At 40.0% G+C, this 285,432-nt stretch overlaps 18 protein-coding genes, 1 long non-coding RNA gene and 1 pseudogene across 30 annotated transcripts in view; 15 read left to right on the top strand and 5 right to left on the bottom strand.

Annotated features, from left to right (window-relative positions):
* Positions 1–8,789, top strand: part of znf280d (zinc finger protein 280D) — a 15,073-nt gene extending 6,284 nt beyond the window's left edge. The window contains exons 9-19 of one of the 4 annotated variants that reach the window (XM_049602451.1): positions 1,296–1,453; positions 1,547–1,647; positions 1,735–1,881; positions 2,360–2,494; positions 2,602–2,831; positions 4,910–5,050; positions 5,143–5,211; positions 5,310–5,425; positions 5,521–5,542; positions 5,727–5,816; positions 6,062–8,789. In XM_049602451.1, the coding sequence (XP_049458408.1) occupies positions 1,296–1,453; positions 1,547–1,647; positions 1,735–1,881; positions 2,360–2,494; positions 2,602–2,831; positions 4,910–5,050; positions 5,143–5,211; positions 5,310–5,425; positions 5,521–5,542; positions 5,727–5,816; positions 6,062–6,473 (1,621 nt within the window). In that variant the 3' untranslated portion in view covers positions 6,474–8,789. Of the gene's footprint in view, positions 1–1,295; positions 1,454–1,546; positions 1,648–1,734; positions 1,882–2,359; positions 2,495–2,601; positions 2,832–4,909; positions 5,051–5,142; positions 5,212–5,309; positions 5,426–5,517; positions 5,543–5,726; positions 5,817–6,061 lie in introns of all 4 variants that reach the window. The other 3 variants (XM_049602443.1, XM_049602468.1, XM_049602459.1) reach the window with 3 other exon arrangements.
* A 1,132-nt stretch (positions 8,790–9,921) lies between these two features.
* On the top strand, positions 9,922–15,584 carry mns1 (meiosis-specific nuclear structural 1). Its single transcript, XM_049600340.1, has 10 exons — positions 9,922–10,074; positions 10,224–10,433; positions 11,798–11,925; positions 12,920–13,022; positions 13,348–13,577; positions 14,018–14,234; positions 14,333–14,440; positions 14,740–14,997; positions 15,246–15,371; positions 15,453–15,584. Exons 1-10 carry the CDS (start codon positions 10,072–10,074, stop codon positions 15,561–15,563), a joined length of 1,494 nt encoding a protein of 497 aa, XP_049456297.1. The 5' UTR covers positions 9,922–10,071; the 3' UTR covers positions 15,564–15,584.
* Positions 15,585–15,646: 62 nt separating this feature from the next.
* Positions 15,647–23,786, bottom strand: tex9 (testis expressed 9). 3 transcript variants are annotated; one of them, XM_049600371.1, is made up of 12 exons: positions 21,863–21,954; positions 20,644–20,777; positions 20,119–20,182; positions 19,922–19,998; positions 19,271–19,316; positions 19,041–19,120; positions 18,743–18,909; positions 17,751–17,842; positions 17,414–17,587; positions 17,179–17,313; positions 15,986–16,120; positions 15,656–15,886 (listed from the first exon to the last, which is right to left on the bottom strand). In XM_049600371.1, exons 1-12 carry the CDS (start codon positions 21,917–21,919, stop codon positions 15,809–15,811), a joined length of 1,239 nt encoding a protein of 412 aa, XP_049456328.1. In that variant the 5' UTR covers positions 21,920–21,954; the 3' UTR covers positions 15,656–15,808. The 3 variants fall into 3 exon arrangements, with proteins under 3 accessions (XP_049456318.1, XP_049456309.1, XP_049456328.1); XM_049600361.1 differs by lacking the exon at positions 21,863–21,954 and adding an exon at positions 23,662–23,786 and having other exon boundaries at positions 15,647–16,120; XM_049600352.1 differs by having other exon boundaries at positions 15,647–16,120.
* A 157-nt stretch (positions 23,787–23,943) lies between these two features.
* On the top strand, positions 23,944–50,007 carry LOC125903413 (DNA-binding protein RFX7-like; annotated as a pseudogene).
* A 5,708-nt stretch (positions 50,008–55,715) lies between these two features.
* Positions 55,716–92,007, top strand: nedd4a (NEDD4 E3 ubiquitin protein ligase a). Of its 3 annotated transcripts, XM_049597197.1 has the most exons (29): positions 55,716–55,991; positions 57,830–57,903; positions 59,239–59,317; positions 59,421–59,459; positions 59,640–59,693; positions 76,712–76,762; positions 77,164–77,225; positions 77,404–77,506; positions 79,036–79,199; positions 79,292–79,406; positions 79,633–79,797; positions 79,980–80,063; positions 80,326–80,445; positions 81,809–82,072; positions 82,330–82,407; positions 82,568–82,622; positions 82,711–82,769; positions 82,955–83,020; positions 83,188–83,417; positions 85,935–86,056; positions 86,173–86,243; positions 86,356–86,451; positions 86,599–86,672; positions 86,753–86,813; positions 86,903–86,962; positions 87,058–87,165; positions 87,279–87,375; positions 87,511–87,583; positions 89,274–92,007. In XM_049597197.1, the coding sequence occupies exons 1-29, from the start codon at positions 55,947–55,949 to the stop codon at positions 89,374–89,376; spliced, it is 2,772 nt and encodes a 923-aa protein (XP_049453154.1). In that variant the 5' UTR covers positions 55,716–55,946; the 3' UTR covers positions 89,377–92,007. The 3 variants fall into 3 exon arrangements, with proteins under 3 accessions (XP_049453154.1, XP_049453136.1, XP_049453145.1); XM_049597188.1 differs by lacking the exons at positions 55,716–55,991; positions 57,830–57,903; positions 59,239–59,317; positions 59,421–59,459; positions 59,640–59,693 and adding exons at positions 68,012–69,744; positions 69,853–69,924; XM_049597179.1 differs by lacking the exons at positions 55,716–55,991; positions 57,830–57,903; positions 59,239–59,317; positions 59,421–59,459; positions 59,640–59,693 and adding an exon at positions 68,011–69,924.
* Positions 62,230–63,401, top strand: LOC125901462 (uncharacterized). The gene is made up of 2 exons (XR_007450971.1): positions 62,230–62,318; positions 63,123–63,401. It is a non-coding gene; the product is annotated as an uncharacterized LOC125901462 (long non-coding RNA).
* A 6,999-nt stretch (positions 92,008–99,006) lies between the features above and the next one.
* prtga (protogenin homolog a (Gallus gallus)) lies at positions 99,007–143,406 on the top strand. The gene is made up of 19 exons (XM_049564794.1): positions 99,007–99,182; positions 100,647–100,949; positions 113,099–113,243; positions 113,432–113,565; positions 114,237–114,533; positions 114,627–114,786; positions 115,190–115,437; positions 119,709–119,873; positions 121,723–122,028; positions 122,809–122,997; positions 131,411–131,506; positions 131,612–131,798; positions 133,394–133,521; positions 133,647–133,817; positions 137,330–137,509; positions 137,633–137,756; positions 137,874–138,015; positions 138,265–138,378; positions 138,780–143,406. The coding sequence occupies exons 1-19, from the start codon at positions 99,116–99,118 to the stop codon at positions 139,200–139,202; spliced, it is 3,579 nt and encodes a 1,192-aa protein (XP_049420751.1). The 5' UTR covers positions 99,007–99,115; the 3' UTR covers positions 139,203–143,406.
* A 2,643-nt stretch (positions 143,407–146,049) lies between these two features.
* On the top strand, positions 146,050–158,216 carry ccpg1 (cell cycle progression 1). 2 transcript variants are annotated; one of them, XM_049598155.1, is made up of 11 exons: positions 146,050–146,135; positions 148,180–148,269; positions 149,169–149,286; positions 150,014–150,099; positions 150,191–150,380; positions 150,537–150,638; positions 152,055–152,402; positions 152,963–153,075; positions 153,613–153,738; positions 154,620–155,920; positions 157,299–158,216. In XM_049598155.1, exons 2-11 carry the CDS (start codon positions 148,210–148,212, stop codon positions 157,486–157,488), a joined length of 2,634 nt encoding a protein of 877 aa, XP_049454112.1. In that variant the 5' UTR covers positions 146,050–146,135; positions 148,180–148,209; the 3' UTR covers positions 157,489–158,216. The 2 variants fall into 2 exon arrangements, with proteins under 2 accessions (XP_049454112.1, XP_049454120.1); XM_049598163.1 differs by lacking the exon at positions 150,537–150,638.
* Positions 158,087–162,468, bottom strand: pigb (phosphatidylinositol glycan anchor biosynthesis, class B). Its single transcript, XM_049598176.1, has 12 exons — positions 162,072–162,468; positions 161,838–161,967; positions 160,797–160,914; positions 160,581–160,685; positions 160,335–160,465; positions 160,106–160,246; positions 159,969–160,020; positions 159,670–159,881; positions 158,947–159,011; positions 158,644–158,863; positions 158,380–158,557; positions 158,087–158,295 (listed from the first exon to the last, which is right to left on the bottom strand). The coding sequence occupies exons 1-12, from the start codon at positions 162,181–162,183 to the stop codon at positions 158,182–158,184; spliced, it is 1,578 nt and encodes a 525-aa protein (XP_049454133.1). The 5' UTR covers positions 162,184–162,468; the 3' UTR covers positions 158,087–158,181.
* A 1,535-nt stretch (positions 162,469–164,003) lies between these two features.
* LOC125903069 (protein PIGBOS1) lies at positions 164,004–165,126 on the top strand. The gene is made up of 2 exons (XM_049599719.1): positions 164,004–164,151; positions 164,744–165,126. The coding sequence occupies exon 2, from the start codon at positions 164,792–164,794 to the stop codon at positions 164,945–164,947; it is 156 nt and encodes a 51-aa protein (XP_049455676.1). The 5' UTR covers positions 164,004–164,151; positions 164,744–164,791; the 3' UTR covers positions 164,948–165,126.
* A 3,376-nt stretch (positions 165,127–168,502) lies between these two features.
* On the top strand, positions 168,503–184,225 carry rab27a (RAB27A, member RAS oncogene family). The gene is made up of 6 exons (XM_049602268.1): positions 168,503–168,742; positions 176,434–176,602; positions 179,939–180,024; positions 180,159–180,262; positions 180,592–180,715; positions 182,066–184,225. The coding sequence occupies exons 2-6, from the start codon at positions 176,450–176,452 to the stop codon at positions 182,259–182,261; spliced, it is 663 nt and encodes a 220-aa protein (XP_049458225.1). The 5' UTR covers positions 168,503–168,742; positions 176,434–176,449; the 3' UTR covers positions 182,262–184,225.
* Positions 184,226–184,824: 599 nt separating this feature from the next.
* Positions 184,825–192,943, top strand: vrk3 (VRK serine/threonine kinase 3). The gene is made up of 16 exons (XM_049599221.1): positions 184,825–184,894; positions 185,649–185,872; positions 185,984–186,118; positions 186,323–186,439; positions 186,551–186,712; positions 186,994–187,140; positions 187,756–187,811; positions 188,039–188,105; positions 189,206–189,290; positions 189,378–189,480; positions 189,581–189,673; positions 189,787–189,919; positions 190,237–190,354; positions 191,109–191,167; positions 191,255–191,391; positions 191,670–192,943. Exons 2-15 carry the CDS (start codon positions 185,650–185,652, stop codon positions 191,389–191,391), a joined length of 1,635 nt encoding a protein of 544 aa, XP_049455178.1. The 5' UTR covers positions 184,825–184,894; position 185,649; the 3' UTR covers positions 191,670–192,943.
* Positions 192,944–193,595: 652 nt separating this feature from the next.
* Positions 193,596–207,071, bottom strand: LOC125902672 (rho family-interacting cell polarization regulator 1-like). The gene is made up of 17 exons (XM_049599207.1): positions 206,919–207,071; positions 204,336–204,423; positions 204,079–204,212; positions 203,866–203,944; positions 203,700–203,723; positions 203,530–203,583; positions 202,592–202,741; positions 202,360–202,423; positions 202,227–202,270; positions 202,011–202,136; positions 200,762–200,910; positions 200,544–200,652; positions 197,431–198,069; positions 196,984–197,345; positions 195,446–195,536; positions 194,031–194,124; positions 193,596–193,945 (listed from the first exon to the last, which is right to left on the bottom strand). Exons 3-17 carry the CDS (start codon positions 204,168–204,170, stop codon positions 193,875–193,877), a joined length of 2,148 nt encoding a protein of 715 aa, XP_049455164.1. The 5' UTR covers positions 204,171–204,212; positions 204,336–204,423; positions 206,919–207,071; the 3' UTR covers positions 193,596–193,874.
* A 3,352-nt stretch (positions 207,072–210,423) lies between these two features.
* LOC125881361 (transcriptional repressor CTCF-like) lies at positions 210,424–217,754 on the bottom strand. Of its 2 annotated transcripts, none has more exons than XM_049564505.1 (13): positions 217,604–217,754; positions 215,787–216,065; positions 215,486–215,668; positions 215,022–215,391; positions 214,742–214,912; positions 214,322–214,455; positions 214,101–214,221; positions 213,857–214,006; positions 213,435–213,595; positions 213,162–213,344; positions 212,930–213,071; positions 212,217–212,357; positions 210,424–212,018 (listed from the first exon to the last, which is right to left on the bottom strand). In XM_049564505.1, the coding sequence occupies exons 2-13, from the start codon at positions 216,042–216,044 to the stop codon at positions 211,753–211,755; spliced, it is 2,280 nt and encodes a 759-aa protein (XP_049420462.1). In that variant the 5' UTR covers positions 216,045–216,065; positions 217,604–217,754; the 3' UTR covers positions 210,424–211,752. The 2 variants fall into 2 exon arrangements, with proteins under 2 accessions (XP_049420462.1, XP_049420471.1); XM_049564514.1 differs by lacking the exon at positions 217,604–217,754 and adding an exon at positions 217,390–217,523.
* Positions 211,900–226,626, top strand: LOC125881352 (uncharacterized). 2 transcript variants are annotated; one of them, XM_049564492.1, is made up of 8 exons: positions 211,900–212,036; positions 221,170–221,273; positions 221,414–221,870; positions 221,960–222,052; positions 224,080–224,116; positions 224,361–224,432; positions 224,515–225,894; positions 226,008–226,626. In XM_049564492.1, the coding sequence occupies exons 2-8, from the start codon at positions 221,209–221,211 to the stop codon at positions 226,289–226,291; spliced, it is 2,388 nt and encodes a 795-aa protein (XP_049420449.1). In that variant the 5' UTR covers positions 211,900–212,036; positions 221,170–221,208; the 3' UTR covers positions 226,292–226,626. The 2 variants fall into 2 exon arrangements, with proteins under 2 accessions (XP_049420449.1, XP_049420442.1); XM_049564485.1 differs by lacking the exon at positions 211,900–212,036 and adding an exon at positions 217,948–220,238.
* Positions 226,627–227,977: 1,351 nt separating this feature from the next.
* Positions 227,978–233,451, top strand: nudt21 (nudix hydrolase 21). Its single transcript, XM_049564472.1, has 7 exons — positions 227,978–228,278; positions 229,666–229,866; positions 229,959–230,022; positions 230,113–230,202; positions 230,829–230,904; positions 231,049–231,163; positions 233,017–233,451. The coding sequence occupies exons 1-7, from the start codon at positions 228,157–228,159 to the stop codon at positions 233,036–233,038; spliced, it is 690 nt and encodes a 229-aa protein (XP_049420429.1). The 5' UTR covers positions 227,978–228,156; the 3' UTR covers positions 233,039–233,451.
* Positions 233,452–235,276: 1,825 nt separating this feature from the next.
* ogfod1 (2-oxoglutarate and iron-dependent oxygenase domain containing 1) lies at positions 235,277–245,546 on the top strand. 2 transcript variants are annotated; one of them, XM_049564449.1, is made up of 14 exons: positions 235,277–235,541; positions 237,446–237,591; positions 237,674–237,720; positions 240,400–240,500; positions 240,628–240,744; positions 240,823–240,914; positions 240,997–241,125; positions 243,675–243,788; positions 243,859–243,938; positions 244,250–244,444; positions 244,639–244,883; positions 244,981–245,109; positions 245,222–245,280; positions 245,370–245,546. In XM_049564449.1, the coding sequence occupies exons 1-14, from the start codon at positions 235,379–235,381 to the stop codon at positions 245,529–245,531; spliced, it is 1,779 nt and encodes a 592-aa protein (XP_049420406.1). In that variant the 5' UTR covers positions 235,277–235,378; the 3' UTR covers positions 245,532–245,546. The 2 variants fall into 2 exon arrangements, with proteins under 2 accessions (XP_049420406.1, XP_049420417.1); XM_049564460.1 differs by lacking the exon at positions 244,250–244,444.
* Positions 245,547–248,427: 2,881 nt separating this feature from the next.
* Positions 248,428–260,964, top strand: tradd (tnfrsf1a-associated via death domain). The gene is made up of 5 exons (XM_049564437.1): positions 248,428–248,526; positions 253,591–253,747; positions 253,856–254,136; positions 255,319–255,466; positions 260,221–260,964. The coding sequence occupies exons 1-5, from the start codon at positions 248,443–248,445 to the stop codon at positions 260,511–260,513; spliced, it is 963 nt and encodes a 320-aa protein (XP_049420394.1). The 5' UTR covers positions 248,428–248,442; the 3' UTR covers positions 260,514–260,964.
* A 3,573-nt stretch (positions 260,965–264,537) lies between these two features.
* gnao1b (guanine nucleotide binding protein (G protein), alpha activating activity polypeptide O, b) lies at positions 264,538–273,615 on the top strand. Its single transcript, XM_049564424.1, has 8 exons — positions 264,538–265,083; positions 265,233–265,275; positions 268,338–268,479; positions 268,963–269,123; positions 269,210–269,338; positions 269,440–269,569; positions 271,953–272,106; positions 272,215–273,615. Exons 1-8 carry the CDS (start codon positions 264,966–264,968, stop codon positions 272,400–272,402), a joined length of 1,065 nt encoding a protein of 354 aa, XP_049420381.1. The 5' UTR covers positions 264,538–264,965; the 3' UTR covers positions 272,403–273,615.
* Positions 273,616–274,068: 453 nt separating this feature from the next.
* On the bottom strand, positions 274,069–284,657 carry cog4 (component of oligomeric golgi complex 4). Its single transcript, XM_049564412.1, has 19 exons — positions 284,475–284,657; positions 282,737–282,819; positions 282,495–282,609; positions 282,175–282,349; positions 281,724–281,917; positions 281,157–281,262; positions 280,906–281,063; positions 280,766–280,824; positions 280,549–280,676; positions 280,312–280,430; positions 279,346–279,512; positions 279,066–279,231; positions 278,675–278,737; positions 278,462–278,575; positions 276,862–276,954; positions 276,699–276,782; positions 276,505–276,606; positions 276,122–276,250; positions 274,069–274,957 (listed from the first exon to the last, which is right to left on the bottom strand). Exons 1-19 carry the CDS (start codon positions 284,607–284,609, stop codon positions 274,823–274,825), a joined length of 2,325 nt encoding a protein of 774 aa, XP_049420369.1. The 5' UTR covers positions 284,610–284,657; the 3' UTR covers positions 274,069–274,822.
* Positions 284,658–285,432: the final 775 nt, after the last annotated feature.

The raw sequence follows: 285,432 nt of genomic DNA, 5'->3' as shown, positions 1-285,432 counted from the left end.
CAGACGTGGAGCACTACATCATTAGGCAAAACAAAAATCTGTGTGTAATTGCTGATATTATAACGGCCATTATACATGCTTAGAAAGTGAGGTACAAGGAGAATACTTCATTTATCTTTAAAACCTTTGGGACCTGGACCATAACCACTGCATGCACACATGAATATTAATTTCTCCCCCACTGCTTGACATTGGTTTTGTTTTAATGCTTCTATTTTCTCTTTTAAAAATGGAAATATCCCTCAAAATACTGTAGCCTCCTGCATAAATAGATAATGCGCTCACCTTTGTTGAGGGTGTGTGTGTGTGTTCAAGGATAATGTTACAATCTGTTAATGAGGTTTTGTGATTTTAGACATGCAGTGTTTGTTCGCTGCTAAATTTCTCAATTAATTGGCAATTGTTTTGTCTATGAAATTTAAAAAAAAAAAAAAAAAAGTGCTGAAAGAATGGCCATTACAAGTCTAGACAGCCTAATGTGACCTCTTCATATTGCTTGCTTTGTCTGACAGTCCAAAACCCAAAGACATACAATTCTCGATCTTACATGATAAAGAAAAGCAGAAAATAATAAGATTTTAGTCACTGAAGCCAGCAAATGTTGTTGATTTTTACATTAAAAATGATTGAAATGAGTAATAAAACATCCACATTTTTGCAGATTAATTTTATGTTGATTGACTTGATTGTTTTTGCTTTATTTGAATTAATCCTGTTAATGACATCACTATTTAATATCTTCAATGTACAGGAACAGCTTTTTGGAAGGTGTTGGCACCGATTCCATGACAATTCAGATTAGAAGTGAGCGATATATTGATTATAGTCAATGTGTCGCTTTCTGTTTCATGTGGGATGTATAGAATGACCATATAGCAAATGTCAAGTATAAATTGTCTTGTCACTTTTTTAAACTACTGGCGTGAAACTGGATGTTTCAGTTCTCTCGCTGTCTCCTATGGCTCTCTCCTTCTGACCAGGACAAAAAGAAAACAAAAAGACTCTTAAACATGATGTGTCACACGTATTCCCCAACCAGACAGACCACTCTGTCTTAGGCAACAGTGTGTGAGCAGGCAGTATGTAGTTCAGAGGAGGTTTCAAAATCTTGAGATATATCATGTATCTCGACATGGTCTTCAGATATCACAACATTATTTGTAGGCCATATCATCCGTCCCTAACATTCAAATAAAAATCACTACAGTAACAAACAGGCTCAATCATGAGTTCCTTATTTAACATTTAAGTGACTTTTCTGTGCCCTGTGTGTGTCTGTGTGTTATATCTTGCAGGTTCATGAATCATATGAAGCACCACCTGGAGCTTGAAAAGCAGAACAGCGAGAGCTGGGAAAGCCACACAACTTGCCAGCACTGCTACCGACAGTACCTGACTCCGTTCCAGCTGCAGTGCCACATCGAGAGCGCCCACAGCCCGATCGAATCCTCAAGTATAACATAATTGTCTATACGGCTCAATTTCACATGACAGTTTCCTCAAACACTGAGTGGCCATTTGTAATTTTTTGTCTTTCCTTTTTAAGCCAACTGCAAGATATGTGAGCTGGCGTTTGAGTCAGAGCAAGTTCTTCTGGAACACATGAAGGACAATCATAAGCCCGGGGAAATGCCCTACGTCTGCCAGGTCTGTCACCTAAAGTTGAGCTGTGTTGTGGTTTTAATGTTGGAAAACATTCACTCACACTGACATTCTGTTTTAATGATTCCACAGGTCTGCAACTACCGGTCCTCCTTCTTCTCAGATGTGGAGACACATTTCCGAAGTGTCCATGAAAACACGAAAGACCTGCTCTGTCCCTTCTGTCTCAAAGTTCTCAGAAGTAGTCATATGTACATGCAACACTACATGAAACATCAGGTACAACACTGCATCTTATCAAGTCTATGTAAAGCTGTTACAGTGTCGTTTAGAAAAAAACGTAGATGAGGAGTCATGGCTGACACAGAGCAATGTGTGTTTGACAGTTTACCGTAAATTCTTCTGATTGTAAGAAATGTCTTTTCAAGAGATTGAACTCACTGTTAGTTTGCACCATTACTCTAACTCTAAGGTTGGATTGATTTGGTTGTCTGCCCTGCACCTCACTGTAATACATAAAAGGCTGACAATAAAACCAGCTTCTCTTCACATGCCCTGAAGGAGCAATAAATACGGTGGAGTTAGAACCAAACAAAATTAATTGCTGCTCTATTAATAGTAATGAAAGTATTTTCTTTCACACCAGTTAAATTCTTTCAGTGATTTCAAATGAAACATTTCAGCAATTAGCCTCTGGTCGCATCACTTATTAATCACGTTTTTGTGTTTCTACACTGCAATGTTTTTTCTTTTTCAGAAAAAAGGGATCCATCGCTGTGGAAAATGCCGACTGAACTTTCTCACCTACAAGGAGAAACTGGAGCACAAGACTCACGTCCACAAGACTTTCAGAAAGCCTCAAGCCCTGGAAGGCCTTCCTCCAGGAACAAAGGTCTGACCTGGTCATAGCAAGATCTGGACGACATTTGTTTTAGACCTTTTTAACGATTCTTAGATTGATACGAGTTTAATTCAGTGCATATTGTGTTTTCTTGCCAGGTGACCATTCGAGCATCCCTCACGGGAAAGACACCCTCATTGCCGACCTCCCCTGATCGTCCGAGCTTTACTGTCACTCCAGAAAGTTTCAACCAGCAAACCAAACCTCCAGTCAGTGCGTCCAAGTCTAAGTCAAACTACTCTGCAGCAGGAAAAGCCAAGGCGACTCAGAGCAGCAAGAAGCAGAATTGCCGGACCAGCAAGCACAACCTGGCACTCAGGAATCTCAGGTTGTAATCTGAGCATTTTCACACTGTCAAAGACTCTACAGCAATAACTTGATTGATTTTTATAAAACCACAGAATTATTTGCTAATGACCAAATTAGGGTAACGTTGTGCTGACAGCAGATATGAAAAATGGGCAAACTTGTTGTTGTCATTTTCAGCCGTACGTCTGCTCAGCGCTGTTTGATTTTGATGTACAGTATGTGACGCTAAGGCAAGGATTTTCTACCTGCAGGTTATTGTAAATAAACACTGTGACTCATTATACAGGCGTTTAGTACGTATTAGTGTGTATAGGTTGGTAACTACTTTCTGTGTGGTAAATGACCTCAAGTGATGTCACTTGAGTCAGCGTTGGTTTGGTCTGAGGATTACAAATTTGGAGATGGAAAAAAAGGATGGAGAGCGTGGAGCGGGGAAGAAGTGAGCTTATCAGACCTCTGTATCCTGCTCCTCGTGTTGAGACTTTATGATGATTTAAATGGAATGAAACAGAATAAGAGTAGAGCAGACATTCCCATTCAGATCAACATAGCAGGATTGTCATAGCAGCAGCCATTTTTATATGTACTGTTGCCATTGCAATGGTTGTAGCGGGCTAACTTCTGTATAAACAAACCAACTTGCTGCAAGTCTTGAACTCCCTGAGGTGAGGTTTAGCAGCAAAAACTAAGCAATCCCTTATTTTGAAAAAATCACTGTGACTGTTATTTCCCTGTTTATTTTGTTGCAATTAATTGCATGTTTGTTAGAACGTGATGTTACTGTAGCTGCCTCCGAAGAATGAGTGCCACTGCTCAGAGGCACAGATAGAAGCAATAAAAAGCGTGTAGATCAGCATGTTTTCACTACTCAAACTTAGTGAATTAAGGATTTGTTTTGACCAAACTGGGGTTGGTGATTGTGGGAACAGTGGACTAGCAAACTAGACAACAAACGAGACTAACTAAGACAGTGTTGGTGAGTTTTATCTTGTTTCTGTCGAGGTTGAATGAATTGTTTATCACGAGTTATCAATGCAATTGAGCTGAAGATAGCCTTCATCCAGTAAAGGAGAGAAACTTGTATTGGTGTACTTTTTTTTTTATGATTTTTTTGGGGGGGCATTTTTTAAGCTTTTAATCGATAGGACAGACAAGTGTGAAAGGGAGGGAGAGAGGGAGTGACATGCAGCAAAGGGCTGCTGCGGCAACAGCCTTGTACATGGGGCGCCTGCTCTACCACTAAGCCACCGACGCCCCGTATTGGTGTACTCTATTGTATTCTTCTGTTTGATAAGGAAAACAGGTGAAAGAATAGGCCTTAACACAGCTCTCAAACTAGTGAATGTGACTTAACGGTCCCAGTAACATGTGTTGTCACCATAACGATTAATAACAATCACAGTTTTCTTTTGTACTACTCAAATTACCTTTTTATTTATTCTGTTTCTATGTCTCAAAAAATTGTTTGGACTCTTGAACATGCATGTGGCTCAAAAAACTTGGATCTTCCCCCCTTCAAAAAATAAATAATCTATAATCTCTAGCCTGTCCAGCTTTGGGCCCCCTGAATCATTCAGGGCCCCATCCCACCCCCACCACTAATGTCGAGCCCCACCCCCTGGGTATTTATGACAGGGTGGGATCAGATTAATAGACGTTATTAAAGCCTCGCAGGACACAAAGTAGCTAATTGCATTTTCAATTAATTTTCCAGACAGTCCTCATTAGGCTGGCTAAAAATAATATGGTGTAGAGCAGATAGAGAGGGATTTCTTTCTTTAACAAACTAATGAGTGTGATATTTGGTTAATTGGGCTCAGCAATCAAAAACAATATGCTGGAGTCAGTCACGAGATACGAGCCTTTAGGAAGATAATACAGTGGTGTAATAGAAGATTTCGGACTAGTGAGGAACCTGCTGGCCTGTCATTGCACAATTAAGAAAAGTAATTATATACAGTTAAAATAAATGACAACAAATTTCTAATAATTCTTTCTTTTCAATGTCTTAAAATCTGACTTGAGCCATGAAAAGAAATGATTTTCAATGTTTAAATATCTTTGTGTTTTGTGCTGTGTTTTATTTCCAAATATCAGAGTCAACGGAGGGCGGTACACGTGCATCGAGTGCAACGGACAAGTTGATGACTTCTTTTCTCATTTCCCAATGGCTTCAAATTGTGGTGCGTGCAGATATCGGACAAGTTGCAAAGTTTCCATTGGTAACCACATGATCAAGTGAGTACAAATTTGAATTGAATTAACATTTGTGGCACTTTATTTTAGGCCCAGTGTATTTATCTAATTAATCTTTCTTTGGTCTTCGTTAGGTTTCATAGCACCATAACCAAAAACAGATTTTTGAAAATGGATTACAAGAGGAATTCATCTGCATTAAAGTAAGTGTGCTTCATAAAGTCTATCAAACATTCAGCCTTAAATACAAAGTGTTTCCTGTTTGAAATTGGACATGGCAGACAATTTTGTTTTTCCCCAGATTGACGCTGGTCTGTCTCAACTGTGACCTCCTTGTGGATGCATCAGGCGGTGACCTGATGACCAAACACTTAACTGATAGACCCCATCACATATGCAAAGTCATTCAGGAGAGAGGTATGTTTTTTCTTAGTACGACCACCTGATTAATAGCTGGTATTTAGTGTGACAAGTTTCTTGAAAAGGTTTGTCTCTTGTTTTTAATCCAGCAGATATCAAAGCCAAAGATCGATTGTGAGTAGAAACTACTTGTCCTGATTTATCAGACAATCTTTAATCTGTAGGAAATGCTTGACAGTGTCAAAGACCACAGAACATTTACCGAATTAAAGTCCACCTGAAATTAAATTGCATGTTTTATTCTGCTTCAGCATACAAATCAGGTCTGTAAATCCCATTTCCTGTGTTCTCCTTTAAGAAAAAACTCTAAAAGAAAAGGGGTTGGTTTCACAGTGGCGCCCCCTGTCCATGCATTAACCAGTTGGGCCCCATCTACATCCTTACCTATGTAGGTGAAGAACTTGTTTTCATACAGCCAGTCAAACTGTTTCATTCTGACCATATATGCAGAGAGCGTTAATGTTGATGCTCTAGCAGTCGTCACATTGACAAACAGCCAGGCAGCTGTGTGCACAAATTTCTGCAACAACACAAAGTTTCAGGAACAAATGTCAAGGACTGCTATTTAATATTGATAATAGCTTATTGCTAAAGGCTGCATGTAAATCTAAAGGATGTTTTTGTTTCATGCAGGAGTCTCCTGTCCAGGCAGCCAGCAAAAGTCATGTTTGTCTTGACGCCACCGTCCGATCAAAAACCAAAGGAAATGGACTTAAAACCAGCTGAAAGCATCACATCTGAAAGCGTCATATCTGAAAGCGCCACATCTGAAAGTGTTACTCCCGCCGCCGTTGAGCCACCAGAACCAGAGCCGATGTTGCCAGCAGATGATAAGGAAAAGGAAAAGGAATCCGCAGAGATGAGTGTCAGTGAAGGTACCTCTGAAGGAGAAAAGCAAGCGTCACTTCCCGCTTTGTCATCTTCCTGTACATCAGAGGACGTTTTAGACCCCTGTGAAGAGTCAGTGGGTAACTCAGAGAGCGCAGTTGTCAAAGAGGAGCTCCCTGAACCCGAGGCTGAGGAACAACAAACTAAAACAGAATGAACCTGTACATTGACTGAACAATGCATATGACACATGAGAAGACTGCGCAGTTATAGATTTAAGAACAACTGTTTCATCTGTCATACCTCAGCATTGTTTCTTTGTCTTTGTTTGGCGAGTCCATTTTAAAAACCATGAAAAATATTTTATCAGATTTTTTTTTACTCTTCTGTCAAACTTTATTGCCTGAATAGATTAAAAGTATCTTTGTATTTATGAACAAAACTACGTCACCTAAAGTCGTCATAGCTGCCCTATAACCTATATAGTGAAAGAATTTGCATAGTCATACTTTTAAACATCAGAAATTAAACTTAAATGACTGTGGCTCATTTTATATTTCTTAAAGATTTCACAAAGTGGTTGATGTTGTCTGTAAGGAAACTCCATCTGCCATAAAGAGGACAGTTTTTGGCTTCCTGATTGTCGATGTCAGCTCAGATCATGTTTGATTTGCTTAACTGAGAAAGATGAACCCGTTTTTGAATTTAAAAAATCAACACGGTGGCACAGCAAATAAATGCTCATGTTCTCTGGTGATTTATTGATGCAATTTAAAGGGTAACTTCAGTGCTTTAACCTGGACCCTGTTTTATCAGATCTTTGTGTACAAGTGACTAATGGAGACAACAGCTTCTTTAAACTGGTCCAGTATTTAGCAAGAGTGTTGCAGCCAGCAGCGCCGAAACAGGCTGCAGTGTAACCACTCGGGTCGCTTGGCATAGTCAGTTTACATCCACTAAAGGTGGTTGTTTCTGCCACTTACATGCTCAGATTATTATTTTAAATGTCTGATAATATCATGTAAAGAATCCTACAGAGATAGACATTTTTGTTAAAGAATAAGATCATTTTTGTTCATCCAGAAACAGCGCCCAAATCCCTATCAGCAAACTCCCCAGACTCCATTTAAATAAACAGTAATTTAGTGTGTGTAGAGCCGGCATATTTTCACATCTAACTCAGTTAATTTGGGGTTTATTTAAACCAAACCAGAGCTGGTGATTGTTGGAATAGTGGAAAGTCAACCCAAGATGGTTTTTATGAATTTTATTTTGTTTTTGTCAACTTTGAATGAAGTGTGTTGTACAATGATAAAATGACTGTTTATGTAAATGGAGTCTGGTGGGTTCTGGTGATAGCGATATTGGGGCTGTTTCTAGTTAAAGAAAAAGGATGGAGCAAGGGCCCGTTGATGTTACATTGCAGCTTATTTTCAGTGGTCTAGCTCAATCCTGGACCTGTTTCATTGGAAAAGAGGGGTCCAGATTGAAAGATGACGAAGTTACTGTTTAAATTCTCTTTGCAGTCCGTTTAAAAGTCAAAATACAGAAACACACTTCCTACTTCCATCAGATTAAATTCACATTGGTATCTTGATTTAAGATGTTTTTAAGTCATCATCAGGTCCTCGGTTTTTACCTTCCCTTAATCTGTGGTTTGCTGTCATTCTATAACCTTTAAATTATGTTTTATATGCTCTGTTATATTGGATTGAGGTTGCTATAGCAACAACATATATTATCACTGAGATGTTTACGTTGCTAGTAGAAAATTCCTGGTTTGTGGCAGAAATAATGATCTGTAATTGATGTGGTGCAGGTACATTATATTGTTACCAGCTGCCTTTGAACATCCCAGAGTAACGTGTATCTCAACACTCAGAAAGTTCCTTTGAACTGTTAAGAAATATATAGTGCATGTAAAGAAAATGCTAGCATAAAAAAGAGAAAAATTAAGCAGTGATGGGATATTAGGTGGAAAATAACCACAACTACTTGAGGAGTGAGCAGAATAATATACCGTTGTACTCAAATAGATTTTATTGTTTAAATTTTGTTGTATGTGCCAGCTTGTAAAAGAAATGTATACGGTTCTGGTGGAGGTACTCAGCACGACATGATAAAATAACTTGATAAATCTGTCCACCGTTTTTTTACATCCCAGCTGCAGGTTGATAAAGTTGCCTTTTATTTTGCATCTATGGTTTGAAAAAAAAAAAAAGGCTAATTCCCTGTAGCTCTGTGAATATTTTATACTGTATGATTTGTTTACTTTGTGTGACTTAATATCTCAAAAGTCATTCTTTTTTTAAAAAAAGGGTTTTCACTTGTATATACAGTATCTGTAGAGCAAGTCTGTAAATGCACCTATGTCTGTGATGGCACCGTACATGTAACCCCGAGTCTGTTTTGAATACATTCCTCTTCAGATATTGTGCTCTCCTTCGGACACATTTTCCTCAGAGATCTATAAACTGGGTTTGGGTCAGTGTTTTCCTGTAGTTTGTTATGTAAATAAATCTTTAATACAAGAGGTTTGAGTCTTTGGGTGTTGTTTTTCTGAATGTTGCTTTAAACTGTAGGGTCCTGTTTGTCAATGTTTCCAGAGAGTGCAGATGTTTGGATGTTATTTTTATTTATACGTAAGACATGTGTGACCTGTATTGTAAGCCTTTTTACCATGCACGTGAACAAATGCATTGTAGTTCAGCAGAGCAGGGAAATTATGTGTTATATAACAGAGATTTTTCTTTTTAGAATTTCTGGATTTCATTATTTCAAATTTTATGATACCATTACCATAGACTATAAAACATAAGCCACTGTACGAAAGACCAGTTCAACATTAACTACACTTGCAACTAAACAAGGAAAGGAGAAACTAAAAGGTATCTTTCATAAGTCAGTTTCATAGCGCACTGCTATACAAGTAAGCCTCATTAAAGTTTAAATAATCAACAATGAAACATACATATAAAATTATTTTTTAAATAATAATGGTAAAATATATAACTAACAACACGTTTAAAAAGAAAACTAACATTTCTGATCTATTTGTCAATTTATTAATCTATGTTTGTACATCAAAATGTCCTGAGGTTTAGCTCAATATTATCCTTATATTTAATTATTTTTTGTGTGAGTGTATTTGTTTGTTTTTGTAGTTGTTTTTGCCTCTCATGTTATTGGATAAGTATCTTTGTCCTTTTTATTTTACTTTCTTTTTAAAATAATATTTTCAAATGCTCCAATGGGAAGCTGACAGTTTTGGAACTTCTGCACTGTAATTTGAGCATCTGTTTATAAAGACAAATATTTACAAAAAAATAATAATAATTAAAAAATAATAATTTAAAAAAATAGAAGAAAAGAAAACAAAATATATAAACTAAAAAAGGGGGAAAAAAGAGGAAAAGGCAGTTAAACAATTTAGGTGCTGTGGTTAGTCCTACGGAAAACTTGAGTTGAAACGCTCTTATTATTTATTTTTACTTGTATTTTTAATTTACAAACAGCCACAAAAACGGGCAGATAGATAGATAGACAAACTCGTTTTGATTTTCCCGGACCTGACGTCAGTATCAACGCTCCTTTTTATTGGTTGAGCGTAGGGAGACGCGGCGTTTCCAGGACAACGATGAGCCAAACAACCGAGGAGACCCAGCGACACTTTAGTTTACCAACGGCTCATTGATCTCTCATGACGCTAACACACCGAAACTCGTTTAAGGTTAAATAATTCAAACGCGTTTACGAATCAAAGAAACAAGAGGATATAAGTTAAGAGGCGGGAATCGACAAAAAACGCCACAAACATGGTAAATATGGTAAATCCTCATTGCCAAACCGAGGTTAGAGTTAACATTAGCTTGAGTGCTACAAACTGCTAAGTTACCACACTGCTGACACAGCACCTGTTAGTGTTTTTCAGTGTTTTCTTATGTGTCTTATTTAACAACTTTTTCAGAGTCGTAACTGGGCGTCCAACCAGCAGCAGAGGTTAATGTTTCAGCGGCAGAAGCAGGAGCAGCACAGGCAGCAGGAGGCTCAGCGTGTATCCAGAGACAGGCAGCTGCAGGCCTGTCTGCAGGACGAGGAGAGCTTTGAGAGGAAGAGATACCTGAGGCAGGTGCAGGAGGAGATCAGGGAGAGGCAAATGGAGAGCGCTATGCTGAAGGTATGGGATTATGTTGTGCATTTAATGTTTGACAAGTTGCCAGGGTTAAATGAACATGAACTTTATGGTCCAAGGATTGGCCTTGTTGTGATTATACAGAGCTGAAGAGTGAAGTTTAGTTGTGGCTCACTTCATGCTACACACATAGAAATTGTATGAATAAGACAAAAATAAATTAGATTATGATACAAAATAAGTACAATAACATGAGTTAACAAATGTATATTTAAAAAAAAACACCCAATAGTATTATTAAAGAAAAATGTATACAGATATTTATGTTTAGAAACACACACACAATTTTGTACAATATGACCAAATAATTGTTGTGCAGAGAAATAGGATAGTGATTGAAATGGTGTCAGGTTTTCTTTGAATGTTCTACTTTGGTGTGATGACCAAATTAAAGGGGTCATACAAATATTATTTAAGAGAAAATTAAATTTAATTGTTAAAAAGACTTATGTGCACTTATATTTAAGGTTCGATCCTAGGATATTACTTTTTACTGAACTTTTTATTAGTGCGAATGTGTTTTGATTAGGGATGCACGATAATATCGCCGTGTCATCGGTATCGGCCAGTATACTATCAGAACCATCACAGGAAGAGTATTTATGCATAAAATTAAGTGGGGGGGGAAAGTGTCTATATCGGTATGGGTTATCAACCAAATTAGTTGTTACATATCGGATATCTGCAAAAAAATCCAATATTGTGCGTCCTTAATTTTGATTTGATTTGATTTTATTTGACTTTATAGCCAGAATAGAAATTCTAAATGTTTGTCTTACATCCCAGGACTGTTTCACCTAAATTCACATACATACAAAAATACAAAACAACATTTAACCATACAACAGAGGCTACAGATCACAACAGACATTATGAAAAGTGGATGCAGTGCAACATATTACTCATTACTTTTTACATTCAGCGTTTGACCCAGGCTACTTAGAAGCCACACTTTGATTTAATGTACTACAGAGATTAATCGTTTACTGGTGATATTGAATGTTTCTTTCACATATACTAGAACTTTTGAATTCTGATAATCAGACTGAAATGGCCCTTCTTTGTTTTTCGCTGGAAAAAATAAATAAACCACAAAATGAAATGTGAAATAAGGGGGAGATGTAAATTAATGTTTTTTCAGGAGGCTTATTTTGTGGGTAACAGGGAGGGATTGTGAGCAATAGTCTAGATTTACCAGTAGCTGGTTGATTTAAGTTTTATTGGTAACTGCCATTATTAAAACAGGTTTTTACCTGAAATCCAAACACGTTGCTTTATCATCATCAAGATATTAACTGTCATTTATCCTAACTCAGATGTAGATAATCATAATAAAATCTGACTTGCAGGCAGAGGAGGAGAGAACAAATAGAGAGAAGCAACTTGAACAAGAGGAGAGAATTGCTAAGGAGCTGGCCCGCATCAACTATGAGACACAGAGAGAAGAGAAAATGAGGCAGTACATTAAAGAGAACAGGTATGAACATTTAAGTCATTACCTTGACTTACTGTATATCTGGGCAGGGCCGTCAACCGGACAGGCAAACTAGGCAATTGCCTAGGGCCCCAAGCTGGAAGGGGACCCCCAGAGACAGCAGACATTGGTCCATATTACTAACAATATGATGGAACCCCTATAGACACTGCAACAACGACAACACGTTGGGATCCCCCCTAATGGGGCCCCCTACTAGCTACTGCTTGTGAGTGGGAGTGGAAGTAGGGTGACCAGACGTCCCGCATCGTGCGGGACTGCACAGCATTTCTGTCTCTTTTCACGCGTCACAGAAATTGAGACCATGTCCCGCATGATTGGTTGCCACCTGCGCTAGCATTGTTGGAGTACTGTAGTACTACGGTACCTCACGGTACCACTACTGTGGGATAAGTTCAAAGTCCAATTGCGTGTCCATGCACCATCCAATAACGGCGCACGCTGGCCACCTGGCACTCAATATGCTGCTGCGGTGGTTTGTATCCAGTGACATTTCAGGTATTATCTGAGCTATTGAGTATCTTTAAGCAGTCAAAGTTATTATTTATTTCTTTTTACTTGTAGGTTAGATGTGTTTATATATGCTACAGTGATTTGTTTTCCACGGAGCTCTATGGTGCGAGCGTTTTACTCGCATTTGCAACTAAAACTAGTTTTGTGCAAGCAAAACAAATCATTCAGGAGCACGCTGTGCGAGTACGGATTTCAACCAGCAGCAGAAACTAAAGGCGAATCCTGCCGGTTGTGGGTTGAATAGGGGTCACAGACACCGTATTCCTGTCAAATATGGCGCAAGATAAGGGCTTGCCGGCAACTGAGAAGTCCAGTGTCTCTCCAAGGTGCCTCTTGCCTGGGCCCCCCAGAGTGTCCTGAAACAGCCCTGTATCTGGGTCAACATACAAATGCAACATTTTGCTTTTGTGTGCTTTTCTCTACTTTGGTCTCTTCATACTGTTGATTTTCAAATACTCTTCAGCATGGAGCTTCGAGAGCTGGAGTCAAAGCTGAAGTCTGCATATCTGAATAAGGAACGAGCTGCACAGATTGCTGAGCAGGAGGCTACAAGGCTTGGGACAATGGTGAGCACCAACCTCATTGAAGTGCTGGTTGCAAAAGGTGGATTTTATTTTTCAAAATATCTTCCTTTTAATAAGTCCAGATGCTTTTCTTTGTGTAATAGCCACTGGGCAGTGATCCAGTGATATTAAATTCAGAAAATGTTGTTAAAGACTATTTTATGCACCAAGGCTCATTATCAAAGTTCTTGGAAAAATAATTCAGGAGTGAAAAATGGTCATATTCCTCCTGATAAGCAGCTTTTAACTTTATGAAACTTTGATTTCAAGTGGAAATTTGAAATACAGAATATTTTTTACACTGTATATGTCTTCTCTCTGACATTAGCGTGAGGAGACAGACTTTGCTCGCAGGATGAAGAGTGAACATGAGCGAGCAGCCGCTGAGAAGCAGAAGCTGGAGCAGAAGCGCCAAGAGGAGCTGGCGCAGTATCAGAGAGAGCTGGAGCAGCAGCTCATGGAGAGGGAGCGCAAGAGACAAGAGGCGTATGAGGAGTTCCTCAAAGAGAAGCTCATGGTTGATGAGATTGTCAGGAAGATTTATGAGGAGGATCAGATGTAAGTACTTAATTGCCAAGTCTTACAGTCTGTATCATGAGTGCACAATGCAACAGTAAGATATAAGATATTCGTGTGAGAAAAAACTTGAATTCCATGGATTTAATTTGGACTTGCTTATACTGGTCTGTTGAATCCAAGAAAGTAGACATGTTAAGTCAAATCATATAATATCCAGCGCACAAGGACCATTGCATTCAATTAAAACTTAAAAACTTAAAGGTCCAGTGTGTAGGATTTAGGGGGATATATTGGCAGAAATGATAAACAATATAGTGAGTAACTATCCATGCAGATAAATACCATACATATTTTCTATTCATTGGTTCAGTATGAGTATACCTTCCAAATTAAGTGTCCACTAGCATCTGTCTTCTTCCAGAGAAAATGTCAAGTTTTCCGTAGAATGATGGATTTTTTTTAAAAAAAAATTCTTGAAGGGAGAGACAGCTGAAACTGGAGAAGGTCAGAGCCACTCAGCAGCACATTGAGGAATTCAAGAGACAGCAGGCCGAATGGAGACGCATGGAGCAAGAGAAAATGGAGGCTGAGAACAGACGCATCATGGAACTTGCAAGCCAACAGCAGCAGATGGAAGAGAGCAGAATAGCTAAGATCAAAGAGAGAGAAGAAGCAAAGGAGCAGCTTCATAAAATGGTTGAGACATATTTTTTATTTAATGTTGACACTTTTATTCATTCATCAGTGACACCTGTGTTTGGCACCAAACATAACTCCTTTATTTCCTCCTCTAGCTGTCTGAGAAGATTGAAGAGGAGAGGCAGCAGCGTGAAGAGATGGAGCGAGTCCGTGAGGAACTTTATTTAGAAGAACAAGAGGAGGCTAACAGGCAGAGAGACATTGTAAGTATCACATTACTGTCTCACTTTATAAGCATCCATGCTCAACAGTTCGTACTGTAATGAAGTTGACAGTTGAGACAAATTTATGACCAATATATTGGATACTAGGGATGCATGCAATGATTACAACTAGTTGATTATTGATTAATGATTAATGTGTCAGCCTTTTTTTTTTTAATTGTTTGGCTTATAAAGTATCTTTAAACAAGGAAAAATGGCCGCTATGAGATGAGAGACATGCAGACTCCTGTGTGCGCCTGTGAATTATCTTAATGTTTTTTAAAACTTTCCTCCAACAGGAAGAGATGGAGAAGAAAATCAGACAGAGGCTGATGATGCAGCAGACCTGCCAGGAGCAGATGGCTTTCAAAGAGATGCGGAGGCAGGCGGAGAAAGAGGAGGAGGAGGCCTTCAAGAAAATGATGATGGCTAAGTTTGCAGAGGACGATCGGCTGGAGCAGATGAACGCTCAGAAACGACGCATGAAACAACTCGAGCACAAACGCGAAGTGGAGAAACTGATAGAAGACAGAAGACAGCAGCGTGAGGCCTACATGGTACGCACCAAGCTCTCTGTGTGCATGATCAAACCAAGAATAAGGTCTGATTCTTGATAGTTTTGTTGTCAGAGGTTATGCTGCTAGCATTACACCCTGGAAGGAACAGTTAGCAGCAACCTCAATGATATTTGATATTGAGCACTTGCAAAGTCTTAAGATGTATTAAGCTGCAGCGTATCATCTTTGACTCTAATGTCAGTTTTAAATGACCTGCTGTGACACTGCAATTGATCTCTCCCTTAAAGGAACATGAGGCTAAAGAAAGAGCACTTGAGCAAGAGAGGGAGGCACTGCGCAGACAGATCATTGAAGAAGAGAGGCAGCGACTTCTTAAACGTCACGCAACTAAACTCCTTGGATACCTACCAAAGGTATGATGCAGTGTATGAATCATAAATAAAATTACACATGTTCATATCACTCATGTATGACCATGAGTTAAACATTTTCAGGGTTTGCTCCGTGAAGAAGACCTGGAGCACTTTGATGAAGACTTCAGAAGAAACTTTAGAACACGTCAGGCAGATATCTTCTCTGACGATGGCTGGGAAGACGACGAGTGAACTCTGTCCCTGTCATTGCATACTCAGCCACTAGATGGCAGTTTAAGGTTACAGTTAACTGAGTAGCACTTTATCAGTGACCACAAAAATTAATTTCTCAGTTTATATGATAGAACTTGTTTAGTATTCAGTAACAACAACATGATTTAGTGACATGTTTTTATTAGGTTTGTGCAGACAAGGTCAGACAAACCTCTGAATCTAAATTTCTTAAATCTCTTCTATATGTCTGAAGCTCTGAGTGTTTACGACTTCCCCCAGTCCAGAGCTTTCATGAACTCATCCTCTGTGAATGACAGCAGCTTGGCAGCTTCAAAATGCATCTGAACAGAAAAAGAAAACAAAAAGATAGTCCGTGAAAATTTTGATTGGATTATGAGCAGGGTGTGTATTAACAGGGTGAATGAGATAGAGACACGTACCTTTTGTCTTTTGAGAATGTCAATCAGCTTGAGCTGCTTCTTAAAACCCACGATGAGTTCTGCTTTCTGCTTCTTTAGCATTTTGTTTTCAGCAAGTAGATTTTCTTTACTCTGATGTTCCTCACTTATCTTGTCCTATTTAAAATAGTTTGAAAGACTGAAGTTAGTAGAAGTTAAGCAGATTCAAACATGTGCAAAACCTGAGGTTACAACTATTAAAACATGTTGAAATTCAGTTATAGCTGCTGCTTTATGAAGCTCTAAAGGGTTAAATGAACTCTGTCCATCTTTAAATATCGTATTCCATGTTGTCCACTGTGCAACTTAATATTCAGCTACTATTCATGAACGATTCCTGATTTCTCTGCATGCTTCAGTTTAATTCTTTGTTTATGCAGTTTTTCACTGTGTGAAGTTACAGAGCTCCCTGTTTTCAGTGTCATTTGTAGGGGATCTTTAATCTACTGAAATGATGCATTATCTTTTTGACCTTACTTCACTTTTTAAAACTACAACAATACTAAAACATTCAACAAATATATGAAATAAACCCTGTAACAGGACATTTTGGTGATATGCCCTCTACAAATGGAATACATTTTTTAATATATTGAAATAAAGATTCAATTATTTGTGATTGTTATAAATAGGCTCTTTTTTTAGTTTTAATGTTTCAATCATTCCATGTTTGACTGATGTTTTTATTTCTCTCTGTATCATTCCATACTATTTTAAAAGCACACAGGATTCTATATAAATGGCAGAGTTATTCCTGAAATAAAAGTCTGCTCATTAAATAGTACATTAAAAATTGTTAATGTCAAACGCAAAATATAAAACCATGTTGAAAGGAAAATTCTGGTCCCATCTCTAAGTGAAGTCAAGCACCAAAGAATGAAATCTTAACCAAAAAATAAACAGTTTGCTGGTTAGGCTCAGTTAATTTACAGATTTCCTGTTTAACACACATTTCTACAGCATGTTATGGTTATGATGAAATAACAAATCATTTATCAAACCAAAAGTGTTTCTAAAACAAAACACACATTAAGATGAATATGACCATCTGTAAATAACCATTAATTTAGAACAAATAGTTCAGTTTAACACTATTTGCCTGTGCATGAAAAATCTGAAAACCTAAACATTTGAATAATCAGATTATGTTTTTATCAGCACTGTAATTAGCCTACCTTGTTCATCTGTTTCATCTTGTTGAGTTGAGTCTTTAACCTCTCCACCTCCTCCAAGGCTCTGTTCAGACGCACCTCAACAGTGCTGTGGACAGCCGCTGCTTGTTTGTGGGATCTGTTCATATTTTCTATTTCCTGCAGAACCAGGACGTGATAAAACATGAGTATTGGAAGGCAGTGTCATATTTTACAGGTTATTAAGAGTCCATTGATATAATGTCAGTCTCTTACAGACCTTGTGTAAAGCAGACACTTGCAGCTGAAGACCATCACATTTTTTGTCGGACTCCTCTGCCAAAGCTCTGTGCTTCTCGATCTGCGTCTGCTGGATGTTTGTTGTTTTCTGCAGTCTGGCTCGATCCTCCTCCAGCTCTTTAATTTTTGCACTAAGTTTAGCGTTTTCATCATCCTGCAACAGCAGAAACTCTATGTTATCTACAAACAATGTCAGTATTTGAGTTTCCATCATCCAATGGTTCAGAGCTGTTGCTCTGGTGATGCTCTGCCCCCCTCTGCTGATTAGTAGGAGCAATAACAGCTCTTGTTGAATCACTATCAAAAAAATGTTATACCTTCTTATAATATTCACATGACAGCTGATCCAGTTCCTCTTGCATGATCCGCAGTTTTGCCTTCAGAACTCGTATCTGAGCATCTGAAACACCTTAAAACAAAACAGAACTCAATCAGCCCATAAAAATGGCTTTCACTCCCTCCCCCCAAAAATACATAAAAAATGTATGAAAAGTATCACAGGCTCTGACAAACTTCAGGCTACTATTCAATGGTAAAGCTCCATTTTTATATTTATTTAAGATTCCTAAAGGTCCAGTGTGTAGGATTGAGAGGGATATTTTGGCAGAAATTTAATATAATAAGTATATCTACATAGGGAGCGGGTCCTCGTCAGTCTCTACAATAGCCCAGAACCTTAATGATCTTAATCAGAGACAAACGATGAGCACATATTCACAGGTGCTGGGCTAGTGGCCAACCTGCGACATGTCAAAAAGCTTCAGAGAAACATTGATTTGTAGCATGAAACTGCTTTATTCAGAATTTTTTACAGATTGTATTACCTGGTTCATGTGTTTTGGAAAGGAAGAGACCTCTGCAGATAATTTGGGTCCTGACTCCTGAACAATAAACACTAGAGGAATCCTGAAGTTTCAGGTGGTTGCAGTCCTCACAGCTAGATGCCATTAAATCCCCCTAAATCTTGCACACTGTTTCTTTAAGTGGCAAGATTTTCTCATGGTAGGAAATTTCTCAGTAACTCTCAGATCCTTCATGGACCCCAAAACACAGGTAATCTTTGTTATAAATGTAAGAAATAATGTGAATGTGTCATTTATTGTTGTAAAATAAAATTACAGCTCACATATAAGTATTTACAAAAAGAGGTAACACAGACTAAGACAGAGGAATAAAACTTCTTATGTGGAGTTTTTTGGTAATTCTCATACAAATTTAAAAAACATTTTTAAATAAATATTTGCATACATAATTCATCACTATATATAAATAAAACTGTGGTTTACATTTCACAAAGTGACATAAATACCTGATCCTAGATTTTCTCCAGCATCAGCCCCATCATCCAAACCATTTTCATGAATCACAGTGTTGTTGTTCATCTTCTCCTCCATGCTACGTATCGTCTTTGCCAGAAAACAATCAGCTGAGTCTTCTACAGCTGCTAAATCATCCACCTGAGACACACTTGGGGTTCTGAAATAAAGCAAACAATGTGAAAACATTTCATGGCCTTATGAAAAATGTTCAAGTATAATGTGTTTAACAAGATGTATGACATACTGTGATAAAAAATGTTATTTAAAGTTATTTACAATCAAACTCACGCTGTTTTATGGTGAGGCCCTTTCCCTTGTTTTTCAGGACACATGTGTGATGTTGATGTGGCTCTTTTTTTGGTCACCGCCTAAGAAAACAGATGGCGAACAGAAGCAGTGTAATGTCGTGTATGCCTACAGCGTTAATAAACTTGTAGACTGTAAACTCATGTCTTTTGAGGAAAGCGTCTGCAGGTTTCTGAAATACAGACACCTTACTATATAATCTGAACTCATACCTTCACACCAGGCTCCTGCACGGCAGCCTGTTGATGCTTCATTATCCTGTAGGTGAATAGATAGATATAAACAGAGACAGGTAGTAAGATACGTACACACACTTACATAAATAAAGAAACTGATGATTTTGCTGATCAAAGCTGGGGTAGGCTGTTTAATGTTGGTGTCATAGGGCCAAAATCCCATAATACATTTTGACCATACTAATGTACAAATGGTCTGAGCACCAGACTTCTCTCTTAGCTCTGTTTTCAGGCTTTAGAAAATCTGGGCCATGACGGAAGACTTTGGACAATACCAGGTCATTTCAGAGGGAGGGAGTTCCTATTGGCTGTTCTACAACTACAGATACATGTTCACGTCCCCTCAGATGGTGACAGTCTGATTCAATGGCGGAGAATCCTGCAGAAAAGTTGTTATTCCAGGAAGTTTTATTTTCAAATTCTGCTGTTTTTTTGCTTTTCTATAATGTCGGCCTACCCCAGCTTTAAGTTGTTTCTCTTACACTGCGGCTTTAATTAACTTGAATATTTGAATGGTCTGTGTGGAGGCTGGAGTGGTACACTGAAATAAATGTAGACTTTTAGAGAAAATGAGCAACAAAAATGTCAATGGTGACTCTTGTGGCATGAGCCTCAAATATTTATTACCTTGATTCGTCTTCATCATCGATGTCCATGAGCAGGAGGGTGGAAAAGGGTTTTGACAGAACTTCACTCTGTTCTCTCTAAGATTCGATAAACACCAAGAGCCAGATTCACATTTTAATTTTACAGCAAGTCTTTACTCAACAATACAAAACAGAAAAGGAGCACAAATAATTGATGTGAACATATTGATAACTTACCATAAGTTGTTCTGCCTGTCTTACAATATCTGCAGTTTTGGCTTCCAGCTCTGCATTTAAGAGTCTGAAGGAAATAAAATGGAGGATGATGACAACATATGGCTAATTTTATACAGTTTTACAGGACTGTAAGAAATGCAATACAATAATATAAACACAGCTTGTTGCCTTGTGGCGTCTGTGATGGAGAGAAATTTTTTTGTGTTCATTTTAGCATAATGACTCTCGTACTTGTGGTAGGCTACTTAGGTGATGACAGGCTTTTATTAAAAAGCTAAGGTAAAGTCAGTCATGGTTATTAATGTACTTTAACACAAGGGGGATTTCTCTTCAGGTTTGATGAAGGAATGAAGTGAAGCTAAAGGAATCTTAAAGAGTCCAACCAGAGTGAAGAGGAATTGCCCCAAAAATGAACTAACCTTCTACATTAAAATAAATCAGAAGGGTCCACCTGAAGACGTTTTACATAGTTCATTCAAACTGAATCAAAACAAAGCCAGCAGATATTGTAATGGGTAGTCTTACTTGTATTGTTCTTCCTTGAATAAAAGATCATCTGTGTGCTTCTTTGTTGGAGCAGAGGCAGATTTGGCCTGAGGTCTCACCTCAGCCCTCTTGGACTTCTCAGTGTTACTGCTGGAGGACGGACGTTTCTTGGGCTAGACAAGACAAAGCAGCAGACTTAGTAAAATTATCTCACAGAAGTAAAATTTTACGTCATGAGATTGGATTATAATATAAATCAATTTACATTTTACCTTGTTTTTTATCTAAACCTGACTGATGAATTGGCAAACATGGCTGATAAGTAACAAGAAACTGCAGCACAGAAATGGCATGTAGTTTGTCCACAGGGAGCCCTGACAAGTTTCTTTTACAACCATGAAATGTCCTGCTCAGGACGAGTATTGGTCACAATTCTTTATAAATCAAATTTAAGGGATGTCTGTTTATGATACAAAAAATTATATCATAATCTGATTATTTTTACTCTAATAATGTAATTCTTACTGGCCTTTAAGACCCAGAATCAGTCAGGCAGTACACACTTTTCAGGTAAGCAGTCAAACACTGAGTAGGGGTTTGAACAGATCTTTCTGATTGACTGAAAGGCTTATAAACCCTTTTATAGAGGATCCTTCAATAGAAGAATACCACATTGTGACATGTTAGTACACTCCAGCTGAAGTGATCTGGTGACTGATGGTGTCTATTGATGAACTGAATAAAAATACTATATAGTATCACCTGTCAGATTAGAGGATATGATTATGGTTTTGCACTTTCTATATAATAGGCAAAGCGTTTTAAATTTAAAGGTAAAATAAGCAAGGCAGTTTGTTTTTAGCATTGTGAAAACTGAATGAAAGCAAATTGTGACAGATGTTTGTGGACAAAATCACAACTGCATGGGATTAGTTTGGCGTTCCGCGTATTCTTCAACCACCCACACACTTTAGCACTGTTATACCTTATAATATAAATATTCATAACGCTGCGTGGGCTATTTTGTCATCCTCTGGCAGCATTAGTGTCCATTTATTTCGAAAGAGACAACACTAATGAGCCGTATATTAAGCGTCATGTCCACCATACGGTTACAGGAAGTAGTTAACGTTAGCTTGTGTTTGTTGACTTCACCTGTTGTAAACTAATTATAAGCTTTAACCCTTTATTGTTGGCCCACAAACTATTTTGTTAAACCTTTGACGGGTAAACGTGAAAAAAAAACTACGCTACAAACCTGAGAGACGACGGACCGAGACGGAGGAGGCTTTTTATCACAACTTCTTTCGGCCATTGTAACAGAGGGATTCGATGCAGTCCTGGTTGCATAGCAACTACAGGTTCAGTGAGCGCGCTGTACGGTAGCTCATTATGGACATTTAAAAATGAAATTTCAACAGCCTACACAAAAGAGTTGTATTTCAGCAGGTTGTGCTAACAGCTGAAACAAAAATGGGAATCTATTTTCTTAAGGTTTTTAAAGCAAAATACTATTACATAGTTACAAAAGTTAACAATAAAGTTCAGCATAAAAACATATTTGTGTAGGCTAATTAAATGTTGACTTTTGCCCAATAAGCTAATCAAAACGGTACTCCAGCAGTTCGACTTTTAATTTAGTTAATTCAAAAGTATCTTCCATTAGCCCTCCCCCGACTGATAAAACACACACGTCTTTCAAACTTCACACCTTCATTTTAAAGTTAAAAAATGTAATTCTCTAATCCGAGCTGTGGACAACATCAGGGTTATTTTTAAATATTATATTAGGATTTTATGTAGAAATAATCATACAGAAATCTGTGTGGGGAAGGTTACTTTTGAAATGATATAAGTCATAGATTAGAAATTACATTATTTTTATTACTAAATCAAAGTAATGTACCTTATTACATTTGATCACTTTTCTGAAAGATATCCAGATATAAACTATGATAAAAGAAGCTGTGCATTCCTGCATGGTTAAAAGATGTGGCTAATAACAGGTAAAAGTAGCACGCACATCCCAAAAAACTTAATGCTGGGTGCTGGACCAAAAGGTAAGTATGGAATAAAAGATAAAGTCCGCACACCAGAAGCTGCTCCTTGAACAATTTATTCATGTGTTACGTTTCGGGCCCCTGCCCCTCAGACAACTGAAGGGCAGGGGCCCAAAACGTAAAAGATGTGGCTACACATTTTGACAAATAAAGGCCTGCCTCGATTAAATGCCTGACCTGGTTGCCAAGCAGTTCCTTTTTTTCTTTATAGAAGTTCTTCAGATGTATAAAACTGGGTTTTTGGCTATCTTAAAATTAAGTTTTCATTGCTGGATGACCCTTTAAGTTAGCCTACTCATATTCCTTAAGTCCGTAAGTGTCCTCAGATCAAAAGAATCAAAAGGGTTTTTCTTAAAAAAATAATCCAAGTTGGGAGTATTGTTTTAACACGATAAAGTGTTGTGTTGGTATGCCGGGTGCTGTAATCATCAAGTACCATTTCACATCTCTGATGTGCTGTCTGTCGGAGCTAGATCAAATGAATGATTCATGATTAATATATTATCTGAAGCCTAATTTTTAAACAAGTAATATACATAATAGTTTAAATAAACTTTGCATTGTATTTCCCATCTTTGCTGAGCAAAAGTTTTGTGTGAAAGGAATTAAAGGCCTGTCCCAAATATAGGCCTGCTGATTTCATTGATTTAAGCAATTAATAGCCTAGGCTACTAATTGAAGTTTTATGGTAAGTGTTGCATACTCCCAAATGAAGTTATATCTTACCAAACCACCCTCAAATTGTCAAACCTACATTGTGCTGATGGTCATACAGCCAACAGGTAATCATTAAAAATGCACATAATAATAATCATGATAATAATCTATGTTTATTTTATTGCTGGGTCAAAGTTAACACCGTAAATAAATTAATAGTATCCAAATTTACATTGATGGACATTCATAGTAACGTGCTCAGTAACGTCTTCAGCTTACATGTTGTTTTTAATTCTGGGGGTCTCAGTGCGCATGCGTCTGCCCAACAGCTACTACTCACCATGCACATGCAGAGAAAACCCATAACGTGAGAGGCACAGCACACCGGAGGGACCAGCTAGTTGTTTTGCAGCTGTCCGTGTACTGTTTACACCCCGCCTGTATTTATATCGATGCACCAGGTCGCGTTGGACAGCGACGCGTAGTTTTGCTGCACGGCGTCTTTAATTCACCAAGTGTGGGGACTTGGAGCGAGCGATGTCGGAGGAGGACTGGGTGGCAACGACAACAACAACAACAGGGCGCGCTGCTGTCCCGTTAGCATCGCAACGTCCTTCGGTCCATGTTGTTTAACCCGAGTGCACCTGTCCACGCCTCCTGTCCAGTCCATTCCAGTCCAGACTCATCCCGACGCCCATCGCCATGGCCGAGGAGGACCCCCAGCAGCAGGCGGACCGCGGGGCGAGGAGCATGCCCGGCCTGCTCACCGGGCTGCAGGGTGCCGAGGCCAGTGCTCTGCAGCTCAGGATCAAGAACTCCATCTGGTGAGGAGGTGCTCACACACGGGGCACACTTTGATGCATGAAGGGAAAATAATCAAATATAAAACTCATACTGAGTCCCTTTTATTAGTTGTGGTCATGAAGTCAGTACATCTACATATAAGTACTCCTGCATGCAAAATGTTACCTCAGTAAAACTACATCAGCAAAATGTACTACCATAACAACTAAACAGTACTTACTGTGCAGCTTGAGAGTATACAATTATTATATATTATTTTACTGGATTACTGTTGCATTAACATGTAAGTTGCATACTGTTATAGGTCCTCAAGGTGGAGCCAAGTTTAGCTGTATACCCTTATTAATCCACAACTGTGCATCATATTCTATGAGCTGTGTTATATGTAAAATATTAGTGCAGTATTTCCCTCTGAAATCAACTAATAAACTATCAAACTATCGGAAAATACTGAGTAAATGAATCACATTACACCACTTAGTTTACTTAAGCAAAAATAGCAGTACCTAAGAGTAAAAACACGTCCTGCATATTAAATGTTAAATTACTCATGCAGGGCTTAATGGTTTATCATAGCTATAAGTGCATTATTATTACTCATCTAGCAGATTAGAACTTTTCTCGTGCTGTTAAATAGTTCAATCAGTAACAGTGTTATGTATTTTATTCACCAATGATATGTTTTTTTATGTAAAATATGAATCTGTAAGTGTCTGTAGCTGTCAGAGAAGTGTAGTTGGGTAAAACGTACAATATTTTCCTCTGAAATGCAGTGAAGTATCAGCAGCATTAAACTGAACAACTCCAGTAAAGTTCAAATACTATGTACTTTGGGAAAGTACTAAAGTAAATGCACTCTTCAAGTTCCACTGCTGTCAGTGACTGACTCTGTGGGCGTGTTAAGGGTTTTTGCTCAAAACTGAGCTACAGTGTTATGAAAGTATGTCTGATGAAGTCTGCAAACGGCTTCTGTTCCACGAGTGATAAATAATAATACATTTTATTTATAGGCAACTCTCACGACACTCAAGGTCACCTTATAGTCAAAGACTGAGAAAATGATAGCAGATTAAAAAAGTCAATGAGATAAGGAATGAAGTAACATGAAATAAATAAATGACATAATGATAATAACATAGCAACAAATAAATATTCAGCAGAACAAGTTTGCAGTGAATGCTGGATGGATGTTAATACTGACAGACTTAACTATGAATATTGTCTTGGAATCAATAAGTACCCTTATTCATTAGGGTCAGGTGTTAACATGGACAGTGGTGGAATGTAACCAAGTGCATAAATGTACTCAGGTGCATTACACTGTTGAAGCACCTGTACTTAAACTCCACTACACCTTACCAGAAAATATTGTATTTTCTGCTCCTCTGCATCTCTGTAATCATACGTTATTCTGCAGATTAATAACGAAAAAACATATGGCCGCTTATAAAACATGATGACACATTGCTATATATAAACTACCAGACAGTATAACATATAGTAGCTTAAATTAGCTCCACCTCCACAAACAGCTGCGACATTAAAATGTTGCATACACTTAAATGCACCTGTAGTAATAATCTTATGTTGTAATACATGATAATATAAATCTGACATGGTCACTCCGTTTGTATAATTCTCTGTCATTTTAACCAGTGAACATTTTGACTGCAGGACTTTGTGAAGCATTGACACATTTAATCTGGTGCTAGTTTACCCCTTCCTTCACTTCACTCCCGCCTCCTCATCTCTTGCCTGTATACTGATTTGTTGAAGGTGTTGTCACAGTAGTAGCCATCGACAGTCTCTCAGTTCCCTCTGTTTCCATCATCAAAGTCCTCACGTGCTGAAACCAACACCTCCAGTATGTAGTTCCTATTGCAGTGGGTGAATTGACTTAACATAACTCAGTTTCACATTATGCAGCACAAATATAACGGCATGTGTTTATTTCCAAGACCTGTTTTGGAAAGCTGCTCAAACACATACCAGACGTGGCCATGATATTATCCAAATTATTTTTACACCGGTTTATATAAAAGAGCTCTCCAAACTCAGACGTCTTTGCCTGGTTTAAGCTACAAATACAGTAACTGTTTCCCCTCCCAAAAAAACCTAAACCACACAGAATCACATGAGTATTAGTCATAGTGAAGTATTAAATTACCAGCTTTAAATAAAGAAAACTGACGCCTATGTTTGTTCACATAACAAAATCAGAAACGCCGAAGCAGAGCCTCATGTAAAGTAAAACGTTTTAACACAAAATCAGTTCAAGGTTTCAAGGAGCTGCCAATCAGTTTAAAGACTGTTGGAGACATAGTCTTGAATAAAACTGGGCTGGGCTGTGTTAGTGCAGTAGAAAGATGCTAATATGTTTTGAAATTGGTGCTACATGACTAGAGAAAATAGGAAAAAAGAGCTGTGGCATTTTGTCTTGTCAAGAGGTGGAAAAACTACAACTACCAGAATGCACTGTGCCACGCCAGACCAATAAACGCCCCCACTGGTGGTGATGTGAGCTTTGACATTTTGACACAGGAAACAATATGTTTCTGATGACATTTAGGGTGAGAAATTGGCAATACAGTTAAGGAATCTTGGTTCAAATTTGATCAGCTCTGCCTAGTTTTACCATTTGGTCTGAGTATGAGACAGAAAGAGGGGCAAGGCTTTCTCTCAATCCACTTCTGCACTCTTTCTGTATCTGTTACGGCGAGCATACATAAACACGGAAGTACAATATGCAGTTTGAGCAACAGCCCTGCAGCAGATCCCTAGGAAGTGCACCGGGCTTTAAAGCCAATTTTCGTAGTGGCCAATCAGTGGAATTACAACTTCTGATTCTGTCATGTCTTACATTTTTTTAGCATCTCAGCCTTAGTAAAATGACTTGTTTTACCATCAGAAATTGATCAGTTTGGTCTGATAACATTTGGAAAGTCTAGAGGAGTTGCACACTAGTATTATTTTGTCCCCATTCCGTTAAGTGGAGTGCTAAACAGGAAGTAGCCAGCTCAGGCGTTGAATGTCTCTAGTGTGCCTGCTCAATGGGCACAATGACGCAGAGGTAGTGCCAATCATACAGGTAATTTAATACATGGCAGTTGAAACATGTTGGCTTCATGCGCTCCTTAGCAATGTTTATAGGATCCAGCATCCAGTTCTCTTTATACATCCATACCCTAGAGCCAGGGAAAATCTGCTTTTGTGTCATCCTGAGGATTTGAGCTGACAGATGAGCAGGGAGATCTGGGCGCTGGTAAAATGGAGGGAGGTCTGCCATAGTTCATTTACACACACTACTCATATTGTTATGAAACAAAGCTGGTGGAAAATCAGCAAAGTATCCTTTTAAAAACTGATGGTGTATACTGTCTGTGGTTGGTGTTATTTAAGGCCGTGTTCTGACTGGAACACCATTTTATTCTTGAAGGTGAATGAACTAAAGTAGGCCTATTATCGTTTAAATGTCAAACAGCCATAAAATGTCAAAAGGCTGAACGACCATTAAGCACGACAGTTCAGAGGTGAAACGTCTGCAGGAAAACCTCAACAGGAACACGTCACTGCTTACATATTGGGATATTGAATATTTGTCCTGCTCCTTAAATCTTTAACCCTAAAATGAACTGAAGATCTGACCCTAAAAGGATTAGAGCATAAATATTGATGTTCACTTGAGCAGCTGAGTGGTTCATGGTAGAGTGAGACCATCTAAGCTGAGGTCAGCAAGTTCATTTACAACTATGCCATCACTCTGTCCTCATGTAGAGCGACAGTCCACAGTGAAGAGCTTCTGTCATTCACTCTAGCCACCTACCTGGATGTTATACACACCGTGATCCGAACAATCTCTTGCATCAGTTTAGTGTCTCAGGTGTCATTCAGCATGTCTGCCAAATCTGCCTAACAATCACCTCAACGACGGCTATTCAGCACAGAGAAATCCTCGGCTCCCTAGTAACAGTGAATTAAAGTGAACTGTTCTTGTCATGGCTTAGAGCGTCTCCTTATTCTGACCTGCCTGGTGTTGCCGGGTCTTTAAGTGACACCTGCCTTCTGTCTCACAGTCAACAACAACCTGACCTGTCTGCAGATTAAGCACTAGAACAGAAGAAGTTGTACACATGCATCTGGTTTGACTCTGAGCAGTGTTTCACTTGTGTAAATCTGTCTTCTAATGCTGGCTTTTGGCGTAGTAAGAGCTCTTGCATAAGGCCATGCAGTTTATTTTGTCAATTTTTGCTATTTCTTGCTCCCAAAAAAAGTAAATGGCAAAAGTTCATTTGCTCCACATCATTTGTCTGAGCGTTGTATGTGTACAGTATGGAGGTAGCTGGCCTCCATGTATTTAGAATATACAGTATATACAGTCTATGTACGATATCAGGAATCACAGTACAACATTTGAGAACTCTCTTCGCTTTTCCCTGACATATGATTTAATATAATAGCTAAATATTCAAAGTCCCCCTCCACTCAAAATGTGTTTTTCTTATTATGTTTGTCACTGCAGAGGTGTTTTCACAACCCTTTGCTGTCTGTGCACTACCCTAAAGTCTGAGATTCATACGTATGCTAGACTCACAAGTCAGTCTTTAGATGCTTTGCTTAACTAAAGACTGATGACTTTCTCCCTGATTTTGTGTTTAGATGGGCGGATACAATTTCAGAGTTTAAAAAAACTCTGGTTGCAGAACCAATAGTAAATCCGCAGGGCGGTCCTTCGGTGGCTCGCTGAACTCTTGTGCTCGTAAACATTGTCCGACTAGAAATGTGTGTAGTGGTACAAAATGGCTCAAGTCGCTGTAAGTCCTTCATTTCCACAATCTTGTGGACTGAGCACACGTTTGATAAAACGTAGTTAAATCTCTCAGCATCCATTTTCAAGCTCTCTGTGTGTTTGTTTCCTTGCGGATGAGAAAAGGGCGAGCGCACATTTCCGGGAGAGCGTGTCCTTTTCAAAAATGCAAGAGGTGTTGCTTTGTTGCCGGCCGTTTTTGCCTGTGTGTTAAACACACTTTAGAAAGGAGTGTCCCCAGACTATCGGAAGGCGGAGATCTCTGATTGTCTGGTGGCGAGACAATACGTATGCTGGACCAGTTATATTTGGTACGTCACTAATACGGAAGACCTTTGCTGTCTAATACGAGGAACAGATATCAGCAGGGAACAGACTTTAACGCAACAACGGCAAAGAAACCTGAAATCTGCAGCACAGAGAGGACTTAAAGAAAGTTCGCATTAACATAGTTAAAGATTTGACGGCAAACTTTGTAGAATGGGCAGTTTTTGAATGTAAACCAGATGCACATCACCTAGGAAAGGGAAGGCACGAGCGACCTTACTCTGCCTCAGAGTGGCTGACCCTGACATTCCTACCCTAACCATAACCAGTGTGACGACTCTTACTTGAACCTAACCAATCCAACCAACGAAGTCAACGAGAACTAGCCAGTCAGAGGCAGAGTAGAGCAGATTGTGCCTTTTCAAATTGGCAAACCGAACCCCTCAGATTCCTTTCACCATCTACCAAACCTGTAGTAGCAGATATTATTGCATGTTTCACATATACTAACACAGTGTAAGCCACTGCCAGTTAGCCTACAAACAAACATAAATAAAAAATGCTAACTACACTTACCATCCTGACGTGTGCTGGTCGCTGGTTTGGTGCACAACATACTCCTCTGAGGCTCAAGCATGTGTGGCTGAATCTGTCAGATGTGTCATCTAACGCTGGCTATCTTGATGGGCGTTGATCTTTCACCAGTCAACCTAGCACAAGCAGCGCTGGAGAAGGGGGAAAGAGGAGTGCAAAGAAACTTTTCTTAAGCAATCTTAAGTGCTATATTGTAGGCAACTGGACTTGCTTGAGTTTCTTGAAGACATTTCACCTTTCCTCCAAGAGGCTTTTTCAATAAGAAGTTTCTTGGATGAGAAGTGAAATGTCTTCAAGAAACTCAAGCAAATCCAGTTGCCTATGATATAGCACTTAAGATTGCCATGACCTGGATGACTGAGAACCTTCACCGATATCTTTTCATAAGCAAATTTCTTAATTAGGGATAAAGACTAGATGTGCTGTCAGCCCCTTGTCAGAATTTACCATTAAGCATTATGTGGGAAAACCATGTTAAACAATATATTAGTATCATTAAAAGTATTTTTTTTGTACATACTTTAAAATGTGTCTGGAGAGGACCTTTAAACTCATTATAGGGTGAAAGTGTTTATTTATATCAAATTCCTCCTTCAAGATTAAATCAAACAGGATAAAACAGACGTATAGTACATTTTGTCAGTGACTGAAAATGAATTACAGTGTATAAAAAGCTTTCTGTCAGAGACAATGTTACCACGAGTCTGTCTCTTTTTACATATGACAACATATGTTCCTGGTGGTGGGATACATGACCTGAGAGATGCTGAAGGGAGGGTCGTCTCATACCAATCATTCCTCTGCTTTATAAATAAATACACTTTAGACACAAGTGGTCATGTTACACAAGCTTCATACTAATTTATACTTTGTCTCTGTTTTGCAGCAAATCTGTTCAATCAAAAGTGGAAAACATCCTGGTGAGTATCTCTGATGTGTTTTTAACCTACAAATTACATTTTAAATTAAACCTCATTATTTAACTGTTAAAATATTCATTGTCACTTATTTGTGGTTTTAACACAGAGCTGAAACACTGTGGCTTCCTGATGGATTTATCGACCTCAGGCATAAATAAAACAAAAGAACAACAGCAGATCTGTCCGCAAAACGGGAAAATATTGGACAGAATATATTATTACAGACTAATTCTGTTCCTGGGGTCTTACTCTTCCTGAGTTGAAGGTGGCGCTAGTGCCAACAAACAGGAAAAGTCCAGCTCTGGGAGGAAACACTGAGCTCTAGAGCTCCGACAAACAGTTGTCATTTCAGATTAACCTGCGGATTATTTTCTTGATTAATCGATTTATCCCTGTAGTCCATAAAACATCAAAGAGAAGTGAAAAACACCTTTATGACTCCACAGGGCTCAAAGTGATGTCAATTTCTCATTTTATCCAACCAAATAAATGTACACTGGTTATCATATATGAGAAAACAACCAACAAATCGTCACAATAGGAGAAGCTTTTGATCGACGACAGGGTGGTTGCAGGTCCTTAAAAAGTCTTAAAATGTCTCAAATACACACAAATTTACCAATAAGAGGCCTTAAAAAGTATTTACTTGTCTAAAATTCAGGTTGGACGAGTATTAAATGTTCATAGTCATAGCACTGTGAGAATATCCACTGTAGGGGCTGCAGGAAACATAATTTAAACAAAAGGAATCACTTTTTGATGGGTTTACCTGTGCAGAGAAGTAAGCACAGAGTGTCATCAGTGTCATTAGGTGTGCATTTTCATAGCAAGTTCAGTCTTTAATTCGATGTGAAGTGGTATTAAAAAGGTCTTAAAAAGTCCTTAAATTTAACTTGATTAAACCTGTAGACACTCTAGAGACTAATCAATGAATCAAATAAGCATCGCAGATTTACTGAGCTCTATCACTAGCTTTTTGATGAGGGAACCAGTGCGATGCTAACTTTAGTGTTGGCCTACAGGAAAACATCATCCCTGGAGCACTCTATTGTGCAGCTGTCAGTACATTTAACTTATAGAATATTCCAGAATAACATTCAGCTTTTAAAGGACCAATGTACAAACATCTATGACTCAGAGTATGAGCAGGGATGGTCTGGATATGGCTCCTAACATGGAGGTGGCTGATCTAGCAGCTAGCAGCTAACAGCGCAAACAGCATGAATAGAGCTGAAGACAGAATCAGTGGTAACAGAGCTAACGGTGTTAACTTGGGGGGAACTGGAGGGTGGGCGCTGCACTTCCATGATAGCACTGTCACAATATCAGCGGTAACTGCTGTATGAGCGTATTGTGGTGGCGATTAGCTAGGCAGCAGGACACTCACATCAGCACTCACATGCACGTGCAGCCAGACCAGCTACCACACACAGAGGAAGCGTTAGCTCTGTGTGTCTCTGTCCGTTACTCCACTATATATTTGAAAGCAAATAGTTTTCTGCTGCTGTATTAATGCTCTGAATGTCGTATATTGCCCCTTTAATAAAAGAAACCCTCAATGCAAAGAATTCATTGTGAAGTCAAGGCTAGTAGAAGTTGGCTGGGACTTTGGTTGTCCTTATATAATCGCCTACTCTATATATACTGTGTGATGTCATGTAGCTGTTAATACAGATTGGTTCATCTACCCTCATCCCTGTCATGCCTTTCAAAAAAAGAAAGACAAAAATCTCTTTTAACCTTGTGTAACCCTGTGTTGTCACTCTCACTCTTCCTCCTGATCTCTCCTTGCTCTTGCATTAGATGACAGACCCACAGCATCTTGTGTTGGGCATTTCTGATTTATCATGTACAAAGCTGCACAAAATAAGTGTGAACAGCACAAATTAACTATCAACTCCTAAAATACACACTGCACATGTGTTTGTTCTTTGTTTCAAGTTAAAGGGAGAAAGGAGTTCACTGGGCAGATCAGATGACACAGTAACATACAGACACTGACAGTCCAAGTCAGCAGAGCAGGAACTGAGTCACACTTAAAAAGCCAAAGATGTCCTGATACACAAGGTTTTAGCAGGATTGCATCTGAAATGCAGCTCACAGATAAACTGCTCAGCGCTTATGCCTAGTTTAAAAATGACAGTGATTTTTTAAGAGGAATATGTGCATTTATTCCAAGTGGCTGCTCAGTGTTTTTTTACCCTCAGCCATGGGAGAGCTGTGGTTCCCTAACTACTAAGAAGTTAATCAGAAGAGACAGAGGAGCCAGTTAGGGGGGTGAATGAGTGTGTTGGCAGTGTGTGAATGTGTGTCTGTACGCTCAACCATGCAGCGAGCTGTCCAGTCAAGGGTTAACAGCAGAGGATTCAAGTTCACCTCACAAGCTCCCCTGCTCTGCAGAAGCCAGTCTGTCTCTGTGTGTCTGTCTGCAGCCATTTAGACCGTCTGTGCGCACATGCCTGCGTGTGTCAACTGTGCAGCTGTACAACTGTAGCGTATTTATGCCGTGTGTCTCAACAATGCTGGGTTTAAAGTCAGAGTAAACTTCATGATTTGCAGTGTTTGACTTACACCAAACATTGCATTTAGTCTGATGGACAAAAAGCTTAATTTTGGTTTCATCAGAGGTTCTGTCCACCTGACCGACACTTGTATGCACCGTCTCTCCAATCTCCAATCTCCAATAAAGGCATTTTATGCCTTTATTTGATAGGGGTGAGAGACAGGAAAGACATGCAACAAATGGTATGGCCAACAAGGAATTGAGCCAGTGACCTGCGGCTCAGGGCATTTGCGCTCATGTGGTATGTGCCCTCACCTTTTGGCTATCGGGTCACCCAATCTCTGATACTTTGAACTCCCTCAAAGGTCTTTTGGTGTCCTCCCTATAAACTGAATAATAATGGACACAGATACAATGATGTCACCCATTTGGACTGCCATTTTAAAGCCTCGAGTTCAGCATTTTGGCTGTCGCCATCTTGATTTTTGGAACCAGAAGTGACCATATTCAAGCAAGAGGGTGGAGCTATGGAGTTGCAAGGGGTGGATCTGACTCATAGGCAGTGGTGTCACTCCACAGACAGTCTGTCACTCAATTGTCCACACCCTTAGATATGCAAACCTTTGGGCCTTGATAAGATATAAATGTGTGAGTTACAACAGAAATTCACCCCCTGTACAGTTGTCACAAATGTTGAAATTAACTATAGAGACCGAAACCTTTTTGTTATGTTTATTTCTGCTGTAAAGTTGAGCATTTTAAAATGGGTGTATATGGGGATTTACTCTGTTTTGGAGCCAGCCTCAAGTGGCCATTCAAGGAACTGCAGTTTTTGGCACTTTGGCATTGGCTTCATTTTTCAGCCTCGCAGGTTGCAGCTTGGTTTTCAATTTCCCCTTTAACATTGTTAAACTTAAGATGGACATTAAAAAAAAATCAAAATCACACTCTCTCCTTCCTTCTCATAACCTGAGCCTACATTACCCACAGTGCAATGTGTCTGCCACACTTTAGTCAGAGATTTAGGTGTGTTAGGCTAGTATGGCAGCTAATGTAGCCTCTAGCAGTAAGAGCTCTTCATTCGACATCCACACTGCCAGATTTTTGTCACATGTCTTGTAGCTCCAGCTGACGCTGACTCAGGTGACATCACTTGATGCAAATCATCTGATTTCACACTGCTCCCTCTGGAGCCAAGAACAGCTTTATACAACTTTATTCACACATGAAGTAGCACTTCTCATTCACCTTTAATTAAGTTGCTTGGTGTGTTCCTTGTCTTCGCGATGAAGGTTTTGTCCATTGAAGTAGAATAAATAGAAGGGACATTGAACAGTTTGCCATGGTCAAAAGAAAATGCTGATTGTTTTTAGTTGCGATGGTGACAACACATGTCAGTGTAAAACCATAAAACTGAATAATTACAAGGGGGTGAATAATTTTTATAGTTCTTGAAATACTCCCACAGTTAGAGTATTGCTTGGTGTTCAACTCTGTTGTCCGCTGCCATTTAAACAGCAGAATTCAAACAGCGCCTTCTTCACTCTCTCATGTTTCATCCTCCCTTTGAAGAACGTAGTTAGAAGTGTTGAAGAGTGTTTGAAGCTGCGGGCCGTGCTGAGGAGGTTCAGTTAGCACACATCTTAGATTCCGAGGCTAACAGGACACCCAATATGCTTTCTTAAAGCTGATAATTAATTTTAGTTTGTAGAGGGAAGGCTGATCTGAAGAGCAGCATCCAAGATGCCAACAAAGGAAATGAAAATGGTTCCTCTGTGCTGCTGAAGGTCAACAAAACAAGATGTTGCCCACTTTATTCATAAATTATATTTACAGCAGAGTGCAGTATATTATAAAAGAGCCGGGCTTTGATTGATGATGATTGATATCCATCCCCCAAAGCACCTTGACGAAGGCAGTGGGCCAGAATATCGTGTGTGCATTAAAAGTTGATCCATTGACTGTGCTCTTTTTAAATTAATTATTTGTCTGTATTTTAACAGCCTCTTTTTCTGTTGCTTCAAAGTTAAGTTCACTGTGTTGGATGAGCCTGTGTATTTGTTACTACTGTCATATTGGACATGGGGGCTAATGGGGGCACCCACTAGCTCACCTGGTAGAGCAGGCACCCTGTGCACAAAGGCTTTGTCCTTGCTGCAGGTTTGATTCTAAGCGACGGTCATTTGCTGCATGTCATCCACTCTCTCTGCTCTCCTCAATTAAAGGCAAAAAGCCCTAAAAATATCTTTAAAAAAGAATAGACCAGGATAAAAGTTTATTCTTTTCATGTCATAAAGGCAGGTGCACTGCTGAGCTGTATCGCCGAGAACAAATTATTAAACAAGACTAACAGTCCACAGCCTGTAAGCTAAATGCCAACATCACCATGCTAACATGCTCGAAATGACAACATTAACATGCAGAAATTTAGCAGGTTAAATGTTCACCATCTTAGTTTGACTAAACACAAAGTACAGCTGAGCTAAAACCACAGTTATTGCTGTTCATCTGGAGGGTATGATGAATGTGTGTGCCAGGTCTCATGGTAATCTATCAAATAGCTGTTGAGACTTTTTGAGGTTTACTATGCAGGATTGTCGGTTACTGTTTGTGAAATGCTCACCAGCAAAAGTGAAAGTATAAAGCCACCAGAAATTATCTACAGAAAAATGCACCCCCACACACCTCCAGTGGGTCATAAGTGATGATTGAGTGGAATAACTTCTGTATGAGTCTATAACAATGTTTTTTGGGAGGATCCTGCATTGTATACTTTTTAAACCACAAATGTGAACCTGCTGGTGGAGCTATAGGGAAAATAATAGACCCACAAAAATCAGTAGGGTTCATCCTCTGGACATCATGAATATCTGTCCAAACTCTCTTGGCAATCCATCAAATATTGGTTGACTTTTTAAAGTCAGGACTAAAGTGATGGACTGAACGAACTGTCTGCTCTGCAGGTGTAACAGGACTACCCATTAAAACTATTGTTTTGTCCCCTTTTTATTTCTACAGCAAGATGTGGAGAAGTTCTCAGACATCGAAAAACTCTACCTCTACCTTAAGTTGCCTTCTGGTCCGAGCAGCAGCACTGATAAAAGGTAAGAATACACCTGCGGTCTGACTGTATGTATGATAATAAAGGAAGCCGATGAAGTATTTACGAGACAGGAGACAAGTAATCATTGAGAGTGGCATTTCTGTTTATTATTCTCTTAAAAAGTTTTATTATGTGAATGATTCGGAATGGTAAAATTACAATGAACCTAGTGTCATTCTTTTGCTTTGTCATTTGTGAATCAATCAATCAATCATCCACATCTTTCTCAGTGACCAGAGTGCCCTGTCATCAAGCCGCACACAGCAGATGCATGCGTTCAACTGGATCCGCCATCATTTAGAGGAATACCCAGAGACGTCTCTTCCCAAACAGGAGGTCTATGATGAATACAAGTAGGTACAAACAGACAGTGGAGCCTTAACATTAAACACATAAGAATATAAGTCACTGACACACTTATAACTCACTTTACTTCACTGTGTATTTGAACGTGTATCATTGGTGGTCACCTTTTGAATAGATAACAGCTACTAATGTTCGAGATTCTTTCTCCTCTAAATTACTGGCGGCTGAAGCGACAGTATAAATAGCCTCAGCAGGCATGGGAATCACAGAGAGCAGCATGTGTTGGTAATATTAGAATGGAAAGTCTGAGACAGCCATTGAAATGCTCTGGCAGTGTTATGTAACTGTCTTTTTAACTCTACTAGATCAGAAATACAGTGCCCTCCAGAAATATTGGCGCCTTTAGGATAGACAGGTGAAAAGGCTTTAAAGAGACACTATGTGCTCGTGTTGAAACGCAATAAAAGCATTTTGTTTTGTACAATGAAACAACAAACAGCAACACACAAGTCTTTCTTAGGAGAGATGTTTCATTTGCATTCATTAGCTGATATGCACATATTTTCCAAGACTCTTGATTAAATTAAAAACATCCAGCTTTTGGGTTTAAACAGCAAAGAAGACATTCAAAGGTGACGCTGTGAAGGATTTACTGGCATCTAGCAGTGAGGATTGCTGATTGCAACAACCTGAAACTTCTCCCATGTGCCAAGTGCAATTTCCCGGTTAGGATTCATGTGTTCATTGTTCAGGAGGTTTTAAGCGGGAGCCAAATTATCCACAGAGGTCTCTCCAAAACAAACAGACCAGGTTCCACTCGTTGCAGAGGGGCTGCTAACTACGATGACAGACACAAAAACTTGAATGGCCCTATCTCTGAGCCAGTGTTTGATTTGTCTGTTCTGGGCTACTGTAGAAAAGAGGCAGTGCAACATTGCAGATGCTGTAAAAGAGGACCCACTCCCTTTGTAGATATAAACGGCTCGTTCTAAGGTTACAAAGATACGATGATTCTTATTTTCAGGTGATTATACACTTAAGAAATCATACTTATTATGGTATATTCAATTTCTGCCAATATATACCCCTGTAAGTCCTACACACTGGACCTTTACAGATTATCAGGACTTCAGTTAACTCTGCAATGAATGGACTACATGTATGATACACACATACATGTATCGGTATGGTACTGTATAACTATATATAAGTAATAAGGGACCTTTATGTTAAATGGGAATGGGGGTAAAGCAGAATCAACCACCGTTCTGAGAATATCAGAACTGGACGTCACATTGAGTTTAGTCTGCGTGGTTCTCATTTTACTAATGTGGCTAACTGAGTCACTATTATAACTCTTCTGATGCAGCTCTACACACCTAACTTATGCAGTACTTTAAAACCTGGGAAGCCAGGGAAACACACTTCCTTTGTGCCGTGAGTCCAGCCTGCTTTTTCCCATGAGATCAGATCGTACCCGGTGACAGACAGAATTGCTTAGTGAAAGTTAGGTTTAGGGAACCAACCATAAATGCTGATGGTGTCATTATACTCCAGCCATTACATTGTGCAATCAATCAAAATTTACTTTGTAATAATAAACTGGAACAAAAAATGTGTCTATTTGCTCTTTAAGTTTTAAAATAGAAAAAGAGTTTTAACTTTTTAGACTTTAATCACCTCACATTCACAGGTATGTAAACATGAGAACAAGGCTCAGAAAATCATCTGCTGCGTCGACAGGATTGCAATTTATGATTCAAGGTCATGTTGTCGCAATATTGATTTATGGACACGTATTGATTCTGAACATCTGAAACAGTCATTTTCCCCAGTATCGATACTATCGATATTGTCTCGCTATCTCTTCTTTCCAACAGCAAGTTGACACAAACACACCGCTGCAGTGCCCCGCCTCCTCTCACTCACTCACAGTGCTGACTTCTCATCATTCCTCTCATTCTGTCCAGTTACATAGCGGCGTTCGCAGCACTTTATTGTATTTTAAATGTGTGACAGTCTCAGAGGCTTTTGGACTACTGCAAAAATACTGTTTTAATTAATGTAAAGAAGTGTTTGTTTTTAGTGTTTACTACAGTCCAGTTGTTGTTGTCATGTTAGAGCCTTGTTATATATTTATCTTTTATTAAAAATTTCACATTGCATGCCCTCAATGGCAACTTTTCGATGGTATCTAATATCAGTAATTTTTTAGGTATTGTACTGAGGTACAGGTGATGGTTTAGTTCAAAGCTGACATGGATTGTTTTGTGAATCATATTTTCTTAATTACATTTATTCCTGTCTTTTGTGTCTTCCAGGAGCTTCTGTGACAACCTGAACTACCACCCACTGAGTGCTGCCGACTTTGGAAAAATGATGAAAAATGTCTTCCCGAACATGAAGGCGCGTCGGCTTGGCATGAGAGGAAAATCAAAATATCCTTGACTGGAATGGATTGTAACAGTCTGGCCTCTGTCTCTGGTCACAGACCATCTGCTGTCGCAGTTCATAAGCTCTCTAAATATAGATGTGAAATAAAATAAAGTCCCCCTCTGCCTCGGAAGCAGAAGCATAATACAGAGCCCCTCGGGGGAGTTACCGTGATCTTGACCTTCATGACGCAATTGCGATTTTTTTCTGTTTTACAGACGACCTCAAATTGCAAAACTTGATTTATACTCATGGCCTTCAGTCACTCAGGTTAATGGAATTAAGTTTGTGTAAGGTGAGATCACAAGTCATTAATTTAATGGGTTTGGATGTGGAAAAACTTTTGGCTGATGAAGGGAGTTTGCTTTAAGCTCATGTTAGCGAACAGCTGGTGTCCAAGGATTTCTTTTTCGGTAATAATATGTTTCCACTATGAGCACCAATTAAAATAATCTGTAAAAGAACAGGCTCTATATGAACACCGTTAAACACATTTTAAATCAGAGTAGTTTAAGTCAAAAAAGTGACATTAGTCTAAACCCTTGAAGTTCAAGTTTGATTATTGTAATTTTCAGATATATATTTTGTCAATCCAACAGGTCTCGCAAAGAAAATTAATTAATTTCTAAAATCTTAATCATACATTGATCTGACAAATGAACAAATGAAAATTACAGTTTTGAAAACTTAAATTTATTTTCCATAATAGATAGTTCACTGTATATTGCCAGTGTATTTTTACTCTCTGGAATCATGTGTTTTGGTCTTAACATCAGTGTACATACTGCTACAGTGGGCTGAGGAAGAGGCCCTTTGTTCACATGCCATCTTTACCCACTCTGGATCTCCATAAATCAGGGGATGGAGTAAGCACATTTACATTTTCCCTATGAATATTTCACAGTTTCTGTCACTGTCCTGTCATGCAGTGTGCCACACACATACATATATATAACCATATATCTGTTGTGTGTAGCTCCAGTGTGACGCCCTGGAGTCACCGGGCCAGCTGAGCAGCATAAAGGAGGACGTGCGATTTGCAGCCTGTGATCTGGTGTGTGAGTGGGCCCAAAAGGTGCTGAAACGCCAGTTCGATACCGTGGAAGACCTGGCTCGCTTCCTAATCGACAGCCATTACATCAGCAACAAGTCTCTGGCAGCTCTCACCATAATGACCGGCACAACAACAGGTCAGACGCAGTGAACATCGGCTTTATGCCCCCTGTTGAAAAACTGGTCAACAGTGGCATCTGGTGGCAGCTGCCTGTTACTGCGCCTTTACTCCAGTCTGCTGGGTTTTATTTGTTTGATTATTTTTTTATGAGGACAGCTGTATTTTTAAATTACATGACACTTTTACAGCTTTATTGGAGCAGTCTGGTCAAACACATACATATAAAGCAGTGTTATTCCTGGAACCAGTCTTCATCTTTTAAAACCTCTAGTTAATGTTTAAAAAAGGCTTCAGTGTAAGAGAATCAACAAGTGCTCACACATTTAAGAAACAAATGCATTTGCACCTAAGTCAGATGTTGAGACTGAATTTTATTTATAGATATGAATGTTCCTGTTTGGTGTCACAGCATTAAATTCATGAATCTAAAAGTAAGGCTTGAATTGGCATTAAATTAGTCTTAAATCAATCTTCTGAAAGACAAAGAAAGTAGGATGTCCTGTTTTTTTCTGATGTTGCTTTGTAAAATCTCAAAATAACTGACAACATCCATTTTTCTAAAATAATTTACAGGATGCTTCTCGCAATAACATCACAAAGATCAGGATGGTAGAACCAACACAACCAATGCTTGTTTGTCGCACCCTTTTTCTTTGTTTCTTATATGTGGTCATTTGAAATAACTATTGATATGACAAACAAGTGTGCATTGTCATTAATTTGGTAGTGTTGTATCAGGATCAGCTGAGTTTTTAATCTAATTTTTTTTTTTTAATCTACTTTACTTTTGAACATTGTGTTCATTATTGTATAAATGTTTAACTTGGACATTTTTAAATGTGTGGACCCTCAGTTAAAGCCACTGCAGAAGCTAGGGAATCAAGTTAAAAAAAAAAGTGAAGGTGTTGTTTGATGAAGTATTATCTTAGTATTATTGTCTTATACATTTATATATTCATATAGTATGATGAGGTTATTATTTTATACTACTAACAGTAGCATGTAGGGTGTCTGCAGATCCTTAAAACATCTTAAAATTTCTTAAATTCAATTTTTTTTTAAATATCTTGCCTTAAAGGTCAGTCAAATTGAGTCAAGCTTCTGCATGAAATTCAAAATTTCTGTTGTTACAAATCTTTAAACATACCACTAAACCTAATACTTTACTTTATACTTATCTATTGCAGCAGCAAGTGTAGATTAACCTAACTCACCCCAGTAACCATATTTCTATATAAAAGCTACCAGTGCACAAGACCACAAATGTATACAACTTACTTTTGTACTTACCTGCAGTGCTTGAATAAGAAAAAGACAATAAGCCCAAAAATCTGTCTTTAATTTGGTTAAAAAATGATCCTGGAAAAGGTCTTAAAAAGCATTAAATTTAAGTGTCTGATACCTGTAACCACACTGGTAGCATGTATCTAATTCCCCTTGTTTTCTTTTTATAGAGGTCAAGCCTCCACAGACAGTCTCAGCGTTCATCCCCACAACTGAGGCTCACTCCTTCCAGCCTCAGGTGACAACCCTGTCCTCTCCGTCTGTCGATGCAAAGCAGCAGCTCCAGAGGAAGATCCAGAGGAAACAGCAGGAACAGAAGCTGCACTCTCCTTCACCTGGAGAGGCACAAACCAAGAGGGCAGATGACAGTGTGCCTTGTGCCAGCCCCGCCCCTCCATCACCTCAGCCAACCATAGGCATCATGGTCGCTGCTGTCCCAAGCCCCATCACGGTGAGAAAGCACAACTCAATGCACAGACGTATGGAAAAAATAAAATATAGAGTCATTGGAAATTTGTCTTAAAATGGTAAAATCTGGTGAACACAGTTTGTGTCCAAAATCCTCAGTTTTTTAGTCTGCCTACACAGTGAATTTATTAATTAGTAAAGACGAGCGCTGTCTGACCGCACGGGATTCCTTCGATGTTAAATCAGAGAGTGCTCAGGCTGGGTCAGGATCAAACTGGGTTTTAAATATCTCACTAAAAGCTTAAAGATATTAATCCAGAAGGTGGAGAGATTTGGACATAACCAGAACATATGCATTAAGTCTGCTGACTGGCCTCTCCATCGAGGGCATAATGGCTCAACATTCACACAAATCTTTGCCACTCAGCATGAGTAAAATGAGCTCTGTGTAACACCTTAAGTTGTATTAGCTATGTTTAGTGGACATGGACAACTACTTCAAGAGCAGAGTCCAAGGCCATTTTTAAATTATCACAGCAGTGTGGCTTACTGCTTAGAAACTTTGATGTAGTTTAAATCTCAGATTTTTTCCAAGTTAGTTGCATCCTATATGTGTAGTACCTGTCATATGACGAGGATGATATTCCTAAGTAGCCATGCCTGTCTTGAAAATAATACATGGCCCGCCTCGCTGATGGCCTGTTGACAGTTTTATGAGCCTGATACTAAAAGGCTTTAGTTTCACAGTTTTATTTATGGCAACAAATCTGCGTAACAGCAAACAGTACGCTCCATGTAGGTAATGAGAGTTCAAGTTAGATGCAACTCTTGGGATTATCATCTAGACTTCAGTTGTTCCACTTTCTGACTGAGTTTTGCTCTCTGCAGGTTCAGAGAAGCCGGCAGCTGATGTCCCCAAGTCCAATGGGAACAGTAGAGAGCAAAATGCTGCCCATCAACTTCCAAATGTTGACCCAGCCAGTTCAAGCAGTGAAACAGAGCCAGAAGACCCCGCAAAATATCCTAGCCAGCCCTCTGGGGGAACGCACTGCTCGGCAGCGTTATGCGCAAATCCTGCCCAAGCCTGTGGCCACCACTTCTATCACTTTGCGCTCACCATCCACCATGATCATCGGCAACAGCCCTGTTAAGACCATGATGACTACATGTCACGTCAGCCCGGTCAGTTTGGTCAAGATGACAGCCATATCGCTTGCACCCAACAGCAGCAATACCACCACTTCTCTCTCAAACGCCACTCTGCGGCCGGCATCTGCAGGCATTAGTAGCTCTGCAGGTGCAGAAGACATCAGCTCTTGTCAAAGCACGAGGAGTACCTCTGCAGTCCCCATTCTGGCCCCGGTGGTCAGACCCAGCGACACTACTAACACTCATACCATCGATGTTGAAATGGAAGTTGAAGCTATACATAAAAACAGCCAAATGCAAAATCCTGGTGGTCAAGTATTGACTCAAGAAGCAACGGCAAATAGGGCTGGAGGGGCTTCACAGAGGGCTGCCAGTGTGCCCATACCCCAGTCTAAAGGCTTCCTGGGTCTGGAGGACACATCCAGCGCTGACTGTAACGAGAAGTCCTCCTTAAGCACTAACACTGTGGCAGCAGTCGACGGCAGCAATAATGGCGTTAATAACACCAGCACTTTGCACTTAACTCTCTCAACTCAGAATACCAGTGCTGCGTCTTTACTGAACACCAGCAGACCACCTTCGTTTGGGGAAAGCAGCAATGCAACATCAGCAAAAGAAGGTTTCTTATCCACTAAGGGCCTCAGGAAACGTTCAGGCCTCAGCCCTGACCTTTCTCCAGTCAAAAGGGTTTTTATGCCCCAGCAGCCGGAGCTAGAGGGCGCTGCTTGTCTTGGATATGGGATTAGAAATGTGACCGGTAACATCCTCAGGCCAGGACCTCCAACTAGACCTGAGAGCGCACCTGCTACCAGAGAGGTAGAGACGAAAATGAACTCTGTCCCATCCAGTCAAGTACACGCACTCTGCACTTCCTCTTTCAGAGCCAGTGGCTTTTACTCTGTTGCCAAAACACAGAGCTCAATGCAGAGGAAAAACACTCCCACTGTTATGGAAACTAGCACCTCAGTCAGTCACGCATTAATACAGCAACAGTCGGGGCACACAGTGGCCAACGTGCATGCCATACCTAATAACCCTGGTCTCCAAACACAGTCAGGTGTGAGTGATGTTAACAGTTCAGCCACAGGGAGCATGGAAGGAGCTCAACAACACACTTACGCTCAGGCCAACCCTGCTGACTGTTTGCATCAAGGTTCATCATCGAGCCAGCTTCCTATGCAGACAGATATGGACTACTTTCCCTTTGATGATGATGTGACTCAGGACAGCATTGTGGAGGAGCTGGTGCAGATGGAGGAGCAGATGAAACTTAACAACCTGCAGGAGTTTAGAGACTGTGTCACGCTGCAGGGCCAACAGGCTGTGATGCAGGACAACACAATGTCTACCAATCAAACCATGACTGCTTTCTATCATTCTGCTAACAGTCGCAGTAACCCCATCCAAACTCCAACACCCACACCCACACCCACACCCACGTCAGAAATGATGGGAGGAGCCCAAGGCCTCACCGGAGAGAGCCCCTTCTCCCGCATCGCCTCTACAACCCCAGTGGACAGCGCACTGGGAAGCAGCCGTCACACCCCAGTTGGTACTCCACACTCCAACTGCAGCAGCACTGTGCCTCCCAGCCCAGTGGAGTGCAGGAACCCGTTTGCATTCACACCCATCAACTCCAGCATCACTGGTTTCCATGAAGGCAGCACAGTCTCCAGCAGCCCTGTTAAGCCTATGCAGAGACCGATGGCCACCCACCCAGACAAGACCAGACTGGAGTGGATGAATAACAGTTACAACAGCAGCAGCGGGAGCTTAAACAAGTCAAACAGTGGAATGGGAATCCTCCCCAGCTACCAAGGCCTGATAGGTGACCAGTTTCAAAAACCTCATGCCTTCGCCGTCCCTCATGCACGGCACCATGACAGCCATTTTGGCCGCCTGACTCCCATCTCGCCAGTGCAGCAGCAGGTAGCCAACATGGCCAAGCAGGAGGGCTTTGCTGTGCCTGCCCCTCTGGACAACAAAACCACCAACTCACCTGCTACAACTTTTCGATGTCGCAGTGTGAGCCCAGCTGTGCATCAGAGGAACATGAGTGGAAACACAGGAAACCTTCCACATGTCCCTCGTTCAGTAGTATCCCCTTATAACTCTCCTGTGATGCCTGAGATGTTGAACATCTTTGCAAACAGCCAGACAAATCTTGGGGTGAGCAGCATGGCTCAGAGGAGCCATTCTGTGCCGCTTAACATCATGATGCAAACCGAGGTCCTGCCCACGCCGGGCCAACAATGCAACAGCAAAAACATCACCAATGTCCTTCTAAACAAGCTGGATGGGGACCATGACGATACAGTCCGGGGTCTGGGCATCAATAATTTACCCTCCAGCTACACTGCACGCATGAACCTCACTCAGCTCCTCGAGTCCGACCCCAACCTCACTGGCAGTGACAACCACCTCAGCCTGATGACCTCTGACTCCACCAGCACATGCAAGTTGCAGAGGCCCAATTACATCATCGAAAATGCTATTAATGAACAAATGAGTCTCTCAGCAGGTGACAGCCGAGGACAATCAGCCTCTGGAGAGCAGCGTCGACAACAGGCCCAGTCTATGTTGTTAACTTTGAGCTCACAGCAGCAGCAGCAGCAGCAGCAGCAGCGGCGGCATCAAGACGATCTGCAGCAGCAGTTGGATTTCGGCAGCACTGTGAAAGACCTCCTGACAGACAGCAGCCTTACTGCTGGCAGTCAGCTCATGGAGCAGGTGTCAGAGCTAACTACAGGCACGGCAGATTTCCCTTGTGAAATCAGAATGACATCGGAGCTCTCCAGCAGCATCAATGACCTTAACTCGTTGGACACGGACCTTCTGTTTGACCCCAACCAGCAGCAAGGGCAATATCAAAATGCTGCTATGGAGGAGGAGTTGGTGAATGATGCGCTGTTTCAGCAAATAACCAGCGAGGCGACGCATTCAAGTGGACTTGACTGGCTCGAGAGCAAAGATCATCCCACTGTCGGGCTGATGGGTTGATGGGTTGAGCTTTAACGTGTTGAACATGTTAACCTGTGTTTGCTGTTTGTTTTATTTATTTTTAGGCATTTACACTTTATGATGCAACACTGGACATGTTGAGGTTTGTCCAGTTTAAGTGCCAGGCTGAACTGCAACGATGCTGCAACACTCTGATTAAAATGCTGGTCATTTCTCTTTATTCAGAGGACATCGCCTCATGTTGTTTGATCAAGAGCATTTCCAACAAGTAAACAGAAGTTACTGTACAAAAAAAATGTTTTTAATGATGTGTGTCATGTTTCACTGAACAGTCAGTGAAGAAATGATAACAGAGTCATGCATTTCTTAGTGTAAAGGAAGTAGAAATGAATGAAACAAGATTAGCATTAACAAGCCTTTTCCAAAATTATTTCTATATATCATTGTGTCTAAATCTATGAAGTGCAGGCATTATCTAACTAAAGCATAAGGTACAGGATGACTGAATATACTTACTGCTGAACTAATAACGTGTCATAACTGAAGCCTATTTGTGTGATGAAATGAAAAAAAAAATGGAAGTATCCCAGACACCTGTTATCCCTGTAGGAGCTTTAGGTGTCATTCTGCTTTAAATGCATTTTCTTTAACTGAAAAAGATACTAACAAGATAACAAGTGTGCAATCTGTTTATAGAAAAATAATTCAATGACAGGAACACAGAACCAAATTCATCCATCGAATATATTTTATGATCTGCTAGAATGGAGCATATAACAGGATGTGTATGAATTTAAGATAAGAAATGTACTTGCTAATCATATAATCACGAGCGCAGTAGTGTTAACTCCTTTACTAATGGTTGACTTGGATGGAATACATAAAGAATATCTGTTAATATTTAAGTCAGAGTTTCTGAAATGGGGGTACATGTACACCTAGGGGTACTTTGGAGAACTGCAAGGGTATATGAAATATTTAAAAAATGTTATGCTGCATTCATGTGCTCCTCAGATGGTCCCACTTCCAGAGTAAAGAAGTTGTTCTTCTGACTTTAGTGTGTTCACGAGATTTAAGTCGTAATGTGGAAACAACATGAACACTACAAAGATGATGTGTTGTACTTCATTGCTCAGAGCCTTTAAAAAACGTGTTGATAACAGTTTGAAGCTTTATATTACAAAGTGATGCTGTCCCTGACTGGTTGCTGCACCAGTTAAACCAGTTATTATAATATTGCTTTACCTGACTAATGCTTATTAGTAACTTTTTTAACTAATTTAGGTCACTCTATGTGGACAGTTACTAACAGTTACAGCATAATACCACATTACAAATTACATGTGACAAGTTACAAAATTGACACACAACATGTGAATTGACAAAAAGTCTAATCGTCAACCAAATATTTTATCTGTCTGCCATGTTTCTGGATATATGACATCAACTCAGCAACTCATACACTAAAATCTTCACTAACTTTCTAAGTTGTTGTACTTCAAGGGGCGTACATGTGAATTTTCCCAGTCAAAAACTTTCCAATAATTCCCACATCACATGAACGCAGGGTTAATTTGAGCTGGGTCCATGCCACTGAGAATGACAAAGATCCTGACGCACAAGCCCGTGTCTCACAAAACTGAAAGCGCAAATTGATTTGCTATGAATTTAGTAGTAATGGATTCTTCATATTTTAAATGTAGCGTTTCAGTACTCTTCAGTTACAAGGTTGTAGTTTAGTAAATCAGACAATGATGTACCTCTTTATCTAGGCGCGTCTTATACCAAAAATGTTTTGCACTGGTCAGAGGGCACTGAAAAAATATTTTAAAGGGGCTACTCTACTGAAAAGAGTTGAGAACCACTGCTTTAAGTTTACCAAAACCATAAAAGAATGTGATAAATGTCTACACTGTCAAATCATCTGGTTTTCATATTCACATTTTCAAGCTTTTGTAAAAGGCCTTCCTGACAATCATCACTGACTTTGTGCCTCTCAGAATGAGCCAGTCAATTTAAAGATTTAAAGAGCCAAGTCAACCTCTCATCTCTCGATCATCACCAGAATCAAACATCTGCTCAATGTAGAGCTTTGAGAACTTGAAGATGATGATATCAGCACTGGATTGAGGCCTCTTTTGTACTTAATTTGTTTTTCAAGCCACATTTTGCGAAAGTTTGAAACAATTAATATTCTTGCTCCAGTAAAGCCTTTTAATTTACATGCACAGTATTTATTTGTCCATTGTTAAACCCACAGATATATTAAGAAAACAAGCAGTGAAAGATAAGACTACAACTCCTAACCATGTGTAGGTAAAAAGGGAAATTATTTATAACAGTAACCATTTATGTAAGAATTAAATAACCCTCATGAATGTGGGTTTTTGCACTTTTAAAGTATGATTCTTGTATGAAAGAAAAATTATGGGACATAACGCCATTATCCTTAGCACTCAGAAAATGCATTATCTGCATAGTGTGCACATTACTTCGAAGGTGAAGGTTCTCGTCTGAAAATGACAAAATGGACTAAGTGGATGAAATCGAGCAGAAATGAACACTTTATTTCTAAAGAACTGGAACGAGTCCGGTGCCTAATGTAGCACTCGTCATACTGCACTGACAATCTCTTGTGCTTCTTTACGTAAATGCACTGTGTTTGGTTTGGATGATGGTTGAACACTGCATGGCCTGAGGATTTCAATCAAAAAGTCTAACCGCTAATCACTGATCAAACTGTGGAAGTTTTGTTTTGCACTGATTATGAACTGCGTGCAAAGACGTCAAGCAACCACACGTGAGATAAGATTCACAGGGCTCCCTGAGGGGTTTGGTTTCTGAGCCTTATGTCCGAACCAAAGAGTAACTTTTAAATATAACCTGCAATAACATGCACAGAGCTCATGGGTGATATACTAAGATAACAGCCATAACTGATATATTCTGTAATGAGAAGGGTAAAATGGGAAACATTTGCAGCACTGGAAAACATGTCTTTATAAAAAACAATCTGTACAATGTTCGGGATTTCTTTGTTTACTGTTGTTGATGCTTTTGTAAACCCAACAGGTCAATCTCTTTCTGGAGGCAAAAACCACTGTAATTTATTGTGTTTCTGTGTATTAGCAGTAGATCTGTGAGTGTGTTGGTACCGTTGGTCACACTGACTGTATTGTGGTACAGACAGGAGGTGTGCCCGTCAATCTGTGTGCTTTTGTTGTCACTATTTATTTAGAGTGTGATGTTTGTACAGAACTTTGCAAACCATATAATCTTGTGAACTCACAGTAATATGACTTGCACCGTTATGATGTTTTGTAGCATATGTTTTTATGTGTCATAACATATTACCACCAGGTATCATATACAGTGTTCTGTTTGTTTTTGTTTTTTTAGTCCGCTGTGGTGAATGATGAAAAAATTTACCAAAACTCTCAGATTCAAAACCTGTCAGAACTGGATTTGGGCAGAAAATTATCCCGTAAAATGTTTGCACACTTTTTAAAATGTGGAAATGAGGCTATCCATAATTATATGGTAAAATACTAACATCCTGATCGACTGCAAATGCAACACGTTGAATCTGTGTCAGTTGTTTTATACGTGTTAGCAAACCTTTCATTTCTGTTAAAGATTACATCATTGTAATATATGATCTCATTTAAAGTCTAATTTGATTTTGAGCAAGTTAGACAAACTTTTCTTTTTTATGTTTTAGTTTCTCTTTACTGTGTCTGTGAAAACAAAACATTTATTTGGTTAGCACTGATGTTTGTGTTTTAAGAAGACGTGACCCTTCCTCTTGTTCAAAGTGGTTCAGAGCTGTAGAACTGCCATCTACTGTTTCGTTGCTGTGGTCAGTGTACTGGGAATTTTCTTTTTTTTTTTGCAATTTAGCAAGAGCTTTTATAAGGGGAAGTGCTTGTTGATACTGGTTTATAAAGACTTTTTAAAACTAATAAACATTTTTAAGTACATCGGTACACTGGAGTGAGTGTTTCTTTGATGCAGTATCTGCAAAGGTGAGGTGGAAAAGAGACTGTGGAGCTGCCTGTAAAGGGAACCATAGGTGTCGATTTCATGTCCCCCTTAAAATTTAGAGCATGCACATTTGGCCCCCCTCCAAAACAATATGTAAATAGTGGAGGACTTTTATTTTGACAAAATTAGAGATATTCATTAATTTATTTTCTGTAACTGCTTATTCTGTTGGGTGTCGCGGGGGGCTGGAGCCCATCCCAGCTGACACTGGCCGAGAGGCGGGGTACACCCTGGACAGGTCACCAGACTGTCACAGGGCTGACACATAGAGACAGACAACCATTCACACTCACATTCACACCTACGGACAATTTAGAGTCACCAATTAAACTGCATTTCTTTGAATTGTTGGAGGAAGCTGGAGTACCTGGAGAAAACCTATGCAGACACAGGGAGAACATGCAAACTTTGCACAGAAGGGCTCTCGCACCCTGGGTTAGAACACCCCACCCTGGGCTCTCTTGCTGTGAGGCGACAGTGCTAACCACTGCATCACTGTGCCACCGAGATATTTCAATATCAAATTGATGCTGAAAAGGCACAAGTTGATGCATAAAAATTTCCTAAAATGTAGGAGTATTTGGCCCTCAAAATATCCTGAGGGAGGACCCCAAACACCCTGTTTCATATGTGCCCCCCCAATGTTGAAACATGACCTACGCCTCTGCAGGGAGCACATGCTTCACCTTTGAAATTTCACACAAAACGTCACCTCAGTGAGTAGAAGTTTTGTTTGCAATAGACTACAACATTTAATGAAGGGAAAAGCACACTTAATTTTGTATGCACTGATATTTTTGAGTGTTTGCCTTGTACTTTGTACAAAACCTCTTCCCTATCCATTCATTCACTTACACACTGCACTTCTTCAAGAAGCTCTGTTATCCAGAAATGTTTACACTGTACAGCTGGTCCTTGTTTTAACCACCGCTCCTTTACTCTGGACTTATATTGTTGTCCTTTAAGCAAAGATGTCTGTAACTGAATTAAACTTTAAATTCCTGCTCAGTGAGCCACTTTCACTCCTCTCTGACCTTTATTATGCAGTTTGTTGGTTCATTCCTCCCTTCCCCCAGCTCACAGGCATGTCTAATTATCTCCTCTCACTCTCCACCGTATTCTCCTGTCAGGATTGGAAAGGGCTGTTCTGTCCTTTTTCTTTGCGATTTCAGTATATAATATAATGTAGATAGTGTGCTTCTTTCCGCTCAAATCTCAGTTTAATGCTTTGTAAACTCAATTTACTCCATAAAAAGTTTACTGTAGTAGTTTGTAGGGAATAGTGTAACAGAAATGGGGTGGATGCTGCATTTCTTTTCCCATGGTAGGATTTTTTATGGCATTATATTGAGCATAATTTTCCCACTGAGAATTTCAGCACTCAAGTTAAAATGTGTAAAATAAAAAATAATGCACTGAGTAACAAGCAATTTGGACATGGCATCAGTGTTCTGTTCTCTGCTCACAAATATATTTTAGACTAGTCTGTAGTGTTCGGTCCATCTTAATTATGCTCTTAAGTAAGTCTAATGTAAGGTAGCAGTGTCACAAAAATACAGACTGACTTATTAAAAGCCTAAAAAGTTAGCCACCCTGCCCTGAGGCGGAGAGCCACATTTCCATGGCAACCATTAGTGGCACCCATTGTCCCGTGGTATCAACTGACAGAGAGAAATATAGCTTTTAGAGAAAGAGGGGAAAGAGTTTTTAGAGGACTTTTTTTCCTGTTTCTCAGAGAAAATTGTTTCTGAGCTTCACTGGCGAGTTCACAGACGTGCCGAGACCTGTCACATTAGGGAGCCACAGGGTCTCAGCAATGATGGCTACATGTCTGCTCTAGCTGTGTTGAGATTTTTCGCAGCTGGACATTGTTGTCTCTCTTGAGTTTAGACAGGAAAATGAAAATAAAAAACATTAAAGTAGCAGAGGGCTTTTATTGTGATAAATTTTTTAGACTTTTCCCCCAATAATTGATGCAGAAAAGGAACAAAGTGGTGCATAGAAATTCACCAGAATGCAGAAAATTAACTGTTTGTCACATTGAATCTAAACCAGTGGTGTAATGGTAGTTGATGAGGTGGGTTTACAACTAGATGGGTAGCTTACCCAGGTGGAAGTGGATATATGCTCCTATGTATACCTGCATATACCCTCTACCACACCACTGTCCCCAGCCCCAAACCTGTGCCTGTGTCAGTCAACAATGTTTTTTGTTTTAAAAGAGGGTCTTCTTTATCCAGAAATCATAGTATCTTAGTGCAACTGCTCTAAACAGTGAAGACCTGGGCTGCTTTGAAATTACTTGTCTGTATGGTGTCTGACAAAAATAGTCAAAGTCTATATTTATGAAATTGGCCTATGACTTGAGTAGTCACGGGTCTGATATCAAATGTTTCCTTACACAATCAATGACGTGTAACTTTATTACTGATTACTATCAGTATGCTGAACTCTTTCACTCAGTGACACCTCAGAAGCACGTGCTCAGATAATGGTGACTTACTCACGTCCTGGTTCATTTTCTTACTTCTGGTTCATGGAAAGGTGCCAGCATTCATTAACTCTTATGCCACTGTCCCCCTAATTATACCCATTTAAACAGATAAAACTAAGATGGATATTACTGCCTACACAGGTGTTTTCACAGACCATGCGTGATTGACTTATACTGACTTTTGCAGCTCTTTGTTGCAGCTGTAAGAGCTAGATGACCTTTGTCACTCTCATTAGTTTATGGAGTCTGGTGACTGAACGTAATAAACTGTTTTCCTATGTCATAGCAGGAAAAGACAGCGAGAAATAAATAACAGTAACTTTCCATTTAGGTGTACAACGTCCTTGTGTTTTGTGTGCTTGTTGACAGTCTTACTGAAACACTTTGATATAACAGAGCCATCATTAATGTTATCAGTTACACATGTGATTCTCCTGCTATGACATGACAAAATGTCTGCTGTGGAAAAAAAAGGTCTATTCCCAGCAGTGCTCCACCCAACTGCAACCTGTGCAGGAGTTTAATTAGCCGGAATAATTTAAAACACCTGCGTGGTTGTGTAAGATCTTTAGAGATCACATGCTATTTCAAAGAAGTCTCCATTTATGTTCATATCAAAAAGCAACATTTAAACTTGTTCTGCAAACCACCTCCAGCCTCTATATGTGACACTTACAGTAACTGAAACTCTCTTGTTGTTCGTGCACCAGTACAAAACAGCAGTGCCCTGCTCTGGCTGAGCAAAACTGACTGTTTGACTGATGACAGCCCAAAGCGACTCTGCCTTCTCTCTAAGCATCCACTGTTTATATTCCTCCAGACCTCCTGTGTTTGAGCCAGAAGTATGGCTGCACATGATTAGTTACAGTAGCAGTTTGCCAGACATGGTGGGACCATTAGTGAGACTCATTTTTATTCCAAGATTTCCTAACTTTCAGGAAACCAATGCTTGTAGTTTCACTTCAGTAAATCTAGTTACAGTGATGAATCAACTTTTTAGGAACAAGCATTTTAATATTTTATTAATTTGGAGTCAGTCACTGTATTGTATCCGTTAACTATGTTTCCAGGGAATATAACCTGTGATACAAACACTAAGCAAACACTGAAGCAGGGGAAAGTATAATCTATATTTGGTAGCTTCTTGGATCTTCTTGATATGTCATTTAAAGTCCTTTAAAAAAAAAAAAAAAAAACTTAGCTCCTAAAATTTGATGTTTGTATCAGCCTACAAGAATCCTGTCATTGAGCTATAGTTGTCATATGACACATGCAATGTTTAACATTCAGACTGAAACTTCACCTCAAAAATTAGTTCAAATTTAGAGCACACAATTGTATTTGATGACATGTATTGTTTATGATACAAAGAATCCTTGAATTCAAAACTAGATGATGTCACAACTCTTACACTATACTTAGCTGCAGTCTGATACAGTCAGCATCACTGGTGAAATTTAACTAACACATTTTCTTGTATTTAAGTACAATTTTGAGGTACTTTAAATGTGTATTTTAATTTTGCGCTACTTAATATTTCTACCTCGCTACATTTCAGAGGAAAGTCTTGTACTTTTTAATTGTATGACAGATATAGTTACCTTACAGGTTTTTGTTTTCTGCTCATCACAATCTGTATCATCATCTCATAGGCTGAACAACAGAATACAAACTAATAACTAATGATAATAAAATATAATGATATGTATCAATGTTACTGATGGGTACGGAAAATTCTTTAACTATTTGCCAATGGTGGAAGAAGTACTGAGATGTTTTTAAAAGTGCCAAATTCTTAAAATACAAGTATTGGCAGAAATAAATTCTTAATTGTTTTCATGAAAAATGGCACTCAGTCTCTAGGTGTGATAGCAGTTGATGTTTGTGGATGTTGGAACACTGGGCCAGGAGTTGTTTATCTGCTTTAGTCCATCTATGTCTTGGTCCAGTAGCCCATTTCTTATCAGGTCACCCTGGTCCCCTTAATACCTGACAACCTGTCTGGTATTTTAAGAATGAATTTGGGAATTAAATTTAAGGAAATTGCTGAACAACGTTGGTAAAGTAAAAGGTCAGAACATAAACACGTATATCTGATAAATATTAATATCATATACTGAAAGAATGTTCAGGTTCAATTACTAATCAAAGAGTTAGTGATAACGGGGCATCGGTGGCTTAGTGGATAGAGCAGGCGCCCCATATACAAGGCTGTTGCGCAGTGGCCCGGGCTTGAGTCCAGTGCCCTCTGTGGCCCTCTGCTGCATGTCATCCCTCTCTCTCTCTCTCTCTCTCCCCCCCTTTCACAACTGGCTGTCCTATCCATTAAAGGCAAAATGCCCAAAAACATATCTTAAAAAAAAAAGAAAAAAGTTAGTGATAACAAAGGGGTCACATCCAAATATATTCTTTTCAGTAAAAGTTTATACTTAGAATTGGGGCTGCTACGATTAGTAGACTAATTAATGACTAATCGACTATTAAAATAATCGGTGACTATTTTAGTAGTCAGCTAATGGGTTTGAGTCATTTTTCATAGAAAAGTACTATAAAAGTACTGCAAAATACTCTTATTGCAGCTTCTTAAATTCAAATATTGGCAGCTTTACACACTCTCCCATGATGGTGAACAAAAACCCTTTGGTTAGACAAGTAATAAAAAAGTAATCAAATGTAAAAGTTATATTACTTTTAAGTAGATAAAATAGTTTCATTACTCATTACCTTTTTTCAAGGGTAACTAGAAATCTATTATCTGTTACATTTCCAGTGTAGCCTTTCCAATACTGAGTATAAGGTACAAAATCTATAGAGTCAAGGAAAGCAAAGTTATCTAAAATATGTAGGCCTACTGAAGTACAGCATTTGAATTAACGTTAAATTCCACTGCCTTTTGTAGATCTTTTGTTATGTGACAAGTTTTAAATATACAACTTTTACTTGTAATTGAGTTTGTGTTTTAATTGTGGTACTTTTCCTCCAGAAAATGATCTGAATACTTCTCCCACTTCTCTGGGCATTTAGTGAGAAACTGATGATGCGTTCACGTGTCCTCTCGGATGTTTTCTCCTGGGTTTTCTCAAGCTGTGGCTGTGACAGGAAGAGGGAAACAAGAGGAGGAGGAGGAAGGAGGAAGAAACAGAGGAGGAGGAGGAAAAGGAGGAGGAGGAGGATGGATACAGCGAGTGACGACGGTGTCACAGCTAGCCACTAGGTCAGGTTCACGATATCTACCAGCGTAAACACACAGAGGGCATAATAGAGGCGTAGAGTAGTAACTGAACACCACTTGAGTCTAACGCACTGTTGAGCGGGACCACTGTCTGCTTTTCTTCTGCTTGTCGTCGCTCTCTGGGAGGAAGAAGGGCGAGGATAGTATGGCTGCACTTTCTCCACAGATCCGAGGACTTCAGACAGATGAGGTAAACTAACGTTTGCCAGCCGTTAATGAGGCTATTCATGTGATCACGTCGTTAGCCAACTAGCTAACTAGTTAGTTAGCGCTAACTCAACACTGGGGTTTAATTAGCGAGCTAACTAAACTCACGAGCGGGTTAACTTGATAGATAAGGAGTTTTGTGTTCACCTAAATGTGTTACTTAGTGGTAGAAAAATCGATGTAATTGATCAGCTACACTTCCCAGCTAATGCTAATCAAATTAAAGCTGTAGCTGTTCACTTTTTCAGCCAGGAAACACAACAGACTCCCCGGGCTGGTAACGCCTCTCTGCTGGCCAGCGGCTGCTTCCCGTCCTTAACACACACACACACACACACACACACACACACACACACACACACACACACCGACCAAACTTTGACTTATTTTGCCTTAAAACCTTATTGTCAGAGCTCTAACTCCAGCTAACAATGTAAGGGCCCTATACGTGTGTCTTGAAGCCAGTGTGATTGATTGCGAAATCTGATGATGATTCACTAACTTGACAGTAACTGCATTTTGAGGGTTGTGTTAGATTATGATGGGAAATGTGCAGCAGTGCCAAGTATTGTCAGGATGTTACATCATCTCACAGTATAAACCCTGATTGTACTGGGGGGATGTGAGCTGCATGCATGTGATAGTGAGTTATATCAACATAAGTTGTGCGTACTGTTATCATGATCCAATACATTGCTATAGATTCATATTGTAAACTTGCCTGTATGTTGGATACCTGTGGGTATATACACCTTGTCACACTAACACAAGACAATATACAGTAAATACTGGACCAGCATATGTACACAATGTTACCAGCCACTTAGATTTAGTTGGAGTTAGAGTGGTCCCACTTTTTAGTTTCAGTTCGGCTTTGCGAAGGGAGTATTTTACACACGAAATGACCATTTGTACATGTGGTTGCTGCTTGTGAGTGGAATTTGTGTTTATAAAAGTGTTGGGGGGAAATCTTATGTGTCTTGTAAGTGTTTGGAGGTGCAAAGAATGTGTAAGAGAAAATGGTTGAATGTGTTTTACTCAGCAGGCCTTCTTATTCCTCATACTGGAGCTTATTTGAAGATATTTACACAAATTGAATTCATATTTTGCTTTAAATGTATCGATATATCGTACATAATAGGTATATCACCCAGCCGTAATTTCTGCTAACCTTGCCTTGATTTAGTGAAGAAAATCTCAAATACCTCCATGGAAAATGGCAAACAAATCGATTTGTTGATTGATTGGGTATCAAATTTAACTGCAAATTACATCAAAACATCAGTTTACAATCTCTCAAACAACTCATGCAGTATAATCCAAGTCTCATTTATACAGTTGCAGCAGTTCTTCCCAAACAAAGAAAAAAGTCCTTAGTATTGGAGTCTGGCTTTAAAGAGAGCAAAGATATGTATATAAAATACTTGTGAAGTACCGATAGGACCGGATGAATGAGACTTGGATAATGCTGCAACAAATTGTGTGAGTTTGTTAATGCATGTTTTGATATAGTTTTGCTGTTGTTAAATGTGTTCCCCAATCAATCAAGAAATCAATATGTTGGCTGTTTTCTGTGGATGCATGCGAGTAAAACAAAGTTTTTATCACTAAATCAAGATAACACAGTATCATTATTTGATTTACAAATGGTAATTTTATAAGTGAAATATACCTTTAAGATACTAATTTATGTTTTTGATATTTTCTTATCTTCCTCTTTGAGTGTCCTTGCATACTCCAAGTACTCTACCTCATCTCTGTTTTTATGTCATTAACGTATTTATATATAGTAAACTCATTAGTATATCTTTTTAATTTCAGGATGATTCCAGAATCCTAAAGGTGAAAGTCGTTGCTGGAATTGGCCTGGCCAAAAAAGATATACTTGGGGCAAGGTAAGCTGTAGACAGGTAACACTTATATATGCTGATGGTTGCAACTAACGTTCTAGTGTTTGGTTGATGATTAAACCGCCAGTTATTTTCTTGATTAGGCAATTCTGATATCATCAGATATCTATTTTTTTTTATAGTCAGCAGTCCTAAAATCAAAGATAGTCTGTTTACTGTCACACAAGACATAAAAAGCAGCAAATTTTCACAATTGAGAAGCTAGAGCCATCAAATGTATCACTAAATTACTAATTATTTTGGTCCTACATGAATTTTAAGTTATTTTTGAATTAATGGATAAATAGTTTTCTTTTGAAATTACCAGAGAATAGTGAAAAAAATATCTGTCAGAATTTCCCAGACCCCAAGATGACGTCTCATAATAGCTTCTTTTATTCGACCAACTTGTGTTTGATTTTCTGTAGAATCAAAGTCGTCATCTTCCTGTGTATCTGTATTGTCCATTTCCTGTCAGTGTCCCCAAATTATTATCAGTAAAGCTGGACATTATGAGGAACTTGCTGAAATTGCATCCTCTAAACTGTTGTGTTGACTGACAGGAAGGTGATGACATTATCTTTTCCATGGACAAACTGTACGTCAGAGCCATCTGTTCGTGAACCATGAATCATCTTGCGTTTCATGATTCTGATTGAGTCTGCTATTCTCTCCAAAATCCTATTCAGACCCAAAGTAATGTGTTGTATATTTTTAGCAAGCAAGATTCAATTCAGCTTCAGGTTATGATGATTTGGCAAAGGGGGGGGGGGGGGTGAAGAATGACATTCTTGTTGTTTTCACATCTGATATAAAAAAAAAGAGAGAGAAAATCCTTAACTTATAGAAAAAAGAGTATTTAAAGCATTCAGATAAAAAAAAGTTGTCTTGTATTATCTGTGCAAAGAGCCCTGAGTTTTGCAATGCTGGTACTCTCTAATCATGTGTGTCATAACCAAAGTTGCTGTATTAACATCACTCTGATGTAAAACCAGTCACTTGATACATTACTAATAACACAGAGTTGCTGCAGGCCTAAAGTTGCATAAAGATTGGGTCATAGATAATGTGATTAATGGATGTCACAGTGCCCTAAACCATCATAAAACAACAATTACAGCCAATTTTGCGTCAAGCATGGAGAAGCTGGAACCATTATTTTAATGTTTTCTAAGATTGGATCAGACAATGCCAGAAAATGTTTTCCTTTAGAAAGAAAGTAGAGACTCATGAGCCGCACAAAGCACTAACAGCATAGGAGCAGAACGTAGATCATAACTGTTTAAATCTTTCTGGATGGATGCTTATATGAATCTGAATGTGTCTTCCTTTGTCCTGCAGCGATCCTTATACAAGACTGTCCCTCTACGACCCCGTCAATGGAGAGATCACAAGTCTTCAGACTAAAACAATAAAAAAGGTAAGTACGGTAGACGTTCACTGTTGCAGTTACACTTGTTTTGTTTGTCGACACCTATTTTATTTTGATTCTATATTTTCTTCCTATCTCATGTTACATGAAGACACTGGACCCAAAATGGAACGAGGAATTCTTTTTCAGAGTAAGTTAAACTTAAGATAAATTAAATATTTAAAATGAAGCTCATGTGCTGCATTTTATGACAGGAAACTGGATTACTTTACTATGTATTTTATCATATAAGGCTAAAAGTCATGCTGTTGCTTTTGTCGACCAAGGCTGATTATTGAACCCAGACTTCACAGTCTATATTATGTTTCAGGTTAATCCCAGGAAGCATCGTCTGCTGTTAGAGGTGTTTGATGAGAACCGTCTGGTAAGTTTTTTTTAAGCTGTGTTCAACATTTCTGTGGATAACTTTGATTGTGCAAAACAAGTTACATCATGACTTGCTATGTTAGACACATTTTTCTTTTGAATTGCTCAGTTCTGGGGGGTTTTCTCTACAAAGTATATTTAATGATTTACTACCCAAGAATTTCCTTTTAAAAAAAAATGTGTCAACTCATACAGAAATAATCCCTCTCAGTTATCACTTATGACCCACTTGAAGTGTGTGGAGATGTGTTTATCTGCAGACACTCTGCTTTTATTCTTCTTATTTTCTGTGTTTGGGACGTTTATGGGCGTCTACCCCCACAGTGCTCAAGTGAGGTCGGGCCTTTATAAAGAGGTAGTGACCAGATGCCAGACTATAAGCAACAGGCAACAAGAGATGCAATGGTGAAAAAATTGAAAATATAGCCAGGTGAAATGCTAAACGAGTGATTCAGGGATTGGTCTTTACCTTTACTTTTATAGGTGAGCGCATTTACAATCAGTAACTGACAAATCTTGCATAGTATACCTTTAAGTACATCTCTATGTTCACTGAAAGAAAGATAAAGAAGTGTGGAAGGCTTGGATCACTAAAGGGCTGCAACTAATGCTAATTTTCCTTATGAATTAATCTGCTTACTATTTTTTTTTTTTTTTTTTTTTTAAATCACTAGTGGTGTGTCTCAAATCACATACTTCCGTAAGTATACTTCTATGTACTATACTATGTGCACTATGTACTCATTGGCGTAGTGCGCAAATTTCAACAGGGTAGCGTTGTCTCAAACCAAACACGGCCGTTGTGCACTCACTGGAAATGACGACCGCAAATCAGCTCGTTAGCAAACTAGCATTAGCATTCGCGTTATCGTTCGCGGTACCAAATCATTACAGACTGCTAAATTAACCCAAGAAACATACTGCTGCCTTATATCCGACAACAGTATAGTGGTGCTTAGTGCAAAAAACACATGTATTTGTACAACGCAGCAACGTTCACGGTCGCACAGTCCTCGGCCACCATTTTCAGTTTGAAAAGCGGTCCCTCCCCTTCTGCTACATAGCCAAGATGGCGACCATTGAGTGCGAGAAGTGTCCATAGTTCCACACTCAACTTCTTGACTGTTTTGAGTGCACCATCCAGGTACTCATGGTGCACTGCATTTTTCCATACTTCTCAGTGTCAACGCACTTCTTATGCACTCAAAATATTAAGTGTAAGTACAGAAGTACACGATTTGAGACACAGCATTGGTCTATAAAATGTCAGAAAAGAGAATGAATGAATGAATGAATGAATGCCTGTAAGCCTAAGAAAATGGCTTTAAATTGTTGGCATTGTGTAACCAATTGCATAAGACATAAAAACACTGCAGATCTTTACATTTGCGGATAAAAGTACAAGGGGATATTGTTTTAATCAACTACCAAAATAGTTGCCAATTAATTTTATGTATTGAGTAACTGTCGCAGCTCTAGTTCACCTACAAATAGTGTTCATGTCTGTTTCCTGATGTGACAAACAAAATATATGTTGTAACCTTCTGCCAAAGTTTACTCTTAATGCTCATCGCTTTTGTACTTTTAGCACAGAGTACACAGAAAAAAAGACATGCTGTCCAACCTGCTGTACATGACAGGTGTCAGTTTGTTATGGGGCCAACTTCATTGTGTCTAAAAGCCTTGGGCAGGCTCTCCATTGAAAGGATGACTGGCTGTGTAAACTGACCTGAAAAAATCTTAGATAAATTTAAACCCAATAGCTTTGCAAAAGAGCTAGGGTTGGTTAGGGTTGTAAACAAATACTTCTCGTAACCGACTACGTGTATAAAGCGCTGTGAATGCCAAACACAACATTGTGTCATATTTCTGTGGATGAGGGTATCCTCCAGCAAGTGCAAGGTTAACTTTGGTGTGTTTGCCTGATACAGCCGCCCTTGTTTTGCCACGACACGTGAGATATTGTCAGACAACTTGCATCCCTTATTATTCAGTGATGTAAATATGGGTAAATCTGGCTGCCTTAAGGGCATCCTAACACCTGTCCCTTACAAGTGTGGATGGAGATTCAAAGAGTCGGATATCAGGTTGAGTGTTGATTATCACGTAGATGGTGAAGACATTATGTTTAGTGGTTCTTATGTGCAGCAGCAGCAGCTTGGTAACATCTGAGGTTTGGGTTGTTGTGTGATTGAGTTTTGAGTTAGAATGCTGCAGTGAATGTACTGGATCACAGTGTCCAGTGTTCTTGTATTGATTACACAGTAACTACCTCATATCATGCTACAACCTGGACGGGAATTCCAGGTTGTAGCATGATATGAGGCGCTGACCTTTCATGCTGGTCAGATGCACAGCAGGTAAATAACACACTGGAGTACAGGGTTCCTACACAGTATGGAAATGTATGGAATTTGATTTGATGTTAATACTACATACTATTGCCCCTATTCTGTTTTCTAAGTTATAAAATTCTGAATTTCTAAAAATTTATTGATCGTACAATCCGACTGTTTTTCATGTTGTTTGGAGCAGGCAGCCAGCGCTACCAAATTGTTTACCACTGTGTGAAAGACTGCAGGCCAGTGCGAGCTTGATGTCGTCGAAAGCAAGGCAACGTATGGTATGGCATGAGGACTGTTTAGGACAGTCCTAAACAGAATAAGCATAAAAGCTCTGCCCCAGGTGTCTTATAACTTTACCGAATCTGCTCATCTGCGACCAAATTAACAAATTTATTCACAATACCAGACAAAGAAAAAGTACATGTACAATTGATAAGAAATAATGGAGATGTGAAAGGGAAGCAAATTGTATTTTAAAATGTGTTTATGAACACATCTAGATACCAGAAACAAATTAGTGTGAAAGAAAATGCAAATCTTTGAATTGTATAGCATCACAAATAACCAAATATTAAGCTTATTTAAATGTTTATGAGTAATGCAGTGATGTAGTTATCAGAAAAGAAAACTGACTTTCTTTTCTGCGTATGGAGAGCAAACCTTTGTGGCTGCGTTTATCTCGTTTCCATGGACACAGTGAATGAACAAGGCTGCACAGACGCCATGAAAATGAAATCATTTAACTATTTACAACTGATTGATTCTAGCGATTTGTACTCAGATGTTAAACATGGTCTGAAAAATCTACCAAGAAATTTCAGTCTGGAAATTTTGAAATGGAAAACGTGTAGGAACCCTTGGTGTCGTCTATCCTTACACTCAGTATAGTTTTTGATTGATTGATTTGTGGCTGCATATCCGCACATGCTGTATAAAGGCATACAGAAACCCTTTTTTGGAGATTATAAAAACTACCTGACTTGCATTTTACCCCTACTCTAAGCTGTTTTTCACCGCTCTGTAGCAAACATTGAGAGTTATAGTGCTTAATTATATCTTGCAGTTTTCTTTCTTATTTGCAGTTCTCATGAGTTTGGACATATCTCTACCTGCCCTGTCCTCCCCACCGCTTCATCAACTTGTCCAAACTGGTACAGTCTACTGTGTGAGAAGCAGCACATTAGATTGACAGAAGAATCGAGTGTCTAAGAGGCTTTACAAAGAGCTAACATTGCTGTGCTGTGAAAATGAAATCACGTGATTGTTTTCTCCCACTCGACTCTCTTGTGGTGCTTTGTTTCCTTTCTTTGTGATTCTGTATCCTTGTTGGTTGTTTATAAAGGAGCCCGTACAACATGGAACAGTTGTTTCAGTTTGATGTGTTGCACAAGATTTGGCTTAGATTAGTTTTTTTTAATCTACAGCCCCTCAGCAGCGCACAATAAGCACACAGTCCACACATACTTCAACACATGCACATGCACATGCACATGAATGTTTCTACATAAACTCAGCTCCATTTTCACGCGGTTATTTTGTTTGGAGTTTGACTGAATGTTTCGAGAACGTGTCATTATGTCAAACAAACCTGGGCGTGACTGGTTGAAGGCTGCCTTGTCATGCTGCAGGTAGATCTAGAACAAATTTGGAGGGTGTGTCAGTGCTGTGAATTTGTATCTGTGTGTGTGTCTGTGTGTGTGTGTGTGTGTGTGTGTGTGTGTGTGTGTGTGTGTGTGTGTGTGTGTGTGTGTGTGTGTGTGCTGCTGCTGCTGCTGCTCTGACACACAGAGGAACAGGCAGGAAATGTGGGAAACTTTTTCATTTTTGTCTTGCTAGCAGCAAATTCTGGGAATGAAACTGGGAGTGTTGGCCTGTCCCTTACAAAATATGAAATGTGGTGTTCGTTGTGTAATACCTCAGTGATGGAGCCGAATAATTTTCGTGACCCACAGTTTGAACTCTCACCTAGTGACATTATTATTAGTCAGAAAACATATCACAGAAATCTAATGGGTAGATTGCCATTAGAGGCTGAAATAACACAATGTGACACTGGTAGTTCACACAGGAGTGTGATGAACATTGCAGCTTTGGATCAGTCATTTTGTAAATGCTAGAAGTCAAATTTGTACATTTCATTCATGCTGAGCTCAGCTCTTCTGCAGCCTGCTGAGCAGGTTAAGCAGTTTTGTGAAGGAGGAAAGTGACGGTGTGCTTCAGACCCCAACAGTGTAGTCCTTCATGGAGACACTCACACACTCACACACAACATATTCAGCATCAGACATGTACAAATCTAAATAGGATACGTCCTAATGTTTTGTTTCTGGCATCTCTTGCTGGCTTGGAGATGTCCATGTTGCTGGCCTTGTCTCACTTCCAGAGACAGCATGAATAGAGGGTATGCACACGACAACACAGTATGCAGAAGTTGCCATGGTTACTTCCCTTTGAATGAATGGCCATCATGAATTCACATGGAAAACATTGATAAAATGGTAAAGAGCCGTTGTGCAACCAACTGCACAAACAGATTCAGGAGGAAGTTTTTACAGACAGCTGAAGGCTAAAGAGAAGAGAAGAAACCATACATTTCAAACACAGTTTTCTGAAGAAAAAAAAAAACTGGTCCAGACCTGTCCTGGTGCTGAGATCTGTCCACAGAAAACCAGAATATCCTCTGAAGTCCAGGTGATTTTAACTGTCAGGTCCTGCTTTAAGGCATCTACATGTCTGCAGGCTTTGTTCAGTGTAATTACACTTGGGGGTATTCATCTGCCCTCACTGTGTGCATAGCAGCAAGCTAAACACACTTCAAATAAAGGCTGAAGATTGCACTGAAATGCATTGGAAGTTTTTACTGGAAGAAAACTTATTTTTTATTTTATTAACGTGTGCACACAAGAATGAAAATGTGAAAAGTCTTTGGCGATTAGACCCCATCGAGATGGTATTATTTAAGGAGGGTGATGGATCCATTGTCGAATAGGTAACACCCCCCCACCCCCCGCGGTCTTGATGCTGGTGGTGGTAGAGGTGGTGAAGATGAGATGAGAGGGAGGTGGAGAAGTGCTGATGATCTGGATGAGTAGAAGAATGAGCCTTTGTTAAACTTGTCCTGAACTCTGGATATGATGGCTGGACGAGAACGGGGTGGAGGAGGGAGCGACAATTCTGCCTAACATGACGGCTGACAGCAGCAGAGGAGAGAGCAGATTTAAAATTTTGTAGTGGCAACCTGATTGGCTGATAGAGATCGTGGCGAAGTTTGATTGGATAACTAGAATTGTGAACAGCCGTAGTCAGCTGATTGGAGGAAGCAGTGGGAGGGAGAGAGCTGTGAATGGATTACCAGAAAGAAAGTCTTCCTGACTGAACTTTCGCTGAGCTTCATAACAATAGCTGTGGTTACATGGACAATATTTCTTCAATTGAAATCATTCTGATAAGACGCTCCAACTTTACTGTTGACACAGACGCTAAAGTGAGCTTTTATGATGTGCGTTCACATGCCTCAAAGCATTCAGTCAGAACATAACTTTTCGACTTGTGCAGAGTGGTTCCACTTGCTGTAAACCATCTAATTTGATGGAAATATAATTTTTTTTCCAAGTTCAAAGAGAGAAAATTCAATTCATTCAGTACACAGAGTATAAAAAGAGAAGCGGTTTGACCAGGTGATACAATTTAGTAGTAAATAACGCAGTGTAACCGAGGTTTATTTTTGTAGCTACACATTACAGATGTGCCCTAAACACCTCACACAGCCTATCAGTAGACACTACAATTTACCCATATACCCATCTCCTCATATGCAGATACTGCTACTGGTAGTGGTTAGGGGTGGGGGAAAAAATCGATACATCATAGTATCGCATTATTTTTGTGTGGCATTATCGTATTGTCACACACACACACTACCTAGTATTGATTTTTTTAATATACAAACTATTAATATTACAAATTAAATTTAAGGGAGACTACTAGAATTACGTATATAATCATGTGCTTTTTCAGTCCGTTAGATACGTTTTGCTGCCAAAAAAATGAGATGATTAGACTGGAAACTTTATCTTATTAGAGAAAACAGATGTTGACAAAGTTTTCCTTTGGGGACATAATTTAAAGTTGAAAAAAGACAATACATTGCAATATATTATATTGCAATATATTATATTGTAATACTCAGCATATCACAACATTTTTAACATCGCAATTATATTGTATCGAAGCAACTCCACAATCGGCCTGTAGCAACAACGCTACATAAAGCTACTGTTTCAAAATTAAAGAATAGTGATATTTATTAACCAGAGCACACACATATGGATGTAGCAAAGCACTAAATATTTTTTGAATTTATGAACGACTCTGTGTCAAAATCAGTGGAGAGAAGTGTGAAGAAAATTATTTTATTATTATTTAACAGGTTATCAAAGGTTTACACCACCTCTCTCAACCCATTTGAAAATTCCTTTCGATCGGGCTGGATTGGGCCAGTTTTTACTGATTTAAGGTGGTTACATGAGATATTTTTATTCTGGTTGAGTTATTTATATTAGGAATAAACGTGTAAAGAAAAAAACACATATATTGTGGCTACGTACCGCACACAAGACAGGACTAAGAAAGAGGATTGAGAATTTAATAGAGCAACGCTCTGTATTAGGCTTCATGTAAATCCACCTATTGTGCCTCATACTAAGAAGAAATTAAGTATTACCAGCAGATTACCATTACTTGTAAGCCCCCATAGGGAGCACAACACATAATTAATCCAGTGAACATACACATAGAGTAAACAAGTGAAAGTAAAAAGGAGCAGATGGCTGTTTACTTTTTCAAGATGTTTTTTTGTTTTCCTCCAGACATCGTGAACCGCCCCACTCACAGCAGACAGAGCAGATTTGCCACTCAGTGGTGGTGAAGAAGGGTTGGAGAACGCCATGTTAACACACACAGTTTAGCAACTCGTTAGCCTAACTCATTACAGCAGCACCTGCTGATTGACAGAACTCTTCCCTGTCTGTCATGTCCGGCCTCTACTGTAACCACACCCTACTGACACAGTGTGTGATGACACTCAGACACGTTCTCCAAAGAGTTTATTAAATATAGCCTGTCCTTCAGTGTTTCTTTGAGGCACAATGTCTTTATGGAGCCACATTCACTTTGTGTGGTACAGCTTTGCTTTATTATTGGTCTATTACACCATACTGTATGACTTGGCAGAAATAGTGTAGTGGGTGTCGACAGTCTTATCTTATGGCTTACACACCGCTATCAATTAAATCTGTTTTTGGCTGGATGAGTGATTGATAGTCGATCACATGATTTCCTGGTAGTTTGTCACGTCGGTTAAAAAAAAAAAAAGAAAAGACAGGCAGCTGCAGCAGTGAAGTGTCCTCTGATGAATCATGTCTTTATCCTGGCTGTGGCTCTTACTATTACACCTTATACTGAAACTGATTTGGATGCAGGGTAATGCTCTGAAATAGGTCAGCCTGGCTCACAATAGGCTGCCATTAATAAATAGTACTGTCAACAGCCATGGAGAGGAAATCAGACCAGCACTGACTGTTACATGAGGTGTCATATAACAGGTGTCGTGTCGCAGTCAAAGCACGTCCTTATCTTCTTGTGTTTTCCGTAGGCAGGCAGATAATATGTCACAGCTTACTTTATCTCTGCGTGTCTGTTAAAAACATTTTCTGTTGCTCTTCAAGCAAAAAACATGTTCTGAAATATATGTCTTCTTTAGTTTAACCTTTGTATGACATACATTTGATGGATTTGCAGTTTAAAATCACCTCCCTACATATTCTCACAGGCTATGATGGTTTTGTTGTGTGCTATGTGAATTTGTAACCCAGTCCTCAGTTTGATGCAGAATTATGTTGAAAGCCATTCCCTTTTGATTTCCTGTAATTCAATAGCAGTGGGTAAAAATATTTGTTGGGGCACAGAGCAGCAGAAACATTAGAAGCATAGCTGCAGCAGGAAGTAGAGTCTTGAGTGGGTGGCCTGAGGCAGTAAGACAGTTTACCAGAGCTTCAGTCTAAGATGCAACGTAGAGGGCTACCATGTTGTTGTTTTCTCCAGAGGGGTGAACAGGAGTGAGGCGACTGGAGCAGACACGGGGTGTTAGGTATTAATCTGGCTGGAACTCAGGAGGTGCAGTAAACTAGCAGCTAAGCTAAGCTAAGGTTATAAAGCAGGTCAGTGGCAGAAGCTCTGTCCTTTAAGTTTTAGAGTAACTTTGTTTTCTCTACAGAGTTTAATCCTCCTAAAGGGGCTAACCTCTGGGATTGCTCTTGTTTCAAAGGTCGTATGTTTGGGTCATGTCTCCAAACAGAACCACTGACCTCCTCTGACTAAAAGCTGAGATCAGCCTGGACAGGAATGTAGGTTGTCACCAGAGCTATTTTGGCAATGTACAGCCGCTAATGATTGTGATCACAGAGCAGAGCTTGGAGCAGTTGCTTTGCTTTCCTTTTTTCCTTCCAGCAAGTTTGATCATGCAGCTCTCACCGACGCAGCAGGGATTAGAGAGTTAAACGGATGGCACGTCGGCTGCGCTTGCATTTTGCGTCAAGGAGAAGCAACACGGACCCTCTGTCAGAAAGCCTCAGCAGCCATGGTGAGGAGAGTGGAGTCAGTGTGTCAGCTCGTAGCCCCGCAGAGAGTCTGGCGCACAGTTCTGTCCACTTGAAGGTGACTCCTCTGTCACCAGACTATGCTAATTTACAGCGGTACTCTTCAGTATTCATACCCAGGGTTAACACTGGAGGATTTAATAAGAAGAGCATTCTCCAGATCGCACTGCAGCCCTGTGGAAAGCTCAGTGGAGAGCTGGATGGCAGTATAGACGATGGAGACCCGGGGGCCAGTGAAGGAGGAGCAGGCAGTGGCTCTGACGGGGGCTCGTGCAGCAGCAGCATGGCCAGCGATGCCGGGTACTGTAGCAGCAACAGCATCTTTGAGCCAGAGGCTTCCGAAAAACACAGGACCACCCAGGAGAGGAGCCAACTCTGCTGCAAGTCCAAGGTCCCGCTGAGACGGTGCTCCTCCTTGGTTATATTCCCAAAGAGCCCCTGCAACACCCCGCCTGCTTCCCCAGTCAGTCCAGTGGCTCTACCTGTTCTTCCACCAGCGCGGGGGTCTCATCAGTCATCTCTTCAGATGTCTTCCGGTGAATTCTCACAAGATGATGAGGAAGTGACTTGCAAAGGGTCCACCAACACGGCAGTAAGCGGCCATCGCGTCCCAAAAGGAAACTGTTCAGCCGAGTTGAGGGACACCAAACACATGGTGCAATTTAATATTCCTTTACAGGACGAACCAAAAGGCAAAATGGAGGACAGGAGTAAAATAAGGGAACTGTCATCAACTCTAGACAGATCGAATCGTCACTCGAGCAGCGTTTTGCTGCACTTTGCCCACCAGAGACCAATGATATCCGGGAAGGGAGCTACAACCACTGCTACTGTCAATTTGGAATATCCTGAGGCTCCTAACCCAGCCGCACACCCTGAGGGTGAACACAACCCTCACAAAAAACTGTATCGTAGTACCTCTGCTTGTTTATTCTCCTCAACTAAAGCGTCAGATAAAAACCATAAGGTCTGTTCCTCAGGAACAGGCCAGGAAAGGCCTGAGGAAAAACACTGTCACCGCGCCATACAAAGGAGCTTTTCCCTGGAGGTGCCCTACGCTAACACTGGGATTTCATGTCACGTTTCAAATCCAAAACTCAGTAGCCCTCACTGTCCGCATGTGCACATTCATTTGTCTCCTTTCTGCCCAGCTAAGATGCCTAGCTCTGATGTAAACACAAGCCACAAAGGGAATAATACACCAAAGAGCCCGGTTCAAAACACCAAGGTGAGTGTTACGTTTCTTCATTGGACCCAGCTGATGTCTGAAACTTAACAGTGACGTGTTGAGCAAACAGCTCCCAAAAAAGCATTTACATGACACATAAATGCCTTCTGGAGGGACAATGTGGAGTCGCCTATAATGTTGTTTAACTGGTTGAAGTAGATTCCATAGTGCTTTGCTTTGACTGCTCAGGTGACGCCACTTTGACGTCTGCTTTCATGGACAGAGTGAAATTAAAGTTGGACTGTCCTGAATGCGGCAGATAACCAAATACATTAGCATGCTGGCTTTATGTTAAATCTTTGGCTTATGGTCACTGAAGAAAAGTTTAAAGTTCAAGAGATCACTTTTCTGACACTAGATATTTTTCAATATGGAATATATATACTGTGATAATGGCACTCTCCTTCGCTGCTATCGCCATTCAAATCCTTAAAACTCTGTTTACTCAGGGTCAGCCATTAGGCTCACCACAAGCTAGGGCGACATTCAGTAACTGAGAAGATCGCTACAGCTAAGTCACGCAATTAACAAGCCCAATGTGGACAAACATTCAGAGGCATTCAGTTACATTACAGTAAATCCATTTTCATATTGGTTTCTAAGAAAAGTGTGAATAAGAAGGAAAAGTTGCCCATCTTTCATCATGTGAGTCTGTCCGCCTGTTGGTGTGTGTGTGTGTGAGGACATTTTAGAATAGTTCTCCATTTTTACAATTCTGTTAGCGCTGTGAGTAATCGACTTAAGTATTTACCCGGGCTAATTTTAGTAGTGGGAAAAGCAGTGCCCCTTGCTGATATAAATAAAGTGCCTCTGAAATATTCCCCCTGACTCCAGATAGTCTGGTGGTCTGTAGCACTGCCCAGTCCCGTGGATTCAAATTTAACAGCATGATACTAGAGCAGCGCACAGTCATGCCAGCCATCTGTGGACATGGTGTGTGTGCGTGTGTGTGTGGTGGTGGTGGGGGTAATGTAATGTAGGCAGGATGGGAGCGTGAGCCTTTCCCAGTAAAAGGTTGGTGCGTTCCCTTCCCTATGGGTCCCCCTGCCAGGCAGTGTTTGTGAAGTATCAGGTGTCACCCCCACCACCTCCTCACTCTTCTCCCCCTCACCCCCCTTGCATTTAGCAGGTTGTCAAGTACGAAGGTCTCCTCTTTACCTAATTAACCAGAGCATTTACTTTTAACGGTCTAAATTTGCCTTTGTAAATCCAGATTTTATTTTCTCACTTTAAAATACCTGCATCAAGTATCTTAATTTCACTTGAGCTTTGATATTCTTTGTCCTTCATGGATATTTAGTCAAGTATGACACATCTCCTCCTTATAAGTCTGCGTCAACTACTGCACACCTTTTGTTTACAGTCTGACTGTGTGTGCCCACAATGTAGCTGCAACAATGTCATTCACACTCAGGAAGTATAGCATGCTTCATATAACAAGGAAGCACACGTAGAAATATTTAAACATAAATGTAATGATCCTGAAAGTTCCTGTAATTCCAGAATTATTTTTCAAAGTGGTTCTGTGATTTTCCTGACTGAATATGGCTTAATGAGCTTTGTACTCACAAAAGACCTCCTTTTACTGCAGCAGTAAAAAGGATCACCTCTTGCCTACAAACAGTCCAACAACAGTGTTCAAAGGAAAACTTCACCCACAAAAATACTTTTTGTGTATCAGTCATGCCGTGTTTCTTTGAATTTGTGAAGAAATCTTTGTTTCTCTGGCATGCCTCATTGAAAAACAGTGAACACACTGATTTATTTATTTATTGAGGACTGCAACAGCAACACTTTATCCAAACATCCATTTTCAAGCTCTCACACAACTCCTGCAGCATTACCCAAATCTCATTTATCCAGTTGTGTGATCAGTACTTCCCAAACACATGCATTTTCTCCATAACCTTATGGTGTAAAACTGAGCTGAAAGTGAAACTTATCTATGGTCTCTTCAAAACCTGATCCCAGTACTGAAGTTTCTCAGTGGTCCCCAACAGATCAATAAATCAATATGTTCACTATTTTCTGTGGAGGCATGCGAGAAAAACAAAGTTTTCTTTATAAATTCAAGATATTGCAGCATCAATAATTGATTTTGTGTGTGAAGTATTCCTTTAATATATCTCAGGGTGTCTACAGGTCCTTAAAAGTCTTTAAATGTCTTAAATGCAATGTTAAAACAATAAGGCCTTAAAAGTCATTAGATAGTCTTAAATTTGAATTTGTGAAGTCTTAACTACTACAAACATTTGATCTAATTAAATTTATCCATTTTTTATTTATTCTTGTGAAAATGAGAGTAGCCTTTCTACGTAAAAGTCCACAATTCTAATGTTAGAAATATTTTTTTAAAAATATAATACTATAATTTTACTCTATACTTGAACTTAACTGTTGGCAAATTGTCGATTGACTTAACTCTAATAACCATATTCCTACATAACACTTACCTCTGCATAAGTAAAACATGATTTGTCCAAAAATTTGTCCTAAATTTGGTTAAAAGTACCTGTAGACACCCTGTATCTTTTACAAAAAAAACAAGAGAAAACTAAATGGCTAGAATTTTTGCAATTTAATAATTTAGTGTATGTGCCAATACAAAATATTACAAAACCGAAATCTATCAGTCCCCAGACCCACAGAGATAAAATGTGACATAATTAGTGGCATAACTAGCCTGACCTAGTTTTAGTTATTTTTTCAAATACTGCTACAGAAACAAGGAAGGATCGCTAAATTATGTAGTTGATGTGTCAGTTGTGATCCAACTGGGTGTGGCTATAAAAAAATTCCACTATGGAAATTTTTTATGAAAATTCAGCTCTGCCGCTCTTATCTGCAGTGCCCTCATAACCCTGTAATGCCTCATCTCACGAGTTAATGAACAACCAGTATTGACCACATTACACAAGGAAGCTGATAAACATAAATCAGGAATCTCTCTGCTGTATTTTGATCAGCTTTAAGAACAAAGATGTCATACAAATGGCCTAAATTTACCTGTACTTTGATTTTCAGGGGTATCAAGTTTAACATTATCCACATGTCATTATTCACCGAGCAGATTTAAAAGTCTCAGCTTGTTTTGTGCAGCTGCCACAGTGTTTGTAGTGGGGGGTTACATTCTTGGTTCAAGCTGGATCTCTTTTGGATTCCTTCAGAAGTGATAACATGTGGTTTAGATAAGTCACTCACCCATTAAGAAAAAATCCCAGCAACAACTTTTAGGCTTTGCACTGTTTAAAAACTGAAATATATGACACAGCCAGGAGAAATGTGACCTTATTTGTCCTTTAGGAGTTCAAATAAATAGTTTTTTGTTTTATTCTCCGTATCAACGTAAGACATGAACATGCAGGCCATCAGACTTGGTGTTGCTGCCTCCTGCTGTGACAGCAAATGGTTTCAGGTGTGGAGAACATGGGCTCATTTTACAGCATTTACTTAACTTTGTCGTGATGCTCTAACATAGTCTCTGCAGCTCAAAACGTCTCATGAGTCAGCCTTTCATTTCCTCCCATTGTCTTCAACACAATCTAACTTTTTACGACTTATTTTTTGGAATAGTTTCTCAGAATTATACCAAAGTTCCTGATCAGGATGGATCCTCGTGAGACACTTTGTTTGCAGGCTCCAATAGCTGCCGAAGTTTAGGTTTCACGAGCTGCCGTCCACCTGTTAAAAGTAGTTTGTCGTTGCGGAGCTAAGATGGATATCACTGAGCTTGCTCCACAGATGCCCAAACATGTGTCTGGAGCTGTTTGCCACAACCTCATACAGTACGTGGTCAGCACTGCTTAATGCCACATGCTAAACTGAGTTGCATTTCGTGTCACATGAACCTTCAGGGATGCTCTGAACAGACATTCATCTGCAGCTATCTTTTTATCTCAGGCAGTCTTGTCATGTGTCCAAAGCATACACTTCCTCTTTGTTGAGCTTGGCCTCACCTCACCCTTCATCCACAAAGCTTGATAGAAAACTCTGGTACTGATATAGAAGTGACCTACTTGACTTTTAAAACCAACAGGGACAGTCATTGCCATTAGCCTGCGATTGTTTATACATTTCTGTTTATGAATTACTGGCTTTTAAAAGTTTGACAGAGGGATCAGTTGTCCAATTAGTCTGTGTAGTTTCTCATCGTCCAGGCAGACTGTTAACAGCTATGAAGGGCACGGAGTATTGATAAATATTGTTGTTAAGATTTCTTAGAGCTACATTAGTAGTGGGTGACTGTTACATGGGCTCTGAGGTTAAGTGTAGGATCAAATATACTGTGGTTTAAGTGAAAGTGGAGTTCAGATGACGGGGGATCTGCTGATCAGTGCCGACAACTGATGTGAATGTGACACTAGAATGTTATCATTCTAGATTCTCTACTTGATCTAATGACATAAGTGGGATCTGGAACAATGCTATAACACGAGATTTACTCACACAGACATAGTGTGGCACAGGACACTGAAGTTTAGACATTTTTCAGTCAGTAAACATGAGGCTTTTTCATTTCCTTTTACATTTCAGAAACTCTTCATTTTCCTCTCTACTCACCCTAACATAAACAGTGCATGACAATGTTCTATATGAAACCACACTATTGTGTTTCCTGTATACACTCATACTATTCCAGTAAATTTCCAGTACACTGGCTGTTCGTAAATATGAACAAGAAACAAAAAGACAAAACAATTTCTGACTTTATTAAAGGAGCAGTGTGTAGGATTTACTGGCTTTGCTGCAAGCCCTGCTTGTTGCAGAGGGGCGTCTATAACTATGGTGGCCGATATGAAAAAGAGAAAGGCTCTTTCTAGAGCCAGTGTCTGGTTTGTCTGTTCTGGGCAACTAGAAACCTGGTAGTGCAACATGGCGGGATCCTTGGATGAGGACCGGCTCCCTATAAAGACAGCTAATTTTAAAGAAATTCTTATTTTCAGGTGATTATACACTAAAAAAAACTTACTTATTATAGTATATTCCATTTATTTCAATATATCCTCTAAATCGTACACACTGGGCCTCTGATATCCTGTGGTGTGTCAATAAATATAAGCAAAATGAATGCCACAAATACTGAGACCTCCTCAATGTCAGTATTTTAGAAGACCTCATTGTTAAGGAAACCGTGCAAAGTGCTTTCTCAAAATGCACTGCTACCAAAAAAGAAGCTGCTTACTAAAAATGGAAAGCAGCTTGCAGAATAGTCATGATGACAAATGCAGTCGGCTTACCTGAGCATTTTTCAAGCACAATTCTTTAATTCCGGTCTCTCAGTTGAAAGGATTTGCTGCCTTACTTGATGATAAACTGGATATTTTTTTAGCTTATTTGTACTGTTGTTCAGACACAATAAGAGATATAATTACATGACCAGATGTTTTTTTGTAATTTTTCACTATTTTCTGACACTGTATAGATCAAATGATTAATTGATTAGTTAAGAAATAAATCTCCACATTAATCAATAAGGAAAAAAACTTGTGATTTCCATTTTAGCTGGCAGGTTATGTTACGGTAAATGCTGCCACTGAGTTCCTGTAGCAATCTGCAAGCAATCTGTAGTGAGACATCAGCGTCTTTACTTGTTAACTTGTGTCTTTTCATGCGTTCATTTGAGCTATACTATGCAAGAGTGTCAGTCACTGTGTGGAAACACGCTCACGAGCCATAGTGAAAGTAAAAACCAACCCCAGATTCATTCTTGTTTGGTGTTTTGCATCGCTGTATTTGCATTTTTTCCTCTGTGTATCTTGTACTGTACTTATGGTCTGGCAACTGGTCACTACCTTTTTATAGAGCCCCGACCTCACCTGAGGGCTCTGGGGATACACATCCATAACTGTTGCAAAAACAAAAAATAAGAGGAAAATAAGAAACTACAGGCAGGGTCTGTGTCGAAAAATGCACTGCCACACAATTCTAGTGGGTCATAAGTGAGGATTGAGAGGGACAACATTGCACATAATGTAAAAGAGTTACCCAGAAAGTGCCAGAATCAGCAAATGTAGCATGTATCTTCTAACCTGGACTTAACTGCTCCTCTGGGCTGCACCATTACGTGCAACGGCAGGATGAAAGAGGCCTCCATCTATATTTGTTCACGTAAACACTCTATACTGCTGTCAGACAGTTTGACCCACAGCGGGTGTTAATTTGGTCTCAAAGCTGACTCCTTCACTGCAGCGTGTGCTCGCCTTCAGCCCTCTGCCTCCGAGACTGTAGCGGCTGCGATAGAGGCATGCAGTAAATGTGTCAAAGGAAAAGTTTATCTGACAAATGGTACATTATTTTGGTCCCGGTCTTGCCAGCAGTAACACAGAGCAGCCATTCATTGTGGACTGATAAACACATTCCTATCAAGGCTGCTTACTAAGAACACAGATCAGGTCAAATGACTGTTTAATCTTATGATTAAAGATAGTTAAGAGAGGAACTGATTTGTGGGGAAATAAATGTGGCAGAAAGGAAAAGGTTGATGAAGATATGATAGGAGATAGAATGCCACTAATAATGTATGTGAGTGACAGATGCAGTGCATGATCTTACAGGGATATTACAGTGGTTCCCATTACTGCAAAGATGGCTGAGTAACTCAACATGTCTAGCCCAGTCCTCTGTGTGTGTGTGTGTGTGTGTGTGTGTGTGTGTGTGTGTCTGTCTGTCTGTCTGTCTGTGTGTCTGTGTGTGTGTCTGTGTGTGTGTGGTGTGGGGTGGGGCTGGGTAATATTGTTGTTATCCTGACATCTGTGTGACTCCCTCTCTCTCTCTCTCTCCCTGTCAGACACGTGATGACTTTCTGGGACAGGTGGATGTCCCTTTAAATCAGATACCGGTGAGTCCTTGGTTGCAGGAAATCCTTCTTCTTTGTATACTGATATCTGTGACTTGTTTAAGTTCATGAAAGTTAGAATTTATGCTGTTTAACTGTGGCTTTAGCTGCACAAGCTCTCGACCTCAGTCTCACCCATGTCACCATGTAAATATAAACACGCGTGCCCTCATTCTAGTGTCTGTTCCACATCGTTGTCCATAGTTTTGGAAACACAGTCCGTCATGTTTATGTTACGTTCCTGCTTTTGTTTCATTATAAATACAACGCCCACAAATTAGCCCTCATGGTTCACTGTCACCATCGTCATTAATATCTTTAATTATACTGTCTTGTGTTTATTTACACGACTGTAAAAATGTTTTGAGAATTAAAGATTTCCTTTTTATTTTATTTTTTCTCAGACAGAAAATCCTAACACAGAAAGGCCATACACATTCAAGGATTTTCTGCTTCACCCAAGAAGGTTGGCATGATTTCATGGTTGTTTAATCTTTTGTCTTTTCTTGTTTTACATTCCATGTTTACACGTATTTATTGGCAGAAGAAATTACAGGCCTCACTTCATACTTTCTTTTGAAACATTCCTGATCGTGTTTATTTCTTCCTCGTTCAAAAAATGAATGTGTCTGTTTGTCACGCAGCCACAAGTCCAGAGTCAAAGGTCACCTGCGTCTCAAAATGACCTACCTGCCAAAGAATACAGGTTCGGAGGAGGAAACAGCAGAACAGACTGAGGACATGGATGTAAGTGTGCGTAGTGTTTATACAGGAAGAATATATCCCATAATCTTCCAAAAATATCACAGAGCCTCTTGTGTTTACTGTTTATTCTTCTTACCTGGTCATAACAAATCAGCTGCAGCTTCACATTAACTTCTTAGAGCATTGATTAAAATAGTTAAAATAGTAATAGTTCTTACAAGCCAAAAAAGTCCCCCAGATTCTTCCCAATATAAAATTGAAGGTGAATTTGTGTAAAAGCCACTTAAGCACATATTAATATTTTGAAAGAATTTGATGATGATGTTGATATGGCATGTAATTTAGGTTCTGACGATATTTGAGTTTGCACAACAGTTTCTGTATATTTTGAAGAGTGTATGGTAGTGGGCTATCCTGAGGTTATGTTTATATTAGGCACAAGTTATTTACGCCAGGTGGGGTGATGTAAGGCAGTCTAGTGCACATGATACAAGGAACGTGTGGACAATGTCAACTGTGTTATGTAGTGTTTAAGCATAATAACGGGAATACGATGAGAATATATAGAAATCAGACATCGAGTCAGTAGTGGACCGTACAAGATGTAATTTTGGAAGGACTTAGCCTGTTTTGCTTAAATTGTATTCTCATTAGATCTTGTTAAACTTTTTTCCTGCCTCATGCGATTACTGTCGACCTCCAGAAAAGGAACAGAAACGCAAGTCAAAACCGAGACACCTCACAAACTAAGTGGCCGAGAAATTGTGATGTGTTGAAACAGCCACTACAATCTGCGAAATCAGTTACAGCAGTTAAAATGATCATGTGTCATCACAGATGGAAATCAGTGTTACTGGACATTTAGATTTTAGTTTGTTGTATGTGAAAATAAAAAATAAAATAAATATAAAAACATAGATAAAGACAATATATGAGGAAGAAAACAAAACAGAAAAACCCAGCAAACATATTCAGTAAACAACTTAAGTATTGCATGTCAGATATGGAGTAGGAAGAATAGTAGTCATAGGGTACAAGATATGTAGTTTGTTTTTATTGTGTTTGTTTGTTTGTTTGTTTGTATGTTTTATTTACTCAACATTGAATATTACCACAAATCATAAAGAACAGAAATTAATCTTATCCTAATTCATTTTAAAAAGTGAAATCTTAAGGAGCTTTGTACAGAAGCATTTCTTTCATGCTTATTAAACTGTGACCTCTGGTTATTTGGATAACGAATGTCACACTGAAAAGCAAATATTATCTTAGTATTGTTTCCACCATAGACAACAGTTTAAACAAAGGTCATATAAGTAATAGGAATCCTCACAAACACTTCTCCTTAATGTAAGCCTTGTCTTTGAGTCCATCTTATATTTGTCCCACTGTGTGTCCATGATTTCTTCAACTTTAAGCAAACATAGAGCTCCAGCCTTCATCCTAGCCACTGAATTTTCTCCTTGTAGCCAACTAGTCTTACTTGGCTTGTGGAGTTAATCAGATCATTGGGGGTTTTGTCTCCTTCCTGCTTGTGCCGCCCTTTAAAACTTTCTGTTTATGTCGTGCAGCCGAGTTGGGAGTTTCTGGAGGCTCAGGACATGTCAGGACCCAGACAGAGCCAGCTGCTGCCTGCTCTGCCCCCTGGCTGGGAGGAGCGGCAGGACAACCTGGGAAGAACCTACTTTGTCAATCATGAGTGCAGAACCACACAGTGGCAACGACCCACTCTCCAGTAAGGCTGCTCCCCTCTCCTCAGCAGAGTTACATCACTTTCCTCGTAGGTGCAGTACTGACAGTGTGTGTGTGTGTGTGTGTCCTAAACAGGGACGGTGATGTGGAGATACAAAGACAGAACAATAACATGGACGCAGAACATGCTTTTATTACACGCAGGCAGATCTCAGACCCCGTTGAGAACACCACACGAGAGTCTCCTGAGGTAATTTTAACACCATTTTTCAAAATGCTTTTTAGGTGAATGGGGGAATTATTTTCTGACAGCAATGCAGATGCCATGTTGAATCCAGGTGTTGCTGTGGTGGTAGCGCTGTTGTTCTTGTTTGTCCTCTGAGGACTTTAAAATGAACACTTTCATAACTATGAACAAGGTTTAGTTTGGGGTTTAACGTAAAACAGAACTGAGTCTCTTCTGTCTCACCTTCTAGAGCTGGGAGATCATTACAGAGGATGAGTCCACCTTGTACCACAGCAACAACCAGGTCACATCACCTCCACCGCCACACTCAGCCGCAGAGTCCCACCCTTTCCGCGACGAGCTGAGAAACACTGTCTCTGGGGCCACAGCTGGCGAATTGCGCACCTCCCAGACGGTGAGCCATTTTCTGTGCAGCATACGGTTTTGGTTACCGGAAAGTCAGAGGAAGAGAAAACCATAATGAGATTAATATAAACCACACTCTCTCAGTGAGAGAGGGGGAGAGGTGGAGAGTATATAGCACATTAATGGCTGAGTGATTATTGTTATCTTTGACCTCCTTCCTCTGTCCTGCAGGATCATGCTAGTAATTCAAGCCATTCCAGTCTCAGAGGAAGTGCCCAGACCTCATCAGGGGAGGAACATCCTGCTAATCCTGTGGTGAGTATTTCACTCCCTGTCAAAATCGCTCCTTCCCACTTTTTACTCAACCAGTCATGCATCAGCATGCTGCTGTTTGAGTGGAGAGACATCAGCACTAAGGATTCACAGGTGTTTTCTTTAATCCATCAGTTTTTTGTGGTGTGGAAGTTAGGAAATAGTCTCAGTGAGGTTATATGTTTCTTTGCTGCTATCATGTTACTCAGTGAGCTTGAGGTTTTCAGTATTGATCAGTGTATTTAATTTTTCTGTAATTCAATAGCTGCTTCCAACCTCAGCTGGGCTTCCTGCAGGCTGGGAGGAGAAGCGAGACACTAAAGGAAGACGCTACTATGTCAACCACAACACTCGAACCACTTCATGGACACGACCCCTCGTTCAGGTACAAAGCAGGCTTTCATATCGATATTGATAGGGGAAAACATATCTACACTTTAAATTTCTTAAAATTGACAACAGAAGTTAGAGTATCCTTATCTTGTGTACTCGGACATATTTCTAAGTAATACTGAATATTTGAGCAGTTTAGAGATTTAAATCAAATTCTTCACATTTGATTGGACTGCTAAAGAGTAGGCATAGAGTTTAGCACAATATGAAGCTACAACCCTGCTAAGCGGTCTGATGGCTACACTCACACCTCCCTCTGCGTTATATTCAGAGGAGGACAAGGGAGAGATGAATGAATTAGACCGTAGTCACATTTTTTTAAAATGAAAACCAAAGTTTTGCCCACTGGTACCCAAGCACACATCTCTTCCTATCTCCCTCCATGTTGCTCTGTCAGCTACTGTGACCCAAAGATGGCAGAATACTTTGTGTGTAGCTATCTAGTCGCCCAAAGTCTCATTCGATTGGATGAACTTTTGTCAAGTCAAGTCAACTTTCTTTATATAGCACTTAACACACAAACACAGTTGATCCAAAGTGCTCTGTAGCTCACACAGTGAAAAACAAAAACAAAAGGAAGAAAACAAACACAAACATTTGAGTGATAATAGTAGCAATAATCCTTAGTTTTGCACCTATAACCAGCAAAATCTGTATCCTTGTTTTTATGATGTCAACACTTTGTGACAGTAACAGCAACAGTGACAATCACATTATGTTATACACAGTAACAACTAGTGAGAAGTGTGTTTTAAGATGACTCTTGAAAATCTGGGGCAGGATCGGATGGTGGGAGGAGGAGAATTCCAGAGTTTTTGGGCAGCAATACCGAAGGCCCTGTCCCCATAACACTTAGTCCTGGATCTCGGGACAGACGTCAGAAATCTGGTCAGACCGTCTAACTTCTCTCACAGTGTGATATTGGAGAGGAGTTCTGTGGTGTAAGAGGGGGCAAGGCCAGTTTAGTAAACGCTCCTGAGTGCAGCAAGAGTCATCAAACATTTGAAACTCTTGCCTGGATTTGCAGAAAGAGAGAAGACCTGGATTTTAATTTAAAAAGTACTCTGATAATGATTGTTGTTGTTGTTGTTGTTTTTGTTGTTTTTTTTTAACATATATTTGGCATACAACAAGAGATAAATGATCAGTTAACACCAGTTAACACAGGGACACAGGATTAAAACTGGGACAATTTATTTTTAAATTCAAATTTAAATAGATGCTGTCTGTAGGCTGGCACGTTTCTATTCAAGTGTTAAGAAACAAGATCAAAAACAAGTGAAATGTATTTATTATTATTTATTCATCTATGTGTTAACACCATACCTCTTCATATAATGTTTTTTGTTGGACAGAAAACCCCAGAGGCCTCAGCACCAGCGGCACCAGCAGCACCAGCACCTGCAGCACCTGCAGCAGCAGCATCACAAAGGGGTGCAGGTGTTCCCCAGAGCCTGACTCCACCCTTGCCAGCCATGTCCCCCGAGGAGTCTCCTCAGCATACCCCGAGCCCAGAGGCCACACATGACTCTGGGTTCCTACCGGCTGGTTGGGAGGTTCGCTGCGCTCCCAGTGGAAGACCCTTTTTCATAGACCACAACACAAAGACTACTACCTGGGTGAGAAAGCAGCAGACTTGAGATATTCTTCACCTCTAATTATAAGTGGTGATGATTGGGCACTACTGGCTGGCTCCAAGAAAGCTTATAGAAGTAGAAATACCAGCAAGACAACAACAAGGAAGGGTTTCAAGTGCTAAGTTAACTTTTTTCTAAATGTGTGTCAAGGGCACAACTTTGTGAATATTATCTCCTAACACAATTTCTTGTGTTTCCTGTTTGACTGAAACACATCCTGTTTGTTTTCCTCTGAACAGGAAGATCCCAGGCTCAAGATTCCTGTGCAAATGAGGAGGAGACCCTCACTAGACCCGTCTGATCTTGGCCCTCTGCCGGTAAGTTCATCACTTACAGTGATCAGTAACAAATTAGTTGAAAGGCATTTATCAGCAAGATCTCAGGCAAAACTCTATATGGTGCATTAACTGCTCTGTGTTGTAACATTTAATCAGAGCTGATGCTGTAGTAAAGACTGTGATATTTTCTTAATCCTAGCCTGGCTGGGAGGAGAGGGTCCACACTGATGGGAGGATATTCTACATAGATCACAGTACGTATGACCTTTTATTCTAAAAATACATCTCGGACTGAATGACGAATAGGTTGATGAATGGCCTCTGATGTATTACATTTCACAGACACCAGGACCACACAATGGGATGACCCCAGACTACAGAACTCAGCCATAACTGGACCAGTGAGTATATATAGATTATATTTGAAAGATTATTCTTCAGTGACATCATACTAGGACACAATGCAAACAGTTATCTATTTATAACTTACAGGTTTCCTGTAAGTATGTGTTACTGACCACTGTGCGTAGGTCACATAGTTAAGATAGATTCATAATCACTGAACATTGTTCTTTGTTTATTTTAGGCAGTGCCTTATTCCAGAGATTATAAACAGAAGTATGACTACTTCCGGAAGAAACTGAAGAAACCGGTGAGTGTCCTTACATTACAGCTGTGACCTCTACCTTGATAAAACTACGCTAAAAAAGACTGGTGTTGCATATACCTTTGTTATCAATTCTTCACATATGGTGTATTTATTCACCCTGCACGTGATCATAAACATTCTTCTTAATGAGCTCATTACATTCTTCATAGGCTGACATCCCTAACCGTTTCGAGATGAAGATGAGAAGAAATGCAGTGCTGGAGGACTCATACCGTCGCATCCTGTCAGTGAAGAGGGCAGACCTGCTGAAGGCACGACTGTGGGTGGAGTTTGAGGGAGAAAAAGGCCTGGACTACGGTGGCTTGGCCAGGGAGTGGTTCTTCCTCATGTCCAGGGAGATGTTCAACCCGTACTATGGACTGTTCGAGTACTCTGCCACGTGAGTCCAAACACTATCTCTTTGTAAATCTTTTCTAATGGTCATATGCATCATTGTGGTGTTTTAAAGGCTATCTATTGTGCTTTTTCATACTTTGTGTCTTATATATAGTGTTACAATGAAGGACGTTCATATTAAACATGGCAAAAATTTCAAACAATGATGTTAACATATGTAGAACTAATCCCTTTGACCAAAAGCCTCAGGTTTTGCTGTACACTGTTTTTACTACTCTGGCTGCATTATGACATCATAGTGTGCCAGATTTCTGCTTCAGGCATACTACTGCAAGTGTTTACATGACATAACCTACACTGCTACATAAATCTACAAGCTCACATCAGGGAAAGCAGCTTTTATTGGTGATTTTTCACAGTAGAAAGCTGCTAATCTCCGTTACAGCCATCCCCCAAGGTGCAGTGACGTGTAGAGACACAGAGATACAAAAGACCTGTAAACACTGACCAATCAGAGCATACTGGGCTTTATCAGGTGCGGGCTTAAAGAGACAGGCACTGAAATGAAGTATCTCAGACAGCACACAGCACAGACAGTGTGAGGAAAATGAAGTTGTTGGTTTTTTTTACTATTAAAGTATGTAAATCTGTTCTAGTAGAAACCTTAAATATAAGTACAAACACGAAAATGAGCATAACAGGTCCTCTTAAGACAAGCACAGACATCCAGAACAGTCTCATCTTGCACAGCCTGTTTACATTTTGAGGGACCTGGAATGATGTTCTGACTTATATGAAGGAACAGTAAATGAAAGACATCCATGACAGATGTTCTGCTTCTGGGTTTGAAAACTCTAAAGGAATACATGAAAATACGGACTCAAAGACATACACGTAATGTCAGGGTCTTTAGCAGCAGCTCTACAACCCCTAGGGAGACCTCAGAGTTGTTGCAGGGGGAGCAGCAAATCACCTCTTGGTTATTTGCGTTAAGCTTTAATTTAAATGTTTTTTTTCCTTTTTGAAATCACACATTAACATGGATCTAACATATAATTAGCAATGACAAACTGGCCTTTACATAAAAACTATTTATTTTAGTTTACACAATATTAATGATAGTCGAACTGTTAGCCATGAATTATTGTGCAATCATGTGAGCTAGCTGATGCTAAATCACCATTCAGCACCTTGTGACACCTTGCGGACGTTCTTGTGAGCCACAGTGAATCGTTCTGTAACTTTTTTAAGCAAGAGACTGACACACCGTCTATCTCAGAGACCACTGCCAAAAGTGCAGAGGTGGTGGCTAACACACCTAGCCATGCTCAAATTGCTGCTGACTTAGCAGCTACAGACAAGTCCAAACGAGAGAAAATATTGAGAGAATTATCTCTAGTTCAACAGCAAAGAGGTGTTTGGCCTGAAAAACATTAAGGACCTCTGACATAATGTATCACTGCTTATTTTATACAGTCATCAGCTCTATGTGTGTGGTTTTTGTTGTTGGGAAGATGCACTTTTGTTTGCACAGTGTCAGGATACTACAAGATTGAAATTGCTCGTCTTGTGTCACTGTCAAAATCTACAAAATGTGGTCTGGAAAACTGAAATGGAAAAAGAGTTAGGGGCATGAAGCAGTTAGTTCTGTTTAGACAATTTAGGATGAGCATCAGTGAAAGTACAAACTTTCCCAATTCCCATACAGTCACAGGATTATATTTCTTATAATAGTGGCAACATAAAAATACACATACAGGAGCTGTAATTATCTGTGGGCAGGAACCAGGAGAGCTGATTTAGGAAAATATTTGACATTTAAAGTCCCCCTGCCATGTGTTTTTTCTTATGTTTATGTGCCCTAAAATGTCTGACCTTAGCTGTACTGACTTGTAAGTTTGCAAAGTTTGTCACTGGAGAGGTGTTTTCACATTTGTATACTGAAGGGAGCAACGTCTGTGCACTTCCCTCAAATGTACACCTGCAAAAAAAACTGAAACCTCCAGTACAGAGCAGACTTGACAGTACAGAAAGTTTTGACAGCAAACATGGCAGAATGTGCCGTTTTTGGATGTAAACCCTGGAGCTTCCTTCTACTATCTACCAAAAACTTCATCATAGCAGATATTATTGTGTGATTCGCAACCACTTAAAGCTGTGTCAGCCACTGCCAGTTAACCTACAAGGTAACAAACTACATAAGAAAGATGCTATCACGCTTACTGTTCTGATATGCTCTCTAGTTGCTGATTTTGGTGCACAACAGACTCCTCATCTGAGTTTGGGTCTGACTAAGTCTCAAACATGTATGGCTGAATCTCGCCCATGTTTCCTCTAACACTATCACTACCTATTTTGATGTGCACTTCTCTTTCACTGGCCAACCTAAAGCAAGCAGCACTGGAAGTGAAACTTACACCGCAAGCAAATTCCTCAATGAAGGAGAAAGAGTAGATGTGCTTCCAGCCCCTTTTTATGTAGAAAGACCAATTTGAATAAAATTTTAAATTATTTACTTTAGTAAAGTAAATTAGTTCCTATTTTGTGATTTGTGTTCCAGGGACAACTACACACTGCAGATTAACCCCAACTCAGGTTTATGTAATGAGGACCACCTGTCCTACTTCAAGTTCATCGGCCGTGTGGCAGGCATGGCTGTGTATCACGGCAAACTGCTCGATGGTGAGTCCTGCCTGAGTGTCTCAAGGTTGTTTTAACATTATCAAAGAGCAGAGGGAATATCAAATTTAGTGATTTTCTTTTTAAGATCCTGACATTTTTGTTTGTTTCCTCCAAAGCTTTCTTCATTCGGCCCTTCTACAAGATGATGCTGCAGAAGCCGATCACTCTGCAGGACATGGAGTCTGTTGTGAGTGTCACATTTTCCATTGCACATTGTTAACTTAGCACCTTATTTCAGCACATCAGGATCTTTTAATTACAATCTGGAAGACTTTAATTTTGTTTGTTTTTGTTTCTAGGACAGTGAATATTTCAACTCCTTGATGTGGATTTTGGAGAACGACCCAACAGACTTGGATCTGAGGTTCACCATTGACGAGGAGCTTTTTGGACAGGTGTGTTCAAGCATGCCATCTTTTGTCTCTAAGACCCTGATCACACAGGTTGCAGAATGCTGTCTGTGTGATCAGGGTCTAAATCTTGCTTATGTGATAAGATGTTTTTGTGTAATTTACATGATGTGTCTCTTTCTTCCTCTTAAGACTCACCAGCATGAACTGAAGCCGGGTGGCTCAGACATTGTCATCACCAATGACAACAAGAAGGAATACATCCAGTAAGCATAAAGCACTTTTCATCCTCTTTAAAGTGTTGAAACTTTGGTTTTATGTTAACCTGCTGTTTTGTGTTTGACAGTCTGGTGATGCAGTTTAGGTTTGTGAACAGGATACAGAAGCAGATGACTGCCTTCAAAGATGTAATGCTTTATTTTATACATATTATGTAACATAGTAAACATCATTCAACAGTATAAAGTAGAATTAAAGTCACATTTCTGTGTTTCAGGGGTTCTTTGAGTTGATACCACAGGATCTGATCAAGATCTTTGATGAGAACGAGCTGGAGGTGAGTTTTCAGTCCGCCCGCTGTGCTGAAATGAACCAGATTTATTCCAGAAAGATGAATAACGGTGTGTGTACCTGCTTTCTTGTCCCCCACAGCTGCTCATGTGTGGTCTTGGAGACGTGGATGTGAATGACTGGAGAGAGAACACCAAGTACAAGAATAACTACTGTGCCAACCATGTCGTTATCCAGTGGTTTTGGAAAGTAAGACAACTTTCCATGCCTGGAGCCATCATGCAGAGCTGTGGACCTTTTTCTCCTTGTGCAAAGAGCTGTGTTTAAGGTATTTATTTATGTATCTGTTTGTGTTGCTACAGACGGTGCTGCTGATGGATGCAGAAAAGCGAATCAGGCTCCTACAGTTTGTGACAGGAACATCGAGGGTCCCAATGAATGGCTTTGCTGAACTCTACGGTGAGAGATGAGTTTTTATTACTGCATACTGCATTGTTGTTAGAAAGTGAGTCTTTTTTTTAAGTATGGATTTAAATTAAATCCAGTTAAAATCAAGTTGTACATTGCCTGATGTTTGATGGTTTTATTTTCCAGGGTCTAACGGACCACAGCTGTTCACCATCGAGCAGTGGGGAACACGTGATAAACTCCCCCGAGCCCACACATGGTGAGCACTTTACTCAGATTTTTTCGTTAATAATTTTTCCGACATTTAAAAAGGCTGAAGCAAGCTGTGCCAAAAAACAAAATTGCTTACATAGCTTTCTGCTCTCCTTGATAGTAATTTGTTGGTTATGTTTAGCAGTGATGTTTATAGACAGGGCAGAGTTCAGCTGTGAGGAACACTGACAAATAATCTCATTTTACTAGAATATGACCAGACTGTGTCTCTGAATATGACAGTTTTCTATCTTCTGTGCACAAGATCCATTCTTGCAAGATCTAAAAAGATATTTTTGGGCTTTAGGGGCTCCACAAGGGTGTCCTATTGGGCTCAGAATGATAATATGGCATCATTACATTACAGTTGTACATAAGCCCTGATTGACACACGACAGTGTACATTATGATTTCTTCTTCACATCTTACACTGAGCTTTTGTGCGGCTGTGATAATGAGTAAATGAATGAATGAATGAATGAATGAATAAATAATAAAAAGAGACTATTACAAAATGATATGTAACAGGGCATGTAGTGGGTCAAAGCCCTCTAGTGGCTGGATACAGTCATAGCTCTCACTCTGCAGCTTGAAAACTGAATGCAGTCATGTAACTCAGTGAGACGCCTCAGAATGTGAAGGAACAGTTCACCACAAAATCAGAATTACATATATTTTCCTTCTTACTTGTACTATTTATCAGTGTAGATTATTTTGGTATCAGTTGCTGAGTGTTGGAGTTATCAGCCATAGAGGTGTCAGCCTTCTCTCCAGTACAATAGAACTAGACAACACTTGTCTTGTGGCGCTCAAAGTACCAAAAAATACATTTGGAAAAACTCAACATCAGTGTCTCTTTACAGAAGTTATTACCCATTACCCCTTACTGAAGATAATCCACAGACTCTGTTGTGAGCAGTTTCATGTAAGAACTATTTTCTTTCTACCCAACTACACCTGCCAACTGTATCACTGGGTAGAAGGAAGCGTGTATCTACTGCTAGCTCACCTAGCACCACTGAGCTAGCTAACCTTACAGCTCAGCCTACGAGGACACCATTAATGCTTAGATCTCAGGCTGTCACAAGCCTCTTGTCAGTGAGTAGATGCATGCTTCCTTCTGCGTAGGGATATATTTGGCGGGTGTAGTTTGGTAAAAAGAAAATAGTTCCTACATGAAACTGCTCACAACAATGTCTTGAGTAATCAAGTCATGATTTCTATTTGAGAGAAGGTAGACATCTCTACAGCCAATATCTCCAACACTCACCAACTCACACCAAAACAAACTAAACTAATATATATCTCATCAGCTAAGAGGAATTTTGTACCTTTGATTTTGAGGTGAACTGTCCCTTTAAGAGAGAACTCCACTGATGTTACCCGTCAAAGAAAATATTCTAGTCACAGAGAATGCAAACGTTGAGATTGAGTTGCATTGTAGGAAGTGTTGGATGCAGGGTTTTTGGAGCTTGGCTCATACCAGGGACTTAAAGTCAGGTTATTTTTGCCTCTGCTGGACCACATTTGACCATTCCCTTGTTAATCTGTGGAAAGTCCCTCAGATTTTATGGAGGTACTGAATCGCTTGTCTGTTCCTTAAGAATTACAAATGACCCAACAGCAGCTGAAATTGGTTCCTGCAAATGTTTATTTTTTATTTCCCCTCTTTGTCTTTTCCCTTTCGCCTCGTAAAGCTTCAATCGACTGGACCTGCCTCCGTATGAGTCTTTTGATGAGCTGAGGGAGAAACTTCACATCGCCATCGAGAATGCACAAGGCTTCGACGGGGTTGATTAGAGCTTGTGCTGTAACTGAGCTGTACTGATTATTACTGCATGATGTGGTCAAGAAGTTGATGAGAGACACAAGCCGTGCGTCAGATTCGGGTGTTAACCTGCCAGCTGTGTGACAGATGAAGGACAGTCACACAGCCCTCACTTTGGTCCTCTGTTGAGGCACACATGGAGAAAGGACTTTAAATCTGGAGTGACAGAGGTATTTAATCACTCGACGTGTTCTAAAGTTTACAAAGCAAAAATGCAAAGCTGTATACTGTATAACAAAAACATCTAACCTTAAAAAAAACATTAGTTTCATTTGGGCTGCATTGCCTCGGATAAACTTTATGCTCAGATTCTCACATCAGGTACTTGTGAGATTTTGTCTTCACATTGTTGTTGATGGGTAATTAGTTTAGTTATGCTTTTTTTTTTTTCTTCGGCAATTGCTTAACTTGTCCCTTCATCACATGTTAGTGCTGGAAAGAGTGGACCATGGGTCAGAATACTCACTAGGTTATGTTATACACAAGGATAGCATCAACTCTTGACATTTAAATGAAAAAAGTACAGCTCGCTCAACCACGTTTCCTGTCCCATACAATTCAACGCTTAAAGTAAAGTGAACATGAAATTCCTGTAAACATGACATTGGCCCAACTGGAACAATATTACAAAGAAAATGTTGTCCAAAAGATTTAGGCAGCAAAGTGCCAGAGGTTATCAACATCAAAACCTTAAATATAAATTGGCAGTTCAACCTAAATAGAACAGATGTGAAGATATTTTTTTCTATCATTTAAATTCTATACATTATAATTACACATTTTTCATTCCATCACACTAGAATCACTGATGCAAATCCCAAACACATGCACCTCAGAAGCACTGGTAGCAGAAAATGTACAAGTTATATTCAAGTCTGAGCGACTACACTTAGAAAAGTGTATCATTTAATCATTTTAGTAGCGATGTACCAATACCAGGACCAGTAACAGGCTAAACTAATTATACAGTAGTTTGTATCCGACTACATGCAGTGTTAGATTGTGCTGAAATACTATGCATAATTGTACATATTGCATTACATTAATATACTGTACATGTAAAATCAACTTCTTCAACACGATGAACCATTTATTGTTTAAACTGTTCACTTAAAGTTGTGAAATTAGCAGATAATGGTCATTGGTGCACCTCTACATTAAAGGTCCAGTGTGTAAGATTTAGGGGGACATAGTGGCAGAGATGGACTATAGAATAATAAGTTTGTTTTCACTAGTTTAAAATCACCTGAAAAAAAAGGTGAGCACATATGAGGTGCTAGGCTAGCAGCCCATCTCTGATATGCCAAACAGTGTTGGAAAAACACTGATTTTTGATGTGAAACTGTTATTCAGTGTTTTTTACTGGTTTAAATCACCCAGTCTGTTTGTTTTAGGGAGGAAGAGACCTCTGTGGATATTTCAGCTCAATGTAAAAACCTCCCAAACAATGAACACTGAAGGAAGTTCAGATGGGAGTTCAAGCTCGGCACAAGGGAGACATTTCAGCAAGTTGCAATTTGCAATCATCACCACTAGATGCCACTAAATCCTACACACAATTCCTTTAATACATGATTTTCTTTGATTATCAGTACCCGCTCATACTGAAGTTCAACACTGACAGTTTGTATAAGAGGAATAAACAAACGTGCGCGCTAATATCTCCCGGGCCAGTAGCTTACAGAAACATTATCCAACAGACTGACCGTATCACACACTTTGCATAAAGTATGTTAGAAATCATGTTTCGTTGCCTTATGTCAATGAGTGATATCATTTTGTTTTCCTCAACTCATCATGGGTGTCTAATTGCAGCACGGTGCTCGATTTTTAAGAGTACAAATATAAAAAATTGTTTTCTTGGTTGTCAAAAATGTGTACAGTTTATTGTCTGTTTTCAAAATGAGTAATCACTTGTTTATACCTTTGTAGGAAAGTAACTGTACTTCAGCAGTAGATTTATCGTTTTCTGAATGGTAAAACATGTGTTTACACTACCTGCCATGTTTACAGGTCTATGATAAAAGAAGATATCGTGGTCGGTTCTTGTCTCTGACAACACAATTTTATACTTTATGCTTTTATAAAGTGAAGCACTTTGTTAATATCGATGAGTCTTACTTCTGAACTGTCTTTGCCAATCTGTCACCTGCAGACTGCTTAAATCGCTCTTTAAGAAAATGATCCTATGCTTCAAGTGCACGTGTTTAAATGTTTACATGTGAACATTGCTGAAAATAAGCACATTCTCTTCTTTCACTTATATTTAAAGTTCAATACAGAGGCCTTTGTTTGTAATGTATTGTAGAATCTGATTGTTTATTAATGTTTTAATCTCTAAATGGAAGTACTGTTATATATCTATTGTCTATTGAATAATAATGAATAGATCAATACTTAATTTCTTATATATCAAATGTTCTTATTATACAATTTGATTATAACACCTGTAAGTGCATTACAACAACAAGGACATACATGCAACATATATACAGCAGTTTAAAGGGTGGAATGAACTGTAGCTGTTAATTCCCAATTTGATGACCTATAGCACACCAAATTAAATATAAATATATTTGAGAAATAAAAAAATATAAAAACAATTATCTGGTGTCTTTGTGTCTGACTTTACCACTTGTGCTTTTTTAGTCTTACTGCAGTTTCTCTCTACTGATTTGACAAACTTCAGCCGACTGTATGCAGTGATATCAACTTAAAATGTGTTCATGTAACTTTTAATGAGTTCTGCTTCTTTTTGCACAGAATGTTTTAACTCTGTGTATTCATTATTTATTAGCTGTATACACATTTTAAATGCATACAGTGGTTCCCAACTGGTGGATTGCAGGCACATTCTGAATGGACCGTAAGTGACTTGTCAAGTTTGTAAGAAAAACACACTTTATTTTTAAGTACAGTAAATTTCAAGCAGAGCTTTTATCATGAAGTGTCAGTTTCTGCTGTAGAGTGAGTGACTGACTAACGGACAGCTACTTGACAGACAGAAAAACTAGCTCAAGGACATGGCCGAACACAAGTATGACACTGACTGTATCAAACTGTGTGGACCTCCAAGTGTGCATTTTCTGATGTTATTGTGGGTTTAATAACCGTCTGTCAAGTTATTCTAAGACACTGGAAGACAACAAAGGCCCCGGAGTTGAAAGAATGGGTTAATGCAATGGTGGAAATAGCATCTTATGAGTGCATGTGCAGTAGGAAAAAAATGGTTGTCAAGAAAAAGGAGTATCTCCATGGGACCAGTTATGAACTCATATCAAAATGGAAGATAAGTCTACATAATTATGAGCTTGCTCTGTGATTATGTGATCCTGTAGAGACATGTATGAGGACATACATATGTGTGACGTGTTTTCATTTGTCAGTTTGTTTTCTTCTCTTTCCTCCTAGAGTTATTTGTTAATTTTTCTATATGTATTGGAGTCTACCTCCATATTATAAAAAATGTGTGCCTTTTATTCTTGTATGCCCAGAAAATAATATATGTATGCCATATACCGAAACTTTCAAACCAGTATAATCTTGAATTATAAAAAACAAAACAAAAAAACAACTGTGGAATGTCAAACTAATGACTTACCAATATCCACTGGTTTATAACATGCAATAATGTAGTTGTAACCAGGTATAAATGTTTATGTATTTATCAATAGTATAACTCCTCCTGTGGCACCCATAAGTGGAAGCTATTATAAACAGTTTTAATACAGCTATGCCTCAACATGTGATGTTTTAATTGTTGGCTAATACTGTGCATTAATAAACACTTAAAAATGTACTTATCCCTGGGTACAACTAATGAAATTAATGAAATAACTGTTCATTAAATGTTGATGAATCCTTATACATGCTAAGTAATGTTGCCCGGTTTACTTTTTCTTTACTTTACTTTTGCTTTCTACTTTTCACACAGCTATCACATAGAAAACCTGATCTACAGAACATTTAACTCAAGCACTCACAATTCACTTAAGTCATCCCACAATCTTACTTCTAACAGAAGATGTCTCTTTCTGTTGTGTTCGCCAATTTAAAGCATGAGAATATATTAAGGTGCAAAACATGTGACTCTCATCAGTTTGAAGCAACGTGTAAAAAAAACACACCACACTGGTAACTTGCAAAGAGCGGAGGAGAAGCAGTTGCAATATATGAATATTACATTGATACATTGCTGGCCATCACTCCACCCACAAACTGTGCCGTATTGGCAGGTGCCGAAACTGAATTCTTGATTAATTAAACACCCTGGGGAGAGCATCGCTGACCATGATTGAGGCCAGGTTCTCACTTTCTCACGTTACGTAAGAGGAGCTCATGATCTGCACCAAGGCTGAGGACTGTTATTGGTTACATAACACAGTACAAGTGCTTTACAGAGAAGTTAAAGCATGAGAATATATAAAGGTGCAAAACATGTGACTCTCATCAGTTTGAAGCAACATGTAAAAAAACACACCACACTGGTCAACTGCAAAGAGCGGAGAAGCAGCAGTTGCGATGTCTGAATGTGAATGTTATGTGAGAGAATCAGTGGAGGGACAACAGTTTTCCAACTTTGCAGTATCATATAATGGATGAGATTGGATGTTAGAAAAGTTGCCACACAGGACACACCTGTATTTTCTATTCTAATTTCTATGGAAAATATAAAATGACTTCTTTGTCCAGTAATGCATCCTATTTTAAATTTCAGAATCTAAAGACATCATAGAAAGTCTTTCACATTGCATTAGGTGGGAAATTCCTACTTTAATGATTCCCATACATAGGCACACTCCAACACATATATATAGCTTACTTTTTAGGCACCGGTATGTTGTATAAAGACTTTTGAGGACATCTCTTGGAGTGGGTATTTACTTTTTTCAAACTGAATTTAATTCTTTTACCCTTAAATCATTTAATTTTTATCCTTTAAGTTCTTAGTTTGAAGAAAGATCACACATCCAACTGTCTCAGATACAGGCGCATTGGAAAATATTACTTGAGTCTGAGACAGAAAATCCCACACACTGCTCTTGCTGAGCTTCACAATTTATTAGTAACACTGACATTTCCTTTTAACCCTTTAAATTCTTAAATTCATTCCAGAGATGTTAGTTTGGGTGGAATTGTGTTGTACAGATGTAGGTGTTTGTAGTACTGATTTATTCCAGCTGGGGGTGATAAAGCACAATTTTATTCTCACTGAATGGCATCACCCAATTTCAAAACATTTAAACTTACATCCATCAAACAAAATTGGTTTGTTTAAAATCATATTGCAAATGGTGACATTGAATTGTCTCTTTTTATTCTGCTTTATTATGTCCAACTGGTGTCTCCTACAGTATGGGGCTCTGATTCAGAGGCGGTGTTTAACAGGAGCATGTTTTAACTAGTTTATAATCACCTGAAAATAAGAATGGCTATGATTTCACTAAGTCAGAATGAGCCGTTCATATCTACTTAGGGAGTAGGACCTCATGTACAGAGATCACCATTTGCTCTGCCACGTTTCTACAGCAGCTCAGAATGGACAAATAACTGGCTCTAGATAGGACCATTTGTGTTCTCCCGTCGGCCACTGTAGTTAGCAGCCCTCTAAACCACTTGGAGGACAGTCTGACTGTTTATCCCAAGTTAATTTAGCTACAGTCAGATATGAGTGTGTGATCTTTCCTGTGTGCTTGTTGACCTACAGTACGGGGCACTGATTCAGAAGTGGCGTTTAACAGGAGCAGGGTCTGTGGAGAGGACTCATCAATATCTCTGTGGTCAGAGCCTTTTGTGTGACTCAGCTCAAAAGCTGCAGTTCTATGTTTTCCACAACCCCCCTGCTGTGGCACTAAAAGTCCCCTCCCCTCCACAGGGGTCAGTGGAAAGGTCGCACACCATTCAAGCTGGCCTTTTGGACACTTCTGGGAGTCAGTGGGGATGGTCATGTGTGGCAGCAGGAAGACACAGGCCTCGGCCAATGGCAGCAGGCCCTGGGAAATCTGGCTCCCCTCTACCCACAGCCTCACCAACATTCATAAGCTGATAATGACTTTTTCGTCCATTGATCCGGCCGCAGAGCTTGACCTGAGTTCACATGCAGGCTGGCCATCACTCCACCCACAAACTGTGCCGCATTGGCAAAACTGAATTCTTGATTAATTAAACACCCTGGGGAGAGCATCGCTGACCATGAATGAGGCCAGGTTCTCACTTTCTCACGTTATGTAAGAGGAGCTCATGATCTGCACCAAGGCTGAGGACTGTTATTGGTTACATAACACAGTACAAGTGCTTCACAGAGAAATGTAACGAGCTAATAGATTATTAAGTGTGTGTAAGAAGTTATTGTGGCAGATATCATCTTAATGTGCTGGAAGAGGGCTTTTTTTATTAACTGGATAATATCTTGAAGCTATTCCTGGAATTAATGTGGATTTTTTTTAACCTGTAACTATTAGATTTACATTTATATTAATATCTTTTACACATATAAAAAAACATGGAGGACACTTGGAACAGTATTGTTTTTTTAGCACTATTTTTTTAAATTCAAATTTTACATATTTTCCACACATACAAATTCACATACTTCATGTGTTAAATAAAATAAAATACATTAAAATAAAACAAAGGACACCTCAAATAAGAAAAGCTATGCAAAACAAAACAGCAACATCATAGAAACACTCAGCAACACACAGCAATTTCAAAGTGACTGTGTCTGTCCCATTCTCCTGCCCTTCATCTGGTTGCATAACTGTCCACAGTACAGTACAAGATGCTTTCACCTTCACCTATACATGTAATGATGTTACATCCATTTTTCTCCCTAGATTAAGCTACTACAGTGGTGTAATGGTACTTCATGAAGTGGGTGTACTGCTACGTAGAGTGGGAGGTTACCAAGGAGGAAGTGGGTACACTCTTCTTTATAGTCCAGTAGCTTTTTGTTGATGGGTGGATATACTGTAAACACGTCGAAAAAAAGGTGGGTATACCCCGTACACCTGTATATACCCCCTATTGCACCTCTGTCCGCTCTCATCCTCCTGCCTGCAGAAGTCTAAATTCAATTAACTATTCTGAGTTAACAGTAAAGTTATTTGGATAAATACCCAGTATATACATATCTTTGCTACTCCAACAATCTCAGATAACAGATCTGTTTTCAGGTAACTTGTCATCTAACTAAAGTTACACCTGAGTTAGTAGATCAATTTCTGCCTCTGTTGAAATTCAGGAAAAAGCCGTCATGCCAGTTGAGAAGAAAGTGAAGAAATTGCAATGGTGGCAATGATTTCTTTCTCCCTTTCAATACTTTACCGTTTAAAGAAGCACAGGAATACAACAAACATAATTTTATAAGCACTTGTTCAACTATGCACCCATACAAATATTATACTGATAGACACACATGGTAGTTCCCTCAATAAAGGATCATTACTCATCTCATGAGTTTACAAGTGCAATATATTTCCAGAATTGCTTGAATTGATCAACCCGTGGATTGAGTGAAAGAGTCTCCATACTTTAAACATTTATCACAATAGCTACTCACTCAGTCTTTGTTTGAAATTCAGTCTGTAACCATTCTTGTGTTACAGCTGTCTTGCAATTTCTGCCCATTTTTATTTCCTGTTTACTGACTTTGTTTTGGGTAAACAAACACCTGACTATAATTTACTTCATTGCAGCAGTTCAACCCTTTAAACATGGGAGCCTTCATATTTTGAAATGTCTTTCTCCAGCACACAAAGAGCATTTTAATGTACTGTGAACATATATTGTAAAAGCCTTTGCAGCAGTGACCCATTTAATCAGCAGCAGTAATATTTCTGTTGCATTTATGAGCATAAGTCTTCACTGAAGTGCAGTTTTCTGGACTGAATCAGCACTGAGTGTGTTTTTCTGACTGACCGGTCATCACAGCTGGGCTGCGGTCCTGCTGCTGAATAAAGGTTCACAGAGGGAGGAGGAGAGGACCGTGGGAGGACCGTGGGAGGAAGGGGGTTTGATCTCTCTGCACAATAAGTGATGGACATTGGATCAATATTGACATTGACACAGCAGCTGTCCTGCTCCTATCAATGCTTCCTCTTAATTGCAGGGACCCAGTTTTAAAGGACAAACTCATTTCCATTAACATTTTTTTTCCAGTCTGCAGAGACCATTTGGTGTGCAGTTGGTCTCTGATACTGAGCGATCTGCTCTCATCAATACAGCTTGTATTGATAAGGGGGAGGGAAAAGGTGCTGGTGGAGCAAGTGAAACCACAATATCAGTGCTGAAGTCCCATTGTTACAAAATATACAAAACATTCATCATGAGTCAGTCAGTTTTTTTTGGTCATGTCCACACTACACAGAAAAGCAGTGACCTGATCTTAAAGTTACTGATACAAAACATGTAGTATTAATGTATGTTTCCTATGAATGAAAGAAGGCTCAAATCAATGTATTACATAAAATACATCATCAAAAAATCAACTTCAATCAAAGGTAATGATAGTCCAGCAGCTCCCATGTTCAGCAAGCTAAAATTACCTTCTCTCAATGGAGTCTGGTGGCTTTGACGAGAGCATAGATGGGGAACTGAAGCTGTTAACAGCTTCTCTGTTGAAACAGGATGTCTGACAGAAAGGAAATGTGGTGAAAATGCTCTCAATATAGTGTACATTTAAACTGATATTAACTGTCTAGGGCTCTGAAATACATTTTGTTGCTGACTCCTCCACAGCATTACATTGCTTGGCTTCCATGTTGGACTCCAGCCTGCTTCTCCAAACTTGGGGCATGCCAGCTGACATCTACTCTAAGTGATACGCTGACTATGGATAAAAACCCCGCTTCAAAACACCTGAACTATCCCTTCATCTACATTTGATTAGATTATTTCACAGTATTTGGATCGAAGTTAACTACATCTAAATTTCAGTAGCTGTTCCAGCAGTTAACTACTTTGGGTAATGTAATTTATAGAATTAATCACAAACTATATATTTGAAGTATTCTCATGACATTTTTTGCCAGACAATATGACACAACACCACAGCTCATTTAATGACAATCACCTGCTAACTAACTAAAACCACCCCAACATTTGCTCCCTATCCTCTCGTTGATACACACCCTCAGGCTGCCTTAGTGAGGACAGGCTTGCCCTGGCCCCTAAACCAAACACACCTACAGTTTACTCAGTGACAGTTCAGTTGTACCTCCAAGTAACAATATGAGATTCCAGACTCAGATTGTGATCATTTCCTGTGATGTAGTTTGGATGTTGCTGAACTACTTTTTGAAACTAGATTTACTAAAGCTAAGCTAAAATGTTTTGACAGTTAAGATGTAGTTTATTTGCATTGTGAAGCAGCTGGTAGGATGGTAATCTACAGTTTGCAGATTCTCCAACACTGTAAACAGGTAACCCCATTACAGTTGAATCATGTGTGGCTGCAGAGGTGGATCCACAGAGTTTCAGAGGTCTGATGTGAACTGTGCCCTCTGTGACCTACACCTAACGCTAGGTGGCGCTGGACTAAAAGCTTCACCCACACCCACAGACTTGATTAATTGACTGATGTCCATCCCAGAGGAGGGAAACTCCACTCCTGCAGCTCCTAGCGCGGGCCCTCCTCCTCAGTAGCAGCTCAGTTCATGTGGAGGAAACAACTATGAGAGAGGAGCTAGCATGCACAGACAATTAATGTAAATGGCGCCTGTCAAAGGGAAATTATATCAGCGGCTGCTGTTCTGTGTGGTTTTTCTTCCAATCTCAGGTAAGGAGCGTTTTCATTTATGTTCTGTGAGCGCGTTTAAACTTAAGGAGGCTGTGATGAAGTATTTAGTTACGGTGTGTGAAGCAGGATCATCCGATTACAGAGCTGAAATGAGAGATCAGCAGTGTCAGTCCAACAGACAACTATCTGCTTATACAAAATCAATCATCTCAAACTAAGAGCTGGTGTTGGTGATATATGGCGCAGCAAAGGCGCATACTGGAGCCATGCGTTATGAATGAATGTGATCTGAGAGATTCTGCAGGTTGTGTTATTGCTTTGAATGGGAGGTAAACAACCCGTAATGAGGAACTATAACATTTAAGGAAAGACTCATTGTCTCTGTTTAGTCCACTAAGGTCACATAGATAAAACAGTACTGTAAGGTCATACTGAGAGTTCAGTAATGGGTTTCTGTGTAAACTAAAGGGACATATGGATCGACTGTCTCACCTTCAGCTGGTGACTTGGAGAGATACGATGTGATCACTGAACACAGGGGCGTAGGTTAAGTTTCAACATTGTGGGGACACATGTGAAAGGAGGTTTGGGGGTCCTCAGCCAGGAAATTTTGAGCATCTCACACGTAATTTCATGCATTCTGGTGATGTTTCTGCACCAAGCTGAGCTTTTTCGTGTTAATTTATGGTGTAAAGGTCTTTAATCTTGTCAAAATAAAAGTCCTCTGCTACTTTTATGTTTTTATAGGGAAGGACAAATGCACATGTCCTAAACCCAGCTGGCCACCAGTGTTATAGACCTTGATGTTTGGTTTAATTTGGTTTGTGATGTCGGGTGACTAAATTCAAAGTCTAATGCCGATGTAAATTTGATGTAGAATACTGACGACAGATGATGTTTATATTTTGTTGGTTTTAAATTGTGTTGCTAAGTAACCAAAATCCAGCGTCTTCCAGTTGTCTCATGCCAACGTCATCCTGATGTAGAATAATGACATTTAGTCATAAGATAATGGAGATCAAAACCCATAATCATAATGTTAACGTCTACGCAAACCTCATCCATCATTCGGCATTTAAAATAACCCAATTTTCATTACAACCAAAATTTGACATCTGTCCTAGATAAGAGTCCAACATCTTTATGACATCATATTGATATTGGTGCTGGGAAATATTGAGGGGGACATGTCCCGAGCATCCCCCCTCATAATCTAGACCTGTGCCTCCAAGCCTTTCAAACATGATATTTCATCTTGATAGGCATTTTAATAAGTGTCACACTTGTATCTATCTGAGAATATAATCAATGATACCCATTCAGAGGATACTGAGCAGCAGCCTCCAGTAATCATGGTCGCTGACTCCAGAGGCCAGTGGTTAGATCACAGCGTAAATGCTTTAAATGTTCTACTGGACGTCTGTTAGTGCCCTGACAGAAGGCCCCGTGCTGATCACCACCTTCACTCCTCACATGCTTTTCTTTTCTCTTCTCTTCTTGCAGGTGTTTTATGTTTTAGTGAGTTATTTTTCATCAAGGAGCCCCATGATGTCACTGTCATGCGGAAAGAAGCCGTTATTTTGGACTGTCAGGCACATGGAGAGTCACCCATTGACGTCCGATGGCTCAAGAACGGAGTAAAAGTGGTGGAGAACGAGCGGGTGTACCTGCTCTCCAATGGATCCCTTTATATTTCAGAGGTGGAGAGCAGAAGAGGAGACAAATCAGATGAAGGGCTCTATCAGTGCCTTGCTCAGAACAAGTATGGCGCAATCCTGAGCCAAAAAGCCCGTCTTACAATCGCAAGTGAGTATCATGCTGCAGTCACATTGGAAACATGATGGTGTTGAGAACTTGAGATGGGATGTAGGTGATGGAAAACTCTTATCATGTTGTATTCTGGCTGTTTGCCAACAGCAATCAGTGGTTGAGATTCAGATATCCCTGCATGAATCATTCAAGAAGATTTGTTACCGTTTATTTTATTTATTTGTTTCTTTGCTGCTTGGTGTTGCATTCAAGGCAGCTTTGGTAGTAGAGGTGCAGGAAGAGGGACAAAGTCTTCAAAGTTAGAGCCCAAAAAAGATTCTGATTGGAAGGAAAATATGCCCCATTGGTGTGTTAATGAAGGAGCAGCAGATCTGAAAGGTTAGGAGCTATCCAGGATACCGGCTCTCCAATGCTAAAGAGCAGATGACCCCTATTCACAGGCTGTGGCTTTCATGTTATTGCACCCTGATTGCTCGAGGAATTGTTCTTTTGGAATGCTTTCTCCTCCAGCGCTGCGCGAGTTGGCCTCGTATTTTAAGGGGGGAGTAGAGAAGCTTCAGGCAGAGTTGGTCTTTTGGGACCTTATATCCCCTCCTCCCACACCACAGGCCATGCATCTTGCTGACCACTTTTGCACAATGTGTGTTAACCCTTTTACCCCACCTGCAATGCGTTCCCATCTGTACTAAAATATGCATTTTTAACAATGCTGAAATTGTATTATTTTATTGACTTTAATGAGGGAGAAAAAAAGCTGTTCTGCATGTCCTGTCCTGGGATTGTTTCCATGTAATTTCCTAATGGAAGATTGTTTTATATTGAAGTTTATTCGTCCTCCAATGTGATCCTGATTTGTAGAAAATCCAAGTAGTGTGGAAACATTATTGTTGAGTAGGCAAAGATTAACTTTGATGATTTTCTTAAACAAATAAAAAAGTAATAGAAAAGTCTGTGGTCATGTAAAAAAGGTTTCCTCCAGGATCAGTTTAGATCACCTCTGGATGGAAATTAATAGGAGCTTGATAACATTGCCACATTACCAGCACTTTTGGAATAATCGTTAAAGAGCTCTGGTTTAAAGGTCTAGTGTGTAGGATTTAGTGGCATCTAGCGGTGAAGTTGCAGATTGCAAGCAACTGAAATGTCTCTTGTGTGCCAATCGTATAGGAGAACTATAGTGGGTGAAGCAAAAATGTGGATGGCTACAGCAAGTGTTTGGTTTGTCTGTTCTGGGCTACTTTACTGGCGGTGCAACATGGCTGCCTCGGGTCCTGAGGAACACTGTTTAGCCTTGCTTTCAGTTTTTCCCAGTGGCCACTCGCGGTATTGCAGTGGAAGATATCTCCTGTGGCCCAAAAAGCATTTTCCCAATACACAAAACTGTTGACACCTCAAACTGCAAACAAGATGAGTTATGGCTCCTTCCATTATGCATTTTTTATCTATGAAGGTTTCACATTTGTTAAGCTTTCCTCAAGTTGGGTAAAGTGATTTAAAATCCATGACGTCATCACAATGTTAAGTCTATGAGCTGAGCGGGAACTTGTAGGTCAGGCCAGCAGGAGAAACACTACTGCGCAATGTGCACATACTGCGGAAGTAAAAAAAATTCTGCCATATGCACCAGTTGAGCAATTCCAAGAAACTATATATAGTTCATTAATTAATTGAGTGTTTTGCCTGCTTTATAGTCTGAAGTTAAGAGGTGATAAAAGCTGCCTGTTAGCTTCACCAGTTTGTTTTAAACTGGGACTTAGACCTGCTCGAGGGTCTATCTGGAAGCTCATAAAATTTGCACATACCTGAGAAATGCTCAGTTGAAGGACAGAAAGGTAGCAGTGGGGGTTGTTGCAAGTGGTGTGCCCACACACATACGCACACACACACAAATGTGAATTGCCGTTTCCCAGTACCACAGCCTTACCCTGAGTGTCTAAATGACCAAACTTTATTGCAGGTCTCACCAGGTCAGTGTGGGCTGGAGGCTTTGCTCACAATTGTTTTCTGCCTCACTACTCTGGTGAAAGAGTGAAAAGCTTTTCACTCTGACCGTTTTTGTCCACATTGCCCCCCTGCGCTCGCAAAAGAAAAAGGTTTCTCTGGGGGCCATTGTTTGTCCTGATATCAGTGGACGGAACAGCTGGACCTGTCCACCACTGAAAGGCTAATTACATTAATTGTAAAAGTTTAAACATCACAGATTGAGTTTTAGTTACATATTGATTGAAAAGTCAGCGTGGCAGTTCTCATTAAACAGCATGACTCTCTTCTATGACCTGCCTGTTGCATTAGACGTGTGCTCAGAGATTTTATGGTCATTTGTAAAATGACATGTGTATTATAAACATTTTGATCCAAGCGTCCTGAGGTCTTTTTACATGCTTAAAGATGGATAGTGTAACATGTGGGGAGCCTTCTCTCTCTCTCAGATATCTCTATGTATCAGTCATGCTACATTTCCTTTCCTATAACTCACATCCTCATAAGATGTGGTGAGACTGGCAATGTTTTATGTGAAGGGATGACACCTCTGTTGATCTTTTTAATCCCACGCTCATATGTGGAAGCTGTGGACCTGCCAGTTGTTCTTGAAGGAATGTAATGATAATGGAGGGTAACTTTAAACACTGGGCTTGCTAAAGCACAAAGGTGAGAAGGGATTTGGGCTTGATGAAAAGGAATGTGACACATGAGCCTCACCATGTGACTTTTGTCAATAGGCTTCAGATTGATGGGGATTTTAGAAGAGAGATTGCCTCCTGAGATAGCTCCTTTTTTTGGCTTCTTGTGCCATGTGGTCGCAAGTAAATAAGGCATGAAAAAGAAAGGCCTCTCATCAACTGTTACAGGTCAAATTTTTCTGGATAGTTTCAGACATGTTGATAGTTTCGGAAATTATTTACCAGTCTGTAATGATCATTGATGCCAGCATACGACAGAGCCTAAGCATGACGATACAAACTGGGTAAAAACCAGGCCTGTTACCATGACTACCTATGGTGGATGATATATTGTCCCAGAAATAATTGCGAGAAACATAATATTGTCATTTTGAGACCATTTTATGCCACTGACATCATGATAACACCGTCCCAATCACCCCTATTTCCCTACTCACACTGCTATTTGATACATACAGACATGTACAAATACACAACCATACACACATAACAAAACAAAATCTTGCTGTTTCTTACAATGGTAGGCAAAACCCTGCTGTTTATTCTGGCATCATTTTAAGGGCCATATCGTACAGTATATACATGACCTCGGGGATTTTTGCTAACCTCCACTAGCTGATAACGCAATTATTGTGACAGGCCTGCACAAAACACCACTTCCAGGAATATTTGAAACTGAGCATGTCAGGTCAACCTTTGTTGGAGGATAGCCCGCTGATGGCTTTATTTACAGCCCAGCTGTTACATAACGTGCTGCATTCCTACTGATGGAGTGTATTTATTTATATTACTGTGCTGACCTTGCTGCATCCGTTGCAAACATGAAATAACATTAAGCTGAGGGTGTGTGTTGTTGCTGGTTGATGAATGAAAGTAGTTCATAAACAGATACTGTGGAGGATTGTCGGTTACTGTGTGTTACTGTGTTTGTCAGAGAGAGTGAAAGTAAAAGCCAGCCCTGTTGTTTCACCACACTATATTTGCATTTTTTCAGAGCTGAGTCTCTTGGATGCCTGATGCCTGATGCTTATGCTCTGGCACCTGGTCTCTACCTTTTTAGAAAGCCCCGACTTCACCTGAGCGCTGTGGGTTACATGCCCATAAACATGCCAAACACAGAAAATAAGATGGAAATGCAGAAAAATACACTGCCACACACCTCTAGTTCGTCATAAGTGATGATTGAGAGGGATTACTTCTGTATGCGTGTTGTTTTTTAGGAAAATCCTGCAAAGTATGTCTTTAAGGTACACATTATTGCTGCTTGATGAATGAAAAGTAATTAACTTAAGTGGTTGTTTTGTGGTGACCACTTAATTTACAACTGTTATCCAGCGCATCTGTTTCAGGGATGCACCGATCCAACCGTTTCTCTCAAGCAGAATGAGTGTCAGTGCATTGTAACGGCATCCAAGATTAAACTTTTGGTGTGATTGTAGCTCTGGTTGGGAGTTAAGTGTGAGATGTCTTGGACGGAGTATTATTTGCTTTATTCTTGTTTAAAGCTGAGATCTGAGTTGTTATTTGAAGGAGCTGCTGCTATTCATGCACAAAGTTTATTTTAGCAGCCAGGCCAGGACCACAGCTTTACTTTAAGTTGCTAAGAAATACATCTGCGTGGCAATGGCTCGGTACAATTAGAAACTCCAATAAGACGAAAGCAAACCTTTCCCAGTGTGAGCTGCGCTGTGAATGAATGAAATGGCCTGAAGTGAGACAGCTCAGATCCTGGAATCTTGTTTTTCTCCTCTGCTGGACACGAAAGGTTACCATGGTTCCCCTGAACGGCAGGCCCAGAGGTCAAAGGTTTCTTTAAATTGTTCAGTAGACAGAGGGCAGTGAGACAGAGCACAGGACTTAAATCTTTCCTACAATAATGGGGGATGCTCATCTAGTTTTATCAGTTGCTGCAGGAGTCATCATCAGAGGGTCTGTGTTTGTTTTCTGCCTACTCTCTGTCTTATTGTAACTTTTATTTTGTGATCTGCCATCAACTTATTTTTCTAATCCGCCATAAGAAAGAACAAACCTGTTGTTGTAAATAGAGTGTAGCTATATACAGACTGACTTCTTCAGCTCCATGTTATGATTCGGAGATTAAAGACAATGAAGCCTCTGTGTGCGGTGAGTGGAGGGTTGCTGTTGAGTGATTGGAAAACTTTGCAGCAGAGATAAGGGGTTGGAGGAGGGGATGAATGCTCCTTCCAACACTGCTCCCCCACCGTCCGCTCGGTGTTTTCAGAGGTCACGCTGCTCATGGGAATAGGTCTTTGTTTAGCCAGGCCAGTGGTCACTTGACTGTCCTGCAGCCTGTGTGTAGCAGCGGCACATCTGCCAGCCTGCTAGTGATTGATTCGTGAGCTTTGCATTCTTCTCCTTCTTACTTATCAGCCCTCTTTTTTTTTCCAAGAGCCTTTTATTAAAGTTTAGTGGGGTCACTGAACATCGTAAAGGACTCATCACTCAGTTAGCTAACTGTTTTTTTCAGTAGGAGTTGTTAAATGAATGTAGGATAAACTTATTTTGGTGTAACCATGTGGTGCACTCCAGTTCTCAGGAATAAGAAGAATAAATGTAAAACTTTTCAGGGTTGTTTCAGTGATTCATTGACGGTTTTTCATGGGCCTCCTGATGCTGAAAGCCATTAATTTAACATGCAGCCGGTAGGATCAGGAGAAGATGATCAATTTTAATGTCTCCCCTAAAAGATTGGACCCTGGGGGTTGGGATGGGGATGGTTGGAAGCCATCAAAGCCATCCACATCTGAACCCGCTGACCATAACTGAACCTAAACTGCTTCTGTAATCTGCAGTGTTAAAACCAGATTGAGGTTGATGACAACTTTTCCATTTATTATAAAGTTGAAGAATGACTTTGGATGTGGCTGTTTTTTCAGTGGGAAATAATTTGGTTTGTTGCAAAGTAATTTCTGCATTTGGATTTATCCAAACAGCACTCCCCTTGCTTGACAATTACATGATGACATCATGTCACTGCATTTGAAACAGAGTGTGTTCCCGTACCTGAAAGAGAACTATATGGATATAGAGAGTGCATTGTTTAATATGAGATGTGTAAAATGTGCTTTGGTGTTTATCACTGTGACAGTGCTGTCAGTGTTTGAAGATGGAGCTGATGTGTGTTTAAGTGTGTTGTTGGTGACCCCCTTTGAGTTGGAAATGAATAAATGTGCATACATTTTGGTTAAGATGAAAAGCTAAACGGACTTTCAAGATTAATAAGTAAATCTAAAAATATTACGCAGATAATTTGTCGAGTAGTCAATTAAACACTTCTACCCTCGCTGGTGAGCACCAGAGATATTAGTCAGTTTAACTTATTATTAAAATTGTTATTATATGCGATTTTTATCACCCAATAAAAATGCTGTTGTAATTATCAGGCGTGTTTCCTAAAGATTTATTTTCCTAAAGAATACTTTTTTTTCAATAAATACCATTTGTTAACTTTTATTTAGTGAGTCATTGCCATGTTTTGTCTGATAATGTGCCACACATGTCAATTTGGTAATTGAAAATGTGATTAACAATTAGATTGTGCTTAATTTTGATTGTTTTCTGACTTTTTTCTTGCTTTAAGATGAGTTGACCAGTCTAAGTTTAAACTTCTGTTTAAACATCAGGGAAATGAGTCACTAGGAACGTCCCTAATTTATATCAAAAGCAGGAGATCACAGCTCACATGCAGGTCAACTATGCTATGTTCTGCCCTTGCTGAGAAACTGACCATAGTAACCAGAGGAGAGAGGGCTGAACTAATTCCTGGTATTTGTGAGGGAACCTTTGTTTGGGCCTGACCTGTCCACTGACCTTCAGTTTGTTGAGCTGCTGGCTTCAGCAGGCCCATCTGTTGCAGGCTGAAGTGAAGCAAATGCATCTTCAGGTTTGGACTGTAGGGAGAGCAGACTGTAACACACAGTGAAGGCATGCTGTAAATCTTTTGCTTTGAATTTTTGAACTCTGGACGTTGCTGCCCCTTTACATCAAGTATGCAGAAAGTTTTGGCATTATGATTCAACATGCAACAGCTGGACCGCATGTATTATTTCTTGTTGTAGCTGCAACTAGCAGATGTCATCGATACAGCAGGAAAGGATATTATTACAAAACAGTGAGTGATTAGTAGACAGTTTGCAGGGCAGCAGTAGTGTTGGTTTGGGTGGTCATGTTTGGCTCTGAGTTTGGTGCTACCCAGGATTTGTTGAGGTCAAAGGTGAGAGGTGGGATGGATGTGAAGTCAACTGTTTCTTCATGCTTTTGGGTAAAAGGCTGAGGAATTTACTCTGTCTTCTAATTAACTAAAATGTTACAACAAACAAGACCAAAGGTTTTATTTTAATTTTTTGAGATGGAATAAAGGAAACGATGCACACAAACTCACAGTAAAACTAAAACACTTTAGTCTTTAGTGACATACAAACAATAGATGGCTGAATGCACATAGTTAATCACAAACAGCTTGACATGTTTGCTTTGATAATTTCATCTGCACATTAGACGCCCCTCGGCAAACATCATTGCTCAAAGCAGAAGGTCAGCCTCCTGTTTTCAGACGAGAGTGCTCTGGCCAATGCTCGACAAACCCTAGCAGTTATAGATTTTCCTCCTTGTCTTAGTACTTTATCAATAATCAATGATCATCCCGCTGTTTGTCAATCCAGCATCATTTGACTGAATGGAAAGGCAAAGTAGTGAGGCAGAGGATCAGAGCAGCTCATCTCTCATGCCCTGCAGTAATACCACTTCAGCACATTAATGGTATTTTTGTAAGAGCCTGCGTTAACACTGGGGGGTGGGAGAGAGTGTGCGTGTGAAGGAGGGGGGGAGTTTGAATGCCTCTCCGTGCTTCTGTCCTCACATCAAACAACCGCAGTGGAGTTAAGAGGGGCAGCAGCTCAGGACTAATTTGATTAAATGTGTCCAAAGCGAAAGGATCTGATTGTGACGACAGTTTTCCTGTTGTCTGACAAGAGTGAAACCAGGCGTGTACTCCGCATGTTCCCACACAGAACTGCATTCATTTAATAAACAGACTCATTCTGATTCTTACGTTTATCAAATATCAGGTGCGATGACGGCACTGTGACATTGGAAAAAATAGACCCAGCAGCCATCATAAATACATCTCTGCAGCTAACTAATCATTAAATTAATGTAATGGTAATCTAGTAATCAGAAATACAAATTATTCTTCATAATTTTACCTCAGCAACCCAAACTATCACTCGTCCTTTGGCCTAAGCGAGGTGCTCTTTCCTCCACAAATGTCAGTGTGATTTAAAGGGAAGGCGCTGTCAGTTGTGTAAAAGTCATAACTCACTGAATGTTTTTTTTGGCAGTCAGAGCTCTCCTGCTGTTTAGCACCACAACACCTGGCAGCACCGCTTACACGCAGCCATCCATCATGGCCCTCATGGACACTACAGCGAGTTTATGGCAGCGGAGGGATTCCCTGTAGACTTTTCTCGAATGTACAGGTTACCTCGGCCATGTGCTGCATGTCTCTGTAGGAAAATATACTGATAAGAAAGACGTTGGATATCAAGCTCAGTACAGAGAATTATTGCTGGTGATGTGTGAGTCAGACGTTTATGTATTTTCACTGTTTATGATGTTTTCCCCTTTGGTTTCAAGAGGTTTTTTAGGGGTGGTAATCATCAGAGGCCAGGGGTGGGGGATTAAACTTAAGGTAGCCTACTTGAATTATAAAATCAATTGCTTTCTCAGTTTACTACATACATCTAAAATGGTTGAAGTGAGATGAACAGCCTGAAGACTTTATCTTATTAGACAGAAGATGTTGACAGAGTTTTCCTTCAGGGACATAATTTACAGTTAAAAAAAGGTTATGAATCACAATATATCACAATATATTTTATCGCAATACTCAGCATATCACATGTTTAAAACCCCAGTAATATTGAATCGTGACTTAAGTATTGTGATAATATCGTACTATGCCTCTTACCAGAGGCACCATGATATGATATCATCCCAGCAGTTAAGTCATGATACAGTATCATTAGGATTTTAACATTATGTGATATACTGAGTATGCAAAAACACAAAACACAAAATGTGATATCTTTGTGATTTGTTTTTTTGTTGATCTTTTTCAGCTGCAAAATGTCCCCAAAGGAAACCTTTGTCAACATCTGTTTTTAAAAAAATAAGTTTTCAGTCCATTCATCTCACTTCAGTCGTTTTTATTGCAGAAAAACTTTTCTGGTCAATCAAGCAACTGATTTTATTATTTTCATAAGATACCAAAAGTTGAATGTGTATTTGCAATATTAATAATATCTAAAATGAAAAAAGATACTTGTCGATGTATTGATACAATATTGCGGTGCAAAATATCAGGATGTGCTGTATTGATTTTTTCCTTCACCCATAGTTTTCTTTAAATATTTCATTTAGTTACACCATTGTTGGATATTATGTGAAACAAAGCGTTTTGCTTGTTTCATGTTCAGTCACTAACCTAGGAAATATTTAACTAGCTTGACATTCATGCATATTAAGGTTATCCATATATTTGTATCAGGGCTGCACAATACATATTTTTTTATCGTCATCGCAATGTCAAGTTGCACAATAGACACATCGTGAAACAAGTAGTAGTTGTAATGTCAACTGTTTGTAGGTGCTTTTCTGTCTGATATGTGCCATGCTGTTAACTCTCTGGCCAATCAGAGAGACCTTTAGTAGTGCTGCCATACTAATCTAGGTGGTTAAGGGAGGAAAGCGTGAATGGTGCAGAGGAAAGTGTGAACGCCAGAAAAGAACTGGTGCCTAAAAAAATAGCACGTCAGCCATCTGGCAGTATTTTGGATCACATATCCTCACGCAACGATTTGTATGACATTCAACAAATTAATGCCCCACAAATGACTTTACCTACATACTGTGAAGTTACATTAGTTAAGTTTAGGAAAAGAAACACGATGACGACGTACCTTAAAATAATTCAAAGTTCACTTTGTTTCTCATGGGCTTGGACACTGTTCTCCTGGGGGAAAGTCCTGTGTTTGCTTGACTCATCCACCTCCCCCACCTGCCTCCTCACACAGACTTTTGGTCTTTATACTACTTCCTTCTTTACTCCTGTCAGCCCACTGGTCACATGGTCACAACCTTCCCAATTACATGGGTTATATGCAAATAACTGGCTTACGATTACGTTTGTTATGTATGAATTGTGGTGCATTACTTTTCATAGGTTTACATACAAACAGTGCATGAGATCAGTCTGTTTGGATACAGAACAGTCACAAGCACAGGTACAGTGCAAGTCTGAGTCAAGAACTGAGAACACGTTAAAATCTGTGTATTTATCACAAGTAATATCTTTATTATTATATTCAACAACGATATTGCATGTCATAACTTCCTCGTATAGTTTCTGTGTGTATCTGTGGGCTCCATTTAGCATCTTCAAAAGGTTACAGCACAATAAAACCATGTTGTATATCTTTTTGGGTTGTTTTTGGCAGTGAATACCTGACAGGTGTGTTTTTCTATGCTCCCTGCTCCTCTCTGTTTCTTCTTTGCTGAGTGCTGATCACTCACTGCGGCAGAAGAAGCTTTGGATGTGTGCACGGAGGCCACAGAGCACCACAGTGTGTTTGTTTATCTGTTACTTGAGAGGTGATAGTTTCATCCTGAACGCAGGCAGCAGTTTTGCATCTTGAAACGGACCCTGTGATATTATGAATCATGCAATTTGGAGCTTTATTTTGGTCTGGTCTGTTGTAAAAATCTTTTACAGTCTATTGATTTGTCCGTCTTTAGTCTGTACCATAGATTATTTGATGTATACCTACATGCTCTCTATCACAAACAGCAGTGCAATTGATTCCTTTTAACAAATGATTGACCTCAGGCTTCTGCTGCTTTTCGAGCACAGAGGGGGACAGTACAGCAGTGGGTGACCTTAATGGCTTTTAGGACTTTTATGGCCCAGGAGGATCTACTGTCAAAGAGAGCATTCATTAACAAAAAAGACTAAAACAACTTAAATCATTATATGTTGGCCGTTCGGTTCACCATAAAAGGCCTTATTGTAATTCGTGTTGGGCCTCATTTGCTCTCTGCTCAGCTGGTGGCTGACAACAGCTCAGTTTCAGGGAAACCCTATCCACGCAGGATGTAGCTGTTCCACTCCAGTCATCACCTTCCTGCAGCTCTCAGCAGCTCTGTAGCTTTAGGTAATGGGCATCTCTGTTTTCTGACGTCCACTGGATCTGACAGAGACATCTGAAATACAGCTATAAGTTTGGAAGGGGAAGAAAAAAATAATAAGATAATCATCCTTTGGACTGATCTGAACTTTGAAGGTGTATTAATAGTGATTTAACTTCCCCTTGTATCATGTTTCTCCTCTGATTGGTGAGTTTATCTCTCACACTGTGTAGGGCCTTTGACTGATTTCATGTCTCGATTTAGGCTTCTTATGTGCTTTAGTTTTATGTCAAAGCAAGGTTTGTGGCAATGCAAGGAGTGAAACACAACACCAGCTTTTACAACAAAGAAACACCTCAAGGGAAGGAGTTTCCTTTGACTTTTCCTAAAAAGACCACATGTAAGAGATAAAAACATGAATGCTCTCTTGGTTTCACCGTCCGAGATTACAGTGAGTTTAGTGTGTTAGTAGAAACTGTACATCTGTGCCACTTCTCTCCTTATTGCCTTTTGGCAAATGTTCAACCTCAATATGTGGCTCAAGAGAAGCTCATAAATGTAGCTGTGTTATATTACAGGAGATAGTGTAGAGATGCCCTGATACCCTTTTCCTAAACAGAGTCTGATACCTGAACTTGTGAATCGACTGATGAAGAATACTGATTTGATCCATTAAGCAGTTAAATTCCATGGTTTGTTTTTTAACTGAATTTTTATTTAGTTTTCATCAACAATACAGTGTATACATTTCCATTTTCCAGCTGTATAAAAAAACACATTATCCTCGAGAATGACCTTAACATAAAAAGAAAACAGCATAGACATCCACTCTGAAGCGTACATAGTCAAACCCATTGGTTAGAAAAAGCAAAAGCCTTTTTACTGGTGGGATTTTCCTGTGTTACGTATTGCCTCGTTGCTTACATTTTGTCGAAGGCTAACGCTTCACAATTTACTTGAAATTAATTCTCCCTGCCCACTCAAGAACAATAGTTGCCGGTGGCTGCACAGTGCAACTTGCTGTGGTGACGAAGAACTGATTTCCAGGAAACTGCTGTTTTATCTGGGTGTGAAACTACTTTAAAGTTTCTGAATAAATTACACAATATTGGATCAGTGCATAGACGTTTGTACTCACTGATACCTGATCCAACATTTCATGCAGTATGGGAGACATTTCTAATACTGGTATTGGTATCAGAACAATTCAAAGATAGAGTATGTACTATCTCATTCTGACACACTATAAGATAAAGGGAAACAAACATTTGATCTGTCTCTTGTTGTGTTTTGCCGCAGGTATCTCTACTTTTGCAATGCAGCCGACATCCATAGTGGTGACTGAGGGCTCAGTCGCCAGGTTTTCCTGCAAAATCACTGCACACCCTCCTCCCATCATCACTTGGGAGTTCAATCGGGTCACATTACCCCTTGCCACTGAAAGGTATGCACTGTTTTCAGTTCAACGTCATTGTCAGTTTTCACATATTTACTGGGCATGAGATATTTTTGAAACAGGATATAAAATATAATCTGTGACCACTGTTGTCCATTATCAGTTATAAATATTCAATATGTAATTGTTCCATGTGCTTTAAGTGATAAATGCTGTGTCATACCTCTGTCATACAGAATCACAGTCCTGCCCAGTGGTGTTCTCCAGATCTACGGGGTGCAGCGGGCAGATGCTGGAAATTACCGCTGCATCGCCACCAACATTGCCAGCCGCCGCCGAAGCATAGAGGCCACCCTCACCGTCACCCCAGGTGTGTAAGCCAGATTTCTTTCAGAGATATGTACTGTGAAAAAGGCATCGATACACAGTTTACACAGCACAAACACATCACACACATTCTGTTACCCATCCAGACCAGTCTCTCCTGGGCCACAGTACTGTATTGTAACAGTACTAACACTACTTAATTTAACTTTATTATAACAATACTTTATTCAATTTTATTATAGCCGCACTTTAACTTTATTAAAACGGTACTTTAACTTTATAACTGTACTTTATTTAATTTTATTATAACAGTGCTTTATTGAACTTTATTGTTTTAAGTTTATAACTCTAGTATGTTAGCAGTCTACAGTTGTTTAAAGAAGATCTCAAAATATTGAGATATAAATCGTGTGTCACAATATAGCCTAAAAATATTGCAATATTATGTGAAGGTCATATCCCCCAGCCCTGTGTGATGGATGTTTATAATTTATTTTCATGAGAGAAACTGTCAAAAGTATTAACATATTAAAACCAATACTGCAGTATCACAGCAGGGTAACTGGTTTGTGTCTCTCAAACAGGTATAAACTTGTCAATAGTTTGTGAAATGGCTTGTTCATTCACTAAAGTGACAAAGATAACACTTCCACTTGAATCTACAATGTCCATCACATCACACCACATGTACTAAAGCTGTCTTCATCCCTGCAGCTCCCAGGCCCCAGCTCCCCCAGAGGCCGCGCATCATCGCCGGGCCACAGAACATCTCAGTGTCGCTGCACCAGAATGCCATCCTTGAGTGCATGGCCACAGGCAACCCACGACCCATCATCTCCTGGAGCCGAGCAGACAGCAAGTCCATTGATGTTTACAACACCAAAGTGTTGGGAAATGGCAACCTCCTCATCACAGACATCAAGCCCCAGCATGGAGGAGTCTACATGTGCCGAGCCACCACCCCCGGCACGCGAAACTACACAGTCACTGCAGCCAACATCACGGTGTTAGGTACAGATATGCTGTAGTGTGGCTGAACGTGTCTAGATTTTTTATTTATAAGTCACAATTCAAACTTTGTTATTGATGTTCTTTTTTTTAAAGCACCACCTTCCTTGGTCGAGTGGCCGGAGAGTCTGACCCGTCCACGTGCAGGCACCGCCCGCTTTGTGTGTCAAGCTGAAGGAGTTCCAATGCCTCAAATCACCTGGCTCAAAAATGGAGAGAAAGTTCACTCCAACGGTCGAATCAAGATGTACAACAGGTATGTTCCTCCCTCCATGTAAGGGATAATTCCTGAGATCCATAAATCCCTTTTCTGACCAGTCACATGTATTTGCATCTGTATGCACAGAGAAGACGAAAACAGGAACCCTAACTCCTTTAACTGAACCATGAAACACTCGTTTAACAGTCTTTGTTTGCCAATTTAAAACAAGCTAAATAAATAATTCACTGATGTCCCTACAGTCGAAAGGAAACTGAATAATTTACAGCATTGCAAATGGGGTTTTAGTTGGTTTCCCTATAATTTGCTCCCGCTTCTTACTCAAACGCCCTTGTTAAAGGTAATTATAGAATGATTACACCCTGCTAAACGAGTCTCAGGATGAAGCCGTCTGTGTGTGCACAATCTGACTCCATCTGTATGTGTCTGTGTCACATAGCAAACTGGTCATCAACCAGATCATCCCCGAGGACGATGCCATCTATCAGTGCCAGGCGGAAAACGAGCAGGGTTCGGTCCTCTCCATGGCGAGGCTCATCGTAGTGATGTCTGAGGATCGGCCGAGTGCTCCCAGGAATATCCGAGCTGACACCGTGTCGAGCTCCGCCATCCTTCTGGCTTGGGAGAGGCCTCAGTTCAACTCTGATAAAGTTATTGCTTACTCAGTGCACTACATGAAGGCTGAAGGTGAGTGGTGTGTAAACAAACAAGAGAGAACAGGGTTCAGATTTTCGGTATTGTCTCTAGTGGAAAGTTACTGTTAATATATTTGGATATTTCATGTTAATGGCCTTTATAAGTGAACTGTAGCACTTGAGCACTGTACTCCTCACAGTGTTGGATGTATGATGGACAGCTTAAAACAACAGGGATCAAAACTGATGCAGCAGAACCAGAGTTATCATCTTTTTTATTCCATGTTGTCCATGATGCTGCTTTTCACTTACCTCAGATGTCAGAGGTCAGAGACAGGAATGGCATCACACGTCAAGATGCTGTTAGCAGTACCAGTTCTAGCCAGGTTAGTCGTTGTAAGCAGTACCACTTGATAGTAAATAAAAACACAACATGTCCACAGAAAGAAGTTGGTCAGTGTTGTGTGTACAACTATTTTAATGAGACACAAATTAGACAGAAGTACTAATAAACTGTAAATGACTACAGCTTTGACTACTGCTAATATGCAGGGCAGCCATCTTGGATTTTAAAGTTGGCGTTTGTGAGGTTCTACTGACTTTGCAAGTCGGAAATCCAACTTCAAAGGCTGTTCCCACTGGGAACTTGGAAATTCTGACTTTCTACTGCAAATAGAACGCATCATTATTACTCTTTAGCAAAACCTGGTGCCTACATTATCCACAATGCAACAAGACTGCTCAGTCTGCTCAGAGATTCAGCTGTGATTTGTTAGTAGCTGCAAATATAACTCCAAGCCATTAGCCTCAAGCAGAGATGCAGATGCAGAGTGGGAAACAGTCTTCAGTTCTCTTCTCCAGATGTTTTTTAAATTTTCAAACTTGTTGTCTTTAATCTGTCAGATTTCACACAGCTCCATCTGGAGCAACAAAAAGCTTCATACAACTCTTTTTCATATATGCAGTAGTATTCCCCTGTAAACAGACTTTGATGCATAAATTGGGTGGAGTACCCCCTTTACATCTTGTTTCCACATAGTTCTGTGTACGTTTGTGAGTCAACCAGAAGCATATGAAAACCTCCGTGATCTCCGATGTGTTTGCAGAACACCTTCTGTTGTTTTTCAGAATTGAAAAATTGAACTTTTGTGGCAGATTTGAGACAACCCGAGTGCACTGTGCCACAGGAAGTGTGGATTAAAACGAATCAGCTACCAAATTATACATATTTTCTCAGAGAAAAGTTCAATGGCATGTTAAGTGAGGTACCATTGGTAGCGTGCTTGCTGCGTAACATTAGAGAACATGCATAGCGGATCATATGTCTTTTGATATAATATTTCACAAACTGTTTCAGACCTGACAGGTCGACCTCCTTATGTATTTTACCATGAATCGTCGGTCTTATTTTGTAGTGCTCATTGTGCATGTTCAACAAGACTGGATGGCAAAAAACTCTCAAATTTAACTTTTTTTTGCCATTTATATGGAGGCATTTTTATTCATTTGTAGAGAGAGGCATTTCTTTGCCTTGGAAATGCCTAGGGGCATACTTTAAACACTATATGGAAATACCAGGCCTCCAGGAACTACGCCTAGCCTTGCTGACTATTTTTCCCAGTGGCCACTCGTGGTATTGCAGTAAAAAAAAATCCCCTGCGGCCCAAAAAAACGTTTTCCCCATAGACCACCATTATAAAAGAGACGTCTGTAACACTGTTGATGGGACACCTCGAACTGCAAACAAGGCCAATTATGACTCTTTCTATTATGAATATTTGATCCATGGAGGTTTTATGATTTTAAGACTTTTCTTGAGCTGAGAATCCGTGACGTCATCACTATGTAATGTCGAGGTGAGCAGGAACACTGCTGTGCATTTCAAGTGGGCTGCATATCATAAAAGTAAAGCAAGCTAGAATTTTTTTTTGTTTTTTTTTTTGGTGCATGCACTAGGCGAGCAACTCCATTTTAAAAAGGTGCCCTCTTAGGGTCTGGTGTCTAGGTATTATTATACATCAATGGGAAATACAGACACAAAATAAAACCGTGGAAATGAGACATTAAAGCTTCAGAAAATAGAAGTTTAGGAACTTAAATTCTGCCACATCCTGTCCAAAAAGTATGTTGTAGGAGCTGACCATGTTTTGTTAACGCCATGTTGGTGGGCAGAGGTCAAGGGAAGAAGAAGAAATGCCTCTCCAAAATAAAGAACAACAGCTTTCCCATGACAAACAGGAATAGTCTTCTAAAGACCTGTGGAATTTAAAGATGCAGGGTTCCTTCCTTTTGACTGATAAAATGCAGGATACACACCAAACCATTCACATGAAGCACAACGGCTGTAGTGTGGCAGCAGAAAAGCCTCAAAGCCTTTCAGCCTTCCTGGGAACTCTTGCTGTTGACAACAAGAGTCACATTCAGACAATGCAACATTCGAGAAAAAAATTCAGCTTGTTCATTCAAGCACTGCACTTAATCATAATGCCACTGACTTCCATTGTGGAGGTGAAATGTACAGAATTCAACCAGAGAGAAAGGAACACCTGCTGGATTTCATTTGGGATAAGGAGGTCAACATAAAAAGAACAAGTTGAACAAATTCTCTGTTTTGTTCTTGAATAACTGGCATCTGTCAGGGATTTTCTGCACTTGATTTAGATTTAGTGACACAATCTCCTCGGTCCCAGTCACAGAGAATGGCTGTTCTTTGACATTGACAGAGCATCGGACAGTACGCTCTGCACCTGAGGTTGCAGAGAGGGAAGCTCGCCACTAAATGGAGCCTCTAATGAAAGGAGAAACTAATTAGCCTGTGTGATGGAGTGTCCGAAAGTGTGTACTCCGTGAGGGCGGGAGGGAGACTGTGAATTGGACAGGAAGGCAGACTTTGTTGCACATTTTTCAGAGGCTTACCGAGGCATTCAGACGACAGAGAAAGCTTTTTTTGTTTACTCCTCAAGTACCTTGTTTACCAAGTCAGAAATCAGACCAGGTATTTTTATTCTGCCAGGACACAAATACATTGTGTGTCTTTACTAATCTGCTCCATAAAATGACTGTTACACAATTGAGTGGTGCAGCGATTATGTTATTTGGAGGTCAACTTGGAAGTTAGCATCGGGATTTTTCCATTGGGTTTTGGATTATTGCAGTAAATAACTTCTGTGGCAAACAAAAGTTTATACATTTTGGGATTATCTCCACAAATGAACACCACTCAAATGATTTTTGAAGCATAAATGCAATCACCAGAGGTACAAAGCTCATGCTATAAATAAGCTACACCACGGTCGCATGACTTAACTGTCGCCACCACTCATCAACTGAACTGCCATTGGAAAATATTATAAGGACTATAAGTATAAGTTGGAGAGTTTGAGTCAGGATAGTTTGCAAGAGTGTGAGTATGAATACTGCAAGGCTGTAAAGGCCATGGTAGAAGCAGACTGCTGATGAGTTTCCATGTTTGGCATGATGTTGTTTAATGTCCCCAAAAACCTCTGTAGTCTCATTTAGCCACTTTTTAGCAACCAGCTTTTTTGAGACATGCAAAAGCTTCAAAATTCACAAGTGGGGTATTTACTAACATATTTTATGTGGTAAAACAAAATGGGTCTCTTAAGCTTGTGTTAACCACAGACCTTATTTCAAGCATCTAACCAAAAACCCATTCAAAAAACCCACTAATTTCCAGACGAGGTAAACCGGTGTGCAAACATGCAAACTCATTCCCAAGTTGTAGGACTCATTCCTGCAGCAATCCATAGGACATAAAAAAAACTAGTGTAAGTGACATTGAAATGAATGTTATAAAACCTGCTTCAGGAAGTGAAGAATATTTTGTAATGACATGATGCATGACAAAAGTTGGGACTCTCGGCAAAATTGTACTTGACCAGTGGTGGTTGTGTGGAGTTTTATCACAAAATACTCATGTCATATTTAGTTTTCCAGCTTGGTGAGAATGTCAGGTGATTAAACCATGCACATATTCAATTATGAAGACATACACACATAAGGTGTTATAAGGTTTTGTTCGATAGCAACAACATAGAATTTTACCATACTTTTATACCTTTAATGGACAGGATAATGGCTAGGATTTTGATTTCCTGTTTTGAATATATGCTATATCTTAAAATCTTAAGTATATTATCCAAACAAATCAACAAATGTGAGAACAGAAGTAGATAAAAAAAAGAGTTTCTTTGTCACAAGACAGGGCAGATATCTTCCAGAAAAATAAGAACTTCTTATGCAGATATTGATTTGGTTTATTGTGGTATAAAAATCTGTTTTGCGATGTTGTCATTTGTTCAGGATTAAACAACGAGGAATATCAAGTTGTCATTGGAAACGACACAACCCGCTACATTATTGATGACCTGGAGCCGGCTCGAAACTACACCTTCTACGTGGTGGCCTACATGCCCATGGGAGCCAGTCGAATGTCTGACAACGTATTCCAGCACACGCTCGAGGACGGTGAGGCACACGCTTAGTGAAGGTCACAAACAACATAATCCTTCCCACAGTTGATACAAAATCAGAAGTGAGTCATATGTAAGAGTGAGACGAGCAGATAAGGGACAGACTGCTTGGATTGATTTTTAAAGAGACTCTGATATTCCAGCAGGAGCTCAGAGGATGTTTGTTTACAGAATATTTTAACTGCAGTGAGCTTTGTTGCTGATGTCAGAGACAATCAATTTATTTGTACACACTGTGCATGTATGTGTGTCCCTCGTGAACACAAGCTCATGTGTTTCTGTGTTTCTGTCCCATGCCCTGTGAGTATTTTTGAATTCTAGTCAAACCTTATTTGCTCATGGCCCGAGGGTCAGAGGCTGCTGTGTGTCTGTTCTGTATGACCGGAGTTATTAAATGATATTACACATAGCTTGCAGGGCAAGCTTGAGGTCATCTTAAATAGGTGCTCTGGTAAAGACAGTTTAAGCAACTTCTAGCTATACATAAATACAATGTCTTTTGATTAGTATTGAACACACAAGAGTTGTGTCAGAATTTCATCCGAAAATATTACTTAAAAGCAGAACATGTAGCTTTATCATGTACTGAGTTATTTGATCACAATCTGTAGCCACCATGATTTGCCTCCAATTTTAGGGTTAGTATATATTAGGGTGCTCAATATGGATAGAACACTATATTGTTGTATGTATTTAAGTCACTAATTATTGTCATATGGTCCATTTTTGGAAAAATGTTTTGGTAAAAAATAAAATTTTAACAGCCCTTGACTTGCAACATTGCCCACAGTGGCCTGATACAACTAGATAATAACTGGATCACTATGATATAAATGGTAGACAACATTATGTTGTCCCAAGGTATATACAGTATCTTGTTTGTGACTAAACTCTTGTCCCCTGGGCTGGTGCAGAAGGTTACCAATTTAAACACAGATGATATTTTTTATGTCAAGGACCAGATTAATCAAAGAGCTACTGGCGACAAAGGATGCTGTTGAGTCGCCTCACATTGTCTCTGTCTCGGCCAAAAAGTTGCACATGAACACACCACAAAGACTACAGCCAACTGACAACTAGAATGTACGTTCTGCCCCTGCATGAGAGGAAATATCTCCTGATACCAGCAGGCAGCAGTAGCATAAATATATGTATGCCGTGTTTCATTTACCTCGGAAGTCGGAGATCAGATGATGCCACAGTGGAGTCGACTGCATTCCAGTCTGAAAACCAAGATATTGTTAGCAATACCAGTTGATAACAACGGATTACGCTGTATTTTGCACATATAAACACCATAGCAGCATGTCCACAGATAGAAGTTGGACAGGACTGTTTGAGGTTGACAGGATTTTTGAGATTGAGGTTGGTCAGGGTACCCCGACTTTCTGAGTCAGGAATCTGACTTCAGGGGGCGTTCCAGACGAAATTTCCCACTGGGAACTCAGAAATTCCAACTTTTTGGACTACATGAGAAAAAGAAGCCAACAAGGGCTGACTAGTGCCAACAGTGCGCTACACACTGCAAAAACTAGGGTGACGGAAGCTCACCAGCGGCCCGACATTGATTGAAGGCCATTGGTGTGTCAGGGCCCTTAATATGGAGCTTTTTTCGTTTAGAAATCAAGTTTCAATTTCAGCTCTTAATGTACCAAATGACTCAGCTCATTGGGAGCTATTTAGAAAAACCCCATTAAACCACATTATGAGGAGTTCCCTTATTCCTTTTTAGGAAAGGCAAACCTTCAGAAGAAACAGCTATTCAAAGCTTAAGGGTTGACTCTTCTGTTTTTGGCTCTCAGGATTTCTTTTGGTCTTAACCTTCCTCTCTTGTTGGTCCACAGTTCCCCTCCGTGCCCCAGAGCTCAGCCTCACCAGCCGCAGCCCCATGGACATCCAGGTATCTTGGCAGCCCCTTCCAGATAAGCTGAGTCGTGGCAGAGTCTCCGCCTACCGTTTGTCCTATCGCACCAGTGCTGAGAATACAGTCTCACAGATAGAGCTACCTGGAGAGAAGACCCAGCATCTCCTGGAAAACCTGCAGCCTGACACCATCTACCTCCTGCGCATTGCTGCTGCCACCAGCATTGGGTGGGGGGAGCAGTCTGCCTGGACATCCCACCGCACACCGAAGGCATCCAGTGCTCAAGGTACAACATTTGGGCCAATTGTCCTTATAATTTATTATAGATGAATTAAAGATTTTGTAAACATGCAGTCACAAAATACTAACATCTCGACATAGAGGACCTAAAAAGTTGAATTATCACAGAACTCTTATCTTCTTCTTAAACCATGGGAGTCGAGAGAGGAGCTTGCTCTTATAATCTTGTTAAGGCATTGCGTTTGTTACTCTGCGACCCTTGCCCTGCGCTGTCAGTAACATTGGAGGGGTTTCAGTCATGGGTCATAAAGGCAGCGACTCAGGCCTCTGGGTGGGAAGAGTATATGGCTGTTTAGAGCCACATCTGAAGCTTTGAGGTGGGGGAGGGGAGGATTTGTTTTTCCTGCCCATCTCTATTGCCCTCTGTCTCCAGTTTAAACTCAGGCAGGAGTCTTCTATCGCTAAACTTCATTCCCCTCATTCCTAAAATAAAAATGTGTGAAATGGCTCCCCTGGCTGCTCGCGTGGTTGCCTCTGGTCTGCATTGAGTGTGAAACAGCTGGTAAAGCATCAGATGGTAGTTTCACTTTTCAAAGAGCAGGCACCTCCTCTGTCCCTCACATAAACACTGGAAACACCTTTCAGTTTTCCAAGAACAAATTCCTCTTTTCTGGAAAGTCATAGATACACACAGCAGGAGTATTTTGGTTACCACGAACCTGAAAAAACTGTTTATGAGCACTTCCTTGTGTTAGTGTACGATTGTAATCCATCTGGGAATATCATCACCTACATATAAATGTTTTCCTGACTCCTCTCCCTGTAGTTCCTATGGCCCCCGAGCTGCATTTGGAGCCTTTGAACTGCACCACTATCTTGGCGCGCTGGCAGCTGGCACCCAGGAATTCCGCCGGTGTTCAAGGCTTCAGACTCTTCTACCACGAGGAGAGCCAGTCAGAGAGGGCCCCGGTTCAGCTGCGTGCCTCGGATTATAAGTACACCATCGGAGGCCTTGGTGAGTTTTGTTTCACATCATTTGCTGCCACTGTGTTACCCGATATGAAGGACGTCATGCGGTGTCTTCATGGTTCTCTCGTAAACGAGAACACTCAACAACATGACAGAGACTTCATTTTAGTATCTTAAGTTTATGCATAAGATCTGATAAAATTTTAAAGCATCTTGCTGAAAAAAGTATTTTTCTTAAAACTTTTTTGGCTTGTTAGTGCTTTTAAAGGTTCAGGTTGTAATATGAAAAACAAAAGGTGTGTTTTTGTTATCTATTCACTAAATTAGCATAATCATTGGCCTTATTCATCACATTTAATATGTGTAAGTGATTATGGTGGGTCATTAATAGAAATGGGCACTCAATACCTTTGAGGTATTGACCAAAATAACTCAGTACCAAACAGTACTGGCACGTCTCCAGTCAAATGATACCTGTATTTGACCCTTTTTGCCCTGGGATCTGATGCCAGACCATCCTGATCCCCTGCATGATCAGCAAACTTTCTGTTGCTGCCGTCACTGGACTCAGAGCTGCTCTCTTCCCTGTAAACAGTTCTAAAATCCAATACCAAGGCATGAAATGGTCCCAACTTGCTAACGGTTAGTGCTGTCACTGTGTATGTGCGGGCGGACTCTTGCCAATTGTCCCTGGTGCAGAGCTCACACTCCTGCAGCAGCAGCTATGACCCACACAGTCTGTGTTGTGGTGAAGTAGAGCGTAGTGCTCTGTTGGTATTGGTATCACCTCAAGGGTTCTGATGTCATAATTTTTTTTAAAGGATACCCAGCCCTAGTCATTAAGCAGCTCAAGTATGGTTGTTAACATATTAGAGTATATGAAGCCAAGCCAAAAAAGAAACATGAGCCTGCACCCACATATTTCTACAAATGGATGTAAGACTCTCCCATCGATTAAAATTAAAAAACTTGCATATCTTAACAGTTAATTGAAGCTCACAGAAGTTTTTGTGAAATAGTTTGTGGTGGTTCAAACCAGCAGCATCTATTGACAGCAAAGCTTATGAGTGATTAATTAGCTTAAGCCTCGTCATGTGTCGAGCAGAGCCGTGAAACAGAACAGCGCCACATCCCACTTCCATGACCTCCCAACCTCTGTGCAGTGTGTGTGTCTTTGCAGCAGCTGCCGGATGGCGTTTGGGACATATCGCAGCTCTTCTAGCCTTTAGGTCAGATTCATTTTGGCCTTTTTTTGTTTGAGAGAGGAGAGGTGGCTCAGGCCACTGCAGTGGACAACTGACCATCTGTGGCCAGAGGGGGTCAACCAGGTGGCCAGCAGCTGACTTGTAAATCAGGAAGCTTGGTGCTTGGATGGGATAAGAAAGAAAGGAAGATGAGGAGGCACTATAAATTACTATAGGTGTTAACTTCAACTGCTGCAGGCATTGAGTTAGTTAGATATTTAGTTCAGTGGGTTAAACAGCATTTACCATTCATGCTACAATACATCCACTGTGAAACTAACAGCAACTGCTCCTGCCGGTGACGAAAATCAGTTTAATTTGTGTTTTATTAATTAAATGTCTTCCATATTACTTTATGTTTTTGTGCACATGTTATTGTGTAGTAATATGCAGAGTATCTCCCGAGTGCTCTGTATATAGTATTAATGTTCTGCGAGGAAGAGGACGCTGTAGTCACATAAAAATTAAGTTTAAGCCAATCACAAAAAATTAGCAGCATCCAAAACAGAGCCACATCCGAATAAATAGAATCATCTTTTTGTTCCTCTTTGATAAAGGAGCTTTGCAGGGCTGTGTTTTGAAGAGAGGGAAGCTGTTGTGTGGAGGCTGATTTATTATGTGTTTTATGACTGCTTTGAGCAGCATTGCTGGAAGAGCATTGACATCAAAGACTCTCATTGTGTTTGGCTTGGAGAGCCACAAAGATAGTTTATTAGCCAGGACTTTAAGGAAATGCAGCCTCTCACCAACTGAGCTGCAGGCCAAACAATGAGCGTGTCTTGTGAGCTCACTATCTTGCAATCCGGAGATTTCTTTCTCATGAAGGAGGGAGGTGTAAAATGCAGCATCTGACCTCCTGTGTGGCAAAACATCCTGCATCATAGGGAACCCTGCTGAGCTCAGAGGAATCTGACTAAATGACTTATTACTTATTAAAACTTCATTCTTCAAGACATTACTTTTTGCTATTATTTTAGCTGCACCATTAATTAAACACAACTGATCAGAGATGGGACCGAGACATTGTTTTGCAAGTCTTTGCATTTTAGTCTCAAATCAGGTCCCAAGTCCTACATGTGCTCTTCAACAAATGTAATGCCATTTTAATAACAGCTTAATAGTAGATTAATTTTTTAAAACTGCTTCGTAAAAAGATTTGTTGTTGCATGTCCGTCAGTAAATTTTAACCTGCATGTTTTGCATACTGCATTTTGTTTTTTGTTGGCCACCACATTGTTTTGTACTCGAAGAAAAGTATTTGTAGTATGATTTTTTTCTAATTGGTGCTCACTTATGTAACGTTAGTTTGTCCTAGTTCTCCCCTGCAACTTGACTGGAAGCTGTCAGGTTGGTTCAAACAAACTGGATCATCTGGGGACTTAAGTGGCAACTTGCTGGGAATTTAGAGTTCTAAGATCAGTAGGTTCAGGACATAAAGGAAAATGAATTGATTTGTGGCACACTTTTTAAATAACATATTTTATTCTTCGGGCTCAGGGGGAGGTATCAAGAATTTTCAAGTTAAAAGACTCAAGTCCCAGTGAAGTCACGAGTCATTGGTATAAACATCAAAGTCGAGTCAAAAGCCTTTTATTATTTTTTCAAGTCGAGTCAAAAGTCATCAAATTTGTGACTCTAGTCTGACTCAAGTTGAAGTCATGTGTCTCGAGTCCACGTCTCTGCTATTGATAGAGCATAACTCAAACAACAGCTTTGAAAGCAAACTTTAATAAACCTAACACAAGAAAATGTTAACAGGTGAAAACCTCTAAATGCTGAAATCTTGTTTGACAATAGCACGAATGAAGAAAAGTCAGTCATGTCAGATATAAAGCATCACAAACTGTGTCTAAAGTTTGCCAATATTACCCACCATAAGCTGCTGGTCCTACCAGTCAAAGTCAGGCTGTGGAAGGAAAACCTCTGAGTGTAATGAACTGAACCAGACTTCATTTTATGGCTAATGAGTTTAACTTTTCATGTGCAAGAGGAAGCTTATGTTATTTTGTTACCTCTGTTATTTATTTATGTCATTAGTTGGGGTCACACATTAGATCTTGTGCTGCACAAGGGTTAAGCACTGTAATGATTCTGTATCCATACTGACAACACATACGGGAATATTCATTTCAGGAGGTGTTAGATTGATTATTGGACCACTTAAATATGAATACTGTGACTCTGCTACATGTTACTTACAGTAAGCTGGTCACATCAAATAAAGTATTGATCTCATGTTAATAATTCACTTCACATTCAAAGTAATCCAGCACCTCTTAAATGATTTCCATTTCTTTCCGTTCTCATGTTGTCTCCCTTTCCACCTCCCTCCACATTTATTTTGAGTGTGATTCAAGAGACCAAAAACACAATACAAAGCTAAACAAAGCTAAAGCTGAATTTGATTGATAACATTATTATTACTATTACTTAGAATTTTCTACAGCTATAGTGATAGCTATAGTGCTGTTGGTCACGAAAATTGTGAAGTGAAAATCTGGTACCGTGTCAACCCCTGTTGATGTTTACTGACAACTCACCTGAATGGAGATAGAGCGGACATGAATGATCAGGAACTAGTTCATCATGCTGTTATTAACGTGCATGTTACTGAAGTAATCTCTAAAGGTTTAAGGCTACAGATGCTCCACATTTAGTGTCCTGGAGACTACTAAAGGCTGACTGTAGGGTTTCCTCAGCAGGTGATTTGTTTTGCAAATTAAATCTGCTTGTACTGTAAATGGTATTTTCTATAATCCAGCAGCAGCCATCTCTCTCTCTTTTATGCCAATAATATGGATTTCTGAACTGTCAGCTGTGGCAAAACTGGGTGCTGCTGATTCAGCTCTGTGTGCGGCTGCAGAAGGACATGCTCTGAGCTGACTGTTAAATTATCACTTATGACCGATCCAGATGATTGAAAGCGCACCCTGAGAGACAGGAATGTGTTTGAGAGGCTCCAGTTGGGTATAAATGACACAGTGATGTGACCTTTCCTCGCATGTGTATTCTCTGCTCGGCCCATGAGCAGAACATGTAGCCGTAGTCGAGGCTTAAATACCTCTCATACCTGTTGGCACCAGGCAGTGCTGTGTGCACAACGGTAGATTTATCTCATAGCTGCGGGCCATCTATCTTCTCTGCTCCTTTTATTAAACACAAGGCAGAGTGTGCTCAGTGTGAAAACTGGGTTTGTGCTCTGACCATCATTTAAAAGGTCATTTTGTGCTTAACTTGTGTGAGTGTGTCAGTATGTGTCCATGTGTTGATTTGTGAGGATAAGGGCAAAAGAGAGCGGGGGAGGAGAGAGGGAGAGAGATGATAGATGCTGGTGTGAGGGTTCATGCGGGAGTTGACATTTATGGCCCCTGTTCAGGCCTGGCTTGCTGCGGCCTGGGGGGCCTTTCACAGGGCAGAACAAAAACCTTGGGGGCCAACAGGATCTGCATTTTGGCTGTAAAAAAAGGAGGGGTGACCACAAATGGCTCAAATATGCCCTTTAATACAAACAGCATAATTTATGGGTGTAAGGCCATGTGAGATTTATCCCAGTGGAAAGGACAGGAACAAGCTCATGGAATGGCATCTCGAGCAGCATTCTAAGAATATAATGTGGAGTAATGCAGCCGCCTTTGGAACTCTATTTCTGCATCCACTGGAAGTGCTGGAGCAATTTGCAGATTAATTGAAAATCACTGAAGAGTAAATATTGATGGTGGCTTATTATTTCAGTTTTTTGATTAAGCAAAAAAAAAAAAAAAAAAACTGTTTTAAAATGTGACAATTTTCTGCTTCTCTGTGTTTCTTGTCACTGTAAACTGATTATCATTAGGTTTGGGACTGTTGGTTGGATAGCACAAGACTTTTTAAAACATTAGATTTGGCTCTGATACACACTTTTTAAACCAAACCAATTTAGGGGGGACACCCCAGGTGTAGTGTGTAAAATTTTTAACCTGTAGATACCAGGGGTGGGAATCATCAGAGGCTCCACGACATGATATCATCACGATATATAAGTTACGATACAGTGTTACTGCGATTTTAAATATGTTGCAATATGCTCAGTATTGCTATAAAATATATTTTGATATATTGCAATTCATTATCTTTTTTCAATTGTAAATTGTGATTTCACAAGAAAACTTTGTCAACATCACTGCATCCATTTTTGTTTTTGCAGCAAAATCTGTGTAGTGGACTGAAAAAGCAATTGATTATATTATTCTAATAGGCTACCTAAAGTTTAACTTGTATTTGTAATATTAATAATTTATATGATAACAAAATCGATACTACTACACTACTGTGTGATGATTCGATATTGCCACACAAAAATATTGTGATACTGTCCTGTATCGATTCCCCACACCCCAATAGATACCACCATGAAACTTCCCCATTGATTACTTAGATCAAGAGAGTTACTTTCTGTGTTACAGGTTTTCTGAAATTTTATGTTTAAATGTGCAAATATGGCATTATCTAGTTTAATATATGCCTTTTGCATAAACTTCCAGAACTGAAATCTGAACTAAAACAAACTAAAACGAACTCTAGTCTGAAAGAAGACATGCAAAATAGCCCCAAATCTCACTGAACATTAGTTGCAGGTTTAATATGAGCATTTTGTAGAAAAGCAGATGAATAGTGACAGCTATTTTGTTATCTGTGGCAGAGGGCAGATTTCTTGGGTTGGTGCATGGTTACATAATGAGCCTCAGGTGTCAGGTCCACTGTGAGTAAAGAACAAACCTGTCCTCTGAGTTGTCTCTTATCAGGATGCTGTGTCATCACCTATTAAGTGGCATTTTATTTTGACTCTTCCCTGTTTTTCCACTCACTTCCCCTGCTTGACCCTCCCCCCCTCAGAGAGAGCCCTATCACCCCTCCTTTTGCAGGATTTAGCCTGCCTAGATTCCATGTCAAAGGTCGTGGCCCAGATGTCACAGCTTCCCCCCTCGCAGAGCTGCTCTCTCGCATAATTACGGCAGGCCCATTGTATTGTGGGGCTGGGTGGAGGTGCAGATATGTGCCTGCTCCTCTTTAGTGGTGGACACTGAGGCAAAACAAACTGGGCAGAAACTCTTGACAACAAGGTGGACTTTGTGCAAGAAGTACAGGCCTGCTGGTTATATTTACCTCGTGCAGCAAGTAAAAGAAATATATCCAGAGAACTTATTTTCCTTCAGATCAGTCTTGGCATGAGAGATGTTTATCTTTCCTGTGCTGAGAGTTCATAAGTTTATATTGGTGATTTGTACGTTCCTACTTTTCTCTTACCCCTAATTGTCATGACACATACCCATATAATTTCCTGCAAGGAGAATCTCCAAACAGGAGAAAAAAAACAGGCTCATCTCATATTCCACACCCGTGACCTCAGATTCTTTCAGAGTTTAATCTCGGCCTGACCTGCTGGCCCTGGTCTGGCTCCAGTGAAACTCCTCAGGGCTGCAGGGGGGTGCAAGAAGCTTGACTCCACCCCTCCTAAACTTCTCCAACCTCCATGGACACAAATTCATCTCCAGTGGTTGTGGCTATTTTCAAGAGCCCCTGAATGTCTCATATACGTAGCATTAGAGGTTTGTTTTCTGCAGGACAGACGGGGACAGTAATAGAGTCAAAATTGTTTTAGTGTCAAGTTGAGCAAAATCTGCATGTTCATTTTTTAGTTATACATTTCTTTATGTGCTTCTGTAACCAACCTGTCTGCAAGCATTTATTTTTATAGAGTGCCATCTATTTCAGCATACTTAACAGTCAATATTTAGTGACTAGTGAGCACAAGCAGTTTAGAGGTAGCACTCATTGAAATGTGAATTTCTAATGAACAAAACATACCATGATGTGTCACAACATAACATTAAAAATAAATCACTGTGGTGCTACAGAGATGCCACCTACCTACAAATCATAATCCAGATGTAAGGGGACGTGCTTGTTGGTACCGACCCCAGCAAAAACCACATAGTCATCATTTTTACATACTTTTAAAGTAAACATTAAATGCAAAAATTACCATTCTCATTAAAATCACAATGGCAATATTTGTTACAATTGCAACAGGATTTTTTTTTGCATATTGTGCAGCCCTACAACAACTTCAACTTCAGTTTTATTTTTGGCAGGAGGCACGAGTGAACACCCAGGAATATACATACGTAACAATTGGGGGGAGGTGGCGGGAGCCAAATACAGTGAGCTGAAACACAGTGGACATTGAATGATTAGCAGCAACTGAAGTGAATAAGGGTAAAGTGCAAAGTGACCCTGCAAGATTAAGATAGATTACAAGATCAACATTTCTCAATCATGACACTGTTTCTAACATGAAACAATTTAGGTATCTATAGACATCTATAAAAACATAATTCTTATAACACGGTGTCAACATTGATATGTGGTCCCACTCTATTTAAAACTTCCTAACACACATCAAAGATCTCAGATTAGAAAAAGCTTTGATCGTATTTTGTCAAGCGTAAATAGTATTATAGAAGTGATATTCATTTTCCCACCAAACCATGACCAAGCATTTCAGAAACATTAATGAAGGAAGAGTTGGCAGATCCGTCTCATAGTATCGATATTGTATGCAACATTCAAATTAGACCCTCATTGTTATTCTCTTTGGGGTAAAAGGGACATTTGGTCAGATGGCTTTTGTTCAGCGCAGGGTCTTCAGGGTCACTGAGGCCTGCAACTGATGTTGACCGGCAGCAATGTCCTTCCCAGGGGATTGTGTCCGTCGATTTAACCCCCAGATTCTGAACCTGAATAGGAGTGGCCACTGACCACTGACCAGCAGGCCTGACCCAGGCCGGAGAAAGGGCCATCTTATTTTATCAAAAGACACAGGATGACAGGGTGATGGATAGTGGAGCTCCTCTGTCCTGCTGCACTGAGTGCTGCAGAAACTGACCAAGGGACTTACGGCACGTAGCATCTGTCGCTCTGCCTCACCTCTGGTTCCCACCACACCTCACTGACCCAACACCAACTGACCCCAACACCCACTCACTCCTCGTCCCTTTTATGTTTCACCCCTGCTTCCTGCTGGCTGTAGGAATCACGTTGTCATCTGTCTTGGTGTTGTGGTGAATAATTGAGTGTTGAGGAGAATAAATCTGTGGATGTTAATCTGAGACTGCACACAGACCTTTGCAGCAAGAAATTTGGGTCTTTTGACATTTTGTTTCTTTCTTTTTCCAGACCCAAGGAAGAAGTACCACGTTAAGCTTCTGGCTTATAATTTTATCGGAGATGGCTACCAAGCAGACCAGACTATCAGCACCCCTGGATGTGTCTGTAAGTCCCACAGTGTACTTGAAAAAACAGTTCAAGTGTGTCTGAAGCATGATGTGTCCCTTGTATTTGGGCATTAAACAACATTACTCTTAATGTGTCTCTCAGCTGTTAGAGATCGCCTGGTGCCTCCTCCACCTCCTCCACACAATGTGTACGCCAAGACCAACAGTTCAAACACCGTGTTTCTGCATTGGGGTCGACCAGCCTTCACCTCCAGCCATGCAGTCAACTACACTGTCCGCTGCAACCCAGTGGGCTTGCAGAACGCCTCCTTGGTGCTCTACCTGCAGACGTAAGAAATCATTATGATGCAGCTTTTCATTGACGGCAGTTTTAATCATTACATTTCTTGTCCCTCAACAAACTGCAACATTGATTAGTGCAGCTTTAATAAAGCTGTGGGGACTGCGCTATGATGCTTTCCAGTTTGGAGAGGCGGGTTTCATTAACTGTAAGCCAGATGTAAAATACGTCTTATGTCACAGTTCAGCTTTTGTCTTAGTACCATGTTATGTTACTGACAATAATTTGACATATCACAACCTCAGCTGCTACTTTACAAAACTCTACACTTAACAACATAAATAGTTTCCTCACACTTGTTGGGGAAAGTTTACTGGTCACCAGAAGGTCTCAGTTGTTCCCCCCAACTGCCAGCACAGCTCCATATCACCCTCTGCTGGGCAAGACTCTTTATTAAAGGAGCAGTTCTCAAACACAAAAACACTTGATAAAATGTATGTGGATCAATATGGCCAACTGCATCATGTAAAAAACATATCTGTTCAAGTTATTAAATGTTTTTTTTCATTCTGTGGCACACAAATATCATTTAATCAAGTCAACTAAAATCTCCAAACCTCAGCTATATACACTTGGTCAGATTTACCGAAGTGTTTTTTCTTAAGATTGTTCTTAAGAAAACTCAACGTAAGATTCACAACATGTTCTTAAAGCACAGAATAGTTTGCATATATGTTCTTGTAACGGTGAATCCCATCAATCATGTAAGTTGAAAGCGCATGACAGTTGAGGCTGATTAGCATAGATAAACACCCCTCAAAACCCCACAAAAGGCACACGACTGCAGGGCCAGGTGCACACACAGAAACTGAAGAAGAAAAGGAAGAAAAGTTGAGAGAATTAAGTGAAGAATGCCAAAATGAAAGTCTAAAGAGGAGGGAGCATCGGACTCCAGACCTTAAAAAAAGACTAAAGTAGTTCTGAAGTGGACGTACTTCTGCAGGAAGTGAATGCCAGAGAAGCTTACATATGGAGTAGTGTTAGTAGTGGATATAAAATAACACAAAAAGATGAATGGGATGCCAAAAATATGCGTTAATAAGCCACTTGGCCCGAATTAAAGCAGCACAATTATCAGGACTGAGGATAGAGACAACACAGTGCTCTCCTAGGTGAGAGTGTGTTTGTGTTTGCAAGACAGAGACAGAGACAGAGAGGGGGACAGAGAAGGTGGAAGGTGGACTATTTCGCACAGTGTTTCTTTAAGTAATTACTACATAACTCTGAACTCTACTTTGGCACAATTTGTGCCGCCCACCTGAACCACATGTGATATTTTCTAGCATGATCTGTCAGTAATCATCAGACTGCATCATACCTATAAACATTACTGTTGTGAATTGAAGTGTAAGTGTAGTGTTTATTGTAAAAGACAATAATGCCTTTTGTAAACTAATGAAGATAGTTATGAAAAAAATATTCTACATAATAAATATATTATTGTAGTTTTAAATCCTATTTTATCAAACAGCTGGAGATTTAGAGAAAATGCAATGCAGGAAAATGAAAAAAAGAAATAAAGGAGATGTGTTATGTTTTCAGTGAACTTGCCCTTTAAAAGACTGTCATGTCTCTCTTTTGTAGGAATGAGCAGAGTCTACTGGTGCGAGATCTTGAGCCCAACACTAAGTATGAATTTGCCATTCGCCTCCACATTGACCAGCTGTCCAGCCCCTGGAGCCCTGTGGTCTATCAGACCACTTTACCTGATGGTGAGTGCAAAATTATCAAACATTTTAATCTTATTAATTATATATATGTCAAGTGTACCAGAAGTTTGTTATTGCTGCTGCATGGCATTTTTATTTGACCTTTCTTTTTATCTGCCCCCATACAGCTCCCACTCTGCCCCCCTCCAGTGTGAAAGTGACTCTGATCGAAGAGGACACAGCACTGGTTTCATGGAAACCCCCAGATGAACCTAACGTAGCTGTGACACATTACACCATCCTGTACGCCTCCAGGAAAGCCTGGATCGCTGGGGAATGGCAAGTGCTGCAAAGAGAAGGTAAGGAGGAGTGTGGAAAGAGGGTGTGTATACAGGTGTGCAGGGAGGGAGAAACCACAATGACTTCCTCCTGTCCCACATAAATGGCCAATTGGAAATCAGTAACTAATTTAATCCTGTAATCTATGACTCTTCATTGTGATCCCTGAATGGTCCCAGGACAGGTTGAGCTCACTACTTTGTTTTACTGATAACAGACCAGTTTGGAGGTTTAATGTGGTTATAACAAAGACTTTAATTTACCGTCTTATTGACCTTCTCACACAAAGGCTATTTTGAACCAGTATAGACCATATCTGTCCCAGTGAGTCACAGTTTCCTATGAAGACGCATTGCAATGGCTCAGAAACTATCTGGGACAGGCTGTTCACAAACATTTTTCATATGTACACCTACAAAAACACCAGAATTCGTATACAACATATGTAATTGGGAAGGCTGCAATCACGTGACCAGTACACTGACAGGAGTGAAGAAGGAAGTAGTTTAAAGATTAAAACTCTGTGAACGGAGGTAGGTTGGGGTGGTGGATGGGTCAAACAAACACAGGACTTTCCCCCAAGGAGTGCGGTGTTTGTGTCCTGTGAGAAACTGTAAGGAAAATGCTCAACTTCAGCAAACACTGAAATGAAGAGACTCAGAGGACCACGGAGAAAAGTTACAGCCAATGGGATCACATTAATTGCAGAACTCAGTATACAAGTTGTAGGTACAACAGTACACCAGTAGAAACAGCAACACAGCGAAACAGCCCTGATCACCCTTCAAATGCTTTTATAATGGGTGTCTGCTCGTTCGTGTGCGGGTGTGTGTGTGTGTGTGTGTGTGTGTGTGTGTGTGTGTGTGTGTGTGTGAACACGCTTGGGTCGTATTCCTGGAAATCTAAAGTTCTCCTGGTTTCCTACTTATTCCTAGAGCTGGACTTATTGTGACGATATTTCCTGTCTTCTTCGTCTCTCTGGCAAAAACAACCGTTCCTATTGCGAAACTTGGTACATCTGTTCCAACGGTCAGGTCACCCTAACCCAGAACGTTCTACTTCATTTGACCTCCCAAGGCTTGACTTACGCACAAACTACTCAAATTATCAAAACACCTCTTATGGGTCCTTTTTGCTGCCAAATCTGATATTTGACCAGCTGCTTCCTAAACCTTGTGTAACTGGCCTTATTTTTCACCTTTGGTATAAAATGATACATTATCTGCCTCTACAAAACCAAGTGAACTTTGAGTTATTTTATGATATGTCATCACCATGTTTCTTTTCCTAACCCTAACCTACGTAACTTTCCTTTCCTTAACCTAACCTACGTAACTTTACTTTCTTTGACCTAACCAAAGTGAATTTTCGTTAAGGCCATAACTTTATCTCTGGTACTTAATGTGAAAATGCCCAACCATGGGTCTTTTCTAAATTCTAACCAACATAACTTTGCTTTCCTAAATCTAACCAAGGTAACTTTATGTTCAGTAATGAGAGTTAACGAGACAATGCCTAATGTGGGGTGCTTATTAGTTAGCTATGTTACGAACCGATGTACGTGCATTTTCGCAAGATATCATATAAACCGTGACACTGTATAAAGATATATTGTTTAAGAGCCACTGTTTCCTGAGACTTATACAGTTTGTGTTATCAGTGGGAACTGTGTCAAACACAAAGTGTTTCTTAAGTGGACAGGCTCACAGAGATATAAATTTTAGAGAGGTGTTGTCTCTTTATAGAAAATTATTTATGTCCAGATTAAGATTAAGGCAGAAAGAAATAAAGTGAATGTGGCGCGTTTAGAAAATCAACACAAATACTAAATTATTCATACAATATTTTTGCCCCTCAAAGTGAGAAATCATTGCAAAGGAACAATTTCCACTCAGTCACAGTTATCATGTTGTTGTGTCTTGTTTGTGAGGCTGCGTAGGTGTTTTTCAGAGCAGATGACCTCAGGAAACGCACAAAAAGGACACACACAATTCCCCTTTGGCCATGGTGAAGGGGTCAAAAGTGAAGCCATTTACAAAGCCCCTCCAGCTCAGCCCAGCCCCCCCTCCATCACCTCAAACAGAACACCCACCCCCCTTCAGTCCCTGATGGGAGCCTGGTGGTGTGTAGACTGGGTGGTATTGGATAAGGGAATGTGTATGGCCCTGATCCCCTGACCCTCTGCTCTGCTCTCACATAGCACCTCTTTATAGTGATAAGGATTGTTTGTGTCTTTGTCTTTCACTGCATCACAAAGTCCTTTTCTTTAAGGGTCAGCTGACTGAAAAAGTCAGAGGTGTACATGCATCTCAACAGTGACAGATAATGCTCAAGTCATGAACATGTGTTTATTCAAGATGTGGACATTAAAGGAAGAATTGGACATGTTGAGAAACTCTAAACTTTTCTGCAGTTAAACAAACAAACAAACAAACAAGTGTTATTTAATGTGCTTGAAGCTCCTTTCCCACCGCACAGAAAAACACTAACACTGGCTAACATCTGACTTTTGTATTTAATGAGAATCAACATTCACTTCTGGGAAAAATTACTCTGCATTCATCCCCTCTGATCGGTAGTAATGGAAATAAGACACCTGAGTGGACGTGCAAATATTCGCCCCTTTTCTGGCGTCATACAGTGCTGCGCTCTGCACAAAATACCATCACCATCTCTGTCCAAGCAGCGCTTAGACATTGTTCAAAATTAGTCAGCACAGAGTTTAAGAGAGACTGAATAAGTAAGAGAAATAAAAAGTAGCAACCATCGTAACATTTTCACTGGCCTCTATGCACTTTCTGGTGTTTATGAAACTGTTTTTTGGCACGTCTGTGACGTCTTATCTAACTCTTGGTAAGAGTTAAATAAGAAGATTGGCAATTAAGTTTTCCCAAATTTCTGGACTGTTCCTTCAAAGTTTACCACAAAATACATTTTAACACCAAACTGTAGTTTTTAATGAAAAACTCCATGATCTTATTTAAATTTGTTTTTTCATCCCAACTATACACTTCACTTCCTCAGAGTGGAGCCACGAAATATCTGAACATGAATAATCATTCAAAGTATTTTTGGTTGTTACTGTTTGTAAACGTGTTCACCAGCGAAAGTGAAAGTAAAAGCCAACCACAGATTAACTGTCATTTGGTGTTCGGCCTTGCTATGTGTTGTTTTTGGCACAGTGTCTCTTTGATGCCTGCTGCTTATGGCCTGGCGTCTGGTCACTACCTTTTTGTACAGCCCTGACCTCACCTGAGGGCTGTGGAGGTTCACGCCCATAAACTTCCTGAACACAAAAAAATGAGAAGAAAATAAGAAAATACAGGCAGAGAGCAGAATCTCTGTGGATAAATAAAATGCCAAACACCTCCAGTGGGTTATAAGTGATGACTGAAAGGGATTACTTCTGTATTTTTAGGAAAACCCTGCATAGTGTATCTTTTAACATCAGTGAATAAGGTTAAAAAGACTAAAACCCTTTTTCAACAGTGTACTTGTGTACATATTTTCACAGTTTAAATCTCATCAACAGGAACCATCACCATGGCACTGCTGGAGAACCTGAAGCCTGGCCAGGTCTACATAGTGAAAGTTTCTGCATCCAACAGCATGGGTGATGGGCCATTTTCTCATATAGTGGAGCTGACAGTCAGAGCAGATCCCTCCTCTGGTCATGACCCCCGACTCTCTCATGGCTCCACACACTCCACAAGTCAGTAACATCAACATCATCCTGACAAAATAACTTCATATCTCATGATTGGGGTCTGAAGCTTTTTTCAGACTGCACTGTGGTAAATGTTAAAAAATCTGATGTTGTCTTCACCCTTCACAGCCTTTTCTGATGGCTTCTACCACCTGGACCAAAAGTCAATGACGGGGATCACTGTGGGAGTCTGCATCGCTCTCATCTGCATCATCATCTGTGCTTTCATCATCGTCTGCAGGGGAAAAAACAGGTACTTCATATGTCTGAACACTTACAAACACATCCAGTACATAGATTCAACAAGAAAGCCCAGTTTCCTTCAGTATCCTCTGTTTGTAATGACATCATCATGTTTGTTCCCCTCCAGGAAATTTTCAGCTGTGAAAGTGTACAGAGAAGGAGTGCCCACATCTGCATCGGCTGCAGGACATCTGAGCTCTGAGGGGCAGGCTGAGAACGCTGACGTGAGCGTGCCAATGATGAATCAAAACCATTTCATTGATGCCAAGGTACCCAGCACTTAGTGCAGCTTTTAGCATGATCACTACAGTACAGGAAAGATGTAGGAATGAAAAATGTTTAGGACTTTTGTTGAATATCACTACATTTTTGAAAAACATTAAATTGTATGTAAGGAAACTGTAGAGTGAGGACCCCACATAATTACTTTCAACCAGATTCTTTTTACAGTACAATATGAATATGGCTCTAACCTTTTAATAATTTAAAAATATAATATATATGTTTTTCTCCTGTAGGGTGGAACAGATCTCATGATCAACTGTCTTGGCCCTATTCAGCCCAGTACTGAGAAGAAAGAGAAATGGTTTTCCTTCAGCAGTAATGTGAAAAAGGACAGTAAAGCAGCGCAGGTAAGATTGAGAAAGTCCTGTTTGTTAAACTGTCATCAACAGCTTATAAACAGACAGGTAAAAAAATCCCAACAATTTATTGCGCTCTCTTGTCTTGAGTTGAGCCTCAGACTGCAGGTAAATGTAGCTTAACAGAACAAAACAGACATAAAAATTGCAGACCTAAACCTCAGCCTAAAAATTAAACAGACCTATCTGATTGGTGGTGTTTGTTGGAGGCATGGGTGGATCACTGAATGGTATGGAATGAAAAGAGCTGTATGTAAGCTCTTTGTCATTTGGATTCATTCAAAAGCAAAATAAAAACTGCTCCTGCAGGTTTGTTTTTGACAGGTTGCAGCTATCTGCAACTACACAGCCGAGTCAAAACTAACTGAAGCAACATTTTCTCTGTGCTACAGAATATGAAACACAGCACCACCTCCTACGAGCCCTGCACCACAGTGTTGACCTATGAAGAAGAGCTATCTCCAGACCACCCCACCGCCCTGCAGGCTCTGCTCTGGCGTCCCGGTGACTCAGAGGGCTCCTCCAACAGCGAGGGCAGCCACGCGACCGGTGATTCAGGGCGTTATTCTCATGATGAGACAGAGATGACCAACCTGTCGTCTGGTAACAGTAGCCGCCCTCCGTCTCTGACAGCAGAGGACAGTGGAGGCTCGGAGGACAGCGGACCCCCTGAAGAGTCAGGCGAGCTGATGGAGGAAAGTCAGACTGACCTGAAGTTAACAGAGTCTGTTGAGAACGGCTGCTGTAATCATGAAGCGCAGAGCAGTTCTCAGTCTGCACTTTCTCTCCAAGCGTGTGTGCCTGAGTGTGTGTGAGACTGAGGGTGTGTGTGTGCACGTGTGTGTGTTTGAAGGCAGTGGTACACTTGCAAAAAGTCAAACTGCAGTGAAGTAGGAAAACAGCCGAGTAGATCACATCATAGAAATGTCTGAGTACTCACTGCAACTTCATCTTTGTTGTTAAATTACACTCACTTATTCATCTCCTGGTGCAGAGTGAAATGATGATGATGATGCTACAGCCCACAGCTGATTAGCTTAGCTTAGCACAAAGACTGGAAACAAGGGGACACAACTAGCCTGACTCTCTATACAGTGAACAAAATCCACCTTCCAGCACCTCTAAATATCTAATTAACACTTTACATCTTGTTTGTTTAATCCGTACAAATCATAAGTGTAAAAAAAAATCAAGTTTTGGTTTAATGGGAGCTTGTGTGCTGGACTGTTTCTTGGATGGCACCAGTAACTTCCTGCAGTGCCTGCTGGTTACCTGTGGTCTCATTTATAAAACAATACTTAAGATCCATACTAAAAATGTACATATGGACAAAAGCCAAAAAATATTCAACAATTTCTACAATCAGGCTTCCACCTCACCATCTGTGTCGCCAATTTCCCATCTCCAAAGTGTTCATGTTCTTTTAACACCTCTGTTTTTGCAAAGATTAAACAAACAAGCTATCATGTGTTTAGTAGTGAGCTTTAGAGGTGCTGGTAGATGGATTTTGTGAGCTTTGAGCTGGGCTAGCTGTTTCTACTGTTTGCAGTCTTCGTGCTAAGCTAAGCTAACTGGATGCAGGCTGTAACTTTAATTGCAACAGAGGAGGGGAAATATTTCTACCCTCAGACTCAATAACTGACTAAAAGTCATCCACATAACCCTCCTGCAGTTATTTTCCATTGCAAGTGTACAGCAGGCCTGAATGTAAGTGTGAAAGAGAGGTGAAAAGAAACAAGGAGAGAGACCTTTTTTCAACCTTTATTCTCTTTTGGTCCAACACATAATGAACAGAAAGCCGACACATGCCTTTTACAGTACAACATGTTGGCAAGGAGGGGTCGTTTGGTTTCCTTTACTTATTTCTTTTTTATTCAATGAATGTCTTTTTTTTTCCTTATTATTTTTGTGTGTGTATGTGTTCGAAAAAGAAAATCTCACCCACCATGAATGTTTAAAAAGACTGTCAAAAATGTGACAAAAGGGACATTTCTGACATTATTTAAGAGTTTATCACTGGAGCGAAAGGGAAGCGTGAGTCCTTTTCACTGATTATCTACCTTGGTTTACCTCCGGGTAAATCTCCACTGTATATTTAATAACTACTTATACCTATGTTATGTGATGGGCTGCTTCAGTTACATTACATTTGATACTTCCTGATGACCTTCCCTCTGATCGTCATCCCGTTTTGTCTTTTCCTCTTACTTTGTTCTAATTTTACTGGATGGTAAGGGCGCTGCAGCTCTTTCCTCTCGCTCCACCTGTCACGTGGACTGAAGGATGGAAAACACATATACAGTTTATTTATCTCCTCAGATGTTGCTGCGGCACTGAGCCAGTATTAATAGTATTTTTGTGTTTGTTTCATTTTGTCCATTATTGACTAATGGTATGAAAAGATAATGAATGTGCTGTTTTTTTTATGTCAGTGTGCAGCTGCCCTTGCTATTCCTGTTTTATACTACCTCGATTAAGACTTTATTTTATACTTATTGTTTTCCTAAACTCAGGGAACAAAGTTTAGTACATTTGAAAAGTCATGTAGTGTTACATGCTGAACTGACAGGGTATCTTCTCAGTACTAAACTGTTGTAGTGTGTAATAATAGAATATGCTATGAATGTATCTCCGACATTGTGTGCCAGTAGCTCAGGTGTTTGTGCTGCCCTCCCCACAGATGGAAACTCCCTCTGTAGTTTCTCCTCAGGTCCTGTGACGTCTGTTTTCTTTTACAACAGAACAGACTCTTTTGTTTATTGACTTCTTCCTTTTTATTAGTGTAAAGATTCGCACCAGAAGTGCTTGCAGCGGTGTGTCGGTACAGAAAAGCTTTATAATTGGCCTTAACGTGGGGAAGCGTCCCTCAGATGCTGAAACCAAAGCCTAATCTCTCTGAGGGAGAAGCCCCACTTGAGGATGCAACACGTGAAGAATGATTGTAGTAAAAAGCAATGGAAGTGTCTAATCAGAGATGAAAGTGAAGAATTGAATGAACACCATGAAACTATATTTTTGTTAGAATATAATGTACTACTGAGTACACATTGTAGTTACTTTTGTCCCAGGTAGTTTTTTTTGTTTTGCCATAGAGTAGATAAAGATTAGCACTTGTCTGCCAAGTAGTTTTGTATTATCGGCCAATGTGCAGCGGTGACTGTGACACTATGACCCAAAGAAATGTTTGCTACCTGAGTTTATTTTAGTCTCTCAACTAATCTCTGGCAGAAGGTTACTGGGGAATGAGAAATAATCGTAACAGACCAAAGATTAAACGCGGCCTTTGAGATCAGTTGAGCTCCTCAAACGAAGCCTTGCACATGAGTGGCCTTGACACGCGACAAAAAGAGTGAAGAGAGTTGCGGGTTAAAACTCTGAAGAGGTGCCAGCAGGATACGCAGGCACTCACAGATGATAGAGTGACAATTAATAATCAATTATATGCACACCAAATTATCCTGTCGCAGAGGTTCTTGTTGCTTGCAGCTGTCTGTACATTGTAGGTGAAAATTATTAAATACAGTATATTATATTGAGTAGTGTGTGATGCAACAGTGCAGTCGTGTGTGAATGTGCGCCCACTGATTTGAAATTTTACAAAGTGATTTAAAAGTTTGTATTTGGGAGATTTTCTCATGTAGGACATATATAAAGTACTTTGTAAAGGATTGTTTCACACCTAAATGACCATTTGTATATCAATAATTCACTCCATGTTATGTTGATTTAGTGAAGAAAACGTTTTTCTTGCATGCCTCTGATGAACGGAGAATCCAACAACAGTATATGTTGATGAATTGAAGTCATAGGGGACCATGTTTAACAGCAGCAAAACTACTTTGGATTCTTCGTACACTGGAGGCATGCCAAAAAAAAAGATTCTTGACGAATTCAATGTGACACAGGATGAGATATTGATAAACAAATGGTCAATTGGGAGGTGAAGTATTCCTTTAAGTACTCACATTTCATGCCTTTACATAGATAATTTAAAAATGTGACAAAGGTCAGTGGGTGCACAATTATTTTCACATGTCTGTATTTTTAATCAGAGGACTCTGCAGAGGATTCAATCATGGGAAACTTTTGGGATGAAAAGTGACACAATCAGTTTAACTTTATTTTGAAAAGCAAACAGAGTAAACCAAAGATTTTTTTTTAAAGGTCACCGTTGCATATTGGCATCTTGAGAGAAATCCGATTAACAGCATCCTATCTTTGTGTGAAATGTTGTGATTTTATAACTGTATAATGTATTGTACTACGAGAGAGCAGGATGAAAACTGTCTTTCTGAATCATCATTTATTTCCACTAAATCAACTTCTCTTTTTTTAATGTTGTTTTTCAAGATAAAATGGAGTGGAGTCATGTTTATCCTGCTTTGCAAAGTAAAAGAAGGATGCACAGCTCCATTTGAACCATAATGTATACATATATCTTGTATTATGAGAGCTTCAAGGGCTCAATCCAGAATCTGAAAAAAGCACTCGAGCCAATTATCTGAACCCAAACTTTTCCAATTAAAGCTGTGATGTGAAGATACTGACCTTCTGCTTCACAACAAAACTGCAGCTATTAATGTTTTCAAGTCATGATAACTACACAAACACACAGCTGCTGGAGTCATTCAGGTTCTGAATTGAGCCTTTAGTAGCTCATACAGATACACAAGTGCTACCTCAGGTTTTTATTTTTTCATATTCGTGTGAAAGGTGCAGATGCAATTGACTTGGGTCATTAGTTTTGGTAAGATTGAGGTCAAGATCATTAAGCAAACGATCCAAGATGTTGGTCTGCTGTCTTTCATGTAATGAATGGTATTATGCTGGAATTATGTTCCTGTCTGAGCTTGTGAATTTAAAGGGATAAAACACTGAGTCTTGTTTTCCCCTTTTTGCAGTAATGTTGTGTTTTAATAATGTGAGGTGGAGCGCTGCGGGTCATTTACAGTCAAACTCAGGGGAACCCTCAGCTGCTCCACCTCAAAGAGAAAGCAGGTTTCAAATCTTAAAAATTGAATGTACCTTTTTGTAATTATGTTTCCTGATACTTTCTGTTAATATTTTTTGTTATATTTTGTCAGTTTGTCTTTGTCAGCAAAATCACTTGCAAGTTGGTGTTTGCCAAAAATGCCTAGTTAGGAGATTTTAGACAGCAATTAATTATGAAAAAGTCTGATTCTCAATTTAAATAAAATTATAAAAATTGCAAATTGTCTACAGTTGTTTTCACTGAGCATGTCGTTATATGTTTTTGTTTTTTTTTTGCTTTGATTAATTAAGTGCAAAACCACTCCAGAGTCTCCTAATTCTTCCTGCTGGTCGTTTGCAGTCAAACAGGAATTTTGATTTCAGTTAAATTCAGTTTAATTTTTTAGAGTTTTATATATCCCAAAGGAAATTCTTGTGTCAGAGAATGCTTCAAATTACAGTAACCACAATTTAAAATTCACAGCCAGTAACAGCCAGCCCAACCAGTGGGTTCCCCGGGTCAGGGTCACCCACTGGGCCCAGTTTTAGAAACAACAGTGTATTTAATATCTGGCAAAATATACAAATATATGAGATAAGAAGTGTTTTCAAGAAGCAAAAGCAAACCCAGTGCCTAATTGTGTAATAACAGGAGTAAGATAAGTACAAGAGTTAGTAAAATTGATCTAAAATGGTGGAAAAAGCAAACTGTGCCTGATTTGCCTTTCTAACAAGCCTATGAGCAGCTCTCTAAGAAGGTTTTCTTGGTCGTCCAGACCTTAACTTGACCTTCACAGTTCCTGTTTACTGCCATTTCTAAATTACATAACACACTGAGGAAACAACTACCCCAAAACACTATCTAATTATAGTCTTTTCTTGCTTTGTGGGCATCAGTTATTTTTGTGCAGCTGTTCAGAGGAGCCCATGGTTGCTTATTGTTGGGACGAGGTTTCAGGAGTCAGAGTATTTATAAAGTTTTGAAATTTTACATCACCTGGCCTTTACTAATGGTTACTGTGAACAAGACACAGTCCTTACAAGCATTTTAAGGTCTGAGACCCTGGTAAAAGTTGTCTGAGAGCTCACATGTCTTGGGGTGCCCAAACTTTTGCACGGTGCTTCTTTCCTTTTTTCACTCTAAAATTGCACAAAACAAAAACAATACTTTAATATTGCTTAAAATGTTGAAAAGCATGTTTCATCTTTAACTTAATGGCTTTTGAAGATCAGTTCATATTCTATTTACTTAACTATTCACAGTAGGAAGCAGCAATGGAGTAGGTATTTTAAGTGTGTAATACTTCAACGTTTACTTAAAGAAAGACCATAATACTGCATTATACATTTACAACAGTCCTCTCAAAAATAAATCACACCTTAATTGGAACATATAATGGGAGATATGATACCTAGTAACTGAATACATTTTGAACTGGGACATTTAAAGTTTTGATTTATTTTATATTTATTTTGAACTTGTAAAAAAACCCAAGAACACACAAACAGGCGGACAGACAGAAAGTAATATTTACATTTAATGAAAAGCACAATGAAAAGCAATTGTTGGTCTATAGTTACTTTGATTTACACATTTGAAAAGGAAAGTTTTAATTTACATCCACATTTGCATTTCTAAGTATGTTATATAGGCTACACATTTGCATACTGATACAAGTAAGTCTTATTTTATCATTATCCACAACAGTAAGTGACACTGGTGCTGAAGATTTTGTTATATACAGTATTACACACAGTCTTCATCACTTCCCTGTGCGTTAATCCGTCTAAAATTAAATTTCCCTTATTGGTGCATGCATATAAGCTTACACTCATTTTGCTTTTATGTAATATAATGACCGAAGTATGTACACAAAAGGACAGATAACACATTTTATCTTTGACAACAGTGACCTCTCCTGGTATGGTATTTAACAGCAGGTCAAAGGGTTGCTGATATCTTTCAGTAATTACATAACAAACAAAGACTAAATAAATAATTCTTCATGTATAATATAAAATTATTTATAATTTTATAGGGTTATTTCCATTGAGCTTGGAAGCTTCGTTTTAACACAATGTTTGCACTTCTATTGTGTGTGTGTGTGTGTGTGTGTGTGTGTGTGTGTGTGTTGTAATGTCAGTATTTCGCAGTGTTGGTTAATTCTTGCTTCAGACTTAAGGACATGTTATTACACGGGTGTTTTGGTGATAGGTGAGTCTCCACAGTCACAGTACAAGCGGTATTTATAGTGACTGAACACAACCTACCAGTCGCGCAACTTTTCGTCAACCAAGTATTCTATTGGCTGGGAGCCAAGAGACACGCGCCACAGCCCATAACAACGGCGAACACGTGCTCTCTGAGGGACAGCAAAACTTTTTAACATTAGCGAAATTAGTTTTAAAAACTTCTGCTAAAGCTTCAACACAGTTAAAATACATTCATGTCTTCGTTTCCTTGTCTTTTCGTCTTGATAATTTATACTGACAGACTGCTTTGTCACGCTTCCTTGTTGATGTTGTTTCGGAGCCGCAAGATTTGTTTCCACCCTCGTTGAGCTTGTTTGACCACCGCGTTGACCTATGGGAAATGTAGTTCCAAGGGTTTGGTGAAGCGGTTGCTCTGCGGTTTCAGCCATTCCAATTTAGAACTACATTTCCCGTCTCCAGTCGGCTTTGCACTGTTGTTAACAGATAACCAGGGGCTGGGGCGCACTCCAATAACTCTGGAGCTCACTGTAAACAGCTGCCTCGTCGTTGGGCTCAAAACACCGGTGAGTTAAGTCGTTTTTTGTATTTTATTAAGAAGCTAGCGATATTAAAAGGCTGCTAAAGCTAAATTACGTTGTCGGTACGGCGCTAATTATATGTTACGACGATGCTCAGAGAGGTGACGTTAATAACTAGCCTATTAAGTTAGTTAACTAGCAGCGAGTCAACTATTAAACGTCATTGTTTGATGCTAGCAGGTGAAGCTAATGCTAGCTACAGTTAATGGCTGCAGTGTAAACCGCTGCTATCTCCGTTGTTGTGGGAAACATTGGCTGTTTTCATCGTCAGGCCGCAAGAGCTGGCATCATCTGTTAGCTGCTAGTGTGGTCTGTCGCCCACAGAGGCTGCTGTTTCGTCATAACATCTTATTCCATAACAATCCGATGTGACCCCTAGTCAATGTAAGTGAAGTGTCTCTATACATTGGCGGCCCTTCAAAAACAAAACTAAGGTTGAATGGCTTTCTTTATTTCTGTACTCTTACCCGGAATACATGTATTCAAAGCAGACAGACTATTTGAGATCCTGCGGGAACAAAGATGCAAATCACTTTCATATATTTGTTGTTGTCTCTCTGGGGCTTCATTAGACTAAACTTGGTGACGTCCTGGAAACTGTCTTTTTAACCCAAATCATCTCTAGTCTTGAGCTGGTGCAAGCTGTTAAGACTGGAGCAGCTTGAATGGAGGATGAAAGATAAATATTTGTTGGGAATAGTAGTAATGGCCTGGAAGTAATCCCTATCCGAGCAATGGCGGGAAAAAGACATACCTCATGTTAATGAATAATAGACTTTGTACACAATATGTATGTAATGGAGAGAATGTCTTTTAATGTGAGAGGTAAAGCTGCAACAATTGATTGATTAGTTGTCAACTATTAAATGTATCGCCAACTAATTTGGTAATTTAATAGTCAGTATTTTTTTTTAAGTAAAATTTATCTGATAACAGCTTACTAAATATGATCATTTTATGGTTTCTTTGCTCCTTTATGACATTAAACTTAATGTATTTGGGTTGTGGACAAAAAAAACATTTGAAGAAGTCATCTCAGGCTTTGGAAAATGCTGATTGACATTTTTGCACCATTTTCTGACATTTTAATAGACCAAACAACTAATCGATTAATACTGAAAATAAGTGACATTTTAATCAACAATGAAAATAGTTGTTGGATGCGGCCCTACTGAGAACCCAGAAGGATACATTCATTGAGAACTGGATCAAATGGATAGTGTGTGTCTCAAAACTTTGACCTTTTGTTTGTATTTTGATCTATTTTTTAATTTTACCCCCAATTTTAATCGTAAATATTAATGTGGTGTCTGTTTTGTTTTTGTAGTATTTGTTCAGTTTCTCTTTAAAAATCAATAGATAGAGAATTACAAGATGAAACTAAAAGTTATCTCCAGTGAAGGGTACTTTCCAGTACTCCACATAATGAAAACGCTACAGGCTGTTTGGGATCAGGTGCTCTTGATAATTAGATAAGTCACCAACTGTCTGTTGGTGTACACCCAGGGTTTGAAATGAACTTTTTGTCCACCTGCTGCTGTGGTAGGTGGCTTCCTAAATCTAACAACCACTCAATAGATTACCCTTGTGGGGTTTTTTGCCTGGTGAGTGAAGACAATCTAGCAGCCACTTGCATATTGTACCAGTATTTGGCTGGTGGCTGCTGCTAATTTCCAACCCTGTGATTGAGAATTAGGTGTTACTATCATTATTTGTTGTTGGTGTCATTTTTCATCAAATCAACACAGTTAATTAGCAGCAGATGCTTTTATCAGGTTCCTGCTTTAAAATAGCTTTATAGCATTTATTTAACATTTTTGACACACTCCAATACAGGTTTATTTGTGAAACACACTTTGATGTTTATTTTTGTATTTCACCTTTTGATTATTTATAATCATAATCTAATTTCAGACTGTTTAAACTGAAGATTCATGACACATTTTTTCAGCATGTGACACACTGGCCTACCTTATCTTTTTCACTGTTACATGTTATCTCCAGTGTTTAATGTACTTATCTCCTCTAGATCCCTGTTTATTGCTGACTGCTGACAGAAATGTCAGAGACGTCAAGTGATGCAGAGTCGTCCTGTGGCTGGACCATTATCAGTAATGAGGTATAAATTATATATTATAAAGTATAAATCCCTGCTATTTTCATTTGCTGTTGTATGGTTGCTGACGTTTTAGGGTGGTAGAGATGAGATACAGGTTTATTGACATTTAAAATGTAAAAAAAAATAATCAAATTATGATTAATGTATTTGAAGGAAAATTAATATGTGATTACCAAATCACAGCATTTCAAACAGACAAGTTGATCACAACTTTTATTAAGTTGTTGATGTGTTCATGTTGAATATGTCGGCAGTTTTGTTCTCAACTCATTTCTGAAATTGTTGTGACAACATTTATAGAGTTTTTATGCTACACTGTTCATTTGATTGTAATCAAATATTTTTAGACATAGTACACTGATGTGACAGCACAAACTGGAAATATACGAGCCACATTAAGAAGAAGTCCTATTAAAGGCTAAAATCAGGAATTCCAGATGATGAAATGCAGCAACTTGTATGCAAAAAATACTCTTTAATTACTAAAATCTAAGCTGGAGGTTTAGTAATAAAAGAGTATTTTTGGACACAAAACAAGCTGAGGTTGTGCAATCAAGACTATTTTTGCGTATAATTTGTTGCAGTTGCAATTTTTCCTTTTTATGAGATCTTTTTTAATATACCTTTTTTTTAGCTACTGAGATTCCATTTCTGGATGACGTTGTGGTTTGGGTTTTAGACTTTTTTCTTCTGCTGTACAGACATTTGAAAAATTGTTACCAGGTGTGAGAACAGAGGATCTTACCTTTTTTGTTTATACTGCTGAAACACTGATGAATTACTCTGAAATTCACATTTTGCCCGTCAACTGGTCTTTGTTCTGTGATAGTTGTAAATATGTTTCTACCTGTAATAAATCAGTGCCTACCAGTTTTAATGTCAGATTATTGTGTTAACAGGGTTCAGACATTGAGACGTTGGGATCGGAGGCTGCAGTGGAATATGGAGCCGAGCTGTTAGAGCGCCCTCCAGTGGAGGAAACAGAGCCGCAGGAACCACAGGCTTCTGCATCTAACGGTAAAAATTCTCATTTTATATAGCTTTTCCTATCTGAGTTTAACAATACCTAACTTATCAATGATATTAACTGTTAATGATGTTGACATTATAAGAATAAATGTAAATTGACTTTGTAAGACATTTGAAAGTCACAGTGTAGTTTAACTCATTAAAACCAAAACATTTTATCAGTTAGCCTTTTCAAATGATGTGTACTTCTAATGATATACTCTTGTTTACATTTTGTACCTTGTTTTATGAGTTGTTTACCTGCTTATCCTTTAAAAACATGTGCTTTGAAAAGAAATGTAAATTATGATTACAGCTGAAACAATTAGTCAGTCAATTAATATGTTAATTTGCAGAAAATGTATCTGCAACTATTGCGTTGTTAACTGATTAATTTAAGTCAAATGTTCTGCTGGCTTTGTCTTGTATTGAATTTAATAACATATTACTGGTTTTAGACTGTTGTTTGAACAAAAGAGGCAATTTGAATATGTCAACTTGGACTTTTGGAAATTGTGATGGCTATTTTTTCTTTATTTATTCACATTTTATAGACCAACTAATTAATCAAGAAAGTACTTAACAGATTTATCAATAATGAAAATACTTGATGCAGTTTTAAATATGACTGTCATTGCTATAACATTTTTTTGCTGCATGATTTAGTATATCTTATAATCATAACAATCATATTTTACACATTTATCTTGATGTGTATTTGTTACTATGATTTCAGCTCAGTGTGTTGAAGAAAAAGTTGCTGAGTCCCTTAATGAAACTGTGGAAGAGCAAACCATAGATGAGACACTGTGTGCCACAGAGGTGAGAAGACCACAGAAATAACCTGCAGGGTCATATAATCCAGACTTTGCCCCCTCTGTCTTCCATCTTCAATAAACCGTGTCTTCTTCAGGCTGTAGATGACACCACAGGGAAACAGCATGTGACTCTGCTGTCCTCCAGCGATCACTCGGACATTGTGACCCTTGGAGACTTGAAGGAGGATGAGCACGTTGAGGTGGAGGAGGAGGCAGCAGCCAGCGAGGAGTTCTACATGGGCACCTCCTGCAGCAGCCAGTACGCCTTCACTGCTGCAGAGACAGGTACGGCTGCAGCACCACACACTCCGACACACTGAACCACCTTAATGTTTTTTTTTAAGCCAGCTGATTTCATTTCACAGCAATCATAGAGTCAACAAAGAGATATAAGACACATCGGCACAAAAACTTTCTTCCTCTGCCTGTTTTTCCATGTAGCCAAAGCAGGTTTGAGGTTGAGTCACTGGAACCTTCCACAGAGTCTCGTGAACTTAGGCTACCATCTGAGAAGTCAGCTCACTGGAGGACGCTCTTTACCAGGTGTCCTGATTGAAACTGGAGTGAATCTAGTGTGATGCTAGGCTTGCTCAACAGTGCACAGAACTAATCCTGATCAGTTGCTGAGAGGAACACATTCTGAGCTTCTTTTAAAAAGCATGATCAAACACAACATGGTGTCCTTCACGGTTTTTCCACGTGTGCATGTGTACGTCTGGCTACCTTAGAATAGACGTGTAATTAATATTATAATGGAGTGATATTTAAAACAGTGTGATAACCAGTCAGTCAAAGAATGGTGAACAGCCATACACTATGACTTCTTTGTTTAGTGTGTGTGAGCATGAGCAAATTTAAGGTGTGAAGTTTTGCGTTTTGTCTTTTTGATGAACAGAGGTAACAAGCAACAACACATTAGCCAGAAATTCCAGCACTTGTGTTTTACATTAGTATTTATACATTTTGTTTAAGCTGTCCCCTGCTTAAAGGGATGGTCTGACATTTTGAGAAGTATGCTACGAGAAGATTGATTTCACTCTCAGACATAAAAGACAAGTGTTTTGAACTGAAAATGTTGAGCTATTATTTTAATCAGGGTTCCCACAGATCCTAAAAATTCTTAAAAGGCATTGAACTCAGTTATCTAAAAATAAGGCGATAATTGATATTAAGATGTCATTAAGCAGTTGTTCAAAAGTCTTAAAAATGATAGGCTGTGGGAAGTATGATTTTATTAATATTTTTTTCTCCTGAAATCTCAGTATAATTGGTAACATTTATTATTTTAAATAATTTTCTGAATGTCTCTTACAATAATGTCATGCAGATCAGGATAACAACAACAACAACAACAACACTGATATATATTTACCACAACCAATCAAATGAAAAAAGCTTTTTTCAATTTAAACCTGATTTTTTTTCCATGTTTGAAGTAGATTATCTTCTCTCAAGTTTTTTTTAACTTGACCTAAATTGACTTAACTTAATTTGACCATTATCAACAGTGGTTACTGTAAAATTGGTCTCAAATTTCGGGGCGTTGGTGACTTAGTGGATAGAGCAGGCGCCCCATGTACAAGGCTGTTGCCGCAGCGGCCCGGTTTCGACTCTAGCCTGTGACCCTTTGCTGCATGTCACTCCTTCTCTCTCCCCCCTCTTCACGCTTGTCTGTCCTATCAATTAAAGGCCAAAATGCCCCAGAAAATATCTTTAAAAAAAGGGGGTCTCAAATTTCATTTTTAGTGGCATTAAAAGATCTCAAACACAAAAATGGATCAAGAATTTTTGACAGTGTTGTTCAGCGTTTGTGAATCAGTTGATCTTAATCTACAGTATTTATTAGCTGAATGATTAACCTCACACATGCTTTCTGAGCTTGTTATTTTTGTACCTTTTTTGTTGTTAATTTTTCCCATATAATCACTGCAGCCATTATTTTGTGTATTTTTACTGCAGTCTTTCCAGTGCAGCAGCCTGCAGTGACAAACTCAAGCAGCAGTGAGGATGAGGCAGGACGTAGCCCCAGCACTGTTGTTCGAAGACGAAGGTTGAGAAGGAATACCGCAAGCGTCGTGACAGAGCCTGAGGAGGAGGAGGAGGAGGAAGAGGAGGAGGTGCAGGAGTCTGGCCATAGTGATGACGAGGAGGATGAAGAGGCCAAAAAGGAGAGGCAGGAGCAGAAGGAGGCAGAAGTTAAAAGTCTGGACGTCCGAATGCAAGGCCAGGGCAGCAGCAGCATCCTCAACAGGTGTATCCTGATTGCCCTCGTCATTGCCATCAGTATGGGCTTTGGCCACTTCTATGGTGAGAAGTTCACTGCACGACGGGAAGATTTTACTGACGTTATTGAAAATGCAGAAAATACACTTTCCAGTTAGCTGTAATTAATGTACATATTTTATAACAGTACAGCACATTCATATGTAAAATATCACGTAATATAGCTGGTTTTAAAAAAGATTTAAGTCTGAGTTTTGTTCGTGGCCTCTCTGTCTTTCAGATGTGCTGATGTGCTTGCTTTTTTCTGTACTGGAGCAGCTCACTGTTAGAGATATTTGAAAGTGATTTGTTTAAGTATTGCACTGACTACCTCTTAATCTGTCTCACGCTGTGTCATTAGAAATGTACTTTGTGTCTGAGTTTCTTTTACACATCTCCTTAGTTTGTTTGCAAGACTCAGTGCAAGAGAGCGGTTCTTATCTTGGGTTGAACTACAGTGTTTGTGAACTCTTAACTGTTTGTAGATTATATACCTGTCCTACTTTTTGTTCCTCACTGTAGACTGCTGCTTTATCACATGTACACTTGTCCCAACAATGCCTCTCTAGTGTTGCGTGTAATAAGTAAGTTTGTTTGTGTTACAGGTACTGTCCAGATTCAGGAAAGACAGAAAACGGATAAAGTCAGGGTGAATGAACTGGATGTTGTGAGGGATCTGATTCAGCGACATGTTAGAGAACAACCTTTTGCTAAACAGGTCAGTGACAACACAGGTCACAACTTAAGAAACAACAAGCTTATTGAGCTCAAGCTCAAGAATGTACATAACAACACTCATTAACTCATTCTGTGCCATGCTTTTGTGACCTCTTTCATGCATAATACTTATTTTTGTATTTATTGTTAAATATGTGCATTCTAATGCAACAGTCCCATAATAAATCAATAATATTTTTATGTTTAATTTTTATTTGAAACTGTCATAGAAGTGATGGTTCAACTCTGGTCATTCTTGACACTGTAGTTTATAGTGTTGCATTGGATTATCTGTCTGCTTATGTTAGTCAAGTGGACAGAATATGTAGAATTAACTTTATATAGTGCAGTCACCACAAAGCCTTAAAATCTGCCACTGCATTGAATCAACACATAAAGAACTAAAGCACAATTCTCAAGGTACAGTAGTATTTTATGCAGGGCTCTTTTATTTCATTGCAGTGCACCTGACAGGAGTGTAATAGGTGTAATAAAGATTCTAATGAACCACATTTTGTTTCTGCCTTTTCTCTCTCAGGTCCAGAAGGGCGACTTTGCCTTGGATGACCTGGATGAGCAAAAAGTTATTTCCCTGCTCACAGAGGTGATTGAGAAGATGAAGAAAGAGAACCAGGAGCTCAACATCAAACGGGCACACATTCAGGTAACTTGAGCCCCGTTTCCACTAAACCCTTTTGGTATGGTACCTTTGGAAACAAAAGTAACCCTTCTGACATTGCACTTAGTCCCTAGTGTTTCCACTGCAAACTGCAGTACTCTTAAATGTGGGCGGGGTTGTTGTCACTCACGACTCCATCCAGCACTCACTGTAATTCCTGGCTCTTCACCAGTGACACAGATGGAAGTCTGCACCTTGTTTATTGTCCACAGAACGAGGCTACACGCCGAGATTTTCAGAACAAAATATAACAGGCTGCAGTAGGAGTCTCTCTCCATGGGATATTTAGAAACAGCAGGTTTGTGCATTGAGTCCTTCAAAGGGAAGCGCAGGGGGTTAGTGTTGTTTTAGCCCACAGGAACAACGCTCCTCAAGGCTTTTTTTTTCCAAGGGAGGATTAGAACATATGCAGTTCACATAATCCCATAGAAATTAGTATATATTTTTAAACGCTTGAAGATCCACTAAAAGTATCTGTCATCCAAGAGAGACAATAAAAACTAAATCAATGGTCAGAGTTGTCATACTTAAATTTAAGGTGTGCTGATGGACTCACGTCGTCAGCTCATACACTGAGTAACATTACAAGTTAACGTTTCACCTTAAAAGTCACTGGCAGTCGGCCCAGTGAATTAGGTTATTTTTTCCTCAAACTACAGCTGCTGCGAGAGGCAGCAAAACATCCTTTCATTTTATAGTTACAGTTTTTTAAAAAAAAAAAACTGAAGAAAAGAAAATTAATTTCTCATCCTGTATTTTGTTTTACTGCTCAAATGCTGAAAAATCCTTCAATTCAATGATTACTTGTGTAAACACCACTTTAAAAGCAATAACTTTGCCTCTTTTGTTCCGTCTTTTCCATGAAGGCTCAGAGGGATGACCTGGAAACGTTGCTGAAACAGAAGGCTGAGGAGAGGACTAACATCATGTCTCAGCAGCAGAAGTTGACCACTGAGAACCAGCTGCTGAAAACCTCCCTACAACGTGAAGAGAAGTCCCTTTCCACCTTACAGGAGGAGCTGAGAAACCTGCGCTCTAAGATTAGAGATCGGGAGGCGATGGGAGTTGGTGCTGACTTGTTGCTATCAGAAAACCAGAGGCTGAAAGACCAGCTGGAGGAAGAGAAACAGCTGAGCCAAAGCTACCACAGCCAGCAGGAAGACATGATGGCTGAAGCACAGACACTGAGGAAGAGGCTCAACAAGGAGAGAACAGTTACAGATGAGCTGAGGAGGCAGTTAAATGAGCTGAGAAGTCAAATCCCCAGAGCTGGAAAGGAGGCTGGTTCAGAGGCAGGAGAGCTCCAGTCACGTCTGGCGGAGCTGGAGAAGAGACTGAGCTTTGAGCAGCAGCGCTCGGATCTGTGGGAGAGACTGTATGTGGAAACCAAAGAGGACAGAGCTAAAGGAGACACATCGTCCAAAGTGAAAAGACCAAAAGAGGGCATGGCAGGTAAAGTGAAAGAGACATTTGATGCCGTGAAGAACTCCACCAAAGAGTTTGTCCATCACCACAAAGAGCAGATAAAGAAAGCAAAGGAAGCTGTGAAGGAGAACCTGAGGAAGTTTTCAGATTCTGTCAAATTAACTTTCCGACACTTCAAGGATTCAGCTTCAACCTTCATCAACAAAGCCAGAGGCTTTTACGATAAGAGACGTGATGAGAAGAACACAAAAGAGTCGTGGCAGCACAGATCCCACAAGACTCATCACAGACACCAGCGCAAATTTGAAGAGTCCTTGCAGGGCAACCACAACACTCGAAAATCAGGAAATAAAGTTCACGACGATCGAGGTCAAGACGCCCACAAGGCTAACTTGAAAGGATGCTCTGGCGTTTTCGACTGCGCCTACCAGGAGTCCATGAGTCTCTTCAACAAAGCCATGGAGCCAATCAGAGCAGACGAATTTTACCAGCTGCTGCAGAGCTACCTGCATCAAGAAGTCGACCATTTCCACCACTGGAAAGAGCTGGAGAAGTTCATCAACAATTTCTTCCACAACGGAGTGTTTATCCATGACCAGATGCTGTTCACAGACTTTGTCAGTGGCGTGGAGAACTATCTGACTGACATGCGCGGCCTTGATGATGACGTGTTCAGAGATCTTGATGACTTCGTCTATCGGCACTTCTTTGGAGAGGCTTACAGAAAAAGCTACGGCCCAAAGTAAGTTATAAAGTAGGAGTCTATCTAAATGATGCTAAGAGGTTTTTTTACTGTGTAAAAAAATAAAGACTTAATGACTAGACTGCTGTGTTCACCTGGAACCAGGCCCATCTCCTGGGCAGTGGACGGTACGAGATAAACAAACGTTCTGATAGAATGAATGATATGTTGCAGTGGTGATGGTGTATTGTTTACGACGAATAAAGCAAATTAAATAAAGTTGTTTTCATTATTTTGTTATGTTTCCAGCTATTTCCAAAAATTGTTGAGATCGCCCTCGTGTGAAGGAGCTACGTAACATCTGGTTAATTCCATCTCAGAGGACAAATAAAGTTAAAATATTTTAACTCTGAGCAGCAGTACCATCTACTGCTAACATTGCCAGTATTATCTGGCAGTATCACCTCATTTTACCGTCCTGCTCCCCTCTAATAAAATGATACCCGGTTTGCAATCTGCTGTCTCCTTGATTCCATGTGAACACAGCATTAATCTGAGACTGAGAGAAAACAGACTGTGTTGAAAAGGTACACTTCAAATTATAAACTCCAGTGATAGCTAAATTATGAGTGTTTTAGTCAGTGGTCGGCTGAACATGCAAAAATGCGACAAACACTTCAGCATATAAAGAAAAAAAGTTCTCAATAATAAATAATAATACAGGTTTCTTTTATTGAAATTCATATTTTCCCTAACATTTCTCCTAATTAATGAGTTTCCCCATTAGATGCATCATGTTGAGCGAGTTTGCCGTCTCTGTTAAGTAGTTGTCTGTTAGTCACTCACGCTACAGCAGGAAGTGGCACTTCAAAATAAAAGCTCCTTACTGGAAATTCACTGTACTCTAATAAAATAATAAAGCATGTTTTTTACACACTTGACATGTTGGTTAGTCACTTGCGGTCCATTCAGAATGGACTTGTGACTTACTTTTGGACCCAGCAGTTGGGAACCACAGCTTTACTAGGTAAGTTAGTATCATCTTTATTTAGTCCGTCAGGGATGTGCTCAAGATAAAGGGACGTGAACGCTGTACAAACACTAAAACCCAAAGTTTTTTAAATAATTGTTGCTACTTCCTTCCAGAAAGACTGAATAGAAGGACAAGACCAAGAAATATGGGCATTGTCGATTCTTTTCTAACTTCTTGCCAACTTAGAAGATATTTTTAGTTACTTTTTAGACTAAAAACTTATCTTTAAATCCATGCTGATATTTCCCTTATTTCATATGCTTCTCCTAACTGGGTCATTTAGTGGAAACTTAGTGGTTTTGTGAATACAGCCTCTGCTTTCTTCTATTACCGTGCTGCACCTTTTACATATTTATCAGTGTAAACTAATAATCATGCCATGTGTTTTGTGTTTGACCCACACAGCGGGCCGTTTGAAAGACCCGACACAGACTCAAAGGAGTCAAGGGCGAAGCATCATCAACGAAAGCAGCAGAGAGCCCGATCTCGTCAGCACAGTGAACGCAAGTGGAGCCGATCAGGGAGAAACGCAGACAGACACATGGCTGATGTCAAAATAGAACTGGGCCCGATGCCGTTTGATCCCAAATACTGAAATCATCTCAGCTGGTTTAATATCATAGTTGCCAATTCTATTTTGGGTTTTATTCAGATGCAGAGTTTCCTCTTTTTTTTTTTTTTTGTAAGTTTGCACAATGTTAACTTTTTAATGCTACTGAAGGTCTTCGAGTTGTTTTGTGTTTAGTGAAATAATTGTTCCGTTTGAGTGAAAGATGTGGCATATCTAGTGTAACATGAGATGTCTGAGTTAATTTTCAGTTCTAGCTGAAACACCACTGATCTTCAACCACAGCACTTATGTTTAAAAATACACACAATCAAAAATGTTTATTTAAACGAAAAGAAAAAGACATGCCACATTTTTGGATGTTTCTGTGTAGAGCCATGTAGTGTTTTAATTTGCTGCTACAAAGACAGGTTTGTGTGATGAGGTTGTAGTTTGCTTTTGGAGTTGAGATTTCTAACATTCCACCTCAAGCTTTTCTGAACTGGACCTGGCAGATTTATTTGTTTTATTTACATGTTGTGGAAAAAAAATGACTGGAAAAATACTGTCACACAATCTGAAAATAATTCTAATAATTTGGTGTTACACATTTCACATGTCTGACAATTGATATTTCAAAATAACATTTGAGTTTAAAATATTTATTTCAGCAGCAACACCATGTGACACTCATTTAAGGTAAAAAAAAAAAAAAAAAAGTTGCCATTGTTCCAGTGTTTGTCAGTGCCTTTCATAAATAAAGATGCTTCCTCCAACTCTTCCCTCGGGGACATGAGTGTGAAATATCTCTGCTGTCCTCACGAAGTTGTTCCCATCCAAAAACACAGAGATGTCCTACAACAACAAAACACACACACAAATATATCACACGTATATTTTGTTGAAAACATGGAGAAATATTATTTGTGAAAATAGTACCTTCTCCAAAACGTCAAACAAAACCAGATGGGTCGGTAGAGAAGATTTGTATGGAAATGAAGTCCTGAGCCAGTGAAGAGGGTCGTTGTAGAACCTGTCCGCCTCATCGACGTAACCCTCCTCCCCAAGATCTGGGGGACACTCGAGAAACCTCATCTTCACTGGGCAGTGGACATGGCTACAAAGAGAGAGTACACTCAGAATATTTTGAAAATTCAAGACCAGAGCATCGAAATAAAAAGACTAAATCAGAGTTGTTGATACCTGTAAAAAGGTGTTGAGTGGCAGGGCATGAGGAACAGGACATCTGGCGGTGGAGTGGTGGAGACGCTGCTGACGTTACACAGTGTCTGGAGGTGGCTCATGACATCCAGAGTGCCACGCTGGTGGATCAGACCGGTGTACAGAGCTCCGCCCAGGTTGCTCACTAACAGGAGGAATGCAGCAGTTCGTCGCCAAGCTTTCAAATTAGCCAACGACATCCCTGTAGTAGGATAAGTATTAAAACACACATCTGTCTGTGTGTGACACGGCACAGACACCTTAGATGACAAAGTGACAACTTACCACAAAAGATCATACAGAAAGGCAGCACAGGGTAGATGAATCTGAACTCCTTGTGAGGAAGTAAGCTGAAGGGAAGGATTTAAACATGTCAGTTTGTGTGTTGAGCAGCGCACCACTAGATGCCACTGAATCTTACACACTGGACCTTTAATTATTATTAGTCTGTCAATCTTTTAATCTGGAAAACACTTTGTGGTAATATGAAAATAATAGTAACTATTATTATTAATTTAATAAATCAATTATATCACCTATATATTATTTAATAAATTATAAATAAATTCTTCTTATCATTATTATTATCATCATCATCATCATCATATACTGCTTTCTTCTAAGCAGTTATCTGCAGATTCATATTTGATACAATGTAAGACCATTTACCATCCATTATCTTATTCCTATTAGGATGTTTATTTCAGACATTTATTGCCACTGGAGATATTTTTTTAAAAAATTCACATGATAAAAATCAACTAAAGAAACATAAATGCTTTGGCACACCAACATCTCACTGAGAAAATGTGAGAATTTCTTTTGAAATAATGAAAAATGGCACCTGTGTGGTGAATCCTTTTCCTTTAAATTGATGTGATTAATCATGTGATCACTTGACAGTAGCTCTTAAATGTTACTTCAACACTGTACTGTAATAACAAGTGAGTAACTCTTCTTTGCAGTTTGATAAATAAGGGCACATGAATGTGAACGCAGACATTTTACCTGTACACCGCGATCGTCCAGACGACTGCGGCCAACAGAATTTTGTATCTTTTGAAGGCGATGCTGCACCCATGAAGAAAGAGCGGAAGATGAGGGCCAATCACAACAGGAAACCCTTGAGTGAAGTACCAGTGCCAGGGGTGGGAGCCATAGAAATCGGCCACACTGTGGAGGACGTTAAACTTCAGGAAGTTGAATTGCACCATGGTCCACTGAGAAACAGAGACAGTGTGTGTTGCATTTGACTTCACAAGCAGCTCTTATTTTAATCTAATGATCACTTGGATTTTATGTTTTACCTTTTCATAAAACATACAGTCGATCACTGTTGAAATCACAACAGCCAAAGCTCTGCAAAAGAGGAGAACAAAAGATGACACAATAAAGACACAAGGATGAAACACTGATTCAGTTGACATGAGATAAGAGTACAAACCCTATGGGAATGACGTAATGAGTGATGAGCCTCAGTTTGTTATCTTCCTGCCAGAAATGGTACAGCAGCAGAGGAAACCAGACAATCAGGGCTGTCGGTCGAACGATGACAGCCAAGGCCACCAGGGTCAGATATATTTTGCTGTAAGAACATCAACAGTGTGTCGGTGAATAACGTAGTTTTAGAGACAGGATGAATTACATAAAAGAGAGACGTAAGAAGCGCAGACCTGCTGTGTGTTTTGGACCCAGGCAGGGGGAAGTAAAACAGAGCCAGGCAGGTGATGGTAGTCTCCATGCTGTTGGTCAGAGTCCTGGTGCAGCAGTACCACGAGAACCACGAGCACATGTGGCAGAAGAACTGGAGACCAAAACAGGAAGACAAGCCGGGTATGTTAGGTGACTAGAGAACTGAGACAGCTTGAAACCTTGGGGATATAAAGGCCTGTCTGGAGAATGAACTGTAAACTCCTTACAGTCCATTTTGCAACGTCACGACTTTCCAACGTTCGGATGAGGAAGAAGAATTTCACATCTGCAGCTGCAGCCAGGAGCGCTTGAGTTATACGTGGAAGCCATATCTGCAGAACCAACGAGACCAGGATTAGAGAAACAAAGTGACGATAGGAAATGTATGTGGTCAAAGTCGTGCCAATATGAAAGTTATCTGAATATAAAATACGTAAACTTGCCAGGAGATAGACTGAGTCGTAGTTTATGAAGTATAATATCTTGTATATGAATGCAAAGAAGAGCGGATAGATGAATCCTCTTATTCCTGCCTTCCATTCCCAGGTCAGGTACCCATAGGTCTCACTGTTAAGGTTGGAACAGCACAGAATAATAGAGTAACAATTTTATGGCCATTGATTGTTATTTATCAGAAATTTAGAATTACCGTAGAACTTTAGTTTAAAGCCTAGCCCAAATTAAATGACCAGTCCCTTTTACCCACCCGGTGTGGCTGCACATTTTGATAAATAAACACCTGTTTCAATTAGAGGCCTGGTCAAGCATTTCATTTTTTTATACATCTTTGGATGTATAAAAGCCAGCTGTTGGCTGCCTCAAATTATGTGTCCATTCCTAGATTAGATTATTCATATTCCTTTGGTCCGTAAGGGTCCTCAGATCAAAAGAATCAAAAGGGCTTTTCATAAAAATCAATTTTAGTTTTAAGCATTGTTTTAACAGGATAAAGTGGCGTTCTGTCCGTATGCCAGGTGCCGTAATCCTCGAGTGCTGTAACTCATTCTCTCTCTGATGCTCTGTCTGTCGGAGCTAGATTAAATGAATGATTCATATCTGATATATCATCTGAAGCCTCATTTTTAAACAAGTAATATTGATACTGGTTTAAATGAAACAAGTTGATTGCATTTCCTATTTTGCTGAGCAACAGTTCTATGTGTAAAGAATTAAAGGCCTATCCCATATTGAAGCCTGTCCCAGATATAGGTCTGTTGATTTCAGTAATTTAATCAAATAATACTCTTGGCTATTAATTGACGTTTTACGGTAGTTAGAATAAAATATTGAGAAAAAAATCACATTAACCCACAATAAAGTTTCTCCTTATAGCAACCTTACCAAACTGTAACTGTCTGTTGCTGATGATTGTAATAATAACAACAACAACAAGAACAACAACAATAATAATAATAATAATAATAATAATAATACATTGTAGTTGAGTCACACAGTTGCAGATGATAATGTATGTCAAAGGATATTTGAAGACCATACGATGGGAGACCTCCAGACACTGCCAGTACTCATCAGGGACAAAGCTGGTCTGAACCAGGAAGCAGTTAATCAGTCTGAACACCACAGCAAACACTGCAACTCTGGTCCTCAGCACACCTGGGAAATAAAAACCACTTCATATCAATTATGTTACTGATTTAGTGTCATCATCGCAGTTGTTTGGTCCCCATTATTTTAAATCTCACACATAAGGACCTCACCGTCATTGAGAGGACTGTTATCTTCCTTTGAGTACAGTTGGGATCTTCGTTTCCTCAGTTTCACATCTTCGACTTTATTCCCAAATTTCAGACGTGGTCGGATGTTCTCCATCAGGACATGTTGTCTGTCTGCTGCCAGCACAGTACACCTGTTGGGATGTAACTGTGGTCTGATCAGTCTGAAGGTGATTCAACTATTCAACACATCAACTTCAAATATACGAAATTAACGTGAGCTAAAGGTTTTCGGTCACGTGCTACAACCTGCACAATCTTTCCGTTCAAATAACCAGCACTGGCAAACTTTTAAATTTTAAATTAAATGACAGTTAATTTATTTTAATATCAGTTAGCACAGATTGAACTGTGCTCGCTAGTTTTGACTGCACTTCCGCACTCATACCTACTTCCGGTGGAGTGTTGTTTACGATTTCAGAGTAAAAGCTCTACAACACTAAGTATATAGTTGATTTTCTGCCTGTATTAGATATATAAGAAGGCCCATTTAACACAGTGAAAAATAAATTAATGATAAATTGATAAACACAACGGGTCCTGGGCACAGACATGTAGTTGTTACGCATCTCTCTGTGATTTTTGCCTCTTTGTTGTCATTTTATGTCTCTTTGTAGTTGCTTTCTGTCCCTTTGTTGTAATTGTCTGTCTCAGTGGTAATTTCGTGTGTCTTTGTAGTTTGTTTGCCCCCTTTAATAGTTGTTAGGAATCTGTTTGTGTTGCTTTGCTGCTGTTTTCCACCTCTTTGTTGTTGTTTGCGTCTCTTTGTAGTTGTTTTGTTGGTGGTTATTTTGTGGTTATTTTAATTCCCTTACTGGTTTGTGTCTCTTTGGGTGAGATTTTGCAGGTGGATGCCAGTGGGGCCCCTGATACTTTGGGCCCCTGAGCCTGTCCCAGTTAAGTCCATTCAGTAATCCATCCATGACTTTACCTTTACTTTACTCCAGTTTTACAATCTGTTAACACATTTATTACTCCTTGTCATGTATATACATTTACTGTATTCCTGTTTACATTCAGTATATTCTTCTGCAATACCATCTCCACAAATTTATACTACCTTGTTTGTATTTCATCTTTATATTCTAGAACTACATTTAAAGGTAACTTGGACTATTTTATGTCTTATATTCAGATTATTTTATTCTTTGAAAAAGAAAAGAAACTGAAATGAAAATAATGAAAAGAATAAATAATTTCAACTTGATTGTACTGAATTCTTACCCATGCTGTGAGCAAGAACATTTTGTTGCAGCTCATTAATGAAACAAATGAACAAAATTTGGGAACCCCTCCTGAAGTATGTAGAGCCTGGTGTCTTTACCGTCATGCTGTAGGGATTTTCTCGAATGATCATTTTGCACATTGGATGTTATGCATAGATTAAGGGGTGGTTAGTTTTGGTTAGTGTTTTTCTATGGTTTTGTCTCTACCTTTTTTCCTCTCTCCTGTGGATTTCTTTATGTATCTATCTTCTACTTGTTTAAAAGTGAAAATGAATAGGTATATTGTCAAAAGAACTGTAGATACAAAAAGTCACCACTTCATTCACTTTAAACTACCACTATTCATGAGACAGTATAAATTAATTATGGCTGTCTGGGTAAGAATTAAAGCATTCTGAGGTCAGAGTATTTGACTTAAGTCACAATTGTGATACTGAATGAATATTGAGATAGTTGTCCATATTTTACAAAAGTTACAAAACGACTAAATAAAGGATTTAAAACGGGCATTTCATAATGATGACTTTGTAAATGTAGTCATTTTAACTTACCTCTGGTATTTTAGTTTATATCATTCATCCGTAGTCAATTACCCAAGTCTTTCTAATGTCGTTCAGGTAAATGTGCTCGTTGCAGGTTACCACACACTCCGCTAGGTGGCGGACTGAAGCTTTTTCCTGTTTGTCCGGATTTTAGAGTAGAAGAAGAATACTTGGCAGCTGCTGTACTGCACATTACACCACCATGTCCTTGTAGTTGTATCCTGTGTTTACACGTCTGTGTCTTTCTGCCTGCCTGTGTTTGGTGTTTGGAGACACATCGAATAAACCGCTTCATCGGTGAGTTATTAATGTTCCAGAGAATCTCTTCAAAACCAGCTAATATGTCATGTTTGAGTTGTGTTTAGCTAACGGCTAGGAAACCGTCAAGCTAGCAGACACTCAGTCCGATATCCGCCCGGTTGGGTTTTTCAAAATAAGACTCGTTAAAACGTCTTAAAAATTTCAGTGCCAATAGTTTTAATGTCACGGAAAATATCACTTTTGTATTGCGCACTAGTTTAAATTATCATAAAACACAATGTTTTGGCAGTCTAATTGCTCTATCGAGTTAATTCTGATTAAACTATCTGAATCTCTGAGGATGATGTTACATGAAAATCAATCTCCACTCACACAATGTATACAGAAATACCAAGTGGTGGCTCTGAATATGTTATCAGGGCACTGACATTGGCCCAGCACACCCAGCAACACAGCAGTTAGCTTGCACTGTACACACTGGGTAGCAAACAACATCCACGCTGGAAGTTATGCTTAAAATTTTGCAAGAACATGTAACATTCAACAGAGCTGATTAAAAAAAAGGGGTAATAATTCACAATGTCCAGACAAAGAGTCTTGAGATGACACCATTTTGCTCTTCTTCCAGGATCATCTTGTGTCTTAACAACAGTGGGATTCCTTATTACAAGAAGTCATGTTTCGAAGAAGACTTCCCTTCACACAGATTGCCTTTGCAACACTGCTTGGAGTCGTTGGTGGTATTTATATCTACAGACCTGTTTTTGAGCCTCAGCTGAACACGTCTGAACAAAACCAGGATGTGCCAAAGAAACAGAATGAATCAGACTGACATAGTTCATCACTCCCAGGAAACACGTCGCAGACGGAAGCCAGGCGAACTACGACAGAGGCTGCTGGACTGTCACAGCTGGGGGCTGATGTAAACACAAGACCAGCATGGATACTTTCAGGCCTTTTGTGTTCTTTGTGTGATTATTAATGTACAAAATAAAGTATTTAACAGTTTGACCTCCTGAATAATCATCTGTTTCTAAATGATGTGTGTCAAAGTTTCATTATAGATCTGTTTTAATTTCCAAAGCTTACAAAGGGAAGAAATTGCTCAAGTCTTTTTGCCTTACAGCTACCCTTAATGCTGTCTGTTGAATGTACTTTATTAAATAAATGAAGTAATTCATTTTGCTGCATATTGGCTTTGTGAATCAAACAAGCATAATCAGAATAGCTTCAAGTCCAAATGTATCATCAAACATGACTAAAAGTGCTGTCAAATTAATCAGAAAGGTTACATTCCGCATTCACTTCCAGGTCAAATGACTCTGCAGTAGTCACAGGTATTAATTGGATCCAGCACTGATCACCATTGATTGAAACACAACACCTGGGTGAATGCGCTAACTTAAGCCCGTTTACCCGTGAGATGCAATAACATGCCACCACAGAATACAGTCTGTCTTTTTTAAAAGAGCCTAAATAAGTAAAAAATATATAAAATAAGTAACCCCTGTAACATTTTTACTGGTCTCTATGCTGCTTTCTATTGTTTACTAACCTATTTTCCAACCAGCTGTGATGTGAAACGTGACAAAAAGGAAAAACAAAAACAGAAAGGTGTACTCATCTGCTGCAAGACTGTGTACACAGCCACTTCTACAAAATTATACAAGGCCAGGGACCAGACGCAGCAGCCCTGCACTGGTCAGGTGCGCACTGGGGTGTTTCTAGGAATTGAGGACACTTGGGCATAGACCAAATCTCTGTTGGGGATGCTGGGGGATGCTCATCCAACACTTTTTCTGACTAACAAGCTCTATTTTTATGCTGTTTTATTGACTCTGGCACTGTATACATATTAAACATTAAAAAAAAATCCCAGGGTGAATCAATTTATTTTCATCGTCAAATAGAAAATGGTTGGGGGAGTTCAAGATTGGGCCAGTAACCATACAGGGTAATTTCCATCAATCCCTGAAAAGCAGCATCTAGATATCCTGTTTCCAAAACCTCCATGTCTCAAAGGCATAATATCTGTTATGTATTTGAAACTCGCATCTTTACAAACAACTCCTGATGCATTGAGAGAGGTGTGGCAGAGTGATCTGAATTTACGATTTACAGATGCTGAATGGTCAGATATGTTCTCTAGAATCTCAAAGATGTACCCCACAGTTAATGATTCTTGTAGTAGATGAAGACGTTCACCTGCAACAATACATTTTTATCTTGCTCGGGTCTCTTGTGTTACTGGTTCTCCATTTTTGAAGGCCTTTCAAAACTACTTGGAAGAATAATTCATCCAAATCCTCTTACAGCCATTTTTGGTATTCAGTGTGAAGACAATCATCTCCCTAAGGTACAGTCAAATTGGATTGCAGATGTCACCCTTATAGCCAGAACCCTAAAATTACATGGATTGGTGTGTTGTGCTCTTACTTTCACTAGATGGCACAAAAAGTGTCCACGAACGAGGACAAGAGGTCTAATAAAGTAAAGTATAAACTGCAGTAAACCCAAAATGTGCTGTCCTCATATGAGGACACAGGGTCTCACGAGGATATAGAAAAAAGAAAATAGTTGGGGGGCCACCCAGCACTATATTGGGAGCCAGATTTGGCCAGTGGGCCATAAGTTGAGTATTGCTGGTCTATAGCCTATTTTGAGCGGCTTTTCCCGGTGTTTATAAAAAACATGTACATGCACTATAGCCATAATCCAGTCCGTTCTCTGCACATCCATCACCGTCTGGTTTGGATCTGCCACCAACTGGACAGGAACAGACTGAAACGGACAATCAGGTGTGCAGAGAGCTTTATTGGGACTGATCTTCCCTCCATCCAGGACCTGTACCAGTCAAGGGTCAGGAAACGGGCAGGAAACATCACTGTAGACCCCGGACACAAACTGTTTAAACTCCTCCCCTCTGGTAGGCGCTAAAGAGCACGTTTCACCAAAACTACCCATCACAAAGACAGTTTCTTCCCCCAGGACCGCTCTGATGAACTCCTAACTGTATGTTCAAACCAGAAGCTTCCAAAGAGGCAAAGTCTCTTGCAGACGCCCAAGAAGCATGACTGTCAAAAATATTTGTGGCAGCTTTGGTGCTCTAGTCGCTCATCACGTGAATCATTCGAATGTTCGATCGTGCTTGTCAATTTAAAGGAGCCGCAAAGCAGACTACTGGCTTGAAAGCAACGTAGTTGCTGCTTGCTGTTGTCCAGTCAAAAAGCCCATAGTTGGGATACAAAAATTTATGTTTGGTCAATGATAACAGATAGCGTCATCTCAGTCAAACCAAGCAAGGAAGACTTGCATGCTATGTCGCAACATTAGCCTGCAATTCTCTCCTCCATTACTAACATTACACACTTTAAAGCTCACCAGACCAACCAAGTACCTCCGCGACGTGGTCCCAAGCCTCATTCTTTTTATTTTGGTCTCTGTAACCGAGCAGTGACACGTTATAAAGGACTGAGTGGGCGCGAACGCAAGTAATAAACTTCTTGATATCCATTGTCGGAACAAGTGTGCTGTAGGAACCAAAGTTACATGGCTTGTTCTCTGGGACCCGCTTCATCGAATCATTCTGATTGGTTGTTGCCAAACCGCGTCAGAGCTTATTACCATAAAGTTAAACAAGTTTTAACTCCCCTCTGGACCGGTCCAGTTGCTTTGGACGCCCAAGATACACAGCTGATGACAAGGTCGCCTAATTCACCAGGCTCTCATTGAAAATGAATGACTTCCGCCATTTTGGAAGCTCTGGTCGCTGTTGGTGTGAATGTACAGTAACAGTCACAGAGTGGCAGGACAAACAACACTTGCATCCTTGTATATTGTATATTTGTATATTTTTTTGTATTTTGTATATTTCTGTATATTCCACATCTTGACTAAATTTTGAGTACTTATGTCAATTCTGGTACATTGAGAGCAAGTCTACCGGAGTCAAATTCCTTGTATGTACACATGTACTTGGCGAATAAAGCTGATTCTGAAAAGAGAAAACCCACAAGGAGACACAAAATGGCCACTAAGAGACCCAAAACCACCAAAAGATGCATAACAACTAAAAGAGGCATGAAACCACATTTACTGTGTGTGTGTGTGTGTGTGTGTGTGTGTGTGTGTGTGTGTGTGTCCTCTGTAGGAGAGGTGGTGGGGCCCTTTACATATCTGTGCCCAGGGACTCACTGTCTCTAAATTCGCCAATGCTGGTGATAACGAGCTGTCGGGTAAATGCAGTATATATTTCCATTTAAAATCGCGTATTGGAGTAAAGGTATGCAGCATGAAGTGGAAAAACTTGAGTATAGTGAGTCTACCCTGAGCAGCCTCCATGTTCCGCCTCCGGGGGTGTAACGTTAACGGCTGGTGTTTCCTCTTCAGTTAGCTAACTGTTAGCTGTGAATCATGAAACGGCCGCTGGCTCCGTGAGGAGGAGCTGTTTCTCTACAACCACGGAGACTACAGGAGGTGTTCACTGTTAATGAAGCTCATGTCAACTAATGGCCCACAGAAAGTAACGTTATCCTTTATTCACCTCTCGGTAAAGTCTTCACCGGTGACTTTTAAACACTTTTACTAACGCCAGGACTCAGTGCGCAACAGCAACGCCCCGGGGCTGGTGAGTATGTGAACATTTGAGAGTTTTCAGGAAATGTCAGTCGAAGAAATCCGTCTGTAGCATCTGTCAGCAGTTAGCGAGGGGCTGGAAAGTTTTATTTTAACTTTGATTCACTCGGTTATCTGCGTTAGTTACAGGCTTTCTGCCTGCTGAGGAGCTTGTTAAATGTACCCTCACACAAGAGAGAGCTGGCTTTGGGACACATTTTGACACCTGCCTCCTCTCACAGTTGTTAGCTTCTTCAACACTTGCTCAATAACCATACATGCAAGAAAACACGTCCTCCAAAAAGGTCGTGTTATTAATATTTATCACAGTGTTTAGACATGTTTGGATCCATATGTTGGCTGACAGAGGACGCTGGAAAGTTGGCATCCTATTTAGTCTCCTAAGTAAAACAAAAGGGGTTATATTTGCCCAACAGGCCTCCTGACCACCACTGACGGCCACATGAGGACCAGCTGAGGGTCATTATATTGTTGTATTTGTGTCGGTTAATCGATTTGATAAAGTTTTATGTGCCTCACACTGCCTGCTGCAGATAACTCCCCACAAGCTATTTTAATGACCAGATAGTCCCCAGCTCTGGCAGCCAGAAGTCTTAAAGAAACATGGTGACTATATCTAATCATTTGATTTTATTCTGAGCTGTACATCACAATAGTGCTGCACCCTTTCAAGTTTATGGTATGTGCATATCCGGATTTTCCTAAGGAGCTGGCCTGTGTGTTGGACAGCTGCCCAGGGTGGGTCTTCCACTTCTCCCTGACAAATGATTAAAGCAGCTTTTTGTTTGCTGGTATGTATGGGTGGTAGTATTTGGTCTGCCAAACACAGCTACTGGGTTAACTCCCAGTGCAGGAGAAAATTCCAGCAGATATTGATGTAGATACAAGTTTATTTAAACTTTATCTAAATAGGAAGGCGTTCATTGAAATTAAGAAGCTCTTTAAAGAGAGTCCTGGCCTAAGTATGTAAAAATAACAACGCAAGACAGAAGACAAACATGCCGCAAAATTAGAATTTAACAGTAATGCAATTATTAAATCATAAAGAGTTTCTAAAACAATCATGTAACAGATCTAATCAACTTAAATAGTGACTTAAGTCCTGTCAAAATGTCTGAAAATAAATTAGACCAGTCCTGTTATTGTGATTAAGACAATACAACACTGTGTAGTCCTATGTCCCCATAAAAAGACAATTTTTTGAAGACAACACAGCACGGTTCACCACAAACTCCACTGTATGATGTATGAGCGCTCTGTGATCAGGAAAGCCACCCTGATCACAGATGAACCCTCTCATCCCCTCCATCACTCATTCAGTCTCCTCCCATCAGGCAGGAGATACAAAGTCCCACTGGCCAGAAAAACAATTTATAAAAAATCATTCATTCCAACTGCAATAACAGCCCTCAACAGCAGAGGAATTACAGTGCTTTGATCATGACTTGCTGCTGGTCCTTTTCTTTTAAATGTCAATGTTTTGTACATGTACCTTTTTTGCGTGTTTTTTTAGATCGTGTACATGTCTTGGATGTGCTTTAAATGTCTTCTGTGTGTGTGTAAACCTAGTGTTGAGCCCTGTCGAAGACAAATTTCTGTTGCCTTCTGGTTCCAGACAATAAAGTTTTCTATTCTATTCTATTCATCCAGTATTTTCTCACGCTTTTATCAGACCCAGATTTTATTCATGAAGTAGTGCATATGCAGGTGCAACACAAGTTAACGTTTTCAGACATCCACATACTAAAGTAATTAAGATGCTTGAAAAAAACAAGACCATGATACTTTTATTCCTTTTGTAATAGTGATGCACTCAGGGCCAGATCAAGCCACAAAGTGCCCCAGGGCAAAAATGCAATGTGGGTACCTTTTGACCCAGTTTTTCCCACTTTTAACACACTGTAAATGCATTAGTCGGTAATTAGTTTGTGGTAAAATAAGGAGGCACACATTTTTAAAATAAAATAGACCATGTAACCACATTATATACTGAAATAATAAAAGTCTTGTAAATAGATTTTAACTTAGGGCCCCTCTACAACAGGGGGGCTCAACATTGTGTAATAGTGCAGCTGTTTAAGGCTTCTACTGTAACAGTTTATCTTAAATGGCACATACAGTAGCGGCAAACAGTTATTTTTGGTAAATGGACTTGTACTTGTGTAGCACCTTTTTAAACTTGCAACCACTGAAAGTGCTTTTACACCACAGTCACATACACTCATTCACACACACATTCACACACCAGTGGTTGAAGCTACCATACAAGGCACCACCTGCAACACAGTTTTTAACCTCGACACCTATAGATGCATGCAGTCACACAGCGATGGCACAGCTATAAAGAGCAATTTGGGGTTCAGTGTCTTGCCCAATGATACTTCAACGAGCAGACTGGAGGAGCCAGGTATCAAACCACCAATCTTCTGATCAGGGGTCGACCTGCTCACATCCTGAGCCACAGCAGCCCACAATAATTTAATTGCCTGATCTGATTGCCATTTGGTGAGTGTGAAGCTTTTTCCCGGTCGTATGGCAGTTGACTGCTTTGATCGGTTACAGCCTTGGATGCACTGATCCGATACATGGATTGATCACCGGCACCAATACTGACCTTAATAAGTGGATCTGGTATCAGTCAGACGTGACCAACCCACATTAAATACAGTTTCTTTTTCAATATTATTGTCAAATTCGTGTGCTTCCACCAGTTACATTAACTCAGTCACTGTGCGCTGTCAAATAAATTCTGAGGATACTACTGCCGTCATAGATAGTTTCTCTGTCAGCTAACAGACTGTGTTTGTCAAATGATTCCCATTAATGAGAAAACTCAAAAAATATTGGTTCCACCAAGGGCACTAAAAAAATACAAGATACTGATTTTTCTTAGTAAAGCTGATAAAGTGTGATGGGGGAATGAGTCCTAAAATGCAGAAATGAGAGGGCATTTTTGTACTCCAAGTCAATGGGTTATTTGAATGGTTTTTGGTTACATGCCTGAAATAAGGTCTGTGGTTAACACATGTTTAAGAGAGTTCGTCATAAAATACCCCACTAATTAAATTTGAAGCTTTTACATGTCTTAAAAAAGGGGGACACTAACAAGTGGCTACATGAGACTACAGAACGACATTGCACCTTTACAGCCTTGTTGTGTTGGCGATGTTGAAATCATGTGACTGTAGTGTGGTTCGTTTATATTCTAACATTAGCTTTTCACCTCTGGCGATTGCATTTAAGCTTTAAAAAAATCATAAAAGTGTTGTTCATTTGTTAAGATTATCTTGGTGAGCAAAATGTGTGCACCATAAATTTTTTTTGTAGAGCTTATTTTCTGCAGTCATCCCAACATTTTATTGGCTTCTTATGAAGGGAACCAGTGCAGTGCTAACTTCCAGGTCAGCCTACAAAAAAACGTCATCCCTGCAGAACTCTATTGACTGATAGACTCAATATGCCCATATATTGGTGTATCTCTTATCAATTAAGAATGATAAACACATCTCCAATCCATCCTCCCAGAGCATATGTCAGAATAATTGATAACCCAACACCACTAAATTTGGTTAAGATAAGCGTCACACTCAGTGTAAGACTGCCATTTATCTGCTGCTTGTGAGGCCTTCTCTTATTAAGGGGGTAATTTATTACGAGATGTCGTAATGTGGTAGTACAACAGGGCCTCGTTTGTTTGCTGTTAAAAGGTTTTGGGAAACATGATACTGACTGTCCACTGTTATTTCCTCTTAACCCGAATTAGCTTAACTTAGATTACTTCTAAGGCATAAAAGATAGTTACAGAAAGCTGATGCATTAAGATGGTAATTGGGAGACCACTCAACCACAGGCAGTGATGGAATCTTAGAAAGGTCTTCTTCTTCTTGCTTTCTTAATGTCAGCCCTTTGATGTCAAACCGGAGTCATTATGTTTCATTAGGAGACATCCAGTAGAAGACGCCTGTTAGGGACATGGTTGTTTCAGAAAGGTTTATGTAAGGCGGCAATTAAGATAAGACTTCTTGTTCTTTCTGTTTGTTTACTGCACTCGCTGTTTTCTTGCCTGACACAACGGAAGATCGTTCTCTGCCATCTGAGCTCACTTCCTTTTCATGGTTTTGATAGGACTGGCAAACATGGCTGGGGAATGGCCTTAAAGGTTTAGTTTTTTGCACGGCTTTGTGCACTAGACATAATATGCATGAACATTTGCTTTCTTTACATTATAACAGTCGCTTGTCAACGCGAGATTATACCATTTCGTGTTTGCATTTGGGGCTCAGTGAGAAGTCATCTGATGAGCCTGATAATAGTCTGCAGAAATTTGCTGACATAATCTGTAGGCCATCTCTAGCAGTGTGGTTTTGCTCGTCATGCTGTGACCTGTTTTCACTGAAACAGAAATCCAATACTGACTCAAGTTTTATGTCAGGGTATTCAATAATAATGTCAGTGAGTTGAGTAGTAAAAGAAATTACAAGCAGTCAGAATAATTGTTTCCACAGCGGACACTTTGTCTTGCTATGACATGACAGATGTTACTGATAACATAAATGATGAATCAGTTCCATTAATGAGTTGCCATTCCTTTGATGCATGCACAATACCAGGACCCTCACCTAAACCTGCGTTGATTTTAGCTAGTTGTACCTAACAACCAGATGTAAGTGCATCAGTGGGCCTTCTGAGTGCACGATAAGAGGAAGGAGGTGTCATGAAAGATAAGATGCCTTAGGAAGTTGTGAGTTTTTAGCGAATTAACCATCTGGCTCATATGTAAATGTAAAGGTGGGAATGTTGTGATCTGAAAAACCTGATTTTTACAGACCAAAATGAAGCAAGTTACAGTTCTCTGTGGATTTCACCACTCAGTAATAGCTACATCTTATTTATTTTATTGATAACATAACAGAGTGGTGTAGGAATCTGAACTGTGTGTGTTTGATGGTTGCCTTGCCTTGTAGAGGGAGATAAAAATAGATATGTAAAGCATGTTTGAAAACTGTTATAAAGATTTTTACAACAGAGTAAACCATACGATGAAGACTCACCAGTAAAGACTAAACTAAAACCTAATTTATAACTTTTAACCTACCTGAGGAAATACAGGCCCACATGCAGGAATGTACACTTCAGAGTTAAGGGGCTCGGCAGTGTTCGCTCACCATTTATAGCCCCATCAGTGCTCGTGGTTACCATCTCCATCACAGTGCATTCATCATGGATCCTGACTTTGCACGAGACCTTAAGCTGCTTATGGCTCCAGATGAAGGGTTCAGTGGGGGTTACAGTGAAAGAATGTAAAACTCGTCTGAAGACTTTTGTACGAGCTGGTCATATGATACGTCCTTGCTTTCTTTTAAATGTTTGGACCGGAATTAGTCGACCATGTCAAGTGAAAATGTTTCATCCAGCAGATATTATGGTGCGCTTCTAATTCTCATTGTGTAGGAAAATATGTACCGCTATAGTGTTAGTCGAGGGATACTCAGCTTTTACAAAGAGACAGGGATGAGTTATTAAACAAATATTAGTAATATTTATCAGGATGGAAAATAAATGAATTGCCTGTTTTCAACCTTTTGGCGTGTGTTGTTCTCACACATCTTTGCCAAGAGGCAAATCCTGACATAGCAGCCTTGTGCAGGTCAGGTATGCGCAGGGGCGTTTAGGATTTGAGGACATCCGGAGCTTAGGCCGCACCTCTGTGGGAGGGTGTGGGGGATCTCCCTTGGCACTTTTTTTCTGATAAACAAGCTCTATTTTATGCTGTCTTTGTGCACATAAGCATATTATTTACACTTGAAGTCCAAAAAAAAAAAAAAACAATCTCAGGAAGAATCATTTTATTTTCCTTCACCTCAGGGTGCATTCACCCTTAAATGAGATCAAGCACATGACTTTACATCACTTTACTGACCATACAACTTATATGTATGTACATGGTAAAAAAAAAAAATGTATTGTTATTATTAAAGCACATTTTAAATTTGTCATCTGAAACCCCACCTGCTGCAGTTATTGCGAAAGTGGTGCATGGGTCACATGTGCAGAACACACAAGTGCTGCTAATGTAAAGATATAAAACAAACTGCAACCTGACTAACTTAGTCAAAACGCCTCACCAAAAATCAGGGGCTCAAAAAAGAATGACGACAATCAAAGCTGAACGTTGCAAAGATGAGGAGCCAGGCAGGCTCAGTTTTAAAGCTACATTGAAGATATTAGTATCATATGAAATGAGACGACTCAGTTATCCATTGGTACCAACGCCCCAGATTAAAAGGGAAAAAGTGCATTGCCATTTTTCAAAATGGTGTGAGCAATTTCCAGTTTTTGTAGTGTTGTGGTTACATGAATATTAGGAAATGGTGTTCTTGTGCAACTGTACATCAGAAGACTAGCAGACAGATGTGTTTTAGCAATGGTTTTTTGGCTGTTCGCGGGAACTAGAGTGGCGACAGAATTCATGTAGAGGTGATAGTAGCAGTAGTAGTAGTCTCATTCAATTTAATTTGCATCCTGTTGAATTAACCAGTTGGACTGGAAAGACGACAGACAAAACAACACACTAAAGGCCTAACACAGAGGTGTGGGGGTTGACCTGTGCGGGGTTGACATAATGGCATAAGCAGACTGAGGGAATAAGTCCCTCCGATGTGCATCACCTTCACTCTGCGGAAGAACTCAAAATTATATTGTTTATCGAACATAGTATTAGATGTTTTGCCTAAATGATCTCTACCAACTTGAGAGACAGATCTTAAAGCCCTGACGCTATTATCCACCCACACAGGTGTTTCCACACCTGATTAGACCTCCTCTCAGGATGGTGTGGTTACATACTGTACAAACTGGACTTGCACAACATCGTCTTCCCTCTCCTGTTAGTTTTGTTGCACCTGTTAGGCAGGACGACTCAGCCTGCTATCACTTTCATTGGTTAGTTGAGTTTTGAGACATGACATTATGTCATATAGTGCTTTCAAAAGTTCCCTCAATGTACGTCATTGCTCTTTAGAAAACGTTTATGTAACACAATGATATTTTTTTTACTCTTACCTAAACAAAAGGATGAGTCTGGTGTTTTTCTTATTGTCAACAAATCCTATGAAAATACTAAAACCAACATTTTTTAGACTTTCCAACTTCCCATCTCTGTCTGAAGGGTTAAAAATTGGTCACAAAAATATAATTTCACTGTCAAAAAAGGCTCAATAATTTTCTTAAACAGCCGAGGTTTGGGTTTTTTAGCAAATGTTGCTAAAGAGTAAATAGTGCATTTGTTGGGGACTATTTTTAGTGGTGGATGAATACACATTTGGCATGCTAGTGATTGTGTACAGCAGCAAAAATGTAGTTCTCCAGTATGGAGAATTGAGTTAAAATAAACTACAGTGCCCGTGTACTTTGACACTTTATGACAATGTGGCTCAATTATGTGTTTTGAAGTGCTTTGGGCATTTTAAGCATCCCTGATGTTTGTATGATTTGGGTGATGTAGACTAGTGTGTGGGTTTGTGTCACCATGGACGTGATCCTTCTGTCATAGCTTCACAATGTCGCCGTCTTCGCTGTGTCATTGAGGGGGCAAAAACAAATACCACTTTAATTTTGTCATTTATGTCTTTGCCACATAGTGTGATTGTTGTCTGACTGAGTTGTTTTGTTTGTATGTTTCAGAAATTAGGCACTCACTATGTCTGATGGGGACTATGATTACCTCATCAAATTCCTAGCCCTCGGTGACTCCGGCGTGGGAAAAACAAGCTTCCTCTACCAATACACAGACTGCAAGTTTAACTCCAAGTTCATCACTACAGTTGGGATAGACTTCAGAGAAAAAAGAGTGGTAAGATCAGTCGACTTTGAACGAAGGCCTGCACCAGAATTGTATGGATTTCTTTCATTCAGTAAAAAGACACGTGGATTTTACGCTCTGCACCTCTAACTTAACATTTCCTTGTGTCCATGTGTGCTGCATGCATTTCTGGCTACCTAATTAGGGGTTTAAGTGCATTCCCACACCATTAAGTAACTCTCGTGTAACAAAGGCTTCTTATGAATGTTGCAACAGAAATCCGAGTAATGACTAATGTTGGTGAACGGCAGGCAGCACCCTCCTCAAGAATAAACACTTCATACCATTGGCAAACAGCTGAGCAGTGTTCATATTTACTCAGTGTTTAATGCTACTGACCTAAAGCTCCAGGGATATAATCTGATAACAGTTTTATCACAGCTACACTGGAGGTTCAGTCAGTCCAGGATGATTTATATTAAGTCACTGAATATCACCATTGACAGTCTTTTATTAGAAGTATTTCCACCATCTCTGATAAAAGATAAATATACAGCAAGTGAATATTCTCAAAAAACATTTAAAATGTTTGACAGCTGTGATTTAAAAAGTTGCACTTACAGAAAAGCTTTTGTAAATATCCTAATTAGCTGTCAACAGCACAACAAGTAGTTATAGTGCGGCCTCTGACTGTAGAAATCCATTTAGTGTAAAAATTAATCACCAGTCAGTCGCTGTTTCCTGGTCCATGAAATGACCATGACGTTATATTAAATGTATAATGAGATGGATACACCACTAACACTGCGGCTGCCTGTCCAGTGGTCACAGTCACACATCTGCAAGCAGCATGCAGCACCAAGACTCAATGTTACACTAAACCCCACTTTTAATCTACAATGGGTTTCAGTAGCTTCCTGTGCTGGTGAAGTGTTTACTGCAACCACCGGAAGTGATGCACTGTTGAATAGATCAGAGAAAAGATGTGGATAATATTTCAATTAATTAATATCTGCAGTTTAGTCTGCGTGACCTCAAGTTACTTCCTAGACTGTCAGATGAAATTCCAATAACACAGATGTGTCTTAATTTCTACAAGCAGCCGTCATCCATCTTACAATCACCAAACACCAGATTAATGCTGCTAATCTTTTATGATTAATTCAAATCAGTGGAAACTCTTTCATGTATGGATTAGAAATGTTTTGAAAATGAGACCAAACAAAGTTGTTTAACAGGAAGGAGCTCGTCAGTTATGCTGCGAATTAAGTTCAAAATTTAATAACAAGCTGCCTAGTTAAATCTTTTAAACCACTGATGCAATGTGAGTTTATTAACAGAATACAATTCAAGTTTTGATTCGGATGTTTTGATGTCAGCTTTGTCAAATGCTGGCATACAAATAGACAATACGCTATGAAAACTGTAATTTCCAGTGACTATGTCTCTGTATGTGATCACAGAACATGACTCAAAATTAAAGGTCCCATATTGTAACAGTCACATTTCAATGTCTTTTTAGCATAAAGCAGGTATAGATGATATATAAATACTAAAAGAGTATCAAAATGCTCAATCCATAGAGAAATGTTCACAGTCTGTATTCAGAAATGGCCTTTAAATGAGCCATTGATGTCACAACTTTGCTATACATATCGTCTCAAACTTGAAAACATAAACACTCTAAATGAATCTCTTTGTATTTACTGTTTCAATGTTTTGTTTGGTATGTGAAGGACATGAGCTGACAGGAAGTAAACAGGGACTCGAGCTGTTGCCTGGCAATGCAGTTCCAGTGAAACAGTCTATTCACACCAGGACAGTCCGGGGGACTCGGTTCGATTGGGCGGGGAATGCCAAGAAATTTCACACCTTCATTTGGTTAGGTTCACTTTCACACTGCACTTTTTAAAGCGGACCAAACCGTCTGGACAACATCATGCAGTTACAACAGCTGCTCATTTGCGGGCAGTATTGCCCGAAACGACCACTGACCAGAAAAACAAAAAACATGAGGAAGAAGAAAACCTGGCTCATCGATTGGCCAGGACCGAAAAAATCCCCTTCAGCCAGCTTGATAACTGCAATTTGTAGTCCTCTGACCATATATCAGTAAGCGCCTGCACCTCCTCACTACTCCACGTCTGCCCACGAGACATTTTCCAACCTTTTTTTTTTTTTTTTTTTTACCTCTGATTCTCCCTATTCGCACTGTTGGCTTTGTTTTGTTTCACTGGATAGTCCGTTTACATTTCCCACTGTAAGCGAACTGCACCAGGGTTCACTTGCAAGTGAGCCGAGACCTCCAGTTTTCAAGCGGACCAGGGTTCACTTGTTTGGTCCGCACCAGAGTTCGAATGAGTGTTCACACCACTCCAAACGAACCAAACTATCCATGGAAGTGGACCAGGGTTTTCTTAAAGCAGACCAAATAGCGCCAGTGTGAATGCATCCTACAAGGATAGAAAGAGCCATTATAATCATTCCCCCTGCTGTGATGACGGTGCAGAGGCACAGACAGTGCAGATGCCGATGACGCAGACACACCGACAGAGGGTGAATACAGGTATATTCAGGCTGACAGTTTGAGGAAAACCATGTTTACATTCAAGCATGTAAACAGTGCTCCCCATTTCTCTAGATGGCTCAGGGAACTAGTCTCTGGGATTATTTGGGGCCCAATAGTTGGGCACCTTAATTCACCATCTATTAGCTGATGTCCACACTGCACCATGTTTTGTTATTCTTGGCCATTTTTCCTGTCTGTTTATGTAATAGGCTTAATTTTGTATTTATTTCGGTCAAGTCTGGCTTTTATCTATGTTTGTTAGTCTGTTTGTAAAGTAAACATGTTCTAGGAGAAACCCAAAACATGACTGTGGACCTAAAAATGAGCATAATATGGGACCTTTAAATATAAAAACACACACTGACACTGGCTGTACATTTAAAGTTTATTGCTCTTTTATTAAGTCAAGTCAGCCTTAAATCCATTTTTATTTTGTGTTTATTTTGTCATTGTTTTATGGCATACATTTCTCTTTACCACAACGGCACCTCTAAAGTGAACTAAACAAATACACTATCAGTACAAGCTACTGTAAGAAGCCAGAGCGCAAAAACATTCTTCCTCTTAAGATAGCTTATTTAGTTAGTTAAAACGAGCAGCTGGATGGATGTTGCCAAGTATGCCTCCTCGTCTTTCCTGTTTTATTTTTTGTTTATGTGCAGTCCTGCTAAACGACACTCAGTCAGTAACCACAAGCCTTTTTCCCACAACACAGCCGACTTTGTTTTATAGCTGTTTAAGATAATATTTAAAAGCAGGTATATTTAGTGTAGAGAACATTCAGCTAGTTTGACCTCATCTGTCTCTGTTTCACTCAGGTGTACAAATCAACAGGTCCAGATGGATCTTCAGGTAGAGCACAGAAGATCCACATGCAGCTGTGGGACACTGCAGGACAGGAGAGGTACATGAAGGACTTCTTCCAGTGCTTTCTCACCCAACTCAAACCTGTTTTTCTCTTAAGTCGTTTTTAAATGTGCCTTTTCACTGTTTAAAATATTCCTCACAAGTGGTTCTTTCCTGTCTGAATGGTGCCAGGTTTCGGAGTTTGACGACCGCCTTCTTCAGAGATGCAATGGGTTTCCTCCTCCTGTTCGACCTCACAAATGAACAAAGTTTCCTCAACGTCAGAAACTGGATGAGTATGTCTTCTGATACATCACTCTGAATGTACACTTTTATTCAATAACCTGACTTTTATATTAAATCATATAGTGCACAGGAGATTTGACAATAATAAATCCCTTGGTGACGGCCAACATACCTTTATTCAGTGATGACCAAACACTCTACACTAGGCTGTTAGACCCAGAATATTGTGTGATTAAACTCTTAATCTTCTAGTTATGAATAAGTTTTTCTCATGTGAATATATTACATTAAAGATGACTTCATATCTTTCTCAAAAGCAAACTTATCACACATTAAAACAGGACTTTGTGCTTTTAAAATTTCTGAATGTGTCTTCCAGGTCAGTTACAGATTCACGCGTACTGCGAGAGTCCAGACGTCGTTTTGTGTGGCAACAAATGTGACCTGTCAGACCAGAGAGCAGTGAGTGAAGAGGAGGCCCGTGAGCTGGCAGAGAAATATGGGTATGTCTCAGTTTTGATCCATCTGCACATGGACCTCTCCCTCAGTTATTTGTCAAGAAGGCAGTGCCTGCATTGTTTGCCAAAGTCTGTGCAGGAGAATGTCAGACTAAATTGGTCCTCCTGGAAAAGCAAATATTTGTGCACACGTGTGAAATATCCTGCTCTGACCCTGGAAGACACACCTTTACTAAAAACACATACATTATAGTGGAAATGCCCTGCGTGAAGTCTTTTACATGCCTTAGGGAGAGGAATAAACCTCATAGATAGTCTTACTACAAAAACGAGCCATACATATTATTTGTCACTTTGATCGCACTAATGCACTGTATTTAAAATCCTAAAACACGATTTTGTATATTATGAAATAATGCAAATAATGTTCAGAGCAAAAACAAAGTCAGCCAGAGCTTTTGCTTCTGCCTGAGCCTTTTCAGTCACTACTTAATATATAGGTTGTTGATTTTGTTTATACTTAAAGTATTATGTGTGATGACTCAATAAAAACACTACTACTAGTAACATATCACCCTGAGCTGATGCTGCTGCACATTACACATTGTCTCTTTGATTATCTTGAAATGTTCAACCATTAGCCTGTATGATGATGTCTCCACAAATATATTTGGTTTTGGCTGATTTTGTGAAAACATACTAATTTATAAAATAAACTTTCACCTGTATTTCAGTGCTTTGATACTTATGGGAGCACCATGTTGTATGATCTATGTGTTTGAAGTTTTAAAAATAAGACTGACGATGTTTTATATTTTTATGACTCTGCGCCAGTGACAGCAGTGGCCAGAAACATTATATTTCGGGCTTGTTCGTCAGTCTGACTGTCCTATTCTCGTGAACGCCAAGTTTTAGGAGCGCCTTTTGGGAATTCATTACACTAAGCACAGATGTCCACTTGGACTCAAGGATTAACTGGTTAGATTTTGGTGGTCGAAGGTCAAGGGGACTGTGACCTCACAAAACATGTTTTTGGCCACAACTCAAGAACTCAAACGCTAATTAAGACAAAAAATTCACACAGTATATGACGGCAATTATATTTTAGTAAAAAGCTGAGCCTTAACAGAAATAAGAAAGAAACCATATATTTGGTGACGTATTTTTAAAGATTTACATCCTCAGTAGGAATAAATGAGTTTGACAGCGACACAGAAGGCAGAGGAAGTTGAAAGTATTGAGAAACTGACTTAAGTTCATTGCATTTTTTTGTCTTTTTATAGGACTAAAGATGAAAACATAGAATAACTCCAGCCTTGGTTTGTGCCACGTTGTAACCGGTAGCAGTAGTCTTTTATCCTGTGTTTAATGTCACCAATATTTCCTTCCATGCAGAATCCCATACTTTGAGACAAGTGCTGCAAATGGGCAGAACGTCAACCAGGCTGTGGACGTCCTGCTGGATCTTATCATGAAGAGGATGGAACGATGTGTCGACAAGTCCTGGATCCCTGACGGGACCGTTCGAGTTAATGGACCCACCAACCCCGACATCTCAGAGGGCTCTGAGAGGAGCAAATGTGCATGTTAGAATCAATGATGATGGTTCCGTATCTGTGCCCATAATACTGCAGAAAAATAGGAAGACGTCCAAGTTTAACAGTGGGAGTATATACAGTATATATACACATATATATTGTGTTAGGTGAAACTTGACACATTTGCGTCCATTGCCCCTCAAAGCAGTGCAGCATTACTGATACTGTCACTGACGTGCTGTATTATTTGTCAGTGGAGAGATAAGTGCCTTTTGAATGTGGGCATTTCATTTGAATTCATACGATGGGTCTTTTGAATAATCGATTCATATTGGAGTGTGGGATATTTATTTCTTATGACGCCTGGCTGAAATGTCCAACTTTATTGATCAGTCAGACCTGCTGATCATAGTTTCAGGTGTCCTGCCAGATGTGCTATAAATACACTGTTAATACTCTTTACTTGCTGTCAGATTAGCGTAGATTCACACTGCAGTTAACTCAAAGGAAGAAGTGCCTTCTGTTTCTCTTTGTACAGTCAGATAAATGTTGACTGTCACACCTGCAGTCACCGTTTATTTGGGAAGAGAAATTTGCTATGGATGTACTTTTAATTGTATACTACTGATGCTTTTCTGAATGTCCAGCTGAATACTGCTGTCCCACAGTGCCACTGCCAGAAAACGTTGCTTGCATTGACCATCTAACATTAGCCAGATGGACAATTAACACTCATGTATTTCCTTCTCTAAATCAATCTGTGCTTGTTTGTTGCCATAGCATGAATTATAGAATACAGTTTGACCAAGTCAACAACACTTCATAATGTACAGTGACAGGTTTGGACAATCATTGATGCTCAGTGGTTTGATAAGAGGAATAAATATGTCAAAGTAAAAACTGAGCAGTAATTCAGGAAGGCAGGTGATTCAAGTAGATCATCCTACTGTTTAAGAAGGCCCGTGCAAAAGTAATTAATATACTTTCAAATTCTCTTATTATATTTTAAAGAAAGAGGTTTTGTGAACATGCCAGTTAAAGTACAGCTGATCTTCAGTCTTCTTTATCGCTCATTTTTATCATTATTCACCTGTAACAATGCCGACAGTTTTAAATCAGGCGAGATCCTGGATACTCAAACCTTTTACCCAGGCCCCAGGATGATAGCATATGAAAATTAGTCATATTTATATCATTAGAACAATGACCATCGCTGCTGGCATTATAAAAAAATAAATTAATTTGTATCAAATAAAACATCCGACTTCAGGGAAAATAAGCAGTGGTGCTATTTTACATAGCAAATGCCATGTTTTTAGTGAGTGTGGCTATTGTTTGGGCCGTCAGCCACTAATTAAATTTATAATGTGACAAGATGCATCAGGATATGAGTGGCTTATGGCCTCAGCTAAACCCATTTCCTATAAAAACCCTGGATGTAACGTAAATAATTTCTCCTCGGGGATCAATAAAGTATTTCTGATTCTGATGCCATGAAAAGAGCTGCCCCGTTACATGATTGGATGGAGATTGTTTTGTTTCAGGTGTTAATGTGACCATGCTAACATGTAGGCTGTTGAATTTGTTCATTTTTAGAAAAGTGCCAAGCCCAGACTTTTTTTTTTCTTGGCAATATTTATATAGTAAGACAGTGAAACCAGTTTATAATACCACTGATGTTTTATAAAATGAAGAGTATTTAGGTTTAATAAAAAACATATATTTTTGTGAGAACATTTATCCCTACTGTATTTGATAGTTTCACACACATTCATTGTATTACACTGTCAGGCTTTCCTGTATCAAAGGGTGAATATGATGTTTTAGTTTAGACAAATGATTATGTTTTTTCCAATAACTTGTTCAACCACAGATCTGAAAATACCACTAAAATTTATTGAAATTTGATTATATTAATAAGACTATGCTGAAATATTTCATATTTTCAATTGTGCCATACATTTTCATATGCAAAATATGTAAATTATGTCCAAAAATAAACATTTTTATTTATGTATTCCTTGAAGCAGTGTCTCATTTTATATAGTCAACCTTGACAATGTTGACTGAGAGCTGTGTACAAGTACACCTGATACCAGCTCCTATTTGTAGATAGTATCATTCTGTTGTGTGTGCCATTAATAAGACAACACAGAATATCATCATCACCATATTGTATTAAATATTCAACACCCTCACGTTTGTTTTTTATATTACTGCAGCCTAAATTTGAAGTGCATAGATTGGTTTTCTCTCCTTCTTTTTACAGTAAATTTACAACTTAAAACAGTGACACGCATTTCTTCAGGAAATTGTCTACAGTTTGTCTGGAGACCTTTTGCTGCCAGTTTAAAGACTGGATGTAATTTGTAATGTGCTGTAGATAAAGGCACATGGAAGTCCCTCATGATAACATGTTATAATTGTTGACAAAACTTTATGAATCCATTCTGTATTCAGACTACATCCTCATCACATCATCAGCTGTGGAAAAGTTTTCTGAGAGCAAAGTTTCACCTCTTTGAATATGGGAAAACAGCCTGGCTGTAACTGTCTTTACCTCCTGCAGGGGGCAGCACCTCCCCTGTATGTCATATGCACGGCTCAAACAACAACAGAAGAAGAAGAAGAAGAAGAAGAAGAAGAACCAACAACGACAGGCTGATCGTTGCAGGAGTGTTTAGAGGTACCTGACACATTTTTAAATTGTTTTGAACTTTATAATCATAAAGTGCAAACATGTATTTTATTCAGGCGCCAGTTTTACCAAAAGCCAAAACCAGGAAGTGGCCACAAGACGATACTTCCGCTAAAACTCACCATTCAAATTTTTATTTTGCATTAGTTTCGTTTCTGTATTAGCTAGCTAACGTCGAGCTGTTGGGTCATTGGATTGTTTCCTGTCAACATTCAAGCTCAGATAACTTAATGTAAAAAACACACACGACCTTTAGCTCAAATTGATTTCTTTAAGTGCAGAGTTGCGACTCTTATCTTATCACTCTTATCAGAACATTTATCTCTATGGCAACGGACATCATGTCTCTGCGTGGCTGAGGAATAAACAGCTGTCGATACACAGAGTAACTCTTGGGCCTATGTAATCAAGTCCAGTTAGTATTCAATGCTAATGACTGTTCATAAGTCACATTTGCCTTGGTTGTGATAGTTAAATTCACACAGAGACTGTAATCATCCATGTTGACCAGTCTGGGTAAGACATCTACTCTGGATGATATGGTTTTAGGTGATTTATCCAGTTGTTGTCTGACAAAGCATCAGGCACTGTACAATAATAGCTTGTATGTGTGTGTATTTGTGTGGTTCATCTACAAGCATGCACACACACACACACACACACACACACACACACACAGGATACTTACATTTGAGGTGGTGAGAACAGTTTAATGATAATGTGTGTGTGTTTACTCTTGCAGAATGCCTTTCCATTTCTGCTCTCAGTGTGGGACAAAGTTGAAGCCTGATTTCAAATTTTGTCCATCATGTGGGGAGAAGCTTCCCTGTCTTGTCGATGAATCTGGACCTGTGAGCTCGACAGCGTCTCTAAGTCTCTCTCCACCCAGGAGGGAGGAAACAGCAATATCATTAGTTAAATCTAGTCTTGCTTCAAGCACAAGCTACGAACCCACAGGAAGCACGGGTAAATATCTTGACAATATTTTATTTAGAGTTACTTAATGCTAAATATAGACTTTAGACTTTGGAACCTTTGGAAATGTAAACTCTCTTGCATGTAACACCTCAACTCCAGTTACACCTCGTCCTGCGCTGAAAAAGACCCGAAACTCCCTCCGTCTTGACAGGGAAGTTGAAATCAACATTAAAGATGCCACTTCACCCATGGTGCCCTACTCCACTAGTCCTGTCAAAGATGATAGGATCAAAGGTAATACAGTAAAATGGTCTGGAAGCAGCTACTCTGCTTTGCTGTTCTGGAAGATAAGTTTTTATTTACGTTGCTGTAGTATGACCCATCAGTACGACATGTAGATTTAACCTTCAGGAAACACTTACTGGTGGTACAGGTGCCAAGTAGAATAACAGCTGATGGCTTTCTTTGTAACAAAAAGTCTATGATTTGTGTTAACAGATAATGGTGTTGGATTCGGTGGAACTCCACAGAAGCAGCCCACAGTCACTTTTAAACTCAACACAGGGAAAGAGCCAGCTCTAAAGTCTTCTCCTGTCCAGAAATCCCCTCGCACTGGTGAGCTGGAACACAATACAATCCTCATGAAAATGCAGTGTCTCTCTCTTCTTTTCTGTCTTTTTTTTTCCTTCTCTAATTTATATTTATCGTGGCTGGATCCATATACAGTGAGGGGAAAGGCAAAACTCTCCAGCCCTGCCAAGCAGATAGAGGAGAGACAGAGGCTGACTGATAAAACATGTGGGAAAGCAGAGGAGTCAAAGGTAGACAGCTCTCATGTGGTCATCCCTTCCCCTCATTCCTCACCAAACTCCAAGTCCCCTTCAAAAGGTGAGCAAATGTTTCTGACTGCAACACCATCTTTCTCCTTTCTCCCTATGTTTTCTGTCTCTCTATGCTGACTGCTGTGAGAAAAAAAACACATGAATGCCATAAAAGGGCATCTTAAAATGAGCCCAAAATCAACTGTATCTGTGACATGAGGATGTCAAATTAAGTTCAGAGAGACAAACCGTACAGTTGTGCAACAGTTTTCTCTTGTGAGTGTAGAAAATAAATTTGTCTCTCGTCATACAAATAACATAATTGGTTGTGTTTGTTTGCATGAACAGCGTTAGGAAAGGGCAGAGCCAAGAAGGCAAAGCATGCAGCTGCTGTGGAGCCGCTACAAGAGGGTGAAGAGGTGACTGACACGACAGGCAAGAAGTGGAAGCTGGGAACACTGCTCAGTCAGAGCACGTCAGAGCTCATCTATGAAGGTTAGACAGTGTACATGACATCAGAGGAAAGACTGGAAAGTGTACAAAGTACAATTAAACAGTCTGTTACTCTGGGAGAGATGAATTGCATATTAGTGTTGATAAAATCAGAGTCACATTCATTGTATATGTTCACAAATGTGGCCGTTAAAGCTGATTCTGATTCTAATGATAATATCATTTTTACTGTTAAATACTTTAAAGCGGATACAAAGCCAAAGATTAAAACACAACAGATTACAGCAAACCACAAATAAAGATATGTAAACTACTGGTGAACTTGTCATGTTTCATGTCATTTACAAAATAGCTGGTTTACCAAAACCTTAAAAAAACACCAAGGCAAATTGTTTTGTTTTAGTGGTATTTTTATGAAACTGTTTTTGTTGTCAGTATTTTGAGTCATGAGTTAAATTGTATCCAACAGTCTCTTGTTTCCAGTTAAGTTCATTAAAGCAGCATCAGTCATACAAAAAGAGACAGCTGACCTAGTTTAGTGGACAGAGCTGCAGTCGTCTCCAGCAGGATATCACAATTGACTCTTACAAAAAATAAAAATGAATGGAAGAACCTTCATTATCACAATTAAATGATATTGTCTCATCTTTTTTTCAGTTTTGCAAACAGCTTCACGATCTAGTACCATGGAATCAAATCACATCCTCAAACTGGTAAGACACACTTCAACATTTTGAGTAGATTTTTTTGTAGTAGTCTTCTGTGCACTCCATCCAGATAGTGATAAATTCATTGTGTGTGACTGAGGTGCCATAATATAAGAAATAATAGATTTCTCTGCTTATGCATTCATCAACAAGTTGTTTTTATTTGTTCTCCATTCTCCGTAGACTTCCTTGAGTGGGATCAGTAAAGTTTATCTTGCCTGTCTTCGTTTTAGGGAGCCAAAGATGGAAGAATCTTCACTGAGCAGAACTTTCTGCAGAGAGCTGCGAAACCTGCGTCTGGTGAGGATTTAGTGTGTTGCACCTCCAAAACAACACTTATTTTACTTCCAAAAAACAGGTGTAATGTCCCTGATGAAAGAGTGATGGTTTTCTGGCTGCAGTCGTACCATGACTGTAATTGTTCTGATCATATCTTTATGGTCCTGTGTGTAGGATCTAGTGGCATCTAGCAGTGAGGTTGCAAAACAGAAACTTCTCCCATGTGCCAAGCATGTAGGAGAACAAAGGTGGCAAACGCAAAAACCCTAATGGCTCTATCAACAGCCAGAGTTTGATTTGTCTGGTCTACTGTAAAAACAATATGACAGAGTTTGTGGAAGAGGATCCGCTTTGTACGTAGATATAAAAGGCTCATTCTAAGATAACAAAACCTTAAGGACTTTTATTGTCAAGTTATTGTACACCACTGAAAACATAGTGAATATTATATATAATTTCTGCCAATATATGTCCCTAAATCCTCCACACTAGACCTTTAAGAGAAGTACATTTTGTTAAAACAAAGATAGTAGCAGCATTTTGTCTCACTCACTCACTTCAGTGTTTATGTTGGCTGTTTAAAGAGGTGATGAACAGAAACCAGTCAGAGGCAGAACAAGTAGACAGTGAGAAGTGTTCTGGCAGTTTGTCATGTGATCTAATTTCACAATATCACATAAAAATGTCTTTCATAATCCATTCAGAGGAAAGCAGAAGTGGACAACATTGTATTCAACAGAAGTATTGACATGCACTCTGGGAGTAAATTAAAGGTGGAGTCAGCAGTTTCAGAGTTTTTTTAATCTTTAAACTCAGCACCCAAACAAATACACCCCTCCTATCAGTGTTCCTTCAGAAGCTCTGTTTTACATTCATGGTCTTTCCCCTGTCCTGTGTACGACCACCAATGACTCCCATCGCTGATTGGCTGGAAAAGTTTTGTGAAGCTCAGTCCGAGCCACTTTAAATGTGTCTCATTTACAGAGGCAGGGCTGTGTGATTAGAATCGCTGACTGCACCTTTAAACTTATAATCCTTCCTAGATGCAACCCTGGTTTATCAGGAGTGTAACGTTACACATGTGCCACATACGATAATTGAATCACATTGTGTCTTTCTAGTGGAAAAGTGGATCAAACAAAACAAGATGGATTTTCTTGGGATTCCGTCCTGTGTTGGCTTCGGTCTCCATGCAGAGTCCTACAGGTGTGAATATTTACATGGTATATCAAAGACATTAACATTAACTTTGGGTTCTTCTTTAAGGGTTTTTTTTTTTTTTTTTTTTGGTAGGTTTCTGATTTTCCCCAACATGGGCCAGTCTCTTCAGTCCATCATGGAGGAAGAAAATGAGCTTCTGTCGGAGAAAGCTGTCCTTCAGCTCGCCTGTAGAATAGTGAGTGTAAACTCATAGATGTTTTTTCAGACAATATTTTTAATTTTAGAGCTGCGATTCTCCCTCAGTTCATAAATGGCAACATTCCTTCTCCTTGCAGTTGGATGTGCTGCAGTATATCCATTCAAACGAGTATGTTCATGCTGATATTAATGCAGAAAACATTTACATCCAACCAGGACAGAAATCTCAGGTGAGCAATATTAATACTAATATTAATAAGTTCAGACTAATCTGTCGGTGTCCATGATTCAGATGTGTTTTACATTCACAGCTCTTTGCTTGTGTGTGTGTCTGTGTGGGTAGGTATACCTAGTAGGATACTGCCATGCCTTCAGGTACTGTCCTGGGGGACAACATGTAGAGTACCGTGAAGCCAGCAGAACACCACACGAGGGCACCGTGGAGTTCATCAGCCTGGACACACATAAGGGAGCAGGTGAGTCACTCCTGTGGTTCACTGATTCCTTTTTCCCCACTAACGTCAGCAAATCAGACACCATTTCGCTCTATAAGCTCCCATAAACCAAACAGTACCACATTTATTTTTGTCTTTCCATGAGGAGCACCTGCACTCCTCCCACACTCCATCTGTCTGCGCATACAGGCTTTACATAACAACACTGATCGGGTTTTTTTTATTGATTGTGACATCTTTAGTGTGAAAAGTGTGGATTGTCTTGTGGTGTTGATGTATCAGGGTAAAAGTAGGAGAGAGAACAGATGTTGTCATCACTCTGTGTGTTCTCCTCTCAGCTCCGTCTCGACGCAGTGACCTGCAGTCGCTGGGTTACTGCATGCTGCGTTGGCACACAGGGACGCTGCCATGGTCTCCTCTCACTCAACCAGACCAGGTGGCCAAGGAGAAACAGAGGTGAGAAAAAGTTTATCATCAGTGGGATACTGAATCACCACAGAAAGAGTGAATTGTGTCGACATGCCTGCATGACATAAACCTGTATGATTAAAGCAGGTACAAAGAGTTTTTAACTCATCATGAAACACTTTCAATTTATTACTGATGCCTCTGTATGACATGACATCTGGGTCTGATTCTTTGCGAAATCAGACAGAACACTTTATGGCACGCAGACAGGAAGAGCATATGTTTATATTTTTTGGGCACAGTTTTGCAGTGAGTAGTATGTTAGCCAGTTAAAAGGAAGCAGGAGGAGATTTTTCCTCGGAGAATTGAAATTTTAACGTTATATTTGAGGTTATTGGTGAGACTTGGGCAGAATCAGCAGAGATAAAAAGAGTACAGGTGGTCGGTCATTAAACAGATGGAGAGAATTGTGTGATTTTAAAGGATTCAGCACCGATTCTGAATTTGCCCTTTTCTTCAGAGACAGAAAAATGTCTCTTTATGAATTCCATTGCGAGATGGGATTTTACATCAATAAATGAATTATGTTGGTGGCTAAAACAAACTTTACTCTGTTTCACCATCGTCATATTATAGATATTAATCTCCAGCGTGATCTTGTCTGATGCAGGGGGGCGGATAGATCATGATACAGAAGGGTCGGCTCTAAGGGTGGTTAGGTTTCAAACCTTGTTTTGGTTGCTTTAAATCAGTAGTACAATACCAAGAAAATGTAAATTACTCAGTGAAGTTCTCATTGTAGATACATGGAGGACGTCCCTGCACTGTTGAGTCACTGTTTTGGGAAGAGGAGAGTCTCCAGTGAGTTAAAATGTTCGTTGCATAACACATTAACAAGTGTGTGATTATGAGCCCTCTGCTGATAAAAGTCTGTGTGTAATGGTGCAGGTGCCTTTCAAACGTACCTGACTGAAGTGATGACTCTGCAGTACTCTGACCAGCCAGACTACTCAGCGCTTAAGGCCAGACTCAGTGCTGCTCTACTGAAGCTGGGGGGGTCACTGGAGCAGCCGCTAAGTTTTTAGGTGAGGACACGTGAAAGACGCCGTTAAGATATTGTTATTTTACATTTCACATTTACTGCTGCAGCTCCTCTCTTACATTAAATACTGACAGATTTTATTCATTACACATATAGTTCAGGAAAGTGACAGGACTTTGGAAAGTGAGGGATAAATATGCCTCTGATCTCCAGTGAAAGTGACCTGAACCTAAACATCAGACTAGGTTTATTGTTAGTTACATTGAAACCTTGTGTTTTCTGTGTGATAATAATATTCAGATGATGTTTTTTTTTTCCTAGAGAAATGGAACTAAAAGACAAAACTCTGGAAGATTTTTAATTTGTTTTTATCATTGCTGTATTTTATGTGATGTTTTAATGCACTGAAAGCAAATGTCTTCACTGTGTTCAAATGACACTCATGTTCCGTTAATGGATCTTTATGGGGAGCATTATTTTAACAATTTGTGGTGCTGTTGTAGTTTCTCACATTGACTGCATGGTGTTTTTAGTGTTACAAGGGCAACATTTCCTAAACACATACAGTACATACTTACTTGTAAGCATAGTTTATTTTCTTGGATAAAAAGCATTATTTTTTTTAAATGCTGCCTTAGTGTCCTTTAACTGTCAGACAAAACACCCCATCATTAATTTATGCTCATAAGAATCAATCTTCAGTTTAAGAGGTGTATATAAATAAATCAATTTTGAGGAAATGGTTTTTGCACTCTTGTTGTTGTGATGTTTTGTGCTTAAGTCTTTACAGTCCTAATTACACAGGATGTCTGCAGGTCCTTAAAAAGACTTAAATTCAATTTTAATAAATTTTAGGCCTTAAAAGTCACTAAATTTTAATTTGTGCTAAAAACATTTTATCTAATTTTAGCCCTTTTAATTTATCATTGTGAAAATTAGTTCTTCTGATTCAAAGTCCACATTCTTTATGCTATGAATCTTTAAACATACCTTAACCTAATTCTGCCTTTTTATCTTATACCTATCACCTGTTGCCAAAATGTAGATTAACCCAACTCACTATTGCTTACCTTTATACATACCTGTTGTGCTTGAATAGGAAAAAGATTTGCCCAAAAATGAGTCTTAAATTTAATTAAAAATGATCTCAAAAAAGCAAATTAAAGTGTCTGCCACCCTGATACAGGTCACAAATGCTGATTCATTCAATCCAACAAAAGCCGTGTTCATTTTAAAGAAACCTTTATAAAGTTTAAACATTTCTGAACATAAACATTTTAACATTTCAAGACATATACAATTCTTTATATGAAACAGTAAATATCTCTTATTGTGCACACTCTTAAAGTAATTCAGAAAATAAACACTGTTATCTTTTGCCTGATCTCTCCTGTCGTGGCATTTTAAAACCTTACATCTCTGTCACTTGAGGCACTTTCTGAATGACGAGGCTTTTGTAGAACAACATAAAGCATGACGCTGAGAGACTATAGCGCCCCCGTGAGGCGGTTTTTGTACACAGCTACAGACCCGATGGCTTCCTTGCACTGAAGCCTAGCTTACACACTTAAAACTGATCAGTTGAGCTTTTTATACAGACATGCTGGCAGTGTGAGGCAGCTACACATGCAGGTTTAAATATAGTTTTACACTGCAGATTGTTTTCATGTCGGACCAAAATGAGCTTTGAGGAGACACTCGAGACTCCTTAAATGTTTGCTCAGTCCTAATAATACTAATGTTCCTGGTGTTGCGTTGTAACTTCTGCACTCCATGTGTATTTCTGAGTAATTAACTGTCTCTAATGCCTAAAATGAAAAGATCCTGTTGGTTTTCAGGGTACATTCCTGGTTTGGGAATGACTTCATATCCACAGCACGTCGATGAAAATCTTCAGACAAACATCACATGCTCAGTCTTTTTTCCTCTCTCACGGACAGAGAAAAGAGCTCTGGGCTGTACACTGATTTAACACTGAAAAACATAACCTTGATAGTTTTTTTATATATATATCCACAAATACTGGTAGTTTTGAGAACTCAGTTAGTGATTGTATGCTTCTCTGTAGACTGAAGAAATCCATCAACTCAAACTTATAAAACCATTTAAAAATTATTAGATTACTTAAAAAAAATGCACTGTAATAAAGCCAAAACAAGGCCGCTTTTAGCTGTTCCTGAAATGTTTTGGACACTGAGTTTTCACATGACCGGAACAGTTTATGAGAGTGTAAACTAAGTAGTGACCCACTTAAACCCAGGCAACGTGATGGTGGAGTGTGTGTTGAAAGAATGAGGGAAGGGGGGCTTTCAGTCACGACTGAGGTGCGGAAACCTCGAGGTTTATCGTTCTTGGTCAGAACAAGGCAAATATGTGCACAAACTCTGCCGTTAATGGGAGAGCTTGTTTGTCTGAGCAGTAAGTGGAACATCCTCAAGGCCTCCGATGCCGCGGTGTGCGAGGGGGATGGCATGAGTGGATGGCAGAGTGGGAGAAATGATTTTAAGTATGGTGCCACTGGTCTCATTAGAAGACAGTAGTGGCCAAGTGGGTGGGAGTAGAGGGACGCTCCTCCTGAGCTTGTGATGTGTCCTCTCCTGAAAGATCAAAAACAGGGAAAATTAGCGTCAAATCTCATCACGCCTGCAGTTCTGTGGTCACATGAATGAAAACTCCTCTCACCTTGTGGTTCGTCTCCCTTTTCCTCGCTGTGCTCCTCCTTCTCATCGGCCAGCTCCATCTGACACACATCCTGCCCGTCCTCCACGCTGGACTCCTTTTGAAAATATTTTTAATTTATATTAACACCAATTTAGGCAACATAATAAACCTTATTTAATCAGGTAAGTCCCACTTAGATTGAGATCTCATTTTCAAGACAGACCTGAGTACATAAATAAAAGACATAAATGTACAATATCAATTGTAGTAAATACAATAACACAAAATATTTTAAAAAAAACAATCCATCAATTAAAAGTAATACAACACAATAATAAGTCTATCAAAATAAGTTAAAAGTCAGTTAAAATCAGTCTGGAGCTTCGAGGTACAATGCAGTTTGTTCCAAGTGTACAGTGCAAAGAATCTAAAAGTCTGTCCCAAATCAGTGTTAGTTCTAGGAATCTGCAGCACTAACCAGTCCTGTGTGCGTTTGTTACGTGTTCCACCTCTCCAGCGAATCAGTGATGTCAAATACAAGAGCAACTTTTGAAGAAGTCCTTTATAATTCAAAACAAGTGCTGGGGGCTGTACCACAGAGACTTTTCCCTCCTTCTGAGCTGGCTCGACAAACCCTAAAGCCTCAGTCAGACATAACAGGTATCACGAAGGTGGTTATTGACTGTCTCTGTTAACCCAGGTTTTCTGCTTCAGACTCTGTGTGTGCTCACATAAAACAAGTCAAGTGACGTGTCCAGTGCATCATCTGACACTTAAAATTGACTGATGGCATGCAGCCCACTTTTGCCCTTGAAGAATACTGAAAGGTATCACAGTAAAAAGCAACACTGTTGCTTCAATTGAGGCTAGAGGCGAGTGCTTGTGTAGTGGGGGCTGGAGCCTATCCCAGCTGACACTGGCTGAGAGGCAGGGTACACCCTGGACAGGTCACCAGACTATCACAGGGCCGACGCATAGAGACAGCCAATTTAGAGTCATTGATTAAGCTGCATGTCTTTGGACTGTGGGAGGAAGCTGAAGAACCTGGAGAAAACCCACGCTGACACGGGGAGAACATGCAAACTCCATACAGAAGGTCTCCTCCTACCCTGGGTTCGAAACCAGGAACCCTCTTGCTGTGAGGCAACAATGCTAACCACTGCACCACTGTGCGGCCAATAGACTAATCAACTGTCTATCAGTGTCCTATCAGCTGTAATATACCAGCAGTGTAAAACAGACTTCAGCACGATGATTCAAGGGCTTTAGACAGACAAGACCGTTTTGAGACAGGACAGTTGTCGGTATAGGTCATTTATGGAAAGGTAGAACATTAGCCGACTTCCATGCTTCAGGAGAATACACACACTCACATAACTGCTGCCTTAAAAAAAACAACAACAACAACAAAAAAAACAATCGGATACTTTGATTACCTGAGATTCAGAGAATCTATCTTCATCTGAGTTTCTGAAACCTTCCGGGGCCTCCATAAGGATCTGTAGACCATCTGCCTCCTCATCATCACTGCAGAGTGTCACAAAAAGTAGAGCAACAGTTACATACATGGTGCGTCAGATGTAAACACTTAAGCTAAAACCTCTTAACATCCATCCATACATACATGTAGAACATACATGCATAGGTATACTGGGTTAAATATTTACTCCCAAGACTCCATGTTTATAAGGAAACATTCAGATGAATTGAACATCATTTTGATATGTTTGGAAGTTTTGCAATCACATTTTTGTTGTCCCTGATAAACAAATGATTGAGGTTACGTTGATCATTGAGGTTTAAAGCTACAGCTGGTAACTTTTATGAAAATAACCTAAATGCTGAAACTGCTTCTATATTCTGAAAGAAGTACATGAGACAGTCTGTGAGAAAATCCATGCCCTCATCCCATCCTACTGCTTCTAATGGCATTTGCTAGAATCTACCGTGGCACACCAAATACAACCAATCAGAGCTCAATCATGTCAACCACTGCTTGTGAACTGCCATCAAACTGTCGAACTAGGCAGCACTGATCAAATATGAATCAAGATTATTCTGGAGCATTGCCTATTTCTTACCTTAAATGTTTTCAGAAACGTATTTTAGTGTACTGTTTAGTTGTAACATGAGAGTTTTTCCAGCTAATGGGCAGTGCTTGGTACTGTTTAACTGTTTTCAAATTGGCCCCCTGGTCACAAATTTTCTCATTTTACAGCCAAACAGTACACCAAAATATGTTCCCGACAACATTTGAGGTGAGAAACAGGCAGTGCAGTTACAAAATCTTGATTTATATTTGATTAGCGCTGCCTACTTAGAGTGTGACCGCAGTTCACGGGCAGTAATTGACAGCTACATTTGAGTCTCCTTGCCTTGGATTGGTTGTATTCGTTCATGTGTGATAAAGCCATGAGAAGTGCTACAAGGCAATAGAGTAGGCAGAGGAGTATGATTTTTTTCCCCAAAGATTATCTGACTCATTTCACCAAATATGACAGAAGTTATTCTTTATAAGTTACCAACTACAGCTTTAAGTCGTGTAAGAAACCATGAGATTTCTTCATGTGATCTATTGCAGCGTCAACATCATGTCATTCAGATCGTTAATACAAACAGCCGAGCTATATTATCTCTCAGAGACCACGAAGCCTCCATCACTAGCAGTCACATCTAAATAAAAATACATTTTAGCACTAATATAGTTGACTCTGCTAATTTTGAAAGAGCTGGTATGGTTTCATTTGTCAACGACTCACTACAATAAGGCTTTTCAGTGGTGTGACTGCAGTGTGGAGTGCGCAGTAATGTGTGAAAATGACCAAATCAGAATAATGGGAGGTTTTCCTGTTTGTACAGAAAGTTTTGTTAAGTTAATCCGTCATGTGAGTGGAAATAACAAAACATTTGTTCATATGAAGCACAAAAGGCACTGACGACCATTCAGAGCTCAACAATGACCAGTAATACTGACCTTCCTCCAGAGTAAAAGTTCTCTTCATCCTTTTCTTCTTCTTCCACCTTCTCCTCCTCCACTTTCTCTTCCACCACTTTTTCCTCCTCCACTTTCTCTTCTACCACTTTCTTCTCCGCCACTTTCTCTTCCACCACTGTCTCTTCCGCCACTGTCTCTTCCTCCTCTTTGTTTTGGTTCTCTTCATGTTGCCCATCATCATCCTCCTCCTCCTCCTCCTTCTTCTTTACTTCATCTTCCTGTTGTTCCTGTTGTTCCTCTTCCTCCTCATCTTCCTCAAGGTCAGAGCAGTTGAGAAAGTCAAAACTTTCAAGTGCTGTCTCGACCTCCAAAGTGAAACTAGAAGAAGTGGGAAAAGGGGCCTGTGTAGAAGACAAATGCAGGATGTTTCAATATGAACGTCAACATATTAGACTTTACAAAGACAGAGAAGTGAGTGAAGCTCACCGTCAGAGCGTCCTGCGGTTGTTTTGACTCCTGGATGGACTGAAGTGGTTGACTGTGTTTCTCTGTGGCTTCTACCTGGTGTCCCTCTGCTGCTTCAGTGGTGCTGACCTCTGTTTCTACTTCAGACTGTCCAGCCTGTACTGACGAGTCCTCAGACGCTTCCTCTTTTACCTCCTCCGCTGAAATACGCACCTGTGGGACGCCACTTTCAGATATGTCCTGTGTCTCTGTCTGCGACACAGGAGGCACAGAGGAAACGTCAGGGCATGAGCAGCTCAGGTCTCCTGAGGTTTCGGAGAGCTCGGCTGATTTGACAGACGCTCTGTCAGTCACAGTACAGTCTGGTGTATGAGAGCAGGAAGTCTGCAGATGGCCGTTGGGCACGGCGTCCGACTGAGAGAAAACCTCCCCGGCTTCTGTCTCATCCTCCTCCTGGTTGGATGAGAGCGACGGCGTCGATGCGCTGGACTTGTGCTGCGAGAGCGACAGCTGATTGGTGAGAGTGGTTTGCAGCATGTTGGAGGCCGTCAGCCTCTGAGCGTGGTGAGCCAAGGCCGGACTGGAGGAGTCGTCGGAGGACTCGGAGGAGTTGGACCACACGGTCCCGTTCTCCATTTCTCCTTGACGCTTCAGCAGAGACTAGATGGGGAACAAGACACAGAGAGACAACAGATGAGACACAGAGAACATTAACGAGACTATATTATCACTGTTACGTCTACAGACAGACAGATTACAGGTTCTGTGTACATGTGGGTCATCAAATCAAAAAATAATAAGCACACGATAAATACAACTGAGAAATAGGGCCATTATTTTCAGTGGTGAGTAATCTGCTGATTATTTTCTCGAATTAATTAATCAGTTGTTTGGTATGTTAGAAAACGCTGAAAATATGTTGCTCAGCCAAAGATGATGTCCTCAAGTGTAGTTTGTCCACAACTCATAGATATTCAGTTTACTGTCATTTACTTCTGAACACTGCAGTTATTTTGTTTTAATTCACATGTACTGTACATATTCTTTGATAGTATTTTTTCATAATTTTAAGTTCACTTTATTCTATATTTATATTTCCTAATTTTTGCAACACTTGCTCTTATTTTTTATTTTATTTTCCTTAATTATGTTTATGTTATGCACCAATACACCAAAGCAATTTCACTGTATGTGAGAACCTACTGGGCAGTAATGCTGTGTTCACCTGTATTTGGGGAGACGGTAGACACAAAATAAACAACACCTCTGGATGGCACCAGAAAAACAATCAGTCCGACTGGCAGAACAGTGAAACTAAACATGCATGACGACATGTTGCAATGATGACCTTGAATTACTTAAAAAAAAAAAATCAATCAATCAAATGTTAAAAAATTTTTAAAAAGTATTCTATTAATGTCCAGTAATTGACCAGATTGCCCATAGTTCCGCCTTGTGTACAGGAGCTTTGTAACATCCAGTTGTGAATTTCATTGTGGAGGACTGCAAAAAGTTATAATATTTTAACTTCAGTGGCAATGACGTCTACCATTACCGTTGCTGGCATTCTCTGCTGAATGTTACTAATGTTACCAAACTGCTTTCATCCACTAAAATGGTACCTGGTTTGCCATCTACTGTTTCCCTGATTCCATGTGAACACAGCATAAACCAGAGTCTGATTCTGAATTTTAAGGAAACGTAAAGACACCAGCAAATATTCACATGCGAGAAGCTTGAATCAGACATTTTTTTACTTTTCATTTCCTACAGAATGACCAAAACAGATTAACAGATTATCAGATTAACTGGTGATTAATTTAATGGTTGACTACTAGTCGACTGATTGTTGCAGCTCTGCTGACAAACCGAGGGGAAACCAAGGCTAAAATATGGGTGGAACTAAAGTTAAATGATTCGGTGTCATGTGGGGCCAAATAAGACCAGGGGGATATGAAACTTTTTTTCCCCTCCAAAAGGGGAAAGAGAAAAATAAGTCAGTATTTTTATTTTTTATCATTTCTCAACAAACAATTATTGGCTACTTGAAGCTTTGCACGGACGGATTTAGCTGTTTCTTGTCTCATAATATCAACAGACTTTTTTATTTTATTAATTATTTTAGCTTCTGTACAAATTACAATTAGTAGGCAATGTTAATTTATCCCTTTGGGTAACTTGTGATTATTTGTAATATTTTACACACTGAATGATTATCAGTTTTTGTTGTTTTCTTGTCATTTTCTTGATTTATATATTTAAATAATAAAATGATAAATTAAATTAAATGATTAAAATAAATAAAATAAGAAACATAATTATAATAATTATAAACAGTGTTTCGAATCTTAAAAAGTTCCATATATACAGTATTATCTAAACCAGGAAAGAAATGTGTAAAGGTTGCTGTTTTAGAATCAACAATCAAAAATAAAATAAACAGGTTGCAGCTGACAAAATGCCTCTGATCGTGTTCCTTTAGTTTAGATTCAAATTAAAGTGATCAGTTTTTTTCTATTGTTCTACTGTTATCTCTCTACTGTTTGGTCACTACAACCAAACTACATCTACGACTACGTCCCAACACACCGACTGTACAGAGGTGAATCTGGGTGTTGTACGGCTGACTTCACAACGTAAGGACGCCGTCCTGTCCACCATGACATCGTGGAGCGCCTCCACCAGCGAGCGGCTCTGTCTGGGCCCGACTCGAGGCATGCTCTTCAGCAAGGTGAGGAAGAGGAGGGACATATTGGAGCTCTACTCAACCACTATTAAACAGCTACAAGGACCACAGCTCCGCTCATACATGCTGCTGCTGCTGTCACACGTCCCGCTACTGCTATCATTCATCCTCCTCGCATTAGGCACCGCACTCCCACAACCACATGTCCTAACACACAGTACTCTGTTAATATCCTCACACACATCAGTGCTACCGCTACACACAAAGCAGTTGGGGAGCAGCTGAAATAGAACAAGCCAATGAAATGACAGTAATAGCAGCCATCAGTAAAATAAATTAGCAGTGTGTGTATGTGTAGTAATGACAAAGAGTTTACAAACCCTTAATACAGATTATAAACTAGTGGTGTAACAGAGCAGGTGTGATGGATTGTTGTTAAGTGACTCACATAAAACACCTGCTCCCGCATAGAGGGCGTGTCAGGAGGGCTCTGATTAGACAGCAGCCGTTTGGAAACTGTACTGGTGGACGATGTCTGGTCATCCTTATCAAATGGACTGAAAAACAGCAGGACAAAGAGTGAGAAACAGAGCCAAACACTCTTAAATAAACATGTGAAAAGTGTAAAATAACAAAAACAAAAGAGGCCATGAGAGGTTAAAGTACCTCCACGTGACCTCCAAGTTCAGCTTCACTGTCCCGAGGTCGTTGATATCCACAGCAAGCGTCTGGGGAAGCGGGCAGAACAGGTCGAGCATTTCACAGGACACGCTGCCCACCACTACATGATTAGCCAGGCTTTTCAGCTCCGTCACCTTGACAACCAAAGCAAGCAGAGAGAGGTGAGGACAGGCAGAGACCATGGGAACTTAAAGGTCCAGTGTGTAGGCTTTAGAGGGATATACTGGCAGAAATGGAATATAATATAATTAGTATGTTTTCTTCAGTGTATAATCATCTGAAAATAATCATTCGTTACCTTAGAACGAGCCACTTATATCTACAGAGGGAGCAGGTCCTTGTCTACGGGGATCACCATGGTTAGTTTTTAATTTTTGGAGAGGAAGAGACCTCCATGGATAATTCGATTCCCAGTAAAAACCTCCTAAACGAAGACTACTGAAGGAAATCTAAGCTGGAGAAGTTTTAGCTGGTTGCAATCTGCAATCCTCACCACTAGATGCCACTAAATCCCCTTATATCTCCCTAAATCTTACACATTGTTCCTTTAACACAGTTGACAATTAGCTGAAGCTTGTGAGAATGCATGTAATAAGTTTAAGCAGTGGTTCCCATCTGGTCCAGCCTCGGGGCCCAGATTTCTCCTTAGTCATTAGTTCAAGGTCTAGACAATTTAATACAGTCAGCATCATACTTGCATTTGGTCATGTCATCAAACTACTTTGCTGTCTCTGTGAAGTAGCTGGAATTCACCATACTTAAATATAAACTGTGTTTTTTTGCAAATCTGACACATTTGCAAGTCACTTGCGGTCCATACAGAATGGACCCGAGACCCACTTTTGGACCACGACCCACCAGTTGGGGACCACTGAGTTAAAGGATCAGGCTGCTGATAAAATATATTGTGCTGTAGCTTATATTGACTCAGTCCCACACACAACATCACTGCGGCTCAATAAACAAACAACTAAATATTAATGTACAGCTGAAATCATGTGGACTGTTTACTGCCATTTAAATTATGATTGCTGAAAACATCCCAACTGTTTTAGGTAAATGTTTAGCCTTTTTAATAATGATGTGTGACCTGTTTAAAGCTTGACGTCTTGAGTAGGAACCAGTGGGCACAGACAGGTTAGGAAAGTAACACATACTTGGCTTTTGATCTTTTCATGGGATTTGTTTATCATAAGTATCACTGGCTTTGGCCTTTAAAAGCTGATTTCATTACCTTGATTGACAGCAGCTCTGTGACAAGTGGCAGAAAGATGTACTCTTCACTGTCCCATATCTGCTTGTTGCTGACTTCCACGCGGCCTCGCAGCCTCCAGCGTTGCCGCCCATACCGCATTAGGACCTGATGGGGCCAAAAACAGCGGATGTAGTTCATCGGGCGCACAGACTCGGTCACAATTTGTGTCTACGTGCTTGTGTTTGTGTTTCTTACCTCGTACTGATCACCAGCACAGAGCCGTGCAAAGCCAGCGAGGCCTGAAACATCCAAAATGGACAAGAAAAATGAGAACTGGGCTAATGCAGATCAGAGGAAATAGGAAGTGGTAAAAAAAAAAATGACTCACCCTTCATCTTGACATGAAATTCTCCCATCTGGCTTTCTAATTCACTCTCAAGTGAGCACATGTGCTGCAGAGACAGATGGAGGGAAGGATGTGAATAATGTAGCAGAGATTTGTTAGAACATTTACAGTACACAGTCTGATATCTATTTTCAACAGAAGTAAAATCCAGCCCAGAGAGCCTGGTGTACATGCTGAAACATTCAAACACACTGACCTCAGGTCGGTCACATACCTCTGTGCACTCTTTGTAGCCCTTGTTGGCTTCACTCAGGCTCTCTCTGGCCTCCTTGCTGCCAGTGGCGGAGTTAAAGGCCGCCACCATCTTACTTGCTCCATCACGCAGTCGCCGCTGTATACAATATGCATCGTACAGCTCCTCAACCTGGAGGAGCAGATATAACACAGGTTTCAACAAATGGATGTGATGTTAGAGTCTTACCTGAGGAGAATATGAAAGTGAAAATGATTATACAGTTATTTTTATTTCATGGCTTGCAGGGTTGCAGCAGTACATCAGTTTCACTCTACACTGTGGTGTGAAAACGGGAGGTTAACATGCCATGTAAATATATTTATTTACAGTACTTAAAAAAAAACAAGCTGAGAATCTCACCTTTATTTTATTTTACCTCCCATTTAAGAAAATGGCCTCAAGTTTGACTTAAAATAAAGAACATGTTCAACCAAAAAAACCTTTCTGTTGTCATTTCTTTAAGGGTCATTGTAACTGATAATAATGATAATAATACACTGTGATATTTTCTTAGATAGCTATTCTACTGTGAAAATCTTCTACCGTTACGACCCTCGTAACTACAATTTCTATGTACTAATTAAAGCACTCTGGAGCGTTGCAACAAGCTGTTAACACAATGTTGACACAATGTTACCTTGTAACAGTAATATGGAAACATTAGCATTCGTTTGGAGTCCTGTTTGTGCTCATCTAACATGTTTAAGTCCAATATTGTCCCTCCTATTAGCTTTGATTTGGTCTCCACCAACTCCTGAGAGAAATATCTGACAGGTGATAATTCTCTGTGGTTTTCTCACTATGAATAACACATTTTCACATTACACAAGGTGCTTTGATCTAGTGTTTTAATTCAAATTTTGCTTAGTGCAACTTTAAATTAAAAAAAAAAATCAGGTCTTCACATAAATACACACCTTACTGAGATGGAATTCCAGACGACGCATAAACCTCTCTATGGCTTTCACTTGCTGCAAAAATAAAAAAAGTGAAACTTGACAAACTCATTCAGAAAGTCTCTTCCACCTTCTACAGTTTCAATGTGCTGCACTCATGTCTGTATACAACAGGTGTGAATGAAACTCACCTTATCTAACTCATACAGAGACCCCTGCAAAGAAAACAAGATTAAAACATTTAGCATCACAATGTCAAATTCACATCCTGACTGAGTACCGGAGACGACAGCATCCGGCCTGGTGCTGAATGATTGTCTGTACTGGTATGACCGGTTTGACTACATGGGCTCTCACCAGGCGACCGTTCCTCTTGTTCTCTCTGGTCTGCTGACCCAGACTGTCCAGCTCCAGCTGGTGGACCTGCAGGTACGACCTGACAACAAAAACCCCATCCCTGTTACGTCTTCGTTCTCAGACTCAAAAGCAGCTGTATCTTTCAGTGATTCCTCCACCTGGCAGCCATCCACTGGAATCAATGCAAACAGAGCCTGAAATGTGTTTACTCACTGTAAGCCTCTGCGTAAGGCAGCGTACACTTCATCCAGCCGCTCAGGCTGCGGGGTTTTAGTAGGTGGCAGTTTGGTGGAGCCTGTGAACATCCTGCTTCCTTACAAGGCACGTTTCTCTTGGATCAAACAGTGCTGAGGGAGGGAGAGGAACATGGGCTCGTTTCTGATAAGGCCTTTGTGATTATTTCAGTTAAAACACATTAAAATGGGAAAAACCGGCTGGACAGAGAGGGAGACAGGAAGAGGTCTGCTCACCTGCTGAGTAGAGAGAGATTGTCACTGCTGTAGCATGCTTGGAGAGTTGAGTGTAGCACTGTGGCTTTAACAAACCGAAGGACATGTCCTGTAATTACACAAAAAGGAGACATTAGAGACAAAAAAGTCCCTCGTCAATTCATACCTTGCTGTACCTGACAGGATTTTTGCTCCTACTCTGTGATTATCAAGGATTCTGATAATTACAGAGGTCACTGGAGGAAAAAATGGTGGGGCAAAAACAGGAGGACAGAAACCACTCTTTCACTTCCCCAGTTTGGCCACATTGTTTTGCTGAAAGTCAGAGACGGAGAACGACATGCATGCAGCAACCGCTGTGGCCACCACTGACTGACAACAGCAAGGAGTACAGTCTGCTTTTGCTTCTCTTCCCCTTCCTTCCCTACTTCTCCACCCCCCTCCACATCTAACACCAGAGCACAGGAAGTCTCATGGCTGACTCTACACAGGAAATTCTACACAGAAGTTTGGCCCGAGAATATAAAAACCATCCCTCCGCTGTGTGCCAGGGTGTAAAAATTGACCCTTTTTCTTCTCCAAGATAAGCCATTAAACGTGCAGATTAGTGTGACGCCACGGTCGGGGGAAACCATAGCAAGAGAGGGTCGTGCATGAGCTAATCTAGTCACAAAAGAGATTACAGACTTAAACCAAAGTAAAGCTGTCAAGCAGGAGCCAAACCCATATTAACACATGGTATCTGAGAATGAGCCAGCAGCACAGGACAGCGCTCCTGGTGACATCTGCTCTCCATTGTCTTACACTACACTCAAAACCAGCGGAGAAATGCGTCTATTACGGGATCAAATGTTCCACCTGTTGGAAAAACAAATAGATTATAGTTTAATATGATCAGAGCCTTGTTAGGGGACAACACTGCTGATGTGAGAATAAGCTGTTTGCACCCTGCTGTCTTTCTGTGTTCTCCTACCACACAGCGAGGACGTGGGCTCGGGGTACACCAGGCCGGGGGTCCAGTTAAACTGCTAATCTTAGCTGCACTGGGAGGATTAACTGGGGTTGGTCAGGGGTTAGAACAAAGGTGTCATACCAGAGAACACCCCACCACCAACCACCTTCTGCCAAACATGCCACAGAACATGTGCACGACGGGGATCTGCCCCCTGAGGTGTGCACAGCTATGAAAGTGCAAAGTCATCATGATGAAACACACATCTTACACACTCCCACCCACCCATAAATAGCTCAGTATTATTGATAATTGTGAGTGCCGATCGGTCAGTTTCCTCTCTGTCAGATGTGCTTTTATCCCCGGCCTTACATTAGAGATCATTAACTGGATTAATGCTCTCCTCGGAACAGAGTGAACAAAGAGGACACTGTTTTCAATCACCTCACAAGACTGGAGTTTTGTTTTTAAAAAGCCTTTGGTGCACTGGCTGCATTCACACGCACATGCAGCCCTGTTCGGCTCGTAGCTGGGGCCTACAACAATCTCACAATCATTTTTATTCATTGGCTATTTTGACACATCCATTAATCATTCATGTAAAGTGAACGGGGCTGTGACTACTTTTATTACAAGCTGGTTGTTTTGTCATTCAACTTATTGTTAAGTCACAAAATAGTAAAAAAAAATATCCATCTCATTGGCTGATTAGACAAGAGAAAGATATTCCACATATAATTGGTTAAGGATAAAAGCAGCAAATCATTTCATCTTAGTGAATCCTTGGCATTCCTCTGTGGTAAATGGCCAAACCATTAGTCAATTATCAAAACAGAATTAATTTTCTGATGAATAAATGTGTCATCACAATGTGCCACAACCAAATTGCTGTCTGACCAAATGCCAAAAACCCAGTGTTCAATATGTTATAATACAAAATGGGGAAAAGACAGTCATGCGTGTGACGTTTAGATGTTAGTCATGTTCATTACTGGAAGTGATCAATGTGCTCTTGATCAGATGATTCACTAATCGACTAATCACTGGGTTCAGGGAGCATTACAGCCGATATAAACAACTACGTAAGCTCGCAGCCCTCAGACCGGCGTCCATCCACACTTTGTGGGTCTGTTTGAGGAGGAAGAGGAGGAGGATGAGGGGTAATGGTGTTACAATAAAATGCAACCACCTCTTCTCCAGATTACTGGATTAGCCTAACCGGGCGGCAGCAGGCCACTCAGTCGGATCAACACGCTCACACATCACGGCTCTTAACTTGGAGGAAAAACAGTAAAAGGATGGAGCTCAGATACCAAATTCAAAGGAAACGCTGTCGTGCCAGATTTTGTATTCCGCACATATCCCACCCCAGCCCCCGGAGCTCATCACAGGCCACAAAAAAAGTCCACTCCCGACCACACCAGGACCCCCAACACCCTGTTCCCTGAGAGTGTCCGTCCACCAACTCACAATAAACACCGAAAAGAGCAGGGAAAAACGGGGACAAGGCCAGTCACAGCCAGCTGGCGGATATAATGTCGATAACATCACAGGAAAGCAACTTCACGTCGGACGGACTCATGCCCATGTAGAGAAAAATTTAACAGGCTTCTTGTTGTGACCTTGCCGATAAAAGCAGCGGGTCCTCCTACCTCTGTTTTAACGTCCGACAACCCGGAGAATATGACAGCAGTCTCATTTCCAACGCGATGCTCCACACAGTTTGCAGAGGTTTACAGTTATTCTGGGCGCTGTCCCTCTCCTTGATTTCGCAGTTTTTTGTGTCCACAGTCAAGTTAGCAGCCGTTACTGGAAACGACTTCCGGTAACAGGTTTTCACTATAAAAGCTCCCCACGTGAACAGAAATTTGCAACTGATTTGAAAGCACATAATGCGCAAAAATCAACGGTGTTACGTATTTAAATGTATATTTTACTGCGCGCCCACACACACACACACATACACACATATATATATGTATATTTGCACCAGCAGGACAATGTGTCATGCCATGCCGCAAAAACTGCTCAGAAATCGCCCAAGGAACGTGACAAAGAGCTTAAGGCCTTGACCTGGCCTCCAAATTCCCCAGATCCAAATCTGATCGAGCATCCTTGGGACATGCTGGTATGTTTTCTCGCAACCCACAGGACTCACAGGATCTGCCATGAAGCTCCTAGTGCCAGACACCACGGGGCATCCCCAGACTTCCTACGTCCATACTTTGACATGTCAGAGCTATGTCCAATCCATAGAGGCCCCACCGTGGATGGGCAGTATGTCTGGGGTACTGGCACATCCCACAGATGCTCAGTCGTATGGGGAACTGGGAAATTTGGAGGCCAGGTCAATGCCTTAAGATCTTTGTCATGTTCCTTGGGTCATTCCTGAGTAGTTTTTGCGGTGTGGTATAGCGCATTGTCCTACTGGGGACAGCAGTCATAATAAAGTCAAATAGACATTTGTTATATTAAGTATTATAACTACACTAAATTTGTGTCAGTTGTTAATACCTGACACGCTTAGGCCTCCATTGTCAGTAGTCAACAGGCACTGTGAACTGCTGCCATCAAGCAAACGCTACCAGAGTGTCAAATCTAGGACCAGTAGACTGCTTAACAGCCTCCTCCCAGAGGCTGTTGGGATGTTACACAGCTAAACTGGACTCTGTATTCCATGCACCTTATAAATACTGCACAGCACTGCACATGGTCACTTTAAATGCCAAGTGTCACTTTTTCTGAAAAAGGTCACTGCTGATGTGTGATGTGTGAGTGTCACACTGGAATTTTAGATAGTTAGGGTTTTATTGTATTTTATTGCTGTCTACTTTATGGTATTTAGTGTTGGAACGACCCTCTGCAAGCACTGTTTCGTTTTAGCTGCATTACTGTTGTATGTTTGGTGAGATGACAATTATAGCCTGATTTGATTTGATGTGGAATGTTTGATACTCCTTTGGGGTTGGGGTTGATATTGTAACAAGACATGCCATATGTACAACACTGTTGATAGACGACATAGGCTGTTGGGAGTACTTTGACATTTTGCGATGGATACCAGATATCAAAACTCAGGAAAGCTTTGCTTAATATACAACAATATTGTACACAGTCTCACTGGGAAAGGCTCACTTGGCTTACTGTGCCTTAGAAACATACAGCCAAGCTACTTTATATACTAGAAGCCAGCAACGTTCCAGAATATGTACATGAAAATACAGTTTGGGCCATTACTTTCATGGAAAATCACCCTTAGGAGTAACAAAAAAAAAAAAAAAAAAAGTAAAATAAAAGCATTTATTTTATTTTGAAATGTCGCTCGCCCAACCGGAAATCATGTTTCGGCTAGTTGCTGTGGCAACAGGGATGGATGTCCCTCGGTCTGTCACTGTTTTCCCCGTTGCTGCTTGTGCTTCGCTGGCGACGCCACGGTGAATCCAACGGAAAAAAACAGACACAAGGAGTTTCCGAAAAAGAGGAAGGAGAAAAAGTGTCAGCGTCTCCCACAGCCTCAGCCGTCACCCATGGGTGGCCCAGTACAACGTGTAGGTTCAGTTTTAGCAGTGAAATCTATCAGGTGCGGCGGTGTCTGGCCGTTGGTGTAAAGTTTGACCGAGCCGGGGAGGGGGCGGCGATGAAGGACAGCATGTGGCGCTTTTTCCTCCAGATTTCCTCCAAAACAGGACGTAGCAGCTGGCACAACCGAGAGTGCTGCTATTAATCTGCCACATTAACTAGTTTAATAACTCCCACTGTCGTTTAAAACTTAACTGCGCGTTTAATAGTATTTACACAGACGGAGGGTCGAGCTAAGTGGACGATAGAAAAGCTGGAAAAAGCTAAGTTAAATACCACTACTCACGGGTTAACTAAGTTTTAACAATTTAATGCAACTAAAAGTCTCCTACCACTATCACTAGCAAACTAAACTAAGTAACGTTAGTTAAACTAAGCTAATTAGTTTTATTAACGTCACTGAACGTTAGCAAGTTTCGAATCAGTCCATTGTTGTTTTTATTAGCATTACAGCTAGCTACAACACTTAGCTTTAGCTAATTAGCTAAAGTAACAGCAACTTGCACAGCTATTGCATGACTAGGAGGTTCCCAAACCACAAAACCACCAAGACTCAAAACGTCTGTGTCGTCAGGATCGACAGAAAACATGGAGCTAAGTAGTTCAGAGTATCAAGTTAAATACTGTATTAACAACTAAAACATGCTAAATGTATGTTTTACAAACTGGTTGGCACAGAAGTTTAACTATAATACTGTGTTTCTCCATGTTTGTTATAGTAGCACTGATACCATGTAAACAGAATCATCTGGAGCCAATACCTGGGGCTCAATGCAAGTGTGAAGCTGCTCTTTGTGCTCTCTAGCAGCTAATACAATGGGAATTAGGATTTTGAGAATAAAGATGTCCTTTATTCCAGTATGATTTTAGGCACATTACCAATCTGGCTTTCCACTGAAGCACACTGCAGCCATTTACAGATTTTGTTGGTATAAATAACAGCACTAGAGTAATAGAAAACCTGAGGAATATGGAAAAATATAATGGAATACCAGTGAAGGCATTTTAATTTGCCCAACAGGCTCTTCCCACATGACCTCATGTGACATGTCACATGCAGAGAAGTTGGTCAGTGCTTTTGCGTCATGTTTTTGTCTATTGGTTTCAGTCAAATTTGAGACAGTATGCATCAATGCCACAGCAGACAATTTTTGAATGAAAGTGTGACTGACGATCCTATTAATGATAGACACCCGTTTTATTGGTGGGTAATATTTGTCAAAATTAAGTGGAGATAAAAAGTGTAAAGATGGAGGACGTATGGTCTTGTTTGTTTGCAAGAGAGCTGCAAAACTCCTGGTTGACCCTACAGTGAATAACAGCCACCACAGCCCATGGTCATGTAGACAAGATGCATCCTGTGACTGCAGAAGCTGAACCTCGAGTCACAATTCCCAAGTTTAAAAAAAAAAAAAAAAAAGTGATTTGAGTCAAATCCCAGTTTAAGCAGAATGAGAATAAATGGCTTAAATTAAAAAGTCATCAAATTTCGACATCTGAAGAATACCAGTGTGAAGAACAGAGTAGTTGAGACAAATCCACTGGTGTCACGTCAGTTCATGTGTTCTTTAGACAAACAAATGAGTGAAGATCTTTGTATCAAGTTGTCCATTTAATAAAATAGATTTGCAAGCAAAATACACTGACATTTCTGTATTAGCACTCAGTTGTTTCTCAGCTTATTTCCATTAACAATGCTTCTACCCTTAGTTTTTTGGGGGCTGTAACTGTACAACTAACACGTTAACTTCTCCAAAACTAGACTGATTTTAAATATCCATGATTTAGATTATTACAGCTGCAGAAACCTAAAACATCAGTCTCAATGTCTACTTTTTTTTTTGTTTAAATTGGTTGTACAGTCATACATCTGTTCCCGTCCTCAACAGTTATTAAAATGTCATTCAAGCTGCTATGTTGCATTGCATTGCCAATGGTACAAAAGAAAAAACATCAACCCAAAGTGGAATGGCTACAAAAGGGAGCGAAACAACATTCTTTCCTTGCACCTATCAAGTGACAATGTTTAGTACATAAAAGTCATCTAAGGGTGTTACAGTAGCAACAAAGGAGCGTAAGATAAGCAGTCTATTAAGCTCTTAAAAACTAGAATTGGCTTTAAAAAAGTAATTAATAACCACAGAAAAAGAAACCAAAAAAGAAATATTCTCTCTTACAGTGGCTGTGATTAACAGCAGTATCGTGTTTCTCTTCTCATGATATTTGATTCAGTGACTTTAAACTGCGGCCTAATTGTACTTTTCTTCTGCTGCTCAAAAATGTCAAACCCAAACAGCAAATTTTCATCTCCAAATCTGACTGGAGAGCAGTTTTCTGCCCTAACTGAGAGTTACACTATATGGAGCTCTTCAGTGAGGAAACACTGACTGGATTTATGGTCCACATTATGGTTGTACAACTATCTACTTACAACCTCAACTTAACGGCACACAGATGCATAACAAGTAAAACAAAAAAACAGAAGGACTTAGAAAGAACAGAGATTAAAATAATTGCCCAGATGTTTTGTAAAATTACACGCACACAGTCTAGATTCAGGGAAGAGTCTCTCTACTATGTTAAAACAGAATGTATTCAGAAGAGATTTTGTAATGTATTTAATGTAGCATACCACACGACAGAGCTAGATACTGCTGTCAATTACAGCCACCCCAAACTCAAATGTACTGACATGATTTTTTTTGGTAGGTAAGTCCTTATTAAAAATCTTTTTCACTCATCCAGCTCTTTATCAATACATGATTAAAAAGCAAATCTTAAATTACGAACAGTGATGTTTTTTCTGTGCAGGATGCAAGTGTTTGTAATCCTAAATGCCAAGAATTTAAAAAAATGAAGACGTGATCAGGGGTCTGTGTGTGTTTACAGGTTTGACCCTCACATCCATCACCGGTCCATCATGCTGAGGATCATCTCAGGGGTCAGGTCTCCATTGGGTGGGGCCTCGGACAGCTGCACCCCTGGTGCTGTCCCCTCTTCCTGGGGCAACTCCTCCAGCTGGATGGTTGACTTCCCTCCACCGACCACGACCTCCTCTACGGTCTCATCGTTGATGTCCTCTGTGTCATCATGGTCGCCTCCAACCTCCCTCTTCACAATTATGTCATCCACCTCTCCAGTGGCCTCGTCCTCCACACGGATGATAGCAGCCGCTGTTAAGAAAGTTACAGGTCAGATTCTGGTATTAAAAGATATGTTTTTTCACAATGTTAAAAATATTTCTAAAAGGAAACAGTGATGCTTTACATTTTAGCTATGATCACACTCCATTAGCATCCTGTAAGTGTTATGGTGTGTGGCTCAGAAACACTGCCAAAACATGCCCAAAAGTATGGTAGCCTCATACTTACCATCTGGTTTGCTCTTTGGGGGTCGTCCACGTTTCCTCTTGACTGGTGGTTCCACAGGGGCTGGGATAGGGACGACTGGTGGGGCCTGATCCACCTCAATCTCACTTAGCTCCTCCTCCTCTATGTCATCTAGTTCACCCTCTACAGGTGAATGAGGACATCGAGGAGAAATAAATTACATTTTGACACAAGCACATTTCCTGACAATCTTAGGGCCCTGACACACCAAGCCAAAAGTTGGCAATTGATCAATGTCAGGCTGTTATATGTGTATGTGTTCGTTGGCTGGTGACTGTGGTCCCTGTGATGCGCTCACGTGCAACTTTTTGGCCCAGACACCAGCGATGCAACAGTTGGCCTTCATTGCCACTAGTCAGTTTGGTGTGTCTAGGCCTTAACTCAGTTGTACCATCACTACAATACATGCTGAACTGCATCCTGGTTGGGTTTTATGTGCCAACTTAAAGCAACAAATTTGCCTGATCCTGTCCAATCTTCAGTAACCAAATGTTATCAAGACCGATGAGTCCCTTGGCCAAAACAATATACTAATGAGCATTTTCAGCAGACTTGAAGATTAAAATTTACAAAATGCAGAGAGCAGCTTTTCACAGCCAGGAAATGGTAATGAGCTCCTTTACTTATTTTAAACAAATTTCATTGCATACTCTGATGTCAAAATGAGGGACTGAGATTTGCTACGTATATAATACCTGTGTTGTCATCGTCATCGTCGCCTTCCCTCCTGCTCTGCATCTTCCTCTTCCTGCCACGACGACCCTTTTTCGATGTGGGAGTTCCATTTTCTTCTTCAACTTCACCTGTGCAGTTCTCACTGTGACGCAGCATTGTGTTCTGTGGAGCATGCACACATAACCATTACAACTTAGTGACATAATTTAAAATAAGTGCATGTATGTGCTAAAACACGAAGCTCAGCCCTACCCTGCGGGTGAACGTCTTGCTACACTTGACGCAGACGAAGGCAGTGGGGACAAAGTTGGGATCATGGTAGCGCTTGAAGTGCATGTCCAGAAGCTGCTTCTGCCTAAATGTTTTCTCACACTGGCTGCAGGCAAATGGCTTCTCCCCCGTGTGTGTACGCTTGTGCATTACCATGTGGCGTTCCTATGAAGAAATGGGTCAGAGATAAATTGTCATCTAGCATGAAAAGAAATTAACTTGGAATAAGAGCTTCATATTCCTCATGACACACACCTGTCTGCAGCAGTAGTCACACTGTTCACACTTGAAGCGTTTCTCATTCTTGTGGGTCTTCTGGTGTTGGATGAGAGCATATCGCTCATGGAACACAGCATCACAGTAACGACATTTCTTTCCCTTCTCAATAAATGAATGCTGCTTCCGCAAGTGAACCCCTGAAATAGAAACAGAATAGAAACGTTCACATCAAAGCTCCAGTGACCGAACCGGCGAGTTTAAGACATTATTTCAATTATATAATGTGCATGATGTGAAGTAACATGATTTCTCTCACAACCCTGGTTTACATGGACATACTTCATGATCTCAGAATCTAAAGACCCTCATAAATACCAGCCTTAAAAGTACTTCCCTGCTATTTTTTTCTGCAGCTGATCACATTTAGTTTTAAGCAAAAATGACAACACATTACTAACCAAGGTCACTCTTGCGTGCGATGACAGTATCACAGTGTGGGCAGTGGAACTTGGCCACGTTCTCCGTGTGCTTCTGCAGAATATGCATCTTCATGGTGCCGCTTTGTGTGAAACGGGCATGGCAGATGTAGCACTCGTACGGCTTTTCACCTGCACAAAAGAGGAGAGAATTTAGTATGTGAGGTTCTCTTCTTAAACCTGTAGTAAGACTTCCCTCTGCAAATAGATGATGCAAGAATGTTACCTGAATGTGTTCTCATGTGTCTCTTCAGCTTGTAAGTGTCCCTACTAGCATAGCTGCACAGACTGCACTGGAAGGGTCGCTCTCCTGTATGGGAGCGGATGTGCCTTTTCAACTTACTAACCTAAAAAAAAGAGAGCTAAAGATTAAAATACAAGACTTACCGTGGGTGTTAACTACAGACGAGAGAGGGACCTAACACAGATCAACATTTGATTACTTGCCTCCACGCTGCAGTAGTCACACATGGAGCACTTGAAGGGCTTCTCGTGTGTGTGTTTGTAGCGGCGATGACGCACCAGTTCACCACTGGTCACAAATGCCATGTCACAATCTGTGCATTTATGTGGCCGAGTGCCTAAAAAAGTTGAACGAAATGAGAATGAAGGAACACTGCCAAGGTTTGTTAATGGAAAAGATCTATTTCTTCTTTGTCTAATGGTAACATGAAACAAGAACAGTTGAAACATGGCTGAAAAGTTAAGAAACTCTTGACTGTGTAGTGTTAACGTAATGGGAGAAATAACAAAATTCCTAGTAAATCATCCAGTTAGTTCCAGCTTAATTCTTACAAATTTATCTGAATTATTACAGAATGTAGCATTTTTTTAGTTAACAAGTACAAGTACGGTTCTTTGATTTACCTGTGTGTGTATTGAGGTGGTTTCTCAGCAGTGTAACAGTTCGAAAAGCCCTTCCACACAAGTGACATTTATGTGGTCTCTCATCTGTGTGGCTCTTCATGTGTCTGTCCAAGTTGGAGCGCCTTGGACAGGTGTAGCTACACAGCTCACACTGGAAAGTCTTCTTTACACCTGAGTACATTTTAGGATTATAAAGAGAAACATCACATAAACAAATCATAATCGAAAATGTGTCTTCTCACAGTCATCTTCAGATACTAAAGAAACGTTGATGTCTAACCTTTTTTCTTGATCTTTGTGGGCTTTGGTGGTTTCATGTTGCCCACAACCTTCTCAGCATTGACCTCAGACAGCAGCCCCTCCTGCTGCTCTTCCTCAAAATCGTACACAGAAACATCCATGTCACGATCGCCGTCTCCATAGCGCAGACGGCTCTTCTTTCCTTTCTTCCCTTTACTACGGATACTGGTGATGGGCTGGTAGTCTGGGTCCTTAGACCATTCTGGGTCTTCTTGCTGAGGCACAGTGGCTTCGACTTCTGCTGCCTCTACCCCCTCCTCTGCCCTAACCGCTTGAAACTCCTCATGGGTTGCCTGGAGCTCCTCATGCTCTACAGTCTCTACTTCACCATTGGCACCCACTTTTACCACCTAAAAGAAAAGATTACATATGTGTCTCATTGTGACCAGACTATTTTTCAACACAAAAGTTTGCTGAGAATGCAAAGTTGAGGACATAACTAACCTGGAAGCCCTCAGGCAAAGGGAGGGTGTGACAGATAACCGGCTCTGCATCCTTGTTGACTGCTGAGGCATCAACATATGTGGCCTGGAGCCCCTCTACAGTTGCTGTTGTGACAGGTACCTGCACCAGCTGAAGCTGGCCGAGACCTAATGCAGCTCCTGCCTGCTCCTCCATGTTTACCACCTACATAGAAGAAAAACCCTTTCAACTTGACCACACTACATACAACATTTTACAAGACCAGTTACCAATAATCCAACATTAGTTAAATGTTATCGCTTAACCGATGTTCTATACCAACCTGCAGCGTGATGATCTGTCCTTCATCTCCACCTGTAACAGTCACTGTGCCACCACCCTCCAACACCTCCGTCTTCATTTGCAGCAAAGTTGGATCGAGAGCGTCCATCACCATCATCTCCATGTTCTCAGCCACTTCCCCCTGTTGAGCCATGGCTGATCCTTGTATCAAAGCCTCTCCACCCTCTGGCAGGACCTTTCCTTCAGGAGCCAGGACCGCAGCCTGAGTGGTCTCCATGGAAACAACCTCACCCTCCATGGCAAGGGGGTAACTAACACCCTTAAAAGGAGAAGCAATTTATCAGAAAGTGAGAATGACTTATAATTTTGATAACAAAAAATAGGAGCTGAAAATATGTTGTTTGTACATGTGGAGCCGGTTTCTATACATCAGTACACTGCCAACAGTCCTCTGTGAGGGGGTTTCCCTCAGTAATTGGAACTTCTTGTTGTTTGGTTTTTACAAATGCCATGAGCTCAACAAATGACTGCATGTCCTTTTGCCTCTAAAGGAAGTGGTAGTACCAGATGTGGATACTTAAACTCCACTGGGAGCCAGTGTGTTGTTTTATTTTGATAACCTGACCCTTCAACAGATGAGAGGGGCAACTGATTTTCTAGCATTTAATGATCTAATCAGAGAATACTTTATACATTGCTAGCAATCGACGCGTTTCACTTCATACATATACAGAGTCAACACTCAAACTACAAGTCTTTGTGATATGGATTATCGAGTTTTAGTCAATCTATCCACGTGTGGGAGCAGGGTTGGAAATACTTTTTGACCACCTACCACTGTGGCTGGTGGAGTCCTAAATCTGCCAACCACTCAACAGATTGGCATTGGTTTTGGCATATTTTACTAGCATTTGGTGCTAACTTCCAACCCAGTGTGGAATCCTATACTCCAAGCAAGTGACTGCTAGTTAAAGTGCCAGAAATAGATTAAATTTAAGTGTAATTTAGATGTTATGTAGTGCACTGGGTTACTAAAAACGTGCCAAATAGAGACAGTCCCTCGACTATATCCAGCATTCATCTCACCATTAGAACCCCGAGGTATATGTAACGTTAATGAAGGACACCCTGGTATACTCTGATTTCTAGACTGAGTTTTATATAAAGATAATCCACTGCACATCTGGCCGACTGTGGAGAGTATGGGTCAGATAAAGTAGTACATGGAGCCTAGAGTTTAATTAAGTGAACAAACCGTGTTAATTCATCATCTGCAATCCTACTATAGCATTGTACGACAGTGAGGTAATGTTAAAGTTTGAGAAAAGTGACCGTTTACGTCTTCCTGTGTTGATTAGACATTGATATCTGTCGATCAATCAATCGATACTTCGGAGTCACTCGTTCGCCTGTTTTTTAAAACGCTTACTTTATGGCATCCTGTTATCAAGTCACAGTTTATTAGTCAAAACAAACGATATATTGTTTAGACGGTACAAACTACTTAGACATCAACTCGTGTTAACTCGGGAGGCGCGAGTACGTCTGAAAACAGGAAACAAAGGGCACGATAAGATGGACGTCAGGCCTGAACAAACTTAAAACAGAAATATTGATAAACACAGCCATCCCTGTGCCATTACCCCAAAATATCAGCCGGAAAGCACCAAAACACTCAACCGAGACTGGGAGTTACAGTTTATAGACAGATTTAGTGTATTTTGGATAACGATAGAGGGAGACAAACACCCCCCGCCAGCCGCCTGGTCGGTAAGCCCTACCGTGACACCTAGAGGCCGGCGACGGCTCCTACAAAAACGTTTCCGTGTTTGGAGGCAAAGTAACGGCTTCACTTACTCCCGACTGCTTCTGTTCCCCGTTATATTCAGCTGGATGCTCGGTGCATGTGGTTGTTCCTCCAAGTTCCGGTGTGAACGTCCGTACGTGCTGCGCGCCGGACTAAAAATTTTCTCCCGCTTAGGAAGAGTGGGCCTAACACAAAATGGCGGCCCTTATGAGCTACCGCGCCTGCGCAAACAAAGCACCCGAGGGCGTAAAGGGGAGTGGTCGAGCTGTGAGCTGAAGGTGATGGGCGCCAGATTTGAATTCAGGCGTGGGCGTGGTGGTGGGAAGAAGAGCAACAATGACCGAGAGAACAGAGAGTACTGATTAGTTTTCTCACGAGAAATGCAGATCGGTTTTACCAGAGCATGACTAATAGGTCTTCAACACCTCTTATCCCATGTTAAATCGAGGTTACAAGTGATTTTGTGAATAAAAGTAATTCTTAAAAACAGTCACTAGAGGGCAGTGTGAATATTGTAGGTGAAGGGCGGGCCCCACTACACAGAAAGTCGTGATTATACACTATCCTCGAGGTCTTTATGTGTAATTGTGTCACAGAATGGATTGAAGGTGACATTTACACATCCAAATAAACACATGTATTAGTCATAGTGGGTTGCAGGTTTTTATTTGGGTGTAAAAATGTCACCTTCAATCTAATATGTGACACAGTTACATACAAAAACATTAATTTCCACATCTTGTCCCCCACACAGTGTTGTCTCTGTTATGCCTTTCATTTGGTATGGTCTAAAATCCTGATACCATGGTCTGGGAGGGACAAATGAGCTGCTGGGGTTTTACTATTACTGTTTATTACACTCCCTGCACTGTTTACAGTTTATTTAAGTACATCCTGACCTCAGTGGAAGTTAGGGATATGGAATATTTAAGAGCAAAACTGAAACCATGGGGTCTCTGGTGGTTTAGGAGTTAAATGATACTGGCCATCAGTTTCAATGTCCCTGGTTCAGTCTGGCTGGGCACTTTTGCTGCACATCATTCTTCTGTTCCCCTGCCGATATCTGGACAGTGACTTTACATTTTACTGAATCTTTTGCCAGCTAACTGTTCTACATAAACATTCTTTTATATATTTATATATGGCTGTATGATCATATTTACATGACAGACACATCCAGCTTCTGCAGTTAAAATAACTCAATTCAGAATTTGTAACACTTTGATATAAAAGTATAATTTAGACACTGATTTATGACTGTAATAGTTACCTAGCTGACCAGAGTGAAGTTTTATCCTGAAATTAATGTTTTAAGTTTTCGTGGTTTAAAATATTAATACACATGTTAATACACAACTTGCCTCTCAGTTAAAATAACCTTGGTGTATTACATCTGCACCCTGGCATTAAAATAGCTGATGTCATTACTCCACATGGAAAATGTGACATGGGTTCATGAGTGGAAAACAAGTTACTGTATTTCTAGGTTGTTGAGTTAGGTTTAGAGTTAAGCGCTGAGAAAGGAAACAGTCCTTTCCAGGGGCATGGGTTTCATTTCATCATTGGAACAGGGTGTTGGGGGTGTCAAACACTTAATTTTCTGCATTTTAGTGATTTTTGTATGCACCAGTTTGTGCCTTCTCTGCGTCAATTTATGGTGTAAATGTCTTTAATTTTGATCCAAAGAAGTCCTCTAACTATTGGGGGTTCTAAATATTGAGGTGGGTGTTTCCCTTGTGTCCCCCCTGCTATCTACGCCTATGGTTCTTTGAATACTTTTCGAGAGAAAATAGAAATTGTGTGGATTAGGCCAGTTAATTAAACAATTACAGTCATAAATCAACATTGAATGATATGAATAATTCCCTTATCTGCCACTAAAACCAGTGTAAATGATAGATTTATATCAAAGTGTTTCAAACTGGGAATTGAGTTGCTGGATTTGAATATCAAATATTCAAAAACAGTTCCCATGAAACTCCCTACACGCGCCTTCAGGGGTATTAGTAGTATAATTAAGATACATAGAGATTGGTGCTTGTGGGTGTGTGCCTGTGTCTTATTTTATGGTTTCTGAGCAAGTCTTACAGCTAATTATCAAGATATCTAACAATCCTCTCAGGACTATTTAGTACAGTTTCCTCTAGTATTGGTGAGACATCTCATTTTGAATTACAGAATTTCAGAGCATCTTTTCCGCATATAAAATAAATTATTAATTTGTTACATAACCAATAGAACATTTTGTTCATTTCAGCTGTTTCCTTTGCAGTCAACTCGTATGCATATACTTGTCATAGGCTTGGATGCAGGGATGAAACAGATGTTAGTGTGGTCACTTTATTCCTCCCTCTCTCTTCCCCTTCTTATTTTATCACCATCTTTTTCTCATGGTTTTCCTCTTGGAGGGGAGGGGGCAGAGAAAGGCAAGGTTCTGTTGTCAGATCTGTCAGTCTAGCCAGCCTGGCCCCTCCCACCTCAGTGGAGGCATTACATACTGCTGCTGCTCGTGCTCTTAGCAACGGTGCCTCAGCAACAGAGCCACGGCAACAGAGCTCCACGGCAACAGCGTGCCGTGTCTCCCCAATGGAGCTGCCATTGGGCGGACCAGCGCTCAGGCACTACACCCAGAGCAGACCGAGACCTCACCGACAAAAACTGAACTATCGTCCCAGCAGACCACAGGTACTGTGAAGGAGGATCAGAGAGGTTTTTGTAAAAATGGAGTGTGAGGGAAAGGTGGTGTGTGTGAGGAGAGAAAATGGAAGGGGGGGAGAGAGGAGAGATGTAATAGGGTACAGAGGGGAGAGGCAGGGGGAAGGGAAGGATGGAGGGGGAGTGCTGTAAAAGATGCCTGGTCCCTGCTTGAATAAGGCAGTCCCATTGTACCGGTCACCGGCTGTTTGATGAACCCACACTTGGTATTTTCTGTGTGTAAGAGCATGATGAGTATGTATGAGAGCGAGTGGTAGTTTGGTCTGAATGTCTTCTCTTTCTCTCACTGAAAAAATCTCCTGCTGTTTGTATTTTTTCAGGGAATTATATCAAAATGTGTGTGATCATCTCCATTTTCCACTGAGCTGATCATGTTGTCACAGAGCTATTAGGCTGTAGACATAGAGTCACTCCCTTGGAGCCAATGGCCAGGGAGACCAAATTCAAGCAATTCCCCTGACAGGATATCATGTATCGGTGACTTCTGCTAAATTTGTGTTCTGCAGTCAACCTCCTGGTTTTTATTGCTACTTGTGTCTACAGATGTTAATATGATCAGGATGATGCAACACTGTATGGTTGCAATTTTGATATCACATTACCTACATTGGCAAAATGAGTTATGTTGCTCTCATTCTGCATGTAAAACCAGTGACGCCCCCCCATTGTACGTTACTGAGCAACTGACTCCCAGGAGGCTGGTTTGTAGCATGACTGGATGAGAGATTCAAACCAAAATACACCTATAGAGGCAGGAGAAACACTAGTGCCAGAGTGTGTGGGTTTTTCAGAGGTGAGGGTTATGTAATGTAAAGTTACATATGATACAAGTTGCTCTTCAGCATCAGTTTGTTTGATCTTTGGTGTGAAATGTTTTTCTGTGTATGTGTGTGGAAATCAGGAGACAATAATTGAGAGTGACAATGAAGTCCTTGAGCTCATGGGGAGAGTGGATGAAGGAGTTGAAGAGTTCTTTACTAAGAGAGTACTTCCTACTGATACACTGTGAGTATCAACAGCTGCCTAATTAGCCTCTTTATAGTTCCTTGATACTTAGCTAATTTAGTTCCTAATAATACTTTAATAAAAGTAAGCTGGTTGTACACATTATTGGCTTGATATACAGACTATGATCCTTTATGTAGGAAAAAGCAAGATGAGGAATCTATCACAGTGCACGAAGTGGCTCCTGCCAGCTCTGTCCCTTGTCCACCCCCGACGAAAACACTCAGGAGGAAGCTTGGTGACTTCTTTACACTCAAAAAGAGACGAGGTCTGAAATCAGAAACAAGCCACGAGGGGCGACCCAAAAAGGCCTCTATCGCTGATCTCATTCGTCCGCTCAGGGAGGTTGCCAGAGCGGAGAAAGAAAAAGATAAGGACCGAGTCAAGGAGCACGACAAGGAAAATGAAAAGGAGAAAGCGAAAGAACATCCCGGTGCTGTTACTGGAGAGTCAGCTGTTCAGGAGACACCTGGCGCGCCGCTGAGGGGTGAAGCAGTGCCTCCCCGCCGAGCTCTCAGAGAGGGGAAGTCCCAGTCTCTCATTTTGCTGTCAGGATCAGCAGCAGCAGGGACTACCAATGCCCGAAACACTTCAAAGGTGAGTGTTAGTAGAATAAAGTCATATATACAATTATATCAGCAGATAAGTTTTGAAAAGCACTCACTACTTTGTGTTGCTTATTTCAGAAACAATTCGAAGGCCAACATAGCTTTGAACAGAAACTCCATCTCATGCTTCAACGTATTGGAGTTTCTAAAGCCCAGCCTGGAGAGACACAGGTGTGTGAATGTGTATGTCTGAATTAATATATGTATAGCGTGAGCTTGGGTGCTATCTATTTTTTCTTACCTTCACACTTTCCTGACATTTCATTGGGGTATATGGTAATGTTTGTATTTTTTTTTTTTTTTTTTTTTTTTTTAAAAAAAGCTGAGCTACTGGTCATAGAAGTCATTGTAGCATGTATGTCATTGTCTAGCCCACAATGCTATGTTTCAAATATGCTATCAGCCTACTTTGACAAGTCTTGCTGGGTTTAAATACTTATGGTCCACACAAGATAGGAAATAAGCGCCCTTCTTGCTGGAGGAGCTGATGACACCTATTGCCACAGCGGATTCGACACATCAGTGGGCTGAACAGGGATGATGTGTTGAAAAAAATCATGTGGCTAATAAACTGCTTTTGTAGTCATGTCAAGATAAAGTTATATGTGGCAATACTCCCAAAAAGGGGCAGAGACATTTTTCTTTTTTACTCATTCTGTTATTGTTATCCCTAGTCTGACTCACCAGATGTAGACTGTGGCTATAAGCCTGCTATTGGGCTGCTGATTTCAGCCACCATTCCCTTCCTGCCGCTATCTGCATCTTACTGTTTCCTAATCCCCTTCACTACGGTAAGCAACAACAACCTCCAAGCTAACAATATATATATAGTGGAAATGGCACGTTTTGATCAAGCAGCAACCTCCGGGGCTGAAAAATAAAGCCAACATGGAAGTGCTAAAAACTGCAGTTCCTTGAATGGCCACTGGAGGCTGGCTCCAGAAGTGAGTCAATCTCTATTGACACTAATGTTAAAATGCCCATCTTTACTTGCTTAGCTTATTTTCAGCATTCATGACAACTTTACGGTTGGTAAATTTTTATAAAACTCACCTGTTAACATGTTATTAAGGCTTAAAGTTACACATCATTAAGGCCGGGCCACTTTGAGTGAAGGGCTGTTTGCCGATAGTGTCCTCTTCTTCTCAGTCAGATCCACCCCTTGTTCCTTCACATCGCCAGCCTCTCACCCAAATGTGGTCACTTCTGGCTTCAAAAACCAAGATGGTGACGGCAGAGGTGGCAAACTCAAAGCTTCAAAATGGGAGTCCACAAACCAATAGGTGATGTCACAGCTGTTGCATCCATTATTTTTACAGTCCTGTGAATTGTTGTTAAGATCTACAACAAATTTAACAACTAATTAACGCACCTCAGAAAAGCCCAGACTTGATCTTGGAGGACTTCTCTGCCTGCTAGTGATCCATTTTCTGACATGACCACTCGGAGTTGATTAGCCACATCTTTTAACTCTGGTTGCGACAGGCACAAGTGACTGAGTCAAGTTGACTTCACTAATGTAAGGATCCGTTCTACTTCACATGCGCTTCTGTAATATTGTCGTAATAATGTTCTGCTAGAGCCACATACAGCCAGCAAATTGTCAGGGGTTTTAACAGATCCAGTGAGTTCTTCCAGAGCTAAAGTATAGTCATGCTTCACCTAGGGTACTGGTTATTGAATTATCTTTGTCTATAAAGTTCCACCAAAACAAGTTCACCCCTGCCCCTTTATTGCAAGAGCACTGTCGCTGTATCCACCCAGTGCTAAGTGTCGCCTAAGACAATCCTGATTGGTTTTAAGAAACATAAACAAGCCAGAGTGTTTTTTCCCCCATAGCAGAAAACGAATCTGTGAGTAAAAACCTTTCTCTAGCACTGACACAGTGCTGTGGAGATAGGTGTGGCTATGTGGTACTACCTTATCCCCACCACTTGCAGTTGGCATCTTTCTCACCTCAGCTGCCTGTTCCACCCGTAGAGACACTCTGGTGGTGTGTGCTGTGTATTACATCAACTCAATACAGCATCTCCCTATCAGTTTAATAGAAAGAGGAGCGTCTGTATTTTTTATGGCAATGAAAATCATATCTTTGGGATTTCTACATACCTGGGTATACTCTAATACCTTGATACCACCCAAGCCTGGTATACTGTAGGAGTCTCAGAAGTGTTTAATTGCCTCTTTCATTCTTGTAGAATCCGGAGGGAGAGATGAAAAAAGCAGAATCTGAAGGTAGGTTCCTTTATCTATTTGATGTGTAATATGATTAAACTCCTCTCTGCTCCAGCTTAGCATTAATGAAGCAGAATTAATCTTTGAAGTTGAGGGGTTTGTATCAAAGGGAGAGACTTTCTAACATGGATCACTACTCCATTACAAGGATGTAATATCTCTTCAGACTGATAAGGCTGCTCTCATCCATAATAGTGACATAATAGTGAATTAATTCCTCTGGTTAATGATCTTTGTGTCTCAGGTACTATCATTGACAGTAAACCTGAGCCACCGCCTACTTTCACAAAACCTCGAACGATGTCTGCATCATCAGGTAAAACACAAACACTGATTCAATCGCTCATATAGTACGTGTATGATAGTAAAATAATTTGCACATTCATTTTTTTCTATAGACACAAGGCATCAAATCCGCCCAAGTGTGTCAGCACACGAGTCAGCTGGGAAACCTGCTTTGCTTCCAAAGCCCGTTCTCAAGCCAGGTCCACCCCCCACAACATCTGGCCGCAACACACCTGAGAACGAGCTAGCCCAAATACAAGAAGGGGAGACAAACACGCCCACTAAACTGAGTCCAACTGCAGCTCCACCTACTCCTGCACTCACTACAACCACCGCTTCTACTGTACCGACAATCTCAAACTCAGTCCCTGACTCAGCTGATTTTACAAGTACTGTACCTCCCTCTGACACAGATATATGCACTGACTCTGTTAACCCCACTGCAGCAGCTACAACACCCACGAATGTTACAGAGCCTGACAGCAAACCCTCTATCGCTGAAGCTAATGTTACTACCACTGAACCACCCACCTCAACCTTAACATCAAGCACCACTACACCCACAGAGCCCCCCACCTCTGTCTTAGTTACTTCCACTTCCTCTGAGTCCATCACTCCAAGCCTCTCTGTCACATCAAACTCAACAACAGTAACTACGCCTTCCATTACCACCTCGGAAACAGTTTCTGCTCCCGGCAATGAAAGCTCTGTTTCCACAACATCAACAAACCTGTCAACTAAATTGACTCTCTCAGAGCCAAATGGTGTTCTCTCAGTCGATGCTGCTCCTGCTGCTGGTGGTGGTGCAGCTATTTCTGTCATCACCACCGCTTCTTCACCCTCCACCAGCATATCAGATATGCCGCCAGGCTCGTCTGCTGCCACCACTTCAGTTGCCGAAGCTTGTGATGATTCCACTTCAGTCACTTCCACTAGCTCTGCAACTGTAGTTTCATCAGTCACTCAAACAACATCTCCACCTCCTAACACAAGTGATATCGTTACAACTGCAGTTTCACCTGTTGCCTCCATCACCACTGCCTCCACCCTGATCTCTTCTACCCTCCCTCCCACCATCTCCACCTCTCCCACCACCACTACAAGCCCAACATCCACTGACTGCATCTCCACGTCCACCATTACTCACCTAGCCACCCCTGGCCCTGCTGATATATCTGTTCCCTCCACCTCCTCCAGTGAAACAAACCACACAGACACCCCTTCCACCGCCACCAGTTTAAACCGTGCAGATACCATGTCCACCGCCAGTTCAGCCACCACAGCTGCAATTTGCTCGCCACTCATGACTGACTCAGACCCACCTTACACTAACAACGTCAGCACTACCCTCACATCAACTATTGATAACTCAAGTGCTACTTCTCACCATTTGACCAGTCCAGCCCCCCCTAATGATAGTTCAGGCCAAGATAATGATGTGCAGGCATCTCCTGAAGAAAGACCCAGTGTAGAGCCTACAGAAAGGGGCACTGGTAAGTCATGAGATCTGTGAGTATATAATGTATGCTTGTATGTAATTGTCTACTTCAACATGTACATAGATGTATGCTGAATGCCATGTTTTGTGGATTTCCCCTCTCAACAGCAGATGACAAGCTTGAGATGGTTCATAAGAGCAAGCAAATTGAGGTGGATGAGAGCAAGAAAGTCGTCGACGGTGGGAAGGAGAGCGAGAGTGAAAATGAGAAACCGGCTCTCACTTCTAACAGTGAAGTGATAATGACAGAAGTGAAACCCGAAGAAGACACAGTGAAAGCAGAGGTGGGAATGCCTGAACCTGCATCAGGGAAAGATGGTGATCTGCATAGCAACAAGGAGACGACAGAGGGTCAAAAACAAGAAGAAACAAAGTCAAAGGGTGAGAAGTAATTCAAAAATAGATAAATGTCTAAAACATGGGACCAACTACTGTGACGGGGGCAGGAGAGACCACAGTAAAGGGTAAAAGGGGGGGAGACGATCCATGGCACTTCCTCCAGGGACCACCACATTACAGCAGCACACCACAAAGGGTGGGCCACTGGACCAAAGAACTGAGATCCCCTTGGTGTGATGTAATCAACAAATCCAGCAGTGTCTTTGTCCTTTTTTAACTTATGTTTGAATTTTTGCATTGCACGTATGATTATGTACCATAAGACAACTACTGTGGTAAAATACACCATGTTTACAATAGATGGATAAGAGACATAGTTATGACTATTAAATGGAATATTGAATTGACTGAGTCACTCCCTCTGCTTTTTTAATGTGTGATACATTATTTCTAACAATAATTCACGTTATCTGACAAGAAAACTTTAAGTCAAGGTGCACTTGCTTTTTCTGGAGCCCATGGTCTTCCTCAGTTGCCATGAAGATAGTTCAGTTGTTGTCAAAGGTGGTTATATCGTTGTCCCTGATCAAAGTTGTTAAAAGCTCTGGAAAAAGCTAGTAAGCAAGCATTGAGTTAAGGCTTTTAGCCAAACTACTGTCTCAAAGGTCAATAGTTCAGTTTTATCCTGAAATTAATGTTTGTTTGAAGCTTTCTGGGGTTAAAATGTTAATCCACAACTTGCCTCTCAGCTAAAATAACCTAGATCTACTACATTTGCACCCTGGCACTGAGAATAGCTGATGTCATTACTCCACATGGAAAAGCTGACATAGGTTCATGAGTGGAAAGGAAGTTACTGTATTCCTGGGTTAAGTTGGGTTTAGAGTTACCCGCTCAGAGAGGAAACAGACCTTTAAGTACTTTTTTGAGAGAAAAGAAATATGATCGTCATAGAGAAACTGTTTGGATCTGGCCAGTTAATCAAACTACTACAGTAATAAATCAATGTTGAATGATATAAATAATGTTCTATTAGGGAATTAAAATCTGATTTATAACTTGATATTGGTAGACTAAAAGTATTTCAAACCTGTCATAAAATAATTTAAAATCACAGGCCATACAGTTGGGAAAGTATAACCCTGGGTGCTAAATGGTATTTCTTCATTTTATTTCTGTTCTTGTAATACAAATGTAAGGTAATTTTCAAATTGGTGCATATGACAAGGTCATATTTTGTTTTACATTACAGCACTGCAGTTTTATCAAAGACACATAAGAGATGTTACATATTAGGCCGTATTACCTCTTGTTATGAAAGCCTTTAGTGCTCCATCACCCTCCCAGGGTTAGATTGCACAGCAGAATAAAATTCAAATGCTGAAATTGGGGTAATTAAAGACAATTAACATTTTCACAACTTGAGTACAGTGGCATTTTATTCAGGCCAAAATGTTCTTTACTTTATAATTTGCAGTTCAAATCAACAACTTAGATACTAATAAGGAGTTACTGTGTATTCCTGTGACAACGGCTGTAGTACAGAATGTAATGAAGGGGATCATCCTGTCACACAACAGCTGGAGGAGTAAAAGAGAGTATCCTGGGCTTCATTCACAAAATGTTTCTTGAATTTGATTTAATTTAATCAGAGGAAAAAAGTGGAAACCATAAAAATGCACTAGCTGATGTTCATCATCCAGACCAGCAGGTGTCGCTGTCGGGGATGTCGCCCAGGAAAACGCACGTCACCCGGAAGAGGAGGCCGAGGGAAACGTCGGGAGCGAAATTGTTGTGGACTGTCTGCAGAAGTGTTGAGCGTTTATTCTGCTATTGAGATAATCCAGCTACTTACAAACCAACTACCACCCCAGGTACATTTGCAGGAGGGTTTAGCCTCGTCGTGCTCACCTTAGAGATGTCGGTCGTGCCTCCCAGTCGCTCGGCCGCCGGCTGGCCGCGCGGTGGTGCCGTTCAGTTTGGGAACAAATACATCAGCGGGCCTGCGAAACCGCTCACACTGGAGAGGACCATCAACCTGTGAGTTCATGTGCAGTACAAATAATACTTCAACTATCAAAATGTGCCCGATAGTTACCGGACACCGACGACTGATAATTAAACCAATGTAACTAGCTCAATTAGCTAACTGTGCAACAATAACTGGCCGCCACACTACAGACAGGAGATACTAGTAACACAACAATGTGTTTCACACAATACATCAGTGCCCATGATGTGGACATACTTTAGACTTAAATGTGGTTATTCCCCAAAATATTAGTCTAAAGTATTACACGGAAATATGAGGTTAAAAAAAAAACCATAAGGGGTGATTATATAATGGTCAAGCATGTAGTTAGACGCTTTCATTGTTAGTTTCATTCAGGGGTCACTTTGTTTGAGGAAAATATCATTTCATTTTTAATTAGGGCTGCAACTAACAAATAAAAATGCTAGAGCTGAAATAATTGTTGATTAATCAAATAGTCGATTGACAGAAAATTAATTGAACACCCTTTGGTTAGGGATTAATCGTATTCGCAATCGTATTTTTTTTTTTTCCAAATTAAATATGCAAAAAATAAGTAAGTAAATAAAATGAACACAGGTTTTAGGTTTTCAAATGAAAATATCTGCTGTTTTGTTTTTCTAGAATTTTAAGATTAATTTTTTTTGGCTTCATTCGGCAAAAGAAGCCATTTAAATATGCCAAATTTGGCTTTAGGAATTTGTGATACACATTTAAAAAAAAATATTTACATTACATTTAATGTACCCAAGGAGTAATAGAGAAAATAATCATCAGATTAATTGTAAATCTTTTTTTTTAAAATAAATTTATTTATTTAATTTTATTTATTTGCATATTTGATTCATAAAAAACATAAATATTTCCACATTAGAAGCTGGATCCAAAACCATGGATCAGATTTTAACAAATTGTCACTGATGTTGCTGATCACGGTCACAATGCAGCATGTAAAATCATAAAAGGTTTAATTTAAGACTTAATTATATTAACTATGGCAAAATACTGAATTAAATGTAGTCTCTTATTTAGAGCTGAAACAGTTAGTTGTATAGAAAATTGATCTGTAATAATTTAGATAAATCATACATTAAAATCCATCATAGAGCCAAGTATTTGAGTTTTTCTGCCTTTGAAATTTGAGCGTTTGCTTGTTTTCTGTGTTTTATATAATTAGAAATGAATCATCACTGGTTTTTGGACTGTTGGACTTATAAAAGAAGCCATTTAAAGACTCTTGGGCCCTGGGAAATCCACTATTTCCTGACAAAATTGTATTATTATAGTGTTTATCACATCACATATTTACTTTATATAGCGTAAAGGTACAAATCACAGTGTAATGATCTCTGGTGATGCTTAATCACTGTTCATGTGTGTGTTTTTGTTTTTCAGATACCCTCTAACCAACTACACATTCGGCACCAAGGAGCCTCTGTATGAGAAGGACAGCTCAGTGGCTGCTCGGTTCCAACGGATGCGGGAAGAGTTTGATAAAATGGGAATGCGGAGGACGGTGGAGGGTGTTCTCATCGTCCATGAACACAGGCTGCCTCACGTCTTACTGCTGCAGCTGGGCACCACTTTCTTCAAACTGTGAGTAGCTGACATTCAGAGGCTCCTGTATGAAGCAGCAGAAATCATTTTTTTACCAAACAGTCGTCTGACGGTGTGCGTCTGTCCTGCAGGCCCGGGGGAGAGCTGAGTCCTGGAGAAGATGAAGTGGAGGGTCTGAAACGCCTGATGACTGAGGTAGCTACAGTACATCACAGCACAGTCTGAGCTTCATGTTGCTGTGATGATTGTGGAGTTGACGTATGTTAACTATTGTTTTGATGTTAGATCCTTGGACGGCAAGACGGCGTGAAGCAGGACTGGGTGATTGATGACTGTATCGGCAACTGGTGGCGCCCCAACTTTGAGCCTCCGCAGGTTATTACACCCCTATGACAATGATGAGTTTTGAGGATTGAATTAACTGAAGGAACACTTAAAATAGATATTGTTATTTCAGATATTTTTAATTCAAAGCAGAGCAGCAGTATTGAAATGTTTTAGCAGCATATGGTCAGCATTTGTTGTCCCTACATGTGCAAGTCACTTTGTCCACAAACTCCTGTATAGTTCATTTTCTTCACTTTCTTTAGGTTATAATGTCCAAAATACATAGCTTTTTAAGAATACTCAGTAATTGAGGACTGGTTGTAATCATACTTATTTTGTATTTCATGCTAACCCAACATTAACGTGGGTTTTAAATTCTCAAAGAGAGTAAAAAAAATGTGGCTGTTGTGTCAGACAAGCAGTGAGTGATTTCATTTCATGCCGACATGCTCCTCTCGGTGTAGAGTTACTGCACAGTGGAAATAAGTGCGGCACATCAGTTACTGACTTATAACGTACTGCAGATGGCTGCCATTTCCTGCCTCATAAATCCAGAATGAAACATGACAATGCACTCTGAATCCCAGGCTGAAGTCTCTGTGGTCAATCAGTGATGATGTAGTTTGTATCTCTGCGTACTAATGTGAACTGATCTGAAATTGTTTGTCTCGCAGTATCCGTATATTCCAGCTCACATCACCAAACCTAAGGAGCATAAGAAGCTATTCCTGGTTCAATTGCAGGAGAAAGGTCAGTATATCACAATGTAACTTGTGAAATGATTATATTTTACCAGTGCAGTTTAGTAGAAAATAAATGGTAGACGGATGTATAAATAAAAGAAGGGAAGACACATGAAAACAAGCACCATAATTATGATTCATGTTTCTACAGCGCTGTTTGCCGTCCCCAAGAACTATAAACTGGTGGCAGCACCGTTGTTTGAACTATATGACAACGCTCCTGGATATGGACCAATCATTTCCAGTCTACCGCAGCTATTGAGCAGGTATTCATTATGTCATATGTAAACAGCCTAAATTGACCTGAAATGCTGTATCGTTCTGTTCATTGTCACTGTGGTGTAATTAAAAACTGAAGGGCTGGAATCAAATATCAAATGAATTGTCTGTCTCAAGAATAAGTTATGTTCAAATTACTCACAAAACCTGTAACTTTTCTAATTTAATAAATTAGTATGTTTTGTTCATGATTGGATAATTATCAATAAATAAAAATTGTATCAACACCAGTCAGTACACCGAGAGCACAATGAGTATAAAGACTACTGAAGAGTCTCTACAGATAGTATCCATCCCTCTGAAATGTCTGATGACAGCACTGAAGACTGCACCACAGCTTCTTCTTTATACAGGCTGGGAAGCAAAATGAGATGTGAACACAGTTTTTGCAGGTTAAGACTGTACTTACAAAAATAAAATATCCGAGTTGAAGTTGTACAGCCCTTTGATGTACAGATTCAGGTGTGCAGAGATTTTTTTGTTTGATTGTTTTTTTGTTTGTTTTTTTTAGTCTTTTGACTTTAGCTTTGCTCAAGATGGGTTTTATTGCAAAGACATGCATTATTATGGCAAGAAAATTATCTAATTGTGCTGAGGTAATCCCTCAGAGCAGGAAATGACACCAGCGGACTCCTTAAACACACAGGGTTTTACCCAGGTTGACATGGTTTTGCAGGACCTAGCAGTGCACGCTTCAGCGAGCTCCATGAGCTGCAGGAAGACATTTGCCCAGAGGGCTTTCTGAGAGATTTCTCAGGAGAAAAGTCGTGGTTGGGGTTAAAATGGATGGCCCACTAGGCAAACTTCCTCCGTGTGTCCTCCGTTATTGTCTCAGCCTTGCTCAGCCTGTGCTCTAAGTGCACATTCATGAGTTTTCCACAATGGACTCTGAGTTTAGCAAGTTTTGTGCAAATAATGAGCCCCTCTGGGCGTCTGTTGATGCAAGACACAACACTGACATCAGAATACAGGCTCCCCCCATCTGAGTAATTTTTCGTTGGGCATAATTTAGTTAATCTAAATGTCAGTATATTTTAGCACAATTTAGTTGTACATATTTTCCAGTATAACATTATCATGGTCAATTTGAGAATTCATCAGCAGTCAGGTAGAGGTCAATTGAAAATCTGCAGGGAAGTCTAGTCATGTTTGCAGCTGTACCAGCAGAACCAGAGTGAAATAAGTGTATCTTCATAAATCTACGATTACAAGAAGGGTGTAGTTCCCTCAGGGTCTTCTGAGGGTTTAATGTCGGGGTTAAGGTAAAGATTAGATCAATAAACAGCTCTTTAAGTTACGGTTATGCAAGTTTGCCCAGCAAGTTGCATTCAAGACCCAGTGTGAGCTGACGAGAACGTGCATCAGGCACACAAGACTCTGTGATGCAGAATGTAAGGCACCGCCTCTTGATAAAACCCTGTGTTTTTAGGGAGTCCCACTCCTGCATGTAGTCTGAAATTTAAGGGTGCCCTGTGGAGCTTTCTTGTGTATATGTAACCATTATTCACCACAACTCATTGTGTGTATCTGTAAAAAATAAATGTGTTAAATGCATTTAATTCCTCATAAAGCATTTGTAAAGCTGGTTTCTTCTTTGAGTATTTTAAATTTCATATTGTCTACATCCATGGTTACTTGCTAACAATGTTCTTGCCTGCCTTTGGTGGCACATTGTTATGACCCACTCATAGAAAAACAGCACTAAAACTCCACAGGTCTCCTTTAACAGAGAAGAGACATTTAAAACATTTAAATGGAAAAGAAAAAAAAATGCATTGCAGTTATTGAGAACATCATCTCCTAACACAACAATAACTTATTTAATAATTATCTTTTTTAGGTTCAACTTCATTTACAACTAACTTGAGTGAGCAGAAGTACGTCTGGCTGTCTCTGTGAGTGCAGTCCTGTGTGAGTGAAGATGAGAGACAATATGGAGAAAAAAATACTTCTCACCTTTGGCTCAGCTTTCACAAAAGAAAAGCTTGTCATGTCAGGTATATTGACAGTTCACAGGGGTGTTTGTACTATTACAAGATAATGAAAATGTCATGTGTCTTTTTTTTTTATCTTGAGAAACTCTGGTTTTGTAGTAAGCAAGTCTGTATTCCAGTGTATTAAGAGTCTGATTTTATGTCCTCTCAGAGGAGGCCAATGTTTGATTAAACAAACTACATCATTGCGTTTCCTGTTGTTTTAACCTGTAACAATGCTGTGTAGTTTCTTTTTCTTTTTAATAAAGCGGTCTTTTGAGTATGTTTTTATAAAGTACAAAGAGCAAGTGAGTGGCTGACTGACACCTTATAAGTTTCAAAGTAAATACAAAGTTCTAATTTTTCTTCAGTTTATCCCAAAATTCAAAACGGAGATGAAGGCACTGGTACATTTTTGAACACAAGAGAAACTAATGAACTAAAGAACACATCACTCTCCATGTGAATCATGGTGTTATGTACTATTGCTCTGTGCGTAGACAATATCAGAAATATTTCTGATGGAAAAACAAATGCTGATGTTTTATTAGACCTGCCTCACAGATCTTAAGTGTGCACAGCCTTCAAGTGTTGGACAGAAGAATTGATCCATTGGTTAACTGACTGACTTTGCCTTGAAGTTTACCTCACCTGCAGCTGAGTGCTGCCACAATAAACTCCGCCAGCCACTTGTTATTGTCTGGGGTTAAAGTTAGATACATGCTGTGTTGCAATCGCATACTAAGTACTGACTCTAAGATGGTTTAAGTACATCACACTGGAAGAATGACAAAATAATACTGGCAGTGTGTTGTGTAGATGTACACTGTGGTCTTGCTGCAACACAGAATTTATATTTTGTAATAATAATAATAGAATTGACTGTGCCCATATTTGAATGCAGCCTGCATGATTTAATATCCATTAATTCTCTAAACTGCTTAACCTGTTCAGGGTTGCAGGTAGCAGGGGTCATCCCAGCTCACACTGCAACATTATTATATGCTATATATTGTTAAAGTCAAATCTGATAAAAACAAATTATCATAACCATGCCTTTATAGAACATTAGACCACATACTGGGCTTGTTACAATGCACATACCTGTAGGAGGGCTATTCACACTGCAGTACAGACCTGAGTGGACTGATTATCTAAAGCAAGGTGAAATAACTGATACTGAACTCAATATAACATTAAACATATAGTTAAATGATACTGTGGTGCAAGTATATCATACATCTATGAGCTTTAAGTCTGAATTTCATTCTTCAATGCTACCAAACAAGATTGCACTCAATTTGTACCATTGGCACATTTGAAGTTGGCAAAAATAATTTATTTTTGATTTATTCAACACCATATTCTCCAAAATTAACATTTTATAAGATAAAAGAGAACTTCTTATGCTAGAGATTACTCAAAAATTACATAAGAATAGAAACAGCTGAGTAACAAAGCAAACATAAGTACATAATAGGAGAATTGGAATCAGAAATGTTTTACTGCCAAGTAACTTTGTATTTACAAGGAATTTGACTTGGTGATTTGGTGCATAACAATAAACAGGGCACAAAATAAAAATACAGTACAGTACTGCAGTACAGTGCAAATATATATACAAGAGGGATTGATATTAATGATGGTAGGATGTGCATTTAACATAATGTCATAGTGTGTCAGGATAAGAGTCAACAACAGTAAGATACATATAGTAAAATAAACCAACTCAAATAGAATAGAAAAGTAAATATTGGCACTGATATTGAAAGTTACTTTTGCTGTTGTAAAAGGTGCAAACATCTAAGGACGTATAGAATTAAACCAGTTCAGGTGGCACCAGAAATATTTAACTAAAAAGATCTAAGATCTGTGGTTACAAGATCTATATTACAGAAATTATATTTTTGATATTTTTTCTGACCTGGTTGCTTGGAAAATCAAGGAAATATATGTATATATAATTCATAACCCTGCTAAAGTTGCCATTATGAACGAGATTTACTCTTCAAATAAATTTCTAAGGCTTAAATTTCCTCGACAGCATTTTCTGTCAGTTTGCCAACCCTGCCTGTCAGTCTGAACTCCGGGGAAAGAGCACATTCACCAACGTCATTTTCCAGCGACGCACGAGTCGTGCTTCATACTCACGCACGTCAGTAGTGTGGAAGTTGTCAGAGCTGTTTATAACCTACATGTCTGTCTGGTTTCACACCGGATAGTTTAGTAATGGCGTCTAAACGCCGGCCGGGTGAGAGCGTGAAGACAGAGCAGAAGAAGAAGAAGACGAAGAGCTGTGAGGAGACAGCTGAACTTTGTCCGGTGCTGGGAGACGAGCAGGTGAAGAGGACCGTGAAGGAGGCGTGGAGACAGAGGACTGACTGCGCCCACGGTTAGTGAAGGGGCAGTGAATGCAACACCTTTAATAAAGTAACGGGAAACTGTAATTTACTGAACTGACAGTCAGTCAGAAGTGAGCCTGTGAACCACGCACTTTGTGTCCTGTTTGTTAGCAGCGCGTGCTGCTCTTTTGACACACTGTAAAGTTGTGACATCATTAATATAACGACGTATACGAGAGACCAAGGCCGTAGCTATGGAGCCAACATAGAGGGGGACCATATCTGCCCCCCACCCCACCTCAAAAAAATGTTTTGCTCAGAATTTGAAAACTCAAACTTATTTCCTGCTACATTATATTATTAATTCTAAGTACAGCTACACAGTGTACTGTACAGATGTGTAATAAATGAAATGCCACAACTGTATATATAAATAACACATTTAGTACAATATAAATTAAAAGTAATGGACATAGCTACCATGATGTTACACATTGGTTTGTGGTTTGAAGCCTTGAATTCAGCACTGTGTTGGCTTTTTAGAGCCAGAAGTGACTATACACTCACTAGCCACTTTATTAGGTACACCTGTTCAACTGCTCATTAATGCAAATTGCTAATCAGTCACTGATGTGGCAGCAACTCAATGCATTTAGGCATGTAGACATGGTCAAGACGACGTGCTGAAGTTCAAACCGAGCATCAGAATGGGACAGAAAGGTGATTAAAGTGACTTTAAATGTGGCATGGTTGTTGGAACCAGACATTCTGGTCTGATTATTTCGGAAACTGCTGACCTACTGGGATTTACACACACAACCATCTCTAGGGTTTACAGAGGATGGTCTGAAAAAGAGAAAATATCCAGTGAGCGGCAGTTCTCTGGGTGAACATGCCTTGTTGATGCCAAAAGTCAGAGGAGAATGGCCAGACTGGTTCAAGATGATAGAAAGGGAACAGTAATGCAAAGAGCCACTGGTTACAACCAAGGTATGCAGAAGACCATCTCTGAACGAACAACAGGTCAAACCTTGAAGCAGATGGGCTACAGCAGCAGAAGACCACACTGGGTGCCACTCTTGTCAGCTGAGAACAGGAAACTGAGGCTACAGTTCACACAGGCTCACCAAATTGGAAAAACGTTGCCTGGTCTGATGAGTCTGGATTTCTGCTGCCACATTCAGATGGTAGGGTCAGAATTTGGTGTAAACAACATGAAAGCATGGATCCATCCTGCCATGTATCAACGGTTCAGGCTGCTGGTGGTGGTGTAATGGAGGATATTTTCTTCACACTTTGGGCCCCTTAGTACCAACTGAGCATGGTTTAAACACCACAGCCTACCCCAGCGTGTTTATCTGACCATGTCCATCCCTTTCTAAAATAGAATAGAAATTTATTGTCATTGCTCCAGAAGAAAACAATGAAAAACAGTTTGGCAACTCCAGAATTGCAGCAGCAAACATCATATATACATTCATTCATAAATAAAATAACAGTAAAAAGAGATTAAAAGTGCAACTCGTGCAGACAGTTCAGTGCAATTCAGTTCAGTGCACGTCATTGGATATCAGGGGTGATGGCAGTAACAGCTCGTGGGTAGAAGTTACTGCCATCACATTTCATTAAATGTATGTTTAATGAAGGTTCATGTTTATTTCTGCTGTAAAGTTGGGCATTATAACATACAGCACATGGCTATGGGAATATATTCTGTTTTGGAGCCGGTCTCAAGTGGTCATTTGATGAACTGTGACAGATGAAAGTGGCAGGTCGCCTTTGTTTACGTGGTCCAAACAATGTTTCACTTTAAATGTGTGTTTCTTATTAGTCCAGTCAAGTTTATGTTTTGTGGCTGAAGCTTTACTAAGATGTTCAGCAGAGCCTTTGCAAATGCAAGAGTTATTTGTCAAGATATTAGGTCTACACATTATCTTTTGTTATTTATGTGCAGGGGATCTGGAGTTGGACTTCCACCCCTTCCCTCACTGCATCATCAGGAACTTCCTCAGCAGCGAGACCTTTGTGGAGAACCTGCAGAAAGAACTGCTGGAGCTTAACTTCCACGAGAAGTCAAACGATCTGTACAAATTCAAACAGGTGACTATCAAACACATTGATTTATTCCTGTGGGTTTGTGTTGTTGTCTTATTAGCTTCACTTTATTGTTGCTCCCACACAGTCGGATGACCTGAAGAAGAGAACAGAGCCACATATCGCAGGACTGAGGTAAAAACTAACTTGTATTCTTGTGTGTGTTGTATATGGAGTTATGGAGTAAAATAGGATAGATGTAGAGAAAGGTGAAGTGTGGGTAATAGTTGATGTCAGCCATAAACTGTATGTAAGATCTCAGCATGATCTGTAAGTGGAAGGAAATTCTCTTAAGAGAGGAAGCTCATTATAACAGGTGCAAAACAAGCTAACAAACTTGTTTTGTGCAGATTTTTACTACAGATTGCTCTGATTCAGTCGATTTTCATGCCCATCTACACACTCAGTGGGAGTTGTATTGGTCAAGAGTCGGTATTAAACCACTAACACAACAATTAACGGCCAATTAACCTCTCCCCCCAATCTGCAGCTGTATTTAAATCACATTTTACCCACTGGTAATCTGCTGTAATCAGTAGGCTTGACTCTTGGTGCTTTCACAAAATATTTACACAATGAGATTTTTCATAAATAATCATCAGTAATGTGAATATAATGAAATGACTGAGTGGGTAAAGGTTAGTGTTTTAATACTCATTTCCTGCCATATTGATACATCAGCACCAGCTGTGCTGCTTTCTCTCTTACTGTTAATGTTTACCACAGTCATTCTGCTTTTCTCTGCTACTAACCAAATAAAGAGAAGTCATCGTCGTCATGTTACAGCCTTATTATATTTAGATTTTAATGAAAAAAATAAAATTCTATGCCCTTAATTTATATTTGTATTTTTTCCCTGTTGTATCAAAAATGGTATCAAATATTGATATTTCTCAAGGTAGTGTATCAAAGTTAGAAATTCCAGTATCATGACAACACTAGGCAGCAATAGAACAGTTGTAACAGTCTTGCCAGAATTTTCAGCTCGAGCTCAGTGGAGTCGGCAGATTCAGAGGTCTGGACCCAGACGAAGACCAGTCTGATTATATCAGAAAATTAAATCACTTTACTGCAATTCAGCCTTTAAAACCAGGAAAGACAACTCTCATGATATTACAGTATCAAAAATCCCAGACAATATCTTGTCTCCTATCACACTGTTGATATACTGTCCAGCCCTGCTGATATAATGTGCAACAGATGAGGTCTAAACATAGTTTAAGCCTCTTAAACCTTTTTTGCTTTGCGTGTTGCTTTCATTCCCACAAACAGTCAAGAAAGAGACGCTTAATACTCATTCATTCAAACCTTTATTTAAGACTCGGGAAATCAATAGAGGGAGACCCTCATTTTCAGTGACGCTGATCATGACTTAAGACATTAAAGCAATCAATATGCAAAGAAAGAACCATCATGTGTACCTGAAATTAAATCATACAAACAACAATAGCAATATATGATTGCTAAAAGTAGACATGCAGGATGATAAACATTAGGATAACATGTAAATGTGTAGAACAAGATCAGAAAAAAGGTATTTAAACAGCCATAAGGGTGACAGTGTCCTAGTTTAAGGTCTTTTGCAGATTATTCCATGTATAAGGTGCACTGTAAGAGAGTGACAGTCTTCCTAGTTCAGTTCTGATTAAGGGAGTGTGAAGCAAAAACCTTTTCCGTGAATGAGTACCAAGATTATGTGAGGTCAGAGTTAAAAGGGATGAAATATGTGGTGGAAGCATCTGCATCAAAGCTTTATAAATGAACAAATACCAATGCTGTTCCCGCCTCACAACCAATGATTGGTGTTTAACAGAACTCTCTTGGGGGAATTACATTTCATATCTAAAAGTCAACAAGGCAAAATTAATATTATTTATCAATGTCTGCATTGTTAAGTAGGTTTAAAGTAAGCTGAAGTTGGCCCAATGGTGATGAGACATGTTGGAGGTTATTTATCAGCTCCAGCAGGTGGAGCCAGAGATCACATCTGCCTCCTATTCATTACATTGTCTGAATTTAGTGCTGTCGACTCTGCTAGCATTAACATTTAGCATGGTGGAACAGTGTAGTCTTTAATAAGAATGGATTCAGCTGCAGTTGCTCACAGGTGATCCTTGTTGAAGCAGAAGGACTGTTTCTTTTTCAGTCTGGTTACAGTGCTGAGCTTTGCAGTGAACACAAAGACAGCACACTGTAAGTTATCATTTGATTTAACCTTTATTTAAACATGTAATCTCATAGACACGGGGTATCACTCACAGGAGAGAGCTGGTATTACAGCAGTGCAAATGTTGGACCTATCATAGTTAAATTATTGAGCAGTAAAAGCTGCCAAGAGGTTCAGTGTTTGAACCAAGTCCAAGAAAAACTAAGATCTCAGTGTATAAATCCAAGACATCACCTCTGAGACTCGCACTTTACCCAGATAGCAAAATAATGTTCAAAATTTTACTTTATTTAGAAATGATATGCAGTTCTTTCATCATATTTATGACAAGCTGTGTTTACAATGAGAGACTGCAACATGTAATTTCTTCTAAAGATGTGTTTGTGATTATGTATACGGTGAAGAAATACAGCCCTGGGGAATGAATACCATAATTAAATACACAATAACGGCCTCCTCATGCGTGATCATTTATTATTTATGTCACAACAAAATGTCACTGTAGGCTTGAGCAGTCAAACAATCTGTCTGTGTGGGGAGGCTTTCTCATTTTATACGAGGTTAAAGGTTAAGCCGTACTGTCACCGTCAATACAAAACAGGGTTGCACCATAAAATGTAAATGTATACTCATTTTTCTGTTTTCAGGGCAGCACTGTTCGGGCATTTCGGCTCCTGGCTCGGGGATGTGTTGGGGGTTGAACTGGAGCCCACAGTGGATATTTCTTGTGCCAAATATGAGTACACAGGTGAGCTTTGTTTCAAAGTCTTGTAGGAATGACTGATTTAGTTTTTGGCTTTGTAGATCAGATTTTTGACGACTAATCTTGTGAATTTCCCCTTTTTCTTATATGTAACGTTCTCTCGTCTGTCTAGATGTTCTTTTGTGTCATGATGATGAATTGGAGGGGAGGCGCGTTGCTTTCATTCTGTATCTCGTGCCTCCGTGGCAGAGCAGTGATGGAGGAACCCTCGATCTCTACACAACAGACAGTGAGTGTCCTGCTGTGTGTGTGTTGTTCTGTGCATTTAGACAACACAAGTCTTGTATAATTTACGTCTTTGTCACAGGTAATTTCCAACCGCAGAGCATAGTGAAGTCGCTCGTTCCTTCTTTGAACACACTCGTTCTCTTTGAAGTGTCTCCGGTCTCCTTTCACCAGGTAAGAATAACCTCTGCTGCCTTTCTTCACCACTGTTGCACCAAAGAAGCAGCTGTGATTCCAGATTGTTGTGTTTGTCCAGGTGTCAGAGATTTTGACGCAGGACAAGTGTCGTCTGTCTCTGAGCGGCTGGTTTCACGGGCCATCTTTGGAGCGTCCTCCTCGCCACATAGAGGCCCCCATCCCACGGAGCCCACACTTACCCAGAGATGTGAGTGTGGTCAAAGACGTGTACAGTTTTTATTTAACTGTCTTTTTGTAAATAGTCTGAAATATGGGGAGATACAGTTGGTTTCTTGTTGAGAGTGAGATAAGAAGATTGATGCCACTCCTGTGTTTGTGAGGCAAATATGAAGCTACAGTGAGCAGCTGTTTAGCTTAGCTCAGCCTAATGAATGAACACAAGGGAAAACAGCTAGCCTGGCTCTCTACGAATTATTAACACATTATAGCTGCAGCCTGTTTTGCTTCGGAAGGTTCCCAAGTGAGTGAAATGACCTGGATGTGTCTAAGTTGCAACCATGATAAGAGCTGGTCAAATTCTCTAAATCAGGCCCGCAAGAAGTGCACCAGGCTTCAAAGCCAATTGTCAGAGTGGACAAACAGTGTAATTACATCATAGTGTGATGCCCTGTGGCCTAAAAAACCTTTTCCCTGTCTTTCACATGGTGAAAGAGATGTATGATAATTAGTGGATACATTTTTTTGAATGCCGCAACCCCTGTGAAATGATTTGTTTCACTATCAGGATTTAATCCCCTCAGTCTGATCACATCATAGACTATATATAATAATGGACAGAGCTACTGTGATGTCACTCACTGGTTTGTAGACTGCCATTTTGAAGCCTCCGGTTCGGCTATTTGGCCATCACCATCTTGGTTTTTAGAAGCCAAAAGATATTTGGACAAGAGGGTAGAGCTGTGGAGGAGCGAGGGTTGGATCTGACTCACAGAGTTCAGCGATGCCTCCCAGACAGCCTGTCAGTCAAGCGGCCCCACCCTTAAATATGCATAACTTTGGGTCTAATAAAATGTAAACGGGTGAGTTACTAAAGTATTCACCCTCCGTACAGTTGTCATGAATGGGGAAATAAGCTATATAGACCAAACCTGTTCTTTGTACCAGGCTGTAAACATGTTTATTCCTACTGTGTAGTTGGGCATTTTAACACAAGGGTCTTTGAGGATTTCCATCATGGAGCCTTCATTAATAAACCACAGTGTTTGACACTTCAAGTTGGCTTCATTTTTCAGCCTTGGAGTTTGCTGCTTGGGTAGTCTTGCTCACCAGACCTTTCTCAAGAAAAGAAAGGTCTGGCTGGGCCAACTCTCACTTTGAGATTGGAGAAAAAATCGCCCCGGCTGCTTGTACTTCTTTCAACCAATCACAATCGTTCTGGGCGGTGCCACAGCAACGGTGCGCTTGCAAAAATATTGCCGGGGGGAAACAGGTTTTGGTGTAACACGCCCACAAAAATATCACCTACAGGACGCGAACCATGGCAGAAAAATGGCTACATCCCCGCAAGATCAAACACCGCAAAAGTTAGTAAAGGATGTGTTGATAACGGTTGAAAACTGCTACACAACCGGAGGTGGTAGGGCGGGACTTCAGCGGGTGGCTCATTCTGCCCAATGAGAGGCTGATCTCTGCAGCGAACTTCCGCCCACTCAGACTGCCGCTTGGGTAACATTTGAAAAGTCTATAAGAGGTGCACGATTGAATCCTTTTATCTCCATTCAAGTTAACAGAGCGCTAAACTGAAAGTACGGGGCTCGGCCAATGAAATTCTCAAACGCGCCTTCTTTGTGGCCCACAGAGTGCATAAGCAGTACCAATCATCGGGTAATTTTACACACGGCAGTTGAACCATTTTGGTTTCATGTGGCACTGAGCAACTTTCATAGAAATGAACAGAGTCACACCTCTAATGCTGTATACAGGTGTCTTCATACATCCATGCTCTAAATGCTATGGAAAGGTGCTTCAATGCTTCTTTTCTTATCCATATATGTAGATTAATAACGAGATACTGGACCTCAAGATGGTGCATTGCAATGGAGTTGCTCGCCAGGCGCATTTGTCAAAAAAGTTCTAGCTTACAGGTTTACTTCTGCGGTATGCAGCCCATTGAATATGTGGAGTTGTGTTTTCCAACTGGCCCTGTCGTGAGTTCCCGCTCGGCTCATAGATTTTACATTATGATAACATCGCATATTTCTAAAGTGTTTTTCTTGGCTCAAATTTTACAAATTTAACATCTCAATGGATTAAAAAACTCATGATATAAAGAGATATAATTTACCTTATATGCAATTTGAAGTGTCCTATGAACAGTTTTACAGACATCTCTTCTACACTGGTGGCCAGTAATACTTTTAGGGCAACATTCAAAGTGTCACACTGTTCAGCTGTTTATGAAAACAAAGAGCCAATCTTCCATAAATTTAGCAGTTATTTTCATACAGTCATACTAATTGAGATTCATGTTAAAAAATATGAGTGGACAGGAGGGTTTTGTTTTACTTGTGTGACTCGTAGCCCATATTTCTTCTTTATTTCAATTTCAACCTTGGTAATGAGGTAACTTCCCGATAGAAGCAAAGCTACTCATCCCCTGACTCAGACTTCATATTTACCAGACAGATTCAGCTCTCAGCAAGAAAGTGAATAGGTTTCCCAAAATGTCAAACTATTCCTTTAGCAGACAGCCTGCTGTATGTTTCTGCTGACATGTGTTTGTTGTGTTTATTACAGGAAACATTGCTGCTGGAGTGGGTCAATCCAGTGTACCTGGACATATCCTACCAAGAGCAGATTCAGGAGGAGTTTGAGGAGAGCTCTGAAATTCAGCTCAAAGATTTTCTCAAGGTAACTTTTTTTTTTCCTGCCTCGCACATGTCCACTCGCTCCTGTCGGCTGATTATGTGTCTGTCCTCAGGAGGAGAAGTTCAGGGAGGTGAGTGAAGCACTGAGACTCACTCAGATTGAGTGGACGAAGAGAGGTCCGCCTAATAAAAGGTGGGACATGTTTCAGAGATCATTTGACTTGTTAACATTTTTTATGTCTTCTGTGTTAAGGAGCATATTCTAAAGACCTTTGCTCACCAAGTCCATATTTTTTGTCCGAAATTGTCGAATGTTTAAAGAAGAATACAACCTTGGGTTAATCACGGTTACACACTGACTCAGCATCGTTTGTCCGTCATTAAAGTTTTTGGAGCAGGTTCAATTTTCTGTGTTTTTTTTCGCACATCTGCAACAAAAGAGAGGAACGGGGCGCACAGTATCATTTCATAACTCAGACAGCTTACTTTTAACAAATCCGATAGTAATATTCAGGTGGATTATGATGAAAATGAGGAGGATGTAATGGAGGATGAGGACTGCACACAGACAGACAGCGAGAGTGACAGTGTGGAGACAGAGAGGGAGGACAGTTCGGCCCCTACAGGAAGCTGCGGTGCCAAATGTAAGACACAGGAAGAGAGTGGCGACAACCAGGCAGGTACTGCCAGTGCAGAGATGTAAGTGAGAAAATGTGCATTTACATTTTGTCTGTTAATTTTTACAAGTAATAGAATGGTAAAACACATCAAACCGTGTGCAAGGTTTCTGTGCGTAACGTTTGTCATCGGATGACAGTTTTAAAAAAAACACAGACTTGGTGTGTGAAGGCCTTTGGACTGTGTTTACAGGTGCTGTATCTGTGTGCATTTAGATGCTATGAAGTGGCCTCTCTGGAAACCTTCCCAGAGTGTGTGAGTGCATGTTGGGAGCTGCTTCGATCAGAGGCGTTCTTCCTCCTTCTGTCCAACTTCACCGGCCTTCGATTGCATTTCCTGTGTCCCGCTGATGACGACGACGACGATGAGAATAAAGATGAAGAGAAAGACAACGTACAGGAGGGAGAAGCCACTGGGTCTTCGACTGAATCCCCATCAGCAAACACGAGCAGAGAGAAAGGTGTGTGTGTGTGTGTGTGTTTCAGTGTGAATGGGTTTCTTCAGCCCCGAGTCTTCACAGCTGTGTGTGTGTGGTTTGACCTTTGTTTGTTCTTTAGAACTGAGCACGCCCGTGTGTTGTGGTGAACTGCGCCGATGGTCTCATGGCAGCTACACTCTGTTGCATGATGCAGAAGCAGCGCAGGCGGACTACGCTCTGGACCTCGTTTTACCTTTTTGTGGTGCAGGTGAGTCTTCACACACACACACACACACACACACACACACACACGCACACACACACACATTCTAAGAACAAATCAATCAATGTTGTGACTGTTACAAAACTTCCTTTCACAGACTGGCAGTCAGAGTTTGGGGGCTTCACGTGTTATGTTGCCAATGAAGAGGATGAGGAGGTGAGTTTTGACTTTAGTATAAAATGTAGTCGTAAATGTGTGGGCAATAAGTTATCATCATCACTCCTCTTGTTTTCTCTTCATCACAGCTCCTGACAGTGTATCCAGAAGATAATTCCCTCGCTCTTGTCTACAGAGACAAAGAAACCCTCAAATTTGTCAAACATGTCAACCACAAAAGCTCCTCTGGTTCTGCTAACGGCTCTACCTGCAGAGCATTTCATGACTTCTCTTTTGTGTATTATGAATAAATAAATATGTATATATCTATCTTGTGGGTTTCTTGACATCTTTGTTTCATCTTGAAGGTGTTGTCAGTGGTGGAAATGAACAAAGTGACTTGAGTATTACCTTTTCATGCAGTTTAGTAGATGTCTTATGGCATGTGGTATGGTGATACCAAAGGAAAATTTCCACATTGTTCCACATCATTTTTATAAATGATACATTATTGAGTAACTACTTAACAGTATATAAACTAGTTAAAATTGCAAATGTCTGCAAGCTACAACATTAAAATGCTGCTAACATAAATACATCAGGAATAATCTGAAAATGTTACAGTAATATAACACTCATAGGAGCCACTGTGCTGCTTACTGAGTATTTGTACTTTTAATATTTAAAGCACATTTTGTTGCTAATACTTCTCTTATTTAAATGGAAGTTTGAATGCAGGATTAGTACCTGTAACAGCGCATCTTAACAGTGTGATATTGCTGCCTTAATTAAAAGATCTGAACACTTCCTCCACCACTGGGGGTTCGCAGATGTTTCCCCACTCCTTGGGGAAAACCCTAGACTTGTTTTGCTCAAGGAAAACAAACCCTTTCATTACCAGAGCAGCACCGGTTAAGTTTTATTCAGTTAGGGTTTGATAGATATTGTTCAGGCATAGCCATTTGCAAATTCTCCTAAAAGTCTGCTGAAGTTTTTCAGACAGGCTAGATGATGCCTTTTTGTGTGTCTTCATTTCATGAAAATTATTTTTTGAAGATTTTGGTTGAATTGGCACTGTTATTGTAGTTGCAGCTGGAATCAGCCCAAGAGTGAGAAGACAAGTGGGTGTAGCTGGGATGAGGGAGCTCTGAACCTAGCTCTTGTCTTAAATTAAAGTAAATTATTAAACATTACAGTTTGTCTGATATCAACACAGTCAGTGCTAAAAAGTGTAGTCAGATAACCATCATGGCAAACAAGGAAGAAACTTTTTTTTTTTTGATTACTCCTTTTGGTCCTGTTTTTAATGAGAACATGTGGTACACTTAAGTAACTGTAGCTAAAAATATTTTGTATGTGCTCATCATCTTTAACTGTCGCATCACTGGGTATTAGATGGAAAATAATTTTTACATCAGGGAATGACACTGCTATCTTTGATGTAGTGGTGAAACCATTATCACTGACAGATATAGGACCTCTTTATTTCATGTCACATGGCATTTTCTTTAAAGTTCTCTTAGTATTTATTAAAAGTAAAAATAATGGTTTCCATGAGCAATTAATTGCTCCATTATGGGGAGAAAAAAAAAAGTAAAAGAAATGTCTTCAGAATGCTTGTTTTATCTCACCAACAATTAAAACTCTAAAATGTTTATTAGTATAATGATATAACACAGAGGAAAAACCAGATGTCCTCACACCAGGCATGCTGGAACTTAATTTGATTTTCTAAAAAGTTGCTGATCAATTTTCTGTCTATAATCAATTAATTGACTACTCAATTTGGCACCAGTGGCTAAAATTTCCAAGTAACAAAGGTTCCCTCTTGTAATTTAATGCTGTCACACTTACCTGCTCTTTCAGCTGCATACCTGCTTTGCATGTTTATTGGTTTTTCTAGCAGTTTTTTTTTTTACACCTGTAAACACATAAAAACAGCAAATATTTTCATAATAACAAGCAGTAGTGACAGAAGTAATCAGATCTTTTACTTAAGCAAAAGCAGTAATACTACAGTGTTAATATTGTGTTACAAGTAAAAGTCGAGCATTCAAAATCTTACTTGAGTAAAATGACAAAAGTATTGGCATCAAAATACAGAACATGAAGTACCAAAAGTAAAAGTCCTCAGTTTGCAGAACCTTTCATTTCAGAATAATATATATTACATATCATTTAACTATATTCATTGGTGCATTCATGTGTTCATCACTTTAAAAAGGAAAAAGGTGGGCCTTACTTGTTACTACATGCACCGCTGGGTAACATGTCTTATCTTTACCCATAGTAATACACCATATTCAGTGTAGGGAAGGTTACTTTTGAAATAGAGAAGGGTACAGATTACAAGTTGCCCTATTAAAATGTAATAAGTAATGTAGCTATTTTAATTGCTTCATTAGCGTAATGTACTTAGTACATTTGATTTTGACAAATGTTTTAATGCTGAAAAATGTCTGGAAATGGTCTTTACCAAAAGAGGACATTTCTGCATGGTGAATTTATGTAAAGCAACAGAGTGAATTTTTTATTTTACTGATAAACTTTTTACCAAAAATAATATTCTGGATGTAACCCCTTTGTTATCAACATTTTGATTAGTAACTGTAATTTAATTACATTTTCCCCCTCTGTAACTGATTACAGTTACATTTATTTTTTAATTTAATCACGTTATAGTTACAAGTAAGTAGTTACTACCCAACACTATAGCTACATTTTGTTTTAAGACTGTGAATGCACAAAATAACTAGTAATTAAAGGTATCAGATAAATACTGTGTGGTAAAAAGTACAGTATTTCCCCGAGATGTAGCCCACTTTGTTACTTTCCAAGTAGTACATTACAAAAACACAAGGCCAAACATGGGATATTGGTAATGGTTTTTAAAACTGACAGCACAGAGTTGCTATGAGGTAAAGTACCACTGATTTGGTCACTTGACCAAACAGTCTGTCTCACTCCGCCACTTCCTTGTTGTCCTATTTCACTTATTATTCATACCCTCATCAGTTTCCTAAGCTACCTACACTGATGGTTATATTTAATTAGAAAGGAACAATAACAGGGAAGTGTTCATGTTAAATAACCAAGATGTTTTGCCCTACATATGGATCCGTACTTAAAAAAAAAATCACTTCCTTCCTGTCATGTTTTTTTTTTCCTAGGCGGCATGTTGATTTCCACCAATCAGAGCGTTCTTTGAGTCCTGCTCAGCCAATGGGAGGCCAGGAAGTTATTACTGTGTCAGTGGGTGTGATCCCGCAGGCGGAAGCGTCATCGAACAATATACAAAGTTTTAAGGTAAGTTTGTACCGACTTTAACAAAGAGTTATAGTACAGTGAATGTAAGGAATGGTGCGTTTGAAACTATGTCTGTGTGGTCCCGTGTAGTGTAGCTGTAAAGTTAACACTTGAGCAGTTTGTTTTTGGTCGCACCGTGACCGACGTTTTACTACTGTAAGTGAGGTTTACGTTACTAACACGGATTGTGCTCTCACACTAACCCCCCGGATTACTTTTATGTTTTTATATTTATAACACAACTGTTGAGAATATTAAACGGAGGGTTCATAACAATGTTTGAGCAAATCAACCTGTGATGCTGCTGTAAAGTTTATTAATAAAAGTTTCACACTTGTGGCAGGACACTAGCTAACTTTACGTCCTCTTACAGAAAATCACGTGTACCTGTCCGTCTGGGTCGCTTAGCAACCACACCTGACATTATAGTACAACCTGTATTTTACTGTAACAATATTATCTCTAATGTACTGTACTGTAAAAGTAATAATAATGTTGATTTTGGACACTGAACACACTAATTTAATGCTTTACAAAACATGAAACCAGAGAAGTAAGTCTAAAACTTGTGATGTCATGGGGTTTAAAGTGTGGAGCTGCTCCATAGACACACAGAATGTTTGATTTCTTTTTTTTATACCCAAATCAGCTTTATTCTATGGTAGTGTTCTCAGTCTGGAAACAGAAAATGTACCCATATACTGAGAACATACCCCCGAGTGCTCTCAGTGTCATCTAGAATATATTTCACTTTCATTGTCTATGGTACAGCTCCAGGCTTTTTACCCTATGACAACACAAAATTGTGTTTTAGCACTCTAGTTTTGGATATGGGAGAGCGTTGTCCATGTTTACTTATATTTTTGGACTGCCGTAGACCATAGGAATAACATGTATGGCTTTTGAAAATGTGCGTATTTCCCCTTTAAGTCTCAAAACAATAGCCTATACTTACACGCCTATGTGACCTATATCGAAAGCATCATTAGTCGCTGTAATTGTTCCTCTTGTCAGGACTGGCTGTGAAGAGATCCTCTCCTTACATGTAACTATAAGGCTGCACAATGTCTCTTTTTAAAACATTTTTTATTGTCATCGTGTTGTCATCTTGTGCGAACATTCAGAGAGTGGGATTGCACTCTGATTTTTTTGAGTTGGTTGAAAGAAGAAAAGTAGAAAGATGCATTTTAAAATGAAACTGTCATTCTTTTTTTGTGGCTTTTGCGTTCAGTTAAATGAACGCAATATTGTCTTTTATTAAATAAAAGAATGTCGAAAATAATTTGAAAAACAGAACTGAGTACACCTCAATATCTGTTTATTTATCGCACATAACACCATTATCCTGATATTCAACATTGCATATTTTCCACCAATCATGCAGCCCTACATGTATCTAGGGGGAGATAGAGAAATCAGTAGTCCTTGTTCCGTACATAAATCTATGCGACAGTTCAGCTGACATCAATATGATGCAGTTCAGGTAAGGAAACATCTCTGTAAAAAAAAATAAATCAAAGGGAATTTCAGACTGAAAAAACTGTAACTTTGAAAAACTTTCATTTGATATTTTAGCAATTTGTATCCATTTTTGTTGATCATTTTTCTGTTGAACAGTTAATTAAGTAAATATTTCAGCACTCTGTTCACCTATACAAGTAATACAGGTTCCTTGTTGTAATTCATGGTTGTCACTTACCTTGTCTGTCAATTTGCTATTTACTAAATGGACAATTCCTATGTTATGTTGGTCAAATCACACTGCGATGCCTAGAATTGCTTTTAAGAAAGCATAACTTACACACGTGTTTTTGTGTATTCTGCCTCATTAGACCTCTCCTCAGGACTGTGGTCATGTTTCCTTTACTTTACTGCTGCTGATACCGCCGTCCAACTCTAACCTAATTCCCATGCTAATAACTTGCAAGTTTTTACATTACAGGACAACCCAGAACATTCATATATTTGTTGGATTTGTGAGGGTTACAAATACTGTGCATTTACAACATAACAGTATATTCATTAAATTTAGTGTTTATTTGCCTTGAGCGATGAACTCTGGCTGACATGAGGCATCCATGTTTGAGATTCTTACAGTAAGTGTATATGTTGGTGTGCAGGGCCTTTATGTGTATTTTTATATTTAGTACACATACAATCCCACAGGTGGTGTGTTAATTAGAAAATTACACATTTTAACTGTTTTGCTTCACAACTGGGGTTTTCAGAGGTTTACAGTAAAGTGGTACTTCATGTTAACTTTTTTTTGTTTTTATGTTTTCTTGTCTCTGAACTGCATGGAGATCATTAGATTATAGGGTAAAGCACACTTTTTTATTAGCCCTGAAAGTCTATTATAAGTCAACATTCAGCTATAAGTGGACTCATTGATTAGTGGTTCATTAGTCGACCTAATAATGTAGGTCAATTATTATCAAAAGATTTGCTGGCTTTGCTTTTCAGATGTGAGGATTTTTTAGCATTTCTCTGTTTCATACCATGACAAAACAAGCATGTTTAACATTGGGAATTATGACGGGCATTTTTCCAGTGACTAAATGATTCAATAAAAGATAATTAACAGAGCTAATGGGTCCGTTAAGTTTACATCTGGAGCTATAAAACACAGCAACACAAAACAGAGAGAAACAAGCACCATCTCGCGTCATCACTAAAAAGGCAAAATTGCCAATCTGCAGCAGTACATCTTTGTGTGAATCAAATATTTATTCCACCTAAATGTCAGTCGAGCTGTCCAGGGAATACTAGAGGTTGCCTTTTGGCAGCAGAAGCTAAATGATATATTTTAAGCTCCCGATGATCACTTAATCCTCATACAGCTGTTGAACAAATCTCACAGTATACTTCCACAGCACCGGTAGATAGGATAGCATATAATTACATACTGGCTAAGTTGTGAGGATTCCTGTAGACCCCAAGCATACTGTGTATTAGTGAAATATGAGGACATGCATATAATCCAGCTCAGAGGATGCTCTTTCCACGCAGAGAGATCCGCATCCCGTGCACGGAGACAACACCAAGAGTGAGCTAACGGGCCTGGGTGGTTCATTCAGAGTACAGGAGTTAGGGGCTGAACTGGGGGAGGGGAGGGCTGAGATTAAACATGTTTTTATGTAATGAGGGTTTCAAAAGGAGGCTGGGGTGAAAAAGGGTAGAGTGGAGTGAGGCCACAACAACCAGGGACCACTAGGTCTGAAGTGGGTTTAGTTCCAGGAGGAGACATATTTCTGTCTGTCAAAGGCAGTTATATTTAGAAAGGTTATATGATTTCTTTTCCTCTTTGCTTTGATTGAAAATCATATCATATGCCTCAGATGAAAGGGAAAAGTAAATTGAATGTTTCATCATGTCTGAAGTTCAGAGTCTGATGAACAGTTCAAGGTAATGGTTGTGAACCTGAGAAAATCTCAACTGATTTTGTCATTACATATTTGTTTCATTTCATAATTTGGTCCATAACATGTCAGAAAATGGTGATAAATGCCTGTCACAATATAACAGAGCCAAAAGTGATGAAATAGATGACCAAAGATATACAATTTACAATCATGGAATTCAATAAATCCTCACATTTAAGAAGCCGCACCGCTGGATGTTTGGCAACTTCACTGACTTTAAGGATTACACTCTAACATGTTGTGTGACCCATAGAAACCACTCAACCACGTCCCCTCAAAACTCCACTTAAAGATCAACTGCTGTTAAATCGCATATTAAAATTGTCTTCTTATTTTTATTCTACTGAAAATGAATTAAGTTGTCACGTGACAATGAAATATTGAATTTAATCGATTAATATTGTGAATTGCTTCAACTCTAATCCTTTGTCAGTGTTGACCTTTGTGGGTTTTAATGTTATTCAGGTCTCATGATGTCATCATATGAAAAGGTTGCAGTATTATGTAATAATAGCCCTTCTCAAAAATCCTTAAAGGTATACTGTTGCTGCAACAATTTATCAATTATTTGACAACTAGTAAATTAATTACCATTCAATTTGATGATTGATTCATTAATTTGAGTAATTTTCTAAGGAAAAAAATTAAAATTCTCTCATACCAACTTCTTAAATATAAATATTTTTGATTTCTTAACTCCTCTATGACAGTAAAATTAACATCTTTGGGTTGTGAACAAAACAAGACAATTGAAGACATCATTTTGCACTTGAGGAAACACTGATAGACATTTTTCATCATTTTCTGCCAGTCGAGGAAATGATCGACAGTGAAAATAATTGTTAGTTGCAGCACTGTATTCTGTGTTTGGTTTGTCAATAAAGTTTGTTAACAGTATCACCAGCAAATGTGAGATTGAAAACCAAACTCAACCCATTCAAAAACTTGCAGTTCAATAAAGTTTTGCTCAAAAGTCTTTATGAAAAATGCAGGGAGGAAGGGTCGAAATTTTGTATTAAACAGCCAAATCTGATTTGACTAAAAAAAAAAAAATTTAAAAAAAAGTCGATTACAGCTCTAAAATATATAAAGAGAAGAATCTAAGGAGACGACATTGCTGGAGGAAATGGAGCATAATCTAGGCATTTCATTGGGATGGAAAACATCCTGATTTCTCTTTTAAGTAAATGAAACATCCTCCTGATGATCTAGAAGATGGTAACCTCTTGACCTTTGAACTCAGTGTTACATTGGGCTGTTTGATAACTTTACTTTTAAACTCCTCGGGGTCTTTACTTTGAACTTCTTTGAAGTTATGCAGTCTTTTTCCTCTCCAGGGTTATATGATTCTTCATAGAGTTAACACACATGTTTGGGAGAGCTATGGACACATGACCTAAGTAAACAGTCAGTGTTGTTTTGTATGATGTTATGAAGAGGAGGTCATCCAAAACAAAGTTAAAGATAATAATTATTCCCACAGGATATTTTACAGCAACTCACCACACAGACCCCTCTTTGGCTTTAACTCATCACTCTAAGCTTTTAGTGTCTTCGTAGACTTGTGTTGTCTTCATCCGCACAATTGATGTTGTCTGCTCACCACTGAAACCACGTACTTTGTGTCTCAACATGTGTTCAGAGGATGGCAGACAAGAATGTGGATCATGGACCGTGGACAGGATGTGCCGTCATATTTCTGCAGTCACTCTGTCCTGGTGTCAACCTGCTCTCTCTCTTCAAAGACAGAGAACAGGGAAAGTTCATCGTTTTCAAAGTCATCAAGCTGACACTTATAGGTGAGTGCTCCAGTTAAGATCCATTAGGGAATCCTAGTATACTTACTAAGATAAGAGACGCATTTATCACAAATCTGTTTTCTTCTATGTCACATTTTTCTTGGTCAGATTCTGCAGGAGGTCTGGCTGGTTATCAGATACTTAAAGTCCACGACGCCGACCCCTTTCTGGGGGTGGAGGTGAAGTTTGAGGATGTGGCAGCATGTCAGCAGTTCCTTGAGAGCTACAGCTCTGGAGCGGTGCGTCAGTCCCTCTCTCAACACGCCTGCCGGCTCCTTGCTCTTCCCCAGGAATTCACAGTGGAAACTCAGCTCAAGGCAGGCACACACATTTTGGATCTCTATCTGGACGAGCTGGAGCTTTGCCTACAGCACATCCACCTGTCACAGGTATACTGGGTGTACTTAGCTGTGTTAACAGACTAACTTGCCATTTTATTTGTCTTCATTCATTCATATTGTGCTCATGTCAGCTGATTTCTTCATTTTGTTTAGCTTTGGCCTAACCTGTCACTTGCGAGTGACATATCCTGCCTGCCCCAGGCTGCAGTTACCTTTTTCCAAATGGATCAAAGAAAAAAGTCACTCAATAGCCTCCATGAGTTCGGGAGCAAGAGGCCATATACTACATCTCACAGATGCAAAAAAAAGAAGTGTAACAAAATTAATTAAACAGATCCAGAAAGATCTTGAATAACAGCATCAAAAGAAAATCTTTGGAAAATCACTTTGCATTCTCTTTCTGAAGTTTAATTGAAATCTGACGCCACATGCAATTTATTATTTCCTCTTGGTATAGAATATTTGGAGTTTCTACTTGCATCAGGGTGAGAGGTCACACCGCAGCTATTTGGCTACACCCACCCACCCCTACAATTTATTATTATGGATCCCACTGCGCACTGTGATTGGCTAGCACCCATCACATCAATGCTTCAAGGTCAAAGGTGATTAGGGTTAGGGCAAGGAGGTCACGGTTAGGGTTAGCACTTGCCAATCTTTGATATTCTCTGAGATTTAAGTGGAATAAAAAAGAAAATCACAAATGTACAGCCAGAGAGAAAGGTGGCGCAGAATAAAGAAGAGTGACACAGTCTGAATGGGTTAAACACAGGACTGTCAAACAGGAGACTGAAGTTCAAGCTCTGTATGAGTCAACACTGGGTTAGACTTAAGGTTTTTAGGATGTATAAAGCTGCTGAATGCACACTGTGTACATAAATCTTAGCAGAATAGCTGAATAGACCTGTTAGTGTTAACGTTGTATTTTGACGTTGCTAGGACGCCCAGGCAGATATATACACCTAGGTGTAAATAGCTACATTGGCCTTTTTGATTAAGGTAAAATGTGTCACACTATACTGATATAAAGTAGTCTGATAGTCTGTAGTATAAAGATAGAGTCAGTGTTACTGGTGTTTTGACAGGCCAGATGCACAAAGCTCAGGTAGAGAAGAACAGACGAGAGCAGAAAAGTAAAACCATACAAAACGTGACTGTGAGTCCTGTGGGTGGCAGGTTGTACACTCAAAAATGAAAAAATTAAAAGTGATCTTTGTCATTCTTTGTCAGCCGGAGCGTCTGCGCGATGAAGAGATCGATCACCTGGAGGAGCAGCTGCAGAATCAGGCCCTCGGCCCTGCACCACAACCTCCTCCCCTCGCACAGGAGGAGTCTCCCATCCCCAGCAACTGCTTCAAGTTTCAGAATAAAGTGTTTGGTAAGTTGAGTCAACCGTTTCTACTTTTGAGTCTTGTTTAGTGTGTCCTTCACAGACTTTGGGCCCAAAGAGGTCACAGTAGAGATTTAAAAACTTTTTTATATCAGTTAGAGAAACGTTTTTTCTCCATTTTTAGGTACTTTGTGTCTTTTTTTATCAGATTCACCAGAAGCACACGGGTCAGTTACAAATGGTGAAGAAACCATGCTGTAACCTTTAAATGACCGTACGATTGTTTCTGTGTGTTGTAGAACTCTACTACAAAGTTTGTGCACACCACATTACTTCCAGTCATTTTCCAAAGCATGCCATAAGATTTGTGAATTGATTTCCTTTCCTCAAGACAGCCGCTTGTTTCAGTTCATCCAAGAACATGTTAAAGTGTAGTTGAAATTAGAAACTTACCTGTATTATATGATCTGTGAGACTGAGCATCAGCTGTTATTTATTTTTACATCATTTTTGCGTCATTGCCACATGGTTGTTGGGGCTGCACAATATACATTCATCCATCCATATTCAACCGCTTATCATAAGCCGGGACACAGGGGCAGGAGGCTAAGCAAAAGCATTCTAGACGTCCCTCTCCCCAGTAACGCTTTCCAGCTCCTCCTGGGGGACTCTGAGGCGTTCTCAGGCCAGACGAAATATATAATCCCTCCAGTGTGTCCTGGGTTTGCCCCGGGGCCTCCTGCCAATGGGACGTGCCTAGAGCATCTCCAGTGGGAGGCACCCAGGAGGCATCCTGATCAGATGCCTGAACCACCCCAACTGACCCCTTTCGATGCGAATGAGCAGCCGCTCTACTCCGAGCTCCTCACCCTATCTCTAAGGCTGAGCCCAGCCACCCCACGGAGGAAACTCATTTCAGCCACACGTATCCGCGATCTCATTCTTTCAGTCTCTACCCAGAGCTCATGACCATAGTTGAGGGTTGGGACATAGATGAACCAGTAAATCGAAAGCTTTGCCTTCCAGCTTGGTTCCCTCTTCACCAAGACGGATTGTCACTGCAGACGCTGCGCCAGTCCGCCGATCCATCTCACGCTCCATTCCACGCTCACTTGTGAACAAGACCCCGAGATACTTGAACTTGGAGGGGGCAATCCACTGTTTTCCGGCAGAGAACTATGGCCTCAGACTTTCTGGGTACATGGCTACACAGTATGCAAAAAACCCCACAAAACTTTACCGTTATCAAAAATATTGCAATTTGGATATCACACTTGGCCATATTATGATTTCAATACTAATTCGACTACATATGCAGCCCTAATAGTCATACAGTCTGAAGGAGGTGTCCTTTTGAAACCTCTTTAATGTCGGTGTGTTCATGTCCTCATCAGAAGCCTCAGCATCTGAGATTTGTTGGTCTGCCATTAAAAAGGTTTAAATGTGAGAAGCCAACAAATTCATGTCGTCTTTTTCACAACATACAACTTGCAGATGGATTGTCTTGTGTTAGATTTTCTGACAGTATATGAATTTAATGCTGTTTGACAGCTGACTCTCTAATCCAACCTTATAGTAGTTGATGGTCAGTCTTTACGAAGAGATTAGGGCTAGCAGATAATATATCTGAATTGTATTGATTTGAATAGGACTGTATCAAGTTTCTTTTTTTACATTTGAAGTGTCTATTGAAGTTTTGAATGAGGCTTTGAATGTCTTATTTGATGATCACCCTAAAAAACCCCTCAAACTAAAGTGATTTATCAGATTAAATAAGGGAGTCTGTTTTTGTTAAATCAGCTTTCTTTAATGAGCAAATGTAATTTATGGTGCTGTTAGATTGCTGCTGGACCGCCCTGTTAATACAGGTGCGTGTCTTCCATTGTGTGCAGCAGCAGGAGAGCAAACAGATTTTTGACAGCAGTATAAATGTTTTTGAAAGGCTTCGTGCAAACAAATAAGGATCGAAAGAAATAATGATTGATTACATCTGTCTTTTTTTTTTTTAACTAATGTTTGACTTGGACTTAACAATGCTCTGGGGTTATTGGAAATGTTTGGATCACACGGGTTTGAAGCAATCCTACGCAGCCACCACTGGATCCTTATTATATAAACAGTGTAAAACTAATAATATTATAGTAGTCTAATCTTTACCGGCAGCTATGCAGAAATACCAGGTTTAAACAGAAGGAATAGGCATACAAAAGAAAAGACAGAAAGAAAAAGCTGTGCACCGTTCTAATGTTGATTTAGAATTCAGCTGTCAGTGTATGAATAAAGCTTTGAACTATCCAGCCTTGATTTTAATTTGTCGACCTCTTATTGAAGTGTTAAATTAACGTTAACTGAAGAGGTGCCACGATGTCTTGAAAGTTAATTTGATTTCCTAATTTAGTTAATTAAAGATTTGATTTCAGTTCATGTAAATGTAGATTCAGCCTCCTCATCAGGGACTTATGTTCCCTGAGTGGCTCCAGCAGCCTTGGCTGACCTGGTTTCAGGTTGAGTGATAAAAACTGATTTCATTGTGGCTCAACCGAATTTTAAATAAAAACTGAAACATATTGTTTAATTCATTGATTCAGATTTATGCACCTCTAGATTTCACTAATTTCTTTTATCAGTCAGTTGCTGGGTGACCACATGTGTAAACTCTGTGTAGTCTAGCCGCTGCCACATGAAAGCAGCAATGACTAAAATGTGTTGGCTTTTTCTTAAAGTAATTGCTTCAGGCGTCAATCTATGAAACTCATCAAACTCCCTCAGTAGTGTGAGAGAAATTAGGAATATGGTCCACTTCAGAGGGACAAAAATAAAACAGCAGCTCACATTAACTTCTTCTCCAGGGATTTGTAAATTGATGTTGGTGCTTTTGATGGGACAAGGCCAAGTAGAGAAGTGTGCCACCAGAGATATTTACAAAAATTTCTAAGCTGGTTTTCAAACAGCAAAGAGCAGGCAGAGACAGTCTGTCTTCATTAAAAATATCTGATTCTTATGTAGTCATTCACGCACATTTACAGCTATAAAGCTGCTCTGATCAATATTTTTGTGCCGACAATGGAATAAATGACTATGGGTAACAGGATCTTCAGCTCCATTCAGCTCTAAGGAGCATGTCCATTTTTCAGCTTGTTTCGATTTTATGACCTGCAACTTTACTGTTTTAGCTATTTTTCACTGCTCTCATCAGCGTTGTTTTCAGCTAAAGACCTCTGATACCCACTGTAAACTACCTGCTCCACGCCACACAGCAGACAGACACAGTTTGGGAGTATCTGGTGAACACAGTGGAGCATTTGGCAGCTAAAGAGCCACATATTTCCCTCAAACAATTAAATTTCTACTCCAGGCATTGATTAAACCTATTAAATGTTCACCTCTGTTTATCCAAACCAGATATTTAGAAGTTTTTTTTCTATGAAAAAAATCCCTTCATGCCTTAAAATTGCTTAGATATAACTGCACCTCTGCCTTATTTAGCATGCATGGATCTATGAATATGCAATTTGTCCCTGACCCTCGGTCCCTCACCTGCCACTCGAGTGTACCTACTCACCTTCACTTGGCACATCAACACACAAACCCCACTTGTTAATAGTAATAGATAACATGAGCCTCGGCCCAACATCTAATGATGTGTTGCTAATGTTAGATAAACCTTGTTCCTGATCGCCAGCTCTGACAAGTTAAAGGTTCTGTATGCAACATTCAAAGCATTGATATAAAAGCAAACCACTATTTGCTATCTAAAGGTATAGTGGAGTAATGGCGTCCTGAGCAGAGAAAGAAATCACACACTGTCTGTGTGTGTTGTAATCCCAGCTTCCCTGTTCATTGTTGTGGTTGCTGCCTCTGTCTGTGTGCAGACAACCTCGGCCCAGACTCTGAATCATAGATCTGCTCTGAATGTCACATACAGCTCCTCTAACTATGATACATATCTACACCTGGCTTCTCCTCGATTCCCCATGGTGTTATTGAATGTCCCCCACAACAATTTGACAGGATTGGCTCATTAGGTTTGTGACATCAGAAACCCTGGAAGTCTGAATCCCTGTTCTTTAGATTGTCATTGGCACCACAGCTGCAATGATTAATCAATAAGTTGTCAATTATTAAATAAAGTGCCAACTAATCTGGGATTAAATTAACTGCTTTGAGTATTTGTTAAGACAAAAAAGGACACAATTCTCTCGTTCCACCTTAATATTTTGGGGTTTCTTGACTTCTTTATTATAGTAAACTGAATATCTTTGGGTTGTGGGCAAAACAAGACATCTGAGGACTTAATCTTGGGATTTGGAAAACACTGATGAACATTTTTACCATTTTCCGGTATTTTATATATGAAACAACTAATCAAGTAATCAAGAAAACGATTGACTGATTCAACGACAATTAAAGCAATTGTTAGTTGCAGCCCTAATTGGTATACTACAGTTAGAAGTGGGAAATGCTCAGCCATAGCGTTAACTGGTTATTTTGCTCATGATATTTCTTGTAGCGTATAAAAAACACCATGTGAACATGTCAGCAAGGTTAGAAACTTTCAGTGGAGGCGGTGTTTAATGCTGTTTTAATGAGTCGGGGAAAGATACTGTCTGTTCCTCTGGACAAAGGATAATGTATATAAACGTCCTGTTGATGTGCCGATGAGGTTAAGGTGCAAGTCTGTAAGTTATTCTTGGAAATGTTTACTGTCTACATATGCTCATAAACCATAGTTTATGTAACCCCAGTTAAGTACAGTTTGCATTAATGTCTTTTCCTTCATCCTTTACCCTTTGGCCTGTCAGAGGACCGAATGCTGACAGCGGCAGATGTTCAGAGCTTTTCCAATGGAGTGGGCCGTCAGTGGAAGCATGTAGGGAGGGCCCTGGGGAAGAGCTGCCGTGCTCTGAAGGGTCCGGCTATAGACAACCTGGCCTACGAGTATGAGAGAGAAGGGCTGTATGAGCAAGCCTATCAGCTGCTCAACCGCTTCATCCAGGCAGAGGGGAGAGCGGCGAAGCTGAGCCGGCTGGTCAAAGCACTGGAGGACTGCAAACTCACCAACCTGGCTGAAAATATTCTGGACTTACAGCCATGAGAGTAACTCTGTATGCTTTTGTTCTGCGTGTACGAGTCGTGAAAACTGAGGGGTGACAGGTCCTCTCTGCATGGGGAGCGGTGGACTTTGTCCTGCCTACTGTTAATATACAGTATGTTTGTTCTTGATTGACTGTCATGCAAAATCATTCCTGAGTCTGTGTGTGCGTGTGTGCATGTGTGTGTGTATGTTTCAACATATCTGTGTGAATTGAGTCTTGATTTGCTTTTCAATTATTATTGTTTTCATTTAGATGAAATGATCTGTCATCACTGTTTTAAAAGATATACTGTCTTGAGTTTAATGCACTGTTCAAACTTCTTTTATTTCAGCTTTATAAGTCAATTTACAGATAAAACCTGCCACAATTAAAGGTTATTGATTTTTTTTTTTTCTACAAAATGGGTGCAAACAAATTAAATGGTTGTAAAAAAAAAAAAACCCAAAGTCTTCATGTTTGTGTTTGATGCATTAGTGTAATTAAAACTGAAAACATAATTTTGTCAAAATTCCCTCAGGTATAATTTAGTGTTAATCCTTGCTCCCTCCCCACCATTACTCCCTGTCACTCATACACACACGTGCACATGCTCATATGATTAAACTGTGCTGATTACTGATGTTGCTGCTGAATGTGTGTGTGTGCCTGCATGTGTCACGTTGCGGAAGCTTCAGGGCAGAGAGGTGGAGGTTGCAGCTGAGTGTGTGTGTTTGTGTGTGTCTGTGTGTGTTGTGTTGGAGGTTTTATCTCAGCTCGGCTGTCAAAGAGGAAATTCACTGATGGATGGAGTCTCTTCAGGTTGAGCTCCTCTGCTGGTTTCCATTCAAGGTCCACTGTGAAAGCCCAACCCCCCTTTTTACTCCACTTGACCATCCATCCAGATGTGATGTGTGGATTAGAAGCTTTTATCACACACACAAACACTTATTACTGCTATATGGTACACACACAACCCCCAACATGGACATATACAGTTTTATAAGTTATGATAAATATATCCATCTCTCTCTTTACGTCTGCTGTAACCAGGAAACTGTGGTTACATCCTCTGTAATATTTCTGGGAATTTTCTGGGGTTGTTTGTAATGTAGGAGGAGCCTACATTACAAACTGTAACAAATATTGCACATGTTGGGCTTTTAAAGCTGATTCTGGGATTACTAAAGACTAAATATTTTTACATTTAATTTTTAAAAATAATTGGCACCCGGCAGTGTAGAAAAGGCAGCTTTGAAACTATATTTAGACCGTAATGAAGGGCAATAAAATTAACTCAATCATTTTAAAATACAGCATTTTTCTGTTTGTATTTGGTTAGTGGCTAGCCTATAATGTCTTAGATGTGTTGGGTGTTGCTGGTCAGATTTGGTGTGACCTTTGAGTATTACCTGTGCCCCTGTCTTTAACAATACTAACACACACACACACACACACACACACACCAGACAAACTGTCCTTTATTAAATATATTTGCTTATGATCTGTAGTAAAGTCAAATACTTATTTCCATTTTCTGCTATTTAATACTTCTGCTGCACTACTAGATTAAACAAATTGCACATTGTGCTCATTTACATTTATCTGACATCTATAGTTATTAGTTTCTTTGTAGATTATATGATTTTATATGCACATTTTCATTGTGTGTAGTTTTACTTTTGATACTCAGCCCTCAAGAACATTTTGCTGATAAGCTACTTGTGTAGTTTTATATGCGATTTTGAATGTAGGACTTTTATTTGTAATGGGATGTTTGTACTAATAATGAGTAATTATCCACTCATGTACTGTACTGTAGTGCAGTGGTTCCCAACTGATCCAGCCGCAGGGTCCAGATTTCTCCTGAGTCATTAGTTCATGGTCCTCACAGTTTAATATATTCAGCATCATTCAATTTCAATTCAATTTTATTCACAAAGCCCAATATCACAAATCACATTTTGCCTCAAAGGGCTTTACAGCAGACAACATCCCTCTGTTCTTTGGACCCTCTCAGCGGATAAGGAAAAACTCCCCCAAAGAAAAACCCTTAAATGGGGGGGGGGGGGGGGGATGGTAGAAACCTCAGGAAGAGCAACTGAGGAGGGATCCCTCTTCCAGGACGGACAGATGTGCAATAGATGTTGTAAAAAAACTGAGACAGAGAGCGATGTAGGGAAGACAGTAATGAAAATAGCTAACGACATTAATTTTAGTAGTAATATAATAATAATAACCGTAACTGTGGTACCATATGTTGTAAGTATATATTAATATATGATAGTATATGTATGTGACAATAATAACCATGTTAAATAATAGTAGAAGTATGACTAATATCAACAGCATCATACTTAAATTTGGCCATGTTGTTGAGCTAGTTTGCCTTCTCTGTTAAATAACTGTTATTAACTTATTCCTCGGCAGATAAACATCTTGCCACATTCACATTCGAGAGTCACTTGTGGTACATTCAGAATGGACCTGTGACCCACTTTTGGAGCGCAACCCACCTGTTGGGAACCATTGCATTAGTGGACCTTACATTTTAGTCACTTATTTCACAGTCACAGTATTTATTTCCATTATATTGTACTTTATCCTTTTACTCCACCGCACTCATTTAATATTTGTAAGTATTTATTACTTTGCAGATCAAGTAAATATATACAAAACCATGATGAGCTTATAAAATACAAAGGTTGCTGGTCCGCCAACAACGAAATCCCCTCCCACCCCACACACATAAACACACAAGTTAACACCATTAGCTCTGTCAGCACTGTTTGCGCTGTTAGCACTGTTAGCTACTAGCCACTGGATCAGCCACCTCCATGTTGAGAGCTGTGTGCAGACAACCTCAGCTCAGACTCTAAGTCATAGATCTGCTCTGAATGTCACATACAGCTCCTTTAACTATGATACATATATTCATCTGGCTTCTCCTTGAATCCCCATGGTGTTATTGAACGCCCCACACCACAATTTGACGGGACTGGCTCCTTTGTGACATCACAAACCCTGAAAATCTGAATGCCTGTTCATGAGACTGTCATTGGCACCAAAGCTGCTGTAATTAATTAATTAGCTTCAGCTATTAAATTAATTGCCAGCTAGTCTGACAATTGATTAACTGCTGTAATTATTTTTAAGAAAAAAAAGTCAAAATTCTCTCGTACCACCTTCTTAAACGTGAATATTTTCTGGTTTCTTGACCTCTCTGTGAGAGTAAACTGAATATCTTTGGGTTGTGGGCAAAACAAGACATTTTACCACTTTTTGATATTTCACAGACCAAACAACTATTTGATTAATCAAGAAAATAATGGATACATTAAATGACAATGAAAATAATTGTTAGTTGCAGCCCACATTTGTCACATATATATTCAATATAATAGGCCCTACTTTGAGTTGGCCATGTCCTTGAGCTAATTTGCTGTCTCTGTTAATTAACTGTCTGTTATTAACTCACTTTACAGCATCATTAAACTAATAGCTCTGTGTCGAAAATTCAAACTTCAAATTAAAGTGTTTTTTTTTTTTTTTTTTTTACAAATACAAAGCAATGCCATGTTAATATAAGCTACTCAACAGTATATAGCCTAAATAATTGTACTTTTGATAGCCTACTTTAAGTGCATTTTACTGCTACTATTTAAAGCTGGATAATATCCATACAGGGTTTTAGTTTTTTGTAAAGCTGCTCTTTCAAATGTGATATCCGAATTATAGCCTAAATGACAAACAAACAAACAAAAAAGAAAGAAAAAGAAATAGAGTTTATCTTATGCTCCTTGAACACAACACTGCATGTGTTTTCGGCCTGTCTGTGTTGTTTAATGTCCGTGCAGTTGGAGAATATCGGTGTTGGAGCGTTTTAATTTCACCGACAGCACATTTCCCACTAATACCAGGAGACAAGAGGGCAACAGTTGCCATTTAAACAGCTCTTTCATTTGAATAATCTTTCATAGGACGTGATTAAAGCTCGGCTGCTGTGACGTAAGAGAGATTGTCCGCGTTAGGTGAGTCTCGCTCAGCCAGCCCTGCTGCTTCCCTCCTCTTCCTCTCGCGCCCCTCCTGCCTGAGCTTCGTGAAAAGATACGATGAAATCGCTCGCGCTCGCTGTCATCATCATCAGCGCCGCCCTGTAGAGAGAGAGAGAGAGGGAGCTCGAGGCCCCCCCTCCCCTCCCCACCTAACAACAACCCCAACCCCGCAGGCTCGAGCACAACGACCCCACCCCCCAACCCCCTGTGAGAGAGGAGACGGAGCCAGAGAGGCGCATACAGAGTCACGGAGAAAAGACGGTTTCGGGATCCCGGCTCTGTTTTGCCCTCAATCCGGGCCTAATGCTGTAGCAGACAGCGCAGGAGGAGAGCTCGAGCGAGAGACAACGCACTGATTGAGAGTCGGTGAGGGACAGGGCGGACCGGAGAGACGACGGGATTGCTCATTCGCCTGGAAACATGGGATGTACACTGAGCGCCGAGGAGCGCGCTGCTCTGGACCGGAGCAAGGCCATCGAGAAGAACCTGAAGGAGGACGGGATGGTCGCCGCCAAGGACGTCAAACTGCTTCTGCTCGGTAAGACACGAGCCTCCCCGGCCGCGGGGCTGCTGCGCCTCGGCGCGGCACGGCTCGGTGTGGTTGTGGTGGGACTGCATGGGGCGGAGGTGCTCTCCGTGGTACTGATTTCACTGCCGGCTCTCACTCTGCCCCTCCGTTCTTTACAGGCGGCGGAGAGTCCGGTAAAAGCACCATCGTCAAACAAATGAAGTAAGTGTCTCTTTTTTTGCCTGTTTTAACCCTCTCGGACTCAGCCGGAGTAAAAGGCCCGAGATTGCGCCTCCCATATCTGTGCTAAGGCAGGTTGAGCCGCCATGTTTCGAGAGGCCGTATAGCCCCGGAGGAGTGCCGGTGACTCGAGCACCTCCTGCAGACCGACAGTGAGGCTGCGGAGGCCGCACCGGTGCGTCCCAGGGTGCTGTTCACTGCCTGGGTGCTGAAATGTAGTTAACGAGGTTTTTACTTGACTACAGGGAGTGTGCGACTGGGGATATGTGGGTGTTGTTCCTCTGTGTGTGCGCGCGTGCGTGCATGTGTGTGTTGAATTACATCGAGGTCACTACAGCTCCATTAGTGAATACCTCTGCTTTTAATCTTAATGGCTTTAAGTGCCCGATATCGCCGGGAGTACTTTGCCTATAAAGCGGATTTACGCAGAAATATGGCTTCTAAAACCGCATCTAAACCTTCCCCTGTCTAAGCTAAATCACTCTTTGATGTTTTAAATCACTGTTGTTGTGTTTTCTAAACCTCTTAGTTAAGTTTCTAGATGTTTCAGTGCGGAAAAAAGGCACGGTCCATTGTAGCCTGTGCTCTGTCATGTGAAACATCTCCCCCGGTGCTTGTGGGTTTCTCTCTGCCTCCGTCCTGCTCAGCGCATCCCGGCCTGCAGTGCACCGACTGCGCCCTCCCTCCCTCCTGCTTCCTCTTCTTCCCTTCACCTCATTACCCTCTCTGAGGTCTCTGCTCGTCCACAACTCACTGCTGTGCCCTGAACGCAACACACTGAGCCCAAATAGTGTTTACAAAGACTTTTCAGGGGTTTGTTTTAGCCTAAGCGGGCAGCAGATGGATGGGTCACAGAGTTTAGGTACTGGAGGGTAAGTTCAGCATGTTCTGCAGTGATATGTGCACTCAGCTTCAACAACGTGATGTGCAGGTTTCTGTGACGGTTGGTAGTTTCATATTGTGTGATGCAGGCCTGGCTGTGGTAGTTTTATGACTACAATGAGAGTCAGACTACACCTGATGTAGTTTCACTTCCATTGCAGCAGCAGCGTGTGTGAGAATCTGAAAGGCCAAGACATTTTGAGCCTTAGAAAACCTGAAAGTGGTCAGGAAATGTAACTTACAGTATAATTTATATTAGCTCCTATAGTTGGAAAGATGCACACAGTGAAACAGGTTTGGTGTTTGGATTATGTGAATGAAACAAGGAGCAGCTTCACTCAGGGTGATGCACTGCTGCTGAAATGTCATGGTGGCTATTTTTACACATTTCCAGCCACTGATTGATCAGTTAAGTTTTCATCAGTCTTGCTTCCTCTAGCCTTTATAGAGCTGAAACAATTAGTCCATCAAATTAAAAATTAATCTGCAACTATTTTGATAACCTCTCAGTCATTGAAGTCATTTTAGATAAAAAAAAATCACTCTGTTTGACTTTAATAAATGTGAATATTTACTGGTTTCCTGACATCTTGTGATATTAAATTGAATATATTTGAGTTTTGCACTGCTGGTTGGACAAAATGACAGATTTAAAGATGTCACCCTGGACTCTGGGAGACTGTGATGAGCATTTTTAACTGCTTTTCTAAATTCTTTATAGACTGAGAAAATAGATTTATCAATAAGGAATTGTTAGTTTCAGCTTTTACTGTTTGTCTTGACCTCCTTTGTGATCAGTGATTGACGTTTGATGAGAAAACCAAATAGGAGATGATGGTTTTCACCCAATATAATCTCATTAGCGCCTGAGATGTTTTATAGAAGAGGTCGACCACCCAGCCTCCTCTACTAACATCATAAAAATGAACAGTTTTATGAAATAAAACATTAACCTTCAGGGGAAAGGAGCAGAGGTGCAGTATTAAATAACGTAGGGTGGCGACTAATGATTAATTTTTATTAAAAATTAATGTGCCGATTAATTGCTTTGCCTATCAGAAAATGGTGACAAATGCACATTTTAGTTTCCCACAGGCAAAGTAAACATCTTCAAGTGTCTTATTTTGTCTGACCAACAGACAACAAACATACCTCTTCTTCTTTTTTTGTTAGTGTGTTTTACGCCTCTTGACATGTTTCTTGACATGTTTCTTTTTTAATGCGGTTTCATGTGTGTACAAATAAAGAATAAATGAGAAACAGTCCAAAACTCATAGGTTTTCAATGTACTATCATCTAAGACAAAGAAAAACATCAAGTCCTTACATTTAAAAAGCAGGGACAAGCACATATTTGGGATTTTTGTTCAACAGAAACGCCTAAAGTGATTAATAAAAATAGTTGCAGTTTAATCTTTCTGTCAATAAACTAATTGATTAATCAACTTTCAGCTCTTAAATAGTTGTGATTACTGTTTAGGTGTTAGATGTGCCAGGATCTTGAGTGGAAACCCTTAAAGAGGGATTTTTATTTTATATTTTGCACGTTCAGTGTGTGCAAAACGCTTGTAGGCCTCACATGCCAAAGACTAGTTTAAATGTGTCAGGGACTTTTGACCGATATATTTCGTAAATTAAGTGTATATGAGGTCAGGGTGAGGCTGTGCTGATGGATAATTTAATGATGACCAGATTATCATGAGTTTAACTGTGTCAGACTAGATGTAACAGCACAGCCCTGCATGGTGTGATTGATTAGTGCTCTGACTGATTCCACTCCATTGCCCGGCATAAATTATAAATGGCTTAAATATCGCATTACTGTCCAATTACAGATCACAGACTGACAATGTGATCAATTCCCGTCCCATTATACACTGACACACTTAAGGGTGCATCTTATGTGGAGATGGTAGGAAGAAGGGGGAGAAGGGGGGCTGTAAAATGTGTTGATGCCAAGAATCATCTGGCACACACACACACACACACACACACACACACACACACACACACACACACACACACACACAAAGAAAAGGCTCTGCCCAGAACATGTGGACGTCTTATTGTGTATCTAGGTCTGCAGGAACATATGGATATGTGTGACTTATTCTCTTTAGTCCATGCTTGTGTCTTTGTGCTAATATCTGTGTGCGCCTGCAGGATTATCCATGAAGATGGCTTTTCTGGGGATGATGTGAAGCAGTATAAGCCAGTGGTCTACAGCAACACCATCCAGAGCTTGGCGGCCATCCTCCGAGCCATGGACTCATTGGGCATCGAGTTTGGAGACAAGGATAGAAAAGTTAGTCTCACAATTAGCCTCCAGCTGAGACTGCAGGGAGACTGGGATTTTATTCATGTTTAGGGGTTGAAATGTGATACTGCCAAACAGGGGTGGGTTCTCTGGACAGAGGATCTTGATGAATGATGTTGATATAAATCACAATATCTGTTTTTTTTTTTAAAAAAAACAGTGGTGTAGTGGAGGTTATAAGCAGTGAAATGAGGTATACCCACCTCTTTTTCTGGCTGTTTACAGTATGCCTCCCTATCAGCCATAAAGCCATTGGAATATATCGGAAAGAATACCCTCTTCCTCCTCGGTAACCTAATTGGTAATCACCCACCTCTTCAACTACCACTACACCAGTGGTTAAGATGCCAAGTTGATAACCTGTATGGACTACATGCTATTCTATTTCTTAAGAAATCAGAAATCTGAGAAATACATTCACAGATATAACTTTGTTCTTCTTCCCTGTTTTTATGAAATCTATTCGTGCAGGCTGATGCTAAGCTGGTGTGCGATGTGGTCAGTCGTATGGAGGACACAGAGCCGTACTCTGCAGAGCTTCTTACTGCTATGAAGCGTGTATGGGCCGATGCTGGGACTCAGGAGTGTTTCAGCCGTGCCCGGGAATATCAGCTCAACGACTCAGCTCAATAGTGAGTGAAGCTAAATACCTACAAGAAATAAAAACTCCACTCGTCTCATCTACATTCCTCCTGATATTTATCCCTCTTGTTATCAGCTACCTGGACAGTCTAGACCGGATCGGGGCAGCAGACTACCAGCCCACAGAGCAGGATATCCTGAGAACCCGAGTGAAGACCACTGGTATCGTCGAAACCCACTTTACCTTCAAAAACCTCCATTTCAGGTAGCGTATGTGCCGCTCGCCACAACTTGGCCTTTCTTGTTGGCATTTTGTGTGAGGGATTACAGCTCTGTGTCTGGATTGACTTCTTGCACTTTTCCCAGGCTGTTTGACGTGGGGGGTCAGAGGTCAGAGAGGAAGAAGTGGATCCACTGCTTTGAAGATGTGACGGCCATTATCTTCTGCGTTGCGCTGAGTGGATACGACCAGGTGCTCCATGAAGATGAAACGACTGTAAGTGTGACTCAGTTAATTCAATCTGAATCCCTCTGGTGCGCAATTCGCAGTGGAGCTTTGGCTGATGTTAAATGCGTCCTGGTTGCTTCAGTGGTTAAGATACATGTGATATAAGTGCAACATCACCATCTTAATTCTGGATTGGGACTTCTGATGCCCTGATATCCTCACTTTGAACCAATCTTCTCTCTCTCCATTTTCAATTAAAGGCAAAAATTCCCCCAAAAATATATCTTAAAGGTCAATAGTTTCAGATAAACAGAGCCAGTACATTTTTTGTGTCTTTGTGTCTTCACTAAGCTTCATAGAGTTCAAAGACTGAAGATTTCAGTGTTTCTCTCTCCACTCAAGTCAATTCAAACATCGTTATAGAGCATAAGATTTTATTTATAGTCCCAAATTGTCTTAGAGAGCTTCTGTATGACAAACTCTATCTGCAGACTCTTGATCTGAATAAATAAAAATGTCTTGGGGTTGTACTGAGAGCAACAAGAGACACTCTTTCAGGATAGACAGAGAAGCTACCACTACTTCATCTACAGCACAATAAACTATAATATAATTATTTTTTTATATATAGATTTAGATTAATAAAAAATAGAGATGAACCGATAAGTTCTAATATATTATTATAGATTAAGCCATGGATGGATTACTTAATGGGCCTACCGGGCACAGGCCCAGGGGCCCAAAGTGTCAAAGACATTCCTAGCCTTCACCTGCAAAATGTCACTCATATTAACACATACTAACCAGAAAGAGACTCAGAAAGATCACAAAGAGACACAAAACAACCACAAAGAGATGCAATAAAACTAACAGATTTAGAATGACTACAAAGAGACACAGAGCAACTACAAATAGACTCAAAATGACTACAAAGAGAAATAAAGCAACTATAAAGAGTAAAAATGATGACAAAGACACAAATGACAACAAAGAAATGGGGAAAAAAAACTACACAAAGGGACAAAACGACAAACACAAAATGACCATAAGAGACACAGTGCAACTACAGACTCAAAAAGACTACAAAGAGACTCAAAATGACTATAGTCACAAATGACTTCAAAGAGACGAGGGGGAAAATAGCTACAGAGAGACCAACAATGACAAAAAAAGGGGGCAAAACAAACACAGGCAGAAAACAACTACAAAAGGGACACAAAACAACTACAAATAGATGCACAGAATCTTCAAAGAGACTCATGATGGCTACGAAGACACACAAAATGACCACAAGACACAAAGCAACTACAAATAGACCCAAAAAGACTACAAATAGAAATAAAGCAACTTCAAAGAGGGTCAAAATGGCCGCAAGGAGACACAAATGACAACACAGAGAAATAAAGCGACTTCAAATAGTCAAAATGGCCGCAAGGAGACACAAATGACAAGAAAGAGAAATAAAGCGACTTCAAAGAGAGTCAAAATGGCCGCAAGGAGACACAAATGACAACAAAGAAATTGAAGTAAAATACAAAGAGACTCAAAACAAGTCCAAAAAGGGGTGAAACAACCACAGACACAAAATGACAGACATAAAGCAACCACAAAGAGACTCAGTGACAACAAAGAGACTTAAAGTGACTATAAAGAGACATAAAGCAACTACAAAGAGAGTCAAATGACAAAAAAGAAATGGAAAGAAACCACAAAGAGACTCAAAACAACCACAGACACAAAATGACCACAAAGAGACACAGATCAACTACAGATGACTAAAACAAGATGTAAAGCAACTACAAAGAGACTCAAATTGACTATAAAGAGACACAAATGACTTCAAAGAGATGGTAAAAAGCTACAAAGACCCAAAATGACAACAAAAGGTGGCAAAACATCCACAGGCACAAAGAAACCACAAAGAGGCAAAACCACAGAGAGATATGTAACAATTACCAAGAGATGCAAAACAAACAGCTGTAAAACCTGCGTGTCTTGGTCATATGCAGGAGAGGTGGTGGGGCCTTTGGCATGTCTGTGCCCAGGAGCCCATTTTCTTATGATCCACCCATGGGTGCAGCTACCCAGCAGTGTATAAAGTAGCCCCACCTTTTCAGGATCAAAGTGATGGACACATCACTTATTATGATCCAGCAATATAATATATATTATTCTGATATGGGCCATTCTGCAGGACAAGTGCTTTTACTTTTGGTATTTAAATATATTTTGACGCTGATACTTTCGTACTTTTACTTGAGTATGATTTTAGATGTGGCAGTTGTAATACCTTGATCACTTTGGTATTATCAGTTACACATTAACAATCAACTGTTGCTGGTATAAGTATATATAGTTAACACTGTTGTTCTACTGTACTCCAGGTCCTCTAATAACTGTAACACCAACCACAAATTTATTCTTCCTGCAGAACCGCATGCATGAGTCTCTCATGCTCTTTGACTCCATCTGTAACAACAAGTTCTTCATCGACACCTCCATCATCCTCTTCCTCAACAAGAAGGATCTGTTTGGTGAGAAGATTAAGAAGTCACCGCTGACGATCTGTTTTCCAGAATACACAGGTGAGTTTCATTTTCAAGCCACGCTGCTTCATGAGCAAAACGATGACGAACGTTTGTCCCTCATGCTGTCTGCTCTTCTCTCTCTGTGTTTCCTCCTCCTGTCTCCAGGTGCTAATACTTACGACGATGCTACTGCATATATTCAGGTTCAGTTTGAGAGTAAGAACCGCTCTCCCAATAAGGAGATCTACTGTCACCTGACCTGTGCCACAGACACAGGAAACATCCAGGTAGTGTTTGATGCCGTCACTGACATCATTATTGCAAACAACCTTAGAGGGTGTGGCTTATACTGAGGCCTGGCCAAGCACAGAGGTTGTCATGGAGAGTATGAGGTGTTAATAATGATAATTTTGATGATACTTAAACACATAAATATGTAATTCTACACGTCCAAATGGACCCAAAGAGCTGCCGTCAGACACCACACTGGATTATTGCCATGATTTGTTCCCTTCCTCTCATTTTGATTTCAGTATACAACCCCAGTTTTGTCTTTTAAAAAAATGTGTTTTTGAGCTGAATGTTTCACGTTTTTTTTTTTTTGTTGATGACCGTGTCAACAACTGGGAGGGTCAGAAGAGGCAGCACCAGGGTTGTGTTCAGCTGGAGCCTTGTTTTGCAAAACACAGAAAAGCAATGCGAGGAGTGTGCAATGTCATTTTTAACCACAGCGTGGACTATAGTCCCATTCTTTATGTGACGTTTTTATGTGCAAGTCTCGAGGCATTTATATCTGTACTGAATATAGCCTGTTGTGCTCCGTTTGAAGAGCTGCTGTGTGTGTGAAGGTGGAGATGATGATGTTGGGGAGGTGCTGTACTCGTGGCTGAGGGTCATGGTTGGGAGGGAGGCTATTTTAACTTTCGGAAGGGACAAAGCTCCACTCTCCTTCAGACCCACACATGACTGAGAGCCTGCAGGTCTTTTCCACTCTCTGTTTTCTCTTTTAATTTAAACCATGATGAAAGAGAGGATTCTTCTGTTCAGAGTGGCTGCCCGTATCCATTGGCCTCCTGTAGCGTGAGGAAATGCCTATCAGCCAATGATATATCAAAATAAAATCATATCGGTGCCAACCATCTGAGAAGGACAGATTAGGATCAGAAATCATAGATCATGCTCATACTATCAAACGTATATTATTTAAGTAACAGATTATTATCATCGAATGATTTATTTATTTAAGCCTCATGCCCTACATGCCTCCTCCTACCTCCTGAAATCCCGTGCCACATATTTATTTCCTGACATGAAAAACTGGGGTACACCGACACCTGTCTGCAGTTCAGAGGGTAGAAAGCAGCCCTCCAATGACATCCTGTTCTCTGTGTGGTGCTTTACCCTTCGATGTGAATCTGTGTAGAAGTAGAAGACTGCACGAGGAGAACAATATCATTTGAGGCAACATCTGTCTGGGGAGCCGTGGGTTTTCTCCAACCCTCTTCTCCCCTGATCAGTAAACAGGGAACCATTATCCCCCCCCCTCCGTCTGTCACGTTTCTCTTCTCACAGAGAAAAAGTACAGCTCTCCATTTTCACCTGTGCACCCAGAAATTCATCTTCCCATCCCTGTATACTCTTATCTATCACATATCAGTCCCCATATCCTATCTCCATTTTCACCTTAAAAGCACCGTACTGTATATATATTATGATTATACCAGATTTTTTTTTTTACTGTGAATGTTTTTGTGCTGCACCCCATCCTATTTGGTAGTTTATTGGTTGCTCTCATGTGGAATGTTTGTGCTGAGCCAATCGAATGTTGTGTTTACATTAAAGCCACACTTTTCCTAACTACTCCTGCTGTTTGTGGTCTGATTGCACCGGCGAAGGGAAGAGGGTTGATGACAAACTGTGCGCTCGCAGCACTGTCCTCTCAGCAGAAGTTTAAATACACACTGACCTGCTTTAATCTGCGCAGAGAATTAAGGTTAGACCAGGAAATTAGGCTGAACATTATGAGAATGGACCACTTTTAATGCTTCATTGCCTGGTGAACACAGCTTTGTATTTAGTGTCAGAAATATGTATAAAAGATTGGGAACAGGTCTTGCATGGCAATAGGGCAGCACTTCGTGGAATGTGGCGGATGGCAGGGATCAGAGGCGTTGCACAGCGGCTCTCAATTTATTAGGTTAAAAGTGTTCCATCATCACAGACAAGGAGCTATTCATATATTGAATGACTAGGCTGGATCAGCTGTCTGACCTGCTTCTGTCAGTTTAATGGGTATGATGTTCATTACTGCTCTGTTTCACTGACAGCCGCAGAGCTCCGTTCCTCAGTCCCAGTACGTCCTCGTTTCTCAGAGCCAGCTACAGGTTAAAAGGTTGGAACTCCCGGTGTGACACAATTACACTTTTTAATTACACGTTTAAGAGAATATTATTTCATATTTTACACATCATTCAAATCAAATCCTTCACCTGTCGGCCACATTACCCACAAACCATGCCCCTGAGCTGTAACTCTGATACAGGCTGACATGAGCCGGGTGTGGAGCAGAAGGCAGAGTCTAAAACAACCAGACTGAAATCTCCAGGATGAGTGTTTTATGTTTCAGACAGAAAGAAATCCCTGGCCATTGCCCGTGCCCTGCCCACATCCATTTACAGAAACATGGATTAAACCTGGATTGTGCAGAGCTCTTTAGGGGAAAGCATCACAAGGTGGGTACTGCACGGCAATCCGCGATAACCAGCAGAATGAGTTACAGTCGCAGCCTCTTGATATCTTCGCTTCTGAAGTCAATGCGCAGCGCTAGAACCTGACGCACCTCCGCAGGGGTCAGTCGCCACGTCAGGGGGCCTGAGTTTGGGCCCCAATAATCCAAGATCTCAGTAACCTGCAGTATAAATAGGCACATGTGAGTGAATCAGAAAGAAGTGTCCACATCCTTTACTTAAGTAAAAGTAGAAATAACATACTGTGGAAAGTACAAAACAAAATGTCTTCTATATCTTCAACAAAATGTGTCCTTAAACATAAAAAGTATAAGTACTCATAATGCTCAAATTGCTCCTGTGAGTAGCGATGTGCGCGATAAGTCAACTAGTTGATTATACATTTCTATCCTCGCATAAACGGCACCGTAAATACTAGTAGGGTAAATGTATTATTTTAATTATTATTTTATGCAATTGCTGTTTTAATAATCAGGCATTTTTTCCTCAAGATTTCCTGTCCTAAAGAATATTGTTTGCAATGAATGTTATTTGTTAACTTTTATTTAATGAGCTGTTTTGGGAGATAATATATGCAAAGTGCCACACATTTCAGCTGCTTTTCAAATATGGTTTGTTAATTAAAAATGTGATCGACAATTTCAAATTGCTCCTATATTATGCACATTTTTTTTTGAACAATGTTTAACCTGACAGATTAAATTGTGCTGCTCTTTGACTGTTTTCTGAGTGTCTTCTTGTCGTTTTTTAAACGTCAGGGAAATTAGGTGTTACAAACATCCCTACCTGTGAGTGTTACAGCATTATATATTATTTTACTGGATGATTATTATTGATACATGAATGTGTGATTGGCATTTCACTGTAGTATTTTAGTTATATTTTTGGATTTTGCAACAAAAGGTCCCAGGCCTGATTTAAACTGGGGAAACTCAGCTTCATGGTCAGCACCCGAGACTCTGATGTCACGCGGATTCTTCATTTTACTCTTGTAGTTTGTGGAGGTGGAGCTGATTTAACTGCTTTATATCTTGTAGGTAGTTATTTTATATGAATGTATCATATTTTATAAAATGGTGACATGTTTGCTAAATAAAATATTAATCTTTAAACTAAAGCTGTCAGACACACGTGGGAAGTAAAGGTGCCATATTTCCAATTGAAATCTCGTGGATTAAAAGTATAAATTGGAAATACTCAAGTGAAGCACAAGTACATCAAAACTGTACCTGAGTAAATGTACTTACTGGTGTAAACTGCCATAAACATGAACATAACATTAATTCATTATTCTGTGTATGTGTTTGTAAAATGATCCAAGTTACCCGCTCCAGGTTGAGGATGGTGGCCATTTGTGTGAGACGAGCAAACTTGTCCCTGATGGTCCAGGTGGTCACGGTGGTGAGGTATGCCACAAGAGAACGAAGCTCTTTATCGAACTGCAGCCCTCCGAGCTGCAACAGAAGGATCAGAAACAGTGGATGGATTTTAAGTGGCGTAAACGTGTCAACATTTATCTAGAGGTTTCCTGTAAACACCCTGTGGTTAAAAACAGGAAGATGCTGTCGTGACAAAAGGAAGCAGGCCTTTCTGGACTCATAAATAAATCATTGCTCGAGGCTCCTCATCACATGTGTATCAGTGATGTGATGCAATGTGATGCGGACGGTTGCTCGGTGCCACCTTGTGGCTCAGCCTGGCTGCTCACCCTGCTGAATGAGCATTTGAGGACAGTCTTCTCCATCTCGATAGATATTAAGCTTGTCATCAGGCTGGTCAGCGTGTCATAGATGACAGGAGACAGGGCGGTCTGATGAGGACACACAGAGAAGTTTAAAAATAAGAAGAAAGGATACATATATATCTTGGAGTTGTATCTGAAATGCAGCTCAGACAAGATACCTTGAACTCCGCCATGAGCTGCTCCAAGTTAACGATGAGCTGCTGCACCCAGGGGTCATTAGCTTCATAATCATTAAACTCCTCCTGCGTGGAACAAAAGCTGTTACAGCGACACGTTTGACGACTTCAGGTTTATTTTTATTCATTATACTGAGACTGTTACCTCTTCTATGTTGTGTGAGATGGACAGGAAGCTGCTGATCCAGGGTTTGACTTGAGGCTTTATGGCTGTTGTGTTTAACTCAGTGAGCCCCTCCTGTGAAATGAAATCACATCAGAGTGTGAAACTTTTAGCACTCACTGGACACTCAGAGACAAAGAGGCTTATGCTGCCACGCAAAGGCAAAAAAACTCAACTTCTTTTGGTCAAAAATGACTTTGTCATCCTGTAACTTCACCTAAGGTGTTTCATTAAGCTTAGACTGCTTTGATTACCCACAGTAAGGTTAATCTCAAAGTGTGGTGACTCAGTATTCTATGTCAGACACAAAAGCATTCAACATGCAAACGCCATTTGTATGCAGGCTGAATAAAGAGCAAACATGTTGTTAGTCTAACCTAGCCATTTATCAGAATGGGCCACTACTCCCGAGGGAAATTGTCAGTGGAAATGGCTTTGAAACACTGATACCCAGACACAGTTAAGAGACTGCTGAAAACAGATTAGCAGATTATGGTAGAAAGTAATAGCTAGTGCAAGCGAATGTAACCTAATGCAAGCTAAGTGAGGGAACTAGAACACTACTCCCATATGCAATCAAAACTGAGTTTACAGCAACCAGGACAAACAACCAGTTGGCTAGCCAGCTAACAGTGTTTGTAAATCATACAAAATGAAATCAACGTTGCGCCTGTCATTCTGCCCATGCAAGTGCAACTCAGGCTTCGACTGACAGCTGAAAAACTATCTATAGCTGACTGTACGCTGGCCCGACAAGACACCTTGTGGGTGATGATACACGCATGCACACAAATTGATTGGTTAATTCATGTTCATATTATATTAAGTGCATAGTTTTATGATATATCACTAGAGTCTGTCTAGGTCATAGCAATTATCACACAGTATATTGCTTATTATAATCAACACAGTCTGAGATCAAATGGAAGTTAATGTCTTCTGCCTTAATGACCTGTTGTTATGTTGCAGACAATGCAAACATTGACCTCCTTAATTTCCCTACAAGGGTCAAAGGTTGAGTTTGAGCTCATGATTTTTATGTACATGAATAACTTGAAAGACAAACAACAAAAAAAAGGATTGCCACATTTCCAATATTATGCCTACAATTAATTTGGCTGGAAACTAAAACAGCTTTAAAGCCATTTCTCAGCTCTGGTGAGATGAGGTCTTTTGCTTTTGTAGAGCAGAATAGACCCACAGGTTTACAGAAATCTACAGTATAAGACCTCAAACATGTGTCTTGTATTGCTTTGCTAGACAAAATTGAAACTGCGACAGGAGGTTTTCTGTCTTAATCTTTGACACCAGTGGTTTGAGTAGCTATCTCCAAAAAAATACATTTATTTAGAAAAAATATGACAGTAATTTTTAAATAAATATATATGACATATTCCTCCCTCTGCTGTAGACACTCATCTGTCAAACTAAACATTTAAAAAGACACAGGTAGAACTTTTCTCTGTTGCATAGCAGCTACTGTAAATAAGTAAATAACTCTCCGCTGATGAGCACTCATCAATGATTGTGTGTGTGTGTGTGTGTGTGTGTGTGTGTGCGTGTGTGCGTGTGTGTCTCCAACCTGTAAGAGATCCTTGAACTTGGCGGATGTGTTGACGAGGTCGGACAAACAACTTTCGATCTTGGCTTGGTCTCCAGAGCCGGCGCCTTGACTGAACAACTTGGAGCAGTCGTTCTGCAAGTAAAAATAAAAAGTAAATCTTAAAGCAACTGTAACCACAAATGACAAAGTGATCAGAGGAGATACATGGTGCTGCACAGGTGTGAAACTTACCTCAAGGTTCCTCTTTAAAGTTGTGATATTCTCGCTACACACCTCAACGTTATTCAGAGTCACCTGATGTAGACAGAAAAAGGTGGTTCAGTATGATTTAGTGCAGAATTATTTCTAAGGTCTAACTGGTATCTATGAATCTTTAAGTGTTTCTTGATTCTAATTTACCCTTTGACGAATGCGTGAAAAGGTTTTTGAAATAATGCTTCCTCCAGCTAAGTGCCATTTTAAAAATTAAAGCACTACTTACCTCACTTAAATTAGGAGGAGCTTATTTATGCATCTGATTTCTCACCTAAATTACTGCTCCTCTTGTTGTGTTAATCCAGCAAACAATTTCTAAGATGCTGCCTGAGAGCGAGGTGAGGATGTGTGTGTGTAATTATCTCACCAGAAATGCAGCCTTGGCGTTTTCAGTGCTCTCGATGCCCATTGTGTTGAACTTCCCCTGCTGTAAGCTGCTCTGCATCAGACTGACCGCACTGCTGACGCCACGCTGGATGTCCTGAAGCGTCGTAGCCGGGAAGCCCTGCCGCAGCTTATTATACAACACCTCCCTGACAGGTGCAGAGAGCCGGGGCAGGAAAGAGGAAAAATACATACAGGAGATGTGAAGAGGTGTAAAATTACAGAGAAAAGTAGTGAATATGCCAACTGTGACGTGAAAGCACCTGAAGTCAGACTCCAGTACAGAGTTGGCGTGGTTGATCATGGCACAGAGGCAGTCGATGCTGGAGCTGGATAAAGCTCTACTGATGCACTTCTTCACAATGTAGAAACAGTCATCCACCATGCTGGAGGTCAGCTGACCCTTTTCATAGGTATCCATGGTAACAGCCTGAGGAGGAAGATTGATTTTACTTATATTTAATAATTTCTAATGAGTAAAAATTATGTTAAATGTGTGAAATACAAAAGTTCAACACATAAATTACTTTAACGGCACTGAGAACAATTTCATAACATGTTTTCAATCATATATTCAAATATGCACTTAAAAGGTGACACACATTTATTTCTTTGTAAAGGCGAGGCAGAGATGTCATCTTTTTGCATTCCACACATTACTTCTCATCATCAAAATCTGGTGCATACATCAATATCCACATTTCTAACTTCCTGCAGGTGGTTAGAGAGGTGTGTGAAGCCTTGAGCTTGTAGCCTCAAACAGAGATGAGGAGTGGGCTACAGATGTACAGCAAGCTCACTTCTTTCCAACTCCACACACACACTCAGATTTTTATCATTTTCAAAGAGTCGTCTTTCCTTTTCCCTTTAAGATTTTTTTCTCAAATAGACAAATATTAGGGCTGGCAACACATTGATATTATATTGGTATTTTGATATGAGATTATATATCATCTTAGATTTCGGATATCCTATTTTGGACTCTAGTTTTTGTCCTTTTCTGGTTTTATAGAAGGAGGTTATAAAGAAGAGAAGTCATATTGCATCATATGATTGGGTTACAACACGTGTGCCATGAACAGTGGTCTGCACTTGCCAAAAGGCTCAATAGCTGGTGCACCATCACAGAACATGGAGATGATTGACATGTTTCACTAGAATATTGTGATATTTGATTTTCTCACTATCGCCCAGTCCCAACAAATACTACATAAAACTGAGTAATGTACCTTGTTGACAGACTCTCTCATGTAATACTCCTCCATTGGAATATAGTAGCCAATCAGCTCCTGCATCGTCGTGCTCAGCAAGCAGTATTTCAGTAGCTTCTCCACATTCTGCTGATGCTCTGGGTGTTCAGAAAAGTTCAAAAGGGGAAAAAAAGTATTTTAGATTTGCAAGCTGAAAGATTTTTAGCTCCATATCTCAAAAAGTACATGCATTAAGACATGTTAGTGTAAATATACCCTGTGTGGCGCCGCTCTGAGAATCCCCAACTTCAAAGTCAGCGAGCATGCGACGGCGTAAAAAGCGCAGGTAGAGCTCTGCTCTTGCATTCATCAGGGTTACTTCAGTCAGTACAGGGTCCAGCTCCCTGTTGATGTGAGACAGATGCTTAAACAGAAACATCATAGAGACAAACATAAAGGGGAGTGCTGTGAGATGTTGTGGAGACAAACATACCTGGGCTCGATCCTTTCTCCTGGCATGCTCTTTATCATGCTGCTCTGAACAACCTGAAACTACAGGAGGGATACAAGTTCACAGGGCGTAGAGGTATGCAGTAAAAATGTCATGTCATGCAGTTCAGATGTTGTGCACACCTTGTTGTGGTATCCTCTCTGCTGGATGAACTTGTCGACTATTTTCTGGGCCTGTTGGTCACATTCCTGCTGCAGGTGAGTGATGAGTGTGTACAGATGACCTGGGCCATAATACGTCTCTACTATGGGCTGATGGGTCTCAACGACACGAGCGATCCCTGTAAACACACACCAACACATCGGAGGAGTCAACGCTGAGCAAAAAAAGGGAAACCGTTCACAAACACAGAGCATCAGGCCTGTTTTCTCACCTTCCAGCAGCAGCGTCAGAGTGTCTGCAAATACCAGCGGTGCTCTCTTCTCGCCCAGGTCTCCTCCTGTGGCCAAGACCAGGTTCTCCTCAGCTTTGGAGGCAAGCTGTGAGAATATGTGTGAAAAAGACACAAACTGTGACTATTTCTGTCCAAAAAACAAAGATGGCTTGTGAGATTTATATTCAGTCTCATCAGATGAAACAATGACTGTTTTTTACTGTAGGAGCTAAGCCTATTACTTGCAGCTACATGGATGTTTCACCTGGCTAATAGAATTTTTAAAGTTACATCTGGATCCATAATCTCCATCTGATCTTCATTAAAACAAACATTGTGATCCAAGGAACGCATGTATCAAAACTCTTGTATTCAAGTGCAGCACAGAAGATAACAAAAATGTTAAATATGTAAAGAAATCCTATTAAAACAATACCTGAATCTGCACCATAAACATACCGAATGTTCATTGGTCCATCCATAGCCTATATTCCCCCCTCCTTAATTCAAGTTTTCAATACATACTCAGCCACACAGCACACAAACAGGACCGAAAACACAGCTTACCTGTGTGCAGAGATACTGGCCGAACCGTGCGAGGCCCTGCTGGTGGAGGCCCAACAGAGGGAAGATCTTGAAAAACCTTTCCACTTGTGCGAGGTCGACTGCTGCCACAGCTTCATCCAACTTCTCAGCAACGATGACCTTCAGTTTCTGCTCTGCCTCCTGCAGCATCACCAGACTGGCATCCACAGCACTGCCTGTACAGACATGATACATCAGTGCCGTTACAGTGCAAGCCTAGATTCATTGCATCAGTTTTACAGCTGATTTACATTGCTACTTTCAGTAAGAAAAGTTTTTTCAATTAACTGCAATCCTATTCTGACATATTTAACCTCAAGATCGTATAAAAAAAACCCCCAAAATAATCAAATAAGATTACAGTACTTCTTCCCTGCAGTGTAAGACTGCATACTGAGTGATACACTATGACAGAGAACTAGAGGCCTCGTACTTTCTTCTCCCTGTCGGCTCAGCTCAATAACCGACTGGTCCAGCGAGAGGTATCGGTGGATGTGAGCAGCAGCCTGCTCATAGTCTTCATTACGTAGAGCTGTCTGCACGCCGTCTGTGCAGAACTTCAGATCGAGGATATCGTCAGCACGCTGGATGACGTTATACAGCTGTGTCTACAAAAATAAAATAACACATACACTAATGACACTTAATGACAGAAGTCTTGTCATTAATACCATTTGTATCTAGATATTTTCCCTGAATCAATTTCAACTCTTGTCCTGATCTGCTGGTTTGGGAATGAGCGTTTGTATTTACCTTTGCCAGGTCTAGCTGTCTGACTTTGCGGCTGACGTTTTCAGCCAGGCTGCAGGTAAATGTGATCATGCCTGACAGCTGGCTGGCGTCTCCTCCAATCAACTGTAGGTTGGGCCTGTAGAGCAAAGAGACAGCATGCTGCTCAACAGATTCTTGTTAAACACTAACTGTGTTGTTTGGAGCTCAAATAAATGATGACCATCAGGTGCTTTTGAAACTACAGTAATCTGTACAAACTGTACCCCATCCTCTGCAGTGCAAGCATCTTTGTGTGAATGGTTCCCTCCTGCCCCACCAGTCTGTCCAGCTCAGCATCCACTTCTTTCTGTATTAGACAAAAAGACAAAACATGAAATGAGCAACAAGAATATTATTTTTATTTGAGCATCTTATACATTGCACATATACCGTGTAGCGCACTACTACTGTAATAGATTTTAACATTTTTATTAACGTGTGTCCAACTGCCTTCATATCCTCCTGAGAACCCTCATATGACGACATCACATTTTGGGTTTACTTGACCTTGTACTTAATTCTTCTTAACTTAAACCCCTTGTTCTCATTTGTGGACACTTTTTTGTGCCATCTAGTGGTAGTAAGATCACAATACACTAATCCATGTAAAAACAAGATGGCAACCATCTCTGCCAAGTCAGTCTGCAGTCGATCCCAACACAAAAGTGGACAAGGTCCAAAACCTGATCACATTTTATGATTGAGACATGTTTATTTATGATTAATAATGTTTGTAGTTTGACGTGGCAACACATTTGACCAATTTTAGCAGCAGAAAAAGAGCTGAGACACTGTTAATTAGGTGGTACTTGTTTGAAGACAGTGGGACTTAATTATCATTGACAATGTTTAGTTTGTGACACTTCTTGGGTCGTACTGATCCCAAATAGCTATTAGAAATTAAAAATTTAAACCCAAAGAAAGTGTGGATCACAGGAAACATACATCAAATTATGTAAAGAAACTACATACATTGAGCAATTACGTATATATGTAGATGTACATTAAGAAGGGTAAAGTGTGTCAATTATTAGTAGTGAGTTGACGAGTGTGTAGGGTTTACAAGGCTGTTATAGAACCCCACATCTTTGTAAATTCAGGCTTTTGGAGCCTAGTGCATGCTATTTGCTAGTATGCTTTTCAGGATTTCTTTTGTGATTGTTGTTATGCTTAATGACGCAAAGCATGGATAAAAATCCATCATCGTGGACAAGCCATTACAGTTTACTGTGCACAAATGACCCATGAATTAGCACTTTCTTCTAAGTGACTGTACTTGTGATACAGAGAGTGAGGTGATCTCCTCAGTTAAACTTGTCAATCAGTAGGTCATATCTTCTAAAAGTTCCAACACAGATTGTGACAATTGGTGCACTGAGAGCTAAAAGACAGGTTGTAAAGATCTACGGTGGGAACACTCATGTCAGTCAGTGTAAATGAAAAATACATTTAAATATTTCTAAGTGACAGTTCTCGGTGGTACTGGGGTGTTTTCCTGGCACATCTAATTATATAGAGAGAAGTGATATCCAAACATGAGATACGTAGCCTACTTGGAAGCAGCAGGGTTTATATTTTCAGGTTGGTGGGACAAATAGTTTGACCCATTAACTACAAACCAGCGGTCACAAATGTCTGAATAGCACCCTCAGTCAGAGGGAAACTTAATGTAGAGTAAAAACCCATCACTTTATGGTATTTAGACAGGTATTATGAAGCGTTTTGTAGCCTCTTAACTCAGCAGCTGACCCTGCCCCCTGCCTTCTCTAGAAAATAGCAAACAGTAGCTCTAGTCTGACCCGCAAAGACAAGTCCTTCGCTGAACTGTAAAATGTTAATTTAGTCATAATTCAACAGAATGGAGTTTTTGTTTTGAACCTGCAGCGACCCGGAAGTTAACGCGGATGGCGACAGTGAGTGTACACGTCAAACAAACTGCCGTTAACGGTTGTTTAAACGAACCTCCTCCGCGCAGAGCTGCCGGTAGACTCTCTCCAGGTCCTCCAGCTCCGTCAGCGCGGAGATAGTCTCCATACTGACGGAGGACAGTGAGCCAGAGTCGCATCTTTTCGCTGCCAAGGCTCCGCTGTCAGCCATCTTCCGCCACCGATACAGGACCTCAGCGTACACGTCACGCGTAGTTAAGTACTCCCTGGGTTTAGCCTGTCAGGCAGCGCCTTTTAGCAGGGTGATGTGGTTACGGAGAAGATACGCTGCCTCCTCGTCAAAAAATAGTAAATAGTAAATATAATGACTGTAACATTGTCGTTTATTATCTATGATATAAATCCACTGTTCACCATTTGACGGTGGTGGTGCTTTCCGTAGTAGCACATAAGCGCTTCCTGAGAAAACAAATTCTGGGCGTAAACTGCGTAACTGCGCATGCGTTGTACGTTGTTTTTCCTAGGATTCTAAGAGGCCATTCATAAGTGGGATCATTTTAAAGCGTAAATTCACCCAAATTACAAAATTAACAAATAAATAATAACCGATCTCAGCTAATATTACATGTAGGCATATTTATTTTTTGCCTAAAGCCGCTAAAGTCAACCAGTGATCTTTTGATAAAACAGTACTCTACCTCAAGTTTCCTGAGTCAATTCATAAAATAATTTAAGAAAATGCATCATGTAAGGATCATATGAACATAAATAATAAAAGAGTTAACAGCAGAAACTAAAACTAGACCCCTCTCATGTCAATTCATATTGTTTTTGGGTGGGTCTGCTGCCCAATTTACCTGCTTGGTGATGAAGCTTTGCTCCTTGGTTTTTATTTGCTGAGGTTTTAAAGCAGGGGTGTCAAACTCATTTTAGTTCATGGGCCACATTCAGTCCAATCTGATCTCATGTGGGCTGGACCAGTAAAATAATTGCATAATAACCTGTAAATAACAAAGCTTTCAAATGTTCCCCTC

The sequence above is a fragment of the Epinephelus fuscoguttatus genome, linkage group LG2 (assembly GCF_011397635.1).
Source record: "Epinephelus fuscoguttatus linkage group LG2, E.fuscoguttatus.final_Chr_v1".
Taxonomy (NCBI): domain Eukaryota; kingdom Metazoa; phylum Chordata; class Actinopteri; order Perciformes; family Serranidae; genus Epinephelus; species Epinephelus fuscoguttatus.
The sequence above is the reverse complement of the archived record's forward strand: the minus strand, read 5'-3'. Positions and strand labels throughout refer to the sequence as shown.

Excerpts from the sequence above, each read along its gene's own strand:
- rab27a (XM_049602268.1), top strand. The coding sequence starts at position 176,450 with ATGTCTGATGGGGACTATGATTACCTCATCAAATTCCTAGCCCTCGGT. Across the intron at positions 176,603-179,938 it reads ACTTCAGAGAAAAAAGAGTG|GTGTACAAATCAACAGGTCC; the intron begins GTAAGATCAGTC and ends TGTTTCACTCAG. Across the intron at positions 180,716-182,065 it reads GAGCTGGCAGAGAAATATGG|AATCCCATACTTTGAGACAA; the intron begins GTATGTCTCAGT and ends CCTTCCATGCAG.
- ccpg1 (XM_049598155.1), top strand. The coding sequence starts at position 148,210 with ATGTCAGAGACGTCAAGTGATGCAGAGTCGTCCTGTGGCTGGACCATT. Across the intron at positions 149,287-150,013 it reads ACAGGCTTCTGCATCTAACG|CTCAGTGTGTTGAAGAAAAA; the intron begins GTAAAAATTCTC and ends CTATGATTTCAG. Across the intron at positions 150,639-152,054 it reads TGGAGGACGCTCTTTACCAG|TCTTTCCAGTGCAGCAGCCT; the intron begins GTGTCCTGATTG and ends TTTTTACTGCAG.
- gnao1b (XM_049564424.1), top strand. The coding sequence starts at position 264,966 with ATGGGATGTACACTGAGCGCCGAGGAGCGCGCTGCTCTGGACCGGAGC. Across the intron at positions 265,084-265,232 it reads CGTCAAACTGCTTCTGCTCG|GCGGCGGAGAGTCCGGTAAA; the intron begins GTAAGACACGAG and ends CGTTCTTTACAG. Across the intron at positions 265,276-268,337 it reads ACCATCGTCAAACAAATGAA|GATTATCCATGAAGATGGCT; the intron begins GTAAGTGTCTCT and ends GTGCGCCTGCAG.
- LOC125881352 (XM_049564485.1), top strand. The coding sequence starts at position 220,140 with ATGGAGCTGCCATTGGGCGGACCAGCGCTCAGGCACTACACCCAGAGC. Across the intron at positions 221,274-221,413 it reads GTACTTCCTACTGATACACT|GAAAAAGCAAGATGAGGAAT; the intron begins GTGAGTATCAAC and ends TCCTTTATGTAG. Across the intron at positions 222,053-224,079 it reads CCCAGCCTGGAGAGACACAG|AATCCGGAGGGAGAGATGAA; the intron begins GTGTGTGAATGT and ends TCATTCTTGTAG.
- LOC125902672 (XM_049599207.1), bottom strand. The coding sequence starts at position 204,170 with ATGTTCACAGGCTCCACCAAACTGCCACCTACTAAAACCCCGCAGCCT. Across the intron at positions 202,137-202,226 it reads GTGCTGGTGATCAGTACGAG|GTCCTAATGCGGTATGGGCG; the intron begins GTAAGAAACACA and ends TGGCCCCATCAG. Across the intron at positions 197,346-197,430 it reads AACCGCAGGACGCTCTGACG|GCCCCTTTTCCCACTTCTTC; the intron begins GTGAGCTTCACT and ends TCTTCTACACAG.
- tex9 (XM_049600352.1), bottom strand. The coding sequence starts at position 21,919 with ATGGCCGAAAGAAGTTGTGATAAAAAGCCTCCTCCGTCTCGGTCCGTC. Across the intron at positions 20,778-21,862 it reads CTCGGTCCGTCGTCTCTCAG|CCCAAGAAACGTCCGTCCTC; the intron begins GTTTGTAGCGTA and ends TGTCTTGTCTAG. Across the intron at positions 16,121-17,178 it reads AGATGAAACAGATGAACAAG|GACAAGATAAGTGAGGAACA; the intron begins GTAGGCTAATTA and ends TATTTTAAATAG.
- cog4 (XM_049564412.1), bottom strand. The coding sequence starts at position 284,609 with ATGGCTGACAGCGGAGCCTTGGCAGCGAAAAGATGCGACTCTGGCTCA. Across the intron at positions 282,350-282,494 it reads GACAGCTAGACCTGGCAAAG|ACACAGCTGTATAACGTCAT; the intron begins GTAAATACAAAC and ends TTATTTTTGTAG. Across the intron at positions 281,918-282,174 it reads GAGCCGACAGGGAGAAGAAA|GCAGTGCTGTGGATGCCAGT; the intron begins GTACGAGGCCTC and ends ATGTCTGTACAG.
- LOC125903069 (XM_049599719.1), top strand. The coding sequence starts at position 164,792 with ATGTTTCGAAGAAGACTTCCCTTCACACAGATTGCCTTTGCAACACTG.
- tradd (XM_049564437.1), top strand. The coding sequence starts at position 248,443 with ATGGGAGGCCAGGAAGTTATTACTGTGTCAGTGGGTGTGATCCCGCAG. Across the intron at positions 248,527-253,590 it reads ACAATATACAAAGTTTTAAG|AGGATGGCAGACAAGAATGT; the intron begins GTAAGTTTGTAC and ends ACATGTGTTCAG. Across the intron at positions 253,748-253,855 it reads CATCAAGCTGACACTTATAG|ATTCTGCAGGAGGTCTGGCT; the intron begins GTGAGTGCTCCA and ends TTTCTTGGTCAG.
- vrk3 (XM_049599221.1), top strand. The coding sequence starts at position 185,650 with ATGCCTTTCCATTTCTGCTCTCAGTGTGGGACAAAGTTGAAGCCTGAT. Across the intron at positions 185,873-185,983 it reads CGAACCCACAGGAAGCACGG|TTACACCTCGTCCTGCGCTG; the intron begins GTAAATATCTTG and ends CCTCAACTCCAG. Across the intron at positions 189,920-190,236 it reads GGACACACATAAGGGAGCAG|CTCCGTCTCGACGCAGTGAC; the intron begins GTGAGTCACTCC and ends TTCTCCTCTCAG.
- mns1 (XM_049600340.1), top strand. Across the intron at positions 10,434-11,797 it reads TGGAGAGCGCTATGCTGAAG|GCAGAGGAGGAGAGAACAAA; the intron begins GTATGGGATTAT and ends TCTGACTTGCAG. Across the intron at positions 14,998-15,245 it reads AGCAGCGTGAGGCCTACATG|GAACATGAGGCTAAAGAAAG; the intron begins GTACGCACCAAG and ends TCTCCCTTAAAG.
- prtga (XM_049564794.1), top strand. The coding sequence starts at position 99,116 with ATGGCGCCTGTCAAAGGGAAATTATATCAGCGGCTGCTGTTCTGTGTG. Across the intron at positions 114,534-114,626 it reads AGCCAACATCACGGTGTTAG|CACCACCTTCCTTGGTCGAG; the intron begins GTACAGATATGC and ends TTTTTTTTAAAG. Across the intron at positions 133,818-137,329 it reads GCAAGTGCTGCAAAGAGAAG|GAACCATCACCATGGCACTG; the intron begins GTAAGGAGGAGT and ends TCTCATCAACAG.
- pigb (XM_049598176.1), bottom strand. The coding sequence starts at position 162,183 with ATGGAGAACATCCGACCACGTCTGAAATTTGGGAATAAAGTCGAAGAT. Across the intron at positions 158,864-158,946 it reads TTTCTGTATGATCTTTTGTG|GGATGTCGTTGGCTAATTTG; the intron begins GTAAGTTGTCAC and ends ATCCTACTACAG. Across the intron at positions 158,296-158,379 it reads TGTTTGACGTTTTGGAGAAG|GACATCTCTGTGTTTTTGGA; the intron begins GTACTATTTTCA and ends TTGTTGTTGTAG.
- LOC125881361 (XM_049564505.1), bottom strand. The coding sequence starts at position 216,044 with ATGGAGGGTGAGGTTGTTTCCATGGAGACCACTCAGGCTGCGGTCCTG. Across the intron at positions 214,222-214,321 it reads GTGACTACTGCAGCGTGGAG|GTTAGTAAGTTGAAAAGGCA; the intron begins GCAAGTAATCAA and ends TCTTTTTTTTAG. Across the intron at positions 214,007-214,100 it reads ACACATGAGAACACATTCAG|GTGAAAAGCCGTACGAGTGC; the intron begins GTAACATTCTTG and ends TCTTTTGTGCAG.
- nedd4a (XM_049597179.1), top strand. The coding sequence starts at position 68,602 with ATGGCACGTCGGCTGCGCTTGCATTTTGCGTCAAGGAGAAGCAACACG. Across the intron at positions 82,623-82,710 it reads GATATTCTACATAGATCACA|ACACCAGGACCACACAATGG; the intron begins GTACGTATGACC and ends TACATTTCACAG. Across the intron at positions 87,376-87,510 it reads TGGCTTTGCTGAACTCTACG|GGTCTAACGGACCACAGCTG; the intron begins GTGAGAGATGAG and ends TTTATTTTCCAG.
- nudt21 (XM_049564472.1), top strand. The coding sequence starts at position 228,157 with ATGTCGGTCGTGCCTCCCAGTCGCTCGGCCGCCGGCTGGCCGCGCGGT. Across the intron at positions 230,023-230,112 it reads TGAAACGCCTGATGACTGAG|ATCCTTGGACGGCAAGACGG; the intron begins GTAGCTACAGTA and ends TTTTGATGTTAG. Across the intron at positions 231,164-233,016 it reads CTACCGCAGCTATTGAGCAG|GTTCAACTTCATTTACAACT; the intron begins GTATTCATTATG and ends TATCTTTTTTAG.
- ogfod1 (XM_049564449.1), top strand. The coding sequence starts at position 235,379 with ATGGCGTCTAAACGCCGGCCGGGTGAGAGCGTGAAGACAGAGCAGAAG. Across the intron at positions 237,721-240,399 it reads CCACATATCGCAGGACTGAG|GGCAGCACTGTTCGGGCATT; the intron begins GTAAAAACTAAC and ends TTCTGTTTTCAG. Across the intron at positions 243,939-244,249 it reads AGAGGTCCGCCTAATAAAAG|TAATATTCAGGTGGATTATG; the intron begins GTGGGACATGTT and ends CAAATCCGATAG.